This window comes from Oncorhynchus clarkii, chromosome 6 (assembly GCF_045791955.1).
Source record: "Oncorhynchus clarkii lewisi isolate Uvic-CL-2024 chromosome 6, UVic_Ocla_1.0, whole genome shotgun sequence".
In the NCBI taxonomy this organism is placed as follows: domain Eukaryota; kingdom Metazoa; phylum Chordata; class Actinopteri; order Salmoniformes; family Salmonidae; genus Oncorhynchus; species Oncorhynchus clarkii.
The window spans coordinates 69,769,018-70,057,375 of NC_092152.1; the positions used below are offsets into that span (position 1 = coordinate 69,769,018).

The 288,358-nt window shown below is 43.9% G+C and overlaps 2 protein-coding genes across 3 annotated transcripts; both read right to left on the reverse strand.

Moving 5' to 3' along the window:
- Positions 1–451: 451 nt before the first annotated feature.
- On the reverse strand, positions 452–41,935 carry LOC139411535 (synaptotagmin IXa). Its single transcript, XM_071158009.1, has 7 exons — positions 41,392–41,935; positions 28,888–29,392; positions 26,953–27,511; positions 7,299–7,419; positions 6,816–6,987; positions 4,788–4,917; positions 452–3,012 (listed from the first exon to the last, which is right to left on the reverse strand). Exons 1-7 carry the CDS (start codon positions 41,537–41,539, stop codon positions 2,944–2,946), a joined length of 1,704 nt encoding a protein of 567 aa, XP_071014110.1. The 5' UTR covers positions 41,540–41,935; the 3' UTR covers positions 452–2,943.
- Positions 41,936–94,552: 52,617 nt separating this feature from the next.
- On the reverse strand, positions 94,553–218,896 carry LOC139411534 (spondin-1-like). Of its 2 annotated transcripts, none has more exons than XM_071158008.1 (16): positions 218,127–218,896; positions 217,374–217,480; positions 204,637–204,770; positions 197,283–197,356; positions 196,323–196,445; positions 190,199–190,347; positions 114,232–114,296; positions 104,122–104,323; positions 102,056–102,196; positions 100,957–101,032; positions 100,047–100,229; positions 98,349–98,519; positions 97,711–97,878; positions 97,292–97,456; positions 96,068–96,361; positions 94,553–95,756 (listed from the first exon to the last, which is right to left on the reverse strand). In XM_071158008.1, exons 1-16 carry the CDS (start codon positions 218,359–218,361, stop codon positions 95,593–95,595), a joined length of 2,451 nt encoding a protein of 816 aa, XP_071014109.1. In that variant the 5' UTR covers positions 218,362–218,896; the 3' UTR covers positions 94,553–95,592. The 2 variants fall into 2 exon arrangements, with proteins under 2 accessions (XP_071014109.1, XP_071014107.1); XM_071158006.1 differs by having other exon boundaries at positions 104,122–104,344; positions 218,127–218,678.
- Between the last annotated feature and the right edge of the window lie 69,462 nt (positions 218,897–288,358).

Consider the following 288,358-nt stretch of genomic DNA (forward strand, 5'->3'; position numbering starts at 1 on the left):
CAAACCATGTTTGACCACCTCCCTGACCAAAATGTCTGACCCTTTAGACCATCATAAGAAGGTTCATAACCATTCTAGCGTTCTAATTCCTAATTCTATTTCCAAAGCATCCTGTAGGCTACACAGAACGGGGAAGTTGCCCTGTTTACAGCGAACGTTGCATCATCATCATCATCTAAACGGTGTCACGCGTCATCTTCTAAAGTGTCCCATATGCAGGGAGTTAATGTATCGGCTGATGACCAGTGGTGGAAAGTACCCAGTTGTCATGCTAAAAGTAAAGATACCTTAATAGAAAATTACTCACGTAAAAGTGAAAGTCACACAGAAAATACTACTTCAGTAAAAGTACAAAAGTATTTGGTTGTAAATATACTTAAGTATCAAAAGTAAAAGTATAAATCATTTAAAATTCCTTATATTAAGCAAACCAGACAGCATCATTTTCTAGTTTTTTATTTTATTTACGGATAACCAGGGCACACTCCAACACTCAGACATAATTAACAAACAAAGCATGTACTGTATGTTAAGTGAGTCTGCCAGATCAGAGGCAGTAGGGATGACCAGTGATGTTCTCTAGATAAGTGAGTGAATTGGATCATTTTCCTGTCCTGCTGAGCACTGTATTTTGGGAGTAATTAGTATTTTGTGTGTCAGGGAAAATGTATGGAACAAATAGAACATTATTTTCTTTAGGAATGTAGTCAAGAAAAAGTTGTCAAAAATATTTAAGTGGTAATTTCAATTATTTTTACTCAAATCCTTTACACCACTGCTGATGACATGCTCAGCTAAAAAAGAAATAGATGGCTCCAGTTCCTAGTGTTCTATCTTGTCATATTTAAAATGTACACAATGTTCGCTTGTTATAGATGTGTATGGAGCTATGAAGTCGTGCTGGTAAATGTGGTAACCTTCACAGTAGCCATAAGAGTGATTTCCAGAAATGGTAAAAGTCCATACTACAACAGACGTTACGTAATTCCCATGACTAAAGTCAATACAATGGCAGCCATCATTCCAGAAGAGTTCAACATATAAAGTAATTAATCACTAAAAGCATCAGATAATGAAACATGGATATTCAACAGACAGTCACGGTAGACCTCTTCTGATCTACAGTATATCTGATAAACTGGCTCAATACACGAGGTACAATTGATTAGATTAGAACACCACACTTCTAGTGCTGCGGGTAGCAGGCACAGATCTAGGATCAGTTTACCCTCCTAATCCCTAACTTTACCATTTGGAGGAACATGCTAAATTGACCTGAGAACAGCATATGGAGTAGGTACAACTCCATCAGACTTTGATTTCTGGCACTTTGTGAGGGGCAGGCATGTCTAATTGAAAACACCCTCTCTGACAGTGACAAATCACAGCTCATCATCACTGGAGGCAGCTAATCCATGGAGAGCGACGGTGGACCAATTTAGCCCCAGAACATGCAGCCTACGCAATAAGGAGCTAATGGTTCGATAGCCAATCAGCTTGCTCTAAAAATGATGAACCTGTATGATACTGAAGGAAACAGTGGGGTCAATATTCTGTCAGAGCCTCAAATGTACAAGTACATGTATCCCCAAGAGGTATGCATAGCCACACAGTATTATTGGCTAAACCCAGCTGATAAAGTGAAACAGTAGTTAGCAACTAGGCATGTATCCAGATTATTCTAAACCATAATGATAAATAATCTGTGAATGTTCCGAGCAGATGTTCATTTGGCATTGGTTTCTATGTGGATTCATTAGTAACCTTCTCACAAATACAGGCATTTCTTCCTGTCATGGTTATTCACTCGGCTGCAATCTCATTTATTGGATTTGTAATATGTAAAGATAAACAATGGATCATCGACAAGGTACAAAACAAATGACTAGACCCCATCTACATCTCTCAGAAAACACTTAAGACTCACACACACACACACACACACACACACACACACACACACACACACACATACACATTTCGCTGTTTTTTTTTATTTTATGTCATTCATATGACTATCTCTTGATACCCCTTCTCTCTGGTCTTGATCGTCTCTCCCCCTCTCTCTACAGTATTTCACAGTCACTCAGTTTGTGCCTTTTCCTATTTTATTTTGACATTTAGCTTACTGTAATAACTTAATAGAATCACCGTCCCCCAATTACACACAATAATTGTATTAATTTACAGGATCAGATTAGGCATGTTAGGTTTCATTACCATCTGGTTTTACACTTGCCTTTTATCGCCTCACGATAATCTGCGGTTGTCATAGCAACAGGTGAGGAATATTAACATTGACCACCCAGCTGTGTTTTTATCAATAAATATTTATTGATAACATTTGAAAGGACATTTTTACGTACAGGTACTAAGTCTAAGAAATGAACTGCCACTGCACATGTCATGTGATCATGCGACAGAACATTCTATTCCAAGAACAGAAACCGAAAGAAACTGAGGAGAAAATATTCCACCAAAAACCATGACCTCATGCACCGTTTCCAAATGAAATATGTATGTCAGTTCGACTGGTTGTTTTTAAGTACACTGTGCAATACAGACACACCCCATTAAAAACAGGTAGAGCAAGACTAATGTAAAAAAACGGTTACTTCAAACTCAGGCTTAGACCAAACTGTTAAAACCTCCTGGTTGTTTTTGTCATCCATTTTCTTTTTGGGACTGAATAAAAAGACAACAACCATATTATGTGGTCACTCAACATGCAACTGAATCAATCTAACTCCCCATGCAAACGTCCTGTCCCAGAGACACAGAGCAGACAATAATTGGTCTCTGATAACCATAAGATCGACCGCACACTGTCATGACGTATAACAGTATGTCGACCACTCAGCAGGACGGTACTCCTACGATTGGGCTGGACCGCCTGCCTCTTCTCCTTGTGGTCGTATTCCGGGAGGGACCAGACGGTTAAGCTTACGGAGACGGAGGAGTCTTCAGGGAATTACAGGACCCTGCCTGGCTCCCGCCTGTGGTGCCTTGGTACTGTGGGAGAGAGAGAGAAGAGAGATGAGAGAGATAAACCTCCAATAAAGATAGCTGTGTACATGTAGATTAGTAGTCCTAGAGACATTCTGTAAAGGGGATGAAGATAACAGATCATTTCGGGTCAGTGTATTGACCAAATATGCTACTTTGATAAACCAATTAAATTGTGAGTTCTGTTTGTAGGTGAAGTTCACTGCACTGTAGTTAAAGCTTAATAGCAGCAATTGTGACCTAAAGACATTAATAAGAGCTCACAAATTCAAGACTCTCTCACTAATTGTAGGTGATAAGCAACAAGCTGTGCCAAACTAAAATCTGTTTTGGAAAGAATCTTTATTGCCTCTGAATCCTCCTTAGAGGACTGCCAAACAGAACTACTCTCTAAAACACCCGTAGTGAAAACAGAGATTCTCTCAAACTCCCAGCACTTCAACATGAAAGCACTTGATTGATTATTTCGCTTGCAGAAATCTAGCCGCTCAGAATCGGTTAGTTAAGCAAGCAGAAAAACGTCTTCCTCTCTTTTCATCTCATCGAGGTCAGATCTATTTTCCAGTGAAAGGGTCAGTTCTTCTTGACAGTAATTGTTTTGTTTGCTGGCTTAAAAGCAAAAAGACAGAAGCCATTACAGAAAGAGAGTGAGGGAGAGAGTGATGGGTTACAGAGCAAACAAACACACACAAACATAGTTGAGTTTGAAGTCCTTTTGCGTCCCGGGCGTGTTCTGAATATGTGACTTTTTGGGGGAGGGCCTTGTGAAGGCAGAACAACATTGATTCGAATGGCTGGTGAGGCAGACTGCTAAATAATAGATGTGCTTTCCTGGGGGCTCAAATTAGGATTTCAAAGCATAGTCACATAATGTAACTAACTAAGTAAGTAACCCTGAAGCAAACAGAATAGTCTGCTTAATTGTTCCTTTTCTCAAATCCTCCTCTCTCTGTCTATCTCTTTTCTTGCTCTCGTGCTGTCTCTTTCACTTAATCTGCAGTATGTCTCTCCCTATCTGTCTGTCTCTCTTTCTCTCCCTCGCTCCCTCTCTAAACATTGGTGGTTCACTCAGCTGTGTTCTAAAGGAAGACAGTCTCCTTTGTTGCCAACACAATAAAGCCATTACGCAAGGCTGAGTGCACAGGTCACACACACACTCTCTCCTTCAACTCCTCAACACTCCTCTCCACTCAATCTATCATCCATAATAATAATAAAATAGATGTATTATTATATCTTTCCAATTAATGTCAGCTATTGTATGTATACCGTTGTTCAGCTACAATGAAATGTAGAAAGGTCTTGATTCTTGACCACTAACCACCTGTACACATGAAAGTCTGATTTTAATTGTATTTTCCCCCAGTAGATTTGGCTCAACAACAACAACAACAAAATCAAGGTAGTTCTACTCGCTGAAAGCATTGGCATTATCAGCTGTGGTTGTTTTTAACAATGGAGGATTTTTTTGCGCTGGGAGGTAGAGAGGTTGAGAGCCTCTTAGGGTATTGATTATTGAGAAGAATGAGGCCTTAGAAAAGAGAAGGATAATTTTGATGAATGAGTTTCTGTGGCAGGTAACGACACTCTACCGTCTGAAGTCTGAAACCACCAGACATAGGTCAAACTAGTCAACTTCATGATGTTGGGTATTTGGGTCATTTTGACAATATGCAATACAAACCTACTTCAGTTGAGACAGACCTTGAAAATGTTGCACTTGGAAACAAAGACATATGTGGGCACACACACACACACACACAAACGAACACCGGCTTTACCTCTATGAGCGGGTGCCAGTGGGCGATGGGTTTTCGTGGGTACGACAGCATTTCGCTCCAGTGGTCTCGGCCCAGGTGCTCTGCATCGTTGCCCACTTTACACACCCCGATGACCTCATTATGGCCTACACTGGATAAGGAAACACACAGAGGCCTTCATTACTCCTGACTTTGGACAGGAGATGAAGGAGTACTGTCTCTACCTAAACTTAACGTTTATTTGGGTAGTAAGACAAACCTACAAGTTTATTCCTAACTTTAGACAGAACATTAAAGTAGCATTACAGTAACCCTGTGTGGATCTAAAAGTGAATCACATGTCTAATTGAAAATGTGTGAATTCAGTGAAAAATAGGACATCAACCAGAATGTATGATGGGATGTGAAATCTCAGGAAAGAACATTCATATTGCGTCTGTATGAATGGTGTGACAGAGCAACATGATGTGACAGAATGAGAGTATCTTTTCAATAACGGTGTGACAGAACAGTCATTTTTTTTTTTTACATTTTTATTTCACCTTTATTTAACCAGGTAGGCTAGTTGAGAACAAGTTCTCATTTACAACTGCGACCTGGCCAAGATAAAGCAGAGTTACACATAAACAAACGTACAGTCAATAACACAATAGAAAAATATATGTACAGTGTGTGCAAATGTAGAAGATTAGGGAGGTAAGGAAATAAATAGGCCATAGAGGTGAAAAAACTACAATTTAGCATTAACACTGGAGTGATAGATGTGCAGATGGTGATGTGCAAGTAGAGATACTGGGGTGCAAAAGAACAAAAAGACAAATAACAATATGGGGATGAGGTAGTTGGGTGGGCTATTTACAGATTGGCTGTGTACAGGTACAGTGATTGGTAAGCTGCTCTGACAGCTGATGCTTATAGTTAGAGAGGGAGATATAAGTCTCCATCTTCAGTGATTTTTGCAATTTGTTCCAGTCATTGGCAGCAGAGAACTGGAAGGAAAGGCGGCCAAAGCAGGTGTTGGCTTTGGGGATGACCAGTGAAATATACCTGCTGTAGCGCGTGCTATGTGTGGGTGTTGCAAAACTAGGTGATCGTGTGAATATGTCTGCCTTCACAGTAATGATGATACATTTGCCATGGTGGAAAAACATAGCGGTACTAAAATGAGAATTGATAAGAGAAAGAATAGAAAGAAGATAAAGACGAGGAGATGTTGGACTGCTACCCACACGATAGGAGGCCCTGGAGTAACGTAACCTTCTCTATTTCACTCCCATCGGCATTGAAAGCTTTTTAACCCTCTGTAGGCCTTGCATCAATTCTGAATAAGTATTTTCTTGACTGGAGGTACCTACTCTCTCAAGGGGCTATTAAAGCCTGATAGACTGACAAGTAGCACAAAGGTATATACTGCACAAGAACCACAATTTAAAAACTACTGAGTCACTGAGTTAAAAGCTACTGAGTTAAAAGCTACTGAGTCACTGAGTTAAAAGCTACTGAGTTAAAAACTACTGAGTCACTGAGTTAAAAGCTACTGAGTCACTAAGTTAAAAGCTACAGAGATAAAAGCTACTGAGTCACTGAGTTAAAAGCTACTGAGTCACTGAGTTAAAAGCTACAGAGTTAAAAGCTACTGAGTCACTGAGTTAAAAGCTACTGAGTTAAAAGCTACTGAGTCACTGAGTTAAAAGCTACTGAGTTAAAAGCTACTGAGTCACCGAGTTAAAAGCTACTGAGTTAAAAGCTACTGAGTCACTGAGTTAAAAGCTACTGAGTCACTGAGTTAAAAGCTACAGAGTTAAAAGCTACTGAGTCACTGAGTTAAAAGCTACTGAGTCACTAAGTTAAAAGCTACAGAGTTAAAAGCTACTGAGTCACTGAGTTAAAAGCTACAGAGTTAAAAGCTACTGAGTCACTGAGTTAAAAGCTACTGAGTTAAAAGCTACTGAGTCACTGAGTTAAAAGCTATGGAGTCACTGAGTTAAAAGCTACTGAGTCACAGAGTTAACAACTACTGGATCTCTGAGTTAAAGCTCATTTACTCACCGGTCATAGTCCATGACGGCGATCATAAGGCCGATCTGGTCAATGTTCTCTGGGGGGACATCAAAGACTATGGCTTCATTGTAGACAGGGTTCAGAGTGTTCCTCTTAGTGGAGGTCTTCCTCTTCTTTAATCTCCGACCGTCACACATTAGAGAGACCTTCACATACGGGTCTAGAGAGAGAGAGAGAGAGAAAGAGAGAGAGAGAGAAAGAGAGAAAGAGAAAGAGAGAGAGAGAGAGAGAGAGAGAGAGAGAGAGACTGAGACTGAGACTGAGACAGACTGAGACAGATTAAGACCGAGACATAGAGACTGAGAAAGAGTCTGCTGTGCTATTTTTGTTGTCTACAGCATATGTTGATGTTAAGTAGTATTGAATAGAAACACACAGTGTTATAGTGATGTGCTGAATAGAAATACACAGTCAGATATTATGTGTTTTTGTGGTAGTGTTGTTATGGTGTGAGGTAGTGTTGACTTCTACCTGATGCCCCAGTGATGTCCATGGCCTTAAGGTTCCTGGCCTTGATCATGGTGATGGTCAGTCTGCCGGCGGTGGGCAGGTAGCACAGAGAGAACATCAGGTCTCCCAGGTCCACATTATCCTGCAGGGTGGAAACACAATACAACACAACAATATCAACCACATTATCCTGTAGGGTGGAAACACAAGACAACACCACAATATCAACCACATTATCCTGCAGGGTGGAAACACAATACAACACCACAATATCAACCACATTATCCTGCAGGGTGGAAACACAATACAACACCACAATATCAACCACATTATCCTGCAGGGTGGAAACACAATACAACACCACATTATCATGCAGGGTGGAAACACAATACAACACCTCAATATCAACCACATTATCCTGCAGGGTGGAAACACAATACAACACCACAATATCAACCACATTATCCTGTAGGGTGGAAACACAAGACAACACCACAATATCAACCACATTATCCTGCAGGGTGGAAACACAATACAACACCTCAATATCAACCACATTATCATGCAGGGTGGAAACACAATACAACACCACAATATCAACCACATTATCCTGCAGGGTGGAAACACAATACAACACCACAATATCAACCACATTATCCTGCAGGGTGGAAACACAATACAACACCACAATATCAACCACATTATCCTGCAGGGTGGAAACACAATACAACACCACAATATCAACCACATTATCCTGCAGGGTGGAAACACAATACAACACCACAATATCAACCACATTATCCTGCAGGGTAGAAACACAATACAACACCACAATATCAACCACATTATCCTGCAGGGTGGAAACACAATACAACACCACAATATCAACCACATTATCCTGCAGGGTGGAAACACAATACAACACCACAATATCAACCACATTATCCTGCAGGGTGGAAACACAATACAACACCACAATATCAACCACATTATCCTGCAGGGTGGAAACACAATACAACACCACAATATCAACCACATTATCCTGCAGGGTGGAAACACAATACAACACCACAATATCAACCACATTATCCTGCAGGGTAGAAACACAATACAACACCACAATATCAACCACATTATCCTACAGGGTGGAAACACAACACAACACAACACTATCAACCACTGTATCCTACAGGGTGGAAACACAGCACAACACTATCAACCACTGTATCCTACAGGGTGAAAGCACAACATAACAATATCCAGCACTGTATCCTGCAGGGTGGAAACACAATACAACAATATCAACCACTAAATAAACAATCTCAAAATAATCAACATACGGTCAGGATCGGTCAAGGACAAGATACTTATCGTTCTTACCCTCAATATCATTAGAATAAGTATGGAATAGAATGCTATCACAACAAGCTCTGATCATATCAAGCACAAACCATTGCCTTGGGATTTTACATGGACTTGAGCCAACATGTTGACCAAAAATCCCATGGCAACTCTCTAGTTGGTTTCGGTGAAGGGTAGGAAGAGCTTTTTCTTATGAAATTAACAATGGCAAATTCCCTCACTCTCTTTATAACTAATATGTTGCTAATTTATAGGAGAACTCATCACTGACATGTCCTCATAAGTATCATCACTAACTCATAAAGATGAAATTAAAAATTAAAAACTCACTCACAGGTAACGGTGTAATAGCAAAGATGTCAGGATAGATATATCTGAAACGCTTCCCAGTCATGGGTCTGGAAAACTCCCTCTCATATTTCCAATAATAAACAATGATGCTATGCGAGAGAGAAGACTTCTGTTTGGCTGTAAAAAGCAACAGCTCAATTATCACCCTGTTCTGAAAATAACTCCGTAGAGTTGGTGAGATCTCCTCCTGGTGATCTTCTCTGACACACTGAGAATTCCACTGGAACATTTTAATGGGAGAGCAATAACTTTCTATGCAATATTTTAATTGATTAACCCAATGAAAGGTTTCATAAAAACGTTACCAAACTTACACAAAATATAGCCCTGCAAATAGCCATAATGGTGTGTACAATGTGTTTGAAAGAGTATTCAGTAAGCAACAATTTGTTTACCTTCATTAAACAACTTTGTTACAATATTTCTGTCATTCAGTGATATTTATTCCCATAGTAATTTGTTATGGATCCATAACTAAATAAACATCAGCATTTTGAAAGAGTATTTTTATTATTATTTTATTTACTAAAGTGTAAAGATGTTGATGAAAAAATATTGTACTGCTGTTTTAAGTTAGAAATGTAATACCTCAGAGTACTTAAGTATCGAATACATTGCAGGTAGGGGGATATTCACACCTACAGTAGCCGGGCTATTAAAAGTCTATTGTCCTGCTAATCATGCTACAAGTGTTTGAAAACCTGTTTTCAAAATGCCACCAGCTGTCCATCACGACTGTAAATTAAAACACAGCATATTGTTTACATCTTGTTTACATTCTTTATTGTAACCACAATGTCACAAATAATTGTATCTACCTTTCCAATTACTTTTAGAGTTTGGGATTAATTTGATTAATATTATGGTGTTTCTATTCCAAGGAAAATGAAAAAGCCTCTGGGTTTCCGTTATCTGTACAACGGACGGTCGGGAGTACTGTACTGGGCTATTTAGCTAAAAAAATGCAGTGTTCTGCGGGCACGCGGGAGACTGGGGTTCAATTCCCCGACAGGGAGGCAGGAGTAGGCTGTCATTGTAAACTGACTTGCATAGTTAAGTAAAGGATACAGTAAGAGTATAACATTTCTACACCCTCATTTTCTAATTCTAGTCTAATACCCAAACGGAGATTCAGTGAAAATAAAAATCTCAAATCAAATCAAATGTATTTGTCACATACACATGGTTAGCAGGTGTTAATGCAAGTGTAGTGAAAATGCTTGTGCTTCTAGTTCCGATGATGAACACGAATATGTACATAAAAATATATAAATCAGTGATGGCCGAACGGCATAGGCAAGATGCAGTAGATGGTATAGAGTACAGTATATACATATGAGATGAGTAATGTAGGGTATGAAAACATTATATGAAGTGGCATTGTTTAAAGTGGCTAGTGATACATTACATCAAGATGGCAAGATGCAGTAGATGGTAGACAGTACAGTTTAAACATATGAGATGAGTAATGTAGGGTAAGTAAACATTATATAATATAAAGTGGCTAGTGATAAATTGATTACATCAATTTTTCCATTATTAAAGTGGCTGGAGTTGAGTCAGTGTGTTGGCAGCAGCCACTCAATGTTAGTTATGGCTGTTCAACAGTCTGATGGCCTTGAGATAGAAGCTGTTTTTCAGTCTCTCGGTCCCAGCTTTACTGACCTCGCCTTCTGGATGATAACGGGGTGAACAGGCAGTGACTCGGGTGGTTGTTGTCCTTGATTATCTTTTTGGCCTTCCTGTGACATTGGGTGGTGTAGGTGTCCTGGAGGGCAGGTAGTTTGCACCCGGTGATGCGTTGTGCAGACCTCACTACCCGCTGGAGAGCCTTCCGGTTATGGGCAGAGCAGCTGCTGTACCAGATGCGGTGATACAGCCCGACAAGATGCTCTCGATTTTGTATCTGTAAAAGTTTGTGAGTGCTTTTGGTGACAAGCCAAAATTCTTCAGCCTCCTGAGGTTGAAGAGGCGCTGCTGCGCCTTCTTCACCACGCTGTCTGTGTGGATGGAGCATTTCAGTTTGTCCGTGATGTGTACGCCGAGGAACTTAAAACTCTCCACCCTCTTCACTACTGTCCCGTCAATGTAGATAGGGGGCTGCTCCCTCTGCTGTTTCCCGAAGTCCACGATCATCTCCTTTGTTTTGTTGACGTTGAGTGTGAGGTTATTTTCCTGACACCACACTCCGAGGACCCTCACCTCCTCCCTGTATGCCGTCTCGTCGTTGTTGGTAATCAAGCCTACCATTGTAGTGTCGTCTGCAAACTTGATGATTGAGTTGGAGGCGTGCATGGCCACACAGTCATGGGTGAACAGGGAGTACAGGAGATGGCTGAGAATGCACCCTTGTGGGGACCCAGGGTTGAGGATCAGCGGGGTGGAGATGTTGTTACCTACCCTCACCACTTGGGGGCGGCCCGGTGGGTCTAGGGTGTCAGGTAGGGTGGAGGTGATATGGTCCTTGACTAGTCTCTCAAAGCACTTCATGATGACGGACGTGAGTGCTACAGGGCGGTAGTCATTTAGTTCAGTTACTTTAGCTTTCTTGGGAACAGGAACAATGGTGGCCCTCTTGAAGCATGTGGGAACAGCAGACTGGGATAAGGATTGATTGAATATGTCTGTAAACACACCAGCCAGCTGGTCTGCGCATGCTCTGGGGACGTGGCCGGGGATGCCTTCTGGGCCTGCAGCCTTGCGAGGGTTATCACGTTTAAATGTTTTACTCACGTTGGCTACAGTGAAGGAGAGCCCTCAGGTTTTGGTAGAGGGCCGTGTCAGTGGCACTGTATTATCTTCAAAGTGAGCAAAAAAGTTGTTTAGTCTGTCTGGGAGCAAGGCATCGTGATCTGCATCGGGGCTGGTTTTTCTTTTGTAGTCCGTGATTGACTGTAGACCCTGCCACATACCTCTCGCGTCTGAGCCGTTGAATTGCAACTCCACTTTGTCTCTGTACTGACGCTTAGCTTGTTTGATTGCTTGGCTGAGGGAATAGCTACACTGTTTGTATTCGGTCATGTTTCCGGTCACCTTGCCCTGATTAAAAGCAGTGGTTCTCGTGTTCAGTTGTGCGCGAATGCTGCCATTCATCAACGGTTTCTGGTTGGGGAATGTTTTAATAGATGCTGTGGGTACAACATCACCGATGCACTTGTTAATAAACTTGCACACCGAATCAGCGTTTTCGTCAATGTTGTTGTTCGCCGCAATGTGGAATATATCCCAGTCCACATGATCGAAGCAATCTTGAAGCGTGGAATCCGATTGGTTGGACCAGCGTTGAACAGACCTGAGTGCGGGTGCTTCCTGTTTTAGTTTCTGTCTATAGGCTGGGAGCAACAAAATGGAGTCACGGTCAGCTTTTCCGAAAGGAGGGTGGGGGAGGGCCTTATATGTGTTGTGAAAGTTAGAATAACAGTGGTCTAGGGTTTTACCAGCCCTGGTAGCACAATCGATATGCTGCTAGAATTTGGGGAGCCTTTTTTTCAGATTATCCTTGTTAAAATCCCCGGCTACAATAAATGCAGCCTCAGGATATGTGGTTTTCAGTTTACATAGAGTCCAATGAAGTTCTTCCAAGGCCGTCGATGTGCCTGCTTGGGGGGAATATACACGACTGTGATTATGATCGAAGAGACTTCTCTTGGTAGATAATGCGGTCGGCATTTGATTGTGAGGAATTCTAAGTCAGGTGAACAAAATGACTTGATTTCCTGTATGTTGTTATGATCACACCACGTCTCGTTAATCATAAGGCATACCCCCCGCCCTTCTTCTTACCAGAGAGATGCTTGTTTCTGTCGGCGCGATGCGTGAAGAAACCAGGTGGCTGGTTTCAACCAACTCAGATAGCGTGTCTCGAGTGAGCCATGTTTCCGTGAAACAAAGAACGTTACAATCTCTGATGTCTCTCTGGAAGGCAACCCTTGCTCGGATTTCTTCTACCTTGTTGTCAAGAGACTGGACATTGGCGAGTAGTATGCTCGGGAGAGGTGTGCGATGTGCCCGTCTACAGAGCCTGACCAGAAGACCGCTCCGTCTGCCCCTTCTACGGCATCGTTGTTTTGGGTCGCCGGTTGGGATCCGATCCATTGTCCTGGGTGGTAGGCCAAACAGAGGATACGCATCGGGAAAGTCGTATTCCTGGTCGTAATGTTGGTGAGTTGACGTTGCTCTTGCTCTTATTTCCAATAGTTCCTCCCGACTGTATGTAATAAAACCTAAGATTACCTGGGGTAACAATGTAAGAAATAACACACATAAAAATAAAAAAAATACTGCTTAGTTTCCTAGGAACACAAAGCGAGGCGGCCATCTTTGTCGGGGCCGGAAGGTCATTGATTTATCAAGACCAGTCCCCATGCTTGTCTCAGAGCAGTGCAAAACTGTGCTAAAATAGTTGTAGGCTATTGCATCTAACTTCAATATACTCTTTAAATAAATAAGACCTACAACAATTTTAACAGCACATTACTCAACACTAGTGAGACTCAAGTCGCCTACGGTAGACCTACAGTAAATCGAAAAATATGACATGACTCTCCGCCAATAATTACATATAGAGGATTGGAGGATATTTCTGTAATTCAGCGATATTTATTCCCATAGTAATTCGTTATGGATCCAACTATCCAACTAACTAAACATCAGCCTTTTGAAAGAATATTTTTATTATTATTTTATCAATGAAAGCATAAAGATGTCATTATTAGTTACATCATTTCAGTGTGAACCTGCAGACTGGCACTAAGAACAGAACAGCGAGAACGTTTCCCTAGTCAGCGCCATTATAAATGCAATGCCCCTTAAAATGTTGCCAGTGTGGCAGGGTGGGGGTCCACCCTCTTCCCCATGGGCTAGGTAGGTCTTCTGTGCGCGGCTCTGCGGCCCATCCCGTGCCCCCTGCCCTCGTGCCTTGAACCTTGCACTCTTTCAGTAGATACAGCTGTAGAACTGCAAGGCAGTCCCATTGTGCGCCACTCGGGAGCCATGAACAATATATATTGTCCTGCTAATAACAGGGTTAATAATATATACATGTGAGGATATGCAACAGGATTTTATATAATTCTAAATTAATAATAATAATAATCGCTTTGTTTAAAAAAGAACAATATTTTGGAGATTATTTCATTTTCAAATAATGTAAAATGAGTGAGAAAAAGGCCATTCTTGAACATGGGGCTAATGGGGCTAATTTATAATTTGTAAATAAAGCCAGTTTGTTATTTAGAATGATTTGTTTCTGTTTTTAGATGGAGAAAAACCTAAACCCTACAGTCATCTCATGGGTTTCCCAGTCAAGGACAACTCAGGTATTGAACCAGCATCTGTAGTAACACAGCTTGTTCTGCTATGCAGTGTCTTAGACCATTGCACCACTCAGGTGCTGTACAACATGACTGGCCGGGAGTGGCCTACAGTACTACAGTAAGAGCAAAATAATCCTAAAAAAAAATTACAAATAAAAAACCTTAGCGTAACAACAGTTTTAGTTAAGTAATACTGAAATTGTGCACAATTATCAGTTTCTATTTAGGTTTAAGTCGCAGATTCATTGTCAGTTAGAGACACAGTAGGACCCAAAAGCATAATCAGTGCTCTAACTCCCCCTTGCGCTGGTCTGGAGCAATGAAGTGGTGATGCAGGGTAACGTACTAAACCACAAATGACCTCTAAGTTCCGCGGTGTAAGCTGTCAACTTTTAAAGGTGGAACCACTGTATATAGTACTGTAGTCCTACTAATGAATACCACTAGGCATTCCTAAGGCATCTTGATGCGTATGCAGCCTTGCACTCCATCAAAAAACTCGGAAGCATTTTTTTTTTCAATTACTTTCTCCTTCCCAAACTAGATTAGTGAACACAAACAGAATGCCCCTCAGACTGTTAATAGCAGTGCGTTCTGCTGGTCTCTCTCTGCCGTCTACCATGCCCGATGGGGGGGGTGTTTGTTTTCTCCCAGAACCCCCTGTGGTGTTCTGTAATGAGGTCCCTGCGTCCTGTGACATTTACACGCCTCTCCCTAATTGTCTTCCTATCAGGTTGCTCAGGGGTGCAAGCAGGATGAGAAGGGTTAGCTCCGTGTCCCAGGCACCCGGGGACCCCCAGTAGGGCCTTCGCCAGCAGGAAATTGCATTTTAAGAGGGCACGGTGGGAAGGGGGTGACAGTAGGTGTAGGAGGCAACAGCGGGTGTAGGAGAAGGTGACGACTGTGCTCCACTGAGAGTCTCTGGTCATCACGTCGCCTCACAGGCCCAAATCTCACTGGCTTTACACATCCCAGCTAAAGTACAGCCTCGTAGAGACAATACACTGCTAACGCCAATGATCAAAGAAATAGCCATGGTTTCAGGTAACATAATCTACTTACAGTAGCTACTACTCTGCATAGAAGAAGCTAAGTGAGTCCTGCAGTCATACCTCTTTGTTTCAGAACATCAGAATTACATATAAAATGATTTCTTCTATGGTCATGGCCTCAGCACAGATGTGGAATATACAGTAGCTGCACTTCCATTGAACTGTATAGGCCCTTCACACTAGAGACAAACAACAAGTGTACTGGATCCTGTGTTTGTCAGAGACGTCTTCTTATTGTGTGCTCATAGCTCTAAATCATTACAATGTGACAATGCTGCTGCCTCCTTGGTGCTGCATCTTCCCTGAGCAGAAGAACACAAACCTGAAATAGCACCCAGTCAGTTATACAGGCAAGCTGTCTCTGCTTGATTTATAACAATGACTCTGCATTCACCATCAATAGAAGCCTATGCTGTGCCGTGATTTTGACAAATGGCCAATATTGCAGCAGATAAGCAAACACCCCTCTATAACCAGCAGGGCTGCTCTCCCGCGAGCCTAACAATCAGTTATACGTCAACTAAGCGGATATTGGTTTTGTGTGTGTGTTCGTGTATGTATGTGTGTTAGTGTGTGTGTGTGTGTGTATATGTGTGTGTGTGTGTGTGCGCATTCCTGTCCTCGTGCGTGTATGCGTGTGCAGTGTGGCAGGTAGCCTAGCGCTTAAGAGCATTGGGCATGGAACCATAAGGTTGCTGGTTCAAATCCCCGAGGCAACCAAGTGAGAAATCTGTCCCTTAACCCAAATTGCTCTGGATAAGTGTCTGCTCAATGACTAAAATGTAAAAGTATGCATTGGCAAACAACAGAAGGCCAGACTTGGTTGAGACAACCACTAAAGGATTGTAGAGAACCTGAAGGAGAGAAACAGGTCACGTTCCCCACAACCACCTTGGATTGTCTTTAAATGGCAACCACAATCTAGCCTTATCAAGGCTATTCCTCCAATAAAGATGGATTTGTATTACTTATTTTCACTGTTAGAAAATCATAATAGCAATGCTCATCACATAAGTGCAAACACACAGGGTGCAACTTGCGACCACAAGGAACCATTTAAATATAAACAGGTTCTCCAGCACAAAATGCGTATCAGCCAATTAAAATGGTTTATTTACTTGCACATTACAGAACGGTAAGTTACAGCTGGTCCCATCAGATAATATGGCACACGTTAGCCCTATGCTAACCTCAATAGGTGGCACTGATTATATCCTAGCACAAATTCTTCATCAGCCTATCAAAGATCTCAGACTTTATATCCACCAACCATCAATGTGTTGTTTGACGTACTCGAAATAGGCCAAGCTACAAATAAAACTGTACTTTTCACTGTTTCTCTGACGCTTTCTGGGATGTCATTTGAACAACATCACTGCTCTACTATTTCGGGAGCCATGACTGTCATCAACTTCGTCTATGTTTGGTGTGCAGTGGTATCAGAGTGCAGTAGTAACACACACTCTGTCTACACATATTCAAAGTTAACACGCAGCTGGTAAACATAACAGCAGGTTACAACAGATCTGAAAGGCTGTGAAAATAACATTGAACAATACAACTGTGTCTAGCTAATGATGAAAGGGATGAGGAGTTATTTTGTCATTCAAGGCAAGTTGCTATCTTACAATAACTGTTCCATTTCAGAGAAACTGCTACATTTCCAAAGTAATTGAGGCGTGTTGTTAACTTACAATAGCTGTGATATTTCAGTGCAACTGGCATGTTGTAAAGAATAACATTCCGTCCCCATGTATATCTTCCCCATCATACCGAGCACTGATACAGCTGGTCAGTGAGGATCCGCCTGTGTGATTCTGTCAGCTATGTGAGGAGATGTGGATCTGATTGCCTCAGGTTGTGAAAGAAGGGAGAGATGAATGATCTTGTCAGCTCTATGAGACACACTCCTCCCTCTTTCTCAGTAACACTTCAGCGGGGTTGTTTCATACTATCTCACCCTTCATCTCACTCTGTTTTTTGTTCTTTCTCTTTTCCCCTTGACTAGTGGTTCAGAGAGAGGGAAGATAGAATATATTGGGTGGACACAGAGTGTTATAGACACTAGAGAGTAGTCCTGTCAGGTTTCTTTGTTTCTTCTGATCTATGATAATATAAGTGTGCTCTGACATTTTTCACTGGGTCCAGACTCTGACTGGATTACATGACAGCTTTGAAGGTAATGCGTTACTTATAACTGGAGGATCTCTGGTTCAAGCCCCCTCATCAGGTGTATTCATGTCACAGTACACAGTGAGCGGTTAACCCAAGTGTACATAATATACTGTAGCTAGAGATACTCCACTGTTCCACTACAGCCCCGTTGATGAGAATGGGGGCGTGCTCGGTCCTCCTTTTCTTGTAGTCCACAATCATCTCCTTTGTTTTGATCATGTTGAGGGAGAGGTTGTTGTACGCAACTTAATGATAGTCTTGGAGTCGTGCCTGTCCATGCAGTCGTGAGTTAACAGGGAGCACAGGAGGGGACTGAGCTTGCACCCCAGAGGGGCCCCCTTGTTGAGGATCAGAGTGGCGGATGTGTTGTTACCTAGCCTTACCACCTGGGGGCGGCCAGTCAGGAAGTCCAGGATCCAGTTGCAGAAGGAGGTGTTTAGTCCCAGGGTCCTTAGCTTGACAGAGCATCTTAGACAGATATCATGTGGTTTGGATTGGGTTTGATCTGTTCCAGAGAGCTTCATGTGCCCTCAGGCTAAGGAATGCTAACCACAGGCAGCTCAACACAAACAAGACTACTGCAATCCAATTGTAATATCATTGTGGAAATAAAATATGAAGACAAAAATCTATAAATGTATAACTTACAGGCTATAACTAGGCCCAGAGTTTTTCCTGGTCAGGTTACATGGCCAGGAAAACTCCTGGTCTTAGTCATGAGGGATGTATGATTTCTTGGTCTTGGGTAGGGCTGCTCCCTGTTGTTGCTGGGGCTCCAGACTTAGTGGGAGGCCCGGTCCAGCCCTAGACAGGCTCTAGTGATTAATGGATGCCATCACCATCTCTGTGTCAACCTGTCAAAGCTGCCTCCCTCTCACTGACAGCCGAGATTTAGGTCACTCCCCTCTGAAATGAAGCCTTCCATCCTGCTATGTGTATTCAAACATAAACATGCACAGAAGCACATGTGGCACATGCATGTACACTCACACTCCCACACACACACACACACATGCACACACACACACACATCCAAATACCACTGCTCTCAATTATGTGCCTGCTGTCAAATGAAATACCATGAGCTTGAGACTGATATTTTTGTCCTTCCCAAATATAGACACACTAAGAGCTAATGACCCATGTTACCAGACACCCCCCCACTGGAACATTATTTAGGTCATATTCCTAAATAATGGCTGGATCAAAGTGGCAAATACATTTGAAGTCTAATTAAACTTATCAAAGACCCAATATGAGTGGCCATTTATTAATTACTACCTACACTGTCTGCCCTCCACTATATACTTGTATTTCTCTGCCCAGCCTATTACCACCCTCATTGTGTCCAACTGTACACTCTTAGAAAAAATATATTTTGGGATTCCAGTTAGAACCCTTTTTGGTTCCAGGTAGAACTGTTTTTTATAAGAGTGTATTCATATTATTATTTAGTCGAACATTAGTATTCATGGTTAAAGTAGAGCTCATCAGAGATGGTGGGTACACCGTCATCACCCAGAGAGAGAGAGAACCAATTGCCTGATTACCAGACAGGTGAGGTGGAGGCGAAGGAGGTAGAGCTGAGGGGAGGAGGGAGGTGAGAGAGAGGAGGCAGAAGAGGTGAGGGGATGGAGGTAGGGTTCAGTTGTGTCACAGAGCATCCAATTAAAACACACTGAGACAGTCAGACACACGCACACATGTGGCCAATATGTTAGACAACCAATTATGTGAGACAAGAAGATAGCAGTGGAGGGGAGAGGAGAGCAGAGCAGTGAAGAGAGAGAGAGAGCAGAGTAGGAGAGGGGACAGGAGAGGACGGCTGATGTTAACAAGGCAGCAGAGGGCCTGCATTCAGATAATTACCACTGAGTACACTCTGAAGCCCAACCTTTACATCCAAAACCCCAGGGCCTCAATAAAAGATCTCTATGTGAATGTAGCCCAGCACTAACACAGGATTCAGCAGGGCATTGGTTGAATCAGTACTGGAAAAGTCTGAAAAGTCTATGTAGCTTCGCAGGAGTAGGGCTGGCCAGCCCTGACTTACACTATCCAACCACCCACATTGGCTGGAACAAAAGTCGACAGCCAGGGCCAGAGTAGGATTGACCACCCCTGGTCTAAGTGCCTTTGAGTTCCATTGATATGGGTTGAAGGGAAAGGCAGGTCATTAGCTATCCCTATTATTCTCCATGCAACAGGGCACAGGGCTCTAACACAGTCATCCTGAAGGAATAATGAGTCACCTAGAGTCAGGTCACCTGGGTTCCAAACTCATGAAAGTCAAAATGGTCGCTGTTCAGACAAACTACAATACTTGTATCACTATTAAAGACACAGAATCACCTGAACCCCAACACAGAGGACAGAATAACCGGCTCATGAATTATTATTATGCATGCAGTCAACATTTGCATGCTTTCCTTGCTCTGTGACTGTATCGCAAACCTGTGTGTACAGGAATGCTCTGAGTGGGTGTTAAATCCTCTGTGACAAATGTCATCATATATCAGTGTGTGTGAGGGTTTTCTCTTCATCAGCTACGCCTCATTGATTCAGCACTGACCTCCCTGGAATAATATGAATCATATTTTATAATCAATGGGAGGGCAGAGCTCTGATAAATGCCAGTTCCATGTGACATGAAAAACACAGACAGGATCAATGGTCACAGCTACTGTAGCTCACACACTCACACACTGAGAAAAGCGCTGGTCCATCAATGAGATCACTGAAGACAGGGCCTACCTGTGATTGTCCACAACAAGACAGGTCTGTCTGATCTTACACAGCTTTGAAAAGGATTGCTGTGAGGAGATGATTAAACATCTCTATTCTAAGAAGACATAATGGGGAGAAGTGGTTGGAGAGTGTCATATAAAAAATTGCAGGAGACAGCAGTCTACAGAAAAAAGTAGAGAGAACTTCATTTTTCATTTTTAAATGTACATGCACATTTTCTCCTCTCCTCGACTGCATGTGCTGCTGCAGGAAGGGTGGCATTGCCTAAGCAACCAAATACTTGTTTGCTACAACACCTTGCTTGTTTCAGCAAGGAGCAACAATATTTATTCACGTTGTAGAGTCCAAACCCACTGCCTCCAGGTCATCTATAAGTCTTTGCTAGGTAAATCTCCACCTTATCTCAGCAGGTGTATGTCTCTCGCCATCCCCAAAGCCAACACCTCCTTTGGCCTCCTTTACTTCCAGTTCTCTGCTGCCAATGACTGGAACGAATTGCAAAAGTCACTGAAACTGGAGACTTACATCTCCCTCACTAACTATAAGCACCAGCTGTCAGAGCAGCTTACAGATCACTGCACCTGTACACAGACAATCTGTAAATAGCCCACCCAACTACCTCATCCCCATATTGTTATCTTTTTGCTCTTTTGCACCCCAGTATCTCTACTTGCACATCATCATCTGCACATCTATTCACTCCAGTGTTAATGCTAAATTGTAATTACTTCGCCAATACAGCCTATTTATTGCCTTACCTCCTTACTACATTAGCACACACTGTACCTAGACATTTATATTCTGTTATTGACTGTACGTTTGTTTATGTGTAACTGTGTTGTTGTTTTTGTCACACTGCTATGCTTTATCTTGGCCAGGTCGCAGTTGTAAATGAGAACTTGTTCTCAACTGGCCTACCTGGTTAAATAAAGGTGAAATAAAAAATAAACAAAAATGTTCCAGCAGAAATTGACTCGACCGCAAAAATGCCCAGCTGTCCCATCCCATCTTGTTTTTTCTTAAGACAGTTCTTTTATTTTCATGGTCTTCATCCATAACTGTCGGTTACAAGGTTATACAGTACTTGTAGTTGTGCCAGCCCTAAGAGTGACAGACATACAGTACCAGTCAGAAGTTTGGACACAACTACTCATGCCAGGGTTTTTCTTTATTTTGACTATTTTCTACATTGTAGAATAATAGTGAAGACATTCAAACTATGAAATAACACATATGGAATCATGTAGTAACCAAAAAAGTGTTAAACAAATTAAAATGTGTTTTAAATTTGAGATTCTTCAAAGTAGCCACCCTTTGCCTTGATGACAGCTTTGCACACTTTTGGCCTTCTCTCAAGCAACTTCACCTGGAATGCTTTTCAGTCTTGAAGGAGTTCCCACATACGCTTAGCACTTGTTGGCTGCTTTTGAATGGTAGTGTATTTTTACACACACACACACTGAACTTTCCATCACACAAACACACACTGAGCTGTCAGTTGTCTAATTTACGCGGCACTGTGATGAGCACTCATTCCTGATGACCTCAGGCATCATCACCATGGGCCCATTTAGCTCTGCTGAATGAGGTTAGGACCTGGTGGAAAGGAGCTGAGATGGGGTGAATTGGGAAGATTAGTGCTTAATGCTAATACTAATGGAAATGCCTGTGTCCTTCACCAGGGTGCACTGGATGGAACAATGCAGAGAAAGTGATTATGAGTTATCTTCCTGAAGGAGACAATGCTTCACTACTGAGAGATGAGATACTAGCAAGCACGTGTACAGGTAGAGCACCTAGGGGTGCTGGAGCACCTGCCCATTTTGGTGGTGTTTTTTTTTATTTTTACAAATGACTTCTTATTTTATTTTTTGTCTCTTTTCCTATTCATTTTTTATCTCTTCTCCCGAGTGGCGCAGCGGTCTAAGGCACTGCGTCTCAGTGCTAAAGGCGTAACTACAGACCCTGGTTTGATTCCTGGCTGTATCAAACTGGCCGTGATTGGGAGTCCCATAGGGCAGCGCACAATTGTCCCAGCGTCATCCGGGTTAGGGTTTGGCCGGGGTATGGCGTCATTGTAAAGAAGAATTTGTTCTTAACTGACTTGCCTAGTTAAATAAAGGGTAAATAAAAAAAAGCTATATAGTCCCAAAAATATGTTATAGAAAAGATTATCTATATACTGACCAGGGGAGCCCCCATTCATTTTTACACAGAAGCCTGTGACATGACACACCAATAAGGACTCATCTCTCGGCATTTCCAGCCCCTCCACTATCTCAGCCAATCATGGCTAGCCTGGAAGAATCCTGTATTTCTTCCTATATTAATTTTCTTCAAACGGCTCTCTTTTGAAGTAGGAACTAGCGTCAAATGCATAGGATCCTGTAACCAGTCACATATGTGTAGGCAAAATCTGAGGAGAAACACAATGATATGTAAGCTAACTGAAATTAGACTCAATTTAATAACATGTTTGCACCATATGGATTAATGACTCCTATTTTCCTTTGTGGGATTCCAAGACTAGGTATTTAAATATCTGCCCAAATATATGAACTTCATATTGCCCCAGACCTGTCAGAATAATACATCAGAGTCTCTCATTAGGCTCAGTCTAGTAACAATGATCTGATACCATACTCCAGGTTGAAGAAACATTATTTTCACCAGCACCAGAACTACAGTAAGACAGAACAAAGTCATCATAAAATAAATCCTCTTTGAAAAAGTGGAGATCCATTCACTCCACGCACAAGCTAACTCCACTAATTTCTCCCCAACTGTCAGCTCAGTGAGCTGGCTAGCAGTCATTTTTGTTTTCTCCACGTTACAACACTTTTTCTTGGGTACAGTTGAAGTCAGATGTTTACGTACACCTACTTTGGAGTCATTAATTAAAACTTGTTTTTCAACCACTCCACAAACATCTTGTTAACAAACTATAGTTTTGGCAAGTTGGTTAGGACACCTACTTTGTGCATGACACAAGTAATTAGTCAAACAATTGTTTAGAGACAGATGATTTGACTTATAATTCACTGTATCATAATTCCAGTGGGTCAGAAGTTTACATACGCTAAGTTGACTGTGCCTTTAAATAGCTTGGGAAATTCCAGAATATTATGTAATGGCTTTAGAATCTTCTGACAGGCTAATTGACATCATTTGAGTCAATTGGAGGAGTACCTGTGGATGTATTTCAAGGCCTACCTTCAAACTCAGTGCCTTTTTGCTTGACATCATTGGAAAATCAAAATAAATCAGCGAAGACCTCAGAAAAAAATTGTAGACCTCCACACGTCTGGTTCATCCTTGGGAGCAATTTCCAAATGCCTGAAGGTACAACGTCCATCGATACAAACAATAGTACGCAAGTATAAACACCATGGGACAATGCAACCGTCATATCGCTCAGGAAGGAGACGGCTTCTGTCTCCTAGAGATGAACGTACTTTGGTGTGAAAAGTGCAAATCAACAACAAAGGACCTTGTGAAGATGCTGGGGGAAACAGGTACAAAATGATCTATATCCACAGTAAAATGAGTCCTATGTCGACATAACCTGAAAGGCCGCTCAGCAAGGAAGAAGCCACTGCTCCAAAACCACAATAAAAAAGCCAGACTACGGTTTGCAACAGCACATGGGGACAAAGATCGTACTTTTTGGAGAAATGTCCTCTGGTCTGATGAAACAGAAATAGAACTGTTTGGCTATAATGACCATTGTTATGTTTGGAGGAAAAAGGGGGATGCTTGCAAGCCGAAGAACACCATCCCAACCACGAATCACGGGGGTGGCAGCATCATGAGGTGGGGGTGCTTTGCTGCAGCAGGGACTGGTGCACTTTACAAAATAGATGGCGTCATGAGGAAGGAAAATTATGTGGATATATTGAAGCAACATCTCAAGACATCAGTCAGGAAGTTAAAGCTTGGTCGCAAATGGGTCAGCCAAATGGACAATGACCCCAAGCATACTTCCAAAGTTGTGGCAAAATGGCTTACGGACAACAAAGTCAAAGTATTGGAGTGGCCATCACAAAGCCCTGACCTCAATCCCATAGAACATTTGTGGGCAGAACTGAAAAAGTGTGTGCGAGCAAGGAGGCCTACAAACCTGACTCAGTTACACCAGCTCTGTCAGGAGGAATGGCACAAAATTCACCCAACTTAATGTGGGAAGCTTGTGGAGACTACCCAAAACATTTGACCCAAGTTAAACAATTTAAAGAAAATGCTACCAAATACTAATTGAGTGTATGTAAACTTCTGACACACTGGGAATGTGATGAAAGAAATAATAGCTGAAATAAATCATTCTCTCTACTATTATTCTGACATTTCACATTCTTAAGATAAAGTGGTGATCCTAACTGACGTAAAACAGGGAATTTTTACTAGGATTAAATGTCAGGAATTGTGAAAAACAATGAGTTTAAATGTATTTGGCTAAGTTGTCCGTAAACCTCCGACTTCAACTAGGTCTTCACTGTCAGATGTCTCCTGCCAACTTATTTCTCCCACAAATGAAACACATTGGGCTCTATTTTAACAAACCTAATGCAATGGTATATCTAAGCGCATGAGGTAGCACTATAGGTTCAGTGGTGTGTCCAAAATAGTTTTGCTGTTATCACTATCACAATTATCGGCGCACTTGCTGGCGTTGGTGCGAAAGGGCTGTGTTTTGATGAATAAACAGGTTATGGGTGTGTTGAGACTTGGCGTGCTCCCTGAACGTACTCCCTGGTGAAATATGTGATTGCTTCAAGTTGTGTTTTTACTGTATTTTATGTATTGCCTTGGAATCAACTCCAATTCCAATGTTAGTCCATTAAAGCTTGTTAAATAGCTTACAAAAACGAAAGAACTAAATGTAGACCTATCTTTGCTAAACGCGTTAACTTGAACCCATTTGCAGTCTACATTGTTCTAAGTTATTGCTTGGATTCAAAAGCATTCACAATGATATAGGGGCTAGGCCTACTGTAAATTGCTTTATGGCTGAGCAGGGACATGCCAAATATTGTCAATAAGCAAGATTAAATTCATTATTGATAAAGCCTAAAAATAGAACACATAATTATAATTAAATTCTAAACTAAATTAAATAACAACTTGTTTTAAATAGGCTATGTCACACTTACAGGTACCATCATTTCTCCCCGTGGCCATACAATATTAAAACAAAGAAGACTATGGAGGGTTTAACGGAACATCGTAACTTTTCACAGTAGCTGGACAAAGATCCAATATAGAGCGAAAGGGAGAATGTCCATTCACCGTCATACTGCTCCCAAATCGGCCTATGATTTATGAACATAATCGGATCCATCTTACAGATCAGGTCCCATTCACACATCTGCAGAAGTTGCATTGCAGCCACAGACATTGTAACCATTAAACCAGACAGGTGAATCATTCCAATAAGATTGGTTGTAATAAAATGAAATGAAAAAAAACAGCAATCATTTTTTTTAAACAACAACAATAAATAAATATAAAATGTAATGATATCATAAAATCTCCAGGATATAAAAGACACACATTGCAGTTGAACCAGCCTTATAGTCGGCCTAAGGAAGGGCTTGGGTCTTATAGTCGGCCTAAGGAAGGGCTTGGGTCTTATAGTCGGCCTAAGGAAGGGCTTGGGTCTTATAGTCGGCCTAAGGAAGGGCTTGGGTCTTATAGTCGGCCTAAGGAAGGGCTTGGGTCTTATAGTCGGCCTAAGGAAGGGCTTGGGTCTTATAGTCGGCCTAAGGAAGGGCTTGGGTCTTATAGTCGGCCTAAGGAAGGGCTTGGGTCTTATAGTCGGCCTAAGGAAGGGCTTGTGTTTTGAACATATAAAACGGAAAACAAGCAATTTCCAGGTACAGATAACTTCTGAATACACGGTTCACCGGTATTCACCAAGGTTCTCATCTCTCTATTCATGATGGGCATTCACATAGCCTATATCATACATTTCTTTTTTAAACATGTCCAAAAGTGGGCTTGCCTCTAATGCATAGATGAAAAGGGAATGTCAGCTCACAGTTTTACTCCTCTCAAACTTTACATTTGAATAAAGTTTTGGTAATTAAGATTTATAACCAAGCGGTCTCAGGAGCCAAACCCTTTATTGAGTTTCGATTGCATTAGGCAGGACTACAAAAAGCCTTGATTGAGAGGAGGTGAGGCCATGCTTGGTTTCTAACCAAATAAAATGAACAAAACGTTAAAAAAAAATTCTGTTTCTGAATACGAAGTATATGCAGGCGCCAAAAGCACATTAGGCTAATCTTGTGCCATGTGCATATGGGCAGTGTGTGTCACAGCTGGATAGGCTGTGTTTCTGCTGTCAAAATACATGCCATAACCAACTGCGTTAACGCTAAAACCAGTTTTTACATGACGAAATTGCAAACTAACACACGTTTGACACAAGCGCCGCCGGAAATAGAGCCCATTTTCTTTATTGCAGATGAAGCTTACTGTGGCTCATCTTGAAAAATGTATATGAGGCATTCAACCAGAGGAAAGTGCCGTAAAAATGGCTAATCTGAAATGAATATCCTGCTATAGTTATAATTGACCATTTATCTTAGTAAATCTACAGCGTTTAAGCAGAACAATCCTTCCCCTACAAGCCGGAAACAGGAAGTGATCAAACAGAACGTGTTGACTCACCGTGGAGACGTACTGGATGTCCCGGCAAAGCTTTGTCTCTGCAGGGAAGTCCACCAGATCCAGGAAGTTGTCCACCACCACCTGGCCGATGATATCGTGGCGTGAGAAGCGATCAAAGTCGTAGACACTGAAGTGCAGCTTGCGCGTCGGCAGCTCAGCGTACTCCACGGGGAACAGGAATACTTCATCGAACACGGGGTTGAGCGTCTTGCGGTGAACCTTGGTCTGGTGCTTGGTCTGCCGGTCCGGTAGTAGGTAGATCTTGACGTAGGGGTCTGAGGTGCCCAATAAGTCCTTGGCGGGGAGATCCTGCGCCTTGTGGATCTTGACGATTAGTTGCTCCAGGTCACAGTCAAACTTAAGAATGAAGTGTAGGCGTCCACAGCCTCCGCCCCGCCGGCCCCCCTCATCCCCTTCCAGGGAGCGCTGCTTGTAAAGCTCTGGTTTGAGACGGCCCAGACCCAGGCCCATTCCAGTCAGAGAGTCCTGTCTCTGGAACTGGGCCACGTTAAAGTCCGGGTTGGACCTGTTTACAGATAATCTACGGATAGAGTCAGACCTGTGTAGAGGACAGACAGAAAGAGACACATTACCATTGTCAGCATAGGTGAAAGGAGACACACAGAGAGACAGCAAATGTGTATTTGATACAACAGAGTACCTGAATAAAATAGACAACGGCTTTCTGCAAATATGACCATTATGGCTCAAGCAACAATCAACAAAAATAACAATTCACTGTACAGTGGATAGCAGTGGATAGACTTTCCTTCAAACACAAACAAATTACTTAAAACTAAAGTGAAACTCATTTATATAAAGAGTGTCTGTGGTTATAATTACTCATAGAACATTGTTTGCTGTAGAGGACGTGACTCCACAAGACTGAATGGGATAGCTGCCCTACAGCTGCTGGGTTGCTATGTCTGAGTTTCTGTTCAGTACTCTAAACCTGATTAATGCTAGAACTTCCCAACTGCCTCTTTTGTGTCACACAGGGCTTTAACAACGTAGTGAGTCATGGTTTATACATATGTGTGGAAGAGTTTACAATGTTCTGAAGGTGAAATTAAGAATCTGGAGAAAATGATTTCAAATGAATGAATGGGCTGTCGGGGTATATTTCACTCGTGCAAAATATTGTGCAAACCAAAGTTGCAAACCAATTATGAATCCAGTACTTCAGAAGGACAGTATAAATATTTGTACAGTAGGGTTGGGGTAAATTCCAATTTAATTAAAAAGTTCACTCATGGTGGATAATTGACATTGAATGACATTGAAATGTTAAAAATCTTCAAGAAATATTCCGTAACTGTTTGGACTTTCTTTAATTGGAATGGAATTGGAATTGTAAAAACATATAACCTCTGGAATTTAATTGGAATTCAGTATTATTACATTAGGCAGTTAAAGGAATGATCACAAATAGTATAGCAAAATAATCCTAAGAAATATTTAGGATTATTTGTAATAATTTCAACCTGCATTCCTATATTTCTGACATGATCAGCCTGAAAGCCTGAGGGAATTTAATTTTCATTTGTGGAATTCTTGGAATTTAAACCTAACATTGGAATTTAGAGGAATGTAATTATCTCTGAATTGAAAGACTGACCTGGAATTCGAATCAAATTAAATGGAATTTAAAGGGAGAGAGAATTGAATTAGAATTACATTTGTGGAATTAACTCCAATCCTGGTGGACTGTGGTACTCATGTACTGGCAATGTACAGTATTGAAATCTTTATTCCTACTTTGATAACCATTATGGTGAACTAATTAAATACTATGTATTATGAAAGCAAAGTAGCAGTCTTGTAGCAGTCTTATATTGTAAGGGAACTTGGTATAGTAGGTACTACAGTATACAAGCACAGTACATGGCACAATAGTGACTTCATCATAGTAGAGGACTGTGATATAGTACTCACCCAATCTCTGTGTGTATAGACATTGACCGGACGGAGGGTGAGGGCTCAGTGGTCTGCCTCTGCGTACGAGGGTTGGTGTGGACCCCGTTCTCGCGGCCTTTACTCTGGGTTTCCAGAGGGATGTCTGGAGATGTGTGGCTAATCTTCATGGCCGCCTCTGGGATGGGAATGATCGCCGCTATGGGGGGCGGTGATACGGGGGTCACCGGCCCCGTCACTGTCCCAGATGCCACAGGGACAATGGAGCAGCGATGGGACTCACGGCGGTCGAGGGCGGGGACGGGGGGGTCGACGGCCGTGTAGACTGGCTCCCTGGCTGGGACGTAGGGTTGCAAAGGTGCCATGGGGGAATCGTGGTGCCCATGGGTGGGCTCCTTGATGCTGGGGGAGAGGCCACGCTCCCTCCATGGGATCCAGCAGAGCTTCCAGGAGACGAAGATTGAGACCCCGAACAGGGCCAGGCCACAGGCTGTCACCACCAGGGACAGCAGGCTCACCGACACATCTACAGAATGCAGGGAGGGGTGGAAAGAGGGAGAGAGGGAGGAAAGAAAGGGATAGAGTTAGTGTAGGGTAATTTTACTTATTCAAGGATTAGAGAGGCACAGTGAGACAAACAAAGATCAATTACACATGTACAAGACAAAGGCTTGGGAGAGAATTAATCATCACATCATCATTTAACACATTTTTTACCTCGCCGCCATTGAAAACACGTGATGAATCACGCTTCCCCATGTGGCAGTTCAACGGACAAATCTGGGTTTGGCGGATGCCAGGAGAACGCTACCTGCCCCAATTCATAGTTGGATGGAGGATGAATAATGGTCTGGTTTTCTTTTTCATGGTTCGGGCTAGGTCCCTTAGTTCCAATGAAGGGAATTCTTAACGCTACAGCACATAATGACATTGTAAACGATTCTGTGTTTCTGACTTTGTGACAACAGTTTGGGGAAGTCCCTTTCCTGTTCCAGCATGACAATGCCCCCGTGCACAAAACGAGATCCATACAGAAATGGTTTGTCGAGATCGGAAGACCTTGACTGGCCTGTACAGAGCCCTGACCTCAACCCCATCGAACACCTTTGGGATAAATTGGAATGCCGACTGCAAGCCAGGCCTAATTGCCCAACATCAGTGCCTGACCTCACTAATGCTCTTGTGGCAGAATGAAAGCAAGTCCCCGCAGCAATGTTCAAACATCTAGTGGAAAGCCTTCCCAGAAGAGTGGAGGCTATTATAGCAGCGAAGTGGGGACCAACTCCATATTAATGCCCATGATTTTGGAATGAGATGTTCAACGAGCAGGTGTCTTCATACTTTTGTTCATGTAGTGTATGTCATAGCTTCTCTAGCTGTGTGCCATTAAAGACACACCACAAGGAACAGCCTAAGACTGATTTAAATCACTGTGCACTAATTTAAAAAAACATGGCTTAGTCAATTACAAGTGTGCTTTGCGGGAACTTTTCTCATTCTCCTTTAATATTCTCTTAATAAAGAGGGAGTGTGACAAACTTAATTAGGAATTATCCAAAGTTGTTTAATCATCTCCTCTGGAGTCCCATATGCGGCCAGGGTCCTGATTTTAGTGCTGCTGTAATCCATTGTCCTTGGAAGTATGCTTGGGGTCATTGTCCATTTGGAAGACCCATTTGCTACCAAGCTCAGGTAAAGGGCACGCTCCTCTGCCCAGGCGTTGCTGACGCCTGCCAGATCTTACGCCTGGATACATATTTTACGTACCAACTAATCACATCATACAGGTAACTGCCAAAGTAAATGGAAACACTTGAGTAAATGAGGGATACAAAGTATATTGAAATCATGAGCTTCCACACTGGTGTGGTAACTGAGTTAATTAATTAAGCTTTGATGAGCATAAAAATGATGAAAACCATATGCCATGGTCATCTCTTTCACCAGATTTCAACCCAACTGGCTGGTTATTTTTGCCACATTGGCCATGCAAATTACCGCAGGTGAGATAAATTACATTTGCTGAGAATCACTTGCCTCCAACTAAATTAATTAGAATTTAAATAATTTTTGGACTTCGAAGTGAAAAATCTAAATTTCAGTACTTATTTTAATAAAAACATTTGGTCCTGTGTCGTTGTAAATCAGGCAAATACACATGTGAACACCAACGTTTTCAATTTCAACTTATTTTCGAAGAAATTGTGAATCATGCAAGGATGCATCCTCTCTCCTTCCTCTCCTGCCTCCTTTTGAAAAATGTCAATGTAATCGAGGAGAGGAAACGTGGAAACAAATGTGCTTGATGAAATGAGACTCCCCTCCACAAGCTCGTCATCAGGTAAACTGTGTATAAAGTGGCTCAAACAGATTTTGCTAGTTGTACCAGACATTTTCTAGACTAAAAGTGGGCATTTTAAAACGTGTGGGTACTTTTCTCCTCTGAGAAAAAAACCTGTTGATTCAAAGGGGGTGTGGCGGATTACAAAACAAAACTCTTCCTGGTAGGACTCTGGAAGGATATACGTAAGAATTCTCAGCCGGGAGAGGCTATCGAGGAGAAGTGCAAACTCCTCTGTTCAGCTCTTAACAAAATGATATTCTCCTACATATGGTAACGACTTATCGGTTTCCTTCCAGGTCAGGAGGGGAGGAGGACGGAGGAGTCGAGGATGGAGGATGATTTATGCCCAATGGAGAATCTCCCTATATCTATGCTGGTCCTCATCCTCTACACGGTTTAAACTAAGATACTACACGTATGTATACAGTGTGAGAAGCCTTGTGAAAATGCTGCAAGTAATCCTGTAATTATATTTTCAGCATGACTTGCAACATGTTGTGTAGTTGTATGTTGATGATGCTAGTGATGTATTGCACTTTGTTGTCCCCATAACGGTCTTGTAGGAAGCAGTGACAGTCCTATGAATGTGAAATGTGTCTTTACAATGCTGTCAACGTCATCATAATTACAGAGCATCGCGGTACAGCTCACATTCAGAATGAGAGCTAGAGAGACTGTTAGGGTTTACTGTGTTCCCATGTTTCCATGCAACATGGGTTGCAGGCACTTTTTGGCCATATCAAGGCAGCCTCAAATAGCACAAATAAAAGATTAAGATTTCAAAGTGTTGTGATGAACAATTAAGTGTGCTCATTCACACTGGCACAGGGTCCCCCAGTCACCGAGGAAGGGGGGGGACAGAAAGACAATCACAAAGAGCCTTCTGATTCATCTTGGCGTTCCCAAAGGAAGTGAAGTAATGATGAGATCTTCCTCTCTGGGAATTCTTCTGAAGAGGATGAAGTTCCGCCAGAGAGATCTTCAAAGAGATGAATCAGTGTCATGGGGAATTCATCATTTTCACACAGCTGTCACCCATTGAACTTGGAGGACTTGGCAAACTCTCAGAGATTAGGGTCACACAATGTAACACAATGCATGACACCTAACTAACGTACACCTTCCGAACTGCAGAGCAAATCAGCACTCCCCCACTCATCACTACTACACATAATGGCAAACCTACAGAGGCCGTGCATTTTTCCTAACTATCTTTACAGGTGTTAAATGGTCAGATTGACTAGAGTCATTTATAAAACAGACCCACTCAACTGTAAATTGTTTTGCACCCTACAGTATTGTACCGTGTAGTTCACCATATTTTTCCATATGCTGTCCTATTCTCCAGTCCTGTTTGTCCGTTGTTACTGAAACCCTGTGGGTTTACATCAACTGAGGCGTAGGAAATTCGGAAATTATGATTTGTGTAATTAATCCACTGGGAGAAAGCTTTTTTAGTTATTTGTTGAATTATATATGTACGCTAAATGACTAAGCACAGATAGGGCTATGCAAGAGAACACTCAGGATGTTATCTTGTCTTAAACAAGGTCTGGATTTGTGAGATACCATGTTTCTCTGGATCTCAGTGACCACATCTTAATGAAATCGTATCGTAGACCCTTTACATACTGTACCTCCACAGGGGTGAAAGTGAAAAAAGTGAAGACAGCTGTTTGGCAATCATCAGTAACAGTAAAAATGATGTACAGCCGTGGAAAGACAAAATTACAAACGTGGCAAATCTCTTGAAATTGAATTACCATTCAGGTCGAGAGCTGCGGCTTCTGATGCGACGTCTGTTTCATATGGATTTTAGTGCTGAGAGATTAATCAAAATGTTGGTTATTTTTCATTTTTTAAACAACATCGGTTCAATTATTTTAATTGCATTTAGTTCGTTTTTTTGTCTGTGAGCTCAATGCGCAAATTGCACAATTTCTCTAAAGACAAATCAGATCCAGCCTGAACTGTCCGATGTCGTATGGAGTTGTAGTTTCCAACAGGACAATATTCTATACTGTACAACAATATAAAGACAACATCCAACAATTTCAAAGATTTTACTGAGTTACAGTTCATAGACAGAAATCAGTCAATAGAAATAAATTCATTATCACCCAATCTATAGATTTCACATGACCGGGCAAGGACGCAGCCATGAAGCTAGGCCCAGCCAATCAGAATAATACAAAATAAAAATAATGGTGAGGCCGGTTGGACGTACAGCTAAATTCTCTAAAACAACGTTGGAGGCGTCATATGGTAGAGAAATTAACATTACATGATCTGTTCTCTGTTGGACATTCCTGCAGTCAGCATGCCAATTTCACGCTCCCTCTAAACTTGAGACATCTGTGGCATTGTGTTGTGTGACAAATCTGCACATTTTAGAGTGGCCTTTTATTGTCCCCGGCTAAAGGTCCATCTGTTTAATGATCATGCTGTTTAATCAGCTTCTTGATATGCCACACCTGTCAGGTGGATGGATTATCTTGGCAAAGGAGAAATTCTCATTTACAGTGATAAAAACTAATTTGTGCACACAATTTGAGAGAAATACGTTTCTTGTGCAGCTCATGAAAAATGAGACCAAGACTTTACATGTTGCATTTAAATTTTTGCTCAGTATAAACAGTAGTAATTAACTACAATGACCATAATCCATTGTGAATCTACTTAGCCAATCTGTGTTTCTTTTACTCCTGCTACGGAAGAGAGAAGAATGTGCGATCTTGAGGTGATATAGAGCGCAGCTGTTGCTTAGCCAGGTACCTCTACCTGAAAATACAAAGTGATTGATAGTTGGTATTCAGCAGTCATAAAATTATGCCTTATTTATTTTGAAGAACTACTAAAATAGTGATTTTGTCAGACAGCATAGGCAGCAACTCTACAGAGATGATAGGATGACTAGGAATGAAATAATAAAGTCATCAGATAAAACAAATGTAATATACACAGCTGAATTATTTTATTAAAGTAATGTGCTTAAATGATGGTTAATAAGTGAAAAGCAGTAATGTGCAGTCACTACCATCATGGGACTTTATTTCGTTTTATTCTGTGTTGTTACAGCATTCCACCCAGATAATAGAACATATATCAAACCAACCTCAAAAAGCAGTAATCACTCAGCACTAATGGATGTGGAATCTGCTGGGCGGACCAAGGGAAATCACATGCAGGGTAAAAGGCCAGCTGACCACCTTTGATTGCAGTAAAAAGCAAAGGGGTTGTTTTTGACATGGCCCCTTCCATTACATATTCCCTCAGAATGTTGAGGCAAAGCAAGCTGGGAGTCTGGGGCTTCCTTAATGAGCCTAGTATTGCACACCACCTACCCCTCTTCTTCCTCTTCTTATTGCTGTCTCCTCCTCTACATGCTCCTTCGCTAACTTTCTATTACCATCCCCCTCTTTCTCCTTAACCTCACCCATGCTTGCCCCTCTGATATGTCAGGAATATAACACCTTTTACACATCAAAGTCAAGAATTATACTGTTCCGATAGCTCTCACGTCAATCAGTAATCAAACAGTTGATTAAAATAATAGATTATAGTCCACAGCGGTCTAAAATAAATGCACCCTTAAATGAGCCACTTCAAATATTGCAGTGAGTTGGCCTACGCTGTGACAGTGTGAAGAAGGTGAATGATGAAGTCTGCCCCAAAATATTATCTTCAGAGCCTTGACCGCTCTTGCATTTCTCAGAGCACTTGCAAACACCTCATCAAAACGTGTGTACAGTCGACACTGTACATGGTGGTAAATGGGACAAGGCCACTCTGACTTGTCTTGCTTTGAGGATGTCATACCAACATAATATCTCAACTTGTTTTTCTAGGCTATTATGAAGATCAAAAAAACGTCTTAAACAATCGTGAATCTTCTTGGGCTGATCCCTTCGTTCAAGCTCCTCCAAGCTGTTATAAACATGATCCAGGATCATAAAATACTGCAATATGGAGAACCAACTGTGTGAAAATGTACCTCTGAGTTCATATACTGTATGTTACCTGCATTATTCGTATCAGTTGATTAAGTGCTTCATGACAGTAATGCCATTGAAATGCCACTAACCAGGCTGTTGTAAAATTCATGCCATGCCACTCCTGTCACCTGTGCTGAAGCTCCTCTTTATCTGTGTAGGACACGTTTCAATTTTCAAGTTTTAATGTCAAGTGAAATGCCTTTCTTGCCAGCTCTAAACCTAACAATGCAGTAATCAATATCAATGTAGTATTGAAAATTATATAAGGTAGAACACTCAAGAAGTAAGTAAGCTACATGCAGTTCCAATACAATATGTATAATGTGCAGAGATACTGGAGTGATGGAGAGCATTGTCCATATGTCCACCTGATGTCCTCTGTACACACAGCACATGTGACCGTCACAGACCTGCAGTTGGCTATTGAACATGAATGGGGGAGGCTTTCAACACACAAATCCCATTCTCTGAATCACAAAGCTACTGATAGCATCAGTCACTATTCCTGATGAAATAAGTCAATCAGCGAAACCACAGGCCATGTCACAACCAGCCAAAGACATGGTACACCAGGGGTGAGCTGTGTTTAGACCACAATGTGGCATCTGATTGGACTGTGGCTATTGAGCTCAGAGATGAGGGCGAAAGACTGACATGGGCAGCCCTGTAGCCTGAGTGTAACGGTTTTCTTTAGGGGAAGTAGAGGCAGACCAAAATGCAGCTATTGGTAAAACTGTTTGACTGATGTCTGTGAGTATAACATAACTCATATGGCAGGCAAAAACCTGAGAAAAATGGATTGTGTATGGACGCCATGCAGAGAGTGAATGGGCAAGACAACGTGTTTTTTACTCATTATTAGGAATGTGTTCTTCATGTTTTGTACACTCAGTGTAAATTAGCTACTGTATGTGAATATGAGTGAGCTGCTACCAACCAAAAACCTCATAGGCATTATCTATCACAGGCATTCTCTACAGTTGAAGTCGGAAGTTTACATACACCTTAGCCAAATGCATTTAAATTCATTGTCTTTCACAATTCCTGATATTTAATCCTAGTCAAAATTCACTGTCTTAGGTCAGTTAGGATCACCACTTTATTTTAAGAATGTGAAATATCAGAATAATAGTAGAGAGAATTATTTATTTCAGCTTTTATTTCTTTCATCACATTCCCAGTGGGTAAGAAGTTTACATACACTAAATTAGTACTTGGTAGAATTGCCTTTAAAATGTTTAACTTCTTATGGCTTGGGGGCAGTATTGAGAAGCTTGGATGAATAAGGTGCCCAGAGTAAACCGCCTGCTACTCAGGCCCAGAAGCTAAGATATGCATATTATTAGTACATTTGGATGGAAAACACCCTGAAATTTCTAAAACTGTTTGACTGATGTCTGTGAGTATAACATAACTCATATGGCAGGCAAAAACCTGAGAAAAATTCCAACCAGGAAGTGGGAAATCTGAGGTTTGTAGTTTTTCAACTCTTTGCCTATCCAAGATACAGTGTACAATTGGTCTGATTGCACTTCCTAAGGCTTCTACTAGATGTCAATAGTCTTTAGAACCTGGTTTGAGGCTTCTACTGTGAAGGAGGAGAGAATGAGAGCTGATTGAGTAAGAGGTCTGCCAGAAGGCCATGAGTGTTATGGCTGTCGTCGGAATGAGACCAAGGTGCAGCGTGGTGGACGTACATTATGAATTTATTAAATGAACACTAAAAAAACAAGAAAGATAAACGACACGTAAAGCAATGTAGCACTAAACCAGCAACTAACAAAAAGAAGATCCCACAACAGAAAGTGGGAAAAAGGGCTGCCTAAGTATGATCCCCAATCAGAGACAATGATAGACAGCTGCCTCTGATTGGGAACCATACTCAGCCAAAAACAAATAAATAGACAACATAGAAGGCCCACCCCAAATCACACCCTGACCTAACCAAATAGAGAAATAAAATGGCTCTCTAAGGTCAGGGCGTGACAATGAGCTCATTCAGGCACGCTTCCGTGAGAGGTAGCTGCGTTCCATTGCATTTCTCAAGACAAAGGAATTCTCCGGTTGAAACATTATTGAAGATTTAAGTTAAAAACATCCTAAAGATTGATTCTATACATCGTTTGACATGTTTCTACGAACTGCAATGTAATTTTTTTACTTTTCGTCTGGCCTGCACGTTGTGTATTTATCGAACAAAACAAACATTTATTGTGAAACTGGGATTCCTGTGAGTGCATTCTGATGAAGATCATCAAAGGTAAGTGAATATTTATAATGCTATTTCTGACTTCTGTTGACTCCACAACATGGCGGATATCTGTATGGCTTGTTTTGGTCTCTGAGCGCTGTACTCAGATTATAGCATAGTGTGCTTTTTCGGTAAAGCTTTTTTGAAATCTGACACAGCGTTTGCATTAAGGAGAATTTATCTAAAGTTTCATACATATTTTCTATCAATGTTTAGGATGAGTATTTATGTAAATTGATGTGGCTTTTGGAAGCAAAACATTACTGAACGTAAAGCGCCAATGTAAACTGAGATTTTTTGATATAAATGTTAGTGATTCATTTTATCTATATTTCTGCTTTTTGTGACTCCTCTCTTTGGCTGGAAAAATGGCTGTGTTTTTCTGTGACTAGTTACTGACTTAACATAATCAGATGGTGTGCTTTTGTCATAAAGCCTTTTTGAAATCGGACACTGTGGTGGGATTAACAACAAGTTTATCTTTAAAATTGTGTAAAATACTTGTATGTTTGAGATATTTTAATTATGAGATTTCTGTTGTTTGAATTTGGAGCCCTGCACTTTCACTGGCTGTTGTCATATCGATCCCGTTAACGGGATCTCAGCCGTAAGAAGTCAACTTGGGTCAAACATTTCGGGTAGCCTTCCACAAGCTTCCCACAATAAGTTTTGGCCCATTCCTCCTGACAGAGCTGGTGTAACTGAGTCAGGTTTGTAGGCCTCCTTGCTCGCACACGCTTTTTTAGTTCTGCCCACAAATTTTCTATAGGATTGAGGTCAGGGCTTTGTGATGGCCACTCCAATACTTTGACTTTGTTGTCCTTAAGCCATTTTGCCACAACTTTGGAAGTATGCTTGGGGTCATTGTCCATTTGGAAGACCCATTTGCGACCAAGCTTTGACTTCCTGACTGATGTTTTGAGATGTGGCTTCAATATATCCAGTTAATTGTCCTTCCTCATGATGCAATCTATTTTCTGAAGTGCACCAGTCCCTGCTGCAGCAAAGCACCCCCACAACATGATGCGGCCACCCCCAGGTTTCATGATGCAAGCATCCCCCTTTATCCTCCAAACATAACGATGGTCATTATGGCCAAACAGTTCTATTTCTGTTTCATCAGACCAGAGGACATTTCTACAAAAAGTAAGATCTTTGTCTCCATGTGCAGTTACAAACCGTAGTCTGGCTTTTTTATGGCAGTTTTGGAGCAGTGGCTTCTTCCTTGCTGAGCGGCCTTTCAGGTTATGTCGATATAGGACTCGTTTTCCTGTGGATATAGATACTTTTGTACCTGTTTCCTCCAGCATCTTCACAAGGTCCTTTGTTGTTGTTCTGGGATTGATTTGCAATTTTGGCACCAAAGTATGTTCATCTCTAGGAGACAGAACGTGTCTCCTTCCTGAGTGGTATGATGGCTGCGTGGTCCCATGGTGTTTATACTTGCGTACTATTGTTTGCACAGATGAACATGGTACCTTCAGGCGTTTGGAAATTGCTCCCAAGGATGAAGCAGACTTGTGGAGGTCTACAATTTTTTTCTGAGGTCTTCGCTGATTTCTTTTGATCTTCCCATGATGTCAAGCAAAGAGGCACTGAGTTTGAAGGTAGGCTTTGAAAAACATCCACAGGTGCACCCCCAATTGACTCAAATGATGTAAATTAGCCTATCAGAAGCTTCTCAAGCCATGACATAATTTTCTGGAATTTTCAAGGCTGTTTAAAGGCACAGTCAACTTAGTGTATGTGAACTTCTGAATCACTGGAATTGTGATACAGTGAATTATAAGTGAAATAATCTGTCTGTAAACAATTGCTGGAAAAATTACTTGTGTCATGCACAAAGTAGATGTCCTAACCGACTTGCCAAAACTATTGTTTGTTGACAAGAAATTTGTGGAGTGGTTGAAAAACGAGTTTTAATGACTCCAACCTAAGTGTATGTAAACTTCCGATTTCAACTGTGTAAGTACAGTTTGATAATACTGTGGCAATGACACCTAAACAATGTCGAGTAGCTGGGAGTCTCATTCTACAAGGTGACACAGCAGGGGGACATGTTGCTGGAAAACTCTCTTTCCCCAGCCACTCGCTGTATGGCCATGATCTGGCTTAAGATAGAATAGCTTAATTTCCCCCGGAGTTGCTATTACTGAGGACTCAACATGGCATATGTTATACATATAGCCCAGAATCACACCATTGTGCATAATGGGTCTGAGTGCTTAGCAACATGCTCAGCACTACATTAATGTATAGACAGCAGGCAGATGTCTGTGAAGTTATTTTGGTAAAGGTGAGAGATCTATTGTAAGATATATTTTTCATTCTCCAGATGATTTAAAATAGTTAGCTTCACAGTGGCATTAACATTGAGTATGGGCAGACATTCATTCTGACCTGATCTGGTGTGAGGGAGTCGCTTGGCCTGTACAAACACTGCAAATGTGTTAGCCATGGTTGGTTTTTAACCCTCCACACAGAAACAGACACACACACACTCCTCTCCGTTTGGGTCACATATTATCTTTGAATGCCAGAGACCAACGCAAAAAGACTTGTCAATCTTCCTATATCTTTTTCTCTTCTCTCTTTCATCTGTATTTCTCTCTGGTTTTATTGAGGTGCCAGTCATCCAGGACAGGATGACATGGCTCAGCTGGATATGTTAATAAAATCCCGGTCTGTGGACTCAAGGGAATCTGCCTCTGATCGCAGTTCAATAACCCCACCATACACTCCACCTGGCTGTCAATGCAGAGGGGAGAGGGGAGAGTGGAGAGAGGAGAAGGGAGAGTGGAGAGAGGAGAAGGGAGAGTGCACAGAGAATAGTGCTGAAGAGAGAAGAAATGGTGCATAGGGGAGAGGAGCAGGGACAGATAGTAAGCAGAAAGTAGAAGGGAGAGGAGAGGGGGTATAGGGGGAAGGGGAGGGGAGAGGAGAGGAGAGGAGAAAGAAGAAGGGAGAGGGGAGCAAGGAGATGGGTGAGTGAAGAGAGGTTTTGACTGAAAGGATGGGGGTGGGGTTACGAACCACATCTTGAACAATTCATCAATCAGGGGCCTGTGAGAAATGCAGAAGTGTTCACAATATGTAACATTTTATGCCTTCCAGAAACCTCCTGTGAACCTTCTAGTAATCACCAAGGTCTGCAACAGGCAGCCCATGATCAGTGGGTAGAGTGGAAAACACGTCCACGCACGCACGCACGAACACACACACACACAGCTCGCGTGGGTTACTAAGAATGCACTCCTCCCTCGTCTCCAGACGCACTCGCACGGCGTGCTAGCTTCCCAAAAATTCCCGTTCCACTATAAGCACTGCCTCCATCTCTTGCATTGGCTAGCACGTATATGCATGCACTCACCACTCACCCTTGGTAAATGGGTCAGGGATTAAAAAACGAATCCGCTGAGAACTTTAGTGTGGCCGAGTGTTGCATCGCATGTGCCAATGCAAAAAAAATGAGATAGCATTGGGTCTCACGCGAGCTCAAGCTTCAATGAATGCGGCCAAAGATTCCGCAAACTCGCGCCAGTCCCCAGTCCCCATCCCCCACTCTCAACACCCCATCCACCTCAGGTGCACCAGAAATAAATGCACATATAACAAATCCATAGTACGCACTGCATATCCCACACTACATGTATTGGCAAGGTTGAATATAACCTACTGGCTTTTTTTTTTTATCAAACATGTTTTCCTGAAAAACCCTATATAAAATAATTTCCCCACTCCTAATCTCCATGCAACAAGTTCTGTGCAGAAATGGAACCCTTTCCCTCCAAACTGAATGTGTAAAAAAATATATATTTAGATCAAAGTGTTTCAGAGCAAGTTACGTCTGTATAATTCAAACCGAAAAGCGCACATTGCATACACATACACTGCTCTCAGGTCCGATTAATTGGATAGGATTGACTGGTGCATACCTGAGTCCGTGTAGCGTGGTCTGGCGAGGTCCCGGAAATGGTAAATGAAATCCAGACAGTTTTCGTTCTGTACTTCCCCTTTAGAGCACAGATCAGACAGTAGTTCTAGTGCTTTTTGACAAATCTCGTCCTCTCTGTCGCCAGGCATTTCCCACCAGCATCCTTCTGAATAGAGGGGCTCCTATGGCACCACCACACCACCCCGCCCACCAGAGAGTCGACTAGCCCCCGCAGAATCACACTAATCCTCCCCGCAGAGAGTCAACTAAAGCCCCAGTAGCAGCGCACCACTCCACCCGAAGCGGAGTCACCAACACCCAGGAGCTCAGCACCACTCTGGCTGTCTGAAAAACCAACCAGGGTAGCGGAGGAGGAACAGGTAAGTATAGTAGGTCAAAAAAACATCATATTCCTTTGTTTCTTTCCAAACGTCGGGCATCCCTTTTCGAGTGTGTAGTATTCAATTGTGGGGTTATCCCCATCAAAGTAGCCTATCGTACAATTTAGCCACAGGTTGAATGTCCGACCACTCACAGGAGGCTATGAGGCGCCGTGCGCTATCCACACTCAATTGGTGCTGAAAAAGTGCATGCGCCCTCTCGATGCGTGAATGACCGGCGCCGCGCAGCCAGTCGCTCAATTCACCATCAACGCAATGAGCAAGCGCGATCCCGACTCTCCACGGTTCAAAGCGCTCCGCTTATTAACTGCGCCGCCAACACTAAACCCCCAATGCTCTCTTTGCGCCGAGACCCCTGGGCTGGCATCCAAATGCACGTCAAGAGTGACGCCCAACTGACTTTCCATACAACTGGCCCTGAGAACGAACTAATTAGTGGTGTTGACTGTGCACGTTGTTTAGTATTAAGTGCATGTTTTCTGCTACTACATTAATTCGTATTGTTTTTCTCAGTTATGTTCTATACGGTTCTGTTTATCGCTTTGGCCAGGTAGGATTGTTGTTCTACCTATTTATCTTGGGATATACAGTATGTGAATGCCATTAAGGGCTGCATGGTGAGGCTGGTTGATAACTAATTATATTATAGATTTGCACAATTGATCAGTATGCACCTCTTTAATTGTGCAGTCAATTTAATAATTTCTCAATCCATTTCAGTGATTGACAAGCACTGTATTAACCATGTGGAAATGTGTGTTTGTATGAGTGTGCGTGTGTGTGCATATGTGTGCATGCATGTACAGTATATGTATGATATATAGATTTAAAGATGGAACTATAGGGGAATTTAGGTGTATGTAATACATTCCTGTCCAGACAGTTTTGTAAAGATGAATGAAAACAGCCTGTGCACCAAATAGTTATTTAAGCAGCACAATGGAGCTAAAGCTACCAGCCCCATAGAGCCTTATACAGGAGTAGAATCAGACTCCATAATGAATGAGAGCAAACCCTTTCCATGCTGGAGGGCATGGTTACCTCATAAAGAGCAACAATTGGACCTGTACAGCTTAGCACCATCGGATGGATACATGTTAATATTGTTTTTGTCGCTTTCGTACTATTTTCACTGAAGAATTTTTCACTTAACACTTAACAATCCAAAATAATGTTTCATGTGAAATATAATGAGTACATTGGTTTAATCACCAAAACACCACATAATAATATCTTCTCAATGTTATTTGTTATTTTAACAACCAGTTCATCTAACAGCAAAACTTTTAAGATAATTGCCCTTTGGATGTAATATGCTACAGGCAAACCATCACACTTCCTCCACCATGCTTCACCGTTGATATGAGGTTCTTACTGTGGAATGCAGTGTTTGGTTTTCGCCAGACATAATGGGATACTGTCATGGCTTCTAGGAGTAGTGGGTGGAGGAGTCAGGCGCAGAGAACAGGGTAGTTCAAAACGTGGATCTTTATTCCAAGACAGAGTAACGGTCAAGCCACACACAAGGGCGCATAAATACCCAGTCCAACAAACAGGACGAAACTGTCCGGAAAAACAGTATCCATAATAATCCACACACCATGAACAGAAAAACAAGCCTGTACAAAAGCCGGTGTGCCTACCGGTTATATATATCCCAAAACAAAACCCAAACAAGAAACAGGTGAAACTAATCAGACAAAACTAGCTGAAACAGAAAAGGGGATCGGTGGCAGCTAGTAGGCCGGCGACAATGACCGCCGAGTGCCGCCCGAACAGGAAGAGGCACCATCTTCGGCAGGATTCGTGACAGATACTCTGTACTCTGTATACTCTCATTGGCTGGTCCTTGCTACATATTCTAGTCCAAAATGCTGACTCAAGTTTGCCAATAAAGCACCTTGATGATCATCAAGACACTTGGAAGAATGTTCTATGGACAGATGAGTCAAAAGTATAACTTTTTGGACGACATGGGTAATGCAATTTTAAACCAAACGTTTAAGTGATCATCAATTAAGAGCAGTCGGATTAAGTAATAGTAAAATGAATTTGAACAAAAGAGAATATAAACATATCAAAAGTAATTTGATATCTGCATTGTAAAAATCAATTACTTTCTATTAACATGTATTGGAGCGTCAAACATGTATTTCTAGGTGAAAAAGTAACTGTATGATTTTGTGTATTGTACTATGTCAATTGAAATTTTGCTCAGAGTTTTGAAACAACTGCCTTTTTGATGATCTGTTTTGAGTTTTGTACAAAGAGTGAAAATGGCACCAAAGGGCAAAAACATGTATGTAATAGGCATCTAGTGAAATCATAGACGTCTTTGTTTCGTATAATTCATTTGAAGAGGAACCAGGGTTTGGTTATTCCCATGATCCAAGTGTATTTCAATGGAACATTGTCATATACAGTGCATTCGGAAAGTACTCAGACCCTTTGACTTTTTCTACATTTTGTTACGTTACAGCCTTATTTTAAAATGTATTACGTTGTTTTTCCCCCTCATCAATCTACATACAATACCCCATACAATAAGTCAGGAACCAAAACACACAGTCAGTTAGGAAAGCAAAGGATAGCTTTTTCAAACAGAAATTTGCATCCTGCAGCACCAATTCCAAAATGTTTTGGGAGACTGTAAAGTCCATGGAGAATAAGAGTACCTCCTCCCAGCTGCCCACTACACGAGACTAGGAAACAGTGTCACCACTGATAAATCCACAATAATCGAGAATTTCAATAAGCATTTCTCTATGGCTGGTCGTGCTTTCCACCTGGCTACCACGACCCCGGCCAACAGCTCTGCACCCCGCGCAGGAACTGGCCCAAGCCCCTCCACCCGCTTCTCCTTCACCAAAAATAACTATCAGGTATGTCCGTTACTTTGAACCGAATAATTAGGGGGTCCAATCATAGCCTACATGTACATCAGAACAGACTGATTGATCAGAGGGTCTAATCATAGTCTACATCAGAACAGACTGAATGATCAGAGGGTATAATCATAGTCTACATCAGAACAGACTGAATGATCAGAGGGTCTAATCATAGTCTACATCAGAACAGACTAAATGATCAGAGGGTCTAATCATAGTCTACATCAGAACAGACTGAATGATCAGAGGGTCTAATCATAGTCTACATCATAACAGACTGAATGATCAGAGGGTCTAATCATAGCCTACATCAGAACAGACTGAATGATCAGAGGGTTTAATCATAGTCTACATCAGAACAGACTGAATGATCAGAGGGTCTAATCATAGTCTACATCAGAACAGACTGAAGGATCAGAGGGTCTAATCATAGTCTACATCAGAAAAGACTGAATGATCAGAGGGTTTAATCATAGCCTACATCAGAACAGACTGAATGATTAGGGGGTCAATTCATAGCCTGTATGAAGGTCAATCAGTGAGACACATGATCAGAGCCTTCCATCTCTGTGTATCCACACTAACTGCAGTATCACTATTGAGAAAACAATATGTTCATCCTTCAATTATGATTATTTTGGCCCCTCGTTTGCCGGGTAGGATATACCGTGAAGGTATAAGCTTTGCAAATATGGTGACATTTGAATTGTTTTTCACACACACACACACACGCACACACACACGCATGCACGCACGCACGCACGCACACACACATGCACACACACACCCCACACAGACAGACACACACAAACATACACCCAACCCACACACACATACCACACCCACCCCGCAAACACGTACACGTGCACACACACACTCACACTCACACCCCACTCCCCCACACACACAGAATATATGCGAATTTGAGGGAGTATAGGAGAGATGAGTGAGCCTTCATGTGCTTTCTGCCTGCTCTCGAATAAGAACACAGATTCCAGCAGTGTTCATGCCATCAAAGACATGCACGACTCACAGTGAACTGTAACCAGTTTGTGTTCGCACTCCCGCTTTTGCCCTCCTCCGCTTTTCCAATGGCGTGCTGTGCTTTCCTGCATTCAATAAAGAAATGTTGTATCCTACAATGCATACTTATCACACAACAACAGCAGAGAACTGTGCACCGGTAACTGCTGTCGTTTTGTTAAAAGCACATCATTTTTATACCATTTTTTATTTCTCATACAGGTATTTTTCTTTGTCAGAACTCCACCATCCCCCATTGAAGGAGGGGAGAAAGCTGAAGAGAGAAGTGGGTGGTGGCAATGGTGCTGTGTGTATGTGTGTGTGTGTTGGTGTGTGTTAATTGTGAGACATTCTTTCTGCACAGCCTCAAGTCAGCTTTCTTGGTGTCCATGGCAACTAAGAGACACTAGGGCCTCTCTGTGAATCTCTGTCTGTCTCTTCTATAGTGTCTTTCTCACTCTCTCTTCCTCTCTCTTTTTCACAGAAAATATGTGTATGTGCATCTGTCTATTACAGTAAGCTACTTATCCTCCTTTATTGTTCAGCCAATATGATGGTTGGGTTTAGGGAAATGAGGTAGCTCAAGTGGGGAATTACCCTCCCACTCCCACTCCTCTTCCCACTCTACTTTCTGTTTTCCCTCCTCTCATCAACCTCTTCTCCCTTCCATCTTCCATTACCCTCTCTTCCTCCTCCTCCTCTTATTTTCCTCTACAGAATATTCTGCACCCATACTCCCATATCTCCCTCCTCTCTATATCTACCCTGCCTCCTCTCTCTTCCTCTTTACTCTATCTATCCCTCTGCACCTTCTCCCATCATCCCTCCAGCTTTTCTAAGGCTCAATCATCCACATTGTCTGCCTTTTTCTTCTCATCAACTCTTTCCTATCCATAATCCCATCTGTATCCATATCTCTATTTCTCTATCTCAATCTCCACCCCTCTCTCTCTCCTGCTCCAGTAATGGCAGTGTGTTACAGTCTGTAGCTGAGAAGCAGCTCAATGGGGCAGAGCATCACAGTGATAAAAGGCTGGCGGAATGCACCCGCAGAGCCTTACCGCACGCAAGCAAGCACACACACACACACACACACACACACACACACACACACACACACACACACACACACACACACACACACACACACACACACACACACACACACACACACACACACACACCACACCACACCACACCACACCATACCACCACACACCACACATCACACATCACACACCACACCACACCACACCACACCACACACACAAACCATACCCATTACAGAGCCCCTGGGCACACACAGCCTGCATCCTCATCGTCGCTTCACCCCAACCCTTAACCCCCTCCATCCCACACCAGGAATGGGGAAGGTATGAGAAATGGAGTAATAGAGGAGAAAACCCTCAAACCCACATACATACTGTAGTCTCTCAGAGGCTGTGAGATACCCCTGCTCGGCTGATAGAGGGAGTTTCTATTTTAAGAGAACATTTAACTCTGGGCACTGGAAGCATATGGCTCCAGCCAATATAGAAAGTGATGATCTAAGCTGTAATCATACGAGGGGAAACCAAGAAGACATTATAAAAAGCTCAGCCTACTTTATCAATTATATACATGTACAGATTGTGCAGTTCAATTGGTGTTTGTTTATTAAAACAAAGCATATGGCATGATCAATTCAAAACTAATCAGTGCCACAATATAACCAGGATATATGGCTCTTTCTGTAGTGTTTTGACCATGTGTTTTGATTATTGTAACATTAATCCAATAGACTGGCTCCCCAGGCCCATCTCTAAACACTTTCTGATTGATTCTGCTGTGATGGCGATGTTCTGTAATGAGTGCTTGATATTGTTTTATGGATCTCTCTCTTTTTCTCTTGTTTTTTTTGTCTCTCTCTCCTTTTCTATTTCCTTCTCTCGTATCCTGTGGGCCTGTGGTGTATAGGGTTTAAGCACTATTGAGCACTATAACCGTTTCAAGGTGTGTTATGCTAGGAATCTAGGCTGTATTGTGCCTCTGGCTCTTTTCTACTGCAGTTGGTGTGTATGGTTTTAAGTGTTCAATCTTAAACACTCTGATGCATCATCGCATCAAATAAATATAAGAGACCAAAAATAAAGTTGATGACAAATATCCCTTTGATGTAACCCATATGCAAATTGCAGAAAGAGGATAATTATACATTTTAAAAAATCCCTCCAAATACAAAGTTATTCCAAAATGGCTGTGCTGTTCTGTGCAGTACACAATTAAGCCATCACTGTCAGAAGGTAGGACAGAGTGAGTGGATTCTGAAATGTCAAATGGAGAAATTGAAATGTTTTGGATGGCAGTGACTAAGAGAAGCATCTCTGGATGCCATGAAAAGGTGTCGCTGTCAGAGCCTGACTAGGCTTTCCTCTTCTCTTTCATTCTAAAAAAGAGAGGATGGATTATAAGCCTCCCATTGGCGGAGGGTCTATCTGCAGCAGGCAGGGAGGAGAGAGGGGGAGGGGGATGAGTGAGGTGAGAGAGAGAAGGTTCTGCATCTCATCACTCAAATGATTCATGACTGTTTATTGGGAGCAGAAGAGCACAAGCGGTGCCCAAGCCTCTTAACTCCATGTCTTAAAACAAAGGCTGGTGTTACACAACCACCAGGTTCTCTATCACAATAATTATATGTGAAGAAGAATTCCACAGGTAATCTGTTCTGCTTAGTCAAGGACCCCTGATCTGGCAGCAAGCAGTCAGTAACCATTGACCACAGCTGGTCATGACCATGTCCATGCTCAGAGCCCACTGGCTAGAGGCATTATGGTAATTTCGCCACAGCCCCCTTGCCTGATTAACTAGGGAGATGAGACCTTCACCTGGCAGTGCCAGTGCCGTAATTGCAGTTAATTTGAGTGATTTGCTCCCAATCACCATTCAGAGTATCTGGCCGACATTGCACCTGGCTATCTCCCAAGCTCAGAATGGAAAATCATACAAATATAGTATACCATTGATTCCTGCTGGTCTCAGAGCCTTCACTCTATGCCACATGTATAGGGCCAGCGTGGAAACATCTGTTATCAGTTACAGGAGGACAAAGACACAGTAGGCTTCAGGACATATCAGCTTCCGAGGTGTTAAAGCCCTTTTTATATGCCAATACATTTCAAAAGGCGTGTTTGTTTGTCTTTACGTGTATGTATGTATGTGTGCTTGTGGATTTATGAAACATGCGTTGTGGTTTAGGACTAAGAAGTCGCCCTGAGGGTGTTTTGACAAGCACGTGTTCTTTCGTCTGCTCTCTCCCTCCAGAAGACCAGCACGCTAAAGCGGGAACCCCAGGGAATACACACACGCAACCAAAGAGCTTTCGCCGTAAACATATTTATATTTTTCATCAACGTATTCCCTGGAGAGACCGAGAGAAGGAGTAGCGAAGCTGCGATGAGGAACACAATCTTCTCCAGAGGAGAGAGCATTGCATGGCAGGCTCTACTTCCTCCTCTCTCTGTGTTTGCCCGAATCCCCTTGTGTAAAACACGACATCGAACACTTCTCTGAGGCAATCCGAACTCATGTGTCAGACAATCGTGCATTTCATTTACATCTGAAGCAAATGAGTAGGCAGATACCTCTCTCTGTGTCTCAGCCCCAAAGAAAGACAGTGCTGACTCATTGAGACTTCACCAAAAGCTGTTTCTGTTTGTTACTGACTTGGCTTGTAATAACTGTGCTGTATTGTCTGTAGTTAGTATGCATGACAGAGACCTGCATCCCTTAAAGCTTTAGCTAAACTTTTCGCTTCAGAGTTCATATCTTGAATGAAACCTCTATTACTGTAACGATTCTCTTCTTGTGAAGTAGAGGCGGACCAAAGCGCAGCGTGGTGGTTGTTCATTGTATTTTAATGAAGACACTATACATGAACAAACTAACGAAAAAACAAGAAACGTGAGAACTCAAAACAGCCCTGTCTGGTGCAAACACAAAGACAGGAACAATCACCCACAATCACACAGTGAAACCCAGGCTACCTAAGTATGATTCTCAATCAGAGACAACTAATGACACCTGCCTCTGATTGAGAACCATACTAGGCCGAAAACATAGAACTGCCCCAAAACATAGAAAAACAAACATAGACTGCCCACCCAACTCACGCCCTGACCATACTAAATAAATACAAAAACAAAGGAAATAGAGGTCAGAACGTGACAGTACCCCCCCCCAAAGGTGCGGACTCCGGCCGCAAAACCTTGACCTATAGGGGAGGGTCTGGGTGGGCGTCTGTCCGCGGTGGCGGCTCTGGCGCGGGACGCGGACCCCACTTTGCCATTGTCTTAGTCCGCCGTATTGTCCGCCTCCGTGGCTTACTCCCCATGCCCACCCCTCTCAATGACCCCACTGGACAGAGGGGCTGCTTGGGACAGAGGGGCAGCTCGGGACAGAGGTGAAGCAGCTGCTCGGGACAGAGGGGCGGCAGCTGCTCGGGACAGAGGGGCGGCAGCAGCTCGGGACAGAGGGGCGGCAGCTGCTCGGGACAGAGGGGCGGCAGCAGCTCGGGACAGAGGGGCGGCAGCAGCTCGGGACAGAGGGGCGGCAGCAGCTCGGGACAGAGGGGCAGCTGCTCGGGACGGAGGGGCAGCTGCTCCGGGCGGAGGGGCTCTAGCGGCCCCTGGCTGACTGGCGGCACCTGGCTGACTGGCGGCACTGGCGGCCCCTGGTTGACTGGCGGCCCCTGGCTGACTGGCGGCACTGGCGGCCCCTGGCTGACGGGCGGCACTGGCGGCCCCTGGTTGACTGGCGGCACTGGCGGCCCCTGGCTGACGGGCGGCACTGGCGGCCCCTGGCTGACGGGCGGCACTGGCGGCCCCTGGCTGACGGGCGGCACTGGCGGCTCCTGGCTGACGGGCGGCATTGGCGGCTCCTGGCAGACGGGCGGCATTGGCGGCTCCTGGCAGACGGGCGGCACTGGCGGCGCTGGGCAGACGGGCGGCACTGGCGGCGCTGGGCAGACGGGCGGCACTGGCGGCGCTGGGCAGACGGGCGGCACTGGCGGCGCTGGGCAGACGGGCGGCGCTGGCGGCGCTGGGCAGACGGGCGGCGCTGGGCAGACGGGCGGCACCGGCAGAGGCGCCGGACAGGCGGGAGGCTCCGGCAGAGGCGCCGGACAGGCGGGAGGCTCCGGCAGAGGCGCCGGACAGGCGGGAGGCTCCGGCAGCGGCGCCGGACAGGCGGGAGGCTCCGGCAGAGGCGCCGGACAGGCGGGAGGCTCCGGCAGAGGCGCCGGACAGGCGGGAGGCTCCGGCAGAGGCGCCGGACAGGCGGGAGGCTCCGGCAGAGGCGCCGGACAGGCGGGAGGCTCCGGCAGAGGCGCCGGACAGGCGGGAGGCTCCGGCAGAGGCGCCGGACAGGCGGGAGGCTCCGGCAGAGGCGCCGGACAGGCGGGAGGCTCCGGCAGAGGCGCCGGACAGGCGGGAGGCTCCGGCCGAGGCGCCGGACAGGCGGGAGGCTCCGGCAGAGGCGCCGGACAGGCGGGAGGCTCCGGCAGCGGCGCCGGACAGGCGGGAGGCTCCGGCAGAGGCGCCGGACAGGCGGGAGGCTCCGGCAGAGGCGCCGGACAGACGGGAGGCTCCGGCAGAGGCGCCGGACAGACGGGAGACTCCGGCAGCGCTGGAGAGGAGGAAGGCTCTGGTAGCGCCGGAGAGGCGGGAGACTCCGGCAGCGCTGGAGAGGAGGAAGGCTCTGGACGGATGGGCCGGAGAGACAGCCTGGTACGGGGAGCTGCCACCGGAGGGCTGGGGTGTGGAGGTGGTGACGGATAGACCGGGCCGTGCAGGCGCACTGGAGCTCTTGAGCACCGAGCCTGCCCAACCTTACCCGGTTGAATGGTCCCGGTCGCCCTGCCAGTGCGGCGAGGTGGAATAGCCCGCACTGGGCTATGCAGGCGAACCGGGGACACCGTGCGCAAGGCTGGTGCCATGTAAGCCGGCCCAAGGAGACGCACTGGAGACCAGATGCGTAGAGCCGGCTTCATGGCACTTGGCTCGATGCCCACTCTAGCCCGGCCGATACGCGGAGCTGGAATGTACCGCACCGGGCTGTGCACCCGCACTGGGGACACCGTGCGCTCCACAGCATAACACGGTGCCTGCCCGGTCTCTCTAGCCCCCCGGTAACCACAGGAAGTTGGCTCAGGTCTCCTACCTGGCGTAGCCATACTCCCTGTTAGCCCCCCCCCAAGAAATTTTTGGGGCTGACTCCCGGGCTTCCATCCACGACGCCGCGCTGCCTCCTCATACCAGCGCCTCTCCGCTTTCGCCGCCTCCAGTTCTTCTTTGGGACGGCGATATTCTCCTGGCTGAGCCCAGGGTCCTCTTCCGTCTATTTCGTCCTCCCATGTCCATACCTCCTCGCGCTGCTCCTGCTGCTGCTTTTTCCTTTGCCCATTACCACACCGCTTGGTCCTGTTGTGGTGGGTGATTCTGTAACGATTCTCTTCTTGTGAAGTAGAGGCGGACCAAAGCGCAGCGTGGTGGTTGTTCATTGTATTTTAATGAAGACACTATACATGAACAAACTAACGAAAAAACAAGAAACGTGAGAACTCAAAACAGCCCTGTCTGGTGCAAACACAAAGACAGGAACAATCACCCACAATCACACAGTGAAACCCAGGCTACCTAAGTATGATTCTCAATCAGAGACAACTAATGACACCTGCCTCTGATTGAGAACCATACTAGGCCGAAAACATAGAACTGCCCCAAAACATAGAAAAACAAACATAGACTGCCCACCCAACTCACGCCCTGACCATACTAAATAAATACAAAAACAAAGGAAATAGAGGTCAGAACGTGACAATTACTTCCAGCAAACCAAACATCACCATCACATTCCTCCATGTATGAGTCGCTCCCACATTGGTGGAAACTGATGACTATTTCTCTATAAAACATGATCTAGCATCTCACCTCACGTCTTAACAAACCTGTTTGCATGTCACTCACATCTCCAGCGCTAGGCCTTTTAGCGAGCAGGAGACTGAGAGATGTAAAATGTCTCCCTTGTGTTCTACAGTAAAGCACTCTGAGCCTCCTGTAATCTATCGGTAATCGTCTGGCTGGCCTGAGCTTTCCTGTAGCCCACTCATTATCCCATCTTCTTGAGGTGTGGCAGATTGGTACACTCTCTCATCTCACAACCTTCACTATTCACAGTAGCTTATGTGCTTACTCCATTGTATATCAGGCTTACACTTCTACACCAAGTATACATACCTCTCAATACAGTATAGATGTATAACACATGTATTAATAATGTATAGTAAAACAAGGAAGATATCTATTGTGAGATGTGTATATTAATTGCATCGAAACATGCTTATACACACACAACCATCTTGAAATATCCAACAGGCATTTCACTACCCTATACAAGAGCTGAGAAAACAGAGAAGAGACTCAAACTAACCCAGGCTTTAGATGGCTGTGAACAGAGCGCGTCCCTTGAGTGAAAACTGCCTCATTTACATTCTGAGATGACCACCACTGTATTGTAAGGCTTAATCTATGAGTCCCCCAGGCCAGCTCCTCTCCTGGCCATTTACCAGACACAATACCCTCATAACAGACCGGGGTTTGTTGGACCCACACTACCTACAGTCAACACCAAGAAAGTATGTGGATATACCCCTGTATTACAGACACAGTTACACACACATAATCCCTCCCCCACCATTCTCATACTGTAGTTTTGTGTTAGAGCGCCCCACCATTCTCATACTGTAGTTTTGTGTTAGAGCGAGCAACACAATGCATCCCCATTTCCTCGGCTCTCTGCTAAAAACTAGGCCACTTAAAAAATTAAAATGAAACCCTCATTAGATTTTCAGGAGAATGGGGTTGGTAGAGGGAGGGGATAGGATGGGAACACGGGAACGTGGAAGCACCAAAGACGCAAATTAAAAATAAGCAATTTTAACTTGCCGTGAACAGCCGTCAACCCTGAAAAACCCCATGCTAATTGAATGGATGCATTCTTCACACATGGTAGTAGTGTTTCAGAGCGCAGCGCGGAGGAAACGGCCTGAATGACGCTAAAAATAGAAATGTTTTATTTTATGTGTAACAAGCAGAGATAATTAGATTAGATAGCATTTGATATTACACACTATCTCCCTTAGATCTCTCCTTTCAATGCCATTACCTGATAGCGATAGACACCATTTAGATGCCTCTCCATTTCCACAGTACTTGGTACACGGTATCAATGGGCCTGTGATGAATGGAGCTAAATAGGGTTACATGGTGGAAGTTTTATGGCATATTTCATCCCCCTCTGATAAGAGAATTATAAACATCCATCAGTCAAACAAATGTTTCCCCTGTATAATGGTTTCAGTGTGTGTGTGTGTGTGTGTGTGTGTGTGTGTGTGTGTGTGTGTCTGTGTGTCTGTGTGAGTGTGTGCATCCTGTCAGTCTGATTGCCTATCTGCATATGGGCATGTGTGTCCACTCTGCCGCTGTCTGACTAATGTGAAATAGGAGAATGGCACTATTAACAGGCTGTAGTCAGGCTGCTGTGTGTCCTCTGACCCTTTGACAAAACACAGATAGAGAGCTCTCTTAAATAATTGAGTGAACAAGCCAGGGGACATAGCAGGAAGTCCAGGCCACTATTATTACATCCGCTACTGAACTGTAATGTACTGGACTCAACTCTATATCATAACTGTACTGCACTGGACTTAACTCTATATCATAACTGTACTGTACTGGCCTGGACTCAACTCTATATAATAACTGTACTGTACTGGACTCAACTCTATATCATAACTGTAGTGTACTGGACTCAACTCTATATCATAACTGTACTGTACTGGACTCAACTCTATATCATAACTGGAGTGTACTGGACTCAACTCTATATCATAACTGTACTGTACTGGACTCAACTCTATATCATAACTGTAGTGTACTGGACTCAACTCTATATCATAACTGTACTGTACTGGACTCAACTCTATATCATAACTGTAGTGTACTGGACTCAACAATATATCAGAACTGTAGTGTACTGGACTCAACTCTATATCATAACTGTAGTGTACTGGACTAAACTCTATATCATAACTGTACTGTACTGGACTCAACTCTATATCATAACTGTAGTGTACTGGACTCAACTCTATATCATAACTGTACTGTACTGGACTCAACTCTATATCATAACTGTAGTGTACTGGACTCAACTCTATATCATAACTGACTCAACTATATATCATAAACTGTACTGGACTCAACTCTATATCATAACTGTACTGTACTGGACTCAACTCTATATCATAACTGTACTGTACTGGACTCAACTCTATATCAGAACTGTAATGTACTGGACTCAACTCTATATCATAACAGCAGACAGGACAATGGAAACCTATCCCTGGGGATGATTTTACTTTCCTTTCCTCGGCTCTGGCTCAAACCTTTTGAAAGTGTCCATCCATATTACAGCGGCGAATGCAGACGTGTAATGTGCACATGAAAAGGAAACACATGGGGCTGAATGGAGGGAAATCATGTTCATGTTAGCTAAAGTCACTTTGCTCGTGTTCACATTCACATTGTAAATGTGTCTGTATTCATGAGTTTGGTCACGTCCGCAGTGCGTAATACAAAAACGAATGCACCTGCATAGAGATCAAAATAACCAACCTTGATGCTGTCCTGTCTCTATGGACAACAAGTACACATGTTCCAGCAGATTGAGGGTCATGTGAGTTACACAGACAGGAGTTGTTCAGCACTCGTATGGAGTTGTCCCAAAACATTTAGCGTCTTCATACCCATAATGACTATGTACTCTCTTTATGCTTGCTAGCCCACATGGTGTGTGTGTGGTTGTCAGTATTGGCTTGGGAGTATGCTAACGAGAAAGCCTGAATATGAGCTGAAACTGATGCTGTTCCACTGGCTTACCTCCCATCCACCCCGGGAGTCACACAGCTTTCACACTGAGAGAGGAAGACCCCCCATCTCCTATCCCTCTGCCTGTCTCCTGGCTCCACCTGGGTGATTGACGGAACGAGAGCTGCTGAGGGGATGAGACCTGGTGCTCCGCTAGGCTAGGTGTTACCCCAGGGGGAAGCAGCCTTGACGGGGGTTAGGGAGCCCTGCTGATACTTGAGCACACCTGTTAGACCTGCAGAAACCTGGCCCTCATGGGAGGATACAGGATAAAGCTGTGTTGGGGGAGTGTGTGTGTGTGTGTGTGTGTGTGTGTGTGTGTGTGTGTGTGTGTGTGTGTGTGTGTGTGTGTGTGTGTGTGTGTGTGTGTGTGTGTGTGTGAGAGTAGGTTTTTGCTATACCCTACCTCGAAGCATTAAGCAACAATCCTCTGTCTCAGGGAACTCCCCCCCCCCCCCCCCCCCCCCCCCCCCCCCCGGTTGACGGCGTCTCTACAAACAGCAGATTACAAACAGCACGAAATCTTCTCTTACGGAGTGAGGAAACATTGCAGTAAAGGATATTCTGCTCACACCTCATCTTCCACTTCACTCGTTTTGCCAAATGTTTACTGTATCTCTTCACATTGACTCTGGTCTTAGTCTCGCTGTGGGGGTACCTAAGGCTGCAGTGGAGTGGTTTAGCCTGTAAAGCCAGGAGTTGCTGGCTGGAGGCTTCAGTGTCTTAACTGTGGATCTCTGAACTTCGACATGTCAATACAAAAGTAATCCTTGACACTGGATACAGACTGGGATACCAGACGACAACATAAATCAGTGTCTCACCCTAGCTAGAAGACATGTTTCTAGTCTATGCTATCGGTTTAATATGGATATCTCTGATGCAATATGGCCTACGTAGGAATTTTTGATCAACTGCAGTGAATCATTTGGAACATTATTGTTTGCTTCTACTTGGAATTCTGAAATGCCTTGTGGGGAAATTGCCGGTTGTTGTTTCTCATGTGTTTCGTTGTTTTCCTCAAGCTGTGAAAATGAAGTTACTTATTTGTGGACAATAACTGAAATTTGAATGTGAATGGGAGTGGGAGATGTTCTGCAGTGGCTGATGTTCTCGGTTTTCCCTCCCTCTGCCCTTGGGAACAAGCCAGCATTACTGATCATTATTGCACTGCACTTTACTATGAAAACCACATAGTTCAACATATTACATTGTATCTCTGTGATGAAACATGCAAATTGAAGGCAGTTTCATGTCTACAGCAGACACCCAGATCTGTCTCATTCTCTGTAACGATCCTCTTCCTGTAAATGACTGAACCAAAGTGCAGCGTGGCACATGTTCATGATATTTTATTAACTCAGAACACTCGAACAAAAAGGAAACCGAACAGCTCTGTAAGGAACCTAAACCATACAGAAAACAACTACCCACAAAACCCATGTGGGCAAAAGCTACCTAAGTATGGTTCCCAATCAGAGACAACGATAGACAGCTGTCCCTGATTGAGAACCAACCCGGCCAAAACTAAGAAATACAAAAACATAGAAAAAAGAACATAGAATGCCCACCCAAATCACACCCTGACCAAACCAAAATAGAGACATAAAAAGCTCTAAGGTCAGGGCGTGACATTATCTCATTGTGTACAACTGCAATTGGCAAATAAACATGTTCCAATGACACATTATAAGTGTATACACTACACAACACTCAGATTTACATCATGCTTGGTGTTTGGGATTCTGGGTTTTCTGGGTAATCTATATATAGATTACTATTTTTCGATGTTACTTTTGATTTGGGTGATAATGTTGCTAGAGTTTTATGTATAGATTACATATTTAGCTGATTCCCGCCAACAACCAACGACTATGATTAGGGTTGCAAAAATTCAATACATTTCCCAAAATCTTCAGGTTTTCCAAAAATGTTGCATTCTCTTCTTGTTCCCTCCTGATTCTGGAAATCTTCTAACCAGGATTTCTGGAAAACCTTGGAATTTTGGGAAAGTAACCACATTTTTACAACCCTAGCTAAGATCATTGTCCATGATGGAAACCTTTAGTCAAAAACAGACCATTATGTTGGACACATTTGTAGCTAATTAGCAGCTAGGTTTGATAGAAAGCACTAGAAGCTCATGGTCTCTAGTTCTATAGATGTATTATTTACTGTTCTCTAAAAGCAGAACCATTTAGAGAGGATGAGACTGGAACAAATCCAGGATGTCAACTTAGTCATTTTCTTCAGGGCTAAAATGCAACAGCAAACAAAACTGTTCTGCCTATGTATATTTTATTGAACAAATGAATGCATCATTCATAAAGGCCTCATCACTTATTGAAGTATCACATTGGCCCTTTGTAGATGAGGTGCTGGGAAGGTTTGGGGGATGCATCGATTTGAAGGGATGCATTGATTTGGAGGAGTTACCTGTTGCTCAGATGTGTTTAATCATGTCAGACTACAAGGCTCATAAAATCATTTCAGGACCAAGCCACAGGTATAGGTATAGGTGCAGGTATAGGGCACCCCTCGGCAGGAAAAACAGAACTAGACAAAAGTTTGTGCCAGGTGTGATGTCCCTCCTAAATAGCTCGGGCTAATGTTCCTATCGACCCAGTAAGGCCAGCAGGCTAGTCTATTTTTATTGGTATGTAACTGTTATGAAAGTTGAATTGTCAAGTTTTTTGTATTTAAAATGCCACTTTAAACGTGTACATGACACTGCAACAAAATTTCCCCATGGGGACAATAAAGTCAGTAAAGGTAACCTTTACAAGTGTGTGGTTTGAAATGAACATTGCATATCCCTGAGAATGGGGACACAGCCAGCGATCAGTCATTATTGATGGCGACCCTGGAGCAATTAGGGTTGAACGCTTTGCTCAAGGGGGAGATGGACAGATTTTTCACTTAGTCTGCTCGGGGATTCATTCTACTAACCTTTCGGTTACTGGCCAATTGCTCTAACCGCTAGCTACCTGCCACCCACTGTGTGTGTGTTTGTGTGTGTATGTGTGCATGCATGCATGCGTGCAAACTTAACCCGGAGTAGGAATCACTTTGGCACTAATTTCAGAACCTTGTGGTCATTTTTCAAAACTCTAGACACAAAATTCAAAACGTGCATCACTTGTAACACAGGCGGTCCAATGTTCAAAACATTACATTGTGCATTCATATCTTTAAAGAAACCTTGCACTTGCAGAATCATTGTTTCAAATAACTCATTTATCATGAAATACCAAAGGAACATTAATTTAGATCACCCACATACAAGATACCGATAGTTTCACTGTGTAGTTGTTCGTACAATCATTAAATATTGTAGTACAAAATATGTTATACATGTTTCATTATGGTACTACACGTAAATACATCACTGTAAAAGGACTAGTAGAGAGAATACTACAGACACAGTGGAATCATTGAACAAAATCTGAAATGTATTGATGAAATACAATAAAATCACAACATAGGTTTCTTTGAATCAAAGCAAAATAAATAACTACAATTGTTTTTATTTTAAATACAGTAAAACGTCAACTGCAGTGTTCCTCACCTGGCTTACTGTAAAAAGCAAAAAAAAAGGATTGATTACTGTACTTCTATATTTCCATCAACCCTGTCTTGTGGATTTGGCCACAGGTTCTCATCCACATCACAATGGATGTTTTCATTAGCCAAACATCTTGGGAAGAATCTTCGGGCGAATCCATGCCTGACACTGGTCTGCCGTGATGTCATTGCATGCGTTATCCATGCCCTGGAGAAGGGAGGCTTGTTCGTGAGGGCGCCTATCATATACCTTCCACCTCCATGTGGAGAAAAATTCCTCAATCGGGTTAAGAAAAGGAGAGTATGGGGGTAAGTACAGGGTGGTAAATTGTGGATGGGCCTGAAACCATGCTTGCACCATTTGAGCATGGTGGAACCTGACATTATCCCACACAATGACATAGGTCATGCCATCAGCTCTACCGACCTATTTTAGCTCATCAAGGAAGGTTACATTCGAACAGCGAATCATGTGGCTGCCTGCAACTCAATACATAGAGAGAGAGCTTTAGATGTTGTTTGACAAAACATTAGAACGGGCAATATGCGTAATCTAAGCAACTTTATTGATGCCACACATGGTGGTTCCAGCATCTCAGAAGCCCTCTTCCTGGGATTTTTACGCACTACAGTTTACAGAGAATGGTGCGATAAACAAAACACATTCAGTGAGCGGCATTTCTGTGGGCAAAAACACCTTGTTACAGTAATTAGAGAGGTCAGAAGAGAATGTCCAGACTCATTCAAGCTAACAGAAAGGCCACAAATGTTGAAATAACAGCTGTTTAAAACAGTGGTTTGCAGAATGGCATCTCTTAACATACAACAACATGAATAATTCAGGCTGTTGTGGAGGCAAAAGTGGGTCCTACTCAGTACTAGATAGGTGTACCTAATAACATGGTCTGGAAAACTGGTACATGGGACCATAGAAACAGTGTCTAATAAAGAATGATGTTGAAATATTACAGCCATAGATAATGTAGTCCAATTGGTTCATGTTCCATGGTAATTGGTGTCAATGGATCTCGTTATCCTGAAACCTTCATGATCTAAACATAGAATATTGTTTGTCAGTTTCCATAAAACTATGCATTAAGAGTAACGCAACAGTTACATATCATTTTGAGCAGTTGTATCAATTGATAGTTAGATCATTGTAATGAACTGAATAGACAGTCATCTGAATAGACAGATGTAATGTGTGAATTTTATTTTGAAATGGTAATACTTTGATGTTAAGTTGTGTCATTTTGATTTTAGTTCAGTGAACAAATGATCTTAGCTTTATGTGTATTGTATCCAAGCAATTGGAAAAAGTGTTAGAGTTTTGATGTGCATTTTGATCATTGGTTGTGAGTTTTGTGTCTAGAGTTTTGAAAAATTATATCAAGGTTCCGAAATTAGTGCCAAAGTGATTGTAAAAAACTGTAATTACAGAAAGTAAGATCCTAATCCTAAGAATGGTTAGTAGTCTAAGTGGTGCAGTTACATTTAGTCTGACACATTCCCAACTCCACATCACTGGGCTCATGGCTTCTGACTCAGAGAGCATTCTAAATGGCCTCATGGGGATGGGCTATGGAGCTAGATGTACAAATGTGTGTGTGTGTGTGTGTGTGTGTGTGTGTGTGTGTGTGTGTGTGTGTGTGTGTGTGTGTGTGTGTGTGTGTGTGTGTGTGTGTGTGTGTGTGTGTGTGTGTGTGTGTGTGTGTGTGTTGATGTATCAGTAATAATTCATTGAGTCGAATCTATGTGTCCCTATGGGCCAGTATACTGTAGAGGAGGATACACAGACAGCTACATCAACAAGACAGTTCAGCTTCTGGGACATGACATAATGGTGTAATTAGGGAATACACAGCTATATATTGTCTGTCCTTTAAACTGGCCCTGCTGATCTACTATGAACTAGATGTTTCTCATTATATTTTTTTACATTTATTTTTATTTCACCTTTATTTAACCAGGTAGGCCAGTTGAGAACAAGTTCTCATTTACAACTGCGACCTGGCCAAGATAAAGCAAAGCAGTGTGACAAAAACAACAACACAGAGTTACACATAAACAAACGTACAGTCAATAACACAATAGAAAATTACATGTACAGTGTGTGCAAATGTAGAAGATTAGGGAGGAAAGGCAATAAATAGTCCATATAGGTGGAATAATTACAATTTAGTATTAATACTGGAGTGATAGATGTGCAGATGGTGATGTGCAAGTAGAGATACTGGGGTGCAAAAGAGCAAAAATATAAATAACAATATGGGGATGAGGTACATTAGTTGGGTGTACTATTTACAGATTGGCTGTGTACAGGTACAGTGATCGGTAAGCTTCTAAGACAGCTGGTGCTTAAAGTTAGAGAGGGAGATACAAGTCTCCTGCTTCAGTGATTTTTGCAATTCGTTCCAGTCATTGGTAGTAGAGAACTGGAAGGAAAAGCGGCGAAATAAGGTGTTGGTTTTGGCGGATGACCATTGAAATATACCTGCTGGAGCACGTGCTACGGGTGGGTGTTGCTATGGTGACCAGTGAGCTGAGATAAGGTGGGGCTTTACCTAGCAAAGACTTATAGATAACCTGGAGCCAGTGGGTTAGGCGACAAATATGTAGCGAGGGCCAGCCAACGAGAGCATATAAGTTGCAGTGGTATATGGGGCTTTGGTGACAAAACAGATGGCACTGTGATAGACTACATCCAATTTGCTGAGTAGAGTGTTGGAGGCTATTTTGTAAATGACATCGCCGAAGTAAAGGATCGGTGGGATAGTCAGTTTTACGAGGGTATGTTTGGCAGCACGAGGATATTACTATATTACTAATATTTACTAATTATGATTTCATATAGATTCACATCATTTTCATTTTGTGGTTTTGATTTGTTCAAAACCACTGGTGTCAGTTGGTCTAATGGCTATGTAAAATGTATGCGCCATATCGAATGAACGGTTTTAGTGTGCGTGTCCTTGCATGACACAGGCTACCATGAGCCTCAGAAACAAATATATCTTCTCACCAGTGTCAACGCAGGATTTAAGGTATGCTGGAACTGTCTGTAAAAAGTATCAATTACTATTCAGTATCCCCATGGCCAGCATCAATTCCTATTCAGTATCCCCATGGCCAGCATCAATTCCTATTCAGTATCCCCATGGCCAGCATCAATTACTATTCAGTATCCCCATGGCCAGCATCAATTACTATTCAGTATCCCCATGGCCAGCATCAATTACTATTCAGTATCCCCATGGCCAGCATCAATTATTATTCAGTATCCCCATGGCCAGCATCAATTATTATTCAGTTTGGGAGATTAGTTTTACAGTGTGACAGTGTCCCTCTCCAACCCTGGACCTCAGCTCCTATGGAACTGTGGAGGGGTAATAGAAAACCATATTGACCAAATTCTACATATTTGGGGGTTTGTTACCACCAATACGTTATACTCTTAGAAAAAAAGGTGCTATCTCAAATCAAATTCTATTTGTCACATGCGCCTTACCGTGAAATTCTTACTATCTAGAACCTAAAATGCTTCTTCAGCTGTCCCCATAGGAGAACCCTTTAAAGAATCCTTTTTGGTTCCAGGTAGAACCATTTTGCTTCCCTTTTGAGTTCCATGTTGAACAAGTTCCAAAGAGGGTTTTACATAGAACCCCAAAATGCCCTACATGGAACACCAAAAAATTCTACCTGGGCCAAAATGGTTCTCCTATGGGGACAGCCAAAGAACCCTTTCGGAACCCTTTCTTCTAAGAGTGTAGGGGAGCCACACATCTCCTCAAACACCCCATGTAAAACTCCATATACCGCTGTATGTTGTTTCCCACACTCTTGTTGCCATAGTAACCCAGCAGCCACCACTCCCATCGGCACCTCACTCACTCTCCCAGATTCCCCCCTCAGTAAAGTCTGTCTTCCAGATCCCCCCTCAGTAAAGCCTGTCTCATTCCATTTCGAGTTGAAGTGATTGTTGGCCCACTCTCTAAGTGGTAGACAGGTTACCACTGATGCAGAATGCTCAGGAATGGGCACCATATGAGATTGAAGTAGAGAGGTGTTGACTGATAAAATCATACTGTCTGATATTGCCTCTATAATATGTTTCCAACCTTGGTGTTATGAAATAGTGTGGGCTCGGTACAAGCCATGCCTGGCTGTGTAAGAAGTGCAAGAGGTGAGCAGTGTAATTTGTATTTCAAATATGGCTACTTGGGCTCCCTTGCTATTGAGAGTGCTTGGTGAAATGTAAAATGTCATGTGATTAGGGAGTTGTGTGTTTGTGTGTGTTTTCCATTGTTAGACCCAATGGATTAGTTATCGTCACGTACAGTAGGACATAGTCTACATGCTGTGATGGAAAAAGCATGAAACACACAATTCGATTAGGGACATTGAATTTTGACACTCAGAGCTTCGATGAGACATTTGGCGGAAACCAATTATTTTCATAAAGGAACTAAAGGAACCATTCCTCTAAACAACAAGCCTTCTGTTTCTAACATCACATAGCATGTAAAAATACACACTTTCCTCTCAAAATATTGCAAAAGATTAGAGGACCATATGGATGAAAGGAAGACAATGTGTCCTTGTTTTTACCCACCTTCACAGATCTGTTCTAACTAACAAAAGGCCACTGCAGTTTGCTTTGACGAACAAAGACAACCTGTATGTTCAGGGCGCGTTCTCATGATGTGCTGTGTCTGATTAATTCAACAACAATAGTGTAACACTGAAGCAACCATGAAACAACGGTCAGGCAACATTTGAGTTTGACACTGAATTAATGTCTAGCCTTTCCCTGTATCCTTATATTTACCAGATGCTCTTATCCAGAGCCACTTACATAGCAGGAACAAGTAGGGTTAAGTGCCTTGCTCAAGGGTACCTCAACAGATTTTTCACCTAGTCGGCTCTGGGATTCAAACCAGCAACCTTTCAGTTACTGGCACAACGCTCTTAACCGCTAGGCTACATGACGCCCTTTTGCCAGGGTTCACGCACTTCCCTTATCATGTGATTATACTGCATATCTCATGTCACTATATATCTCTGTAGACAAACATAGGCCTATGAATAATTTGGCCATGTTCCTGAACACAGCACACATTAGGCTGCATGCCTCACACACAGGAACAGGGCATTAATATTGTATCACAACTGATCTGAGGACAGTCAGTGGATGGATCGAGGACTGTATGACATTTTGCTGATACCCAACACCCTGGCTTAACACCTCTCCAGTTCAGATTGACCTGTGGGTGACAGACTCCCCAGGGGGTATAGCAGGAAATAGTTTGCCTTCGGGCTAGGATGGCAAACACTGAATTCTCTCCACTGGAATGCATGTGCGTGCGTGCGTGACACGCACACACACACACACGCACACACACACACGTACACGCACATGCACACGCACACGCACGCGCGCACACACACACACACACGCACACACGCACACGCACACGCGCACACACGCGCACACACACACACACACACACACACACACACACACACACACACACACTTCTTAATTCCTGTTAATAACCAGCCCTCAAAGTGACAAATCGTAGCTCCAGATAAATAAAAGATAAACAAATGAGTGTGTGCTGGGGGCCATTCTGTAGAGGCATTAACTTCAACATTATTCTAGGATATAAACACCTCCAACAATAAAAAATAAGATTAAGAATGTGGCTATAAGCCCACGTAAACCCACTCCATTTCTTTTGACTTCCCCTTTGCATTTCATTACACAACCAAATAAGGACATAAAAAAGGGAAATATCAATAATAAGTCATATGTTTATATATAATACAGTATGCGCGCTAGGGAAGTGCGGAAGAGAAGATGAGAGACAGAGAGAGAGAGAAAGAGAGAGAGAAAGAGAGAGGGGGAGAAAGAGAAAGAGAGAGGGGGCGAGAGAGAGAGAGAGAGAGGAATGAGAGAGAGAAATAGAGAGAGAGGGAGAGAAAAAGAGAGACAGAGATAACAAGTAATGTGTCGTCCCTCACGAAGGATTCAGCACCCCCCCGAAAATTGAGATATCACATGTGACTTTCTAACAATTCAAATAAATGTCTATACAAATGGAAGGCAGTTAGACAGGGTACCATTCCAGGGCTTGACATTCAGGTTAATTTGTCAGTGGCACACCAGGCCAGTACCAGAAAATTATTGGCCTGGGCCAAGATCACAGCAAGTTATGCACGAAGAATTTCAATCATGGTTGATTTCATGTTTCAATTGCAGTCTGGGCAACTACATTATATTAGTATATCCAACCAACAAATCTGATATTTACACTGATTGTTTGGAAAACAAAAATGAAACCATCCCCCTCTCAATGTTGACATATAGCTTATATTAAACTGTTTAAAATGTAATATTCCCTTCTGAAATGATGAGCCCAATAACATGTTGATGAAAAGCAACAATGTTGCTTTGCTAGAATGAGACAAAATCAGAAGGTCAATGACACAGAGGAGGATTGCAGAGATTGTTGTTGTTGATGAAGGGTGAAGAGAGATTTGCTTGTGATCAAAGCCACCATTGTGAATGTGTTGACAAAATTAAATTGTGACATTTGACTACCAAAGGTCACCAGTAGCACACATTATAAGATTGCAAATTATACACTAAGCATACATTTCCCATGTAATATGCTACCAATTGTATTGTGGTATTTTAACATTATGATTCTCATATATTATATCTTATGGCTCTTTCACTATACCTGTGTCATGACATTGATGATTATACCTCACTTCCTGTAAAATACATAGGCCTGCATGTAAAATGCACACGAATGGGTACTTTGGGTAAAGAAAATTGTGGTTTGACTTGCAAACGTTGTTGTGGAAATCTCTCTTCACACACCATCAACACTAACAATCTGCAATCCTTCTCCATGCCATTGACCTTCTGATTTTGTTTCTGTATTCTAAAATCATTCTCAGCAAATGAACAAGTTTGAATTACAACGCTACCCGCGCCCCGATATTTTCCTAGTTGTCATTTTATCCTACAAATTCTCAGCTCCTTATTTACATGTACAGTACTGTACCTAGAATACAAGGGTTGGATTTGCACTAAACAATTTAATATGTCAGAAAAATCTTGTAGAATATCGAGCTTATGGTTAGCTTCATGTACATTATCTACTGGTATCATTTTCAATTGAGGATATATAGCAGCTAGGTCAACAATATGCAAATTACGTGTGAATTTAGCTAGTCTCTGCTTCAGATGTACAATGACAAGGGGCACATGACCATTATGCCAGTAATGCCATCGTACTGTAGGCCTATGGCTGCATTGGTGATGCATGCCATTATGATGAGCTGCAAAATGGGTTCACAGGGCTGATATCCTGAGACAGAGTGACAAAATGAAACAGATTGGAGAGCTCACAACTGGACAAAAAGGTCATGTTCATTTGAGAAAGGAACACAGAAAAACTGACAGATTAGAGACATATCCCCTTCACCCTTTTTATTGCAGAAATGTGATCTGTGATTAATGAGCATTGACACTAGTTTATCTTGAATACTATTTTTAAGTTAACAATTAAAACAAGTTTAAACACTTGACTTCAGTGAATCAACATCTAATTTCAAAATGGACAAATAAGTTCAACGTTAAAAATCTTAGTAAGAAGGCTATTATTACTAAAATATCATTTCAGGTGAACGTAATTTGTTTTTGTTCAGGTACCACTACCTGATCTAATGGGTGTACAGACGTCTATTCCCGCCCAGCAGAAATACACGTTATTGTCAACTCATTAGGTTTTATTATTTGAATCAGGTACGTTAGTGCTGGGCTGGAATAGAGTCTGCAAACCAGCATACCTCCAGGAGCAGGTCTGAACTGCTACAGTTGTAATACGCTTGTAGCCTACATTGTGACTTTTATGTTGTATACAACATTTGCTATCATACAGTGTATTTGGAAAGTATTCAGACCCCTTCCCTTTTTCAATATTATGTAACGTTACAGCCGGATTCTAAAATTGATTAAATAAATAAAAAACCCTCATCAATCTACACACAATACCCCATAATGACAAAGCAAAAACAGGTTTTTTGTCACGATCGTCGTATGAAGCGGACCAAAATGCAGCGTTGTATGTGTTCATGATGAACACTGAATACAAAACAATAAACAAAATAACGACCGTGAAGCTATAATGAGAACTGTGCTGACACAAGCAACTAACTAACATAGACAATCACCCACAAACAAACAGTGAAACCCAGGCTACCTAAGTATGATTCTCAATCAGAGACAACTAATGACACCTGCCTCTGATTGAGAACCATACTAGGCCGAAACATAGAAATCCCAAAATCATAGAAAAACAAACATAGACTGCCCCAACCAACGCCCTGACCATACTAAATAACGACAAAACAAAGGAAATAAAGGTCAGGACGTGACATTTTTAGACAAAAAAATTTGAAATACCTTATTTACACAAGTATTCAGACCATTTACTATGAGTCTCGAAATGAGCTCAGGTGCATCCTGTTTCCATTGATCATCCTTGAGATGTTTCTACAACTTGATTGGAGTCCACCTGTGGTAAATTCAATTGACTGGACATGATTTGGAAAGGCACAGACCTGTCTATATAAGGTACCACAGTTGACAGTGCATGTCAGAGCATAAACCAAGCCATGAGGTCGAAGGAATTGACTGTAGAGCTCTGAGACAGGATTGTGCTGAGGCACAGATCTGGGGAAGGGTACCAAAACATTTTTGCAGCATTGAAGGTCCCAAAGAACACAGTGGCCTCCACCATTCTTACATGGAAAAAGTTTGGAACCACCAAGACACTTCCTAGAGCTGGCCGCCCAGCAAAACTGAGCAATCGCGGGAGAAGGGCCTTGGTCAGGGAGATGACCAAGAACCCGATGGTTACTCAGAGATCTCCAGAGTTCCTCTGTGGAGATGGGAGAACATTCCAGAAGGACAACCATCTCTGCAGTACTCCACCAATCAGGCCTTTATGGTTGAGTTGCTAGATGGAAGCCACTCCTCAGTAAAAGGCACATGACAGCCCACTTGGAGTTTGCCAAAAGGCACCTAAAGGACTCTCAGACCATGAGAAACAAAATTCTCTGGTCTGATGAAACCAAGATGGAACTCTTTGGCCTGAATGCAAAATGTCACGTCTGGAGGAAACCTGGCACCATTCCATTCCTTTTTCAGTGGCAGGGACAGGGAGATTAATCAGCATTGAGGGAAAGATGAATGGAACAAAGCACAGAGAAATCCTTGATGGAAACAAGCTCTAGAGTGCTCAGGACCTTGGACAGGGGCGAAGGTTCACCTTCCAACAGGACAACAACCCTAAACACACAGCCAAGACAACGCAGGAGTGGCTTCGGGACAAGTCTCTGAATGTCTTTGAGTGGCCCAGCCAGAGCCCGGACTTGAATCCAATCGAACATCTCTGGAGAGACCTGAAAATAGTTCTGCAGCGACATTCCCCATCCAACCTGACAGAGCTTGAAAGGATCCGCAGAGATGAATGGGAGAAACTCCCCAAATACAGGTGTGCCAAGCTTGTAGTGCCATACACAAGACGACTCGAGGCTGTAATCTCTGCCAAAGGTGCTTCAAAAAAGCATGAATTAAATACAAATATATTTGTTTTGGAGTTTGAAAATGTAGCCTACTGGCCCAAGTGGGCCATATAAAAGCTTGATTAACTGGCAGATGTTGCCGGGCCAGCAGGCAGCCCTGAATGTCGAGCCCTGCAGTTTCTTGAGCTAATCCAATGCCTGTACTCCATGTCATGTGCCCCCCAAAAACTGCCACCTTCTGGAGAAGACAGACTTTGGGCCCAGTTATCGCTCTCGCTTCACCCTATCCACCTTATCCTCTCTGGTGTGACTCTGTTAATTACAATAGCTCTCGCCTTGGGCCAATCAGTGTACTTTTGTGTAAAATACAATGGCAATACGCATCATTCACCCAAGTTTCATAAAAATCGTGCCATTGCTGTCTGAGATATTGCATGGAACTAACAGATGGACAGACAGTGACCTATCCACAGTAGAGAGTAACACATTAGTGAGAGCTTTATGTCCCCAGGCTCTGGTAAGGGAGCCATTACCTTGTGAAAATAGTCCATTCCTCCACAGAGCTCTGCACCTTGATTTACAGATAATCTCTCTCCACTTCCTTCCTCCAGGCGCACATGTAGTCGAACATCCAGGACATTTCAAATCAGACTATGAACTTAAGGACTGTGCTATAATTGTATAGCAACCAACCTATTATAAGTCATTTTGTATTAAGTCACACACACACATACAAACATTAAACAGAAATCCTTTACACAATCTAAAGGGATAGATCTTTAACCCCATTGTTACGGTGCGTGAATGAGGACCCAAAAGCGAATTAACGTAAACAGAGCTTCTTTAATAACAAAACAAAACGTAGGCTCAGATGGACCGGCAGGTTCCGACAGGACAGGACAAGGTTGCAGCAAACATGACGATAGTCTGGTTCAGGCATGAACAACACAAACAAGAATCCGACAAAGACAGGAGCAGAAACAGAGAGAGATATAGAGGACTAATCAGAGGGAAAAAGGGAACAGGTGGGAAAAGGGGTGACGAGGTAGTTAGGAGGAGACAAGGCACAGCTGGGGGAAAGAGGGGGAGAAAAGGTAACCTAACAACGACCAGCAGAGGGAGACAGGGTGAAGGGAAAGGACAGAAACAAGACACAACATGACAGTACATGACAGTACCCCCCCACTCACCGAGCGCCTCCTGGCGCACTCGAGGAGGAAACCTGGCGGCAACGGAGGAAATCATCGATCAGCGCACGGTCCAGCACGTCCCGAGAGGGAACCCAACTCCTCTCCTCAGGACCGTACCCCTCCCAATCTACTAGGTACTGATGACCACGGCCCCGAGGACGCATGTCCAAAATCCTACGGACCCTGTAGATGGGTGCGCCCTCGACAATGATGGGGGGGGGGGGGGAAGACGAGCGGGGGCGCGAAGAACGGGCTTGACACAGGAGACATGGAAGACCGGGTGGACGCGACGAAGATATCGCGGAAGAAGAAGTCGAACTGCGACAGGATTAATGATCCGAGAAATACGGAACGGACCAATGAACCGCGGGGTCAACTTGCGAGAAGTGGTCTTAAGGGGAAGGTTCTGAGTGGAGAGCCAAACTCTCTGACCGCGACAATATCTAGGACTCTTAGTTCTACGCTTATTAGCAGCCCTCACAGTCTGCGCCCTATAACGGCAAAGTGCAGACCTGACCCTCTTCCAGGTGCGCTCGCAACGTTGGACAAAAGCCTGAGCGGAGGGGACGCTGGACTCGGCGAACTGAGATGAGAACAGCGGAGGCTGGTACCCGAGGCTACTCTGAAAAGGAGATAGCCCGGTCGCAGACGAAGGAAGCGAGTTGTGGGCGTATTCTGCCCAGGGGAGCTGTTCTGACCAAGACGCAGGGTTGCGAAAAGAAAGACTGCGTAAGATGCGACCAATAGTCTGATTGGCCCGTTCTGCTTGACCGTTAGACTGGGGGTGAAAGCCGGAAGAGAGACTGACGGAAGCCCCAATCAAACGGCAAAACTCCCTCCAAAATTGAGACGTGAATTGCGGACCTCTGTCCGAAACGACGTCTGACGGAAGGCCATGAATTCTGAAAACATTCTCGATGATGATTTGTGCCGTCTCTTTAGCAGAAGGAAGCTTAGCAAGGGGAATAAAATGAGCCGCCTTAGAGAACCTGTCGACAACCGTAAGAATAACAGTCTTCCCCGCTGACGAAGGCAGTCCGGTGACAAAATCTAAGGCGATGTGAGACCACGGTCGAGAGGGAATGGGAAGCGGCCTGAGACGGCCGGCAGGAGGAGAGTTACCGGACTTAGTCTGCGCGCAGACCGAACAAGCAGCCACGAAGCGATGCGTGTCATGCTCCCGGGTGGGCCACCAAAAGCGCTGGCGAATGGAAGCAAGCGTACCCCGAACGCCAGGGTGGCCGGCTAACTTGGCAGAGTGAGCCCACTGAAGAACGGCCAGACGAGTAGGAACGGGAACGAAAAGAAGGTTCCTGGGACAAGCGCGCGGCGACGGAGTTTGAGTGAGTGCTTGCTTTACCTGCCTCTCAATTCCCCAGACAGTCAACCCGACAACACGCCCCTCAGGGAGAATCCCCTCGGGGTCAGTGGAGGCTACTGAAGAACTGAAGAGACGAGATAAAGCATCAGGCTTGGTGTTCTTAGAGCCCGGACGATAAGAAATCACGAACTCGAAACGAGCGAAAAACAGCGCCCAGCGCGCCTGACGCGCATTAAGTCGTTTGGCAGAACGGATGTACTCAAGGTTCCTATGGTCAGTCCAAACGACAAAAGGAACGGTCGCCCCCTCCAACCACTGTCGCCATTCGCCTAGGGCTAAGCGGATGGCGAGCAGTTCGTGGTTTCCCACATCATAGTTACGTTCCGACGGCGACAGGCGATGAGAGAAATACGTGCAAGGGTGGACCTTGTCGTCAGAGAAGGAGCGCTGAGAAAGAATGGCTCCCACGCCCACCTCTGACGCGTCAACCTCGACAATGAACTGTCTAGAGACGTCAGGTGTAACAAGGATAGGTGCGGATGTAAAACGATTCTTGAGGAGATCAAAAGCTCCCTGGGCGGAAACGGACCACTTAAAGCACGTCTTGACAGAAGTAAGGGCTGTGAGAGGGGCTGCCACCTGACCGAAATTACGGATGAAACGACGATAGAAGTTCGCGAAGCCGAGAAAGCGCTGCAACTCGACGCGTGACTTAGGGACGGGCCAATCAATGACAGCTTGGACCTTAGCGGGATCCATCTTAATGCCTTCAGCGGAAATAACAGAACCGAAAAATGTGACGGAGGAGGCATGAAAAGAGCACTTCTCAGCCTTCACAAAAAGACAATTCTCTAAAAGGCGCTGGAGGACACGTCGAACGTGCTGAACATGAATCTGGAGTGACGGTGAAAAAATCAGGATATCGTCAAGGTAAACGAAAACAAAGATGTTCAGCATGTCTCTCAGGACATCATTGACTAATGCCTGAAAGACAGCTGGAGCGTTAGCGAGGCCGAAAGGAAGAACCCGGTATTCAAAGTGCCCTAACGGAGTGTTAAACGCCGTCTTCCACTCGTCCCCCTCCCTGATGCGCACGAGATGGTAAGCGTTACGAAGGTCCAACTTAGTGAAAAACCTGGCTCCCTGCAGGATCTCGAAGGCTGAAGACATAAGAGGAAGCGGATAACGATTCTTCACTGTTATGTCATTCAGCCCTCGATAATCTATGCAGGGGCGCAGGGACCCGTCCTTCTTCTTAACAAAAAAAAACCCCGCTCCGGCGGGAGAGGAGGAGGGGACTATGGTACCGGCGGCAAGAGCTACAGACAAATAATCTTCGAGAGCCTTACGTTCGGGAGCCGACAGAGAGTATAGTCTACCCCGGGGGGGAGTGGTTCCCGGAAGGAGATCAATACTACAATCATACGACCGGTGTGGAGGAAGAGAGGTGGCCCTGGACCGACTGAACACCGTGCGCAGATCGTGATATTCCTCCGGCACCCCTGTCAAATCACCAGGCTCCTCCTGTGAAGAAGAGACAGAGGAAACAGGAGGGATAGCAGACATTAAACATTTCACATGACAAGAGACGTTCCAGGAGAGGATAGAATTACTAGACCAATTAATGGAAGGATTATGACAAACTAGCCAGGGATGGCCCAAAACAACAGGTGTAAAAGGTGAACGAAAAATTAAAAAAGAAATGGTTTCGCTATGATTACCAGAAACAGTGAGGGTTAAAGGTAGCGTCTCACGCTGAATCCTGGGGAGAGGACTACCATCCAGGGCGAACAAGGCCGTGGACTCCCTTAACTGTCTGAGAGGAATGTCATGTTCCCGAGCCCAGGTCTCGTCCATAAAACAGCCCTCCGCCCCAGAGTCTATTAAGGCACTGCAGGAAGCTGACGAACCGGTCCAGCGTAGATGGACCGACAAGGTAGTGCAGGATCTTGAAGGAGAGACAGGAGTAGTAGCGCTCACCAGTAGCCCTCCGCTTACTGATGAGCTCTGGCTTTTACTGGACATGAAGTGACAAAATGACCAGCAGAACCGCAATAGAGACAGAGGCGGTTGGTGATTCTCCGTTCCCTCTCCTTAGTCGAGATGCGGATACCTCCCAGCTGCATAGGCTCAGCACCCGAGCCGGCAGAGGAAGATGGTAGTGATGCGGAGAGGGGGGCAACGGAGAACGCGAGCTCCTTTCCACGAGCTCGGTGACGAAGATCAACCCGTCGCTCAATGCGAATAGCGAGTTCAATCAAGGAATCCACGCTGGAAGGAACCTCCCGGGAGAGAATCTCATCCTTTACCTCTGCGCGGAGACCCTCCAGAAAACGAGCGAGCAAAGCCGGCTCGTTCCAGCCACTGGAGGCAGCAAGAGTGCGAAACTCAATAGAGTAGTCTGTTATGGATCGATTACCCTGACATAGGGAAGACAGGGCCCTGGAAGCCTCCTCCCCAAAAACAGATCGATCAAAAACCCGTATCATCTCCTCCTTAAAGTCCTGATACTGGTTAGTACACTCAGCCCTTGCCTCCCAGATTGCCGTGCCCCACTCACGAGCCCGTCCAGTAAGGAGAGATATGACGTAGGCGACACGAGCAGTGCTCCTGGAGTAAGTGTTGGGCTGGAGAGAAAACACAATATCACACTGGGTGAGGAACGAGCGGCATTCAGTGGGCTCCCCAGAGTAACACGGCGGGTTATTGATTCTGGGCTCCGGAGATTCGAAAGCCCAGGAAGTGGCCGGTGGATCGAGGCGGAGATGGTGAACCTGTTCTGTGAGGTTGGAGACTTGGGTGGCCAGGGTCTCAACGGCATGTCGAGCAGCAGACAATTCCTGCTTGTGTCTGCCTAGCATCGCTCCCTGGATCTCGACGGCTGAGTGGAGAGGATCCGAAGTCGCTGGGTCCATTCTTGGTCGGATTCTTCTGTTACGGTGCGTGAATGAGGACCCAAAAGCGAATTAACGTAAACAGAGCTTCTTTAATAACAAAACAAAACGTAGGCTCAGATGGACCGGCAGGTTCCGACAGGACAGGACAAGGTTGCAGCAAACATGACGATAGTCTGGTTCAGGCATGAACAACACAAACAAGAATCCGACAAAGACAGGAGCAGAAACAGAGAGAGATATAGAGGACTAATCAGAGGGAAAAAGGGAACAGGTGGGAAAAGGGGTGACGAGGTAGTTAGGAGGAGACAAGGCACAGCTGGGGGAAAGAGGGGGAGAAAAGGTAACCTAACAACGACCAGCAGAGGGAGACAGGGTGAAGGGAAAGGACAGAAACAAGACACAACATGACAGTACATGACACCCATTGATGTTCCATGGCACATTTACTGAAAACACACCTCACACATGTGTTCATTCGTGATCAAGTACCATCACCTAAACAGGCTGCCAGGCTCGTATAACTACTGGTTTAGAAATGTATTTCAAAATCCCCAAACTTCAAAATGTCTCACTTGAACTCTTTGCACGTATCTCATCTCACTATGAAAGCCTTCTTCAGGTGATCTTGTGATCGATGAGACACAGCCATTGCCTTTGCCATTCCCTACACAGCTCCATAGATCGGCTACTATGCTGTCTGGTAGTGTAGTAAGGAGTAGACTCAGTAGACTACCTGCTGAGTGTGTGGTTCCGTTCCCGTCCCTGTGATGCCTACCATCCACATTGACAGAGCCTTGATGTAATCTGGCACGAGCTGCCATGGCCCATGTTTCATCCGTCTGTCTCTACCCAGCCTGGGAGAGGGGAGGCTGGGAGAGACTGTTGTAGGCGGGTGAAGGCTGGGGTGCTGGGCGAGGCAGGAGGATGCTAGTGGGACACTGGGGAAGAATGGAGGACAGTAGGGGAGACTGGGGAGACTGGGAGGATGAGGGTGGCAAGGTGAGGCTGAGGAAGGCTGGGTTAAAGTAGGGGAGAATAGGGGACATTAGGGGTGGTGGGAGCAGTATGCAGAGACTATGGGTTAATGGGGGAAACACTATGGAGACAGGGGATACTGGAAGAGGCAACCTAAAGGAGAGAAAACCACAGCAGGGGAACACAACCAGGGAGAACTTAGAGAGGGAGAAACAGGCCTTGCATAGGGAGCGTGTTCTATTGCATAGGGAGTGTGTTAAATTGCATAGGGAGTGTGTTCTATTGCATAGGGAGTGTGCTCTATTGCATAGGGAGTGTGTTCTATTGCATAGGGAGTGTGTTCTATTGCATAGGGAGTGTGTTGAATGACTCATAGAAGATAGTACAGTAACAGCATGGTGGAGTGATATTCTGTCCAAAGGCTGTCTCTGTAGTGTCCTGTTGCTAGTTCCCTGTTGGAGTGTTCTGTGACTTACAAAGACAGTACAGAGAGTGTGAGCTTGAGCCTGGCAGTTTGTGACACAGATGAATGGAAATAAAAGATGGAAAGGGTTAGCAAAATCCCAGTACTGAAGTTTCCAAATGACCTAGGGTAACTTAACTTTGGAGACAGTTCCACCTCCTTCAATGTATCAATATTATACATTGTTAATCTTCCTCAGCAACAGCAATCTATCGAAGGAGGGATGATACCATGAGAATGTATTTTTATGGCTTCACTACAGGCCGTGGGGGCCAGTTAAGAGGTTAACCCTCTCTTTCCGCTCCATTTAAGTGGATCACAGTTTGATGGATGAGTGTGTTCTGGTTCCCTCTCTCTCTCCTGCCTACTCTGAGCTGGGCTGATTCACTGTGACCTTGTCTCAGAACTATGGCAGCCTGGCCCGTAGGAAGCAGCCGATCGATGCCTCCATATGGGTGTGTGGGATTCCAACACTCCCTCTGTGTGGAATAGTGCACACGGAGATGTGTTCTTCAATGACACACACACACACACACACACACACACACACACACACACACACACACACACACACACACACACAGATACTCGGACTTCCACCCACACATGCACTCCCACCCACGGAAACATGCCACACACACACACATTGATACGCCCACCCACACCCACACAGACACACCCACACACCGCAATTTCTGGCACAAGGGAAGCTGTTGCCACGGAAACACAAACCAAGGGGTGCAAGCCGCAGGGGAGAGCTGGGCTTGTTTGATTGTGCGGTACGCTCAAGACAACCTGATTCTCAGGAACGTGAATCAGTTGGAAAAGAAGACATTCATCACAACATAACAGGATGACTGATGGGAGATGCATGGTGTAATGTCTTCATAACTGATGCAACAAAGGACGTTCAGCCTCTCTCCCTCAGAGAAAGTCCATGATTGGGTTGGACTCAAATTGCAAATGCAATCACAATATTGCATAATAAAGAATACATTTTTGTTATAGAGTAGCTAGATCCAATTATTAAAATGTAATTTTTCTGGACAGGGCTCATTTTACACTTGTTATGAATAATGCGTGAATGTGAAGTTGTATTAATATACAGGTTCTTCTCAGACAAGTACTGCAGATGAGTGCTAGATTATTATATTTACATAACCTTTTAGTCATTTAGCAGATGTTCTTATCCAGGGCGAATTACAGTAGTGAGTACATACATATTCATACTTGTTCGTACGGGTCCCCCATGGGAATCAGACCCACAACCCTGGCATTGCAAGCGCCATGCTCACCAACTGAGCTACATGGGACATGTACAGTGCTTAATAACATGGATATGACACAGTATAACACAGGTTATGTTGTCATGGAAAAAACCTGGCGCTAAAACTGAATATCAGAGTCTCAAAGCTCTCCAATTCTACGTATAAATCATTTCAACACCTGACCACTCTAACCAGCTGTGAAACAGTCAAGACCTTAAAGTCCTGTTTAAATCAAAGTTAGATGGAAATAAAGATGCAAACACACAATGGGAACTTTTCTGTATTGGCTGAGAAAGTACAGTATGGATCATATGCCTTTCCTATATCAGTCCAGATTATGTGATTGTAGATTTGATGGCAAGTTGAATTGAGTAGTAATTTGTCTTAACACATAGCGCAGTGGTGCTGCAGCTGAGCAGGAGCTGAGTGTTCTAGTGGGGTCGGTGGTGCTGCAGCTGAGCAGGAGCTGAGTGTTCCAGTGGGGTCGTGGTGCTGCAGCTGAGCAGGAGCTGAGTGTTCCAGTGGGGTCGTGGTGCTGCAGCTGAGCAGGAGCTGAGTGTTCCAGTGGGGTCGGTGGTGCTGCAGCTGAGCAGGAGCTGAGTGTTCCAGTGGGGTCGGTGGTGCTGCAGCTGAGCAGGAGCTGAGTGCGCTCCGCCCCGTCGTCCCCACAACCCTTCAGCGGCCGTGTCCTCACAGATGTAGTCCTGCAAACGCAAAGAGACACCATCGGTGCTATTAGAGGTTGCCAATGAGTTGAAGTGGGACAGGCACGGCTTGGCTTCTGCGGGTGCATCTCTGTAAAGCTGAGCCCACTACAGCACAGAGATCCAAGCTCTTGGTAATCGAAACCGGCTTATAAGCCACTCATCATCATTGGCCAGTAAATCTTGCTGGTCTTTGAAAATGGACTCTCTCCGAATTATTCCATTCGCCAAATCTTCCAACAGTGCCAAAGCAGCCATTGTGTGTCATTACGCATTGCTATTGCATGCCTTTTAATACCCACCCATTTGATTGTCAATTACCCTGATTACCCTGTAACTGACAATTGTAACTGACAATGACAGGGCCATTATCACATTGACATTTCTGCGCAACGAACATGTGAGAACAATATATGAAACTGTGCACTCCTATCTGCCTGACTGAGGCATCGAAAACGTCATCAGTTTAAGTGTAATATGTCTCACTGTTTACCTTATTATTTATGAGAATACATGTCATTACATGCAGATATTGTTTAATAATTACAGATCCAATTAAATGTGCTTCCCGATTTAACTGTACAACATTTGAGGGGTTCTTTTGCAAAAGCAGATATCTCCATTTGTATTTTTGATCCTAAATCATGTTGTGTGTTTTGTGTGCACTGCAGGGAACTCTTCATATATAGAATGTGAGATGTAATATTTTGATTTATTTTACACAATGGTATCTCCAGTTTGTGCATACATATAGGTCAAAGTGTATGTGGAGGACCGCACATTCTCCCGTCAAGTTTGTTTTATGATAAATGCTTAGAAAGTGGCCTATGCCTTTTTTTGTGCATACAATGTTTATACAGTGCCTTGCACTCCCCCTTGAACTTTGCGACCTTTTGCCACATTTCAGGCTTCAAACATAAAGATATAAAACTGTATTTTTTTGTGAAGAATCAACAACAAGTGGGACACAATCATGAAGTGGAACGACATTTATTGGATATTTTAAACTTTTTTAACAAATCAAAAACTGAAAAATTGGGCGTGCAAAATTATTCAGCCCCCTTAAGTTAATACTTTGTAGCGCCACCTTTTGCTGCGATTACAGCTGTAAGTCGCTTGGGGTATGTCTCTATCAATTTTGCACATCGAGAGACTGAAATTTTTTCCCATTCCTCCTTGCAAAACAGCTCGAGCTCAGTGAGGTTGGATGGAGAACATTTGTGAACAGCAGTTTTCAGTTCTTTCCACAGATTCTCGATTGGATTCAGGTCTGGACTTTGACTTGGCCATTCTAACACCTGGATATGTTTATTTTTGAACCATTCCATTGTAGATTTTGCTTTATATTTTGGATCATTGTCTTGTTGGAAGACAAATCTCCGTCCCAGTCTCAGGTCTTTTGCAGACTCCATCAGGTTTTCTTCCAGAATGGTCCTGTATTTGGCTCCATCCATCTTCCCATCAATTTTAACCATCTTCCCTGTCCCTGCTGAAGAAAAGCAGGCCCAAACCATGATGCTGCCACCACCATGTTTGACAGTGGGGATGGTGTGTTCAGGGTGATGAGCTGTGTTGCTTTTACACCAAGCATAACGTTTTGCATTGTTGCCAAAAAGTTCAATTTTGGTTTCATCTGACCAGAGCACCTTCTTCCACATGTTTGGTGTGTCTCTGTACTTTGTAGCGCCACCTTTTGCTGCGATTACAGCTGTAAGTCGCTTGGGGTTTGTCTCTATCAGTTTTGCACATCGAGAGACTGAAATTTTTTCCCATTCCTCCTTGCAAAACAGCTCGAGCTCAGTGAGGTTGTGGCAAACTTTAAACAACACTTTTTATGGATATCTTTAAGAAATGGCTTTCTTCTTGCCACTCTTCCATAAAGGCCAGATTTGTGCAATATACGACTGATTGTTGTCCTATGGACAGAGTCTCCCACCTCAGCTGTAGATCTCTGCAGTTCATCCAGAGTGATCATGGGCCTCTTGGCTGCATCTCTGATCAGTCTTCTCCTTGTATGAGCTGAAAGTTTAGAGTGACGGCCAGGTCTTGGTAGATTTGCAGTGGTCTGATACTCCTTCCATTTCAATATTATCGCTTGCACAGTGCTCCTTGGGATGTTTAAAGCTTGGGAAATCTTTTTGTATCCAAATCCGGCATTAAACTTCTTCACAACAGTATCTCGGACCTGCCTGGTGTGTTCCTTGTTCTTCATGATGCTCTCTGCGCTTTTAACGGACCTCTGAGACTATCACAGTGCAGGTGCATTTATACAGAGACTTGATTTTTAATTTTAATTTTAATTTGACCTTTATTTAACCAGGCTGTCATGTACTGTCATGTTGTGTCTTGTCTCTGTCCTTTCCCTTCACCCTGTCTCCCTCTGCTGGTCGTTGTTAGGTTACCTTTTCTCCCCCTCTTTCCCCCAGCTGTGCCTTGTCTCCTCCTAACCACCTCGTCACCCCGTTTCCCACCTGTTCCCTTTTTCCCTCTGATTAGGTCCCTATATCTCTCTCTGTTTTTGTTCCTGTCCTTGTCGGATTCTTGTTTGTTGTGTTTCATGCCTGAACCAGACTGTCGTCATGTTTGCTGTAACCTTGTCTTGTCCTGTCGGAATCTGCCGGCCCGTCTGAGCCTACCTATGTTTGGTAATTAAAGAAGCTCTGTTTAAGTTAATTCGCTTTTGGGTCCTCATTCACGCACCGTAACAGAAGAATCCGACCAAGAATGGACCCAGCGACTTCGGATCCTCTCCACTCAGCCGTCGGGAGCCAGGGAGCGATGCTAGGCAGACACGAGCAGGAAGTGTCTGCTGCTCGACATGCCGTTGAGACCCTGGCCACCCAAGTCTCCAACCTCACAGAACAGGTTCACCATCTCCGCCTCGATCCACCGGCCACTTCCAGGGCTTTCGAATCTCCGGAGCCCAGAATCAATAACCCGCCGTGTTACTCTGGGGAGCCCACTGAATGACGCTCGTTCCTCACCCAGTGTGATATTGTGTTTTCTCTCCAGCCCAACACTTACTCCAGGAGCACTGCTCGTGTCGCCTACGTCATATCTCTCCTTATTGGACGGGCTCGTGAGTGGGGCACGGCAATCTGGGAGGCAAGGGCTGAGTGTACTAACCAGTATCAGGACTTTAAGGAGGAGATGATACGGGTTTTTGATCGATCTGTTTTTGGGGAGGAGGCTTCCAGGGCCCTGTCTTCCCTATGTCAAGGCAATCGATCCATAACAGACTACTCTATTGAGTTCCGCACTCTTGCTGTCTCCAGTGGCTGGAACGAGCCGGCCTTGCTCGCTCGTCTTCTGGAGGGTCTCCGCGCAGAGGTAAAGGATGAGATTCTCTCCCGGGAGGTTCCTTCCAGCGTGGATTCCTTGATTGAACTCGCTATTCGCATTGAGCGACGGGTTGATCTTCGTCACCGAGCTCGTGGAAAGGAGCTCGCGCTCTCCGTCGCCCCCCTCTCCGCATCACTACCATCTTCCTCTGCAGGCTCGGGTGCTGAGCCCATGCAGCTGGGAGGTATCCGCATCTCGACTAAGGAGAGGGAACGGAGAATCACCAACCGCCTCTGTCTCTATTGCGGTTCCGCTGGTCATTTTGTCACTTCATGTCCAGTAAAAGGCCAGAGCTCGTCAGTAAGCGGAGGGCTACTGGTGAGCGCTACTACTCCTGTCTCTCCTTCAAGATCCTGCACTACCTTGTCGGTCCATCTACGCTGGACCGGTTCGTCAGCTTCCTGCAGTGCCTTAATAGACTCTGGGGCGGAGGGCTGTTTTATGGACGAGACCTGGGCTCGGGAACATGACATTCCTCTCAGACAGTTAAAGGAGCCCACGGCCTTGTTCGCCCTGGATGGTAGTCCTCTCCCCAGGATTCAGCGTGAGACGCTACCTTTAACCCTCACTGTTTCTGGTAATCATAGTGAAACCATTTCTTTTTTAATTTTTCGTTCACCTTTTATACCTGTTGTTTTGGGCCATCCCTGGCTAGTTTGTCATAATCCTTCCATTAATTGGTCTAGTAATTCTATCCTCTCCTGGAACGTCTCTTGTCATGTGAAATGTTTAATGTCTGCTATCCCTCCTGTTTCCTCTGTCTCTTCTTCACAGGAGGAGCCTGGTGATTTGACAGGGGTGCCGGAGGAATATCACGATCTGCGCACGGTGTTCAGTCGGTCCAGGGCCACCTCTCTTCCTCCACACCGGTCGTATGATTGTAGTATTGATCTCCTTCCGGGAACCACCCCCCCCCGGGGTAGACTATACTCTCTGTCGGCTCCCGAACGTAAGGCTCTCGAAGATTATTTGTCTGTAGCTCTTGACGCCGGTACCATAGTCCCCTCCTCCTCTCCCGCCGGAGCGGGGTTTTTTTTTGTCAAGAAGAAGGACGGGTCTCTGCGTCCCTGCATAGATTATCGAGGGCTGAATGACATAACAGTGAAGAATCGTTATCCGCTTCCTCTTATGTCTTCAGCCTTCGAGATCCTGCAGGGAGCCAGGTTTTTCACTAAGTTGGACCTTCGTAACGCTTACCATCTCGTGCGCATCAGGGAGGGGGACGAGTGGAAGACGGCGTTTAACACTCCGTTAGGGCACTTTGAATACCGGGTTCTTCCTTTCGGCCTCGCTAACGCTCCAGCTGTCTTTCAGGCATTAGTCAATGATGTCCTGAGAGACATGCTGAACATCTTTGTTTTCGTTTACCTTGACGATATCCTGATTTTTTCACCGTCACTCCAGATTCATGTTCAGCACGTTCGACGTGTCCTCCAGCGCCTTTTAGAGAATTGTCTTTTTGTGAAGGCTGAGAAGTGCACTTTTCATGCCTCCTCCGTCACATTTCTCGGTTCTGTTATTTCCGCTGAAGGCATTAAGATGGATCCCGCTAAAGTCCAAGCTGTCATTGATTGGCCCGTCCCTAAGTCACGCGTCGAGCTGCAGCGCTTTCTCGGCTTCGCGAACTTCTATCGTCGTTTCATCCGTAATTTCGGTCAGGTGGCAGCTCCTCTCACAGCCCTTACTTCTGTCAAGACGTGCTTTGAGTGGTCCGTTTCCGCCCAGGGAGCTTTTGATCTCCTCAAGAATCGTTTTACATCCGCTCCTATCCTTGTTACACCTGACGTCTCTAGACAGTTCGTTGTCGAGGTTGACGCGTCAGAGGTGGGCGTGGGAGCCATTCTTTCTCAGCGCTCCCTCTCTGACGACAAGGTCCACCCATGCGCGTATTTTTCTCATCGCCTGTCGCCGTCGGAACGTAACTATGATGTGGGTAACCGCGAACTGCTCGCCATCCGGTTAGCCCTAGGCGAATGGCGACAGTGGTTGGAGGGGGCGACCGTTCCTTTTGTCGTTTGGACTGACCATAGGAACCTTGAGTACATCCGTTCTGCCAAACGACTTAATGCGCGTCAGGCGCGTTGGGCGCTGTTTTTCGCTCGTTTCGAGTTCGTGATTTCTTATCGTCCGGGCTCTAAGAACACCAAGCCTGATGCTTTGTCTCGTCTCTTCAGTTCTTCAGTAGCCTCCACTGACCCCGAGGGGATTCTCCCTGAGGGGCGTGTTGTCGGGTTGACTGTCTGGGGAATTGAGAGGCAGGTAAAACAAGCGCTCACTCACACTCCGTCGCCGCGCGCTTGTCCTAGGAACCTTCTTTTCGTTCCCGTTCCTACTCGTCTGGCCGTTCTTCAGTGGGCTCACTCTGCCAAGTTAGCCGGCCACCCTGGCGTTCGGGGTACGCTTGCTTCCATTCGCCAGCGTTTTTGGTGGCCCACCCGGGAGCATGACACGCGTCGTTTCGTGGCTGCTTGTTCGGTCTGCGCGCAGACTAAGTCCGGTAACTCTCCTCCTGCTGGCCGTCTCAGGCCGCTTCCTATTCCCTCTCGACCGTGGTCTCACATCGCCTTAGATTTTGTCACCGGACTGCCTTCGTCAGCGGGGAAGACTGTTATTCTTACGGTTGTCGATAGGTTCTCTAAGGCGGCTCATTTCATTCCCCTTGCTAAGCTTCCTTCTGCTAAAGAGACGGCACAAATCATCATCGAGAATGTTTTCAGAATTCATGGCCTTCCGTCAGACGTCGTTTCGGACAGAGGTCCGCAATTCACGTCTCAATTTTGGAGGGAGTTTTGCCGTTTGATTGGGGCTTCCGTCAGTCTCTCTTCCGGCTTTCACCCCCAGTCTAACGGTCAAGCAGAACGGGCCAATCAGACTATTGGTCGCATCTTACGCAGTCTTTCTTTTCGCAACCCTGCGTCTTGGTCAGAACAGCTCCCCTGGGCAGAATACGCCCACAACTCGCTTCCTTCGTCTGCGACCGGGCTATCTCCTTTTCAGAGTAGCCTCGGGTACCAGCCTCCGCTGTTCTCATCTCAGTTCGCCGAGTCCAGCGTCCCCTCCGCTCAGGCTTTTGTCCAACGTTGCGAGCGCACCTGGAAGAGGGTCAGGTCTGCACTTTGCCGTTATAGGACGCAGACTGTGAGGGCTGCTAATAAGCGTAGAACTAAGAGTCCTAGATATTGTCGCGGTCAGAGAGTTTGGCTCTCCACTCAGAACCTTCCCCTTAAGACGGCTTCTCGCAAGTTGACCCCGCGGTTCATTGGTCCGTTCCGTATTTCTCGGGTCATTAATCCTGTCGCAGTTCGACTTCTTCTTCCGCGATACCTTCGTCGCGTCCACCCGGTCTTCCATGTCTCCTGCATCAAGCCCGTCCTTCGCGCCCCCGCTCGTCTTCCCCCCCCCCCCCCCCCCCCATCCTTGTCGAGGGCGCACCCATCTACAGGGTCCGTAGAATTTTGGACATGCGTCCTCGGGGCCGTGGTCACCAGTACCTCGTAGATTGGGAGGGGTACGGTCCTGAGGAGAGGAGTTGGGTTCCCTCTCGGGACGTGCTGGACCGTGCGCTGATCGAGGATTTCCTCCGTTGCCGCCAGGTTTCCTCCTCGAGTGCGCCAGGAGGCGCTCGGTGAGTGGGGGGGTACTGTCATGTACTGTCATGTTGTGTCTTGTCTCTGTCCTTTCCCTTCACCCTGTCTCCCTCTGCTGGTCGTTGTTAGGTTACCTTTTCTCCCCCTCTTTCCCCCAGCTGTGCCTTGTCTCCTCCTAACCACCTCGTCACCCCGTTTCCCACCTGTTCCCTTTTTCCCTCTGATTAGGTCCCTATATCTCTCTCTGTTTTTGTTCCTGTCCTTGTCGGATTCTTGTTTGTTGTGTTTCATGCCTGAACCAGACTGTCGTCATGTTTGCTGTAACCTTGTCTTGTCCTGTCGGAATCTGCCGGCCCGTCTGAGCCTACCTATGTTTGGTAATTAAAGAAGCTCTGTTTAAGTTAATTCGCTTTTGGGTCCTCATTCACGCACCGTAACACAGGCAAGTCAGTTAAGAACAAATTCTTATTTTCAATGACGGCCTAGGAACAGTGGGTTCAGGGGCCTGTTCAGGGGCAGAACGACAGATTAGTACCTTGCCAGCTCAGGGTTTGAACTTGCAACCTTCCGGTTCCTAGTCCAACTCTCTAACCACTAGGCTACCCACAGGTGGATTGTATTTATCATCATTAGTCATTTAGGTCAACATTGGATCATTCAGAGATCCTCACTGAACTTCTGGAGAGAGTTTGCTGCACTGAAAGTTAAGGGGCTGAATAATTTTGCACGCCCAATTTTTCAGTTTTTGATTTGTTAAAAAAGTTTGAAATATCCAATAAATGTCGTTTCACTTCATGATTGTGTCCCACTTGTTGTTGATTCTTCACAAAAAAATACAGTTTTATATCTTTATGTTTGAAGCCTGAAATGTGGCAAAAGGTCGCAAAGTTCAAGGGGGCCGAATACTTTCGCAAGGCACTGTAAATGAGGCCCCTGGCCTTCATAATCACCCGACCTCAACCCAATTGAGATGGTTTGGGATGAGTTGGACCGCAGAGTGAAGGAAAAAAAGCCAACAAGTGCTCAACATATGTGCGAACTCCTTCAAGACTGTTGGAACAGCATTCCTCGTGAATCTGGTTGGCAGAATGCCAAGAGTGTGCAAAGCTGTCATCAAGGTAAAGGGTGGCTACTTTGAAGAATATAAAATAAATGTTAACCCTTTTTTGGTTACTACATAATTCCATGTGTTATTTCATAGTTGTCTTCACTATTATTATACAATGTAGAACATGGTAAAAACAAAGAAAAACTCTGGAATGAGTAGGTGTGTCCAAACGTTTGACTGGTACTGTACATCTGTATATACTGTATATATGCAGGCCAAACTATTACACTCTCTGGACTCACACTCTGGGTGTGATTCCAGATCCCTCAGACTAGCTTGTGGTTCCTGACTGGGCATAGACACTGCTACGAATCCCTTTTGGCCCGAAAGTCTAGGGGGGGATGGTAACTAGACCCGTAACATAACTCATGCAAATTAGAGTGAAAAAGTAAGAGTGAGAACGAAATAACCACAGACAATTAAATGACCGTCAAACACTCATGGTTTATTTGAAAACACACGGTAATGGGGGGAACAGGAAAAGGGGCTGAGCTGGACCCAAGGAAATAAATAATAAGTATCCAAAAACACTCCTAAGCTAGACTTCACCAACAGCTAACTAACCAAAAATGCAGTGGGTGGTCCGCCCAGTTCTAACTACTGTTTTTATACAAAGTATTCCTACGGGTAGTGTATGCCCATGGGAGACTTATCTTGGTACCCCCCTTTCCCACCGTCAAACAAACACCATAACAAAACCAATACTCACAGGTGGGGACAAAGTGACATGTAGATGCAAAAACCAAACACGAGATCTACAGACAGATGGCATTGACAGAGAGATTGAGCTCTAGAGCAAACGACAGACAGGGTTTTTAAACCAAGGGAAAGGGAATGCGATAGGGTAATGGAAACAGGAGGAGGTGTGTCTTCTGATTAGCAACTGATTGATGACTGATTGGGGAATGATGATTGCCACCTGTGAGGGGAGACGGAGATAAAATAAATACACACACACAGGATACACACAAAATACCTGTATCCGTAACAGACACCCTTCTTGGTGTTTGAGTTATAAGTGTTGGGGTGGTGAGATAAGAGCGGTGAGCCAGCAGAGTGTGAGGGTATGTATAAGTGAGAACCGTGAGGAGAGGCTGTAAGGCAGAGACCCTAGAGCCACATAGCAAACACTCTTTATCTAAATGCAGCAGAGCAGATGGATGAATGTTAGTGTGGGAGAGAGGAGGAATGGGTGTGAGTGTGTGTACTCTTTCCATGACTGTACATGTGGGTTTCTAGTTTGTGTGTGTGTGTGTGTGTGTGTGTGTGTGTGTGTGTGTGTGTGTGTGTGTGTGTGTGTGTGTGTGTGTGTGTGTGTGTGTGTGTGAGAGCAGGAGGTGTCACACCACGGGGGGAGGAATCCAACACACCAACATATGGATACACCCTCAGGCTAACCAATACATTCTTTCTCAGGCTTGACCACCCACATGTTGGGTTTTCTCTTGTCCAATAAGATATGGAATATTCTATATTTGTGGACTTCATGTACCTCCACTTTGTTGATATCATGGCTAACAGAAAGAGTGAGAGACAAACAAATAGCGAGTGGAGAGGAAACAACTCAATTATTACATTTGATTGAGGCTTGAGGGAGAGAAAAGGATCGTTTGGGTTTAGGTTACGCCAGACATTTGTTATGTCTAACGATCATCTTTATTATTTAATACATTATTAAACACTCTTTTATTATTTCTGCACTCATCCATTCCTCTAGCTTTAATTAAACAATGACCAGCGGCTACCAAGGCAACCGCCACATTGTTTGGAGTCCTTTGGCATTGCTGTGGAACGGCAGTCAATTTCTGATTAGTGCGTGGTGAATTCCCGTGAAATGCGTTTCCCAAGCAACAGCGAGATAACATGACAGGGAATTTGTTTTCTGCTATCGCCAGGATGGGGCTTTCCTGTTCTCTTTCAGCAATGGGGGAAGAAAGACAGTAAATAAAATAGAACATTTTATATAAAAATGTAAACAAGACTAAACAAACTATACATATCAAATTATAAATTAAACTCAACCATGATATTGACTGACTGAGCCTCTACATGAAACTTGCCAGTAGATATACTGCATATTATATAAATGTAATATGCTGGGCCAGTGAACATGGAAAAACAAAACCATTTCCAGTGTCTCTATTCATTACTCTGTAAAAATGTCCAGAATTCTTCTACTTTCTTTGAGACTGACCCACCTTAGATGTGCCCATCGTGCTTCTCTCCAGTATAAAGGCGGATGTAAATGGTCATCCACGCTTTTCAAAGCAAAGATTGACTAGGCATTAAACAGTGGTGGAAAAAGTATGCAATTGTCATACTTGAGTAAAAGTAAAGATACCTTATTTGAAAATGACTAAGTAAAAGTGAAAGTCACCCAGTAAAATACTACTTGAGTAAAAGTCTTAAAGTATTTGGTTTATATATACAGTGCCTTGCGAAAGTATTCGGCCCCCTTGAACTTTGTGACCTTTTGCCACATTTTAGGCTTCAAACATAAAGATATAAAACTGTATTTTTTTGTGAAGAATCAACAACAAGTGGGACACAATCATGAAGTGGAACGACATTTATTGAATATTTCAAACTTTTTTAACAAATCAAAAACTGAAAAATTGGGCGTGCAAAATTATTCAGCCCCTTTACTTTCAGTGCAGCAAACTCTCTCCAGAAGTTCAGTGAGGATCTCTGAATGATCCAATGTTGACCTAAATGACTAATGATTATAAATACAATCCACCTGTGTGTAATCAAGTCTCCGTATAAATGCACCTGCACTGTGATAGTCTCAGAGGTCCGTTAAAAGCGCAGAGAGCATCATGAAGAAAAAGGAACACACCAGGCAGGTCCGAGATACTGTTGTGAAGAAGTTTAAAGCTGGATTTGGATACAAAAAGATTTCCCAAGCTTTAAACATCCCAAGGAGCACTGTGCAAGCGATAATATTGAAATGGAAGGAGTATCAGACCACTGCAAATCTACCAAGACCTGGCCGTCCCTCTAAACTTTCAGCTCATACAAGGAGAAGACTGATCAGAGATGCAGCCAAGAGGCCCATGATCACTCTGGATGAACTGCAGAGATCTACAGCTGAGGTGGGAGACTCTGTCCATAGGACAACAATCAGTCGTATATTGCACAAATCTGGCCTTTATGGAAGAGTGGCAAGAAGAAAGCCATTTCTTAAAGATATCCATAAAAAGTGTCGTTTAAAGTTTGCCACAAGCCACCTGGGAGACACACCAAACATGTGGAAGAAGGTGCTCTGGTCAGATGAAACCAAAATTGAACTTTTTGGCAACAATGCCAAACATTATGTTTGGCGTAAAAGCAACACAGCGCATCACCCTGAACACACCATCCCCACTGTCAAACATGGGGGTGGCAGCATCATGGTTTGGGCCTGCTTTTCTTCAGCAGGGACAGGGAAGATGGTTAAAATTGATGGGAAGATGGATGGAGCCAAATACAGGACCATTCTGGAAGAAAACCTGATGGAGTCTGCAAAAGACCTGAGACTGGGACGGAGATTTGTCTTCCAACAAGACAATGATCCAAAACATAAAGCAAAATCTACAATGGAATGGTTCAAAAATAAGCATATCCAGGTGTTAGAATGGCCAAGTCAAAGTCCAGACCTGAATCCAATCGAGAATCTGTGGAAAGAACTGAAAACTGCTGTTCACAAATGCTCTCCATCCAACCTCACTGAGCTCGAGCTGTTTTGCAAGGAGGAATGGGAAAAAAATCAGTCTCTCGATGTGCAAAAATGATAGAGACATACCCCAAGCGACTTACAGCTGTAATCGCAGCAAAAGGTGGCGCTACAAAGTATTAACTTAAGGGGGCTGAATAATTTTGCACGCCCAATTTTTCAGTTTTTGATTTGTTAAAAAAGTTTTAAATATCCAATAAATGTCGTTCCACTTCATGATTGTGTCCCACTTGTTGTTGATTCTTCACAAAAAAATACAGTTTTATATCTTTATGTTTGAAGCCTGAAATGTGTCAAAAGGTCGCAAAGTTCAAGGGGGCCGAATACTTTCGCAAGGCACTGTACCTAAGTATCAAAGTAAATGTAATAGTGAAAATATACTTAATTTTGAAAAGTAAAGTGTTTGTGTTTAGTGAGTCTGCCAGATCAGAGGCAGTAGTAATGACTAGAGATTATTCTCATGATAAGTGCATGAATTGGACCATTTTCCTCTCCTGCTAAGTATTCAAAATGTACTTTTGGGTGTCAGGGAAAATGTAAAAGTAAAAATACATAATTTTCTTTAGGAATGTAGTGGATTAAAAGTAAAAGTCGTCAAAAATGTGAATAGTAAAGTAAAGTACAGATACCAAAAGAACAAGGTACTTTACACCACTGCCATTACATGATGGAATTGCAGCTCAGTAGCTCTGTGCCAGTCTATAGACGTCGGCCCTGTTCTGCCATGCCACACATCACTCTTCATATGCAAAAATATGAATATGAACAGCAGTAGTCCGTACTCCCCACCATCACCTCCCCTCCCTATATGACTATATCACTGCCATGGAGCCCAATTGAGGTCTATACATTTGTGGAAAAGAGCTTCCGGAGGTCTGGTCTTCGTATTGATTTTTACTACCCTGGCTTATTGGTTTATGAAATGTTATATTTCCTCTGACTCCTTGTCCAGACGGATAGAGAGCCTGGCCAGAGAAGGAAGGAAGGAGCTGCAGTATTTCCCAATGCAGTTTGAAAATTGAAAATCAAGTTATTGTTTTTTTATTTTCCTTTTCTTTTTCTTTCCTCTTGCGGTCTGTCAGCAGTCTGTCAGCAGTCTGTCAGCGGTCTGTCAGCGGTCTGTCAGCGGTCTGTCAGCGGTCTGTCAGCGGTCTGTCAGCGGTCTGTCAGCGGTCTGTCAGCAGTCTGTCAGCAGTCTGTCAGCAGTCTGTCAGCGGTCTGTCAGCGGTCTGTCAGCAGTCTGTCAGCAGTCTGTCAGCGGTCTGTCAGCAGTCTGTCAGCAGTCTGTCAGCAGTCTGTCAGCAGTCTGTCAGCGAGTGGGCTGATTGTCCTGTGAGGCAAATCACAGGACAATTATCTCAGAGACACATCTCTCCTTTTAGACACACTAGACTGAGATGTGTATGTGGTTAACCCTTTCCATGCCCTGCTTCTGCAGCTCAAGCCATTCTGATCACTGCAGCTAAAAAGAGAATTCAGACACCCTTTAAATGAAAATGAAAGAAAATACACATTTGCCAAATGAGAGGGTGTAAGGTGCTTATACTGTAAAATACCTGTAATATTAGGTTTCCAGTCATTTGATATATTTGACCAGAGCTCATACAAGTACCCAATAAGAATAGCCATGTTTGGTCATAAATTAGTATTCACATTAATATTCACTGAAAGCATGTAACACTTGCATAATGCAATTGGCCAAATTGGAATTCCATTTCTTATCTACTAGGTTACGCTTTGTGTGGTAGTTAAATAAAACCATATCACAATGTGTTATCACAGCTCCTATATCAACAGTCATTGCTTTCAGCTCTAGGGCTTTTGGCATTTTCTGACTGACTCCATATCAGGAATTGTACAAGCTCGATATGTACAAGCAAGTTTTAAAACAAGGGGTTTATTTAGATTTGTTTTCGGAAAGACACTGAAAACAGATGCAGGACCAAAACACTTTATTGCCTGAATCTCAATGCGCACAATTACTTTTCAAATAACACCAAAAGACCCCGGGGAAGATATGTATTTCATATTAAATGTCTCATAATGAATGTTTTAGATTACTCTGGGATGATATATCACCATAAGTCATCAATTACAGTACAGCATCATGATGTTAGGGCAGATTTACTATTTTGTTTCTTCCAGCTCCATTTCCACATGACTGTTTCAGTCTCTACTGTTAATATAAATGTAAAACTATTCATGCCAACTTCACACTATGCACAGTCATTTTACATCGTAAGTCAATCAGAGTGATTTTCAATGCAGAGGAATGTATAGAGTCTCACCATACATTATGCAGTGCCATTGCAGCATAAAAGAGGATTTTCCTTCCTACTAGTGGCTTTATCAATGTTTATACCACAGAGCACTTCACATACCGAAGCAATACTTCTCATTGGACTCAAGGTTTTTCATCAGTCGACTTGAGATCTCACCAGCAGTAGCCTAAAGGCAGTCTGAGAGAGAGGTAGACATCACATCTATTTTGAGCCCACCTATCCTGCCTTGTTGCCAACAGGGAGAGAAGGTGGAGAGAAGCCAGCAAGCCAGCCCTCTGTCAGAGAAGAGACAGTTCATGTTGACAGATGCCTTGTGGGCACTCTGGAACACTCCCACACAGTCGACCACTGCACTGCCCCCAGTCTGTGTGTGTAAAGCTGTAGCACCGCCCTTATTTACTGTGGGCAACGTTTCAAATAGGCCCGCATTGGCGAGTCCTGGAGAGCTGCTTATGATCTGCTGTGAGTTGTTGCTGTGGCAACAGTGAATGCAAAAAACGAGGCCTGATGAGGTCCGGGGGCAGCGCTTTGAGGCGAGTCGCCGTGTGCTGCATTCTCACTCACTCACACACACATGCAAACACGCACGCACTCACACACCAACAGCATCACTCATCTGAGTACAAAGACGGCAAAAACGATCTTATGCAACTCTTTATATCACATCTCTCTTCTCCCATTTAGCCACTATCACCATGGATATTTAGTGTATATGTCAGCAAATATCACCTTGACAATTCATGTTGGAAGACTCCCAAAGCTGCAGTGTGAACCAAATGTGTGGTTGTTATGGCAATGGCATTGTGTATATCATTGTAAAGTGTGTTTGTGTTGCATTATTCACCTTTTCCCTCTGAATTCCACCACCCATAGGACACCATCATATCCCTCAGACTGTCAAAGGTTGATTTAAATCAGTCTGACTCATTTCTTCAAGATGGCTGCCAGTGCATGACATCTCTGTTCACTTATTTCCCCTCTCTTTACTTCTGCTTGGTTTAAGGGAAATACTACTTAATGGAGACACCAATTGAAACCAAAGCATGTTGCTTTAATGAGCAAAGCTGGCAACTAACTGTCCCTGATGTGTCACTGTGAATATCTTTAGAAGACAAGCTCAGACTATGAGCAACCTGGGTGCATTCAGCAAGGCACATCGTTGTGCAACTTTCAGATAGCATGTAGAAATATAGCCTCTCTGACATGTATAATAAGGAATCATGTCAGCTCTATTCATGACATTTATATCTACAGTGTTTCCTAATGTTTGGATACTGAGCATGGCCCTCGTGACTGTGTTTAGGGCCAAACGTTGACGGGACGAGGCACATGTCTCACTGTATGAGACTGATGTTGGATTTCCATACCTTTCTGACAGAGTGAAGTGGCCTAATATGTGGACTTTTACACACACTCAGCACTAATCACAGTGTTGCCTGAAGTCTAAAGAAATAAAACCCTCAACACCTCAAGGCTCAACACTAAATAGGTATCTTCTGCCACCGTCTGGTCAATGTGTGTATGTACTGCATCACCGGGAAGCGCACCCTTTTGCAGACCAGTGTTACAGTGCTGCTTATGCAGCTCCCTGCCTAGACACTCACATATCTCTGGTTATGGGTTGAGAAAAATGGGTCATGTTAGACTAGTATGCTGTTACAGTATTATGTATGACCAAAGTGTATTGAAATGGCACAGGCTTAGATGGGCACCTACTGGTTTACTGACTCTACCTGTCAAACATACTCTAGTAAACTGACTATCCTACCGATCCTCGACTTCGGCGATGTCATCTACAAAATAGCCTCCAACACTCTACTCAACAAATTGGATGCAGTCTATCACAGTGCCATCTGTTTTGTCACCAAAACCCACTGGCTCCAGGTCATCTACAAGTCTTTGCTAGGTAAAGCCCCGCCTTATCTCAGCTCACTGGTCACCATAGCAGCACCCACCCGTAGCACACGCTCCAGCATATATATCTCTCTGGTCACCCCCAAAGCCAATTCCTCATTTGGCCGCCTTTCCTTCCAGTTCTCTGCTGCCAATGACTGGAACGAACTGCAAAAATCACTGAAGCTGGAGACTCATATCTCCCTCACTAGCTTTAAGCACCAGCTGTCAGAGCAGCTCACAGATCACTGCACCTGTACACAGCCCACCTGTAAATAGCCCATCCAACTACCTCATCCCCATACTGTATTTATTTATTTATCTTGCTCCTTTGCACCCCAGTATCTCTACTTGCACATTCATCTTCTGCACATCTACCACTCCAATGTTTAATTGGTATATTGTAATTACTTCACCACCATGTCCTATTTATTGCACATTTATCTTCTGCACATCTACCACTCCAATGTTTAATTGGTATATTGTAATTACTTCACCGCCATGTCCTATTTATTGCACATTTATCTTCTGCACGTCTATCACTCCAATGTTTAATTGGTATATTTTAATTACTTCGCCACCATGGCCTATTTATTGCCTTACCTCCCTTATCTTACCTCATTTGCACACACTGTATATAGACTTTTTCTACTGTATTATTGACTGTTTGTTTATTCCATGTTTAACTCGGTGTTGTTATATGTGTTGAACTGCTTTGCTTTATCTTGGCCAGGTCGCAGTTGTAAATGAGAACTTGTTCTCAACCAGCCTACCTGGTTAAATAAATGTGAAATAAAAAAAATAAAAAATGAAAAGGAACTCACTTCTAATCAGCTTATCGTCTCCATCTAGTGGCCAAGAGTATGAAGTGCACTGGTTTACATATGGTATGTAAACCCTGGCATGAATATGGACCTCAACGTAATATAATACATTTACCTCAATATAAATGGTATTCAAAGAATAATAAACATCCGTATGACAATTTCTAACATTTACTTTTATTGTAAAGGTGATATATTCCAAAATATGAATATGTTAGAGGAGCAGAGAAAAAAGAGAAGTAAAAGACATGTAAAAAACATCTACACAAGACTTTGGTAAGACTCCTGGGTGATATTCCTATCAAAAAATCCACAGCAAAAAAATGACATAATGATCTTATAATAACAATGCACAAAATCATAGAGATTTCAGTTGCGGTGTGTCTACATGAACTGTAGTACAGCTGAGTAAAAAGTCTCATACAGGAGATTTCTTGATCCTAGAAACATTTTTTTTCTGAAGGATTATAAAATGCTGGAATGGCTGGGTAACTGTGCTTTAAGTTCTGGGATAATATACACTGCCAAAGAGGATACTACAGGATATAGCCTAACAGTACTATCGCTTATTAAATCAATTGGCGTTTTCAACATTATCATTATTCAAGAATATTATACCACAACAAGTTTACAGTAATCTTGCAGAAGAATCCTATATGTAACAGATCTAGTTAATTTACGAACAGAGGAAAATCAGTCAGGTTCATCAGAGGCTAGGCATTATTTTGGGAAGCCTAGATCCTCTCTCGAAATGGCTGTTTGTTTTAGGCTCGAGAAGAGACCAAGGGAATTCCTTCCTTCCTTCCTTGTAAAATAACACATGACCTTTGACCTTGAAGGATGGGTCATTTCAGAATTTGCTAAACTCTTTCCAAACTCTGACTAGAGGTGTATACAGAACCAGTGTACCTTCCCCAATCTAGAATCTTCAGACTCAGCCCTGGATTAAACCAAGAGAGATTAAGGTCCGTGCCAGTCCTAAACAGAGTGCATTGGATCATTGAGTGACACTATGCCACCTCACGCTCCGTCACATAACCAAGTTGCCCATAGGCACAGATCTAGGATCAGCTTACAATCCCCAAACCTAATCTGAACTGTCAGAGGGGAAAACAACTGAGCTCACACCAGTGTTTATGGGCAACCTCCACCCACTCCGTACCCATCCCATCCCGTCCCGCCCAACTTGGTCCATCTAGCAGGGGTGCACGTTACACGCTCGGATCTCCTTCCTGTCCTTGCAGCTGGGGAGCTGGGCGCTCTTAAGCCTCCTCTTGGCTGTCATGAGCCGCTCCTGAATCCCCCCGCCACACAGCTTGGTACAGTCCGTCCAGCTGGACCATGGCCTCATCTTACAGCCTGACCAGAGAGAAAGAGAGAGAGAAGGCATGGAGAAAGACATTTTATACATTTTCATGGAAATGTGTTCCTTGTTAAAGAATAGTAAAGATCATATTGAAGATAATGACTATCAAAACTGACTGTGATTTAGTTTTCTATGAGTACATTTACATGCACACTAATAATGCAATATTAAACTGATCATGGCAGTAGGTAGATTATACAATAGTCATGTAAACACATTACTCTGTTTATCTTTATCGGGGGAAGGTCAAAAGAAGTACGCATACGCTGATTCAAAAATCTGGTCAGAGTGGAGTCCCACCAACCTGGGTGTTCAGCGGTCGACGTGGTCTCCTCCCCCTGTCGCCCCCCCTGTTTGCTCCTCCTCTTCTCCCTCGCCTCCTTGCGTCGTTTCTTCTCGTCGCTGTTGACCTGTCCCTGGCCACCGCCGCGGTTACACTTCCTGATCTTACACTTCTTCCTCTGTACAGTCTCGGGACACGAGTCCCCTCCGAACTGAGGCTCCAGCTTCACCATGCGTGTCCTGATCATGTGACCTTTACCACAGGATTTGTTGCACTCAGACCACTCCGTCCACTCTGACACCATACAGTCTGTTGCTGTAGAGAGAGAGAGAGAGAGAAAGAGGGGGGGGGGGATAGAGAGAGGGATAGAGAGAGAGGGGGGATGAGAGATAATGAAGAGGGGGATAGGGTGGAGTAAGAAAGGTGAAGAATTAATATGGGAAGAAAGCTTGAAGATACACGTCATGACTTTGCATCAGTGTTCCTTGTTCTAAACATAACACAATATGAATCCCCTGGAAACAAATTCTCTGACTTATGTCCATAACGAGAACATTCTTACGAACTGCAAGGATGATTAGGGCTGGCCAGAATAATACGGCCAGCTTTATCCCCTCACTAAGACTGAAGGAAGACCAGTTAACAAGCTTTTTCACCCCAATACAATGACGTCTGCCAAAGTTAAAGCTGGTTATTTCTGACTTTTAATCCCATTCTTCACAATACAGCCCTTAAATTAGCTCCCTCATTTTCTAGGGAACAGGAGAAAGGAGAGGAGAAAGAGAGTATTTTCCTATGGTAATGTGTCTGCCAGTCTCGTACCTGACTAGAATATATATATAACCTATTAAGTCAGGCTTAAATGTGAGAGCACATGGGCACTTCTGGGTTCCAATGTTCCCTCTCATATAAACCTGCTAATACTCCACCAGGGTATTCTCATGATAACCCTATCTGGGAGAGTTTGGGCTGGAGATGAGACTATGGGCACCCCTAACGCAGATGACATAAAGATGTGTACACACTAACAAGCCAAGTGTGTTATAAGTGTGTTTGTGGCGTGTGTGTGCATGTGGATATGATAGAGAGTGTATTATAAGCAGATGGATGCTCGGTTGCACAATGAAGATAATAATCAGCATTATTATGAACTACACATGTGAAGTACTGTTTCAGTTGGTGTGTCCACACATGAAGAAAGTAGATTCACTCCAATGTGTGTGCGTGTGTGTGAATGTTCCTTACGACACTCTGGCAGCATACACTTCTCCACCTGCTCCAGGTCCTCTGTACACTCTCCCAGCTCCACAGGAGACTTGAGCATGCGCTGCCTCGTCCGCATGCCTTTCCCACACGTCACACTGCAGTCACTCCAGTCAGACCACGGAGACAGCATACAGGGGATGGTGTCTGTGCACACAGGACACACACAAAATCAGTGTCTATCCGATTTCATCTGGTTGGCATTTGTTGTGGTGTGTGAGTGATAGTGTGTGCGTACGTGTGTACAAGTGTTCATGTGTGTGTACAGATGAGCGTGTGTGTGCATGTGTGTTTGTTTGTATAAGCCTGCATATGCTTATCTGTGTGTGACTGTGTGTGTGTGTGTGTGTGTGTGTGCGGGAGTGTGTGTGCGGGAGTGTGTGTGTGTGTGTGTTACTCACGACACTCTGGCATCATGCACTTCTCCACCTCCAGCACCTCAGCCCCACAGATGGAGCCGTCCGGGGGAGGCATCTTCACCATGCGTTCCCTTCTCTTCATACCCAGCCCACAGGTGGCACTGCAGGAGTCCCACTCACCCCACTCTGTCACCAGACAACTGTTGGGTGCTAAAAAGAGGGGGGATCAGACAGTTAAGAGGGGAAAAGGCAGAGAGGGGGAAGGGAAGAGGAGGAGGGAATGAGAAAGGGAGAGGGAAGAGGAGGGAGGTGGGGGAGAGGAAGAGAGGGGGAGTGGGTGTGTTCAATGGGAGAGACAGAACTTAATCCACATATGTATTACTTTGTCCTGTAATCAGGCATAATTATACATCATCCTAATAGTTTTAACAGTACATTTGAATAATTTAGCAGATGCTCTTCCACTGAGAATTGATGCACACAATGAGCCTCATTTATCTACAGCCTAGAAATACATAGATTTGTTTATATGAAAAGCGCATGCACAGATTAATCAAACTTTTCCTATACCTCGGAAAATGTTTTTTTTTACCTGATTAAAAGAAAACTTTGCTAAATGCAGCAATGTTTGTGATAAATGACTTTGTGAACCATTGATTTCAGGGGTTAAAGCTACTCACTGCATTCCTCGTTCACAGTACACTTCTCGTTCTCCTCAGTAGGCAAGGTACACACAGAGCCATCGTCAGGGAACTGCTTGACGTAGCGTTCCCTGGACCGCAGGCCCATTCCACATGACATGCTGCACGGAGACCAGGTGATCCACTCTGACATCGTGCAGGTGGATCCTTCTGAGAGGTCGGGGGCAAAGTGCAGAAGGTCACAGTCAGTTATGGCATTTGAGTTGCATTCAGGATTTTAATGTCCTTACAGTGTTAGTAGTCACATCACACTTTATATAATCAACCAGTGTATGATGCATCTACATCATGGGACCTCCTGTTAGTCTCATTTATCATAGCAAGACAATAGGAGACTATGAGCATCTATGTCAGCTCATGGCCATTAGAAGAGCTTGTACCAGTACACCTGTACCCAAAGTGCTACCCAAAGAGAAAACAATCAAATATGAACTGTGCATTTATTGACACATGGGGAGCAGGGAGACTTTACTTCTTCTTGGACACACCAACAGTGCGACCACGTACACCTGCACCCAAAGTGTTACCCAAGAGCTTTGAAAATGCATAAGCTGTACACATTTATGCAACAGACATGTTTCTCCTCATTAATAACAACCCCCTGCTGTTGTTGCATTATGTTCAGGTGGGAGGGAGGGAGGATAAGAGCCGTTCTGGGTGAGACTCACATGGATTTATATCTAAACCCTCCCTCTCCAGACTGAAAGACTCATTAAACTCTGCTCTATAAAGAAGCTCATCATTAATAAGATGAGCAAATCATCAATGAATCATTAATAATAAGCAAATCATGAATAAGAGCCCAGAGTAAGAGCCCGCGTGTGTGTGTGTGTGTGTGTGTGTGTGTGTGTACACGCACATGCACACAAACACAGAATGATGCATACACACACATGGGCTCTTACACACACACACACACACACACACACACACACACACACACACACACACACACACACACACACACACACACACATTTTATTATTCATTAGTCTTTCATTGCAAGCAGCAAAGACGTGATGCCCCCTGTGTGTATTCTCATAACTTGTTATGTGTCTTTTAATAAAGCCTTAGTATCCACTGTGGCCTCCCGGCAGCTTTAGCCCATTACACATTTTATAGGCTTGTCTCAGAAACACAGTGTCCCTCTCACCTCTATGCTGCTACAACTTTATTGTCTGAGCTACAAACGAGCTGGGGGCTTTATCGATGACCCAACACCAATAAAGACCTGCAGTAAACCAGATTTGATCTTTCCCTGTTTTCTTTGCAAACCAGATTTTACCTTCCCCTGTTTTCTTTGCAATAACCTATGAAATGCTAACAAAGATGACGTCCACAATAATAAAGCTTCTAGAGGGACTTGAGGGTCGGATGTTGAAGTTTGTTTTTAGATGGGTGTTTGTACACCAAGACAGCAACAAGAAATACACATTTCCAGATTGTATCCTAGATTGTACTGTAGTATATCTGTTCATGTCAATATACATTTGTGTAACGGGGGTGGTTCGGTGAACCACGTTCACGTGTTGAGTAACATTGCCTGAGACGAAGACTTGCATTAGCAGCCTGAGCTAATATATCGGCTTTAGCTCAGGAGGCAAACACAGTCTTGTAAACCTTTGTTCGAAACCCCGCCATGTCTCATGAGCTGCCTAGTACATCCAACATACTGACCCTCGTCGCTGCAGCCGGGCCCCATGCAGGGCTCAAAGTCCTGGGTGTGAGGACAGGGTACACTGAGGTCCAGCTGGGCCTTCAGCATCCTCTGTCTCATCCTCTTGCCCTTGTCACAGGTGGCTGAGCTGCAGGCTGACCAGGGAGACCAGTTGGAGTAGATGCATGTCTCTGGAGTGTCGTCTGGAGGAAGGGAAAGTGGGAACGTGAGAGACAGTGAGAGAGAGAGAGGGAGGGGGAGAAAGGGTGGCAGAGGAGTGGAGGGTTTTGAGAGAGAGATAGAGAGAGAGAGAGAGAGGGGGAGAAAGGGTGGCAGATGAGTGGAGAGTTTAGAGAGAGAGAGAGAGAGAGAGAGAGAGAGAGAGAGAGAGGAGAAATACATTCATCAAGTGAAGGGCATAAACACAAATGTTCAAAGTCATAACTAGTTATGTGTTTCCTCAGGTGTGTGTTGAGTGCCTAAGCCCCTCCTCACTAAGTGATGTGCTATTGAAACACTGATCTGACTCAAATCAATTTAAACATGTATGTCCCTGGGACATGTTCAGGTGCGACAATTCACTTGGAAGAATCTCAACTGCAGCCTTATTGATTTATTGAAAATGCCACTACTGATCAAATCTGCTTATGATTCCATCTGTGCAGCTTTCCCATGAGAGAGAGAGAAAGAAAAGGCAACATGGAGGACGATTATGCTGAGCTGGGTTAACTCATTCTACTGTTTCTCAAGCTCTGGTTCTAATCTCCCACGCCTGGAGATGGGCAGAGAGAGAGAGAGAGAGAGAGAGAGAGAGAGAGAGATGCCTTTCTCCTCTCTCTTGCTTATCGCTCCTCTGTTACAACCTTTGTTGGCAGAGTTGGGGAGATACAGGGACACAGAGGGGAGAGAGAGATAAAGAGAGACACAGACCTTCCTCTTTCTCCTCCTGGGCGATATCAGCCACAATGTCATCCACGTTATCAGGCACGACGTTGCACTGCTCTCCCTGCGGACAGACAAACACAGGCCTGCGTTGTGGAATACATACCACTCTGTTGTGATAAGATCCTCCGTTTGCCTCTGGCGGCTATCAGACAAAGAAGGGGGTAAACAGGGAGGTCAGCTGATGCATCCTCTCACCTTTGCTGGAGCTCACAGATACACACACACGTTGTCGCTATCTAGCTAGCGTATTTAGTTATCTGTCTTTCTAGCGAACGGGGAGGTGATATGGGGACATGCTGGTAATGGCATTCAGCTGTCATAACAATAGAGGTCCGCTTAGGGCAAGTGACAAACGATCAGAGTGATAGGGTGTGTGTGTGGGGCTGGGGGCGTTGTTGTGTGTGTGCGCGATTGTGCGCGCACGTGTGTGCTTGTACCTGCACGCTTCAGTGTGTGAGGATCAATAGATTGACAAAGGCTATAATAGAGTAGATGGAGAGATTCCAGTTGAGTCTGCCAGGCTGGATGCTGTGTAAATGCTATAGTCCACTGACATTTACATCACTGTTCAACAGCTGTTCTCTTCAAACTGCACCTATACAACTAACATCTATATCTACAGCTGTATTGACTCACAACGTCTTCAGTTAGACACTGGAACAATGCAGAGGGAGTTAAAATAAAGCTACTTTCTTCTGACTGAAAAAGATGTATCTTCCTCTCAGTGTCTGAAGCTTTAAAGTTGACATTTCTAGTTCAATACACCAATATGTTCCATTGTCCTGTTTGTTTACCTTCTCATTTCGAGTCGTATACCGAAACAACGTTATGAACACAGGCGCATAATCAAATGTTTGTAACCGCTTCGAGATCTTAGAGCCAACCTCAAACATGCCTTGATGCGCATGAAATCAGGTTGTGTTGGTGACAGCTGGAGGGAAAGAACAAGAGGAGTGTGAGACAGAAAGAGGATGGAAATAGGAAGTGAAGTGAGCAAAGAAAGAGGATCGAGGCAACAAAAGGGGGAGAGATATAGCAGCCAAAGGAACGGAAGAAATGGAGAGAGATGATTGGATGAACAGACCTTTCGGGCGATGCGCTCCACTACTACCCTGGCCACGGGGGTGATGGCGCCCCCCTCAGGGTCGTAGAAGGGGCTCTGGGGGTGGTCCAGGCTAGTCAGGGGGCGGATCTTCTCCTGAGGGACTGTGGGCTTGTTGGGAGACTGGAGGTCAGAACACACACACACACACACACACACACACACACACACACACACACACACACACACACACACCCACAAATGAAGAGTCAACATAGATACATGACTGTCTTTTCATGTCAATATGTGTTCCATTGTAGTATTGATGAACAGTGTCATGATATCAGTGATAAAATATGTATTTGCAGATAACCTTGAAAGGTTGCAATAGGTCTCTTCATGTGCACTATGGAGGTATACAACACATCTATAATATAGTCTCGTCCCAGCACAAAAAAACATACGTCCTCCTAAGACTGGCAAACCTAGATTATACAAGTCACAAAGCCACATCCACTAAAACAACATGAATCCATATATCTTGGTCAGGGACACTGTGAGTTATGGGGTTATGTGGTGAAACTGTTGTTATTAGTCTGCAGCAAACGTCTGCTAGCAGGGGGCTAACACAGCAAACACAGCCACAGGGCTTCTGAAGGCACAACACTGTAAAACAAGCCATCCACTAGTCTGAACATAAAGGGTTGACATGTAACTTTGTATAGTGCTATTGTGTTATGGTGATCAACATCTTCCACACCTTTAAACTTCTGATATGTTATGTGTCAGGCATAACCCTCCATTACAATGTACAGGATGTGGTTGCTACATCACTACATACATCCTACTGTTTCACACCAGTGGAGAGCAGAGTCACACAGTGAGAGAGAACACCACAGGAGGTTACCAGGAGCTGTTTTAACAACTCCAAACGTCAACTTCAGGCTTCCTGAAACAACAGAGACCACTAAAATATATAGACACCGTTCAACAATAAAACACTCTACAACCTCATTTCATAACTCTTGACCGGTTCTTGCACAACCTGTTCTTTCTTCCACCCAAGTACACTGTGAATATGTCTCCAGGTATTTCATATGAGTAAGGTCATTGGTGGGGCGAGCCAAATCAAACAGGGGAGTAACAGTTCAACAGGTTCGTCTGTGAACTCCCAGGGATCAGCCAAAGGTCTGTCTGTGAGCTCACACAGCACAGTCATAACCTCTCCTCAACCAGTCTGCCCATACTGAAAAATAATATATTGACATATATACAGTGTACAAAACATTAGGAACACCTGCTCTTCCATGACAGACTGACCAGGTGAAAGCTATAATACCTTATTGATGTCACTTGTTAAATCCACTTCAATCCGTGTAGATGAAGGGGAGGAGACAGGTTAAAGAAGGATTTTTAAACCTTGAGACAATTGAGACATGGATTGTGTATGTGTCCCATTCAGAAGGAGAATGGGCAAGACTAAATATTGAAGTGCTTTTGAACGGGGTATGGTAGTAGGTGCCAGGGGCTTGTGGAGTCCATGCCCCAATGAATTGATGCAGTTCTGAGGGGAAAAGGGGGTGAAACTCAATATTAGAAAGCTGTTCCTGATGTTTTATACACTCAGTGTATTGCAATATTATTTTTGACAATATCTTAATATAATTTTTGTGCTAGTCGGCTGTACCTGCACCAAAATTCCAGTATTTCTCAGTCATAGCTTGTTCTCAATCTTCTTTTTAAATAGTGAACTAATTTGTTTTCAGCACTTTTATTTCCATGACTGATCGAAAGTCGTTTTCTCATGGCTCTCTCTTGTCCCTCTGCAGCAGACGTATGTTTGGAACATTGCATTGCAGTATTGAAAAGTAAGACATATAGATTCATGAGAATCGCAATAGATATCATATCGGCACCTAAGTATCATGATAATATGGTATCGTGAGGTCCCTGGCAACTCCCAGCCCTATAAGAAGTGTGATTTTATACAGTAGGTGGTGTGAGTGATGTCTGGGGCTTGCGCTCCAGGGTTATGGTTAGAATCACTGTGGTAGAGATAGTGTGAATATTAGAGCGTGTAGTTGTGACATTTTGAGGAGGTCATTGACCTCATAGGTGACCCCGTTGTCGGTGCCTGCATCCCAGGGGATCATATCCTGGACAACCCTCTGGGCCCAACCACACTCCTTGGTGCAAAGGTCCTCTGCAGACAGCCCCACGTTCCAGTCAGGGCTGGGCCCCAGCATGGTGAGGAAGGACATCAGGTGACGGGTACGGTCCACTGAGAACTCAGCTGACGGGGCAGCACGACTGGAGGACAGAGAGAAGGGACTATTTTGAAGAAAGTCACAATTGTAATAACTGTGATAAGTGATGTTTTACCTACCTTTAGTTGATCAATGCACTGATTGCAAGTCACTCTGGATAAGGGTGCCTGTTAAATGACTAAATATGAAAAGTAGAATAGAGAAGAGAGAGAGTGTAGAGCGAGCGAAAGCGAGAGAGAGAGAGAGAGAGAGAGAGAGAGAGAGAGAACAGAAATACTGACTGAAGTCCCTAAAAAGCATGAAAAAGAGATAGAGGGATAGCAAGGAAAGGGAGATGAAGAACGAGGAAAGGATGAGAGCAGGGGTACTTAAGTCGACAGAGATGTAGAGAAGTTTCTTTGCTGCCTCAGGCATGCCCTGCACATTCAGCTCACCCCCTACAACAGTTCAACACAGAGCCGCCAGCCAGAGGTAAAGAGTAATAAACACCCCTAAACACTTTACTGGTGGCAGAGTGCCATGGATATGTGTGTGTGTGTGTGTGTGTGAGTGCGTGTGTTTGTGTGTGCAACAGATAATGTGATGAGCGATCACACACACACCCAAAGAAAAGTGTTCACAGCACAATAATGCACATGGCAGCACAAATGTCTGTTCAGAAATCCTTTTTCCTAGTACCAAACCACAGCATTTCTAATGAACGTTTATCAGGGGTTGATAGATACCTCCCACCCTCCTACACCCTATCCCTCCTGCCACCCTGTCAATTACAAGTCGGCTTTGTGTTGGGTCCAATGTGGCTGTCAGAGATAAACCTAAGGCCTCCGAGACTGGCTGAGCTGAGCAAAGGGACGCAGTGACACGCGGTGAGGGGGAAGAGGGGACGGCTGGCAGCCTGCTGTGTGTTCCCAGAGGATTAGAGCTCTTACACAGCCTTAGAGGTGATTATTACTGTGTATGGGAGGACAAGCCAGGACTGGATAGGACAGGGCTGGACAGAACTGGACAGGACAGGGCTGAGGTGTGTGTGGTGATAGAACATCTGATGGATTTACTGGCAGATGAAGAACAGAACAGTGACAGGAGAATAGCAGAAGGGATAATTGTTTCAGCTGACAATTGAGCTTCCGTACAGTCTTAGAAGGTGCTATATAGAACCATAAAATATATCATAACGCCTTTCATTGAGGGCCTAGTTATACCCTAACACAGTGGTGTCAGAAAACTCCTGGTTTACAGGCCACATAAGGCTTGCAAGTCACATTATGTTGGCTTGAAAAGTGATGTGCAATTCCTATTGGAATCCAGCCAAAGTTAGGATATCTAACAAGTGGAATTTTTTATCACCAGCAATCTGCTTTGAGAATGACTGCCATGGTAGGGAAGATAGAAAACTGATACTACCTCAGTGATCTAAACTGGAACAACCAGCTCTGTAATGGGTGCAATAAGTCAAATTATTAACAAATTGGTTTAGTTTACAAAAATGAATGTTATTTATCTTTGTGTAGCATAACATGTATCAACCAATCAATGTCTATGCAAAAACACATTCAAACAAACAATTATGAAAATCACCATGCAATACAGCATGCTGGGAAATATGATACACTCTATGGTTCTATATAGAACCCTTCTTGCCTTCCAAAGAATAAAAAAAACTTTCTTCCAAAACCATTTTTTTTTAGGATGTTAAAGGTTCTAGGTAGAACCCTTTGGCTTACAAATAACCCCTTTCTTCCTAAAAGTGTTATTCAGATCAAAACAGTTCTTGGTAGAACCCTATCCCCTTGCAAAGAACCATTTTGGAATACTTTTTTTGAGGAGTGCAGAGAGTGAGACATTGATGCAGCTACTCTAGCTATAATACTATAATCAAGAATTCCCAGAATATACTTTCAAATGTTTATCCTTTAATCTGTTCAAGTTTAAGTACAGTGAACATCACTGTCCATCACCTATTGGGACAGTTGGATAGATATCATGTAATGGGTATACAGTATATCTGATTAGACTCTCTCTCTACTTCCCTTTTTTCCGACTCCCTCCCTCCCTCCCTCCCTCCCTCCCTCCCTCCCTCCCTCCATCCCACCACATCCTCAGCAAACACGCTGTCTCTGAGTGACAAAGACAAACCCTTTAGCTCATTAAGGGCTGCGTTTTCATTGACAACCCCTTATTTCCCTGTTTCTGTCTGTCTGTCTGTCTGTCTGTCTGCACAGTGCTAATCAGCTGGAAGCCTCAGAGAGCTGGGGTAGTCCTGCTGTCTTTAGAAAGGGTCTGATGAGATGTATAGAGTGCTTTAAAAAGACGATGGACTCACTACTGGACATCATGGAGGTAACTGTAGCTGTCACAGGCACAGCCATTTCTGTTCTGAGAGAGAGAGAGGGGTGTGTGTGATTGGGAGGGGGTCAGGTAGAGCAGAACAAAGAGAGGAAGATGGAGAGAAAGAGAGGGGTGTAGGCTGTCTTCTGTGGGGACCGTCTGAGTACATAAGACTCTGAAGAGTGTGTGCGCATGCTTGCCTTCATGTCCGCACGTGTGTTTGAGAGAGGGAGGCCTCTGTACTGTGACAGTGTCGGAGAACACCGCCCAGCGACGGAGATTCCCACAGCAGATTGCTCTGTCTGGGTCACTAGCACATTGTGTGACACATTGTTGTTGTGTGTGTGTGTGTCAAATGAAATGTTATTTGTCACATACACAGTTGGCAGCAGGTATAAAAGGTGCAGGTGAAATACTTGCGTGCTGGCCCCTCAACATGGCATTACAATATCAAACAATATTCATCAGAGGTCAATGAAAACTAACAAGTCATTAGAGGAATGTAATATGCATAGTAATAAGACTGATATCTACACAATAGGATATACAGTATTCATGATTAATGTGCTATGTCAAGTATGACTGTGTTACAAATATAAAGTGGATAGTGTCTTGGTCGCACAGTTGAATAAATAGTATATTATAGAACAGCTGTGTTAACTGTGTGTGTGTGTGTGTGTGCGCATGTGAGTGTGCATGTGCGTGTGTGCTTGTGTGTAAGGGTTTATGTCTGGAGAGTCAATGCAGATAAGGTGCAGATATTCTCTGAGGTGAAAATAGTCTCTAAGGTGCAGGTGTGTGAGTGTCTGTGCCTGTGTGTGTGTCTCTTCACAGTTCCCGCTGTTTCATAAGGTGTATTTTTATCTTTAAAATATATCTTATAGCTTGCATCAGTTTCCTAATGTGGAATAGAGTTTCATGTAGTCATGGCTCTATGTAGTACTGTGTGCCTCCCATAGTCTGTTCTGGACATGGGGATTGTGAAGAGCCCCCTGGTGGCATGTCTTGTGGGGTATGCATGTGTGTCTGAGCTGTGTGCTAGTAGTTTAAACAGACAGCTCGGTGCATTCAGCTTGTCAACACTTCTTACAAAAACAAATAGTGTGGAAGCCAATCTCTCTACTTTGAGCCATGAGATTGACATGCATGTTATTAATGTTAGCTCTCCGTGTACATTTAAGGGCCATCCTTGCTGCCCTGTTCTGAGCCAATTGTAATTTTCAAAGATCCCTCTTTGTGGCACCTGACCATACGAGTGTGTGTGTGCATGTGTGTGTGTGCGTGGATGCGTACATGCGTGTCGACAGCTGAAAGGTGTATACGTGAGATAGAGATATTCCCAGAGAAACATTGAAGCGGATTATGTCAGGTTATCTAGAAGTGCAGGTAGACCAGTGGGACTGAGAGGGAAACCAGATGAAACCAGACATCCTCTCAAACGTGGTTTACCTATGAAGGACAGAGAGACAGACACAGACCTTAAACTCAAAGTGGAGTCTCCAGTTCACTGTGTCAAGTGTTTCAATCCAGCCGGGGAGGGCAAAAGCAAACATGTCATTTAAAAGGACATTTTGAAAACGACAGGCAGGGAGAATGATGTGTTTACACGTCAATAAAACACGGCCTGAGGGAAGGAGGAGGAACGTGAACACAACACAAAGGAACATTGATTCCTTCCAAGTCCAGCCCGGCTAATCCCCTGGCGTGTATGCAAATGAGGCAGGGGGTAATTTCCTCAATGCGCCGCAGCATTTTTAATTAGGCGAGCTTCCCTCAACGATAGGTCCAGGAACCCTCGTAACCTTGGTGTGGCGGCGTGGAGCGGTTGGTTGGTTGGAGACGGCTCTGGTGGAATTCTATTCCTCTCTCTCTTACTTTCTCTTCCTCCCTCTCTCTCTCTGACCACATCTCCTTCTCTGTTGCTCTCTCTCTGTGTCCATCTTTCCCTTATTTGGCTATTTTCTCTCTCTCTCGCCCTCTCCTTTTAACATGTTATGAGTCATATCTGCACCTCCCTCGCTCCCTCTCCACCCTCCTCTGACTCTCTCTCCCTTTCCTTTGCTCCAGCCACCACATCTCTCTCAAGATGACCACTTTAGTTCGAAATCAGTACAAGTGATCACTAGAAAGGAAGATGGATAGAGAGACAGACAGGTAAAAACGTGGTTACATAAACACAGTGTATTCATTAATGTTCTAGTCCCATGATGAAAGTTCTTCCAAACCCCTCTTAACCCAACACTGATCCCAGATATCCCTGAACCTGAAGCTCCATCTCTAACGATCTGCCTTGGATCCTTCAGATGTAATAAAGAGCTGGTTGTCTAACCACTGATAATTCATCAACGTCTATTTCTCTCTCTCTCTCTCTCTCTCTCTCTCTCTCTCTCTCTCTCTCTCTCTCTCTCTCTTGCTCTCTCTCTCTCTCTCTCTCTGTTTTCTCCCCCTTTCTCTTCTTGAAAGGCAGGGTAGGAGGGTTTGTTAATTGGCAGGCAGCTGTGTAGTACAGATCAGCCTGATGTCTTGATACACAGGAGCCTGCAGGAGGCCATTAACCTTGATGGAGAAAAACCCCTCCAGGAGATCTATCAATCATCATCAAAACACACACCCTCTTAACCCACACACATACGTACACATGTACACACAAGTGCAGTAACATAAGCCCCCTTCACTAATTCACACGCACACACACACACACACACACACACACACACACACACACACACACACACACACACACACACACACACACACACACACACACACACACACACACACACACACACACACACACACACACACACACACACACACACACACACACACACTTGATGAATCACATGTACAAACACGTACAAACAACATTTATAAACACATTCAAAAACATATACGAAGTACTATGTACTAAGAAAAATGCAATCCCAACAGACTAATTTTAAAGAATAAAAAGAAACATCCTTCAACTGCAGGAGCAATGAACCATTTCTGCACCCTACTTTCAAGGAAGAAAACCTCATGTACAAACAGAATGTGTACATTTCCACATCACACTTCAATCAAGAACCTCCACCTCCTCCTCTCCTCTTCCCCTCCTCTCATCCTCCCTTTCCTACCACCCATCCCCTAAACCAGTTGATTTGATTTCCTCTGCATTTACACAGCCACTTTATGATACAATTAATTTGCTGGCATATAAACAAGATAGTGAGCTAATTACCCTCTGTGTATTTGATTGGCTCTGTCCCCAGCTGTGGTTGCCTATGGAAGCTCTCTTTGGAGTCTCACACTCAGATCCTATGTGAGAGTGTTTTTTACATTGAGGATGCTTTTCTCTCTGTGCTACCTGTGCTAACTAGCTCCTTGTTTTTCTCCTAAATAAGAGATGAAATTAAGGTTTATGCATGTAGGAGTCTAAAGGAAGCCTAGTCACGCTGATCAACTTGGTGCAGGTGGAGATGAGCTAGCAGATTCAGGCCATGTGCTTTTGAGTGGCTCCAAGGCACCTCATTTGTGTGCATATAGAAAGGACAGAGAAGAAGAAGGGTGGGGGTCGCATATAGAAAGGAGAGAGAAGAAGAAGGGAGAGGGTGGCATATAGAAAGGACAGAGAAGAAGAAGGGTGGGGGTGGCATATAGAAAGGAGAGAGAAGAAGAAGGGAGAGGGTTGCATATATAAAGGGGAGAGAAGAAGAAGAGTGCAGGTGGCATATAGAAAGGAGAGAGAAGAAGAAGGGTGGCATATAGAAAGGAGAGAGAAGAAGAAGGTGAGGGTGGCATATAGAAAGGAGAGAGAAGAAGAAAGGTTGCATATAGAAAGGAGGGAGAAGAAGAAGGGTGAGGGTGGCATATAGAAAGGAGAGAGAAGAAGAAGGTGAGGGTGGCATATAGAAAGGAGAGAAAAGAAGAAGGTGAGGGTGGCATATAGAAAGGAGAGAGAAGAAGAAGGTGAGGGTGGCATATAGAAAGGAGAGAGAAGAAGAAGGGTGGGGGTCGCATATAGAAAGGAGAGAGAAGAAGAAGGGTGAGGGTGGCATATAGAAAGGACAGAGAAGAAGAAGGGTGGGGGTGGCATGCAGAAAGGAGAGAGAAGAAGAATGGCAAGGGTTGCATATATAAAGGAGAGAGAAGAAGAAGGGTGCAGGTGGCATATAGAAAGGAGAGTGAAGAAGAAGGGTGGCATATAGAAAGGAGAGAGAAGAAGAAGGGTGGCATATAGAAAGGAGAGAGAAGAAGAAGGGTGGCATATAAAAAGGAGAGAGAAGAAGAAGGGTTGCATATAGAAAGGAGGGAGAAGAAGAAGGTAAGGGTGGCATATAGAAAGGAGAGAGAAGAAGAAGGTGAGGGTGGCATATAGAAAGGAGAGAGAAGAAGAAGGTGAGGGTGGCATATAGAAAGGAGAGAGAAGAAGAAGGTGAGGGTGGCATATAGAAAGGACAGAGAAGAAGAAGGGTGAGGGTGGCATATAGAAATGAGAGAGAAGAAGAAGGGTGAGGGTAGCATTTAGAAAGGACAGAGCAGAAGGGTGCAGGTGGCATATAGAAAGGAGAGAGAAGAAGAAGGGTGAGGGTGGCATATAGTAAGGAGAGAGAAGAAGAAGGTGAGGGTGGCATATAGAAAGGAGGGAGAAGAAAGGGGGTGAGGGTGGCATATAGAAAGGAGAGAGAAGAAGAAGGGTGAGGGTGGCATATAGAAAGGAGAGAGAAGAAGAAGGTGAGGGTGGCATATAACAAGGAGAGAGAAGAAGAAGGTGAGGGTGGCATATAAAAAGGAGAGAGAAGAAGAAGGTGAGGGTGGCATATAGAAATGAGAGAGAAGAAGAAGGTGAGGGTGGCATATAGAAAGGAGAGAGAAGAAGAAGGGTTGCATATAGAAAGGAGGGAGAAGAAGAAGGGTGAGGGTGGCATATAGAAAGGAGAGAGAAGAAGAAGGTGAGGGTGGCATATAGAAAGGAGAGAGAAGAAGAAGGTGAGGGTGGCATATAGAAAGGAGAGAGAAGAAGAAGTTGAGGGTGGCATATAGAAAGGAGGGAGAAGAAGAAGGGTGAGGGTGGCATATAGAAAGGACAGAGAAGAAGAAGGGTGAGGGTGGCATATAGAAAGGAGAGAGAAGAAGAAGGTGAGGGTGGCATATAGAAAGGAGAGAGAAGAAGAAGGGTGGGGGTCGCATATAGAAAGGAGAGAGAAGAAGAAGGGTGAGGGTGGCATATAGAAAGGACAGAGAATCAGAAGGGTGGGGGTGGCATATAGACAGGAGAGAGAAGAAGAAGGGCAAGGGTTGCAAATATAAAGGAGAGAGAAGAAGAAGGGTGCAGGTGGCATATAGAAAGGAGAGAGAAGAAGAAGGGTGGCATATAGAAAGGAGAGAGAAGAAGAAGGGTGGCATATAGAAAGGAGAGAGAAGAAGAAGGTGAGGGTGGCATATAGAAAGGAGAGAGAAGAAGAAGGGTGGCATATAGAAAGGAGAGAGAAGAAGAAGGTGAGGGTGGCATATAGAAAGGAGAGAGAAGAAGAAGGTGAGGGTGGCATATAGAAAGGACAGAGAAGAAGAAGGGTGAGGGTGGCATATAGAAATGAGAGAGAAGAAGAAGGGTGAAGGTAGCATTTAGAAAGGACAGAGCAGAAGGGTGCAGGTGGCATATAGAAAGGAGAGAGAAGAAGAAGGGTGAGGGTGGCATATAGTAAGGAGAGAGAAGAAGAAGGTGAGGGTGGCATATAGAAAGGAGGGAGAAGAAAGGGGGTGAGGGTGGCATATAGAAAGGAGAGAGAAGAAGAAGGGTGAGGGTGGCATATAGAAAGGAGAGAGAAGAAGAAGGTGAGGGTGGCATATAACAAGGAGAGAGAAGAAGAAGGTGAGGGTGGCATATAAAAAGGAGAGAGAAGAAGAAGGTGAGGGTGGCATATAGAAATGAGAGAGAAGAAGAAGGTGAGGGTGGCATATAGAAAGGAGAGAGAAGAAGAAGGGTTGCATATAGAAAGGAGGGAGAAGAAGAAGGGTGAGGGTGGCATATAGAAAGGAGAGAGAAGAAGAAGGTGAGGGTGGCATATAGAAAGGAGAGAGAAGAAGAAGGTGAGGGTGGCATATAGAAAGGAGAGAGAAGAAGAAGTTGAGGGTGGCATATAGAAAGGAGGGAGAAGAAGAATGGTGAGGGTGGCATATAGAAAGGACAGAGAAGAAGAAGGGTGAGGGTGGCATATAGAAAGGAGAGAGAAGAAGAAGGTGAGGGTGGCATATAGAAAGGAGAGAGAAGAAGAAGGGTGGGGGTCGCATATAGAAAGGAGAGAGAAGAAGAAGGGTGAGGGTGGCATATAGAAAGGACAGAGAATCAGAAGGGTGGGGGTGGCATATAGAAAGGAGAGAGAAGAAGAAGGGCAAGGGTTGCAAATATAAAGGAGAGAGAAGAAGAAGGGTGCAGGTGGCATATAGAAAGGAGAGAGAAGAAGAAGGGTGGCATATAGAAAGGAGAGAGAAGAAGAAGGGTGGCATATAGAAAGGAGAGAGAAGAAGAAGGTGAGGGTGGCATATAGAAAGGAGAGAGAAGAAGAAGGGTGGCATATAGAAAGGAGAGAGAAGAAGAAGGGTGGCATATAGAAAGGAGAGAGACGAAGAAGGTGAGGGTGGCATATAGAAAGGACAGAGAAGAAGTAGGGCAAGGGTTGCATATATAAAGGAGAGAGAAGAAGAAGGGTGCATGTGGCATATATAAAGGAGAGAGAAGAAGAAGGGTGCAGGTGGCATATAGAAAGGAGAGAGAAGAAGAAGAGTGGCATATAGAAAGGAGAGAGAAGAAGAAGGGTTGCATATAGAAAGGAGGGAGAAGAAGAAGGGTGAGGGTGGTATATAGAAAGAACAGAGAAGAAGAAGGGTGAGGGTGGCATATAGAAAGGAGAGAGAAGAAGAAGGGTGAGGGTGGCATATAGAAAGGAGGGAGAAGAAGAAGGCTGAGGGTGGCATATAGTAAGGAGAGAGAAGAAGAAGGTGAGGGTGGCATATAGAAAGGAGGGAGAAGAAAGGGGGTGAGGGTGGCATATAGAAAGGAGAGAGAAGAAGAAGGGTGAGGGTGGCATATAGAAAGGAGAGAGAAGAAGAATGGTGGCATATAAAAAGGAGAGAGAAGAATAAGGGTGAGGGTGGCATATAGAAAGGAGAGAGAAGAATAAGGGTGAGGGTGGCATATAAAAAGGAGAGAGAAGAATAAGGGTGAGGGTGGCATATAGAAAGGAGGGAGAAGAATAAGGGTGAGGGTGGCATATAGAAAGGAGAGAGAGGAAGAAGGGTGAGGGTGGCATATAGAAAGGAGAGAGAGGAAGAAGGGTGAGGGTGGCATATAGAAAGGAGAGAGAGGAAGAAGGGTGAGGGTGGCATATAGAAAGGAGAGAGAGGAAGAAGGGTGAGGGTGGCATATAGAAAGGAGAGAGAGGAAGAAGGGTGAGGGTGGCATATAGAAAGGAGAGAGAGGAAGAAGGGTGAGGGTGGCATATAGAAAGGAGAGAGAGGAAGGAAAAAGGATGTTGCTGCAGAATTGGTCAGTCACTCAGGAGAAAGTGTGAGTGAGTTAGTCAGAGAGAAAGAGTGAGAGAAACAGAGAGAGATGATAGAGGAGGTTACTGCTGGACTACTCACACATTCAAGGGTTGCCAGGCAGGCCACTGCGCCTTCATTTTGATGACTGTCAGGACATCATCACCCTGAGAGAGAGAGAGAGAGAGAGAGAGAGAGAGAGAGAGAGAGAGAGAGAGAGAGAGAGAGAGAGAGAGAGAGAGAGAGAGAGAGAGAGAGAGAGAGAAAATATATATATTTGCTCAACAAATGCACTTGTCATCTGACAGATAGAGGCTCAGCCATATTCACCACATTACTCTTCCAGATGAGTGGAGAGAACGGATGAAGACAGATAGAGGCTCAGCCATATTCACCACATTACTCTTCCAGGAGAGGGGAGAGAACGGATGAAGACAGATAGAGGCTCAGCCATATTCACCACATTACTCTTCCAGATGAGGGGAGAGAACGGATGAAGACAGATAGAGGCTCAGCCATATTCACCACATTACTCTTCCAGGAGAGGGGCGAGAACGGATGAAGACAGATAGAGGCTCAGCCATATTCACCACATTACTCTTCCAGATGAGGGGAGAGAACGGATGAAGACAGATAGAGGCTCAGCCATATTCACCACATTACTCTTCCAGATGAGTGGAGAGAACGGATGAAGACAGATAGAGGCTCAGCCATATTCACCACATTACTCTTCCAGGAGAGGGGAGAGAACGGATAAAGACAGATAGAGGCTCAGCCATATTCACCACATTACTCTTCCAGGAGAGGGGAGAGAACGGATGAAGATCAGTTTATTTCCCCCCCTTCCACCTCTTCCCATTTTCTCTCTGAGACAAAGAAGTGATGAATACAGCGTGCGTCACTTCAGATGGAGCGCCGGCATCACCACTTCATAAAACCTGCATAAATATTTAATCAGTAGCTCTGGACACCGCAGGGCTCTCTGTGTCACTGCCTGAGCAAGAGGGAATGTCTCTGCGCTGGTCCCAGATCCGACAAAACACTCAAAGCACAGAGCAGGATTTAACCCCAGACTGAACTCAGACCTGAGAAAGACACAGCTCCCTCGACATCCAGTCACAACAAAGAATAAACCTTGAGAGTTATGGGAAAATGTTTCATCGACGTTAGTTTTGCCTTTCCACTAGATTGGTTTGTGAAATAATAGTTATTCTGTCCATCACATAGAAATGTGGTGTGGACATGAAAATATTATATCAAATGGGTTTAATGTTCAATAGTAAACATATCTCTGGGATAACAGCATTATACATATTAAATGCTCTGGCCCATTCCCTGTGGAAACCATATTTCTTAAGAACAAAGCACAATAGGATCACTGCGACTGCAAAAGCCACAATTAAAAGTGTTTGAGCACCACACTGGCTCATTTGCGCCCAGCCTTTTTCATTACGGCTGCAATTTATGACATCACATTGTGGCGGTAATGGCTCTTTGGCTGTGAATAGGTGGCTAGCAGCTGACTAGAACATTATGTTTGTATTGTTATAGCTGAGAGAGACTGTGTGATGTACAGTGGACTGAAGAGTGCATTCTGCCATATGTGAAATGAACCAAACCCTGCTCTGGGCTTTTTTGATGCCTTTACAAAATGGTACAGATAAAGCACATTAGAAAACATGGATATATTGGTTCATATGTAAAACAGCAATTATAAGGCTATCATTTGGCCGAGACTGTAAATGGTGACATAGATGGAAACAATTTGTCCTGATGAACAATGAACATCGAACACAAGTCATCAGAAGAAAAGAAAACTGCAGCTCAGCACATCTTGTCAGACATCTGCCACCGGGCATGTTTGCACCTGGCTACTGTAAAGATCAAAGTGAATTATCCAATGCCAGATCATTGCTTTACAAGCCACCAATTAATGTTTCCAATAGAGGATTCTGTTCCAGTACCATCCAGTCCCATTTCTGTATGTTTGGTAATTACTTTTTAATTATTTCCTGTAAGATAATTACCCATAGTAAAAGGCTGTGAGCACCACCCAGTCATACAGAGCTGACGTCCATCCTTTGTCCTCGAGAGCTGCATCGCAGGCAGGCTTTTGTTCCAGCCCAGCTCTAACATACTTGATTTAACTAACTGGTCTTCATCGAAGACCACAATTTGTCGATTATTTGAATCAGCTGTGTTAGTGCTGGGTGAGGAAAAACCCTGCACACACTGACAGCAGTTAAAAAACCCTGTTCTGACCTCTAGATCTGCACTGCCAGTACACGTAAGCAGTCATAAGGCTTATTCATACTGCAAATGACCTCTGAACTTTTTTCCATACCTCTCTTTACACATTTACTTGTAATACCAATGGGATCACAGCTAGCTCGTGGTAACACCGTCTCACTTCAGCAGTCAGCAAAAGCCACACACCCTTTGAGACCTGGCCTGATTGCCACCAGCAGCTCTTGAGGATAACCTGTTCCCCTCCGGCTAAGTGATGAGGCGCTCTGTAATCAGCCAGGAAGCCTGACTGGAACCTAATCGGGGGGTTTGTGTAGCACCTCTGAACTCCACTGCTTCTGTCTACTGAATGCGGTGGGAAAGGCAGTGCAGGATCCAGCTAGCTCTGGTTGAGACAGCAAAGACCATATAGTCGTTTCCAAATGCCATGAGGGAATGGGCTACTATCACTGAATACATAAACTACATGCTCTGGACACAGAATACACAGAATATGTAACAGAATACTTATCAACTAGATGTACATTTTACAGTATGGCAGAATGTGTATCACAAATTGTACTGTATGTATTGGGTGATTCATCAAAAATCTAGATGAAAACAGGACCATGATTTTGGGTATTTTGACTAAATGTTGTCCATAGAAGGGTCCTTTGGAGGAAGAATTTCTGATATACTGTACATTTGTTATACTGTACGTTTGTATCTTAAAGCATAACTGAGAAATAATTAATTGAAGTTGGGACATTTGTGACATTTTGGCCTTACCCATAAGACACCATAATGTTTCATCTGTAAGTTCTAAAAATAAAAGATTTGTGTCATATGAAGCTTTACCGCTTGCTCTGTAATGGGTAGTAGTTTAATTGCAATAACAATATTCTTACATTAATATATGAATATTGAAAAATATAAACATGAATAAAGGAGGCCTAGGTAAGGCCAACATTTCACACATATTCCAAATTCAAATAATATATATATTTTAGAATTATGCTTTAAGATACAAATGTAAAATATATGTCAACAATCCTTCCCCCAAAGGACCTTTCTATGGATACAATTTCATGAGAATGAAAAAAGTCATGGTCCTGTTTTGTTCTAGTTTCGTTAGGAATCCCCCTATTGTGGACCACCTCAGTGTCAAAGAACAGGTTAGTCTGTACCAGAAAGCACAAACAAACTGATAAACTAAGGCTGCTCATTTGAGCATATACCCCGTCAAGATTTCACTTCAGTTCCCGCTGTGTCTATTGTTGTGAGTCTATGCCTCTCTGACACATCAGAAAAAATAAGATTTGATTCATCTTTGTTTCAGACAAGTTCTTTGTTGCCAAAGAAACATAATGGCCCAATGTTGTTCAGAATTGCTCTTTCGGCTTGATGACTGTGTTGTAGATTTGGAATTGAAAGGAAACATCAGGGAAAAAAATTAATTAAACTCTCCACTCATGGTGAGAGAGAGAGAGAGAGAGAGAGAGAGAGAGAGAGAGAGAGAGAGAGCAAGAGAGAGATTGAGAGAGACAGACAGAGAGAGCAAAAGAGAGAACAGAGAGACTGACAGAAGTCCCTTAACTTCTTTGAGACTGGGGGGCAGTATTGAGTAGCTTGGATGAACAAGTTGCCCAGAGTAAACTACCTGCTACTCAGGCCCAGATAGAAGTTTCTAAAACTGTTTGAATGATGTCTGTGAGTATAACAGAACTCATATGGCAGGCAAAACCTGTGAAAAAATCCAACCAAAAAGTGGGAAATTTGAGGTTTGTAGGTTTTCAAGTCTTTGCCTTTCCAATATACAGTGTAAATGGGGTCAGATTGCCCTTCCTAAGGCTTCCACTAGATGTCAACAGTCTTTAGAACCTTGTTTCAGGCTTCTACTATGAAGGGGGAGCGAATAAGAGCTGTTTGAACCAGGTGTTTGTTTGGCAGAATTCCATGAGCTAAATCACGCGTGCGGCCGTGAGAGCGAGCTGCGTTCCCTTTCATTTCTAAAGACAAAGGATTTGTCCTGTTGGAATATTATTGAAGATTTATGATAAAAACATCCTAAAGATTGATTCCATACATCATTTGACATGTTTCTACGAACTGTAATGTAACTTTTTTTTTTTTTAAGTCTTTTCGTCTGGACTTAGTGCTCGTGCGTTGTGCATTTGGATTACTGGACTAAACGCGCGAACAAAAAGGAGGTATTTGGACATAAATTATGGACTTTATCAAACAAAACAAACATTTATTGTGGAACGGGGATTCCTGGGAGTGCATTTTGATGAAGATCATCAAAGATAAGTTAATATTTATAACGCTATTTCTGAGTTTTGTGACACCTCTCCTCGGTTGGAAAATGGCTGTATGTTTTTCTGTGGCTTGTGTGCTTTTACCGTAAAACTTTTTTGAAATCTGACACAGCGGTTGCATTAAGGAGAAGTTTATCTTTAATTGTGTGTTTAACACTTGTATCATTCATCAACGTTTACGATGAGTATTTCTGTAATTTGATGTGGCTCTCTGCACTTTCACGGGATGTTTGTTTGAGACAATGCATTTCTGAACATAACGCACCAATTTCAAATGAGGTTTTTGGACATAAAGATGAACTTTATCGAACAAAACACACATTTATTGTCTACCATGGAGTCCTGGGAGTGCCATCTGGTGAAGATTTGTGAGGGTTTGTGATTCATTTTAACGCTTTTTCTGTCTTTTGTGACACCTCTCCTTCTTTGGAAAATGGCTGTATGTTTTTCTGTGGCTAGGCGCTGACCTAACATAATCGAAAGGTGTGCTTTCGCCATAAAGCCTTTTTGAAATCAGACTCTGGCTGGATTAACAAGAAGTTTATCTTTAAAATGGTGTATAATACTTGTATATTTGAGGAATTTTAATGATGAGATTTCTGTTGTTTTGAATTTGACGCCCTGCAATTTCACTGGCAGTTGTTGAGGTGGGACGCTAGCGTTAGAAGTTAAAAGCAGATGAAATAGAAAAAGAGAGAGAGAGAATGAGCAAGCCACTGTAGTGGGATGTGTGCTGATGAGGAATGCGTCTGAGCACTAAGAGGTCTGTGTGAACCATAGCTATGTCTAATGACACCACTGCTCTACTCCAGACTCATATACTCCACTCCAGCCCCCATAGAGCTTCATTATAGCATTACTCCTAAGGCAGAGAGGGTGGTTCCAACAGGATCTGTTCTCTCCTCACTGACCCAGAAGGAACACACTGACAGATCTCTGGATGTGGATGGCAGTGTATGTGTGGTGTGTGTGTGGTCTGCTTCAAAAGGCACTCCAGGGAACAAAGAGATAGAAGGGGGAGAGATTTTTGAAGCGCACTCAATCCACTTCAGAACATCCTGCCCTGATCGCTGCATTCTATGTCGTGTCAGCCAGCCCCAGTCCCTAGTCACTTTAAAATCCATTTGATTTAATTGAACCACCCATAGGTAGTGCTCTGGCTCGGATCGTTATGGTAGCCTATTCCTCCGCCACTTTCAGGACGCCTGTGAAAAGAGTACGCCGCAACAGGCTTCTCAACACAAAGCAGCAAGGAAGAAAAGAATGTGCTTTTAGAGCAAATTACTTTTTTTCTCCTTTTTTAGTTTTTACCAAAAGGAAATGCCATCAAAATGTGTTTGAATGCTATAAGCATTAGCCGCACCATCACTTGGGATCATGGTCCCTTTTTTCGGGGAAATTATTTTCAATTTGAAAAGCCTAAGTGGGGATTCTTTCACTCGTATCTCTCCTCCCTCTCCCTCCCTCTCTTTCATTCTCCCTCTCCCTCCCTCTCTTTCATTCTCCCTCTCTCTCACTCTCCCCTCTTCTGCACTCTCTTTTTCTCTCCCACTCTCTCTCTCTCAATTCTTCTCTGTGATGATACTCTCAAATCTCATACAATAGATAATGAACATAATCCTAGAGTAGCACCTGGGAAGTCTCTGATTGGACACCACTGTGCTAATGATTGTAACATCCACTCAGCTTGTTGTGAATGCTAACACAACATCAGCTTAGCCAACTGCAAGGAGGATGTGCATTGAGGATGATCAACAGATAATAGCGTAATGATGCTATTGTTATAATGAATGGTACAATAGTCAATAAACGTATGAGTTCATAGTGAGTGAGTGGGTTACTGACATGCTAGAATAGTACCGGAGACTGTCGATTGTGGCAGTGGTCTTTTCTAATACATGTAAATAGACTATCTGGGAAAGCTGCATTGGCATTGTAAAATAAAGTGTTTTTGTCTCCAGGGTAGATTTGTTTCTGTTCCTCTCATTGTCAGACTGATGAGGGGGACCAGCCTGACAAACCAAATCAAATGTATTTACAAAGCCCTTACATCAGCTGATATCTCAATGTGCTGTACAGAAACACAGCCTAAAACCCCAAACAGCAAGCAATGCAGGTGTAGAAGCACGGTGGCTGGGAAAAAGACCAGAACCTAGGAAGAAACCTAGAGAGGAACCAGGCTATGAGGGGTGGCCAGTCCTCTTCTGGCTGTGCCGGGTGGAGATTATAACAGAACATGGCCAAGATGTTCAAATGTTCATAGATGACCAACAGGGTCAAATAATAATAAAAATCACAGTGGTTGTCGAAGGTGCAAATAATCTCGTTTAACTTCAGCACAAAATAACAAGATGATCTCTTTTGAAAAGCCCTCCATCTCTTTTTAGGAAAGATTCCAAATGAATATGATGCATGAGGCTCAGGTTGCTGCTTGCAGAATTTAATTTAATGAAGTTGACAAAGGTTGTAAATGTAATCACACTGAACAGGTACAATAAGGTGATGTTAGAGATATATAAACTCAGCAAAAAAAGAAACGTCCTCTCACTGTCAACTGCGTTTATTTTCAGAAACTTAACATGTGTACATATTTGTATCAACATAACAAGATTCAACAACTGAGACATGAACTGAACAAGTTCCACAGACATGTGACTAAAATAAATGGAATAGTGTGTCCCTGAACAAAGGGGGAGGGGTCAAAATCAAAAGTAACAGTCAGTATCTGGTGTGGCCACCAGCTACATTAAGTACTGCAGTGCATCTCCTCCTCATGGATTGCACAAGATTTGCATGTTCTTGCTGTGAGATGTTACCACAATCTTCCACCAAGGCACCTGGAAGTTCCCAGATATTTCTCGGGGGAATGGCCCTGGCCCTCACCCTCCGATCCAACAGGTCCCAGACGTGCTCAAAGGGATTGAGACCCGGGCTCTTCGCTGGGCATGGCAGAACACTGACATTGCAGGAAATCACGCACAGAACGAGCAGTATGGCTGGTGGCATTGTCATGCTGGAGGGTCATGTCAGGATGAGCCTACAGGAAGCGTACCACATGAGGGAGGAGGATGTCTTCCCTGTAACACACAGCATTAAGATTGCCTGAAATGACAACAAGCTCAGTCCGATGATGCTGTGATACACCGGCCCAAACCATTACGGACCCTCCACCTCCAAATCGATCCTGCTCCAGAGTACAGGCCTCGGTGTAACGCTCATTCCTTCGATGATAGACGCGAATACAACCATCACACCTGGTGAGACAAAACCGTGACTCGTCAGTGAAGAGCACTTTTTGGCAGTCCTGTTCTGATCCAGCGACGGTGGGTTTGTGCCCATAGGTGACATTGTTGCCGGTGATGTTTGGCGAGGACCTGCCTTACAACGGACCTACAAGCCCTCAGTCCAGTCTCTCTCAGTCTACTGCGGACAGTCAGAGCACTGATGGAGGGATTGTAACTTGGGCAGTTGTTGTTGCCATTCTGTACCTGTCCTGAAGGTGTGATGTTCGGATGTACCGGTTCTGTGCAGGTGTTGTTACATGTGGTCTGCCATTGCGAGGACGATCAGCTGTCCGTCCTGACTCCCTGTAGCACTGTCTTAGGCGTCTCACAGTACGGACATTGCAATTTATTTCCCTGGCCACATCTGCAGTCCTCATGCCTCCTTACAGCATGCCTAAGGCACGTTCACGCAGATGAGCAGGGACCCTGGGCATCTTTCTTTTGATGTTTTTAAGAGTCAGTAGAAAGGCCTCTTTAGTGTCCTAAGTTTTCATATCTGTGAACTTAATTGCCTACCGTCTGTAAGTTGTTAGTGACTTAACGACCTTTCCACAGGTGCATGTCCATTAATTGTTTATGGTTCATTGAACAAGCATGGGAAACAGTGTTTAAACCCTTTACAATGAAGATCTGTGAAGATATTTGGATATTTACAAATTATCTTTGGAAGACAGGGTCCTAAAAAAGGGACGTTTCTTTTTTTTGTTTTTTTGTTTTTCTTTTGAGTGTGTGTGTGTGTGTGTGTGTGTGTGTGTGCATAACTGTATGTGTTTTTGCTGAGTGTGTGTGTGTGTGTGTGTGTGTGTGTGTGTGTGTGTGTGTGTGTGTGTGTGTGTGTACGGCTGTGTGTTTGTGTGTGTGTGTGTGTGTGTGTGCGTGTGTGTGTGTGTGTGTGTGTGTGTGTGTGTGTGTGTGTGTGTGTGTGTGTTCTGCAAGCTCGCAGATGTGTGCTTTTATATAATTGCCTTTGTGTCTGACCTTCCTTCTCTAGGTTTTCTCTGCTCACTGTGGCCTCGCTCATTACCATACAAACCTTGGGAGGGAATTTATAGCATCTCTACCTCTAGGAGAGGCCAAGCTGATCTGCTGCACAGAGGGTTTACAGGCAACATCTAACCAGTAGGTTTTAATATAAACAAACACCAGAGTTCAATATACAGTACAGACAGGTACATCTGTGAAAGTTAAGGATACTTTCACAGCCCTCTGTAAAGGAATAACCCTACTAAAACAACTTGCACTGCACTTATGTGGGATTGATACACAATGACTGGTGGAAGGTATACAAGCATCAACCATAAAACATGCATTATTGTAGACCCTTTCTGACAAGCATACATACCACTAATCCACACGGTCGACACAAAATGCATCCCAAAGATGACATTGTCAGGAGACTGCAAATCACACAATTGTGCTAGATATTTCCTTACCTGTGTCATACTAGGGAACCATCACATTGAACATACACTCTCTCAAGCCATCAGATTGCAATAATGGCTTCCGGAAGGACACAGATGAAAAAATAAATGTTGGTTGTTTTACCCTAAGAGTGTCTTCAGAGGTACTCTGTCGTTCTCCCCATCTCTAGATCATCAAATGGACCATGCCTCGACAGAACACATCAGTTGTCTGCCTGATAGAGTGCCACTTCATCCAGACTATTTTAACCTGGTAATTACCATAGCTATAAACCAGCGGACTAGGTAGAATTTACATGGCAATGCCTCCCACCTGTCAAGTTGTAGTGGTAGCCAAACAGGTAAAACCTGATAACTTGATATAGTTGCACGGGCTCTCTAATAAACCTCAGCAGACCATTTTCTATTCTTCCACCACTAAGATAAATAACACTTAGTGAAAGGCTGTGTGCTTTAAAAGGTTCATACTTTCACAGTGGTCTCGTCTCATCCCCAGTCCCTATGGAGAGAGGAAATTGAATATGTGGCCTTTTAATTGGCCGGTCTGGAGTCTGTCTATCTGATCACGGTCAGTGCAAGCAGTAGCCCCGTCTGCCTCATTCTCTGGCCCACTGCTTTTAATCCATTATGAAACGTTTGATGCAGAGGGCTCACTAGAGTCACACTGTAATTGCCTTGCATACAGGGGGAAAACATATTCTATTTCATTTTTAGTCTAGGCAGTAAATATAGCAGTGGGAACTGGCTTTGACTGCTCTGTAAATGTGCCTATAGTATAAAAGTTGATGCCGGCGGAGCCGATGGCAGTCCCTTCACTGTGCTGTACTGTCACTTTGGGTTCAAGAGATCTTTCCTAGGTGATACACACAATCTGCTTGGCACAGGTGTGGCTTGGCAGGGAAGCAGAGAGGTCCTGGAGAAGAGAGAGATGACTCCTGGCATATTCACTCCTTCACCTCTTCACAGAGACTTTTTATTTGTTATTTTAGCTTTATTTAAACAGGTTCTCATTTAGATAACATATATTTTCAAAGAGAGACCTGGTCCAATAGCAGTAGGGGGAACAACATTTCAGACAAAGTAACTTAAATACACATCATTAAACAAAACTATAAACACACAACAATGACATATTACATAAAAAAATCCTAGAAACTAGAAACAGATGGCCTAAAAACAATAATACTCTTCTATGATATATACGTCAATCAAGTGTTTAAACTCCACCAATGTTCAGGAGAGAATTCCAGGACCACGGAGCTAAGTAACTAAAACTATTTCTACCATGACCTGTTCTAATTTTTGGTACTGTTAGAATGAGAATGGGACCGTAATTGATATTTATTTACCGACCTGACTAAAATAAGAACAGAGATAAAATGGCATTTTACCCAGTACGGCCTTATAAATCAGTGTATATGTCACGGCTGGCTGAAGGACTGGACCAAGGTGCAGCATGGTAAGCGTACATTTTAACTTTATTTAAAAATGACGCCGACAAAATGAAGAACAAAAAAACAACCGTGAAGCTTTGGGCTATGTGCCCTGAACAACTACAAAGTTAACTTCCCACAAAACAGGTGGGGGAAAAGGGTAACTAAGTATGGTTCTCAATCAGAGACAACGATAGACAGCTGTCCCTGATTGAGAACCATACCAGGACAAGACATAGAAAAACAAAACATAGAAAAAAGGACATAGAATTCCCACCCTAGTCACACCCTGGCCTAACCAACATAGAGAATAAAGAATAAAGTGAATAAAGAATAAAGTGACAGTATACCAGTGTTTAAGCCTACGTAAGGTCAATGACGAACAGCCAACAGCGCTGTAGAGATCACAATGATGTGTTAGATATTTTAGATTTTTAATGAACCTGAGGGCTGCATGATACACTGAATCAAGTGCTCTCAGGGTAGTGGTTGAGGCCTGCATATATACAGTGCCTTGCGAAAGTATTCGGCCCCCTTGAACTTTGCGACCTTTTGCCACATTTCAGGCTTCAAACATAAAGATATAAAACTGTATTTTTTTGTGAAGAATCAACAACAAGTGGGACACAATCATGAAGTGGAACGACATTTATTGGATATTTCAAACTTTTTTAACAAATCAAAAACTGAAAAATTGGGCGTGCAAAATTATTCAGCCCCCTTAAGTTAATACTTTGTAGCGCCACCTTTTGCTGCGATTACAGCTGTAAGTCGCTTGGGGTATGTCTCTATCAGTTTTGCACATCGAGAGACTGAAATTTTTTCCCATTCCTCCTTGCAAAACAGCTCGAGCTCAGTGAGGTTGGATGGAGAGCATTTGTGAACAGCAGTTTTCAGTTCTTTCCACAGATTCTCGATTGGATTCAGGTTTGGACTTTGACTTGGCCATTCTAACACCTGGATATGTTTATTTTTGAACCATTCCATTGTAGATTTTGCTTTATGTTTTGGATCATTGTCTTGTTGGAAGACAAATCTCCATCCCAGTCTCAGGTCTTTTGCAGACTCCATCAGGTTTTCTTCCAGAATGGTCCTGTATTTGGCTCCATCCATCTTCCCATCAATTTTAACCATCTTCCCTGTCCCTGCTGAAGAAAAGCAGGCCCAAACCATGATGCTGCCACCACCATGTTTGACAGTGGGGATGGTGTGTTCAGCTGTGTTGCTTTTACACCAAACATAACGTTTTGCATTGTTGCCAAAAAGTTCAATTTTGGCTTCATCTGACCAGAGCACCTTCTTCCACATGTTTGGTGTGTCTCCCAGGTGGCTTGTGGCAAACTTTAAACAACACTTTTTATGGATATCTTTAAGAAATGGCTTTCTTCTTGCCACTCTTCCATAAAGGCCAGATTTGTGCAATATACGACTGATTGTTGTCCTATGGACAGAGTCTCCCACCTCAGCTGTAGATCTCTGCAGTTCATCCAGAGTGATCATGGGCCTCTTGGCTGCATCTCTGATCAGTCTTCTCCTTGTATTAGCTGAAAGTTTAGAGGGCCGGCCAGGTCTTGGTAGATTTGCAGTGGTCTGATACTCCTTCCATTTCAATATTATCGCTTGCACAGTGCTCCTTGGGATGTTTAAAGCTTGGGAAATCTTTTTGTATCCAAATCCGGGTTTAAACTTCTTCACAACAGTATCTCGGACCTGCCTGGTGTGTTCCTTGTTCTTCATGATGCTCTCTGCGCTTTTGACGGACCTCTGAGACTATCACAGTGCAGGTGCATTTATACGGAGACTTGATAACACACAGGTGGATTGTATTTATCATCATTAGTCATTTAGGTCAACATTGGATCATTCAGAGATCCTCACTGAACTTCTGGAGAGAGTTTGCTGCACTGAAAGTAAAGGGGCTGAATAATTTTGCACGCCCAATTTTTCAGTTTTTGATTTGTTAAAAAAGTTTGAAATATCCAATAAATGTCGTTCCACTTAATGATTGTGTCCCACTTGTTGTTGATTCTTCACAAAAAAATACAGTTTTATATCTTTATGTTTGAAGCCTGAAATGTGGCAAAAGGTCGCAAAGTTCAAGGGGGCCGAATACTTTCGCAAGGCACTGCATAACATCACTACAATCTAAAACCGCCAGTAATGTACATCGTACCAGCTCCTTCCTGGCCTCAAAAGAAAAATAAGCCTTATGCCGGTAATAAAAACCCATTCTCAGCTTGAGCTTCCTTATCAAGTTCTCTACATGCAGAGTGAAGCTCAGCTTATCATCAACCAACACACCCAAATATTTGTACACTTTAACTTGCTCTATAATATGGCCAGCCAATGTAGCAATGACATGATTAGTAACATGCCTGACATTTGAAAATACCACTTGAAGTGGAGAGGAAGAAGAGGAGAGGAAGAAGAGGAGGAGAGGAGGAGGCGGTAAAAGGTGAGCCATAACTCTTTGAGGGGGAGCATGGGGGACCTGCTCCCTCCTGGCTTTAGGAGACAGCTTGGCTCCAAACGCAGCCCACACTTAATGTCATTTAGACTTAAATAATGATGTGGAGGGAGGGTTCAAAAGCTCTCCTACCTTGGCGGAGCAATCAGGAAAAAACGACAGATCCAGAGACTCAAGGTTTAAGAATACGAACAGGGGTCAGAAGGAGAGAGAGATTGAGATGTAGGGGAAGAAGAGATACAGAAGAAAGAAAGATAACAAGTTAACTCAAAATTGTCAGAGAGAAAGTGGGAATGACCAAGAGCAATGTCCAGAGACAGGGGAAAAATCAAACCTTGTCAGTAATGACTACAGTGTACTTAATCTTCCAAAATGACAAACGTAGTGAGCAGTGGAATTTGAGACCAAAACACAGTGCTGCGATGGCACTTAAAAAGAGCAATAAACCAGCATCCAGCCTCTGTTCTACCACTGGGGACCAGCAGATAGGCTACCGCATTTATCTTCACAAACGTGTGCTAAGTACAACGCAGAAAGAAACACCAAAATGCTTCTTGGCAGTGAGCAGGAGGCTTCTAAGGCTTCTACATCAGACATGCAGTGATTTGGAGCCAAAACACTTCAACTGAGAAGTGAGTGTGTGTGTGTCAACTCGTTGCAGATACATTAACGGCAGATCACACACACACACATTCACAGACTAATGAACGCTTTGTGATTTACGAGCTTTGTGATTTACGTCAGTAAATGCATTCTTGAAACCACGCCAACCAGTCTCGCATAAAAAATATTACGTGATGATATGATTCGATTATTAACGTAGCTAAAACGAGCTCTGGCTCAAAGCAGACTCATAAATGTTTTCAGTAAGACATTGTCATACAGAGTTGAAATATCTAGCCAATACATTTTGAATTGAATAATAATGCTTGTGAACTTCAGAGCTGTAACAATTTCACACTTTGGCTTTGGTTAAAGGCAAATACAAATGCATACTAGTAGTAGTCATCGCTCCTGCTCGAGAGTCGACACATTCTGGGTGATGCGAAGCAACATCATCATATCATTGGCTATTGCTCACGTTCTGACCTTAGTTCCTTTATTATGTCTTGGTGTTAGTTTGGTCAGGGCGTGAGTTGGGGTGGGTAGTCTATGTTATTTTTTCTATGTTGTATTTCTGCGTTTGGCCTGGCATGGTTCTCAATCAGAGGCAGCTGTCGATCGTTGTCTCTGATTGAGAATCATACTTAGGTAGCCTGTTTTCCCCATTTTGGTTGTGGGTGATTATTTTCTGTGTCTGTGTTTTCCACATGGAACTGTTTCGTTTTCATTTTGTGTAGTGTTCAGTTTGTTCAATTACAAATATGACGAACACTTTCCACGCTGCATTTTGGTCCTCCTCTCCTTCCACCAACGAGAAGCGTTACAGAACCACCCACCACAACCGGACCAAGCAGCGTGGTAACCAGGAGCAGAGGGTTCTGGACCCCTGGACATGGGAGAAGATTTTGGACGGTAAGGGACCCTGGGCACAGGCTGGGGAATATCGCCGCCCCCGGGAAGAGCTGGAGGCAGCCAAAGCCGAGCGGCGGCATTATGAGGAGTTAGCACGGCAGCGCAACAGGGACGAGAGGCAGCCCCAAAAATGTCTTGGGGGGGACACACGGAGAGTGTGGCTAAGTCAGGTAAGAGACCTGAGCCAACTCCCCGTGCTTACTGTGGCGAGAGGTGGACCGGGCAGGCACCGTGTTATGTCGTGAGGCGCACGGTGTCCCCAGTGCGCAGGCATAGCCCGGTGCGCTACATCGCAGCTCCTCGTATCGGCCGGGCTAGAGTGGGCATCGAGCCAGGAGCTATGAAGCCGGCTCAGCGCATCCCGCCTGTCCGGCGCTGCCGGAGTCTCCCATCTTTTCAGGGTCCCCAGTCCGAGGTCGGAGGTGAGGGTCGCCGCTCCAAAGGCGCCACTTAAGTGGGCCAAGACTTTGGTGGAGTGGTGTCCACGTCCCGCGCCAGAGTAGGCATCGAGCCAGGAGCTATGAAGCCGGCTCAGCGCATCTGGTCTCTAGTGCGTCTCCTCGGTCCTGGGTATATGGCACCAGCCCTACACACGGTGTCCCCGGTTCGCCAGCACAGCCCAGTGCGGTCTGTTCCACCCCGTCGCACTTGCCGGGCTACAGGGAGTATCCAGCCAGGACAGGTTGTGTAGGCTCGGTGCTTGAGACCTCCAGTGCGCGTCCATGGTCCGGTCCATCCGGTGCCTCCTCCACGCACCAGGCCTCCTGTGGCAGCCCCACGCACAAGGCTGTCTCTCCGTCTCCTCCCTCCTGGTGCTGCCGCCTGTCCAGCGCATCCAGGTGCTCCCTCCTGTCCAGCGCTGCCAGAGCTGCCCGTCTGTCCTGAGCTGCCAGAGCCGCCCGTCTGTCCTGAGCTGCCAGAGCCGCCCGTCTGTCCTGAGCTGCCAGAGCCGCCCGTCTGTCCTGAGCTGCCAGAGCCGCCCGTCTGTCCTGAGCTGCCAGAGCCGCCCGTCTGTCAGGAGCTGCCAGAGCCGCCCGTCTGTCAGGAGCTGCCAGAGCCGCCCGTCAGTCAGGAGCTGCCAGAGCGCCCGTCAGTCAGGAGCTGCCAGAGCCGCCCGTCAGTCAGAAGCTGCCAGAGCCGCCCATCAGTCAGGAGCTGCCAGAGCCGCCCGTCAGTCAGGAGCTGCCAGAGCCGCCCGTCAGTCAGGAGCTGCCAGAGCCGCCATTCACTCCGACGCTGCCGGAGTCGCCCTTCACTCCGACGCTGCCGGAGTCGCCCTTCACTACGGCGCTGACGGAGTCGCCCTTCACTACGGCGCTGACGGAGTCTCCCGCCTGTCCGGCGCTGCCGGAGTCTCCCATCTATTCCGGGCCCGCTGCAAGGGTCCCCAATCCGAGGTCGGCGGCGAGGGTCGCCGCTCCAAAGGCGCCACTTAAGTGGGCCAAAACTATGGTGGAGTGGGGTCCACGTGCCACCATCGTGGACAGACGCCCACCCAGACCCTCCCCTATAGGTTCAGGTTTTGCGGCCGGAGTCCGCACCTTTGGAGGGGAACACTTACCACACTGCATTTTGCGTTACATCCCTGTTCTCAAACTACAAGAGCATTGCAGATTTTGTGAGGATAAAATTAAATATCACACTGGGCACAGACATCAGTTTAATGTCTAGTTTTTATTTACATTTATTTCACCATGTCATTATATTTAGATTAAATAAATATAAAAAATATGAAATGCCCTTATGTTGGTGCCTTTTTGCAAATCCAATTAGTTTTCCACACTGATTCAACGTCATCACATACATTTTTGTTTGGGTGAAATGATGTGAAAACAAGGTTGATTCAACCACTTTTTGCCCAGTAGGATTTTTGAAACTATTGGGATGGCTGAAAGACGGGTTCGGTAGCCCTCAGATTGTGTCTCTGACCCGCTCATATTAAATGAGCATTGTGATAGGCACAAATAGGCAACGACATGGGGATTTTATGTACAATCCTAAAAACCTGTCTAGGACAGCTAAATCGGTACCAAAATTGTGTAGTGTACGCTCGGCTTAACATACACACATAATCACTAAGGGCCCTTGACAGACTGGTGAGGGGAAAAACTCCAATAGTGTTTGGCTACACATTGTGGCAATCTGACAGACAGAAAGGGAGAGAATGAGAGAGAGAGAGAGAGTGAGAGAATGAGAGAGAGAGCGAGCGAGAGAGAGAGAGATAGACAGCGAGAGAAAGAAAGAAAGAGAGTGAGACAGACATACTGATGGACGAACAGACGGACAGATGGAAGACCGGACAGACAGATGGACGGCCAGACAGATAAAGGACACCTGTAGAGGATCTATTTGTTCAAATAATATAATATGATTACCAATGACTGAGGCCCAATTGTAATATAGTACACCGGCTCTACAACTCAATATTGTGAGAGTGGTTCACTGGATGACATGATTGACTGGGGTTAGGGCAATGTTTACAGAAAACAGATGCCCTTCCCACAGTATCAGGGCCTCATACACTGCATGGCTTCAACATCACCACTGTCATCAAATGTTGTAGAATACCACCATTTAATCCAGAGGCCCAGATAGGCAACAGTACAAACTCTCTCTTCCTGTTCATATCACACAGCATTAGACCTACGCTGGGCTGAGCTGGGTTTTCAAATCAAGCCTCAGTCAGCTTTGGATATGGATGTGCTGCTGCTGCCAGAGCTGTCAAATCCACTGTTTGTTTTTGGAATACAGATTCCCTCGGAACCTGACGGGGAGAACATGTTAACTGTGCTTGTTATTTGTTATTCCCTGACTCATCCATTGCTACTCATTGGACCGTATGATCACTCGGCTACACATGTATCTCCCTAATGTCAATATGCCTTGTCTATTGCTGTTTTGGTTAGTGATTATTGTCTTATTTCACTGTAGAGCCCCCAGCCCTGCCCGATATGCCTTAGATAGCCCTTCTGTTCCACCCCCCACACATGCGGTGACCTCACCTGGCTTAACTGGTGCCTCAAGAGACAAAGACTCTCTCATTGTCACTCAATGCCTAGGTTTATCTCCACTGTACACACATCCTACCATACCCTTGTCTGTACATTATGCCTTGAATCTATTCTTCCACGCCCAGAAATCTGCTCTATTTACTCTCTTTTCCAAAGGCACTAGACAATCAGTTCTTATAGCCTTTAGCAGTAACCTTATCCTACTCCTCCTTTGTTCCTCTGGTGATGTAGAGGTTAACCCAGTCCCTGCAGACCCCAGCACCACTCCCATTCCCCAGGCGCTCTCATTTGTTGACTTCTATAACCGTAAAAGCCTTAGTTTCATGCATGTTAACATTAGAAGCCTCCTCCCTAAGTTTGTTTTATTCACTGCTTTAGCACACTCCGCCAAACCTGATGTCCTAGCCGTGACTGAACCCTGGCTTAGGAAGGCCACCAAAAATCTTGAAATTTATATCCCCAAATACAAAATTTTCCAACAAGATAGAACTGCCAAAGGGGGTGGGGCTATCTACTGCAGAGATAGCCTGCAGAGTAATGTCATACAACCCTGGTCTGTGCCCAAAAAATTTGAGCTTCTACTTTTAAAAATCCACCTTTCCAGAAACAATTCTCTCACAGTTGATGCTTGTTATAGACCCCCCTCAGCCCCCAGCTGTGCCCTGGACACCATATGTGAATTGATAGCCCCCCATCTATCTTCAGAGTTCATACTGTTAGGAGACCTAAACTGGGATATGCTTAACACCCCGGCCGTCCCACAATCTAAGGTAGATGCCCTCAATCTCACACAAATTATCAAATAACCTACCAGGTACAACCCCAAATCCGCAAACATGGGCACCCTCATAGATATCATCCTGATCAACTTGCCCTCAAAATACCCCTCTGCTATTTTCAACCAGGATCTCAGCGATCACTGCCTCATTGTCTGCGTCTGTAATGGGTATGTGGTCAAACGACCACCCCTCATCACTGTCAAATGCTCCCTAAAACATATTAACCTCATCCCGTCAGTAGACGATGCCTTGTTGCTCTTTAAAAGTGCTTTCCTTACCATCTTAAATAAGCATGTCACACTCAAAAAAAATTAGAACTAAGAACAGATATAGCCCTTGGTTCACCCCAGACTTGACAGCCCTTTGACCAGCACAAAAACATTTTTCTGGCATTCTGCATTTGCATCGAATAGCCCCCGCATTATGCAACTTTTCAGGGAAGTCATGAAAGAATATACACAGTTAGTTAGGAAAGCTAAGGCTAGCTTTTTCCCCCAAAAAATTGCATCCTGTAGCACTAATTCCAAAAAGATTCGGAAACTGTAAAGTCCATGGGGAATAAGAGCACCTCCTCCCAGCTGCCCACTGCACTGAGGCTAGGAAACACTGTCACCACTGATAAACACCACCGATAAATCTACGATAATCGAACATTTCAATAAGCATTTTTCTACGGCTGGCCATGCTTTCCACATGGCTGCCCCTACCCTGGCCAACAGCTCTGCACCCCCTGCGGTAACTTCAAATCAAATCAAATCAAATTTTATTTGTCACATACAAACTTGCCCAAGCCCCCTGCCCCGCTTCTCCTTCACCAAAAAAAAGCCAAGTTAATAAACAGCTCACTGACCATTTCGAATCCCACAGTACCTTCTCCGCTGTGCTTTCGAGCCGGTCACGAGTGCACCTCAGCCACACTCAAGGTCCTAAACGATATCATAACCGCCATCGATAAAAGACAGTACTGTGCAGCCATCTTCATCGACCTGGCCAAGGCTTTCGACTCTGTCAATCACCATATTCTTATCGGCAGACTCAATAGCCTTGGTTTTTCTGAAGACTGCCTCGCTTGGTTCACCAACTACTTTGCAGACAGAGTTCAGTGTGTCAAATCGGAGGGCATGTTCTCCGGACCTCTGGTAGTCTCTATGGGGGTACCACAGGGTTCAATTCTAGGGCCGACTCTTTTCTCTGTATATATCAATGATGTCGCTCTTGCTACGGGCAATTCCCTGATCCACCTCTACGTAGACGACAACATTCTGTATACTTCTGGCCCTTCCTTGGACACTGTGCTAACTAACCTCCAAACGAGCTTCAATTCCATACAACACTCCTTCCGTGCATGCTTTTCAACCGTTCGCTGCCTGCACCCGCCCGCCCGACTAGCATCACCACCCTGGACGGTTCTGACCTAGAATATGTGGACAACTATAAATACCGAGGTGTCTGGCTAGACTGTAAAATCTCCTTCCAGACTCATATTAAACATCTCCAATCCAAAATCAAATCTAGAATTGGCTTTCTATTCCGCAACAAAGCCTCCTTACCCTAGTAAAACTGACTATCCTACCGATCCTCGACTTCGGCGATGTCATCTACAAAATAGCTTCCAACACTCTACTCAGCAAACTGGATGCAGTCTATCACAGTGCCATCCGTTTTGTTACCAAATCACCTTATACCACCCACCACTGCGACCTGTATGCTCTAGTCGGCTGGCCCTCGCTACATATTCGTCGCCAGACCCACTGGCTCCAGGTCATCTATAAGTCTATGCTAGGTAACGCTTCGCCTTATCTCAGTTCACCGGTCACGATAACAACAACATCAACTATCTGAGCAGCTAACCGATCACTGCAGCTGTACATAGTCCATCTGTAAATAGCCCACCCAATCTACCTACCTCATCCCCATACTGTTTTTATTTTATTTACTTTTCTGCTCTTTTGCACACCAGTATCTCTACTTGCACATCATCATCTGCTCATTTATCACTCCAGTGTTAATCTATTAAATTGTAATTATTCGCTCCTATTGCCTATTTATTGCCTACCTCCTCATGCCTTTGGCACACACTGTATATAGACCTTATTTTTTCTACTGTGTCATTGACTTGTTTGTGTTATTGGCTTGTTTATTGTTTACTCCATGTGTGTCTCTGTGTTGTTGTCTGTGTCACACTGCTTTGCTTTATCTTGGCCAGCTCGCAGTTGCAAATGAGAACTTGTTCTCAACTAGCCTACCTGGTTAAATAAAGGTGAAATAAAAAAAATAAAAAAATTCATGTTGCTAAAAGAAAGAATAGCAGTCAGAAACACAGTAACTACTAAGTTGTTAAGAGTGAGATAAACAGGAGAACAGCTAAAAAAAATTACGTTAAAATATATATATAAATATTCCTATTAATTGAACAAGTACACTTTTAGTACAATAGGTATGTGTGTGTGTGTGTGTGTGCATGCATCTGTGTGTGTGTGCATGCATGCGTCCGTGTGTGTTTAGTGCAATTTAGTGCAGATATATTGGAGGAGCTGTTTAATCTCACTTAATCCTACAGGGTTCTCTTGTCCTCTGACAACCTTCGCGTAGCTGCACTGGTGCTGCTGTTGGACCCTGTGGAGTGGAGGTGGGCCAGGTCTGGGCCGTGGGGCTTCCTCTCTGGTCTGGTAGAGGTGATGGTCTGGTGCGGGGTAGTAGGTTGGGCCTGGTCCAGTCTGGAGCCGATGGAAGTGGTGAGGCTCTGGTGGTGGGCGGGGCCTGTGGGGTGCGCTGGGTCTGGTGGGGCGTTGAGGGGGCCTGGGGCTCCTTGGTGGTGCAGTGGTCTGGTAGGGATCTCTGGGTGGTCCTCTGTCCAGTGCAGCATGGGGAATTTGTCTACCAAGTGCCACGTCCTTTAGAGACTTGGCAAACATCCCTACTGTCTGCTTCTTCAGGTGGGAGTGGTCGTGCAGATGCTCTGGGGTGATTGTTGGGTGGTGAGCAACGTGCACGTTCGAGAGTAGGTCACACCCTCTGGTGATATCAGCTTTGACTTTCTGAATGGTACAGGGATGAAAGTATTTGCGGGGCAGCAGAGTGGAGATGGTGATGTGGGAGTTGGGGAACCGCTCAGAGGCCGCCTCTGCTACTCTGTTGACCAGGCTGCCTACTCTCTCCTGCTCCTCTCGCAGGTTGTTGGTGCCGGTGTGAATAATAATGTGGCCTGGTGTGCCAAAGTCAGGCGGGGACAGGATGTGGAGTGCATCCTGTGTTTTTGGGCACCATATATTGAACATGTTATGGTAGGGGAAGAGTTTATCCTCTTGGATGAATTTCCCATTTTAGTCAAAGAGGATGGCCACCTCAGTGGGTTTTACCAGATTAGTGTGTCCCCATGTGAGCCTCTTTGTTGACTGGGGGTGTGGGTAAAGTGTTGTCGGAATGGGGGGGATTGTGGGTAAAGGTGGGTCAGTGGGGTTGTTAGGGGTGGTGAGGGGCTGCAGCTTCTCTCTGGGAGTCTCTACAGTCTGTTCTCTGTGATGTAGCACCCTCTTGATGACAGACAACTACTTTGCCATCTCCTCCTATACCTGCATCAGCTCTCTCCTCATGGTGGCCTTTACTTCCTCAAGTGCTGTGGTAAGGCTCTCAGCTCCTGGACAGAGTTCTTCAGCTGGGTCCTGCACTGGTTGATCTGGTCCTGTAGAAGTGCTGTGTCTGGGCTGGTGGTGGTGTAGCTGAGGGGCTGCTCCTTCAGCTCAGTAACCCATACTTCTAACAGAGCCAGCCTGTCTCTCAGCCGGCTGATAGTAGTGTGGTCTTGGCTCTGGTGGTTGTAGGCAGGCAGGGGGGAGGATGGTCCTGCTGTTGGGGTGCCTGAGGTGAGCGGAGAGGTTGGGTGCTGTCCTTGTCTTTTTTGCAGTCCACTATCTTCCTTAGGGTGGGGAAGTCCTGCACAAAAGAGCTGAGTGCAGCCCCACTGCCCTAGACCATGACAGTGCCGTTCTGGTACATGTTTACCGTCAGAAACCTGTTTTCCTGGTCCTTATCACTGTCCTCAAAAATAACAGGTTTGTAAACAGTCCTGTTTTGTGAGCAGTCAGCAAACAACGCTTCTGGGTTCTCCCTCAGAATTCTGTGTTTAAAATTGATTCTTCCCTTCTCTGATTTGATTTCTGCAGGGTATTCAAAAAAAGGGGGGGTGAGTCTCTCAGTTTCTGCTGCCGCTGGTGCTGCTAGCGCTGCCTCGTGTTGCTATGGTTACCAGCAGTAAACAGTTGGAGCTAGACAGTGAACTATCTGACAGATTTGAATTTGGCTAGCTACCACGATGAAGATTGGTCTTTTAACTCACTCTCTGTCAATATTTTCCTCCTGTGTTGATCTTCAGTTGCACAATTTGATTACCTATAAATTTTTTGCTAATTTAATCGTGTCAATCTTGCTCTTAACAACCAAAAAGTTATAATAAGTCAGGAGCTGTTCTTCTGCTCTCTCTAAACCTTTTTTAGACTCAAAGTGAATAAACTGCTTATTTGCAGGCCTACTAAATAGATGTGTCTAGATATTCCAGTAGTACAGCGTGTACATCATGCTCTTACCTTTGCATGTAGGTATTAGGTGATGTGTGATTTGTTTTCCTGTAAAGTGATTCCGAAGGGAATTTCCCATTCCACTTCTAGTTTTATGTTTTGCATTCTAATCAGAAACGGATTTAAGACTGATGACAAGTGGATGGAATCTTCATCCAATCAGTAACTCAGATCTATCAATTCAAGGGTCATTCAGTGTTCCCAGCTTTCTTCTGAGTATTGAGGAGTGATGTGTCAGTGTGTCACCCATCATTATGTAGAGGGAATACATTATGGAAGGTCACAGCTATGACTTCCACAAACTCCCAACAACATGGATGATCTATAAGTTCTATATTTTCCAGGGAAGAGAATGGGAAAGGTAACTTGACTGGGATGAAAGTGACTGATCGTTGATTGTGATGGTCCCTTCAGAGCCCTGTGTCAGAACCCCTTTCTCCCATGTCAGATACCCTCCACCACTATCCTCAGAACCTCTATCACTCTCTCTCCATCCATAGATGTACTGTTTACCCATGTACAGACCTCCTTTCCCCCTATGTTAAAATCACTCTCCCCACTAGTACAGACCCCTTATGTACGAACCACTCTCCCACAGTGTCAGTCACTCTACATTCTGCATCCTCTGAGCCACTCTCCCTCTATGTCAGGACAGAGTGCTCTGACCAAGCCTCCCCAGAGTGTAGGGTCTCAATCAGCCGTTCATCAACTCAGAAATGTAATTTAAAAGTGAATGACGTCATCCATGAGCTGCTCCATTCATACTAAATAGATTTATGGGGCTCTCTGAGATTCGGGAGTGTGTCAATCTGTTCCCTCAGACGCTGAGAGAGCACTACTTCAATTATTTAGCCATTTCTGCTGGTATACCTCACACAGGCCATCATACAGTACCCCACTCCACGCAACATTCCCAGCAAGGCAATCATATTTCCTTTCCTGATATGATTCATATGTTTCTGAATGTCATGTCTTATCTCCTGGAATAACGAAGCCATGAGCCAGAAGTGATATTAAAAGCACCAATCAAGAAAAAACCTAACAAATTATTTTTTAAAATTGAAAACACCATTTTAAAAGTGCATGAGACTTCATCATAGACTGTTTTGCTGCATCCACCGCCCTCTCCTCACATCCCATCCCTACTGAATCTCTTCTCCATCATCCCGAGAGAGAAAGAAAGAAAGAAAGTGTGTTGGGAGCACTGGGTCCAATCTGTTCATTAGCTACGGCGCTAAGTTGATAAGTTCGCCACAAACACCAAAGTAGCCTGCCATAAATAAACCCCAGCCACTTGTGCCGCTTCACACAACTTTGCCATTAGGGTTAATGACCGGTAACGCCTGGATTTATTGGCTTAATGACACACGCGCCACACATCATTACCTCAGCAACGCACGCCGCAGCCCCCGCCTGCAGTACTCAATTAATGACAGGAACCACTCCCGCACCGATTTGTTTGCTTTCCAATTTAATGAACACATTAGAATCTCCGCCTGCTGCCACTGCCACTGCAGCTGCAGCGACGTTAGGTTAGTAATATCTGCTGTCTAACTTTATTTGTGTTTCAGTTTCAAACTGTCATAATAATCACGTTGAAGATAAAACACAGGATCTCTGGATTAACTATGATGGAAGTGATGGCAGATAAAACTTACTGGAGAATCAACACAGATGTCAACTCTGCCTCGAAATAACATTACAGTACATTTGTGCATGTTATAGAGCAACCATTTCATGTAGTTATGGAGAAACTGAGAATGTACGTCTCTAAGATAAATAAACATGTCATACCTTTCCTCGGCGAAGAATGGAAGCAATAAGGGAAACAGTCATGTTTTTTTTGTTATCAAGTGAATGCATTAATAGATGATTCACACAACCCCGTTTAAATAGTATTTGCCCCCCATGCCTGTTACATCAGATAACAGCATCAAAGTCAATGAAACAACAAAGGCCTAATGTGAGTCGATAAAGGATGATGTCCATTTTCTTTATAGTAGTAGGTACTCTGCTACTGGAAAGAAAAACATGAAAGTGAATTGGCCGCTTTAAGAGCCAGACACATACACTCCGACTCCACGGACACACACACACACACACACACACACACACACACACACACACACACACACACACACACACACACACACACACACACACACACACACACACACACACACACACACACACACACACACAGAGAGAGAGATGAGCGGAGAAGGTGGTTACGGTGTTCGGATAAATACAGTGGCACAGATTGCCTATTTTTGCTCTGATTCCTAGACCATTCGCAGGGCAGGAGAGGAAGGAGGGATCACTTGCATTTGGAGACTGACGAATCAGCAGAAAAGTAGATTGGGCATCACACCAAAAGCCCATAGGGCTTTCTTCTTGGCAGAGGTGGTCAAGGCTTCAAACTCTGGGAACAACATTCTAAATTTGTGCTTTAGCAATGCACGTTGCCTTAGATGTGTTTCCTCTGACACAATGGCAGGTGTAGCCATACCACTAAGACAAGCTAGAGAGAAGCATTCATATGCACAAAGTTGGTTTAGACACAATTGACTGGATCAATTTCAGCTCGGAGACTATAATTGACATACCAGCATTTTTGTCATATTGATTGGCTCCGAATGTCAGCTTTTGTTAGCTGTAATGTGTTTCCAGATAAACAACAATTTGACCACTTGTAATATTCAAAACAAACTGATCTGCAGAAAAAGTTCACACAAAGAAAGCTCTATGACTCTGAGATGTCCTTGAGATCTTTTGTCAGCTACAAACATTTGCAGTGAAGTTGCCATTTGCTTGCAACAGCAGTAAGGACAGTTTAGTATGTACGTTTATTAACAACTTATTACTGTTTGTTATGTAACCTTATGATAGAGGTTCAAAAGTACCATCATCTCAGAATATTGGGAAAGCAACAGGTTATAAACCTAGCTTTCACCTCTCTTATCCCAAACAGATCAGTCTTTACCTCAAGAAAGTAAGGAATGCATTTGTTAAAGTATTCCACCAGGGCCTTATTGTGTCCTGGTCTAAGTACAGTCTCCACAGAGGGAGGGCATATCAGAGCCCATGACAGGACACTTAATGACTGATCCCCATTAGCTACATAACAGGACATGGTCCCTGGGTTCTCCCACCACAGATACCCACCAATTAGCTGTTCAGAGAGTCAGTTGTTTCCCCCAGACTAATTTAATAGGGGACATATCTCATAAGTGACAGACAGAAAGACAGACAGACAGACAGACAGACAGACAGACAGACAGACAGACAGACAGACAGACAAAGAGAGAGACAGACAAAGAGAGAGACAGAGAAAGAGAAAGAGAAAGAGAAAGAGAAAGAGAAAGAGAAAGAGAGAGAGAGAGAACCTCTCATGATGTTAATTTGGATGAGCTCAAGCAGTCACATCCCTATTATACACTTTAATAAGAGTCGGCATTAGTTAATAATAACACAGCCGCCCCCTTTTCTCTCTGCTCTCTGTCGCAGAATAAATACATACTAATGCCATTCAGAATCAGCTTTGCCTGGCTCTGAGTATCCAACCCTCTCTTCTTCTCAACTTTCAATGAATTATTTTCTTTCTGGATCTTTTGGTTGAGTACATCGAAGCTTTCTCCTTGCTTCCCAAAAAGATACGCAAGTCCCATTTGATGCCATATTCAAGCTCATAATTAATTGTAGTAAAATATCCTGAAATCCTGAAGTAGATAAAAATACTTGAATACATTTTTTAGATGCTTATTACTACTGCATTTCAGGGGTGGAAAATGTGTACACCCAATTCTCTATCTCTTCACCACATTTAGACAAACCATCTCTTTCTCATCCCAATCTTCATGGTCTTAGACTTCGTAGATGACATCATAGCTTTGCTGGTAGTGTGTCGCCTGTGAGACAGCATTGGTTGGGGCGTACTGCGGTGAGTCACAGTTCCTCTATCTCATTAATCAGTGTCAGCCTAAACCAGCCAGTCAGGTCTGACCAAGCGGACAGGAACAGTGCTACTCCAGGGAAAGGCAGAAATGTGGGCCGGATTAAAATATGCCATTCGATAACAAAACATCTGGTCCAAATTAGTTATCTCACTGTAGTCCAGCGTGGCGAGCAAAAGGTGCATTTGTCAATGCCAAGCATGCAATTTTGTCCTGAATTTTGGCATTTTCTATGCACAGAAAACACTCCAATGAATTAGTTTTCCATGTTGCAAAAAAAATAGATTTCATTTAGAGATGGTGGGCCAGGTTAACACAACATTTGTGTGGGAAATGGCTTAAAAGGATGGAGTATTATGGGTCAAATTGGCTGTAATGATTAATAGCACTAGAAACAACAGTAAATATTTATTACTAGACATATTCATAAAATTCCCAAGTGTAGTCTAATACTTTTAAACAGGTGCTAGACGTCAGTTAGAGAGTTTGATGAACCGGGGAAGAGAAGCAACTGAGCATAACATTCAGATAGGTACCTGGCATGTGTGTGTGTGCAAGGATTGTGTGTGTGTGTGTGTGTGTGTGTGTGTGTGTGTGTGTGAATGTATGTATGTGCACACTTGCATGTGTGCATGTCTGAGGTCTACTCAGCGGAGTTCTCTACTCTCATGGCTGAACGATGACAACTGCTGTCCAAATGTAATGCTACCGTGAATACACTTAAGACAACTTAGGCTAACATATGTCACCATCTGCCTACACTCCTAAACCCAGACCTCTGTAACATATTAATATTTAGCTATCTCCCTGGGTCTGCCTGTCTGTCAGAATCCAAACATATTCATTTTCGTTATTTTCTGTACACTTCCTCTTATTTTCCTATTTTTTCCACTTTTACTTTCATGTCTTGAATCTCACTTCTGAATGTGTCACACCCTGCCTTTTATTCTCTATGTTGGTTAGGTCAGGGTGTGTCTAGGGTGGGTTATCTAGGTTGTTTTATGTCTATGTTGGCCTGGTATGGTTCCCAATAAGAGGCAGCTGTTTATCGCTGTTTCTGATTGGGGATCATATTTAGGCAGCCATTTCTCCACTGTTTTTTTGTGGGATCTTATTTTGAGTTAGTGCATGTAGCACCTCTGAAGTCACGGTTTGTTGTTTGTTTCTTGTTTTTGTTTGATAGTTCCGCTTTAATAAATGATGTGGAACTGTAATCACGCTGCGCCTTGGTCCATCTCTACACACGATCGTGACAGAATGTATAATGTTCCCAGCTAGTGATGACAGTGCTCAATAGTGCTCACAGAAGACTTTACTCTGTCTATCTCTGGTTAATTGCATATAGCCCTGGCTTAACAGACTTTCAGTTTCTTTTTTTTCATCCTTTGAACAAAGGTAAGGAGGAGGAGATCTGATCTCACAGTTATAATACAGATGCACTTCTCAATTCACAAGGACACTTATGAATATTTATAACGGCGTTACCGGCTTGTTAATGCTAGATTAGGCTTCTCCCTGAGGTCCATTTCAATTTGCTCTTGACCTGTTAAATAGGGATATTACGTGGTGGACGTGAGCCCACTGTCAGAGGCCCCGGACCCTTGAGGCCAGGCTTCTCAGCTGGGAAGGAATTGGCCTGTCGTGGGCCCTCAGACTGGGGAGATCAGCCATGAAATTGGTTCAAAGCGTTTAAATATTGCCTCTCAGGTTGGCAGGGTCAGGGCGAGAACGATGGACAAATATTGTGGTCCTCTCGTAATGGGAGGATCCATCGGTTTCACTGTGACTGCTTGAAAGCAGTTATCCAGTTTTGACTTTTGCATGTTAGAAAGTGAATGGCTTCGTTTTTGGTTTATAAACAAACTTCCATTATCTTATTTTACATCCCTGACTCTCCTCAACTCTACTTCTCATGACCAGACTTTCCCTCTACTTCCCTTAGCTGGTAAGAAACAGTGGCTTGTTGAGAAGCTAACTCTGCAACCCTAGTTCTCTGTGGCACATTGCATTTCTTTGCTTAACATCTATTTAGCAAAGATGAGAAGGGGGAGTTTTCACAAATAGCCTCTAAGCCTGGTTAGGGTCAAATAATTGTTTTTGTGGGTGGGTGTAAGTATGTGTGCAGTGTGTGTGAGCACCCTCATCTGTGTGCAACCCCACCAGTGCCTGTGTGCATGACAATGTGTGAGTGTGTGTTTACTTGTGCACTAATTGGCTGTCAAATGTCCACCTTGTCACACTCAACATCTGGGTGTGTGTATGTATAATGTACATGTGTCCTGTCATCTCATCTGCATTAATCTGTTCCACATCCAGCTCTGTTTTAATTAGACAAACAGATGAAAGCGGATGCAGGAGACTGGAGGCAGGCCGTGTACAGCAGCTTACAGAGAATAAGTGCTACTGTACTGTACACTAGCTAGCTAGAGAAGCGTGAAGCCTGTCAGGACGCCATATGCTAGCCTCACCCAAGGTAGACAGCTTGGCAGAGACAACAGGGTGGGCAGAGACACTAAACAAAGCTAAAGGAAAAGTAAAAAATGGCATTATGATGAATACCATTGTTAATAACAGCATTGAGGTAAACCCCATCACCCATCACCGCATGAATGCCTAGCGTGTGATTAATGATTAACTTGGAAAGGCTTTGGGGGGGGGGGGGGTGACGTGACTATCATTAACGTGATGACATGCTATTTATCGAATAATTACCTAACACTTAATTTTTACCCGATTAAATTAAAATCGATGTTACAATCAAATGACGCCTCCTATTCGTCTCACTGTCACTCGAGACCATTCAGCTAAAAGTGCAATAGGGCAAAATCAGGGAATAGCAGATAAGCTGGACAAGGTAACCACATCCCCATCTCCATCTCATCCCCTGAAACAGAAGAAGTGCCTGCAGATTGAATATAAACTGCACTTGAAGCCATGCATTTGGCAGGCTCCTTCTCCACACCTGTCTAAGAACACAGAGGAAATTAGGGAGGAAGCATCTAAATCCAAAAGAGACAAAAGCAGCTGCCAGGTGCCACACTGTCAAAAACCATCTACACACAGTGGGGAAAAGGGGAAAACTCCACCTCCGTACTCCACACCTACCTCCATACTCAACCTTACAGTACTCAACACCTACCTCCATACTCAACCTTACAGTACTCCACACCTACCTCCATACTCAACCTTACAGTACTCAACACCTACCTCCATACTCAACCTTACAGTACTCTACACCTACCTCCATACTCAACCTTACAGTACTCCACACCTACCTCCATACTCAACCTTACAGTACTCCACACCTACCTCCATACTCAACCTTACAGTACTCCACACCTACCTCCATACTCAACCTTACAGAACTCAACACCTACCTCCATACTCAACCTTACAGTACTCCACACCTACCTCCATACTCAACCTTACAGTACTCCACACCTACCTCCATACTCAACCTTACAGTACTCTACACCTACCTCCATACTCAACCTTACAGTACTCCACACCTACCTCCATACTCAACCTTACAGTACTCCACACCTACCTCCATACTCAACCTTACAGTACTCTACACCTACCTCCATACTCAACCTTACAGTACTCCACACCTACCTCCATACTCAACCTTACAGTACTCCACACCTACCTCCATACTCAACTTTACAGTACTCCACACCTACCTCCATACTCAACTTTACAGTACTCCACACCTACCTCCATACTCAACCTTACAGTACTCCACACCTACCTCCATACTCAACCTTACAGTACTCCACACCTACCTCCATACTCAACCTTACAGTACTCCACACCTACCTCCATACTCAACCTTACAGTACTCCACACCTACCTCCATACTCAACCTTACAGTACTCTACACCTACCTCCATACTCAACCTTACAGTACTCCACACCTACCTCCATACTCAACCTTACAGTACTCCACACCTACCTCCATACTCAACCTTACAGTACTCCACACCTACCTCCATACTCAACCTTACAGTACTCCACACCTACCTCCATACTCAACCTTACAGTACTCCACACCTACCTCCATACTCAACCTTACAGTACTCCACACCTACCTCCATACTCAACCTTACAGTACTCCACACCTACCTCCATACTCAACCTTACAGTACTCCACACCTACCTCCATACTCAACCTTACAGTACTCCACACCTACCTCCATACTCAACCTTACAGTACTCTTACAGTACACCTACCTCCATACTCAACCTTACAGTACTCCACACCTACCTCCATACTCAACCTTACAGTACTCCACACCTACCTCCACCTCCATACTCAACCTTACAGTACTCCACACCTACCTCCAGTACTCCACACCTACCTCCATTCTCAACCTTACAGTATTCCACACCTACCTCCATACTCAACCTTACAGTACTCTACACCTACCTCCATACTCAACCTTACAGTACTCCACACCTACCTCCATACTCAACCTTACAGTACTCCACACCTACCTCCATACTCAACCTTACAGTACTCCACACCTACCTCCATACTCAACCTTACAGTACTCCACACCTACCTCCATACTCAACCTTACAGTACTCCACACCTACCTCCATACTCAACCTTACAGTACTCCACACCTACCTCCATACTCAACCTTACAGTACTCCACACCTACCTCCATACTCAACCTTACAGTACTCCACACCTACCTCCATACTCAACCTTACAGTACTCCACACCTACCTCCATACTCAACCTTACAGTACTCCACACCTACCTCCATACTCAACCTTACAGTACTCCACACCTACCTCCATACTCAACCTTACAGTACTCTACACCTACCTCCATACTCAACCTTACAGTACTCCACACCTACCTCCATACTCAACCTTACAGTACTCCACACCTACCTCCATACTCAACCTTACAGTACTCCACACCTACCTCCATACTCAACCTTACAGTACTCCACACCTACCTCCATACTCAACCTTACAGTACTCCACACCTACCTCCATACTCAACCTTACAGTACTCCACACCTACCTCCATACTCAACCTTACAGTACTCCACACCTACCTCCATACTCAACCTTACAGTACTCCACACCTACCTCCCTCAACCTTACAGTACTCCACACCTACCTCCATACTCAACCTTACAGTACTCCACACCTACCTCCATACTCAACCTTACCTCCATACACCTACCTCCATACTCAACCTTACAGTACTCCACACCTACCTCCATACTCAACCTTACAGTACTCCACACCTACCTCCATACTCAACCTTACAGTACTCCTACACCTACCTCCATACTCAACCTTACAGTACTCCACACCTACCTCCATACTCAACCTTACAGTACTCCACACCTACCTCCATACTCAACCTTACAGTACTCCACACCTACCTCCATACTCAACCTTACAGTACTCCACACCTACCTCCATACTCAACCTTACAGTACTCCACACCTACCTCCATACTCAACCTTACAGTACTCCACACCTACCTCCATACTCAACCTTACAGTACTCCACACCTACCTCCATACTCAACCTTACAGTACTCCACACCTACCTCCATACTCAACCTTACAGTACTCCACACCTACCTCCATACTCAACCTTACAGTACTCCACACCTACCTCCATACTCAACCTTACAGTACTCCACACCTACCTCCATACTCAACCTTACAGTACTCCACACCTACCTCCATACTCAACCTTACAGTACTCCACACCTACCTCCATACTCAACCTTACAGTACTCCACACCTACCTCCATACTCAACCTTACAGTACTCCACACCTACCTCCATACTCAACCTTACAGTACTCCACACCTACCTCCATACTCAACCTTACAGTACTCCACACCTACCTCCATACTCAACCTTACAGTACTCAACACCTACCTCCATACTCAACCTTACAGTACTCCACACCTACCTCCATACTCAACCTTACAGTACTCCACACCTACCTCCATACTCAACCTTACAGTACTCCACACCTACCTCCATACTCAACCTTACAGTACTCAACACCTACCTCCATACTCAACCTTACAGTACTCCACACCTACCTCCATACTCAACCTTACAGTACTCCACACCTACCTCCATACTCAACCTTACAGTACTCCACACCTACCTCCATACTCAACCTTACAGTACTCAACACCTACCTCCATACTCAACCTTACAGTACTCCACACCTACCTCCATACTCAACCTTACAGTACTCCACACCTACCTCCATACTCAACCTTACAGTACTCCACACCTACCTCCATACTCAACCTTACAGTACTCAACACCTACCTCCATACTCAACCTTACAGTACTCCACACCTACCTCCATACTCAACCTTACAGTACTCCACACCTACCTCCATACTCAACCTTACAGTACTCCACACCTACCTCCATACTCAACCTTACAGTACTCCACACCTACCTCCATACTCAACCTTACAGTACTCCACACCTACCGCCATACTCAACCTTACAGTACTCCACACCTACCTCCATACTCAACCTTACAGTACTCCACACCTACCTCCATACTCAACCTTACAGTACTCCACACCTACCTCCATACTCAACCTTACAGTACTCCCCACCTACCTACATACTCAACCTTACATATTTCCTTACATATTTCCCTCCATACCCCAGCTAAATTAGCTCTAATAAACAGCCAGATAGCTTGTTTGATATTAAGGGGAATAAATAACCTTGGCGTGTATTTCATACTAATTGCACTTAGTGGCACCATCTTTCATATGCTGACAAGCTTGCGCAAGGTTATCCCCACTCTGTTCTACTCCATTATAATTTCTGTTTTTCCACTCCACTTGAGAGTTGGTGAATTGATACTGTATGCAAGTGAATATGTGACAGCTCCGCCTTCTACAGAGAGTCAATGGGTTCAAAAGAGAACTTCAAGGGACCACAGAACAAATCCTTCCTGCTTGAGACCTTGAGTCTATCTAACCCTGCTTTGGGTACCATTCTCGATTCAAAGATAACATCTCAAATGCAATGTGATTCAACAGCTTTCCATTGTGTCCCTGACCTCTTGCCTTGTCACGCCAGCTTTGGTACAACATGTTTAAATTTACTTTACTGCGTGATAATTCCAAGGAACATACTCCAGAAGAGAAATGAATAGAACATTTTGTGTCAGGTTACAGTCTTATGAAGAATAAACTGACACAACAATTCAGGATGATCTCTTGTTCTTTCAAGTTCAGCAAAACCTCACCAAGTTCATCCTCTCTTTAGTCTTTTCTTTGTTCCCTTCCAACAAAAAAAATGTTCCTTTAATCAAAACTTAGAGGCTCATTTTTTGTTTCTCTAAGGATGGGATAGGGACAGTGTCCCAATTAGACTCCAATCTGTCTCCCAGATCTTTTAATCTCCTTGTTTTGGTCGGAGATATGCACACCCAAGCAGCATAGCCCAGGCTGCACAATCTGCAGACTCTTACACTCACGCATACACGCACACACACGACTCAAGGCTCATCTTCACTAATTCAGAACTACAATTATTATTCATTATTCACACAATATCCACACCGGGTAATTCTGGGTAATTGATACTAAGCCATCACCCTGTGAGGTCACTGCCAGCCAAACAAAACAACAAGTGTGTGGCTTTGTTTGAGAGCTCCTCCACCACCAGGAGAAAAGGTTCTCCAAACAAAACTCCCATCGTCCCACGGTGATTTCCATTTATCGTCTTGCTGGCGTCGCAATACATATTCATAAGCCCTTATCTCATTAGGGACAAAATTCCTCTCTGAGTAATGACTGAATAGATCAGTTATCTAATCAAATCGTTTATATCCCTCCATCCTCTCTTGCCTTGCTTTATTGTCAGCCGAAATTACTGGAGATTTGGGTATCTTACGGGCGGGCCTAAGTTTGATGGGGAGTTGGAGAGTTCAGATAAGGGAGCGTAGATAGAAGGAGGAGGGGGTTATCAAATAAATGAGAGCCTTAGGAAGGAAGCAGATGACAGTTTTCTTTCTCTACTCTCTTCTCTCCCTCACTTTCTTCCCAGGGTGTCATTACTGGGGCAGGAGGAGGAGGAGGAGGATTTGAATTTCACAGCATTTTCTGTATTTTTTCTCTCTCGCTCCCACAGTTTCTACTCTGTGTTCGGCAAAGTGCCAAAACCATCAAGCATCCATTTGGAGCTCTGGACCGAGGTTGTACACTTACATAGTGTTAGTTTACAATCTGCATGGGGATACACTGATTCCCCCTGTCTGTTTGAGGTTCTGTCAAAGTATTGGTAGATGAGACAAGCCTGGCTAGGTCCCATGCTGAGGTGAGGTGTGAGCCTGCTAACAGCAGTGGTACGTCTCTGAGCTCCCAGTGAGCTCCCAGTGAGCACGGACAGGTTGCTTCACCGTCTGCAGGGCTTCTTAAGCAGCTGGCGAGAGAGAACAGTTGTCCCCTTGGAGACGGCCATGCATGCCTGTCGAAGAGGATATATGCATTGAAGCACAGACAGAGGGAATCGATGTGAAATGAAACAGCAACATGAACAGCCATTTTGGATCAATCAGAAACGGCATTCCCTGACTTCTGTAGCACTCCCCTAATCTTGCGTGGTCAACCTCCTGTATTATTCTATTGGAAGACTGGCGAATTGGAAGTCTGGCGAATTTCACATTTGGATTTCAAGTTTTAATGGGAACAGTGGCACTCAGCACTCTTACTCATTGGCTCTGAGAAGAAATTACGTTTCCCCTCAGGAGAGGCATTTCCTTGTGTTTTATTTTTAGTTTCTTTCTTACTTTGTCTGTCTTTGTCCGTGTCTTAGCAGCCTATGGCGTATTCCGTTGTATCTTATGCCTGCTAGATTGTTGAAAGTTAAAAAAAATGACAAACACAACGTCTCCTTGGAACTCCGCCCATGCCAAATATTTGATTGGTTTGATAAGTGGCAATGCGTTCCAAGTTTCCATCTAGATTCTACTGAACACCACCCATGTGAGACTACTTTCTGAAGAGAGCCTCTACAGGCTTTCAACGTTAACTTGAGTAATCCTGGGCTTCAGAGGCTAGCCCTCCCCAAACGTTTGCCTTACTGCGTTATTGGAATTTAAAGTGTAAAACTTTTTAAACTTGTTTGAATGTAGTTTTTTGGGGGGGCTTTGTCTTCTGAAGGCATGTGTGTGAGAACAGAATGTTGGGAGTCACTGACCATCATGGACACAAATGATCACCATGCAGATGTGTGTTGCAACAATCTAGATCATAGCAAAATGGGAGCTGACAGTCTGTGCACACACACACACACACACACACACACACACACACACACACACACACTCACACACACTAGAGTGATAGAAAGAGATTTCATACACACACTATTAACATCTGATCCATTGGCTGTGTGCCTTGAATGGAATCTACCAATGGTCCTTATTCAGTTTCTGGCAGAGAACAACACATCTGTTCCCACTCTACAGTCAGGGGTGGAGAAGGGATGAGAATAACTGTAACACAAGGTATGTTGCTCAGTGATTGACCAGTGTGTTGATACTCTGATGTGATCTACTCTATCTTTAAGTAGTATTTTTTTATTTTTACACATGTGGTCTTCATCACTCCAGCACGCTACAGCACCATTATCCCTACTATGGACTTAAAAAAAAACACACCACCGGAGTGAGTCAGACAGAAAAACAACATCCATCCACCTGAGGACAAAAGAGCTGCTGTCACGGAACGACCCTGTGTGTAACGAGTGCGCTGAGAGTAGGGAAGCAAGTTCAGGGAGTGAATGTTTGAATAAATAAATGCAACTAAATACAAAACAAAAACACAAACAACGCACAGACATGATACTGGAACAGAAACAATGATGCCTGGGGAGTTAATTGGAGGTGTACCTGTGGATGTATTTCAAGGCCTACCTTCAAACTCTTTGCTTGACATCATGGGAAAGTCAAAAGAAATCAGCCAAGACCTCAAAAAAAAAATTGTAGACCTCCACAAGTCTGGTTCATCCTTGGGAGCAATTTCCAAACGCCTGAAAGTACCACGTTCATCTGTACAAACAATAGTACACAAGTATAAACGCCATGGGACCATGCAGCCGTCATACCGATCAGGAAGGAGACGCGTTCTGTCTCCTAGAGATGAACGTACTTTGGTGCAATCTCTTTGTAAATGCCATGTTGGTAGATCGCTGTTCTTCATAGATTTCAGTAGCTCAATCTCTTTGTAAATGCCATGTTTGTAGATCTCTGTTTTTCGACTCTCTCTCTTTGTCTTAAACCTCTCCTTTTGTTTGAGCACCTCCAAATCACTTTGTCATCTCCTGTGAGTATTGTTTTTGCTTATGGTGTTTTGCTGGTGGGAAAAGGGGGAAACCAAGACAAGTCGCCCATGGGCATACACTACCCGTAGGTAAACTTTGTTAAACACACTAGTTAGAGCTGGGCGGACCACCCACTGTATTTTTGGTTAGTTAGTTAGCTGTTGTTAAAGTAGGCTAGTCTAGCTTAGGGGTGTTTTTGCATATTTGCTTCTTTCCTTGGGTCCAGCTCAGCCCCTTTTCCTGCTCCCCCCCATTACCGTGTGTTTATCAAATAAACCTTGAGTTTGACGGTAGATTTCAGTTGTCCTGGTTATTACGTTCACACTTTTACTTTGTCACAATTATAATTTGCATGAGTTATGTTACGTGTCTCATTACCATCCCCCCTAGACTGTCGGGCCAAAAGGGATTCGTAACATAAGTGGGGGCTCATCCGGGATGTCTTTACTGACACCCATGCCGCTCATGTAGATTGTTGTAGTGGTATAGTTCAGTGTTGAACGTTATAGCTGAAGTAGCATTAGTGTTTGCTATTTTCGTTGGCTCTTGTGAAGTAGTGTAAGATGGCTACTTTTGATTTGAAGTCCTTTTTGGATAACCCTTCGTGGGAGGTTTTTGACAAGTGTCGTAGAGTTGATTTAATGACCTTGGCTGACCATTATTCAGTATCGATTCCACAGAATGTAGTTAAGGCGGAGGTTAAACAGCTAGTGTTAAATGTATTGTTGGAAGAGCAGGTGCTTGTGTTACCGCTGCCTGAGTCTACTAACCCTATAGGGGATGTTGCTGCTCCTGTAAGCCCATTGGATAATGAGGGCGAGGCTAAAACACCAGCCACATTGTCCCATTTTGATCCACTCTCCCCACTGTCAAACGGTGATGCCAGGAGGGATGTCTGTTTAGCACAGTTACAACTAGAGGTGGAAGAGAGAGCCCAAATTAGGCGAGAGACTCTCCAGTTGGAGATGTGTAAAATTGAGGCAGAAAGAGAACGAGAACGAGAACAGAGGCAGATGACGTTTAAAATGCGCCAGATGGAACTGGAGGCAGAGACAGCAAGGCTAGCCTTCGTTCCTACTGTGCCTGTTAGTGAGTCGTCCTCACCTGCTGTGTCCTCAAACACGTTTGACATTAGTGGGCAGATTGCCTTAGTACCTTTGTTCAGAGAGTCAGAGGTTGACTCCTATTTTTGTGTATTTGAGCGTATAGCCGTAGCATTGAAGTGGCCTGAAGAGGTATGGTGCCTATTACTTCAGTGTAAATTAACTGGTAAAGCCCAAGAGGTTTTGTCAGCGCTACCTCTAGAGGACAGTTTGAATTATGAAGTGGTCAAAGCTACTGTTCTTCGTGCCTATGAGCTTGTGCCTGAGGCATACAGACAGAGATTTAGGTCTCATAGAAAGTCTTCTAGTAAGACTTATGTGGAATTTGCTAGAGACAAGGGAAATCTGTTTGATAAATGGCATGCTGCTAGTAAGGTAACTGATTTCAACTCTCTCCGGGAGTTAATCTTGTTGGAAGAGTTTAAAAATTGCTTACCCGAACGCATTGTAGTTTATCTAAACGAACAGAAAGTATCCTCCCTGGCAGAAGCGTCTGTGTTGGCAGACGAGTTTGTGTTGACGCACAATAGTGTGTTTTCGGCTCAAACTGAGAGTAGAACCACTGAGTTTCCTACCTTTAGCCCTAGTCGGCCAGCAGTAGTATATCAAGCACGCCAGAAGAATGAGCGTTCCTGTTTCTATTGTCATAAAGTGGGACATATGATTAATGATTGCTTCATGCTTAAACTCAAACAAGGGATGCCTCTTCGTGCCAAGCCACCAACAGGTGTTGCTCTAATTCGTACGGTTGTGAGGTCTGCAACAAAACAGGTGCCTCAGAGTAACTGTAGTTTGAAAGTCTCAGTCCCCGACCGCAGTTATGAACCATTCATTTCCGAGGGGTTTGTGTCCCTAACGAATGACGAAGCGTCTCAGCGTCCGGTTAAAATCCTTAAAGATACTGGTGCGGCGCAGTCGTTAATATTGTCTGATGTGTTGCCCTTATCTGACGATACATACTGTGGTTCCAGTGTGTTAGTGCAGGGTATTGAAATGGGTTTTGTCCCAGTGCCATTGCACTTTGTGAAAGTACACTCTGAGTTAATCAGTGGAATATTCAGAGTGGGGGTACGTCCTAAGTTGCCAGTGAAAGGTGTGACCTTTATAATGGGTAACGATATTGCCGGAGGAAAGGTAGTACCCGTATTGGAAGTATTGGATAAAAGTGACCACTCTCTCTCGAATGAGTTGGCACAGAGTTATCCACATGTGTTCCCCGCTTGTGCTGTCACTCGTGCTCAGGCACTACAAGAGGGTGACGTGATAGATTTGTCGAACACCGTTCTGTTCAAAGAGGATGATCAAGAGGATGGATTGTGTGATACCTCTGAGAAGCTGATCACCTCTGACAAACAGCCCAGGAAAGAATTAAAGAACGTTGAACTTATTGCTGATGCAATACAGTTACCAGTCACTCGTGAGCAGCTGATTGCTAACCAAAAGGTTGACAACAAACTTACTAAATGTTTTTCTAGTGTTGTCTCGTTAGAAGAGGTGAAGAAGAAGAATGTGGCTTACTTCATTGAAGGTAATCTCCTCATGCGTAAATGGAAATCCCATGTTGACGCGGATGGAGATTGGAATGCTGTTTACCAAATAGTGATTCCTACAGCCTTTCGACAAAATGTATTATCCCTTGCTCATGATCACCAGTGGTCTGGTCATTTAGGAATTACAAAGACGTATGATCGGATCCTTCGACATTTCTTTTGGCCGGGTTTAAAACAAGATGTGGCGCAGTTCTGTCGGACATGCCACACCTGTCAGATAACAGGAAAACCAAATCAGGTTATTCCTCCCGCTCCTCTTTGTCCAATACCTGTCATAGGTGAACCATTCGAGCATGTGGTGGTTGATTGTGTCGGACCGTTACCAAAGACAAAATCGGGTAACCAGTTTTTGTTAACGATAATGTGTATGGCTACAAGATACCCTGAGGCTATTCCTCTGAGAAGGATTACAGCCCAGGTAGTGAGTAAAGCCTTAATAAAATTCTTCACGACATTTGGGTTACCTAAGGTGGTACAAAACGATCAAGGTACCAATTTCCTATCCAAGCTTTTCAAGCAGGTGTTGAAATCCTTATCAATTACGCACCGTGTATCAAGCGCCTATCACCCAGAGTCTCAGGGTGCGCTTGAAAGATGGCATCAGACACTGAAGTCTATGCTACGTAAATATTGTTTGGAATCTGAGAAAGATTGGGATGAGGGAGTTCCTCTAGTTTTGTTTGCTGCTCGTGAAACTGTGCAGGAGTCCCTAGGTTTCAGCCCGGCTGAACTAGTGTTTGGTCACACAGTGAGAGGACCAATTAAAGTCCTTAAAGAACAGTTCTTGTCCCAAGAGTTGTGTACCAGAGATGAGAATGTGTTGGACTATGTTAGTCGCTTTCGTGAGCGCCTACACCAAGCTTGTGCTCTTGCAAAGGAAGCTCTGTCTTCCTCACAGAGGAGCATGAAAAGACACTATGATAAAGAGGCTGTTTCTCGTCCACTACAGCCAGGTGACCAAGTACTGGTGTTATTACCTGTTCCAGGATCTTCACTGTCAGCTCGTTTCTCTGGTCCTTATTTGATTGAAAAGAAAATAAGTGAAACTGACTATGTGCTTCAAACTCCTGATAGACAACGCCAATCTCGTGTGTGTCACATTAACATGTTGAAAGCATACCACACCCAAACCATCACACAGTTGGATAGTTCAAAAACTGAGGAAGGTACTGCAGTCTCCTCTGCTACTACTGCGATGATAGTGGACTGTCATATTGATGATGTAGATGGATTGGAGTTGCGCAATACTCAACAGCAGTGTGTTAGATTGCCCAACTCAGAAATGCTGCTGTCTATCCAGTCAGGTCTGGTTCATTTAACGGATGGACAGGCTAATGATATTGTGAGGCTACTACACAGTTTTCCATGTCTCTTTAATGACGTTCCTACTCGCACAAATGTGTTGGAATATGACATTAATGTTGGAAATGCTACACCTATCAAGCAACACCCATATCGTATCAACGCTGCCAAGAGGAAGATAATGAGGGATGAGGTGAAATATTTGTTGGAGAATGACCTGGCTACGCCAAGTTCCAGCCCTTGGAGTTCTCCTTGCATTCTGGTTCCTAAACCTGATGGTACGTCCAGGTTATGTACGGATTATCGAAAGGTAAATTCTGTCACAATGCCAGATTCGTTCCCGTTACCCAGACTGGACGACTGTATCGACACTATTGGTGCTGCTAAGTATGTAACCAAGTTGGACCTCTTAAAAGGTTACTGGCAGGTTCCGTTAACTTCACGTGCTTCTGAGATTTCTGCCTTTGTGACCCCAGACAACTTCCTACAGTACTCAGTCATGGCTTTTGGGATGCGGAATGCACCAGCCACTTTCCAACGACTGGTTAACTCCGTATTAGCTGGCGTTCCTAATTGTAGTGCATACCTTGATGACCTAGTGATTTATTCGTCTGAGTGGTCAGATCATGTTGACTCGCTAAGGGTAGTATGTGAACGGTTGGCAGCTGCTTCTCTAACCCTGAACTTAGCAAAGTGCGAGTTTGGGAAGGCTACTGTTACCTATCTCGGTAAAGAGGTTGGCCATGGACAGGTGCGCCCTGTTGATGCCAAGGTCTTGGCTATAACTGCATTCCCTGCACCTACCACCAGACGAGAGTTACGCCGCTTTTTAGGGATGGTTGGCTACTACCGTAGCTTCTGTAAAAATTTCTCTGCGGTAGTTGCTCCATTGACTGATTTGCTTAGTCCGGCTAGATCATTTGTGTGGTCCCCTGATTGTAAGAGAGCTTTTGAATCTGCGAAAGCACTCTTATGTAGTACCCCTGTACTTGCTGCTCCGGATTTTGAACAACCATTCAAACTTGAGGTAGATGCTAGTGCCAGAGGTGCTGGTGCTGTTCTACTGCAGCAGGACAAGAGTGGAGTGGATCATCCCATTTGTTATTTTTCACGTAAATTTAATAAATGTCAAACAAACTATGCGACAATAGAACAAGAAGCTCTTGCTTTGTTGTTGGCTCTGCAATACTTTGAAGTATACATTGGTTCCAGTGCCCTACCAGTGATTGTGTATACTGACCATAACCCCTTAGTTTTTCTCCACCGAATGTACAACCAGAACCAGCGCCTTATGCGTTGGGCGCTGATTGTACAAAATTATAATTTGGAGATCCGCCACAAAAAGGGTTCAGATAATGTGTTGGCAGATGCTTTGTCTCGTGTGTAATGATTTTTGTATGTTTTGGTTGACTTTGTTATTGTTGTGAGTATTCATGGTAATACTGTGGTTGCAACCATTAGGGTTGCTCTTTTAAGGGTGGGAGTGTTACGGATACAGTTATCCTGTGTGTGTATCCTGTGTGTGTGTGTGTTTCTTTTCTCTCATTCTCCCCTCACAGGTGAAAATCATCACTCCCCAATCAGTCAACAATCAACCCATCAATCAGAAGACACACCTCCTCCTGTTTCCTACCCTATCACAGTTCCTTCCCCATGGTTTAAAAACCCCATCATTTGTTTGCTCTAGAGCTCAATCTCTTTGTAATGCCATGTTGGTAGATCTCTGTTCTTTGTAGATTTCAGGAGCTCAATCTCTTTGTAAATGCCATGTTGGTAGATCGCTGTTCTTCATAGATTTCAGTAGCTCAATCTCTTTGTAAATGCCATGTTTGTAGATCTCTGTTTTTCGACTCTCTCTCTTTGTCTTAAGCCTCTCCTTTTGTTTGAGCACCTCCAAATCACTTTGTCATCTCCTGTGAGTATTGTTTTTGCTTATGGTGTTTTGCTGGTGGGAAAAGGGGGAAACGAAGACAAGTCGCCCATGGGCATACACTACCCGTAGGTAAACTTTGCTAAACACACTAGTTAGAACTGGGCGGACCACCCACTGTATTTTTGGTTAGTTAGTTAGCTGTTGTTAAAGTAGGCTAGTCTAGCTTAGGGGTGTTTTTGCATATTTGCTTCTTTCCTTGGGTCCAGCTCAGCCCCTTTTCCTGCTCCCCCCCATTACCGTGTGTTTATCAAATAAACCTTGAGTTTGACGGTAGATTTCAGTTGTCCTGGTTATTACGTTCACACTTTTACTTTGTCACAATTATAATTTGCATGAGTTATGTTACGTGTCTAATTACCATCCCCCCTAGACTGTCGGGCCAAAAGGGATTCGTAACAACAACTGATTGGCTCAAATGCACAAATGAACTTTTAACAAGGCACACCTGTTAATTGAAATGCATTCCAGGTGATTATCTCATGAAGCTGGTTGAGAGAATGCCAAGAGTGTGCAAAGCTGTCATCAAGGCAGGGTGGCTACTTTGAAGAATCTCAAATATAAATATATTTAGATTTGTTTAACACTTAGTTACTACACTGAGTTACTACATTATTCCATATGTGTTATTTCATAGTTTTGATGTCTTCAATATTATTCTACAATGTAGAAAATAGTAAAAATAAAGAAAAACCCTGGAATGAGTAGGTGTGTCCAAACGTTTGACTGGTACTTTACATCCCCATCAACCGAGTTGTGAGATTGATATGAACCCATTTACCTACAGTTGAGGGTTGATTTGATGTGCTCTCATTTTAATAGTCCTCGCAACATACTTATCTAGCTAGTCACGGTTAACCCTTTACACTCCTGGAAATTGGCCTATATGGATTGGGGTAAATTTAAATGTTTCTTGCAGAAGAAGTATGAAAATTAATAAGCATTGTAGTAATGGAAAGGGAACAGTTTGGACAATTATAGGACAATTATTAGACGAACAGTTCACCTGACACAAGACTGAATCCTAACATTACACTGCTGATTTGATGTGCATTTTACATTTACTATACTTTTTTGCCGCATTTGTTGATAACAAAATCTGAAAACACTCTGAATACATTCAGTAACATGTTAATAATATTCCTGGAAAAAGTGGGGTAGGTTCAACAAAATGACAAGGGTTTGACTAACTGGTGTCTCCATGTGGCCACACACCTCTCCAAAGTGTTGACAGTTCCTAAGTCATTTCAATGCACTTTTATGACAAAGTGGTCTTCAACTATAAGGTGCTTTTTTGAGCTCTCCTATCTGTACAGTTGAGGAACGAGAGCAAGCACACTTAGTTGTTTTGTTTGGGACACAGCCCTGCATCCCCGCCATCACACAATTACTGTTGTTGTTTACGCAATCCATAAACATCCATTATAAAATCACAATCTGGGTAAGGTGGGCATCATTTGAAAGCTTGTTCTATTGCCAACCTGACTAGCTAAGTTACAAAACATGATCTTACAGTGTCGGGCTTTCACAGGGCAATTCAGAGAAACCAATCATAATTTTGTTGTGCATAGAAAAGAGAAATGTGTGCATTCAGGTGTGTGTTCCGCAGAAAATGTTCTTCACAATAGACAAACATAAGCTCATTCTGTTCAGAACAACCCAGGGTATAACACCATGTCATCTTGTAACTGTTCATAAAATATAGTTAACATAAACATTGGCACTGTATACTGTATGACACAGTGGAGGCTGCTGAGGGGAGGACGGCTCATAATAATGGCTGGAACGGAGTGAATGGAATGGCATCCATGTGTTTGATGTATTTGATACCATTCCATTAATTCTGCTCCAGCCATTACCATGAGCCCGTCTTCCCGAATTAAGGTGCCACCAACCTCCTGTGGTATGACATGAGTTATATCATATGGAAATGTGAAGTTCACATTTGGACTCATGGCTGTTTGTCTTGCTTGTATGACATCAAAGCGGTATTTAAATAAACCGAGTCCTCTTAATTTACTGCATTTCCCTCACTCAGACAAGAAAACATTTGCAAAGGTTGCCCAATTAGCAGGTTGGATGGGGTCAGCTTTTTGTCGTGTGCAGTGCTCAAGTTCAAAACGGCTGTCAGTCAGAGTCTGAGTTCTGACGTCATTTATAGCATGTTACTGTATACTCACAGCCACTGCCAAATCTGCCATTTGCAACCTGAGGGTACGAGTGTAAAGGGCTACACACAAATTTGTTTAAATTGTGAAAAAAATCATAATTTGTTAAACTTGTCAGTGTAGAGACATTTCCGGAACACGGAACTGCTTCTATCCATCAGAGGAAATACACCAGGAAGCAGAAATGACACACTCTCATCTTGGAGGAAAAGATTTACATTGCATGAATAATTTCCATCTAGCGCTGACAAGTGCAGTGAACCTTCATTTGCAATGCTTGAATTAGCATTTCTAATTTCCCGTTAGGCGAGGAACGACATTTAAACTGGCATCATTACAAACTGGAAATGGTTAGGAATGGAGTCACAGTGTTAACATGTTCAAATATCGCCTCCTTGCTCCGATGACACTTGTTATGATTTAGTATGGGGATGAGTGGGAAGACAGCCATAGTATATCTGCTTCTTTCAGAGGTGTTGTGTTGGATGGATGAGCAGCCCAAAGCTTTGTTTAACACAATGTTCCAGACTACATTTGAAATCCAGAGCAATTACTGGATATTTTAACAAATGTCATGCTCAAATAAACTTGACTCGGCTAACAGGCATGCACTAGCAAATTAGCATGTCTCCTGGTTATAAAAGGAAGGTTATCATATAAACCATGTCAAAAAAACATCCTGTGTGTGTGTGTGTGTGTGTGTGTGTGTGTGTGTGTGTGTGTGTGTGTGTGTGTGTGTGTGTGTGTGTGTGTGTGTGTGTGCGCACACGTGTGTGTGCGTGTGTGTATGCATGTTCAAACTGAACAAAACTTGACTATAGGTTGATAGTCATTAACCATTCTCTGATACAGGACAATACCTGGGATCAGTCAATGCAATGATGATGCACGTTTCCGATTACTGTGTATTGGTCAGGGTAATCACTGGGGTCCTAAGGCAGCCACTTTCTCTGTTAACTATGCTAGTCTGATAGTGACAAAAAGGACAGCAGACAAGGTGAATACCCCATGGAATAACCCAACATCACTATACAGCTTTAACCTGACTGAGAGAAAAAGGCTACTATGCTAATATGGCTCCTGCATGTCATTGCTAACAGTTTGTGGCAGCTGCCAACCTCACCACGCGCTAGGCCGCTAGAACAAAAACAAAAACCTTGCTAGGCAACAACAGCTGGAGCTGCTGCCTCTTTGGAGCCCCTGGAATCCCCGCTGCATGCGCTAAGCTAATCATCATGCTAAAAAGGTCATTAGTGCTAATTACCATGCAAATACCTCTGTTATTTATTCACCCCATTCATATTAAGAGGAAAGCTTATTTCCACCGAGCACATAACTATGCAGATTAGTCAATGACTTCCTCTATTGCTGAAGTAATGCGGCGTGATGGCTTAGCGACAAGGGCCTTCTGTATTTGTTACAATGAAAGGAGCAGTGGGATGGGATTAATGTGTTGGGATCTCATGGTGACTGTCCTACGGTGTAGATATCACATTCAACTAATGTGTGTGCAACAGGAACAAATTGTATGTGTGTCAAAAACACCACAATCAATGTTAACCAAGACTCAAATCTACCAACCCAAATCTCTTGGCAAGGAAACTGAATAAAACACAGACTTACAGTACCTTAATATTTAATAAGTATATGTGGCAGTGAACACTACATTCGTTTCATTCTGCATTAACAAACGGTGGCCAAGCCCACCACCTATTCCCTGGGAGACCACAATTTTGTCAAATTAAGAGCTGTTTTCTGCCTGTGAGGCAGCGACTCCCTCCTTACTCTCTCATTGTTCTAGCGAGGCCCATTCCCTGGGTGAGCCAGGAGCTCCTGTGATGCTGTAATCAAAGCTCTGCTCAGGCATCTCATATTGGACTTTCCCAGCACATCCTTAACTATTAATGGACAGAAAAGATGTCTTGGAATTCCAACAGGACGCAATGTTATCTGTATGCTTGCGTAGCTTTACACAGCCTTCATGTCTTAATTAATCCTCACTGACATTCTGCCTTCCCGGCCCACAGGATGGAAAATCTGCAGCCCAGATACTGTGGGGGTAGGTACCACAACGGGTACATACTGTATGTATAAATCTTCACATGAAACGCAATCCAAACCACAGGTGAGGTGGGGAAGCAACACAGTGACAAAAGGATCACCGTGTTTAGGAACGCCGAGTTTCTGAGTAGGGCTGTAGATTGATTTGCTGACTGACCATAGACGTCCTGAGAGGCTATCGGTAAGCCAGATAGCGCAGCCTGGATCCACCGCCGCTGTCTGGCACACTCATTCATCAACCCATGGCGTGACAACACACAGGCAACTTCAGCTGAATCTAGGGTCAAGGAACAAGGGGGGTAAGGGGTATTATTAAGGTAACTGGTTCTGATAACTCAATTCAGCCTATCTCTATCCCTCTCCAGGCCACTTGTTCAATTTTATTTTATTCCTCCCCTCACATCCTTTGTTCTTTAAAGCAGTCAGTGTTTATTAAGACCTGGTGTGCAGTGATGCGCTGTGGGTGGTCTGTAGCACACCGTGGGGACCAGCGAAGGTGACTGATGATTGCTCCATTATCTCAGGCCAAGACCAGACCTAATTCAGGTCGAACGAGGCTACTCACTCACATACCAACCACACACACACACACCCAACACACACTTCCCTTCACAGCATCATGTCGGCTTCCTTTAGTTGAAATGTCAAAGACCAGCTTTTAGATGCTCATCGAAGCCCCACATCACTTCTCAGGAGAGCCAGCCAACCCTGACAGAATACATACTTGTGTTGTTATTGAAAGCATCTCTTTGGAGAACTTTTGAGCATACGTAGCTGTCAAAAACACAAAAATGTATTGTTTTACAAAATGATGGACTCCAAAACGAATGTCAAACATCTAGCCAATGCCGAAGAGCATTTTATGGATTTGGTAAAAATAAGTGTATTGACTGCCAAACTGTGTATGCAAATAAAAAACTGATTTGATTTGATACTGACATGTTTCAGTGCCTTGTTGACTCTCTGTCTTAATCACAGGTCAGCAGGAAAGGTCCTCTGGACTGACTGGCTGTAGATGTGATTGCTGGCACCGTCTGCCTCACTGCTCATGAAATACTTTCTGGGTTGCTCATACAGGTTTTTCAGTGCTGACAGACTTGTATACTGTTACAGCTTCTGTAGTAAAACAGTGGTATGGACTGCAATGAACTGCAAAGAAGGCGGGCTAGAGACAGGCTGCTGAACTGTTGTAGTCAGTCAACCCCATATGACCAATACACACTGACAGGGAATTGACAGATGCATAATGACACACTCAAGTCAAGATGCAGCCAAGCAATCTGAATGACTCTCGCTTCCCAACACAAACAATGAGTGGCGGTGAATACAAATACTACTAAATCCTACCTTATCTTTCAAAATGATGTGCAACCAGCCTAATAAAACACACTCTCTTCCAACATGTGAACAATAAAACAGAAGGGGGATCTATCATTTACAGGAAGTAAAATATAGAAGAGCAGATGCCTAATTGTGTTTAACGGCTTTGTAAAAATTAACAAGTGTTGTTTAGTGCAGTGCTTAATTGACTTCTAACCCTATGGCTGGTTTACACAGGGTCAGAGAAGCTGCTGGCTAATGTACAATTACATCTATCCTAGGTTGCATCATATTGTCAAGCCATAGCACTCACTTCTGTCATCATGAAGTGCTTTGAGAGGCTAGTTAAGGATCAAATCACCTCCACTTTACCCGACACACTAGACCACTACAATTTGCATACCGCCCCAACAGATCCACGGACGACGCAATCGCACTGCACACTGCCGTATCCCACCTGGACAAGAATATCTATGTAAGAATGCTGTTCATCAACTAAAGCTCATCCTTCAACAAGTTCCTCCAAGTTCATCACTAAGCTCAGGGCCCTGTGTCTGAACCACGCCCTGTGCAACTGGGTCCTAAACTTCCTGACGAGCAAACTCAAGGTGGTGAATGTAGGCAACAGCACCTCCGCCATGCTGATCCTCAACATGGGGGCCCTACAAGGGTGCGTTCTCAGCCCCCTCCTGTAATCCTTGTTCCCTTATGACTGCGTGGCCATGCATGTCTTCAACTTAGTCATCAAGTTTGCTGACGACACAACCATGGTATGCCTGATTACCAACAACGAAGCGACAGCCTACAGGGAGGAGCTGACAGCCCGCACAGGTGGTGCCAGGAAAATAACCTCTCCCTAAACGTCAGCAAATCTAAAGAGCTGATTGTGGACTTCAGGAGACAGTAGAGAGAGAGCACACCCCCATCCACATCGATAGGGCTGCAGTAGAGGGGGAAAAGCTTTAAGTTTCTCGGCGCGCACATCACTTGCACCCGGAAATTTGCCATCAGAACAGTCTCAATGCATCACAGCATGGACTCTGTAAGGTGTTGAAAGCGTTCCACAGGGATGCTGGCCCACGTTGACTCCAATGCATCCCACAGTTGTGTCAAGTTGGTTGGATGTCCTTTGGGTGGTGGATCATTATTGATAAACACGGGAAACTGTTGTGTGAAAAACCCAGCAGCGTTGAAGTTCTTGACACAAACCGGTGGGCCTGGCAGCTACTACCATACCCCGTTCAAAGGCACTTAAACATTTTGTCTTGCCCATTCACCCTCTGAATGGCACACACACAAAAACCATGTCTCAAGGCTTAAAAATCCTTCTTTAACCTGTCTCCTCCCCTTCATTTATAATGATTGAAGTGAATTTAACAAGTGACATCAGTAAGGGATCATAGCTTTCACCTGGATTCACCTGGTCAGTCTAAGTCATGGAAATAGCACGATCTTCATAATGTTTTGTACACTGAGTGTTTATACTGTATTCTAGTCAAGGCTCATCCTATATAACTACTGTTGTACACACCTTTTCTATTCATTTCAAATCATAGATTATTTGTCACCTGCGCCGAATACAACAGGTGTAGTAGACCTTATAGTGAAATGTTTACTAACCAATAGTGCAAAAATTTATTAGGTGAACAATAGGTATGTAAATAAATAAAACAACAGTAAAAAGACAGACTATATACAGTAGCGAGGCTATAAAAGTAGCGAGGCTACATACAGACACCGGTTAGTCAGGCTGATTGAGGTAGTATGTACATGTAGATATGGTTAAAGTGACTACGCATATATGATGAACAGAGAGTAGCAGCAGCGTAAAAGAGGGGTGGGCGGATGGTGGGTGGTGGGTGGCGGGACACAATGCAGATGGCCCGGTTAGCCAATGTGCGGGAGCAATACAAATAGTCCGGGTAGCCATTTGATTACCTGTTCAGGAGTCTTATGGCTTGGGGGTAAAAACTGTTGAGAAGCCTTTTTGTCCTAGACTTGGCACTCTGGTCCCCCTGGCCATGTGGTAGTATTGTTCATACTGTCTATACACATCATTATATATGTGTACGCGACCAATAACATTGTATTTGTTCAGCTATATAGAGAAAGGAACACACATGTTTAAAACACTCTGCCTCCCACATGGATCCTAGTCTTACAATAAGACAATCAATATAACATTGAGATTGAATCTTCCATTTTAATTATCATTTATATCCAACTTAGGTCGCAGGGGCATCTTACAAGCTACATAGACAGACAAACACTGTATCATCCATGAATCCTAGTGTCTTGATCACAACCTTAATTAAAAGTCGACTTTGGGATACCAGTAGAGCTGTTTCTGCAACAAAGAGCTCAGAAATCACTGTAATCAACTTATCGTATAACATAATCAATATTACATGGAGTAGAATAATGAGCAGTGTCGGTACCAAGCCTTCGGACTAATTATGCAAGTGACGCCACAAAGGAAGAGGGGATGGGAGAGGTCTCTTGACATTTATCTCAGCAGCATCATCCAACACGCTGAGAACGTCAAAAATAACTCCCACATGCCCTTCTTCTTTCTCTCTTTCATTAAAGCACACTAAGATGACACTGACAGAAGAAGCTATCCCCGGGCCGCACTTTCCCACAATGCACTGCAAGGCAAGGCAGGGCTGCTTTTCACAGAGTAAAGATTATCTTATTTATAGTGACTCACATCAAGGTGAAACCCATCTCCCTGGCCTTTCAGTCCATCATCAGGCATCAGAATAGTGGATAATAGAAAACTCATCCCATCCTCATGTGTCCTACAAGCAGAAGAGGAGCGGTTAGAATGGGTTTTGCTGTTTTCTTCTCTCTCTCTACCGCACCTGCTCTCTAACTGAATGCTCGGCTATGAAAAGCCAACTGACATTTACTTCTGAGGTGCTGACCTGGTGCACCCTCTACAACCATTGTGATTATTATTATTTGACCCTGCTGGTCAACTATGAACATTTGAACATCTTGGCCATGTACTGTTATAATCTCTACCCGGCACAGCCAGAAGAGGACTGGCCACCGCTCAGTGCTTGGTTTCTCTCTAGGTTTCTTGCTAGATTTTGGCCTTTCTTGGGAGTTTTTCCTAGCCACCGTGCTTCTACAATACATCTGCATTGCTTGCTGTTTGGGGTTTTAGGCCGGGTTTCTGTTTAGCACTTTGTGACATCAACTGATGTAAAAAGGGCTTTATAAATACATTTGATTGATTGTTTGATAGTAAAAGCCGGAGGAAGTTGCCGCCCCTATTTCGATGTAATTCCTGTTCCAAGAGCGGAAATGCTTGTTTTGTTCCACCTCCGATGAATGACGCAGGCTCCTTATACATATTCACGAATTGAGGGTGTGAACATCATTGTGTATTCCATGTGGAGTGGAGAGAAACAACAACTAACAAGGCACTGACAGCTGTCAGTGTAGCTAGCTAGCATGCTAACCTTATCTATCTAGCTAGCTGTTATCTGTTGTTACTGGCTTATTGTTTACTACACACTATTCAAAAGATTAGCCAGCTGGCTATGGCTGCTTCTGGAGGTGAATTTGTCATAAGCATTAAGCGAAACTTGATGATGGATAGGGGAAACCAGTAACTTTGCCATCTACTGTTATCTCCAAAGTTTTTACATCTTCCATGAATTGCAGCCGCAAATCCACCATAGCAATAGTTATAAAGAATAATATAATATGGATAACTATTGAATGGTTAGGGCTAGACATGCATTTTTTCTACATTGTAATGGACAAGGTGCAAATTTTGGTAGGCTGCTGGTATGCTATTCTGCTGCAGTACAGCAAATCCAAGTCAGCCCGTGCTCATGGTTCTCACAGGAGAAGTGAAACAATAGGCTACAATGACTTCACTCATGATGCATGCTGCTCAAATGATAAGTAACAATACCCTATGTGCATTGGACGAAAACCAATGCAAATGTAACAACAGCAGAACAAAATAGCTAAACAAGTTCCTGAATTTACTTTCACAGGTGCCTTTTCATTATAGGATAGACACTTGTTGTGAAATAGTGCTTTCTAGCTGCACCAATCAAAGCAGTGGTACGTGTAGCAAAGTAGCAACACCTTAGTGGTCAAAACCATTCATCTTTGCGACGGGAGCAGCAGGGTTGCAAAATGCAATCATATCTTATAAAATGGTCATACTGTGTGGTCACACTGGTGGCCCATCACACTATAATACAGACTAGCTCAAAAATAAGTTAAAATGAACAAATTATCCAATTTGATTATGATAATTATTTGGTGAAAAAGTAGAGTTGCAAAAAACTATTTTGCACCCTCTATTTTAATTTTCTCCTAGGCTTAGGTGCCCAGGTGGAAGCCGAAAGGATCAGTCCCCACTCCCGAAGAAGAAGAACTTTGCAGGTTTTTTCTGCTTAATAAAGTGAAAGAGAAAGGGTGATACCTAGTCAGTTGTCCAACTGAATGTTTTCAACTGAAATGTGTCTTCCGCATTTAACCCAACTCTGAATCAGGGGGGCTGCCTTAATCGACATCCATGTTTTAGGCGCCCGGGAGCAGTGAGTTAACTGCCTTGCTCAGGGGCAGAACGACATAGTTTTTCCTTTCCTTTTTTCCTATTTCCTTTTTTTCTCAGGGATTTGATCCAGCAACTATGCCATGGCAACATTCAAATAAAATCCAGCCTCGAAAAGAAAGGTATTCTGAAAAGTATCTGCACATCATCTCATAGGAGAAACACACAGCATTGACACAGATTTCCATAAAGTTCCAACTTCGGATTTCCCAATTCAGGCCCAAATATATCATACTTTGACTAAAATGATGACTTATTGACTTAAATTGTTATGCAATATCATAGGTAAGCTCTGGGCATCGTCTTTCAGCTGAAAAAAAAAAGATTTTCGCTGTTGTGGTACTACCTAATTTATTATAATGAAGTAAACAAGCTACAGGTAAAAATAATGGAAACACTTGAGGAAATGAGGGATACAAAGTATAATGAAAGCAAGTGCTTCCACATAGGTGTGGTTAGCTGAATTTAATAAGCAATTAACATCCCATAATGCTTAGGGTTATGTGTAAAAATGCTGGGCAGGCCATTATTTTGGCTACCAAGGCTACGGATGACAATGCCCCCATCCACAGGGCATGAGTGGTCATTGAATGGGTTGATGAGCATGAAAACGATGTAAGCCATATTCCATGGCTGTCTCAGTCACCAAATCTCAACCCAATTGAACACTTATGGGAGATTCTGGAGCGGCGCCTGAGAGATTGTTTTCTACTACCATCAACAAAACACCCAATTATCGAATTTCTCATGAAGCTGTTTGGCTTGTGGTGGCCCAATATCCTATTAAGACACTTTATGTTGGTGTTTCCTTTATTTTGTCAGTTATATGTACATCACTGATGCAATATTGAATTAACTCACTACACATAAACAGCTATTACAATAACTGCCATTTGAGGCCATTTGTTCTTACTCCATATAGAATTAATATTTTTAAGCAGTAGATATGATGATGGCATTGCTTATGATGCAGTCTGGTCTGGCTGTGAAAGCTCCTCATCACATCTGCAGAGGATTTCACAACATCAAGGCAAAGCTGTCAGACCAGGAAAAGCATCAATCTCTATGCAGAGTCCACAGTTTGTGTACATGCAAGCGTCTGTGCGCATGTGTGCGCATGTGCATGTGTACGCAGACTAGCTTGTACATGTCTGTACTCCCTTGTGTGTGAGTCCATCTGCCTTTGTGTGACTGTGGTCTGCAGCATATGAATGTTTGTGTGAGCGTTGTACTGTGATTTTCCACTTGGGGTTCAGGCTGTCAATCAAGCCCTGCATGCTCGCTATGTGTAACCTGTGCCTGGGGAGACGCTGCCCCTCTGGGGATCCATCGGAGGGAAAGACCCAACCAGCCAAATAATATGGAGATTGTCTGGATGGGGCTGATGGGGCCCTTAGAGCCAAGGTCTCATTTACATAGGGAAAACATGGCAGGTAGAGACCATTACTGAAAACAGATTTAGCCAGACCATCTCATGAATAAAAGATGCATTACACAGGTTTATTGTATTTAGCAGCACTTGATGTTATGAAGATCGTAAAGGGAAGAAAATGAAAACAGCATCTCTGGAATGTTAATCCAGGGAAATGCTGCTTCCCTATGCTGCTATGCTGGGAGTGGACTTCTGGGAACACCGGAATAGTATGGGAGTCAGAGGAGCGGTGTGACTCAGCAGTGGCAATCTAAAGGAAGCACGGTCTGTGACAGTACATCTCTTTAGATCTGTAACAGTGTAACAACTCTGTGGGGATTTCAGTATCCAGCTGTTGCAGCGAATGGTTGTTGCTCCAGCTCGGCTGAATATCCCAGAGCTGTTTCTGGTGAATATCTATATCCACAGGTTTTTTTTGTCTATTGTTGTTGTTTTTGTCATCAGTGGATTCTCAGTTTTTCTGTGTTTTTCCGTTCCTCCTCTCTGTGGCGATGGCTGTCACCCGGCTGAGAAGATAAACAGGATCAAAGCGTTTCCCGGTTTTGAGATTTGCTTCCAAAAACTTGTTTGTTTGTGAGCGTGTGTTTGGAAAACGCTTCAGAGATGACAAGAAGCTTGGCATCTGATAGACATTTGATGTGCGTAGCAGCTGAGAGCTTTCCCGTTCTTCTCTCCTCTCTTCAGAGAAATAGATGACACATGAGAGATACCTAAATAGTCCTGATGAAGTTAAGTGGCTCAAGTAGTTGAGAAAAACACACAATTGAAAGCAAATGAGCAAGCTAGCCAATCGAATCTAGAGCAGTACTGAACTTCTCACTTTGAAGCCTCAAACATAGAAATGGAATGTATAGGCAGCCGCACATGACTGACAATGATCAGTCTATGCACTGCATAGCGATGTGCAAAGGTCTTGAACATTGCTCCCATTTGAACATACCCTAGATCTTGTGGATGCACTTCAAGTACGTCAAGCAAAATATAAACAATGGAGAAGGGATGGAGAGAATGAGTAATACCTCCTCTCATCATACTGACAGGTGAGTGAAAGACTTACACTTCCTTTAGAAAGTATTCATACCCCTTGACGTATTCCACATTTTGTTGAGTTACAACATGAATTCAAAATGGATTAAAAATAAATAAATTATTTCACCCATCTACACACAATACACAATGATGACAAGGTGAAAACATGTTTTTCAGAAATGTTTGCTAATTTATTGAAAATTAAATTCAGAAATATCTAATTTACATAAGTATTCACACCCCTGAGTCAATATATGTTAGAATCACTTTTGGCAGTGATTACAGCTGTGAGTCTTTCTGGGTAAGTCTCTAAGAGCTTTGCACACCTGGATTGTGCCAGATTTGCACATTATTCTTTTAAATTCTTTAAGCTCTGTCAAATTGGATGTTGATCATTGCTTGACAGCAATTTGTAAGGTTTGCCATAGATTTTCAAGCCGGTTTAAGTAAAAATTGTAACTAGGCCACTCAGGAACATTCAATGTAATTTTGGTAAGCAACTCCAGTGTATATTTGGCCTTGTGTTTTAGGTTATTATGATTGTTGGAAATCAGACTGAACCAGGTTTTCCTCTAGGATTTTGCCTGCGCTTAGTTCTATTCTGTTACTTGTTATCCTAAAAAATACCCCTAGTCCTTGCCGATGATGCAGACACCACCATGCTTGAAAATATGAAAAGTGGTACTCAGTGCCCCAAACGTAATGCTTTGTAACCAGGACAAAAAGTTAGTTTATTTGACACATGTTTTACAGTTTTACTTTAGTACCTTGTTGCAAACAGGATACATGATTTAGAATATTGTATTCTGTACAGGTTTCCTTCTTTTCACTCCGTCAATTATGTTAGTATTGTGGAATAACTACAATGTTGTTGATCCATCCTCAGTTTACAACTATTACAGCAATAAACTCTGTAACTGTTTTAAAGTCACCATTGGCCTCATGGTGAAATCCCTGAGCAGTTTCATTCCTCTCCGAAAACTGAGTTAGGAAGGACACCTGTATCTTTGTAGTGGCTGGGTGTATTGATACACCATCCAAAATGTAATTAATAACTTACCCTTGCTCAAAGGGATATTTAATGTCTGATTTTTTATGTTTACCCATCTACCAATAGATGCCCTTCTTTGTGAGGCATTGGGAAACCTCCCTGGTCTTTGTGGTTTGAAATTCACTGCTCTACTGAAGGACCTTACAGATAATTGTATGTGTGGGGTACAGAGATGAGGTAGTCATTCAAAAATCATGTCCATGCAACTTATGTGACTTGTTAAGCACATTTTACTCCTGAACTTATTTAGGCTTGCCATAACAAAGCGGTTGAATACGTATGGATTCAAGACATTACAGCTTTTCATTTTTAATTAATTTGTAAACATAAAAAAAAAAAAAATTCAGCTTTGACATTATGGGGTATTGTGTGACACAGTGACACAAAATCTCAATTTAATACATTTTAAATACAGGCTGTAACACAATGAAATTTGGTCAAAGTCAAATGGTGTAAATACTTTCTGAAGGTGCTTGGTGCCGGTGCAGTGATGGTGGGATAAACATGAGAGGCGGGCATATGGTGTCATACCAACAGGCTTTTATCCATGCCCACACCCATCTCCCTCTGCTGCTCTGGGCTTTATATGTCGGTCTCTGGAACACTTCCTAAATTCTGTTAGCCAATCACTGTCCACCATCTGTCTATTCCCTTCACTTCTGATATGGCGGTAGGAGTTTCATTTTGGCATCCTCAGTTGAGCAGAATTCTGAGAGACTCAACAAATATGGACAGACACACATAGGCCCAAACATACACAAGGAAACACACAAACACACCAAACCATGATGAATGATAGGGTTGGGTAATGTCAATCTTTGTCCTATCATGATTAAGTACCATTAAAACATGTTGATATACGTTATTGCCCCCTGTTGGCCAAATTAAATTAAATAAAACATTGGAGAAAAAAAATTACAACATTTAATAAAAAAGACAGCTACTAAGGGCCACTACCTCGAGCTCGCATGCTATGGGAGTGACAAGAGGAATCCTGACAAAATATATTTTGGAGACGAAACTTTTTTAGTAGCTTAATCCTGTTGGAGCTGTGGCACGAAAAAATTTTTTGTCTGTGTGTGCCGACGCACAAGACAGCCTCGTGTAGCGTGATGGGTTATAAATCATTTAGGACCTGACTGCAGAGCACGCAACTTCTGTCCCCAAAACTGGATGGATGTTATTTAATGACTCACATTTTTGCCTAATCTTCCTCTCTAGGCCTAGGCTTCTATGCATTGTAGGTAGCTTCTACACATTGCTAATAATAGGCTATGGAAATAGGCCTAAACTACAAATTATTTATTTCATAAGCTTTGCTCAGCTGTAAGTTCTATCTTGATTATTCACTCAATTTCACTTCTTGTTGTCTGCAATATTTGACATTCCAAATAAAGCTGTGATAGATAATTGAATATAGACTGACTTCACAATTGTTTACATTGAAAAGTTGCACATTTCGGACATTACACACTTTATTAGAATATCCTATTTGGGATATTATCTTCATAACTTTATCTTGTCGTAATGCTTTTAATGGGCTCATTTAATTTGTAGATTGTTGCTTTTGGCCGTTTGGTTCACAACTGCAAGGAGGAGGGATGCATGCACCATTTCACAATAGACGGTGGAACGCGGCAGGAGAAAGCCAGCATGCATAGAAGTCATATTCATATTAAATGGAGAGAAAATTTAAAAAATGGGCCTTTTAAAATAATTACAAAATAATTCTGACTGGTGAAAATCTTAGCTCTGTCTATATTGTTCTCTTGCATTCCGTAAATTGTTCATAACATATTTATTGAACTAGATTATGCAGGTTATAGCAAAGGGATAGGCCACTTAGCCTGGTCCTGCTATGGGCTGCCTGGCCAGCTCGTTACTGTGTGGTGCCAGTCAAGTAGAAATAGGCTAAACATCATCTGTCACATAACGATGTCTTCAACATTGACAATGGCTCATCATCTTCGATATCTGATACTATCGTAATATCGCCCAATGCTAATGAATGATGCACAAAGCATTGACACACAAACACATTCACAGACAGAAACATAAGGACACAAGTTTGATTTGATTTGACAAAGTATGCAGAAAGCATGGGCACACAACCACATACACACATATTTAATAAGGTATTAACAGCACGGATTAATGATAATACAGGATCATTTGCCCCCTCGATACTGCAGATCTAACCCTCACTGAAATCATTGCAATGTTTTGAATTAATTCAAATGTTAATTAGCATGAGCTCTGTCTGTGGTACACCCTCTCTCATCTCACACACTGGCAGAAGAACTCACACATTCCCACTAAACTCCCATTGCCTAACAGAAAAGATCATCTAAAACACTCAGCCCACACACACACACACACACACACACACACACACACACACACACACACACACACACACACACACACACACACACACACACACACACACACACACTCACTGCATTTGGTTCACACTGTGATGTGTTTGAAACAGAGCGATGGGATACAGCTGTGACCTTTAGCGCTTGGCCGGCCTTCCCATCAGTACCTACTAGTCTTGCATTTCAGTGGGCATCTTTTGGGCACTGGTGTTATCAAAGCCACGTTCTGCCAAGATGTATGAGATTCAAGAATAATCCAGGTTTTATACTGGGAACATTGCAGCTCCTGATGTGGACCCTTCAGACCGGCCAAACGGACCTCCAGAGTCAGCACTCCAGACCATTCTGACTACTGCACAGAGCTCCAAATAATCACTCACTAACAGCCTTTCTATCTGTAAAATCCTCTAAAAGTAGGCCTATGTACTTTAGCTTTGTGGCAATGCCTAGAGACAACTTATTGAATCAGTGCTTTGTAAAGTATTACATTTCACTGGCTACAGTATGAGGAAAACACTTTATGTACAATCTCCTTCTAGTACATGAGATGTTTTCTGGTGTCTGTGCACTGAGAAGGATTTGGATTCCAGATCCGCGCACGCACACACACACACAATGCAATGAAAATGGCTAGCTCTCTACCCCAATACATCTCAGAATGTGCTTGCCTCTGGCTGTATTGTCCCTCTTTGACAATCATAATAACAGTGTTGCTGGCCAAGGCAGGCAGGCATTAGGGTTTCTGAGCTCTTCGTTCTCACAAACAGGAATGTCTCTGCCCAACTCACAAAGCCAACTTGACAGGCCACCAGAAAACTGCCAGTTGGTTAAAATAAAACAATTGTGCCCGCTAAAACACTGGTGCCTGCTTTGCAAACAGAACGTGGGCTAGGCAGATACCAGGCAAACAAAAGGCTCAGCGGGCAGAAGAGTGGCATTGCGAGGGGGTGGAGGAGGGATGGGGGGTGGATTTAGTGGGATTGGGATGGGCAAGGTGGATGTGGTGGCAGCCACCCACCATTAAGACCTGTCTGTCTGTAGACAGGAGTTAGGGGAATGTGTTCTCTGTCAGCTCGCTGTTCTCAGCCCGCTTGTTTCAGGGTTTGGCACGGCTCAGTGAGGTTCAGCCAGGGTTTGGCACAGGGCTAGGGGTCAGGCCCTCACTCCCTGGGGAAGCCGTTTACTGTTAATTGCTCCCCCTCTGGCCAAGCTGACCTCGGACCTCCTGGAGAGAGACAACTTCTGACAGGGATAATTAGACACAGGGCCAGAGAGAGAGAGAGAGAGGAGGAGAGAGAAATAAATAAAAAGATAGAACCATGGTCTGCAGCCAGGTGACTTAATGCTTCCCGGGTCACACTCTGCTCTGTATCTGTCCAGTAACATATCTAACAGAGACATGACCTATGAGAGTCTCTCTAGACAGGCTACGGTGGACATCAATCATAGAATACAGGTCCACTAATCATTATGTCAACACATTGACAAAATAACAACAGTCCCCATTGGCAGCATATGCCAGTGACTGATGGGATGCCAGTTATTCATCAAGATGGAATTATACCAGTTTCTTCATCTGTTTAGGTTTGTGTAGTAAAACGTGGTCTACATTTGAATAAATCATCTCAGTTTTTTGTCAGTGCACGATTCCTATCAAGAGCCAGTATTCATACTGATTAAGGAAATATTTCTGGCTCATATTGGTGGCATGCAAGGCACACATGTTTCAAACTAGTGTCCTAATTTCTGTCCAAATTCCAAATTCCAATAAACCAAAAAGTTTATTTGTGTCATGCCAATAAACCAAAACCTTTTGAAAACAATATTGTCAGCCATCTGGAATTTCGATGGGGAAAGGATTGACCAATATTGAGCAACTTTCTCAAATGCACTTCCTCTGTAAGTGAGTAGGGGATGAATTTTGAGAGGAATCATAGAGTTGACCCTGACACACAAGGAAGCAATGCTCAAGAGAAAACAAATAGTCATTCAAATGCAGATGGCACAAGCAATCACTTGTTATATTGACTTACCTGGCTACATAGAGGTTGAATTAAGTACATTTATCACAGACCTTGACATATTCTATCACACCTGCTACTTGCAATATCTACATTACATTTCCCATCCATGGGCAGTTGTGCTAGAGGCACAGACACTACAATATCTACCTGGCCTCTTTTGTGAGGGTGTTGGTAGTGAGCAGAGTTTACCCTCTTGGTGTTTTATTATACTGAGAGAGAGAGAGAGAGAGAGAGAGAGAGAGAGAGAGAGAGAGAGAGAGAGAGATAGATTGAGAGAGAGAGAGAGAGAGAGAGAGAGAGAGAGAGAGAGAGAGAGAGAGAGAGAGAGAGAGATAGATTGAGAGAGAGAGAGAGAGAGAGAGAGAGCGAGAGAGAGAGAGAGAGAGAGGGGAGGATGTAGCTGACGGGCACTCATGAGAGGAACTACAAACCGCTAAGCATCCTGACCCCATTTAAACTACTAAACCCATCACAACCTGACCCCATTTAGCAACCCACTTGTGATCCTGCCTCAATAAAGGCATTTACTTTAATAATACAGAATGCCTGCCTGCTCAGTTTGTGCTCAAAAATAAACCCTGGCAGTTTGTAAATACCGGGTTTCAATTTGTTCACTCATTAAATGAGCAATCAAAATGGTTTAACTGGCTTATAACTGCATGGTGAAGGTTTTTAATGAGCAATCACCATTGCTATCGAATTTTGAGAGTTATCATTATTGCTTGACACGTTTTCACTCTGAAGGAACATGCTACCTAGAGAAACATAAGCTTGGAGGACAGGAGGACTGAAGGCAGACACAGTATATATTTTAACTCCACATGGGGCAGCAGGTATCATCTGGCCGATTCAAGCTCATGCTGACTGGTTGGCGATGTTATTAATCCACAGAGACAGTACAGAAAACTAGCGCGATAGTTCAAAACTCACACTGTAACTGAAGTGAAGGTGCAGCCCTGCTGCTGATCTAAACATATTAAGGCTAAATATATGGAAGCTTTTAGAGAAGGGAGAGAACGTTTTGGAGGACGCACGGCTCCGAGTCCGTACGGGAGTTGCAGCAATGAGACAAGACTGTAACTACCAATTGGATACCACGAAATTGGGGAGAAAAAGGGGTAAAAAAATAAATAAAATACTAAATATATTTTAGATTCTTCAAAGTAGGCACCCTTTGCCTTGATGACAGATTTGAACACTCTTGGCATTCTCTCAACCAGCTTCCCGAGGTAGTCACCCGGAATGCATTTCAATTAACAGATGTGCCTTGTGCCTAGCTAGCTAGCTAACTTCACACACTATTTAGCTACGTTAATTAAATGTCATCAGCTAGCTAACTTCCTATTAGCTAGCTATCATGATGTAATCATTGTAAATGCATTTGTAGATAACAGTCATGGAAGAGGGTGAAATTGCATCTCCAGCTGTCAGTAAAGAGTGTAGGCTACTTGATAGGGCAGGTAATTTTGTGGCAGGACATTATGAAAGAAGACAGAGAGATAATAGCAACATACTATTCAGTGCTGTCTAATTTGAGTATAATGAAGCCTGTTTCTTTGTGATGTTTTCTGTCCTCAGATATGGAAAGCTGTTTGCAGATGAAGAGAGAGGTCCCAATTATGTCCCAAGAGACTAAGGGTATATCTTATATGCCATAGGTTATATGTGTAGGTCTACCTATGTCAGTAAATGTATACAAAAATACAGTTAAACATCACACACAGTGGGACCTCCAGAGTGGTGCAGAAGTCTAAGGCACTGCACGCTGTGCTACAGGTGTCACTACAGACATGGGTTCGATCCCGGGCTCTATCACAACCGGCCGTGATCGAGAGTCCCATAGGGCGGCACACATTTGGCCCAGCATCGTCCGGGTTAGGGGAAGGTTTTGCCGGGGGGGCTTTACATCGTGCTCTAGCGACTCCTTGTGGTGGGCAGGGTGCCTGCAGGCTAACCCCGGTCATCAGGTGAACGGTGTTTCCTCCTACACATTGGCGCTGGTGGCTTCCGGGTTAAGCAGGTGGGTGTTAAGAAGCGTTGTTTGGAGGGTCATGTATCGGAGGACGCATGACTCGACCTTCACATCCCGAGCCCGTTGGGGAGTTGAGACAAGATTGAAATTGGGGGAAAAAAGGGGGAAAAATACAAGCAACCAAGCAATAACATGCCTGATTCAACTTATCGCATTCTAATGAGTTGATAATCAAATGTGTGATTGCTGGGATGGAATAGAAGTCTACTCACCCAGTAGATCAGGGATCAGTGAGCAAGGTTGGCCACCACTGGTATGGAGTTGTTGTTTTTTTAACTTGAAATGATGCTTTTGTGATAATGGCCTACTTGTTACTACTCAATTATCTATTGTTGTTTAAACTAAGATGTCTACTCTTTACATACAAGTTAGCTTATTTGTACATTTTGAAGTGATGAAGTGTTGATTCTTGGAAGTGAAGTGTTTACACTTGTTTTAATTGTTAAACTATCATTCAAAATTAACTAGTGTCAATGTTGATTGATCACATATTACAATCCTGCAATAAAGGGGGAGGTGTTATGTCTGTAATGTGTCTGTGTTTCTGTGTTGTATTCTCAAATATATATATTTTTGTCTAGTTGTAAGATCTTCAATCAGTTTAATCTGATTGTCACTCTCTCTCAGTATATCAGTTTTTTGAATACATTTTCGCCAATGTAGTCATAGGCCTAGAATAAGATGGTGTTACTTGCCTTATGAGCATCTGTCATCTAAAGCAGAGAATAGCTAAACTCACATATTGTTTACATGTTGAGCGATATGTTCTCAATTTAAAATTATACCAGTAGTGTACAGTTTATGAGGCAAACCTCTATGTATCACTGGCCCTGGGTTAGCTAGTGACTTGGCTAACACAGCTAACATTTTAGGTCAATAAATCAAATCAAATGTTATTGGTCACATACACATATTTAGCAGATGCTATTGCGGGTGTGGTGAAATGCGTGTGTTCCTAGCACCAACAGTGCAGTAACATCTAACAATTCACAACAATACACAGAAATCTAAAAGTTAAATCATGGAATTAAGAAATATATAAATATTAGGACGAGCAATGTTGGAGTGGCATTGACTAAAATATAGTAGAATAGAATACAGTACATACATATGAGATGAATAAGCAGTATGTAAAAATTATTAAAGTGACTAGTGTTCCATTACTAAAGTGACCAGTGATTTCATGTCTGTGTATACAGGGCAGCAGCCTCTAAGGTGCAGGGTTGAGTAACCAGGTGGTAGCCGGCAAGTGATGGCTATTTAACAGTCTGATGGCCTTTAGAAAGAAGCTGTTTTTCAGTCTCTCAGTCCCAGCTTTGATGCACCTGTACTGACCTCGCCTTCTGGATGATAGCGGGGTGAACATGCCGTGGCTCAGGTGGTTGATGTCCTTGATGAGCTTTTTGGCCTTCCTGTGACATTGGGTGCTGTAGGTGTCCTGGAGGGCAGTCAATGTGCCCCCGGTGATGCGTTGGGCAGACCACACCACCCTTTGGAGAGCGTTTTTTTTTTTTTTTTAAACCTTATATGATTATTTTATATATTTTACATGTGATTAGGCCACGGAGAGGGCCAGAGATAATTACAGACACCTGTGATAATCTGAAGTATCCAAAAGGGCCACTAGACGTCTTGTGATAAATTGCATAAAATCCTTGAAAGTTACCAAATTTCAATAGTTTACAGGCAAACTTTGAACGTTTCCAGTAAAATACCCTCCCGTTGCAACTCTACTTCTGAGTCTACACGCACTCACCAAATATACTTCCAAATATAAACCTCTCCCACTCACCTGCTGTCTCAATCTGACCTGTTCTCTCCCACTCGCATACTCTCACCTGCATGTCTTCCATTCCAGATATCCTGATCCTCTCCCACACACAGGTGGTAGCTAGTCTCTTTAATTGAGGCTCCAATTTATTTAGTCTCGCAGTTATAATTAAGCAGGCTAATTGATGTACACACTCGCCTGTACTTTTGCTTCACAGAGAGTAAAGCTTTCAGAGTCTATTATGACATTAAAAACCCCTAGAGTTGATTGACGCCTTCCGCATCTGAGCTGGAAAGTGGCAAAGACATCCCAAAAATGTGAATTCTCGCAAAAACGGCTGTAGCGTCAAAACTGTCTGGGCTACAAACTAATATGACCCCACTATGATGTTCTCCATTTTGTTCTATGACCCCCACAAGTGTCACGGGGCTCATCTGAAGATTCTGAAAACATTTTTGGGAAGTATGGAAGTAGTTTTGTGCCCATCAAAAAAGATAGTTAAATATAGGACATACACTTCAAAACATTATTCCTTAAGATACATTTTGTAACTGTCTTTTTTGCCATTTATGAATGTGTTATTCAATGTGTTTTAATGGGCTATAATAGTAAAGGCCAAATGCATGTTTTAATATACATAAAGGGGTCCTAAAATTCAAAATTAAATCGCTAAATGATCCATGGTATGACCATATTAAAACAATTCCATATGTCAGCTTAGTAGAATCGCATCGGTGAGAGCAGTTCATTTGGCTCCCTAATTAGCATACTGGTAGACTACTTCTGCAGATAAATTATGAAAATATTCAATGAAGATGCTGAATCCTCACTGCAGGAACAATAGGTAGTGGAGAAAAAGCCTCATTCTGGTCCAAAATATGATAAAATAAAACTAATTGAAGGTTATAAAATCTAATGTCATGATACTTAGGCTACATGGTAATATTAAGGATATCGATATAGAACCACTGATTTGATTAGTGTTGACAATGGAGTAGTCAACTGCTGCTTTCTGTGTACCAAAGCCCATGTTTAACACCTGCTTCATTCTTCAATCATATCTGTAGGTCTATTCATGGTCGCCTGACTTTGTTGTCACGCCCTGACCTTAGAGAGCCATTTAATTTCTCTATTTGGTTAGGTCAGGGTGTGATGTGGGGTGGCCATTCTATGTTTTGTTTTCTATGTTTCTTTATTTCTATGTTTTGGCCGGGTATGGTTCTCAATCAGGGACAGCTGTCTATCGTTGTCTCTGATTGGGAATCATACTTAGGAAGCCCTTTTTCCCTCCTTTCAGTGTGGGTAGTTAACTTTGTTAGAGGCATCATTGCCCTGTTAACTTCTTCGATATAGGGGGCGCTCTTTTAATTTTTGGATGAAAAACATTCCCGTTTTAAACAAGATATTTTGTCACGAAAAGATGCTCGACTATGCATATAATTGACAGCTTTGGAAAGAAAACACTCTGACGTTTCCAAAACTGCAAAGATATTGTCTGTGAGTGCCACAGAACTGATGTTACAGGCGAAACCCAGATAAAAATCCAATCAGGAAGTGCCGCATTTTTTGAAACCGCCTCATGACAATGACTCCTTATATGGCTGTGAAGGAGCTAGGAGTCAGCTTACGTTTTCCACGTTTTCCCCAAGGTGTCTACAGCATTGTGACGTATTTGTAGGCATATCATTGGAAGATTGACCATAAGAGACTACATCTACCAGGTGGTCGCTTGGTGTCCTCCGTTGCAATTATTGCGTAATCTCCAGCTGCAGTATTTTTCAGTTTGTTTCTGATGAGAAGCCAGCTGCCACCACTGATAGATTATCGAATAGATATGTGAAAAACACCTTGAGGATTGATTCTGAACAACGTTTGCCATGTTTCTGTCGATATTATGGAGCTAATTTGGAAAAAAGTTTGCCGTTGTAAGTGACTGCATTTTCCGGTATTTTTCTTAGCCAAACGTGATGAACAAAATGGAGCTATTTCGTCTACACAAATAATATTTTTGGAAAAAATGAACATTTGCTATCTAACTAAGAGTCTCGTCATTGAAAACATCTGAAGTTCTTCAAAGGTAAATAATTTTATTTGAATGCTTTGCTTGTTTTTGTGAAAATGTTGCCTGCTGAATGCCATGCTTAATGCTATGCTAGGCTATCAATACTCTTACACAAATGCTTGTGTAGCTTTGGTTGAAAAGCATATTTTGAAAATCTGACATGATGACAGTGTTGTCAACAAAAGGCTAAGCTTGTGTTTCAATATATTTATTTCATTTCATTTGCGATTTTCATGAATAGGAAACGTTGCGTTATGGTAATGAGCTTGAGGCTATGATTACGCTTCCGGATACGGGATTGCTCGTCGCTAGAGGTTAAGCTTCATGGTCGTTTTCTTGGCGACATTTATCTTAAATAAAAGGAATATGTACGCTAACAACGCTGCACCTTGGTCAACTTCTTACGACGCCCGTGACAGAACTACCCACCACAAAAGGACCAAAGAGCGTGGTAAAAAGGAGGACTGGACATGGGATGACATCCTGGACGGCAATGGACCCTGGACATGGGAGGAGATCCTGGCCGGAAGGGATCGCCTTCCATGGGAACAGGTGGAAGCAGCCAGGAAGGCGAAGGCAGCTGGTAAAGGGGCCCATCGTTACGAGGGAACACGGCTAGCAAGGAAGCCCGAGAGGCAGCCCCCCAAAACATTTGGGAGGGGGCACACGGGGAGATTGGCGGAGTCAGGTTATAGACCTGAGCCAACTCCCCGTGCTTACTGGGGCGAGCGTCGTACTGGTCTCTAGTGCGCGTTCACAACCCGGTGCGCTACCTTCCAGCTCCCCGAATCGGCCGGGCTAGAGTGGGCATCCAGCCAGGTCGGAGGGTGCCGGCTCAGCGCATCTGGCCGCCAGTACGTCTCTACGGCCCAGGATATCCTGCGCCGGCTCAGCGCACTGTGTCTCCGGTGCGTCTGCACAGCCCAGTGCGTCCTGTGCCTGCACCCCACACGTGCCGGGGTCAAAGTAACCATCCAGACAGGACGGGTTGTGCAGGCTCTATGCTCGAGACCTCCAGTGCGCCTCCACGGCCCAGTGTATCCTGTGCCTGCTCCCAGAACCAGGCCTCCTGTATGTCTTCCCAGCCTGGTGAGTCCTGTGCCTGATCCCAGAGACAGGCCTCGTGTGTCTCTCCAGTCCAGTGATGATCCATGGCACGAAGCCTCCAGTGATGATCCATGGCAAGATGCCTCCAGTGATGATCCATGGCAAGATGCCTCCAGTGATGATCCATGGCAAGAAGCCTCCAGTGATGATCCATGTCACGAAGCCTCCAGTGATGATCCATAGCACGAAGCCTCCAGTGATGATCCATGGCAAGAAGCCTCCAGTGATGATCCATGGCACGAAGCCTCCAGTGATGATACATGGCACGAAGCCTCCAGTGATGATCCATGGCACGAAGCCTTCAGTGATGATCCATGGCACGAAGCCTTCAGTGAGGAGTCATGGCACGAAGCCTCCAACGAGGGTGCCCAGTCCGGGGCCCGCAGCGAGGGTGCCCAGTCCGGGGCCCGCAGCGAGGGTGCCCAGTCCGGGGCCCGCTACGAGGGTCCCCAGTCTGGGGCACGCAACGGTACTGTCACGCCCTGACCTTAGAGAGCCGTTTTATTTCTCTATTTGGTTAGGTCAGGGTGTGATTTGGGGTGGGCATTCTATGTTTTGTTTTCTATGTTTCTTTATTTCTATGTTTTCTATGTATGGTTCTCAATCAGGGACAGCTGACTATCGTTGTCTCTGATTGGGAATCATACTTAGGTAGCCCTTTTTCACTCTTTTCAGTGTGGGTAGTTAACTTTATTAGAAGCATCAATGCCCTGTTAAGCTTCACGGTCGTTTTCTTGTTTTGTTGGCAACATTTATCTTAAATAAAAGGAATATGTACGCTCACCACGTTGCACCTTGGTCAACTTCTTACGATGCCCGTGACATTTGTATAAAAGTGGGGGTGCACAATCTGGCCGGGGTCTGGGGTTCTCCTCCTGAAAACTGTAGCATTTTGAAAAACATTTTTATTCTATATTGCTTCTCAACAGGGAATCCATGTTTACTTGACAGAACACAACTTTTTTTCTCATGTTTTTGCCACAATAAACTAAATTGAAATAGTAGATTTAGTTTTTGCTACAATAAATTAAATTGAAAAGGTGGACTAGACTTGTTTTTATGACTCGATTACTAATCTACTGCCTTCCCTCAAAGTCCCACACACATAGATAGATTGACAGGTCTGAAACCCCACCAACTCTGTGACACAAAAATGCTGCCATCTTCCCTGACAATCCCTCCCACAGTGATTGATGCATCGGTTTATTATCTATGCATAGTCACTTTACCTTTACCTACATGTACAAATGATCTTGATTAACCTGTACCCCCGCACATTGTCTCAGTACCGGTACCCCCTGTATATAACCTCGTTATTGTATTCTGTTACTTTTTATACATTGGTTTCCTTACCCTAATTTTCCACAGCAACAGAGAGAATAAAATACATAATTTGAAGAACAAACATCATTGTGGCAATGCATATCTTGCAGTAAAACTGTAAACATGAAAATCATGAAGTGACTCTGAAGAGAAGCCAAGTTTAATGTTATAAAAGGTTATCTTGCTTAGAAAATAGTTCTGATCATATGGGCCTAGACAATATCCAAAACAACTAGCAACTGAATTCATCCTTCAGTAACTTTAAGTGCATAGTCATGTAATTGCAATCCCACGACTCATTTTACGAATCTGGGCGGTAAAGTTGTTAAAGTATTCAATAATTTAGCAGTATATTATGGATGGAATTAAAGCATTAGAATGTACCCGTGGACACCAAAACAGAGCTCATTCTGCATTGTTTTCTGCATGCTGGAACTCCCTGACTGGCAAATGTTTCTGTTTGGCTGGCTACTCCATGTACTTACGAAAAACACTGCGTACGCACACACACACAGAAACACACACAAACAGACACACACACACACACACAAACACACAAAAACAGACACACACACACACCTAATATATTTCATGGCAGGGAGAGTAGAAGCTTGTGAGTATAATCTCCTATTAAAGATAATACTTAAAAAAATGAACTTCCTCTCCCACTCACATGCTCTCTCAAACTGACCTGCTGTCTCAAACTGACCTGCTCTCTCCAACTGACCTGCTGTCTCAAACTGACCTGCTTTCTCCCACTCACTTGCTCTCACCTGTATGTCTTCCAGCTCAAATATCCTGATCCTCTCCCACACGCAGGTGGTAGCTAGTCTCTTTAATTGAGGCTCCAATTCAGTTATAATTATGCAGGCTGATTGATACTCTAGCATGATGAACAGCTGAAGAGAATAGGGCCACATTAGTAGGATCTGTGACTTACTAATTTTCCCAGGCCAATCATACTCCTAGAAAACTTTACCAGAACAGTACCAGAACATCTCCTCTATCTCCTCCAACTCATGTTGTGCCATCCCTCATTGGTCCAGCCTGTGGCATCTGTAGCTGTCTGCTCTGTGGTTTCACATAGTTCTGCAGTCTGTGGGCATCTGTAAGCTACTGTGCAGTAACAAAACGCACCCATACTGTTCGAGGAAATGGCAGATTTCACAATGCGTTCGAGAGAAATCATAGTCCCTTCGCCACGTTTCCACCACTCACCTGTGGAGGGAGAGTATTTTTATCAGACTGTCATTAGTGCCTTTGTAATGGCTGACCGCATACACAAATCACCTCAGTGTATGTGTGTGTGGAGGGGGGAGAGGGCAGCAATGCCTTCAGTTACACTACATCATACCAAGTTTCCTGTAAATCAGATTTGCATTTGGCTAATGAAACGTAAAGTCACATATGGCGTGGGAACTAAAGAGGAAGGAAATGTTCTCATTCGGTACATTAAGAACACAAGCAGGAACAGATCATGTGGACAGATGCACACAGGCAAGCGCACACACACACACACACACACACACACACACACAAACACGCGCGCACACACACACCATTACAGGTGTATTCTGGGTCTGTGGTCTGTCAAGACATCTATTCAACAAACCTCCTCACACATTACCCTTTCCCACCTTCATCCGTCCACAAAAATACAATCATTCTTATTAGAGCAACAATGGTGACCCTTGGAATTTTTCTAACATATCATTTAAATGTGATTAAGTGGTCCTATGTCATGTCTGACTCAAACCCTGTGTCATGTCTGACTCAAGCAGAGCAGGAGTACTGAGAGAATGTGGGTGAGGGCTCTTACATGCAATCATATTTTCATTACCAGCGAGTCACATGGGAGAGATTGTAACGAGTGCGGCAGGCAGAAGCATACGGCTGGCTCGCTTTGAAAACATGCAGGCTGTGTGGGATGGACAAACTGAATCCATCATGCATGTATCTTCACCCCTCTTTTCAACACAGACGCTGTAATGAAGTGAAAACACAAAGAACATTCTGTGTATGTAATGCACGATGTATGACTGATACGAGTTTCCTATTGGTTCATACAGAGAGAAGGCCAATCGATACGTGGTTCCCTTTTGTAAGGATACAGAGTTGTTTTGTTGAGTGTCAAGTGTGGAGTGTTTCCAATTGGTTTCATACAGAGAAAGGGCCAATCGATATGGGTTTCACTTTTGTATGAAGACTGGAAAGTTGTTGTTCAGTCCCCAGGATAGAGGCAGCGTGGGTAAAGAACACACGCCGTAAATCAAAAGGAACCCAACGGGGAGACACAGCTAGGCAGATGGCACAGTACATCTTGGTCCCGGCAGTAAAAGGAAGACAAACTCGGATAAAAAAATAAAGCGTGTGTGTGTGTGTGTGTGTGTGTGTGTGTGTGCATGCGTGCATCCATGTGCGTGTGTGTTTGTGAATGGGTTTTGTGTGTGTACAGTATGTGAGCGTGCATACTCAACGCCTGCTTGGCTTGGCAAATGAAACTTTGTATGAACATTGAGATCAGTGCACCCCTTGGCTCGCGTCGAGCCTGCCTATGAATATAAATTTCTGCTTTCTATGAATATCAATTTATAACTGCCTTCATTGCTACGTTGCTAGCCCCGACACCACACCTGTCACAAAGCAAAGCGCCTTTTTGTTTGTGTCAGCATTTATACCAAAGAGTGCTTTCTTGCTCCGCTGCTCAAAAACAGAGCGGCTCCTTCACCCCAGAGGCTAACTTTTCCTCAAGGACAAGGAGAGACTGTGTGTGTTCTCTGAGAAATATTAAAAGGGTGAACACAGTGAATGCAGGCGATAGCAAAGCAGCCCGGGGCAATGGAGCCGTCAACTCCTACTTAACACAGCATATACTGTATATACTGCACCAGCTAGTGCCCTGTACACCCTCTGAGATAACGAGAGGTTGTGTGTGACTACAGGCTCATCTCCTCCACAGCGCATACACACACACACACACACACACACACACACACACACACACACACACACACACACACACACACACACACACACACACACACACACACACACACTATAAAAAAAAACTATAAATCAGTAAAATCATTGATATTGCTGCATGTTTTTGTTTTCTTCAGTGTAGTAGGACAATAAAATAACCATAATGAGGCTATATACAAGGAGTACCAGTACTGAGTCAATGTGCAGGAGTACGGGTTAGTTGAGGTAATTGAGGTAATATGTAAAGTACATGTATGCACGCAGGGGTAAAAGTGACTAGCAGCAGCGTACAGTATGTGAAGAGTGTGAAAGAATGTAGACGTTTGTCTATCTGTGTGTGTGTGTGTGTGTGTGTGTGTGTGTGTGTGTGTGTGTGTGTGTGTGTGTGTGTGTGTGTGTGTGTGTGTGTGTGTGTGTGTGTGTGTGTGTGTGTGTGTGTGTGTGTGTGTGTACACTACCGTTCAAAAGTTTGGGATCACTTAGAAATGTTCTTGTTTTTGAAAGAAGAGCTCATTTTTTGTCCAATAAAATAACTTAAAATTGATCAGAAATACAGTGTATACATTGTTAAATTAATTTTGTAAATGGCTATTGTAGCTGGAAACGCCTGATTTTTTAAATGGAATATCTACATAGGCGTACAGAGGCCCATTATCAGCAACCATCACTCCTGTGTTCCAATGGCACGTTGTGTTCGCTAATCCAAGTTTATCATTTTATAAGGCTAAGTGATCATTAGAAATCCCTTTTGCAATTATGTTAGCACAGCTGAAAACTGTTGTGCTAATTAAAGAAGCAATAAAACTGGCCTTCTTCAGACTAGTTGAGTATCTGGAGCATCAGCATTTGTGGGTTCAATTACAGGCTCAAGATGGCCAGAAACAAAGACATTTCTTCTGAAACTCAGAAAACTCAGTCTATTCTTGTTCTGAGAAATGAAGGCTATTCCATGTGAGAAATTGCCAAGAAACTGAAGATCTCGTACAATGCTGTGTACGACTCCCTTCACAGAACAGCGCACACTGGCCCTAACCAGAATAGAAAGAGGAGTGGAGGCCCTGGTGCACAACTGAGCAAGAGGACACGTACATTAGAGTGTCTAGTTTGAGAAACAGACGCCTCACAAGTCCTCAAACGGTGGCTTCATTTAAATAGTACCCGCAAAACACCAGTCTCAACATCAACAGTGGGAAGGCGACTCCGGGATGCTGAGCTGTAGTCAATGAACAGCATTCTCACGTAGGTGTTGTCCAGGTGAGAGCGGGCAGTGTGGAGTGCAATAGAGATTGCGCCATCTGTGGATCTTTTGGGGCGGTATGCTAATTATAGTGGGTCTGGGAAGATTGTGTTGATGTGAGCCTTTCAAAGAACTTCATGGCTACAGATGTGAATGCTAAAGTCATTTAGACAGGTTACCTTGACATTCTTGGACACAGGAACTATGGTGGTCTACTTTAAACATAGGTATTACAGACATGTTAACTTTGCATTTTTGGGGACATGGACTATGGTGGTCTGCTTTAAACATAGATATTACAGACTGAGTCAGGGAGAGGTTGAAAATGTCAGTGAAGACACTTGCCAGCTGGTAAGCGCATGTCTTAAAGCGTTGCATTAAGGCCTGCAGTGTGAACAAGGCTTAAGTGGCAGCCATTATCACCATGGGATCTGGAGACAGCCAATCGCGTGTACTTTCCCCAGCAATCTCCACTGAAAACCACAGGCTACAGAAATTGTCTCTCTCTCTCCTCTGCCATGTAGAGTACTGTGCAATATTCCATATGTAAGATTTTCACATCTCCCCCAGGAGAAGGTAATGGTCTGATCCTGTTGCTTTCTACCTGGTTTAAATTGAGTTCTGTTCAGTTGGTGGGGGGATTGGATCGTTTACCATCCACCACTGGGAGAATATGCTACGGAGAGCTACCTAGAATATCAATGTAAGCCTACTGTAATAGCTGACACAGGTAGGTGAAAAGAACTATCAACCATTTGTATGTCATAAATTCTCTTATCACTCAACAATACTGTAACTACTCTGCACTGTAGGGTTAAAACTGACGCCAACCTTGCTTTGCGGCCGTCTCTCCATAAATCCTATATTTGCTCTAATCGTTTGGAGAAGGTCCAGGAGGACTAATTCAGATACCATAGCAGACAGTATTGTGGATAATACAGCCTTGTGGATAGGTGGCGGTGATGACGCACAGAGCCCAGCTCTCACAGTGTGCTCTCATTATGTGCCGTGACTCCAGGTCTTCAATATTACCCTACAATAATACACTCTATGGGCCCATCTGCTACACACTAGCACAGGCTATTTAAAGAATGACACAGAGAGAGAGCGAGAGAGAGAGAGAGAGAGAGATTGTACAGAAAGAGGAGAAGGAGAGGGAGAAGAGAGTGGGAGAGAGAGATGGAAAACTGACAAGTAACAGAGGGAGTGGGAGAGAGTGTGAAAGACATGCACAGGCATTGAAATATGGTGAGAAACTGAAACAGAGGAAGATTTTTACTAGAGGTAAAACTGCTAAACAATATTTCTTATTTAATATTTATTGAACAAGAGAGGTGCTCTCGTACCTACCAACATGACCAATTAACCTTGCATGAATGTGAACTTCATAGGATTTGAGGTCATACCCAGTTGAAAGGGACACATGCCATTAAGCAGACCATTAACCATCATTTGCATCGATACTTATAGTACAGATGTTTGTGTCTTATTTAGGTCATGGCTTGTGGAAATCATTATGCAAAAAGTATTGAATACTTCAACACACTTTGGAAAAGATTCCATGTTCCAATTCCATGGCTTTATACTGTAAATACCAAGTAGGCACTATCTACTTTGAATATCCAGAGGACGTAGATAACTCAAGTGTCCACCATGTATAAAACCACATAAAGGGGCAGGTTGAGAGACTTACTGTATGTAATTAATTAAAGTACTTTGTAGCTCACGGATCGATCAGAACGCCCACTGAGATATGTAAAATCCATTACTTACTGTAGTGATACCACAGCCACCTGGATTATCCAGAGAGTACATATAGATAGAATTACTAGAATGGGAAAAGCCCCTCAAACCATGGCAAGTTGAACAATGGCTTGAATGGGGATGGTGATTTAAATAATTTTTATGGGCTTGCCATCCTTGCCATACATAAAAGACTCATAGATCCTCCACTGCAGTAGCAATAGCACTACCAACATGTTTATAATGGATTCTCAAACTTTCAACCACGTTTGAACAACATTGCATCCCCACTTAGAATACAATGCTAGTCTGGACTCCATGTGAGGATGCAGTGAAGCATAACCGGAGAGTGATCCGATCATCTTGGTCAGATAAAAAGTGACATATTGTAGCGACCTTAACCTAACACCCAGAACATCAGCAAGGGATACAGATCTCTTGGCGTAACGGATAAGGTGTTGGCTTGTCAATTGCTGGACCCTCAAATGTGCTGCAATATTAATAGCAGGTGTACGTACATACGGCCGTGCCAAGTCTTACCTTCTGCCTGATCTCTTCCTCCATGGAGACAGGTGATCCCAGCTCGGCCACCTTCTTGATGCCCTCGCTGGCGTAGCCACCATACTCCCACAGCACGTAGTTCTTAGAGTGGGACGCTCCGATGATGGCCGACCAGTGGTTAGCACGCCCTGGTGAGGTTAAGAAACAAAACAACACCAGAATTGTCATAATCTCGTACTATTCAGGAGGCAGGCTGGCCAAACGTTTGTGCCAGTGAAAGGTTTGCACCTATTCCCATTCTGCAACGCATAATATATATTGGTAAAAGGTATGTGTATAAAAAGTGAACAAATGTAATTAAGATAAGATGAATGTAAGGTTACGGAATGTTCTATTTATTATACACTTTGAAAATGACAGATAATGATTCATATAGAAGTAATGTACATGTCAAATCGTGACAGTAATTATAGTACTATTTTACAGGTTTTTTTTACATCAGAGTCTCAGTACCTTACTCTCAGTAAATCTCTGTAGACATTTACGCTCGATTGCAAAGAACAAGTAGAACTTAACATGCTACTGAAGGTTACCACTGGAATTTTTTTAACACTACTAACGAAAGGGAGATTACGTGCACCTGCGTGTTAAACTAAGCTTAATTGCAATGAAAAACACACAAGGATAAACCATCAGATCAGTTGATCTCTTGTTACCGTGTCAAGAGATTATGATACCAGACAGCTGGTCTAGATTCTCTACTTCTGCCCCCAATGAAATACTGACCAGTAGCATCGGAAACCCGTAAGGCTGATGAATGTAAAAAAATACTTATTTGAGTACAAGAATTGTAGGCTAGACCATCAACATTAGTTTTCATTCATGTCGGTAAACAGAAGACAGTAGATTTGCAGTGGTAAACGACAAAATGTTTTATTTTGGTTGTACAGAACTATTGTCAAATAGATAAATCGCCCTGAGTCTGATCATGAAGTAGGACTAAATTGTTCTGATGACAATACCAACCAGAGGGGGAAATAGTCTGATAATCTTGACATCTACGTTAGGGAGTTGTAAATCGATGGCCAATGTGGGTTGAAATTGAGATCAGTTGTGTGGGTGACTTTAGTGTGTATTGATGGTTTAACGAGAGATCAGATGGCAATAATCTGGTGGCTTTCGATGGTTGCAATTGGCCCATACAGTCTATTGCAATGTTCAGAGAGACACAATGGTTAGCTGTTCAAGGCTATAAACAAGTAGGAAAACGTATATCCGGAGGCTGCTTTTCTGGTTAACGGCAGTTTTAACTCCGTGTCATTAAGACGAGTCTCCTTCGCCACTAGAGGCGATAAAGTCCAAGACCACTGTTATTCTACCCACAAGCAAGCATACAAGGCCCTGTCTCATCTGCCATTCGGCAAATCAGATCACGACTCCGTACACCTGCTTCCTGTTTACAAGCAGAAGCTCAAACACGAAGTACCCGTTGAGAAATGGTAACCAGAATCAGATACTATGCTACAGGACTGCTTTGCTAGCGCTGATTGGAATATGTTTCAAGACTCCGCCGATAAAAATAAACGAGCTAACTATCTCCGTCACCAGCTTCATTAGGAAATGCATTTGCGACTTTGTCCCCACACTGAAGGTTCGATGCTTCCCCAATCAAAAGTCCTGGATTAACACTGAGGTTGGCGCTAAACAAGAGGTCAGGGCTACAGCACACAGGGCTATCGCGCCCGAGTGGCGCAGCGTTCTAAGGCACAGCGTCTCAGTGCTAGAGTCGTCACTACAGACCCTGGTTCGATTCCAGGCTGTATCACAACCAGCCATGATTGGGAGTCCCATAGGGCGGTGCACAATTGGCCCAGCGTCGTCCGGGTTAGAGTTTGGCCGGGGTAGGCCGTCATTGTAAATAAGAATGTGTTCTTAACTGACTTAACTAGTTAAATAAAGGTTAAATAAATATAAATGCATATCGCAGGCAACCCTGAGGCTACAGCTGAGAGCCGGAACAAAGAGATGAGAAATCCCACTATGATCTCCGCAGCGTAATCAAACGATCAAAAGGACAATATAGGAATATGGTGGAATCATATTATACAGCCTCCGATGCCCACCGCATGTGGCAGGGGCTACAGTCCATTACAGATTACAAAGGAAGACCCAACCATGATCTGCGAAACAATGCCTCTCTACCAGACAAACTCCATGCATTTTATGCAGGCTTTGTCAATAACAATATTGTGCCGGGTGTGAGTGACACCACTATTGCTCCCCGAGGCCAATGTGAGTAAGGTCTTTAATCAGCTCAACACCTGCAAGGCTACGGATCCTGACGGTATTCCATGGCATGTTCTAAGAGCATGTGAAGAACAGCTGGCAGGCATATTCAGGGTAATTTTCAACCTCTCCTTGTCCCAGTCTGTAATCCCCACATGTTTTAAGATGACCACCATCATTCCTGTTCACAAGAACTCTAAGGCTTCAAGCCACAATGTCTACCACCCTGTAGCACTCACATTTGTAATCATGAGGTGCTTTAAGAGACTGGTTATGGCACAGATTAACTCCACCATCCCAGACACCCTAGACCCACTTCAAATTACATACTGCCCCAACAGACCAATAGACAACGCAATCTCAATTGCAATCCCCACTGCCCTCACCCACCTAGATAAGAGGAATACCTATGTGTGAATGCTGTTCATTGACTACAGCTCAGCATTCAACACCATTGTCCCCTCCAAGTTAATCACCAAGCTTGGGACCCTGGGACTGAACACCTCCCCATGCAAGTGGATCCTGGACTTCATGACGGGCTGACCTGAGGTGGCGAAGGTAGGCAAACATCACATCTGGGGGTTGAGAGCTTCAAGTTCCTTGGTGTCCACATTACTAAGAACTTAAAATGGTCCACACACACCTCAGGAGGTTGAAAATGTTTTGCATGTGCCCTCAAATCCTCCAAAACGTATACAGCTGTGCCATTGAGAGCATCTTGACTGACTGCATCACTGCTTGGTATGGCAATAGCACCACCCTCGAGCGCATGGCGCTACAGCCCAGTACATCATTGGGGCCGAGCTCCCTGCCATACAGGACCTCTATATTAGGAGGTGTGAAAGGAAGGCCTGAAAAATTGTTAAAGACTCCTACCAGTCAAGCCATAAACTGTTATTTCTGCTTCCGCACGGCAAGCAGTGGCGGTGCATCAAGTCTGACACCAACAGGTTCCTGAACAGCATCTTTCCCCAAGCCTGCTAAATAGCTAACTAAATAGCTAACTAAATAGCTAACTAAATAGCTAACTAAATAGCTAACTAAATGGCTACACGGACTCTCTGAGTTGACCCTTATTTTTGCACTCTCTCTATGCACCCTCACAGCACCCTCCCTACACACTCATACACACTGACACTCCAACACACACACAAACGCTCACTTTATCATTTGCTCACACACACATAATATGCACATACATTTATACTGACTCTACACACACGCACGCACGCACACACGCACACCCACTCACATACAATCACCATATACACTGCTGTTACTCTGTTTATCATATATCCTGATGCCTGGTCACCTTATCTATATACATATCTACCTAAATCACTCCAGTATCCCTGCACATTGTAAATATGGTACTGGAACTGACCCTGTATATAGTGTTCTTCTTATTTCATATTTTTTATTTCTTATGTGTTTTTGTTCTACCTTATCTTATTTTTAGTGTTACATTGTTATTGATTACTACGTTGTTGAGTTTAGAACTTGCAAGAAAGGCCTTTCACTGTACTTGTTCACGTGACATTGAAATACTAAAAACTTGAAACTTGAAATAGCATACTGAGTTTCCAACTATGAAGTCAAACTTCGGTCTGCTGATGCAATCTATTGTCCTCTCTTCACTTCCCAAGGTCAAAGACCTCCGAGTGGATAATTATCTTCTTTATTGCTACAAAATAAACTCATATCCCACCTCCTCATCCCTCTCTCCTCTCTTCGTCAGAGCAACTCACACACATTATCGGAAAGTCTTTGTTCAGCAAAGCTAGGCACTCTATCTGACCACTCAAATCCTCCTTTCTCATTTCCTTTTGCAATTTATAACACTCCTCTGGCGTGATGGGGTGTACACACACACACACACACACACACACACACACACACACACACACACAAATAGGGGAAGCGGTCACCACAAACTCAGTAAGGTTAATCCCTCTATATCCGTCAGAACTGTATCCAATCTCAGTCATATACTCTGATGTTCCACAGCCTATTTTCATACTCTCTGCAAAACTCCTTCCATCTCTTTCTCTTTCTCTCAGTCTTGCTGAATTGAGCGACGTGATTGCTCATATTGCTCATTTTCAGCTTTGTGTGAGTCTGGTAGAAATACTATTGAGACCCCATATCCACTGAAGACATGAAATGACACTTGAGCTGTGAATCCCTGGATGTAACATCAGATCCATCCAAACCACAGTGCAATTCTCTGGTACACTTAGCCACCTGAGTACCAGTCATGGCTGTCTTGGCTGGGCTCTCTCTACCCGTCTCTCTCCTGAGTCTGTCTGAATGGGTTCAGATAACCAGGAAACCTGCTGGCAGATAATGGTTGAATAGCTTCTCAGCGGCTTCTCAGCGGTGTATTACATATTATAAACTGGGTTGTTGAGCCCTGAATGCTGATTGGCTGACATCCATGCTATGTCAGACCGTATACCATGGGTATGACAAAACATGTATTTTTACTGCTCTAATTACATTGGTAACCAGTTTATAATAGCAATAAGGCACCTCAGGGGTTTGTGATATATGGCCAATATACCACGGTTAAGGGCTGTGTCCAGGCACTCCACATTGTGTTGTGCTTATTAGCCATATACCACACCTCCTCGGACCTTATTGTTTAACTATAGTCACACAGAGGGGGAAATAAAGCTGTGCATGTGACGATGGCGGGAGCGAGGAGAATAAAAAACCTGCTAGCCTGTTTTAGAGAAACCTTCAACATCAGAATGTATGGCATCGGCCCTTCACGTGTGCCTCTCCTCTGCTTGAAGGACGAATGGACGCCTTGTAAAAATATCAGCCTGACGTGACATTGTGCTGTATCTTCTTCTCTCTCTCCCTCTCTCTTTCTTCTCTCTCTCTCCCTCCTGCTGCTAGCAATGAAGAAGCAGACACTCACAGACCATCATGACCGTGGATAGTGTGTGAAAACGGTTGCTAAAACCTCTTTTAGCAATGGTTCTATCTGTGTTTGATTGACAGTTGTTATATAAAAAACACAGGCACATTAACAAATAATTACCGGATACTAATGATGCTTGGGGAGGAAGTTGTAGATGGTGATCTCCTGTTTGTATGACAACCAGGGATGGTTACCTTGGCTATGACTTTGTGGTGGTGAGGAGAACTCAATTATAAAAACCACAAAACCAATAATGGATTTCCAAAGACACAGAGTGGAAACGCATGCACACACACACACACACACACACACCACACACACACACACACACACACACACACACACACACACACACACACACACACACACACACACACACACACACACACACACACACACACACACACAATGTAACAGAGACAGACATGCACAAAAACAGAAAGACACACAGGAAGACACACACACTCCTGTCTCTCCTAAGCCAATAAATTTGGGTGTTGCTCGATCTGCAGGTTTATCTCACTGTGGGACTCCATGCTAATCATTATATTGATCTGGGCTGTGTGTGTGAGAGAGAGGAGTGTCTTAGAAGGAGGGGAGAGCCCCATTTCAATTCACACCCTGCCTGCCTGCTGGGGAGTCAGGCTCAAGGTTATACAGTGCAGCACCTCAGACCGAGGCCCAGGGCCAAGCTGGGGGAGGAATGAGACAGGGGCCTGGGGAGAGAGTATCCTGGGGTGGCCATGGAGGTTGTAGTATCCTTGGAAGACTGTGATGCTGGGTACTTGAGCAGTAGGGCAATTTTATTAGTAAAGGGGTTATTTTGAAGCAATGGAGGCACCAACTAGGGTAGCCCTGGGGTGAAATGGGGGACTAACTAAAGTTATCTTTCAGGGATTAAATGGGGTATGTACCTTGGTAATTTGGAAGTTGTTATGGGGTACTTACGAGGGTAGTCTTTGGGGTGCACCTTCTCTGACCAGTTGCCGTGGAAGGTGACTCTGTACTTGGCTGTTCCACAGGCACAGCAATCCAGCAAAGGCTTCTCTGTGGTCTCCCCATACAATGACTCTGAGAAGAGAAAGAGAGTGAGAGTGAGAGAGAGGGGGGGGGGGTTAAAGGAGGAGAGAGAGTTTGACAGCAGAGAGAGGTATAGGGTTGTTATAGGTAGGGGACAGAGGAGGGGAGAGGAGAGGAGATGGGCTTATTTACTGTGGTTTGAAGCAAAAGAATAAGGGGAAATTAGATATATTAGGCTTTCATATTGAGCTGTCTTTTGAAAATAAATACATGCAACAGAGTTGCTATGAGAAGGTCACTGAGTTGAGAAATATGAGAAGTGCAGTTGTCTTAAATGTCCAATTCCTTCCACAACTGTGTGGTTAGCTCAGATGGAGAGGAGAGGATGAATATAGGCTCCTGATTTTGCCTGGTTATTTACATGATGATGTGGTGAAGAGATAGAAGAAGGGAGGGAGGGAGGGAGAGAGGAGGAAGGGTGAGAAAGGAGAGAGGAGGGGGAGGAAGGGGGAGGGAGGAGGAGGGAGGGGTGAGGGAGGGGGGGTAGGGAGGAGGAGGGAGGGAGGAGGGATGGGTGAGGGAGGGAGGGAGGGAGGGAGGGAGGGAGGGAGGGAGGGAGGGAGGGAGGGAGGGAGGGAGGGAGGGAGGGAGGGAGGGAGGGAGGGAGGGAGGGAGGGAGGTGTAAAGCTGTTCTTTTGATCAGTCTCCGTAAATTCTCTATCCAATGTCATGCAGAGATTGGGAGATACAGCACAAGTGTAAAGATCCTGACCCAGTAAGGGAAGAGAGAGTAAGACAGGAGATGCTGAGATATAGTAAGGGAGAAGGAGGAGGAGGAGTGGAAGATATGTAGTGCCCTTTACTACGTCTCAGTAATGGAGGACATACCTTTCTCACACATCCTCTTGGTGAGAGAGCCTTCATCCTGGAAGTAGATGATCCTCTTCTGGACAATGCTGGCCCTGCAGAGAAAGAATGAGTAGGGGAGGAGGGTGGGAGGAGAAGAGGAAGTTTCAGGTTATGAGAAAGGAGATAGAAAGGTTGGAAAGAGAAAGCAGATGAAAAGTGAAAAGATGAGGGTAAAGTAGAGATGAGGGTTGAAAGAGAGAGGGAATGAACAGAGGAGAAAATACAAGAAAGGATGAGAGGAGTACAAGGCAGGAGATCAGGTGTAATAAGGGAGGAAAGAAGCCGGAGATGAGGGAGAAGGGAGAGAAAGAAGAGAACAGAGTTAAATACTCATTTCAGCACAGGGAGTAACCGGGGAGCATTTGGAGTAATGTTGAACTCGGGTTGAGTGTCTGAATGAATAAATCCTGGGGAGGAAGTGTTCTTGTGCATCCACATTCTAATGTGTTTCCAGACAGGTCTGAGATCAGACGCTACAGCAGGTCTGTGTTATTCAGCAACATGTACCTGTGCTTCCAGACAGGTCTGAGATCAGCTACTAGAACACACAGGAGAGCTGAATCACAGGGACTATCAGACCGGAGGGATTTGCTAGCAGAAAGTGTTTATTAACATAAAGACGTGTATTTAGCAGGAGAGAGATGAGGTTGGAAATGAGATTGAAAACCTACAGAGAAAGAGGAAAAGGAGAGAAAAAAGTCTGAACGTAAGCTTCCCTTTTGAGAAACGATCCCAGAGCTAAAGTCCTGCTCCTGGTCCTGGCAGAGAGACTGTTCTGATAGAGCTGTCTGGGGGCAGAGCCACAGTGTGCTGGGTGGACACAGGTCTTAGTGGGGCCTTGACATGCAAATCAGACACAAACAAACCCATTCAAGGGCCAGAAGGGGGCCCGCGTGCGGGCCAGAAACGATCGCAAGCAAATTACTTTCATGGCCCAACAGCTGTCACAAACAAACTCCATTCAGGTGCCGTACATTACATCAGACTTGGCTACCCACAACAGGCTGCAGGTTTCCATGGTGATAGTGGGCAGAGGGTAGCAGAAGGGTGTAGGTTCTAGGCTCTGGATTGTCTGGGTCCTGGGTCTAGTCCAGGTGGATCATGTCCAGCTGGACTGTTTATGGAGCAGGAGTCCAAGCTGGGCCAAGCCCACTGCTGTCACTGTCCTCTCCCACAGTCACAAAAATAAAGAGAGGGAAAGAGAGAAGGAGAGGGAAAGAGAGAAGGAGAGGAAAAGAGAGAAGGAGAGAGAGAGAGAAAGTAGATGTAAAAGAGGAAAGGTAGAAAGACAGAGAGATGTACTATATGCTCATCTCAGGAAGTTGTGGTAGTGAGGAGAAAGGGCACAACTAAAGAGAGATACAAGACAAGGACAAATAAGACAAAATCATTAATTTCACCTTATCCTTGAAGGACACACTCCAGATGAGCTGCTTTGAAACAATACATTATCTCTCAATTCTGATGGGATTCCAACCTATTCCCCAAGCAAACCTCCTACCACTAGAGCCTCCCGAGTGGCACAGGGGTCTAAGGCACTGCGTTGCAGTGCTAGAGGCGTCACTACAGACCCGGACCCAGGCTGCTTTGCAGCCGGCCACGACCCGGAGAACCATGGGGCGGGGCACATTTTGCCCAGCGTCGTCCGGGTTAGGACGACGTTTGGCCGGCCGGGATGTCCTTGTCACTTAGTGCTCTAGCGACTCCTTGTGGTGTGCCAGGAGCATGCACGTTGACTTTGGTAGCCAGTTGTATGGTGTTTCCTCTGACACATTAGTGTGGCTGGCTTACAGGTTAAGTGAGTAGTGTGTTAAGAAGCAGTGTGGCTTGGTATGGCTGTGTTTCGGAGGACGCATGGCTCTCGACCTTTGCCTCTCCTAAGTCCGTATGGCAGTTGCAGCGATGGGACAAGACTGTAACTACCAATTAGATGTCACAAAAACTGATTTTTTTAAATGATAAATAAACCTACCACTCTCCTGTCTGTTTCTCCTGCCTCTCTCCAGAACAGGGTGTCAGGGGGATTATGTTTGAGGAGGCTGTGTCAGGCAGGCCAGTGACAGCTATATACCCCTATTAACATAACACAACACTCTCTTCATCTCTCTTTTTCTCACCCTCTCTCTTGCTTTTGTTTTTTTAGAAATGTTTACTCTCCAATGCACACAGCAAGACAGAGACAGAGAGGAAAGAGAAGAGAGAGAGGGAGAGAGAGAGAGAGAGAGGGAGAGAGAGGGAGAGAGAGAGAGAGAGAGAGAGAGAGAGAGAGAGAGAGAGAGAGAGAGAGAGAGAGAGAGAGAGAGAGCTAGAGGGAAATAAGAAGATAAGAAAATAAAGCATAAACACAACAGATCCCATCCATAAACAAGGTATGGGTTTGGAAGGGGATAGTAGCAGGACATGAAGAAACCTGTCTGAGTGGTGTACCTAGAAGTACAGAGGTGACAGGGGTACCCCACCCCAGGCGCTCCTAAACACACCCCCAGCATATCTCTAATTGTTCACACTTTAATTCAATCTCACCCCAATTTCAGATATCTCTCCCTGAGTGAGCCGCTCACAAACTGCCTCACTAGCTGCCCACTTTCTGGGGCCGGCCAGGCAATCAGGCACAGTAATGCTTATTTAACATCCAATTTAAATTCTATCAATGAGACGCTATTAAAGCCAGACTCACTTTCCTGGCTCCAAGCCGCCGATGGTTATCGCCTCAAAAGCGCTCTGGTGTTAGGGTGGGTAGGAGGGTGTGTGTGTGTGTGTGCATGTGTGTGCGTATGTGTGGCCAGGTGAGAGAGGGATAAATAAACATAGCTATTTGTTTACAGTTTGTTACTTTGGGAAAGCACATGCTGTACCAGTTTCATTGAACCATTCCTACTCATCTCACATGTAATAACTGCAGAGTTAGACTGCCATTCTCTCTGGGAAGGCTTTTTAATCTACCTGCCATTGTGTTCATGTTATTATATTCCTGGAGATTTCAAATAGGTTTTGACACTATCATGTTCTGACTGTCAAAACTGTACTACACTGTATGTCAGGTGAACCTGAAAAAAATAATTACTTTTTCTGTATAAATTAACAGAAATATAAAGATTCTACAGGGAGTGTGGTCCAGAAATCAGACAAATGTCTGTTCCTTTTTGACCCCCATAATCATGGTGAGCCAGATCAAACCACCACACTCACTGTTTCCAGCCTCCAGGAGACAGCAGCTACTCCTCAATTACAGCTAACCATCAGGGAGGAGAGGCCGTCATACCACAGCCTCTCTAGCCACAGCACTAGAGGAGCTCTCAAAAACTCTGACGGTGCTCTGAACTAATCACTTTCCACACAGACAAACTGAGCGATGATGACACTAAACACAGTAATACATACAGTACACATCTACACATGTTGTATTACATTGTATTACACACACTCACACAAACGCACATGCACACGTACACGTAAACACACACAAACACACACACAGGCACCAGACACATGCACAGTCTGTTATTCCATAATAGTTATTGCCAGAGGTGTCTGAGCTAACCAGGTTATTTGACAGGTAGGCAGACAGGCAGGCTTAGAGCGTTGAAATTAAAAACAAACATTCCTCTGCTCGTATCAATAGTGAAATCACTCATTCTCTGATGGAACAAATACAATTGTAGCTGGGGTAAGGTGGGCAGACACTCCCCCAGGCTGGCAGCGCCAGTCACGTTCATTGTTTATGGGGCTGTCATGGTAATAGAAGAGGGGGAATATATCTAATGGGGAGAGCCCCATTTTCTTTCTCTGGTGATGATATCTCTGGGGAGATACCTCCCGCTGGACTGTGATTTATGGCCAGCTAGTTCAGGCTAGGTTGGTTGTTTTGTGCAGCTCCCCATTACCCCGTGCCGTGTAACATTAAATCGCCTGTTGCGATTAACCGTATTGCACCTCTCCGTCCATTAGTTATTTAAGCTAGTAAAGTCACTAGATCGGGAAACCCGTAAACGCCACACTGTAATCAACCATTTCAGATTCAATGCTGCCTGCGTGTCTGTGTGCGTGTGCGTTTCTGTCTGTCTGTCTGTCTGTCTGTCTGTCTGTCTGTCTGTCTGTTTGTCTGTCTGTGTGTGTCAGCGATATACAACAGCTTCTCAATAATAATCTGTCAGCATGATGTTTAGGGGTGCACCTAGCCCACTTCACTGACAAAACTTTAATAAGAGTGATCACCCAGTAATTCAACTTCCCAGTTTAATAAAAACATTTCCTTTTCAACTATGGACCTCTCCTCGCCTGGTGTCATCACTCTACAGTGAAAAAAAAGCTTCCCCACTGGACGTACCTTCGTATCACATCCCCACTCCACAACGTCCACAAGTGACTATATCTCACTCTCTCCTCATCTCACATGCTGCCTCTCTCTTTCCATTCTGTCCATTCATCTCTTCTATACTGATCACTCTTCCTCTTGTATTGTCTCTCTCCCGCTTTCTCTGCCTCTGTCCCCCACTCTCTGTCCCACCTCCTTTCTCCCAATAGATATAAGATAGCTGAGAGGTAAAGTAGGGGAAGATGCCTGCCTGTCTGATTAGTGTGCTGTGGGAACAACACAACTACACCCTGGTTGAGAAAGGCAGAAAGAGTGAAGAGGAAAATGAGAGAGGGGGGAAGGAATGAAAAGGGTGTGTAGTAGAGAGAGAATCCGCCAGGAGAGAGAAGAGTGTGTGTAGTAGAGAGAGAAACCGCCAGGAGAGAGAAGAGTGAGTGAGAGTAGAGAGAGAATCCGCCAGGAGAGAGAAGAGTGAGTGAGAGTAGAGAGAGAATCCGCTAGGAGAGAGAAGAGTGTGTGTAGTAGAGAGAGAAACCGCCAGGAGAGAGAAGAGTGAGTGAGAGTAGAGAGAGAATCCGCCAGGAGAGAGAAGAGTGAGTGAGAGTAGAGAGAGAATCCGCCAGGAGAGAGAAGAGTGTGTGTGGTAGAGAGAGAAACTGCCATTAGAGAGAAGAGTGAGTGATAGTAGAGAGAGAAACCGCCAGGAGAGAGAAGAGTGAGTGAGAGTAGAGAGAGAATCCGCCAGGAGAGAGAAGAGTGAGTGAGAGTAGAGAGACAAACCGACAGGAGAGAGAAGAGTGAGTGAGAGTAGAGAGAGAATCCGCCAGGAGAGAGAAGAGTGAGTGAGAGTAGAGAGAGAATCCGCCAGGAGAGAGAAGAGTGAGAGTAGAGAGTGAATCCGCCAGGAGAGAGAAGAGTGAGAGTAGAGAGAGAATCCGCCAGGAGAGAGGAGAGTGAGTGAGAGTAGAGAGAGAATCCGCCAGGAGAGAGAAGAGTGAGTGAGAGTAGAGAGAGAATCCACCAGGAGAGAGAAGAGTGAGAGTAGAGAGAGAATCCGACAGGAGAGAGAAGAGTGAGTGAGAGTAGAGAGAGAAACCGACAGGAGAGAGAAGAGTGAGTGAGAGTAGAGAGAGAATCCGCCAGGAGAGAGAAGAGTGAGTGAGAGTAGAGAGAGAATCCGCCAGGAGAGAGAAGAGTGAGAGTAGAGAGAGAATCCACCAGGAGAGAGAAGAGTGAGTGAGAGTAGAGAGAGAAACCGACAGGAGAGAGAAGAGTGAGTGAGAGTAGAGAGAGAATCCGCCAGGAGAGAGAAGAGTGAGTGAGAGTAGTAGAGAGAGAAACCGTCAGGAGAGAGAAGAGTGAGTGATAGTAGAGAGAGAAACTGACAGGAGAGAGAAGAGTGAGTGAGAGTAGAGAGAGAATCCGCCAGGAGAGAGAAGAGTGAGTGAGAGTAGAGAGAGAAACTGACAGGAGAGAGAAGAGCGTGTGTAGTAGAGAGAGAATCCGCCAGGAGAGAGAAGAGTGAGTGAGAGTAGAGAGAGAAACCGTCAGGAGAGAGAAGAGTGAGTGAGAGTAGAGAGAGAAACCGTCAGGAGAGAGAAGAGTGAGTGAGAGTAGAGGGAGAAACTGACAGGAGAGAGAAGAGTGAGTGAGAGTAGAGTGAGAAACTGACAGGAGAGAGAAGAGTGAGTGAGAGTAGAGAGAGAAGAGTGAGTGAGAGTAGAGAGAGGGAGGGAGGAAGAAAGCCAAAGAAAGGTGGAGTTCAGAGACAGAGACGAAGGCAAGGAAATCTCATCACTCACTCTGACAGGCACATAATAACGTGCATTAATAAGAAATGCAAGCCTTTTTTACGCCCATACACACATAATGACGGCACGGTGAGAGATTTAAACGGGGCAGGAGAGAAAGTGACAGGCCAACTGAACTCTTTAATAATGCAGAGATTAGCATGCCATGTAGGGCACCACCCTATGTTTCTGTTCCTCTCTCTCTTCTCTCTCTTCTCCCCCCACTGGGTACACACTGGTTGAATGTTGTCTCCATGTCTAATTCAATGAAATTACGTTGAATCAACGTGGAATAGATGCTGAATTGACGTCTGTACCCAGTGGGTCTCTCCTCCTCCTCCTTTTCTCTCTCTCTCTAGCTTATACACTCTCCCTCACACACACTCTCTCTCTCTCTCTCTCTCACACACACACACGCACACTCGCTCTCTCTCTCGGCCCTACCCTCAACCAATATCCTGCCTCAATGCATGGGAGTGTACTGTGATCTGTGTTTGGTACAGGTAACTAACACATACTGCACCTAAACAAGCCCTGGAAGCACATGACACGGCAAAGGAATCAATTAATGTCACCCCAAGCCATTGCAGATATTATGCAACATACATTCTTGAAGAAACATTGATAATCTATTCCGAGGGAAACCTTTAGGCTGGGTTTGGAGTGGAGAGGAGTACAGTAATAACTTTCCATGTACAGTAATAGGACACATGTGAGTACGATACTGTATGTAAACTTGCCTGAGGGGTCCACATACAGCTCCTTATTCACAGTATACAATCAATCACAGACTGTCACAGCTACACTGGATTTGTGTCACCAACTCTGGTCCTATACACAAGCTAAAGGTTGTGAATGACTTGTTCCAGCCCAGCACTAACACACCTGGATGAACTAATCACCAAGCCACCAAAACACTGGTTTGATGAATCCGATAATATTACCGTTGGTCTGGAATAAAAACCTCTAAACACCGTAGATCTCCAGTACCAACGGGTGGTGATCACATATGGCTGCATCCCGATTCTCCACACTTCTCCCAAAGTGCGCACTTGCACATTGGATTGAGGTAAGTATTGGCTGGAGGGAGTTTCCACTGTTGTTGCATCCATAATGGGGAGTGTGCAGGACAAGTGCACACTTCAGGAGAGGGGTGGATAATGGGGACGCAGAAAATATAGATCCTTACTTCAGGGTTCTTCAGAGAACCCCAAGTACATGTACCTACTTGAGGGTGACACAACCAGAGGCGCTGGGGGGTGCTGTCCAGAACACCTGGATCCTGGTGCGTCTCCGAGGGGTACTCTCTGTCACTGCCGGGGGACAGTTGATCATGAACTGGGTGTCCTCTTCATCGATGATCTGTATAACACATATAAACAGACACACACACACACACACACACACACACACACAGATGGACAGACAAAGACACACACACACACACACACACACACACACACACACACACACACACACACAGCATGGATTAGATTTAAATAAGGATAAGCAATTGAGGAAAGATAATATAATTGTAATTGCCTGGTACCTTATGTTCTCTCTGTATTATACCATATATTTCATTACTATGTATTTACTATTGTCATATGATTCCCTCTCTCAATGTGAGTTCAAGTGCAACTTCATTTAACTGCCATTAGCTCCCATTACCAGGCCTAATTAGAACGCTTCAATTAGACATTATCTAATTCATTAGCAACATCTGTTCATTGCAAAGTAATAGTACATTTTGGCATTTCACAAATTATTTTCAATTAAATAAATGCTATAAATGAATTTGATCAATTTTAAGCTCATTGTGTCATTCTACACTATGACTCAGTGGATACATCTGGCTGGCATGCAATATAATATATTGTGTTTGAATAAGTCTATCCTATAGTGGCAAATTGACAGCTTTACAGATGGACAGCAAATATATAATGGTTATTTCACACACGCACGCATGCACGCACGCACACACACACACACACGCAAACACACACACACACAAACACACACAAACACACAAACACACACACACACACACACACACACACACACACACACACACACACACACACACACACACACACACACACACACACACACACACACACACTCACAACCTCTGTGTCACGCACCAGTAGTTATACTGTAGGATCGATAGCGCATTTCACAGACATACTGCATGTGGCCAGCCCCGATTCTTAGCAAATTAATGAAGTGCCGTCCTTGAAGGGTCATTTGTGTGTGCGCATTTTCAGCTCCAATTGCTTTTGGTGTGTGTGAGTGCATTATGTGCGTGTGTGTGCGTGCGTGTGCGTGCGTGCGTGCCTGTGTGTACGTGTGAGTGTGTGTGTGTGTGCGTACGTGTGTGTGTGCGTGCGTGCACGTGCGTGCGTGTGGGTGTTTGTGTGACAACATTCTCCACAGTTCTATTTGACAGGAAGTGACATCAGGGCGATAAATACTCGGAACTCTCTCACTCAATAAAGCTGTCAGCGGAGAATTCCCTCAGTCACGCCATGTTATGAATCAGTTTACTTTGGACTGGACTGTGTGTATGTGTGTGTGTGTGTGTGAGAGAGAGAGAGCTCTGGGCTTGACTGGCCTGGCTGCGTCTGTATCCAGCCCTCTGAATCACACCCAGAGGTCATAAAACCCTTGCTGGGTTCCCATGGTTTCTGACAGGCATCACTGGGGTGGGGGCTGACTGAGCCGACTGGAGTCTGTGATGACCCAGGGGAATGCATTAAACACCATCTGTGAAAAGCAGCAGCCATTCAACTGACCTATGGCTGTGCGTTTGTGTGTGTGTGTGCGCGTGCGTGTGTGTATGTGTGTGTGTGTGCGTGCGTGCGTGTGTGTGTGTGTGTGTGCATTTGAGAGAGTGAGTGACAGAGACTGAGACTGTGTATGAGAGACTAAATGTGAGAAACAGAGAAAGGGGAAGACAGTTTGAGGTTGAGTCTGTGAGAGAGAGAGTGTTTGCTTGCAACAGCTGGTCAGACTTGAACAATAACATTCAACAACATTTTGCCCAAACTAATGTGGGCCAACATGAAAAGTGATTACACATGTAACACACACTCACGCACACACACTCACACACACACACACAACAGAATCTATTTGACGTACAGCTCATTTGAAATCTGAAAGTGTGCTCCATCTCAACTGTCTCTGGACAGCTCCCGACTCTATGAAAAGCGCTTTTTATTGAGCTCTCTGGGGAGGTCAGCTGGCAGTGTGTGTGTGTGCGTGCACGATTTGCCAACAATACTTTCAAGGAAAATCGATTTCTGACTACACGTCACTTCACAGCAGGGCGAGACGACAAAACAAGAGGCGATGTCAAGAAAGTGAGGAGGCAGATAGAAGTGTTTGTGCTGGGTGTGAACTTTGAATCAGTGTTGAATCTGATACAGTTTCTGTCCTACCAGGCAGGAGCGGATAGAAGTGTTTGTGCTGGGTGTGAACTTTGAATCAGTGTTGAATCTGATACCGTTTCTGTCCTACCAGGCAGGAGCGGATAGTTGTGTTTGAAAGGGGCTGTGCGTCATGCCTCCAATAGGACTGGCTGATGATAGGAAGACGGGTGGTGCGTGAGAGTGTATTTGTGTGTGTGTGTTTGTGTGTGTGCATGCGTGCGTGTGTACATGCATTGTTTGTGTGTGCGTGCGTGCGTGTACGTGCATGTGCGTGTGTGTGTGTATGTGGATTGTTTGCATGTAATTAAGGTTGACAGTGAAAGGAAGTCCTCTAGAGCAGCAGAGGAATGGGGGGAGGAAGAGAGGACGGGAAGTAGAAGGGAAGAAGAAAGGGGAGAGGGGAGGATGAGGAGACATCTAAAGTCTGCTTATGTATGCAGAGATGTTGTACTCCGTGTGTACTGTGTACCGTACCAGACATAGTAGTGGGTATTGATAATGTATTAGTGTGTTTGCGTGTTTTGGTTTATTACGTTCTGTGTACCTATAAATACAACAATAAACACCCATTTAAATTGTTAGATACATTAGTATCAACATAAACACAACACAGTCATTACAATTACTCCTTAGCACTTGTGCTTGTCAAGACCTCTACAAGAGCGCTAACAATCAAATTCCCCCTCATATTCCTTGTATCACCGCAGCAGATATTTCACTTTAACCCTCGTATCCCACAGCAGATATTTCAGTTTACCCCTCGTATCACCACAGCAGATATTTTAGTTTACCCCTCGTATCCCACAGCAGATATTTCAGTTTACCCCTCGTATCACCACAGCAGATATTTCAGTTTACCCCTCGTATCACCACAGCAGATATTTCAGTTTACCCCTCGTATCACCACAGCAGATATTTCAGTTTACCCCTCGTATCACCACAGCAGATATTTCAGTTTACCCCTCGTATCCCACAGCAGATATTTCAGTTTACCCCTCGTATCCCACAGCAGATATTTCAGTTTACCCCTCGTATCACCACAGCAGATATTTCAGTTTACCCCTCGTATCCCACAGAAGATATTTCAGTTTACATTTCGTAATCCCAAAGCAGATATTTCAGTTTACCCCTCGTATCACCACAGCAGATATTTCAGTATCACCACAGCAGATAGTTCAGTTTACATTTCGTAATCCCAAAGCAGATATTTCAGTTTACCCCTCGTATCACCACAGCAGATATTTCAGTTTACCCCTCGTATCACCACAGCAGATATTTCAGTTTACCCCTCGTATCACCACAGCAGATATTTCAGTTTACCCCTCGTATCCCACAGCAGATATTTCAGTTTACCCCTCGTATCACCACAGCAGATATTTCAGTTTACCCCTCGTATCACCACAGCAGATTTTTCAGTTTACCCCTCGTATCCCACAGCAGATATTTCAGTTTACCCCTCGTATCACCACAGCAGATATTTCAGTTTACCCCTCGTATCACCACAGCAGATATTTCAGTTTACCCCTCATATCACCACAGAAGATTTTTCAGTTTACCCCTCGTATCCCACAGCAGATATTTCAGTTTACCCCTCGTATCACCACAGCAGATATTTCAGTTTACCCCTCGTATCACCACAGCAGATATTTCAGTTTACATTTCGTAATCCCAAAGCAGATATTTCAGTTTACCCCTCGTATCACCACAGCAGATATTTCAGTTTACCCCTCGTATCACCACAGCAGATATTTCAGTTTACCCCTCGTATCACCACAGCATATATTTCAGTTTACCCCTCGTATCCCACAGCAGATATTTCAGTTTACCCCTCGTATCACCACAGCAGATATTTCAGTATCACCACAGCAGATAGTTCAGTTTACATTTCGTAATCCCAAAGCAGATATTTCAGTTTACCCCTCGTATCACCACAGCAGATATTTCAGTTTACCCCTCGTATCACCACAGCAGATATTTCAGTTTACCCCTCGTATCACCACAGCAGATATTTCAGTTTACCCCTCGTATCACCACAGCAGATATTTCAGTTTACCCCTCGTATCACCACAGCAGATATTTCAGTTTACCCCTCGTATCACCACAGCAGATATTTCAGTTTACCCCTCGTATCACCACAGCAGATATTTCAGTTTAACCCTCGTATCCCACAGCAGATATTTCAGTTTACCCCTCGTATCACCACAGCAGATATTTCAGTTTACCCCTCGTATCACCACAGCAGATATTTCAGTTTACCCTTCGTATCCCACAGAAGATATTTCAGTTTACCCCTCGTATCACCACAGCAGATATTTCAGTTTAACCCTCGTATCCCACAGCAGATATTTCAGTTTACCCCTCGTATCACCACAGCAGATATTTCAGTTTAACCCTCGTATCCCACAGCAGATATTTCAGTTTAACCCTCGTATCACCACAGCAGATATTTCAGTTTACCCTTCGTATCCCACAGCAGATATTTCAGTTTACCCCTCGTATCCCACAGCAAATATAGCAGCGCTGTCAGTGTGTGTAGAGCTGAGTGATTGGAGCTGACTGGATGATACAGCGCTTCCCTTTTTCACCCTCCAGCCATTTACGATGCTCTGTCACGCCGTGCTGCGCCCACTAACCCACCCACCAAACCCCTCACCCACCCCCCTCGCCTCGAATAAGAAGAAACCTCAAGGCTGGTACTAAATAACAACAGCATGAGATCAATGGCAGGGAAAAATAAAACAGCCGAACATAAAAACCGTACAGCAGCAAAGAGGGTAATGAGATGTGGCAGGAGAAGGAACAAATGATAAAAACACCCTCTTTTTTCCTTCCTTCCTACATTCTTCGAGGGTTGTGCGCTCGGTCATGACATAGTAGTAACTGTGAGTAACTGAAGTGCTATACTGTAAAACTCGCCTCAACACAAGAAACGGTCAACTGTAAAACATTCAGCTTTATGTGGAAAGGGAATGAAACCAACAGGTTCACAAGAGTCTGCTACCAGTTCTGCTAGTTATGGCTGCTGTTAAACCCAACCACAGCCTCTCATTTATGAGGTCTGGCGTGTACACATACATTCACCCCTTGCTGATTGGATCACTGTATACTACCTCGGGCAGGTGGTAAGGAGTGAGGTTGAGTGGAAGAATGAATAATATTCCCCTAAAGGAGGATAGTGAGAGACGTAAGGTATGAAAATACAGGGAGACAAGACTGGTGTGCAAACAGAGAAGCAAGTTTGGGAGGTGAAAAGGGGAGATAAGTCGGGAAGCAAAAGGTCCAGGGGACGATTGACTTGACTGCTGAGAGTCCCACAGCGAGGTTGGTTGGCAGTAGTTGGATGGGATGGATCAGGGACAGAGGCATTCCCTCACCCTCCTGTTTACTTCACATTGATGAGGTTTGATATTGCCCTTTTCCACTAATCCTTTATCACTTAACCAGTGAATGGAAATGTGTTGAACTAACTGCACTCTTCTTTTCAAAGGTCTAAAAACATAATAATGTCAATTGATGACGTAATAACATCCCAACATCAGTGTCTTCATGTATTACTTCCCTTGTTTTGATGGACATGGAATAGTCCTAAAAGTGCAAAAACCCATCAATCTGGCACTCCAGGCAGGCTCAAGCAAACGCTCAAAGTATTTAAACAATTTCAAATCTGGATGGTAGATTTGGATGCCACCAGGGCAAATGTTGTCAAATTAACATGATGAGAAAACTTGCCTGAAACCTGAACACTTGCATTAGCTCCACAAGCTAACACCTTGGCTTCAGCTCAGCAGAGACTATCAAAGTCTTGTGCTGTGCAAAACGAACCCAGTCAGCAGCACTAGCAACCATCAAGCTCAATCCAACCAGTTATTTCTACTATAATACTGTAATGAAAACATTACCTTTGTTGTGAAGATTACATATGACTGATGTTTAATGCGCTATGAAGGTTGATGAATGATACTGCAACATTCATGAAGGGGTTATGAATTATTTCAATAAGGTGTTATTGATGCAGATGTATACCACCTTCGGTTTTGCCAAAACACACATACTGGTATATATCCACACATACAGACTCAACTTGTATTACAAACACACATATGCATATACACACTCACACGAATACATAGGCACAAAATAATACACAAACACACATATTCAGGGAACATTTTATTTCAAAATAAAAGTGGTTCTGTAAACCATGCTTACAGGCTATATACAGATGGAAGTCTGAAGTTTACATACACTTATGTTGGAGTCATTAAAGCTTGTTTTTCATCCACTCTACACATTTCTTGTTAACAAACTATAATTTTGGCAAGTCGGTTAGGACATCTACTTTGTGCATGACACAAGTAATGTTTCCAACAATTGTTTACATATATATGATTTCACTTATAATTCACTGTATCACAATTCCAGTGAGTCAGAAGTTTACATACACTAAGTTGACTGTGCCTTTAAACAGCTTGGAAAATGATGTCATGGCCTTAGAAGCTTCCGATAATTGACATAATTTGAGTCAATTGGGGGTGTACCTGTGGATGTTTTTCAAGGCCTACTTTCAAACTCAGTGCCTCTTTGCTTGACATAATGGGAAATTCAAAAGAAAATCAGCCAAGACCTCAGAAAAAAATGCAGACCTCCACAAGTCTGCTTCATCCTTGGGAGAAATTTCCAAACACCTGAAGGTACCACGTTCATCTGTGCAAACAATAGTACGCAAGTATAAACACCATGGGACCACACAGCCGTCATACCGCTCAGGAAGGAGATGCGTTTTGTCTCCTATAGATGAACGTACTTTGGTGTGAAAAGTGCAAATCAATCCAAGAACAACAGCAAAGGACCTTTTGAAGATGCTGGAGGAAACACGTACAAAATTATCTATATCCACAGTAAAACGAGTCCTATATCGACATAACCTGAAAGGCCACTGCTCCAAAACCGCCATAAAAAAGCCAAACTACGGTTTGCAACTGCACATGGGGACAAAGATCATACTTTTTAGAGAAATGTCCTCTGGTCTCATGAAATAAAAATAGAACTGTTTGCCCATAATGACCATCATTATGTTTGGAGGAAAAAGGGGGAGGCTTGTAAGCCAAAGAACACCATCCCAACCGTGAAGCACGTGGGTGGTAGCATCATGTTGTGGGGGTGCTTTGCTGCAGGAGGGACTGGTTTACTTCACAAAATAGATGGCATGATGGGGTAGGAAAATGATGTGGTTATATTGAAGCAAAATCTCAAGACATCAGTCAGGAAGTTAAAGCTTGGTCGCAAATGGGTCTTCCAAATGGACAATGACCCCAAGCATACTTCAAAATTTGTTGCAAAATGGCTTAAGGACAACCGGTATTGGAGTGGCCATCACAAAGCCCTGACCTCAATCCTATAGAACATTTGTGGGCAGAACTGAAAAAGCATGTGCAAGCAAGGAGGCCTACAAACCTGACTCTGTTACACCAGCTTTGTCAGGAGGAATGGGCCAAAATTCACCCAACTTATTGTGGGAAGCTTGTGGAAGGCTACCCGAAACATTTGACCAAAGTTAAACAATTTAAAGGAAATGCTACTAAATACTAATTGAGTGTATGTAAACTTCTGACCCACTGGCAATGTGATGAAAGAAATAAAAGCTGAAATAAATAATTCTCTCTACTATTATTCTGACATTTCACATTCTTAAAATAAAGTGGTGATCTTAACTGACTTAAGAGAGGGAATTGTTACTTTGATTAAATGTCAGGAATTGTGAAAAACTGAGTGTATTTGGCTAAGGTGAATGTAAACTTCCGACTTCAACTGTACATTGTTTGGAGTATGGAATAAAACAATCGTATATTATGATGGGCTGAATTTATGAATCTGCACACTATACAGAAAAAAAACAGAATACATGCACATACAGTACATGCATTTGTTAAGATGAAAGTTGAACAGCAGTAACCCAGCAAACATGGAACGTCCTAAAAGACATTCGGCAGCTTTCCCATTATGTCCCTTAAGGGTTTCGCTGTGATGTTATCGCTCTGATGTTCTGAGAACGTTCTAAGAACGTCGCGTGATGGTCCCAAGGGAACATTTTCTGGGAGACCTTTGTCTAGTTTCCTGTAAGTTCCCAGGACATCACAGAGAGACATGTCAGGACATTTTAAGAGCGTTCTTAGGAATTTCATTTGACTTGTTCTTAGGACGTCAAGTGATGTTCCCAAGAGAACGTTCTCTGGGGGACCTTTGTCTAGTTCCCTATACCTTTCCAGGACGTCCCTGAGGACCATCAGATGTTAATTTTAGTAGTGCTTAGGACGTTATGTGATGTCCCAAGGGAAAGTTCTCTGAGTGACCTTTTTCAAAAACAATTGGTCCCAGGGCATCCCCGCACGTTTTTAGGATGTTCTTGGGGGGGTTCTGTCATGGTCCCCTGGAAGTATTGTCTAGTTCCCGGTTTGTCCTGGGGACGTCACCAAGTACGTTTTTAGTACGTTCTTGGGATATTGTGTTATGGTCCCCTGAAGGTTTTGTGTAGTTCCCAGTTGGCCCCGGGTCTTCCCGAGGATGTTTTTAGGACGTTCTTGGGATGTTGTGTGATGATCCCCTGGAGCTTTTGTCTAGTTCCCAGTTGCTCCCGGGTCTTCCCCGAGGACGTTTTTAGGACGTTCTTGCGATGTTGTGTCATGGTGCTCTGAAGCTAACCTGGACGTTCTTGGAGGCATTTGTCACGTGATTGTCCTAGGTGTCCCAAACCATTATAAGTAAAGTAATGAAATGTTATGGGTGTTTTAAGGTTAGTGGTAAGCTGTTCAGCTGTTCAGCTAAAACAGTGTAGAAATCCTTCATAAATGACAATGTGATTACATTTGACATGATAACTTCAATACTGACTTTTCAATATGACCCACCTGGGATTTAAACTCACAACCTCTAGATTTGGGACATGCTGATCTTTCTGCTGTGCCACAAAGTCTGTAGAATTTCAGAAGTCCCTTACATATACATGACTTAGAATACATCTCTGCACTTAGCAAAAGCATGCCATTTAGTTATCAGGTAATCTGACAATTTTTTGCATTTTTTGTATTTTTATTTCACCTTTATTTAACCAGGTAGGCTGGTTGAGAACAAGTTCTCATTTACAACTGCGACCTGGCCAAGATAAAGCAAAGCAATTCGACACATACAACCACACAGAGTTACACATGGAATAAACATACATACAGTCAATAATACAATATAATTATTTTTTTTTACATTTGAAATTCTATATACATTGTGTGCAAATGAGGTAAGATTTTTTTTAAATACCTCCAAAGATTCTCTCATTGATTTAATTTACTTATTTCAGTTTGAGTTTTAAGTAAAGTTGTCTAATGTTGGTGGGGCATATTATTCTGTTTAAAACGGACTCAAAAAATACAATAGTTTTTATTGAGTGTATTTTTAACAGTTACTTTGAAGTATAAAGTGTAGGAATAGGATTACATTTTAAATCAGTCAATGACACAGACATGGTGGCATTGAAGGAAGATTGTAATGCAGTGAACAAAGAGGTTGTGAGTTTAAATCCCAGGTGAGAACATGTATATAAATAATAATAATAATAATAATAATGACTGTATGAATAAACATACACAACATGTGTAAAATATGTAAGTTGAAACACTGTATGTTAAAAGCACTGGGTGTGTGTGTGTGTGTGTGTGTGTGTGTGTGTGTGTGTGTGTGTGTGTGTGTGTGTGTGTGTGTGTGTGTGTGTGTGTGTGTGTGCGTGCGTGCGTGCGTGCGTGCGTGCGTGCGTGCGTGCGTGCGTGTGTGTGTGTGACTAGCATTGCCAAAGGACAAAGAGCTATAATGGATCACTAGACAAAACCTCCAGGAGACCATGACACAACGTCCCAAAATCGTCCTCGAGACAATCCGGGAACCAGACACAATGTCCCGAAATCATCCTCGAGAAAAAACGGGAACTAGACAAAACCTCCAGGGGACCATGACACAATGTATTTTTGGACGTTCCCGGGTCAAACTGGGAACTAGAAAAAATCTTCAGGGGACCATGACACAATGTCCCAAGAAAATCCCGGGGCCAACTGGAAACTAGAAAAAAAACTCCAGGGGACCATGACACAACATCCTGGCGACTTTAAGCAACCATTTTGTGACCTAACGATTCATTATTGTTATTGCAGATGACATGTTTAATACCAGAGCCTACAGATTCATTCAGATATTTTTTTGATCAGTGTGTGTGTGTGTGCGTGTGACTACATTTCAATGTGTGCTTGTGGGTGTGTCTATGTATGAGTATTCCTGTACGATGTGCATGAGGTTGTTAGTGTTGTAATTGGCGGTGGGTGCTGGTACTGTATGTGCATCAAATTGACTGAAGTACTACATTAAAAAAATATATTTTGGTTTGTTATTAAGTGATTGGTTGAAGTTATTACATTATTAATGAAAAAAAGTTGTTAACAACCAGTTAATGTAATAACTACCGGTTAATGGAATAACTACCGGTTAATGGAATAACTACTGGTTAATGGAATAACTACCGGTTAATGTAATAACTACCGGTTAATGTAATAACTACCGGTTAATGGAATAACTACCGGTTAATGGAATAACTACCGGTTAATGGAATAACTTATTACATTTAGCGTAAAAAAATATTACGTTTACCGTTCAACATTTTATTTTGTTTATCGGCAAATTATAAAATGTACCGGGGGTATTACCAAAATGGGTTTTTACAAGTTATTACAAATAGAAAGTTATTACATTTAAAGTTGTTACAAGGTGCGAAAATGATTTATATAAAGGTCATAAATATAATATATATTGCAGAAGTTCCACCTTGTCAGAAGATTTGTTTTCCTGAAGCATTATAGGAGCTCAGTATTCATTGATTTATTCATATCACTCAAAGATTTCAGTCAGGTTGTGCGTGACTAGTTTAACAAATGGCTTCATAACATTGTTTGTTTAAAATAGTGTTTGTAAGGGAGGAGTATCAGTCCTCTGGCCCAGCAATCTGGTTATAAAACCTATAAACAACATCTTCTTGGCCAATTCACCTGCTGTGTGTTCTTGGCCTGAAACCTCTGTCTCCACCCAGTCCATCTCTCACCACACTAGAACCCGGAGGGCTTCATCAGAGCTGGGGCCATGTCCTACAATATCCCCTGACATCTAAGTGTGAAAACACTTCCCCCATCCCTCCTTCTTCCTCTCTCGTTCCCTCCCTTTTCCAGTCCAGTTGGAGCCGTCTGTGTGTGTATATGAGATTTGTGTGTGCATGTGCGCACCGTACATGCATGCATTGCCAAATTTCACACACCTGGGCTCCCCCTGACTGGCACAAGGCTCCCTTTTCCATTTTCACACAGACTCTCTTTTTCTCACACACACACACACACACACACACACACACACACACACACACACACACACACACACACACAAGGGGCCGTAAATAGAGGTATTAGAGGAAACGAGATGAGAGTAATCGCGCTTCCTCCAAGATGATGCGTGAAACAGAACAACTCTGGCAGGAGGGGTCTGAGAGGGGACAGATTATGTTGGGAGTTCTCGCTCTCAAACACACACACACAGCGGACTGGGTGAGAGCCGGCACAGCAGTGTGCAGGAGATGGGTGTCCAGAGGCAGCATATGGTGTTGATGTAAGTGTTCTGCCAGGTGTGGTTAAGTGTGTTGGCTCTGCTCTGCTCTGGGAGAGAGGATATCCTTGCACCTGTATATCACATGACTGCATCAATACACTCCCTATTCGCTGGGACTGCTTTTCCCCCAGTGACTGACTGGCTGACTGACTCCATAATATGAATAGGGTATAAAAACGTACACTGCAAACTTGAAATACAGTATATTCAAAATGTAATTGACTTACACTGTGGATAAACTTATTAAAGGTTGAGTAAGTAGGAATTTTGTCCACAAATGTACCCACGTTTCTATTAAATGTAAATATGTTATGATTAGTGAATGACTTAATGTAGTTATTTTGTTAGATACTTCTCTCAATTAGCTGAAATCTTATTTTTTCATAGACATTTTAGCTGTCGGCTAGCTGTTTTGACCGCTATGAAGACGTTGTCTCCCACTGAAGGCCCATGTTACTAGACAACCCCCCAGCACTTGCCTGGACATCCTGCTCTCGACCTGGTGATAGCCAGTCTGAGAAATGTTCTAACAAACGTTTGTGCTATGAAACCAGATAAATACTGCAATCTGACCTACAAAACCTATTTTCTAGATTCATGATAGACAAAGCAAGGAAGGTGAACTTCAAAACGTGATGTACTTTTATTGTAATTTGCAGCCGTTGTTGGTACAGTAAGTAATGAATCTGCTAGCTTCTAATGACTGACTACATCTAAAAGAACGCTGCTTTCACCTGAATAACTGAAGGACATTTAGAAGAAAATAAAAGATGCATGTTGTAATATCTACATTTTCATTTTGTATCACTTTGATGACATATAATTGCAAATCTCCTTGTTGTCTTACCTGGAAATTGCCAGCATAGTCCTCTTCTTTGTCTCCTTCCCTGCCCTCCCTCAGAGCGATGAGGGTGAAACCTCTGAAGTAAGCGGGACTGGATGCATACAGAGTCACTGGGGATCACAAACACACAGTCAGTGAAGAAAACAAACTGATGGGGAACAGATTGATAGGTTTAATAAAGGTATGCAAAATCTAAAAACACTAACCCTCCTGGATTGTTCCTCATAGGAATGAGATCTTTATAGGCTATATCAATCAGAAGGGAAATGAGCTTTTCACTTGCTGACACAACTGGCAATTGCTGTCCGTATTCGTGTCATTATCATTACTGTATTGATATACAATAGCTTCCCTGAGACAATGTGTTCGAATAAAACTGTGACGTGATGAGTGATTGAGCCAAAATGGGACTTTTGTTAGACTAATTAATCAAGATGTTAACTATAATGACCAATGAGTTCGCAAGTGGAGTCATCAAAAATGAAGTCAGAGCATCACAAGTTACAAATATTTCAGCAAAAAAACAGACGCCTATGAAGATACAGTATGAGGGCATTCTGGTCTGTGTCCAACTCCTCTTTCCACAAGAGAGTTTGACTTGTCATAACACAGCTCTGGCTTTTAGGCTATCACTTCCTTATAAATGACCACAACACTGCGTCTTCACATGAATTGAACACAAAAGAGAAATAGGGTAGGCAAAAATACCCTATTGTGTGTCAGACAATGTGCGCGCAATGGGACGGAATACACTACCTCTGTAAGTGCTCCCAGGCTGATAATTTTCTGGGTCCCCCTCGACTCGGAGCCGAAACTCGTTGTAGCCTTCCTTCCGAGTGCCCTGAGCCCGTAATATCCGACCACAATACCCGTCTGACTTCCCAGCTCTCTCCGAGGGCTCTTCCGTGAAGGCGAATCCTGCGTTGCACAGCGCAGTGGAGATAAAACACTGTAACAGCAGAATGTACAGAAATATTCCCGCTCCTGCCATTGTGAAGCCGCAGCTCTCGCTCCAGCTGATGCGAGCAAAGGTGGTGAAAAACGAGTGAGGCTCAAGGGAGGAAAACACGCTTGCTTCACCACTCAAAACTCCAGGAATAGACGAAACTTGGCAATTGATAAGACTCCCCTCACTCGGGATACGAGGTAGCTGTCTCCGCTAAAGGTAAATCCATCCTGGAGAGATATAGAGTGCAGAGAAAGAATAGTTTACGATGTGCACTCGCTCTCGCAGAATCGCACACTGATTTGTTGAAGAGCGTCTGATGATCAGTGGGTCTAGTGTTTGCTTAACTGAGCGCGAGAGCCTACACAGGGTCAGGGAAAATAGCCGAGCAGTGTAGCGCGTAGCGCTGCTGTCTCCAAGGCATGGACGCAGGCTATGAGCCCAACGACCTAAATGCACCTAGCCAACAGACTGGAAACAGACATTTCTACCAATGGCTGCAGTGACGGAGGGACGCGTTTGACATTCTAGCTGGAACCTGCCTGTGTGTTTGCTCAGCCGCCCCCAAGCCCCCTGAGCCGAACGCACAGACACAGACAGATGCTCAAATAGTAATTAATAATGCATGCTAAACGCCCCCCCCCCCCTCCTGCACAGTCTGTATTGTGTGTGTGTGTGTGTGTGTGTGTGTGTGTGTGTGTGTGTGTGTGTGTGTGTTTGAAAGAGAGCGACAGGGCCGATAAGCCCTTCATTTAGAGGGAATGAAGTTAAACACATGGAGTGTGGAACGAGCTTCCAGGGACTTCATTCTTAACCTTATATTGGCTTCTTTCACCAATAGTCCAGCTGATGCCACTGAAAGAGAATGGTCACTGACAGAGAAGGAGAATGGTCACAATAATCAATAAACTATTGTTTTAATCTGTCTCGAATGATGAATCAACAATGATCACAAGTTGGGGGCAGTCCATGTCACAGTTTTTATATTAGCCTGAAATCTATAACTGACCACAACAGATCTTGAAAAACAATCAGGAAAGCAACACCAGAAATGATATAGGCCCACTGTCTTTGTTATAGCAGCAATATGAGTAATGATGCCCTGTCATGCATTCTCCTCAGTATCACCCACAATACCCATGGGGCCTCAGTTAACTTTAATCTCCCATATAGGTCAATAGTTCCTATGGTATAGGCATACTGTAATCCAGCTTTAAAATGATTTTCTTTTAAATTAAAATTCTCTGCCTCTCTCATTCTATTCAAGTACTGTATAGTCTTGTTTCCCCGTTTCTTTGTACCCTCTGGCTCTCCCTCTAGTTCCCATGCTTCGGAGCTTAAGCAGGGTGTGCTAGTGATGCTGTATACGTATACTTTATATCAGCACTTTATTATCATGTTTGATTACTATTACATCATTGATTATATACATCTTAATGGAATTTTACAAGGAACAACAGCAACATTCCAGGAGGGTAAAAAGTCAAACAATTGCGTATTTTCGATTAGCCCTTTGAAATAGTTGTGGGAGTTGTTTTCTCAGATGTATAACAAGAAACATGTAGGCTACAAATCGATAAACGGGAAGTGTTCGTGAAATCACACGTTTTCATTGATAATTGATCTAACCTGCTACTTAATCTTCTGTAACATTGTTTCAAAGCTCTCCCGCGGTTTATTTCAGTCTTCAATTGAATACGTAGGAGGAAGATGAGAATATGTAGAATATGCCTGCCGATCCGCCCAATGGATGCGGAGAGACGCGGTGCTCTCCGCGGAGAAGATGCAAGCAGAGCGGGGAAGGCCAGTGATAGCTGGGTAATAAACCAGCAGGTGTCATGAAGCCTCCACTGCGGTCACAGCTCGGGTTGAAACGTTTTCATCCGCCTCTTGTCCTCCTACAACGCAACCACAGAGTAGACGATATAAAACTGCAGATGAAGGCAGCGTCGAGGGGATAAGCATAGAAGTCAGATTTTTACTGTGCTGAAAATAACGTTTTATTTTTTTTTATCAGCATGCTTGTCTCTGCTCCAGTTCCTTCTTGTTTGTGATGGGAATGTTTGACACTGACTGAGAAAATGCCTTCAGTTATCTCAACAAGGAAACTATAAACTAAGGAGTCCGTTTATAGTTTGCATATAGGCTGTGGTCATATCATGCACATTTTCCTAGACTAAAAGTGCTGTGCTTATAGAGATTTGAAGAAGGCCTTAAGTTATCTCAACAAGGAAACTATAAACTAATGAGTCAGTTTATAGTTTGCATATAGGCTGTGGTCATATCATGCACATTTTCCTAGACTAAAAGTGCTGTGCTTATAGATATTTGAAGAAGGCAATTTAAAGCAATGCGTATATTTATTTATCTCGCCTTTGATCCTATATGTAGCCTACAGGCAGGTCCATATTTATCGGCACCTTTGATAAAGGTAATAAAGATTAGCAAAAATACTGTATAAAATAAATTATACAAATGCTGAGCTATATTTTATGCTCAAATTGGGACATTATATTAATTTATACTAATACAATTGCTTAGAGAAAGAGGTTTTAGAGGTCAAATGTACTGGCATCCCTGTTTTCAATACTCTAGCACCCTTCCCTTGCAAGGATAATGACACTGAGTTTTAAAAAAAAAGAGAGAGATTGGAGAACACTTTGGGAAGGATCTTAGACCGTTCCTCCATATAGAATCTTTCCAGATCCTTGATATCATTTGCACTTATGGACTGCCCTCTTCAATTCAAACCACAGGTTTTCAGTGTGGTTAAAGTTTGGAGACTGAGATGGCCATTGCAAATTTTTGATTTAGTAGAAAATTAACAATTTCTTTGTGGATTTTAAAGTGTGCTTGGGGTTATTGTCTTGCTGGAAGATTCATTTCTGGCCAAGTGTCAGCCTCCTAGCAGAGGCAACCAGGTTTGGGGCTAAAATGTCCTGCTACTTGGTAAATGTAATGCTTCCCTTGACCTTAATATGGGCCGCTGGACCAGTGGAAGCAAAATAGCCCCATAACATCAAATATTTTACCGTAGGTATGAGGTACTGTTCAGCGTATGCTTCTGTTTTTCAATGCCAAATCCACATGGCCAAAGAGGTCTCTTTTCATATCATCTGACCATAGCACTGTTCAGATTACATGAAAGTAGACATCGTTGGCCACGCACATCAGCACACACCAAAATCCACAAATAAATTATTAATTTACCAATAAATCAACATTTTGATTCGGACTTGAACCCCATTGAAACTTATGGTTTGAAAAGATCCAAAGATCGGGAAAGATTCCATATGGGGGAATGGTCTAAGATTCCTCCCAATGTGTTCTCCAATCTCATAAAACATTTTAGAAAAAGGCTCAGTAGCGTTATCCTCGCAAGGGTAGGATACTGGAGTGCTGAAAACAGGGGTGCCAATCATTCTGATCCCTGTTTTTGTTTGACTTATTGAACAAAATAACTTTCTCTGAGCAATTATTGTAGTATAAAATAATACAATTGCATGCAATTTAGCTCAGTATTTTTTTTGCTCATCTTTGTCAAGGGTGCCAACAATTATGGACCTGACTGTAGGTCTAGGTCTAACTTTTCCTGTCCAAAGCATAGAACTACAACACGTACATTTTGCATATAGAAAAGACAACACACTGAACGTGTTCCTCAAAGCATTTCCTGATGTTTGCATATGAAAGTGAACAAACACAATCACATCTATTATTTTTCAGAGAAGCCAATTGACTCATTCCCCGCCAGCTCACAGCAGTGACTCAGCAGACTTGCGTAATAAAACTATTTATGATCCAACGGGTTTGTGTTTGTAATTATCACATATGGGCTTTTACGCAGGGAGTGCAACCACACATATGTTAGACTGCCTTACCCTGCCTTAGCCTCCCTCTAGTCTCTAGTTAATGGTAGCCTACAGCAAAGGCTGTGCTTATTTTTAGGAGCCAGGGGACTGTTGCAGGAGCGGTAAAAACAGAGGGAAATGGTTCAATTTCATCATTCAGATGTAATTTGATTTTATTTTTGCTTAAAGTCTGTTTCCTCTGTTTACTGGGAACTAATCCACTCAGTGATATGGATAGATAAGCATAATATTTGGTGGCACACAGTTTGATTGCCCTTTTCCTCTAAGAGTGGAAGGGGGAGGGGAGTGAGAGGGAGGGAGGGAGGGAGATAAAGAGAAAATGGTTAGAGGGAGAGAGGGAATAAAAGAGCAAGGCAATCGGGATGGAGGGCAGAGAAGAAGGGAGCAAAATTGTGAAAGAGGAGTAGCATGCAGGTTCTGATTTTGAAAACTCATCATGGGTGGATCTCATATAGCCAGATGGAAGCTCAATCTCCTCCAGTTAGATGCACCTCCATCTAGAGATGAAAGTTCACCAAGATCCCATGGGGATGAACGGCTGGGAGGTGGTCAGCTGTTAATTGGAAAGGGAAAGAGAGGGAAAGGGAGATAATTGGAAAAGGAAAGGAGAGAGGGCAGCAGGGGAAAGAAGAGAAGAGAGTGATTGAGTAACATAAGCTGCAGGGCTGGGGGAAGAGGAAGAAAATAAAATAAGAGATAATGGGGATAGAGATGAAAAGGAGAGAGGTGCAACATAGAGAGAGCGATGAAAATGAGAGAGGATGGGGAGAGAGGAGAGGCGCAACATGAAGAGAGAGAGGAAAATTAGGGAGGTTGGGGAGAGAGGAGAGGCGCAACATTTTTATTTAACCTTTATTTAACTAGGCAAGTCAGTTAAGAACAAATTCTTATTTACAATGACGGCCTAGGAACAGTGGGTTAACTGCCTGTTCAGGGGTAGAATGACAGATGTCAGCTCGGGGGTTTGAACTTGCAACCTTCCGGTTACTAGTCCAACGCTCTAACCACTAGGCTACCCTGCCGCCCATGAAGAGAGAGAGGAAAACAAGAGTGGATGGGGAGAGAGGAGAGGTGCAACATGGAGAGATGAAAATGAGAGAGGCTGGGGAGAGAGGAGAGGCACAACATGGAGAGAGAGATGAAAAGGAGAGAGGCTGGGGAGAGACGAGAGGCGCAACATGGAGAGAGATGGAAATGAGAGAGGCTGGGGAGAGAGGAGAGGTGCAACATGAAGAGAGAGAGGAAAACGAGAGAGGCTGGGGAGAGAGGAGAGGTGCAACATGAAGAGAGAGAGGAAAACGAGAGAGGCTGGGGAGAGAGGAGAGGTGTAACATGAAGAGAGAGAGGAAAACGAGAGAGGCTGGGGAGAGAGGAGAGGTGCAACATGAAGAGAGAGAGGAAAACGAGTGGATGGGGAGAGGGGAGAGGTGCAACAGGAAGAGTGGGGAGAACAAGAGGAAAAAGGAAGAGGGAGGAGGTGGTAATCCTTCCTCACTATAGATTACATCATTCTGAGAATGCACATGTGGCCTCTGGATGTGGTTGCACCGGCACGCAAGGCGGTCGCTTCTGATCCAGACACTCGTGTTGTGTTTTCCTAGCTGGTGACGCCGTGGTCACAATGCGGTCACAGGGTTGGTTATGAAGTGGTCGCCATGGTATCCACTCCTGAAGCAAGCAGCTCATTAATGACAGGACTGACTGTGTTGCCTGTCTATGGAAACATATACCTCCATATGTATGACATATGTGTTCTTTTAGTTGCTGTTTAATGACTATGTTGTTATCTTAACCCATTAAGTGTATGCCTGTACGTGTGTGTATGTGTGTACTTGTATGTGTCAATGTGTGTACTTGTATGTGTGTATGTGTGTGTGTTTGTATGTGTGTATGTGTGTTTCTAATCGTGTATATGTGGTTGTATGTATGTATGTGTGTTCGTATGTGTGTATGTGTGTATGTATGCGTGTTTGTATATGTGTATGTGTGTTTGTATGTGCGTGTATGTGTGTATGTGTGTTTGTAGGTGCGTGTGCGTGTATGTGTGTTTGTATGTGCATGTATGTGTGTTTGTATGTGCATGTATGTGTGTTTGTATGTGCGTGTATCTGTGTTTGTATGTGTGTATGTATATGTGTATGTGTGTTTGTATGTGCATTTATGTGTGTATGTGTGTTTGAATGTGTGTGTGTGTTTGTATGCGTGTATGTGTGTTTGTATGTGTTTGTATGTGTGTGTGTGTTTGCAGGTGTGTACGTGTGTTTGCTACTCCTCTCACAATTTTGCTCCTGTATGTGCGTGTACAGTATGTGCGTGTGCGTGTATGTGTGTTTGTATGTGCATGTATGTGTGTTTGTATGTGCGTGTATGTGTGTTTGTATGCGTGTTTGTATGTGTGTATGTGTGTGTGTATGTGTGTATGTGTGTATGTGTGTGTGTATGTGTGTTTGTATGTGCTTGTGTGCACTTAATGTAGATAATGTTGCCACTACGAAATGTTTCTATCTTAATGTAGATAATGTAGCCACTATGAAACGTTTCTATTTTATTAATGTAGATAATGTTGCCACTACGAAATGTTTCTATCTTAATGTAGATAATGTTGACATTATGAAACGTTTCTTTTTTAATATAGATAATGTTGTCACGATGAAAAGTTTCTATCTTCAATGAAGTTCTAATCTGATTAAAGATGATCTTTATCTCTGCATCTTTCTCTTCCCTCTCTCTTTCCTCTTTGATTTCCTCTGTCTCTCTCTGTGGGACTTTGAACAACCCCCCTGTGCTTTGTTGTTTGCGGGGAGAAATAGAGGTCAAGAGGGGAAATTAAATTAGACTCATTTGATCATGGTGGAGAAGGAGATCTCTCTCATTAAAGTGTTGAGATCACCGCTGTGAAGTCATTAGGGCCACATTTACCCAATGTTAGCTCTGGACCTGAGGAGCCATCCAGCATTTCAACCTCATTTAGAGGAAAAATGAATGATGGACAGGGAGAGAGGAAGGGAGAGAGTGTATGACACCTAACTGCATCACTTTGGGGAAATGTAGCTATAAACCCCAAGAAAATCTATGTAAATGTGACTTTTGGAAACTTATGGACATATGTTTTAGAAGGAATATACTGTATCTATTTTTCTAAACCTGAATAATGTCAATCTAGACAGAAATGTCAGCAGACAGACAGATAGGCAGAATACAATAGGATGTTTTAATCATAACTATAGCCTACTTTTACCTGACCTCCCTACAGGCTGTACTCAATAACCCTTGGTAGGATAAACACATAACAGACCTTCTGTTTTCTGCCACTCAGGAACTGTACGGATTCCTCTGATTCAGCAGACAGAGTTAATGTCTTCATGTCCACACCCTGCCACACACACACACACACACACACACACACACACACACACACACGTCTCGTGATTTCTGAAGTAATGCGTTTTGATGTCCGTCTAAATGCCTGAGTGAAACGTGTGCACTCGAGGGCTGGTAGCGTATGGGGTCCTTCAGAAGTGATTAGAGTCAGTTGGGTGGACGGAGGTGAACAGGGGGAGGGGAGTAGGGGGACCCACATCCCCAGGTACGGGAAGCAGCTGAGGCGTCACTCATTGGGTCCTGTCCCCCGCTCCGGAGAGGCTCGGGCGTATCCGAGTGGCTCTGAGGAAATCATACACCCTGTCAGAAGCTATTGAGCCCCCGCCTCAGATGCAGCCAGGGTCAGCCAACGTTTGCTAAGAAAGAGAAATGAGAAGGAGAGTTTTGGGCAGTGATGAAGTGGCTGGCTAAACCAAGTTTTATCCAAGACAGTGAGTGGATTGTAGGAATCTGTTTGACAGCCTTGACATAAGTAGCAGGTTTGATCCTGCTTTATTTTTCTAGTAGCCAGACATTTTTTACCTTTAATGCCAATTCCCTGCATCCAGCGTAGTTGTAAAAACAGATGTAGAATCTTAATTTGAGCCATTTTGCTACATCAGGAAAATAATCCTGCAGCAACAGGAAATGTGAATTAATGTGTGGATTATAATTTGATTACCCCTGCGACAGGGTAATCAAATTAAGATTCTACACCTGTAGCTCTGGCTAAGCTCTCTTTGAGTTCCCCCAGACACCCATCTGCTCCACACGTCAACCTGAGTAGGACTTATCTGAACAAAAGGGGCCGATAAGAAGAATCAGACTGGGCTATTTAGACAGACATAGCACTCAGCTCTGCTCAGCACGGATGTAAACCACCATTATAGGCCCTTGAACTGCACTCTGTTAGATAGAATGCGACAACATGAAGACATGGATCGATACAGACTGATACACACATTCTGAACTGACAGCTTCAAGCACTGTTTACCAGTTTGACAGCTAGAAAGGAGCTTAGGGGGAATAGGTGTGTGTGTGTGTGTGTGTGTGTGTGTGTGTGTGTGTGTGTGTGTGTGTGTGTCTGGCTCTGTGTCTGGATCTGTGTGCCTGTGTGGGAGGTAGAATGTGTGTGTTGGACAGGGTTGGGGTCAATTCCCTTTAAATTCCACTCAATTCAGAAAGTACACCAAAATCCAATTAGAAATGTTCCTAATTGAAAAGCATTGAAGATAATTAAAATAGGAATGTCTGTGTACTTCCTGAATTAACAGGCATTGAAAGAGATTTTAGCCTAACCCTGGTGTTGGCACATGTCTAATGTTGCTTCTCAAAATGCAATCAGTCATAGCCTTGGAGGAAGCAACATTGTCTTCCGCAGGATGAGACTTCCATTTCAAATCCATTACCCGTCACACATTTGCTAACTGTAGCTTTACAGATGACTTCATAATCATTTGTAACACATTGTCAAAACTTTTTCAGAGCAGAAGCAATGATTAAATATGTTCACTATTTAAACTCTATCTCCTGCTTTCTAAGACAAGGCCAGAATTGAAAAAATAATTGTTATATATAAAAGACAAATATTATTTTAACATTGTTTGTATCAATCCAGATTACATTTTCATAGGACAAATCAGCTGACTCATATAACCTGAACACATCGCAAAGGTTGTGTTCAAAATAGCTATGAGCCTTTCCTTAATTTTACCCAAGATGTTGCTTTATCAGTTTGTGACAGAATATGAGTGGCTGCTTGTTCCAGTTTTGTTTATAACCTTTAGAAACACTGTTGTAGACATGAGGCCCAGGGTTTAGAAAGGTCAAGGGAGACTGTGTGCTTCTGTGTGAATGTCACATTAACATATGCACTTCTCTAACCTCTCTGACACACACACTCTGGTGTAACCTTCCTTGACACACAGCAGGCTACCAATTGAAAAGAATAACATGACTTGTTTTTGATTTTGCTGCAAAAAGGGTCTAGCCAGGATCCAGCTTAAATAATAAAAATGCACTGTCAAAAGATCTGGCCAAGTGGGTACATGTAAAAGGAACACAATGGGTCCTAGCACCTACCCTTGGGGGATGCCTCTGATCTTGCCTCACCAAGGGTTTACAGTTTCTAAATGGCGTCAAGCAATTTTGGGATCTGTGTTGAAGCGTATCTAAAGCAGATCAGCAACAATGAAATGCCCAAATACAATTACAGAACTTCTGATCATTTCCTTGCCTTTGTACCTGACCACCTTTTGGACCACCTTGTGCAAAACTTTAAACATACACTGAGTGTACATACCCTTGAGTGTACAAAACATTATGGACTGCTCTTTCCATGACATAGACTGACCAGGGGAATCCAGGTGAAAGACATGATCCATGATTGATGTCACTTGTTAAATCCACTTCAATCAGTATAGTTTAGGCATGGCGTCCAACCCAGCTCCAGGGCCGGAGCCCTTGTCTGCGCCGATGCCCAGTCCAGGCGTGGCGTTCAGCCCGGCACGATGGCCGGATCCGGGGTCTGGGCGGGGGCTATGACCCACACCGGAGCCGCCACCGACACTAGTCACACCCCCTAACCCTCCCATTTGGTTTCAGGTCTTGCGGCCAGAGTCCGCACCATTGGGGGAGGGGGGGGGGGGGGGGGTACTGTCACGTCCTGAACATAGAGAGCCTTGTTTCTCTATTGTGGAGTAGGTCAGGGTGTGACAAGACTATGGGGTAGTCTAGTTTAACATTTCTATGTGGGGTCTAGTTAAATTTTTCTATGTTGGTGATTTGTATGATTCCCAAGTGGCAGCTGGTAATCGTTGTCTCTAATTGGGGATCATATTTAAGTAGTTGTTTTTCCCACCTGTGTTTGTGGGATATTGTTTTGTGCATGTGCACCACGTAGTCACATTTCGTTGTTAGTCTATTAATTTATTATTATTTTTTTTCTTCTAAGTTTCACCTTTTTATATATATGTGGAACTCAACATCCGCTGCGCCTTGGTCCGTCTCTACACATGATCGTGACAGTATAAAATAGTTTTGATGAATGTATTTATGTTTTGAGAAGGCAACTACACTTTGAAAACGCATTTACTGTTTTGCAAAAGGCCACAGAGGTCTTTGTATTGTGGACACTGTTTTGAAAATCGACAACATTGTTCCCAATAATTTTTATACACGATTAAGAAAAACTGTAACTTAGTGACACAGATCACATCAGTCCCTTATAACACTGTTAGACAGATTGAACTAACAGTATGTCATTATACACAATCTACTGCACATACTACACCGTCACCACTCATCAGTCCTAATGCATTTCACTTGTTCACAATGTCAGCCATTTTGTTTACAACCCCCTCCAAGCAACTCTGACCTTTTCCCCACAAATGGGCCTTCCCCTCGGTTGCTGACCTTTCGCTGGGCAGGCGAGTTTGTTAACGTGAAGACGCACTCGTGTTTTCCCTTCCTGAATGTCATGCCTGGAGGCGCAACAGTGCTCTGTAGCTCATCTACAGGCATCTCACTTTATCACCATTCAAGCTGTTATGCTGTTATTAAAACAGTAGCTAAATGCGCACAAAAAAGGCCTGATAGAATGAGGTCATGTCAGATTAATGTAAGAGAAATGTTGCTTGAAAAGATGTGCACATTTATCGAAGGCCTAATTTCAACATGAATAAGGGAATGATGTCACAAAGGTCAGTGATACAGTCTCTTTTCTTCCCACACACTCGAAGAACACACACACACAGCACATGCATATACATATGCGTACACTACACACAAACACACACACACACACACACACACACACACACACACACACACACACACACACACACACACACACACACACACACACACACACACACACACACACACACACACACACACACACACACACAGCTTGATGGAGTGCTGACTGCAAACTTGTTTTTATGCACATATACTGGACTTACTGCTGGGTAAATAAGGAGTTACACAGAACTGAGAAGAAAATCTGTCATATAGCGTAAATGCTTAAGCATACAAGTACTGTTTTGGGCTATGCAAGTTATTATGCTTATCTCCACATGTATCCACACAAATAAAAGTAAGAAACCATGGTGTGTGTTATAGCTGAGACATCTTTGTAGCCCGAAGGCTGGCTTATATTGCACAAGGACAATACCACAATGCTATCTAAAGAAAATCCAATTACACAGTTGGAGATTTTCAGTCTGTCACACCCTGATCTGTTTCACCTGTCTTTGTGATTGTCTCCATCCCCCTCCAGGTGTCGCACATATTCCCCATTATCCCTTAGGTATTTATACCTGTGTTTTCTGTCTGTCTAAGCCAGTTCGTCTTGTTTGTTCAAGCCAACCAGCATTTTGTTCTCAGCTCCTGCTTTTCCCCAGTCTCTCTTTTTCTCGCCCTCCTGGTTTTGACCCTTGCCTGTCCTGTCTCTGAGCCCGCCTGCCTCACCACTCTGCCTGCCCCTGACCCTGAGCCTGCCTGCCATCCTGTACCTTTGCCCTACCTCTGGATTACCGACCTCTGCCTGAACTGACCCTGAGCCTGCCTGCCGTCCTGGACCTTTCCCCCACTTCTCTGGACTATTGACCCCTGCCTGCCTTGACCTGTCTATTTGCCTGCCCCTTTGGGATTATTCAACTATTGCTTATCCAACTTGGTCTGCAGCTGGGTCTTACCTTCATATCTGATACAGTCAGTATAACATTTATATTCTAAAAGCAATCCCTAGCCCTCATACATGCGTCATAGTAAAACGTCTGTCATTTCAATGTTACATTTACTCAGATTCAATTTAAAGTCAAGGCTCATTCACAGAGAGATATAAATACAGAAAACCCCACCGGAATATGACATGCACACTGGGCTTTGTTACATTATATGCTATGGTTGGCCATGGGACTTTTGCGTCCAGTAATGCTGGCGGGACACAATGTAATGCTGGCTCTCTCCTTTTGCCTTTGTGCAGGTGAGCTGCGTTCCTTATGGGCTCTTTATGAATTCTTTGACATTTGAGGCAAAACACCCACAGCCACTTGGGCTCTGGATGCAGGGCCTTGAGAGAGAGAGAGAGAGAGAGAATGCAGTATAGAGACTTGAAGAAGATGTTTTACTTTTCAAACCAGAAATGTATTGATTTATTATAGATTTCCAATGACGCAAAGAAAACCTCATATATTTACATTCCGGATTACAGAGAATTTGTGGCTCAAGATAAGCAGGTAATCCGCTTACCTCTTCATTATTACTATCATAACGGGCCCATGGGATGTGTTTCCACCCTGCGGTCAGAACCCATTGAGTGAGACGGGTGTGTGGGAGGGAAAGCTACACCGCTGTCCTCACCTGGGTAATGTGTCTACCGCTGGGAGTTAATGTAGTGTGTGTGTGTGTGTGTGCCAATGGGAGTTAATGTGGCATGTGTGTATAGGGGTGAATATTTGCTGTGTTTTTGCAAGTAAACATACTGTATATTGACTCCAGTTGCATCTGCCTCCCCCGCATTTCCTGGTGTGGCTGGAATTTTACTTTTCTGAGTTTCTCAGTTCAGGTGGTACTGAAATAATGCATGGACATTGCCTTCAATATAAACAGAATTCATGTTTAGAATATCTCCTTTCCAATAAGCATTCCCAGGTGGTGCAATGCGAGGACCACATCCAGCACAATACCACTACCATCCTTGCAGTCTTTCCTGAGCATGTGTACCCAAACCAAGACGAGCGGTCACATCATTTGAACCTTAACTCATATCTCACGCTATGCCTTGTTAATACAGTGCCTTGAGAAAGTATTCGGCCCCCTTGAACTTTGCGACCTTTTGGCACATTTCAGGCTTCAAACATAAAGATATAAAACTGTATTTTTTTGTGAAGAATCAACAACAAGTGGGACACAATCATGAAGTGGAACGACATTTATTGGATATTTCAAACTTTTTTAACAAATCAAAAACTGAAAAATTGGGCGTGCAAAATTATTCAGCCCCCTTAAGTTAATACTTTGTAGCGCCACCTTTTGCTGCGATTACAGCTGTAAGTCGCTTGGGGTATGTCTCTATCAGTTTTGCACATCGAGAGACTGACATTTTTTCCCATTCCTCCTTGCAAAACAGCTCGAGCTCAGTGAGGTTGGATGGAGAGCATTTGTGAACAGCAGTTTTCAGTTCTTTCCACAGATTCTCGATTGGATTCAGGTCTGGACTTTGACTTGGCCATTCTAACACCTGGATATGTTTATTTTTGAACCATTCCATTGTAGATTTTGCTTTATGTTTTGGATCATTGTCTTGTTGGAAGACAAATCTCCGTCCCAGTCTCAGGTCTTTTGCAGACTCCATCAGGTTTTCTTCCAGAATGGTCCTGTATTTGGCTCCATCCATCTTCCCATCAATTTGAACCATCTTCCCTGTCCCTGCTGAAGAAAAGCAGGCCCAAACCATGATGCTGCCACCACCATGTTTGACAGTGGGGATGGTGTGTTCAGCTGTGTTGCTTTTACGCCAAACATAACGTTTTGCATTGTTGCCAAAAAGTTCAATTTTGGTTTCATCTGACCAGAGCACCTTCTTCCACATGTTTGGTGTGTCTCCCAGGTGGCTTGTGGCAAACTTTAAACGACACTTTTTATGGATATCTTTTAGAAATGGCTTTCTTCTTGCCACTCTTCCATAAAGGCCAGATTTGTGCAATATACGACTGATTGTTGTCCTATGGACAGAGTCTCCCACCTCAGCTGTAGATCTCTGCAGTTCATCCAGAGTGATCATGGGCCTCTTGGCTGCATCTCTGATCAGTCTTCTCCTTGTATGAGCTGAAAGTTTAGAGGGACGGCCAGGTCTTGGTAGATTTGCAGTGGTCTGATACTCCTTCCATTTCAATATTATCGCTTGCACAGTGCTCCTTGGGATGTTTAAAGCTTGGGAAATCTTTTTGTATCCAAATCCGGCTTTAAACTTCTTCACAACAGTATCTCGGACCTGCCTGGTGTGTTCCTTGTTCTTCATGAAGCTCTCTGCGCTTTTAACGGACCTCTGAGACTATCACAGTGCAGGTGCATTTATACGGAGACTTGATTACACACAGGTGGATTGTATTTATCATCATTAGTCATTTAGGTCAACATTGGATCATTCAGAGATCCTCACTGAACTTCTGGAGAGAGTTTGCTGCACTGAAAGTAAAGGGGCTGAATAATTTTGCACGCCCAATTCTTCAGTTTTTGATTTGTTAAAAAAGTTTGAAATATCCAATAAATGTCGTTCCACTTCATGATTGTGTCCCACTTGTTGTTGATTCTTCACAAAAAAATACAGTTTTATATCTTTATGTTTGAAGCCTGAAATGTGGCAAAAGTTCGCAAAGTTCAAGGGGGCCGAATACTTTCGCAAGGCACTGTAGTTCTGGTGAACTGGAGAGAGCGAAACACGACTCCTAGTCTTCATCTCAAGACTGTCATGACCGGGAGAAGGAAGAGGAGGGGTGGATGGCTGATTTCTTGTTACTCGCTGACAAGGAGCTGTGGTGTAATGGAGGGCTAAAAGCCCAGTAATTGCATCTTTCTGAGCATCTTTTGACCTCAGAACAGCTTCAATTCGTGGGGGCATGGTCTCTACAAGGTGTCAAAAGCGTTCCACAGGGGTGCTGTCCCATGTTGACCCCAATGCTTCCCACAGTTGTGTCAAGTTGGCTGGATGTCCTTTGGGTGGTGGACCATTCTTGATACACACAGAAAACTGCTGAGTGTGAAAAACCCAGCAGCGTTGGGTCAGTCTATGTAATGGAAAGCAGATGTTCATAATGCTTTGTATAGTCAGTGTATATACACTCACCTCATTACAGTCAGCATAGAAACTGTGGGAAGATCACAATTGCATACTTCTCATGTCCTCCCTCCTCTCTTCTTCTCAAATCCCATTGGATGAGAACGCCAGAGGTTCCGCCCCTCTAACCTTCTCCTCCAATGGGTTTTGAGAAGGAAATGATTAGAGGGGACACAAGGAGAATGCAATTGAGATCTTCCCACAGGGAAGGAGAGAGAGAGGGAGGAGAGATGGATATAGAGAAAAAGTGGAAAGAGAGAGGAGGGAGAGAGAACGAAAGTTAGAGAGTGATACGAAGTGAGAGAGTATATAGGAGGGAAAATATAGGCTGGGGAGTGAGAGAGAAAAGACGAATGGAGAGAGCAGGCTAGAGGGAGGGGATAAGAGAGCAAGCGACAAATTACATGTTTCAAAATAGTTAATTGCAGATGTAGCTATTCTGTTGGATTTTTGTGCTTAAGCAATGATGAGAATACACTGTGCTTTTCACAATGCGCTTGTGTAATGCCTACTGGGAACCAAGATGCAAGGTAGTGCAAGGCAGTGTTCCACAAGCCCACCTTCAATCGTTTCCTCCCCCCCCCTCCTCTCTTCATTATTTTGACATTCTCTTTGCTTGCTCTATCACCTTTCCTTCCTTCCTTCCTTCCTTTTGCTTCCTTTCCTCTCTCCCTCCAACCTTCCCCTCACCACACTCTCCTCTCTCCCCCCTTTACTCCCCCTTCCTTCCCCCTTTCCTCCTTCCCTCTCTCCTCTGCAGCGTTATCTCCATGATGGATGATGGCTGGTTTCTCTGGCCGTCATCCGGGGAAGTGGTCATGGGTAAGTATTTCACGGTCAGGGCCACAATGAGGTCTTGCCGTCTGTTAGAATAGCGTGGCGCCGAGGGAGCTCCAGCGTAATTAGCCAAGCGTGGAGCCGCATTTCCCTGTTATTCGTCGACTGTGACTTATAACTGTGCCAAGGGCCAGCTGTAAGACATTGATGCTGCGCTAGCCCAGCTGCGCTAGCCCAGGATGCCTGTGTCCGTACCATTAGCAGACTGTGCGGACTTCCAATGCTAATAGCTAGGTGTGCCAATACTCTGCATACTAATAGCCAATTCTTGTGATGAGGCTGTACATGCTATTAGCAAGGTGTGCACATTAGCCATGGTAAACCATACCTCTACCCATACTCTTGTTTTAATATATGCATTGAACCTGTATTGCAAAGTTGTCCAGAATGAAGTTAAATTATTCCTCTACCACTGCTTGCCAACCCTTAACGTATGGGTATGCACTACACATAAAGGGAGAGTCAAACTAACATCCTCTGTCCACATCCAGGTGGATTTACATTGTGCTGCCTAATAATAATAGTCATGTAATCTCCACCTCTGTCTTTCCCAAATATTGTCATTATTGTATAATGATATCCACCAGTCCTTAGTGTCTCGGACCCAGCCCTTATTGTAGCAGTTTAGCAGTAAGTCCATCAATATCCCTGTGCTTTTGGGTCTGGCTTTGAACGAGGTGCTCAGGGAGATCTGTGTGAGCCTAGTTAAAAGTGTGGACTTCCCCTCCCTGGACAAGTCTAAGCCCCAGTCTCTGTGAGCTGTAATCCCCAGCCAGGGCAAGCAGGCAGTAGAGAAGGGTGGAATGGGTCCTTCAGGAACCTTTATCCAGTGGAGAGGGGTGGAATGGGTCCTACAGGAACCTTTATCCAGTGGAGAGGGGTGGAATGGGTCCTACAGGAACCTTTATCCAGTGGAGAGGGGTGGAATGGGTCCTACAGGAACCTTTATCCAGTGGAGAGGGGTGGAATGGGTCCTATAGGAACCTTTATCCAGTGGAGAGGGGTGGAATCGGTCCTACAAGAACCTTTATCCAGTGGAGAGGGGTGGAATGGGTCCTACAGGAACCTTTATCCAGTGGAAAGGGGTGGAATGGGTCCTACAGGAACCTTTATCCAGTGGAGAGGGGTGGAATGGGTCCTATAGGAACCTTTATCCAGTGGAGAGGGGTGGAATGGGTCCTACAGGAACCTTTATCCAGTGGAGAGGGGTGGAATGGGTCCTACGGGAACCTTTATCCAGTGGAGAGGGGTGGAATGGGTCCTATAGGAACCTTTATCCAGTGGAGAGGGGTGGAATGGGTCCTACAGGAACCTTTAACCTATGGAGAGGGGTGGAATGGGTCGTACAGGAACCATTATCCAGTGGAGAGGGGTAGAATGGGTCCTACAGGAACCTTTGTCCATTGGAGAGGGGTGGAATGGGTCCTTCAGGAACCTTTATCTAGTGGAGAGGGGTGGAATGGGTCCTACAGGAACCTTTATCCAGTGGAGAGGGATGGATTGGGTCCTACAGGCACCTTTATCCAGTGGAGAGGGGTGGAATGGGTCCTACAGGAACCTTTATCCAGTGGAGAGGGGTGGAATGGGTCCTACAGGAACCTTTATCCAGTGGAGAGGGGTGGAATGGGTCCTACAGAAACCTTCTTCCAGTGGAGAGGGGTAGAATGGGTCCTACAGGAACCTTTATCCAGTGGAGAGGGGTGGAATGGGTCCTATAGGAACCTTTATCCAGTGGAGAGGGGTGGAATGGGTCCTACAGGAACCTTTATCCAGTGGAGAGGGGTGGAATGGGTCCTACAGGAACCTTTATCCAGTGGAGATGGGTGGAATGGGTCCTACAGGAACCTTTATCCAGTGGAGAGGGGTGGAATGGGTCCTATAGGAACCTTTATCCAGTGGAGAGGGGTGGAATGGGTCCTATAGGAACCTTTATCCAGTGGAGAGGGGTGGAATGGGTCCTACAGGAACCTTTATCCAGTGGAGAGGGGTGGAATGGGTCCTACAGGAACCTTTATCCAGTGGAGATGGGTGGAATGGGTCCTACAGGAACCTTTATCCAGTGGAGAGGGGTGGAATGGGTCCTATAGGAACCTTTATCCAGTGGAGAGGGGTGGAATGGGTCCTACAGGAACCTTTATCCATTGTAGAGGGGTAGAATGGGTCCCACAGGAACCTTTATCCAGTGGAGAGGGGTGGAATGGGTCCTACAGGAACCTTTATCAGGGCAGGTGTGGAGTTCCGCAGGTCAGTAGTCATGTAAAGAACATGGATCGGATCACCTCCACTCCCATGTGTGGCCAAAGCAAGATGGCTGAACATAGTGGATGAGAGCTGGGGAAACATTTATGGATAAAGCAGAACCAGTGCAGCAGACCAGACCATTGATGTAGTAGAAGGTAGGCCTTGGAATGCATTATGCATGACTTTGTGCCCAGCAGTACCACAGAAGGTACTCAACATCTCAAGTTTTTTTTCTTGAGAGGGTTGGATATGTTATCTACAGTGACAAACTGAAAAGCTTGTCATGGTATTTGAAACAATGTAAATGCTGTACACTCAATGGTTGATGTTAACTTTTTTAGAGATGACTAGAACATTCAGGAGAAAGACAACGCAACACAGAGGGTGAAATTCACTGTCACAGATTGACAACATTTCCATCTCCAGACTAAATCTCTCTTGTTCCAGCACGAACCGGGTAATGGTTGAAATCCTATCCCATTCCCACATGGGGCTATAGAGGTGACGCTCTTTAAACGCTATCAATCAGCCATGGTTGGTGGAAAGAGGACGATTAGCTGGGGATACATTTAGTGGCAATAGCGTCTCATAGCAGTTCAGGCTCGCCCAGGAATCTGATTTGTATGGTGACATTATCCTGCAGCTTTACGCTCCACACTGAGCTGCAGCTGGGGGTTCTATATATGGCACTCAACATTCTGCTCCTGTTCCTTCCTCAGCTAATTGAAATAGTTATAAAGAAAGTTCAAGCTTTCCATTGGACTTGTTAGTGTATTCCACCCCGGCTCTGAAAAAATTATTCCAAACATAAAGGCAATTTGCTGTAGGGGCGGGGGGAAAGGGATGTAAGACCGATTGAGGCTGAAAACATATTTTGCAAGGGTGACATGGCAAGAAGGCAAAACAGGGAAATAGCAGTGTATATGCATCAGATCTGGTGAAATACATGTATGCATTTAAAGTATGTATTTCCTGAGATTGTCACCTGATTCAGAATGATATCTGAAAGAAAATAATCAAATTCAGATACATGATGTATTATTGCCCTATGTAATATTTATTCTGACCCTGCCCAGCACACAATTGAATATTGTATATGTCTCACATACACAGGACACAGTGGGATGTAAACAGTAAAATTAAATGCTTACCTGTGAGCTACCTCTTAACAGTGCAGTGAAATACCAAAGAAGTAGACATTTTTATATCAAACAATACAAATTACAAGGGCACAGGGCGAGACCCAGATGAAGACACGGGAGGCAGGTGGTTTGAATCTTTGATATTTATTAATAATCTCAAAGGGGTAGACAAGAAAATAGTTGTGGACAGGCAAAAGGTCAAAACCAGTTCAGAATCCAGGAGGTACAGTGTTGCAGGCAGGCTAGAGGTCAGGGCAGGCAGAGTGGTCAGGCAGGCGGGTACAAGGTCCAGAAAACAGGCAAGGGTCAAAACCGGGAGGACTAGCAAAAGAGAACAGAAAAGGCAGGAGCACGGGAAAAATACGCTGGTTGACTTGGAACATACAACACGAACTGGCACAGACAGACAGAAAACACAGGTTTGAATACACAAAGGATAATGGGGATGATGGGTGACACCTGGAGGTGGTGGAGACAAGCACAAGGACAGGTGAAACAGATCAGGGTGTGACACAAATACTAAGCCCACATTGAAATTGTCAAGTTGATGTGTTAATTTAAACGTGATTTGGTTCAGTGATACCACTTGAGGTAACACGAGGATGATAGAACCATGTCAGAACTGTAAAACCAAAAACCACATTCTCTTTCTGACTGAACAATGACGAGATAAAGTTGAAACAGGAAGGATGAGAGAGGTTACATCTGTTGTCATATCATATCAAGCGATGGACTGAATGTTGATATGATCATTATTATACTTGATGTGTATGAGGCTGAGATGAGGCCGTGAGGGAAGTACTTAAACAGAAGAATAGCAATCCATCACTCTCCATAAACCCTGAAAAAAGTTATTTAAGTGAACAACTCCTTACCCACTTACCTACTCTTCTATAGAGGAATTGGTAAAGTGATTGCTAGCTAACTGTAGACAACTGTAGCTATCAACAGAAGCTAACCATCTTGGCAAAGTGTGGGGGGAACAATTTAGTTATGTACCCATTAGTTAGCTGTGCACCACTCTTTGCCAGCAAACAAAGGCTGTCTCCAAAACAGCCAAGATGTTTCCAGTTTTGTGTCTCCACTTTCTAAGCGTACTACAAAAAGCTTTGCACTGCAATAACAAATACACATGCAAACCCTCTCTGAGATCAAAGCGGAGGTAGAAAGCAGCCATTACAGCCATGAACCTGGAGTGCCAGACAACAGTCATTTTTAATTAACACAGGAATCACTTTGAGTGAGATAATATTGATGAGCTTTCTCTCTGAACAGGCTTTTGAGAAGGTCAGCCCAATCAGTTCAATAATACACAGAACAGAGTTCCCTTTTAATACAGGAGCAATTATGAAAGTGGGTGGTAAGTGTGGGTGAGGCCTCCCGGGTGGCGCAGTGGTCTAGGGCTGTGCCACCAGAGATTCTGGGTTCGCACCCAAGCTCTGTTGCAGCCGGCCGCGACCGGGAGGTCCATGGGGCGACGCACAATTGGCCTAGCGTCGTCCGGGTTAGGGAGGATTTGGCCAGTAGGGATATCCTTGTCTAATTGTGCACTAGCGACTCCTGTGGCGGGCAGGGCGCAGTGCGCGCTAACCAGGTCGCCAGGTGCACGCACGGTGTTTCCTCCGACACATTGGTGCGGCTGGCTTCCGGGTTGGATGCGCGCTGTGTTAAGAAGCAGTGCGGCTTGGTTGGGTTGTGTTTCGGAGGACGCATGGCATTCGACCTTCGTCTCTCCCGAGCCTGTACGGGAGTTGTAGCGATGAGACAAGATAGTAACTACTAACAATTGGATATCACGAAATTGGGGAGAAAAAGGGGGTACATTTTAAAATAAATAAAAAAGTGTGGGTGCATAAAGGCCAGAGAACTACAGGATCTGTGCCCCTGTTCTGTCTCCTCACCCCTCCCCTCCCCTCTTCTACATTCCCCTCTTCCGGTGAAGCGCTGTGACAGACAGAGGGTGGCCAGGCCTCTGGCTAATTGAAGCCTAATGTCTTCCCATGTCAAAGACCGCTCACACAGCATATGTCTGACGAGTTCCTTGGCCAAAATAATGAGCACTGCCCAGGTTAATGAGGTTTGGGCCCATTTGATGAGCGACTCTGCTGAAATCAGCAGGATATCATCTAAATATGTAGCAGGCCTGCTCAATGTGGAGAGCGGTGTGAGTGGTCTGAAACCAGCAGCCTCTCACACAGAGATTAATTCGAAGAATGTGTGAGATAAGGAGATGTTAGGTGGCGGGGGTCGTTGTGTGGTGCTTTTCCCAAACACACACACCCGCAGGAAGGAAAGCACATACACACACACACGTACACACACACACGTACGCACACACATACACCTCTCTCTCTCATTCTCATTCCTTTCTCGTTCTTCATCTTCTCTGGTTTCCTTTTATCCTTACCACTGCCCTCTCCTCCGTTCCCCATCGGCTGAGATGATGAGAGGTAGTAAGTACGGGCTTTGGGTGTGTGTTGACACACGGACCTTCATGCTCTCCGCCTCGCTGCTTCTGTAATTACATTCCTTATCTCATGGCAGAGCCACACAATTTCCCACCGCCACCACCGTCGCTCCAAAATTACATTGGGCCCATCTCAAGAACACGTAAATAATGAATTCCAAATAGACACAATGTCAATTATTTTCCCATCTCACTTAAAATAGGTCCTGTGACAACAGATCATAAAAAAAGAGAAACAGAAAGTAATCAACATCCATCTAGAGTGTGAGAGGTAGGGTTTTTTCTTTATATTGTATGTATTGGAGTGGGGAACGAGTTTTGGGACTAGGCCTACTAGACTTGAGTGTCTTACCCCAAATCTCAGCATAACATCTCTTACTATTATCTCTCTGTGGTGCTCATCAACATCATCTGCACAACAATTTGACATTTCGCTCAACGCTCAGCACCAACTGACACACCCTGGCATAATTGTGTTTATTACGGCTGAAGCTTCACCATGCACTCCAAAAGTCCAACTGGGGGGGATGTTTTTGAAGAGACACTGTCCTCTCCTGAAGTGCAGACACAGACGTACCAGCACTCAGACACCCTGGGGATTTAATAGATCCATATTTTCCCTACATGTAAGTACTCAGGTCTCTGGGGTGTATGAGAGCTCTGTGTGTCTCATAGATCCACCAGTACAACTATACACCCCCCTCTCCACCTCTTTATTTCTCCATAACGGCTTTCTTGTCCTCTACATCCCCCTCTCACCCCTCCTCTCCTGCTGTAACTGCCGCTGGAGTCTTTACTCATCCCCGCCAGGCTGGTTGGGAGGTGGGCTCCCCAGTAACAGGGATGGGGGGAACACAGGGGTGTGTGTCTGATAGAACCGTGAGCTGGAGGTTGTGTGACGTACGGAGGCGGTAGGAGATACTGACCAGGCAGTATAGTACTCTACTCTGCTCTGTCCACACAGTGATGCATTAGTTCAACAGCAATCACATGATACTGTATAAAACATTCACATTTGTTCTAATGTTTACTGTATTCCATACCACCACTTTACACGATATGTCCTCTTTAGTTCAGAAATAAAATTGAAGATCTAAACAAAGTATGTGATCTCTCCCAGTAAGAGTGAGTATTAGTCAGGGCAGAGTACACTCTTTGGAAAAAAAGGTGCTGTCTAGAACCTTAAAAGGATCTTTGGCTGTCCCATAAGAGAACCTTTTTGAAAACCCTATTTGTGGATGCAGGCAGAAACCTTTTGGTTCCAGATAGAACCCCTTTTGGTTCCATACAGAGCGTTCTACATGGAACCAAAAGGGGTTTCACCTGGACCCAAAAAGGGTTTTTACTTGGAACCAAAAAGGGGACAGCCGCAGAACCCTTTGAGAGCCCTTTCTTCTAAGAGTGTAGACCCTCCACTACCCTCTACCAACATGACAAAGAGTACAGGTTGTCTCATACCTTACCAGATAAGGCCGACACCCCAGGTCCTGAGTACAGCCCTGTCATGTAAGCTGTCCTCTCACCACCATTTGTCTGAAATCTGCTGCATGTTATTCAATAGGAATGACTGGTGGTGTGAAGCCTGCAGTGCAGAGAGTGTCCCAATCGATGTTTAAAGCATTGCTCTGCCCTATAGGTATACATCTAGTAGAGCACGGATACCTCTTCTTAAGGTCATGTCTTTCAAGACACGGTTTCTGAATCCTCATAGTAAAAAGAAGAGGGAAAATGAAAAGGTATACTTTGAGGCACACCTTCAAACTAAATTCCAATACTAGGGATCATTAATTATAAATGGCTGTACAAAGTAGAATGAAAGGGAGATAGAGGGAGAGATGAGTGAGAGAGGCAGCAGAATAGAGAGAATCTCAGAGAGCTGAAGATAGACCAAAAGTCTGTTTTATTGGATGGCAGCAGTTGGTAGGTGGTGATTTATGTGTTAATACACTCTGAATCAGTTCACTCTCCCCACACCCAGACCACCCGTCTCCACAGAAACAGGGATGGAGGAGTGAGCTCAGAAGAAAAATGACAGGCAATAATATGGGAAACCGGAGAGGGTGAAAACGTAATATGCAGTTATTTCAGATAATTGGGAACGAGTCCGATGGAGAGAGAGAGATAAAATAGATAGTTTGTTCTTTTTGATTAATGAAGATTGCCAGAGAGAGGAAGAGAACAAGAGAGGGTGTCACAAAAGGGCACCCGTTCTGAAGGAGTTAATGACTACATTAGCCTCATGTTTCCATGATGTACTGATAAATCACACATGCACAGATACATATATACACACACACCAATGGACCAATGGGGGACATATACACATTCATGCTGTATGACTGTATACCATGCAAGTTCCAGCCTATAGCATCAAAGCAGTGTGAAAACCTGTGGGGTACAAAGCATATGCAGAATTCATAACTATATCACACTCTTAGACAGATATCCATACTGAATGAATTCCATGGAGGCCCATCACAAACAAAGGGGTCTCAATCACTCTCTGTTTCTGCTGGGCATTGGGTACAAAGAGTGGAGGACAACTTAGCTCCATAGAGCCCTGCCAGCGCTGAATAACAATGAAGATTGTTACGTTTTAATCTCCTGAATTTGGCTTCAGAGCAGAGCGCGAGAAGTCGAGTGCTCTACAAGTTTCAGATTGAAGGATGGAGAGAGGGTGGAGAGAGAGGGACACGGGGCCGTCTGAGTAGGAACAGAGGGAGAGCAAACTGAGTGCCAGAGGGGAGGAAGGAGGTGATGAGGTGTGTGGAAAGGGAAGAAAAACAGTGTGTGGGTTGAAGGGGCGCAGGACCAAAGAGAGCTAGTTCTCCTCTCTGGCTTTATTCCTCAGTTTCTTTCTCTTGCCGTCTCTCTCTGTTTCTCTCTCCCTCTCTCTCTTTTCATCCTTCTCTCTATCTCTATCTCTCTCTCTCATCCTCTTCTCTCATTAGTTCTAATTGAACGAAATCAGCTCCACATTCACAATTAAACATATAGTTAACATACACTCAGTATACAAAACATTAAGAACCACAGCTCTTTCCATTACATAGACTGACCAGTTGAATCCAGGTGAAAGCTGTGATCCTTGTCACTTGCTAAATCCACTTCAATCAGTGTTAATGAAGGGGAGGAGACATTTTAAAGAAGGATTTTTTAGCCTTGAGACAATTGAGACACGGATTGCGTATGTGTGTCATTCAGAGGGTGAATGGGCAAGACAAAATAGTTATCTGCCTTTGAATGGGGTATGGTAGTAAGTGCCAGGTGCACCGGTTGTGTCAAGGGCTGCAACGCTGCTGTGTTTTTCACGCTCAACAGTTTCCCGTGTGTATCAAGAATGGTGCACCACCCACAGGACATCTAGCCAACTTAACAAAACTGTGGGAAGCACTGGAGTCAACATGGGGAAGCATCCCTGTGGAACCTTGTAGAGTCCTTGCCCCAACGAATTGATGCTGTTCTGTTCCTAATATTTGGAATACTCAGTGTATATCTAAATACTACATAAAGTCTTCAAAAAAAATGAAAGAAGAACAGAAATGGAAGAACAGCTCAGCGCTGAACTGGAAGTGTGGGGTTTAGTCTGTGCCCTTAAAGCTAGGGGTGTAGGGTTCCACAGAGACCACTGGATATGTTTCATAGCTGGAAATGCAGAAAATGGAGGCTCACAGGAAATTGTCTAAGGGTGAAGTGGGCAGAACACTCATCGCCCACTCCAGGGTTTAGTCTGTGTGGCTTGGAAACTCGCCAGGCAGTGTCTCTTTGAGCATGGTTTCTTGGTGTGCATGGAGATTGTTCCACATGCTTTCTAGCTCTCCCACTCACTCAACCCTCGCCAGTGTTCCAGCGTTCCAGTAGCAGAATCAATGGCATGCTCTCCCTGTCCGCTCAACCATACTTAGATCAATAGGATTCAGCAAATCAGATGCATTAAAACCACCCTCAGTGTCTTTACACCAACACCACGGTCCATCATAACCTTTACTGTTCAGCCTGATAAGTTGCATTTCCACCAAACAATATGCTTACTAAGAAACAGATCAACATACAGTTGATAACAACCACCCATGCAATTTGCTTTAGTAAAAGGGACCTCTCATTATTTATCATCAACAGGTGAAATTAATGGGTGACCAGTATTACACACACACACACACACACACACACACACACACACACACACACACACACACACACACACACACACACACACACCAAGAACATACCTTGAAGCGTGTCATCATATGTTACTTTAATTATCCACAGTCGTTGTACAGGGGTTATACAAGGGGCATAGAGCACAGAGAAAGGTCATGATCACGGGTGGAAACTTCAATAACAATTGATGCAAAGACACTAACCATTCTGTACAATGTCAGCACTGTAAAAACAACACCCCAAAATCAAGTTGTTTTTACTCATTTAAATTAAGTAACTGGTTCCACAGCCTTTTTTTAGTTTACAATTTTTTTTCGGTCCAAGTGTTACCACTGTGCCACTCAGGAGCCCAACATACATTGGTTTCAACTTGCAAAATGTAGGAATACAGGTGAAATCAGTTATTGACTCAGACACGGTGGCATAGCAGGAAGATGTTGAATATTAATTACTGTATAAAATGAACATGCACAATGTAATTATGTATGTCAACGTTTGTAAAATATTTCAGCTGAAAACATTGTATGTTATAAGCACTGTGTGTGTAGCTACTATAGTTACACAGCCTTTCTTTGGTATGTAAGATGCCCAAATATCAATTAATAGTTTAATTAACTTATGAGACAATTTGAAGACAGAGAACAAGACAGAGAAAGAGAGAGAGAGAGATAAACGCCCTAAGGTAGAATCATGCGTTATGGAGTTTTCCACAAATGAAGCATTACATTTCTGAGAACCCAATCTTTGACATGGCAGTTCCCTAGAATAGGCTGTAAATACCACATCATTGATTATTGTTTCCAATATGGCCAATACACTTATTCCAACCACACACACACACACACACACACACACACACACACACACACACACACACACACACACACACACACACACACACACAGACAAATGCCCAAGAGTTGATTTGATAAGTGCAGAGAGAAATGGCCACTGCTGACATACTGAACCCAGCACTTCTCTCAGAGTCTATTGTCCTCTTCACCAACCCAGATATTTAAAGTGGTCAATAGAAAATGTGGGTAAAAAGTTAATGATCTTCATAATTACTACAATAACAATTTGAAGTCATATTTTTTTTGTTTTCTCTCCTTGTATGAACTGGGTGTCTGCTAATGTGGTGTGTGTGTGTGTGTGTGTGTGTGTGTGTGTGTGTGTGTGTGTGTGTGTGTGTGTGTGTGTGTGTGTGTGTGTGTGTGTGTATGCGTGCATTAGTTGGCATTCAAACGTGCGTTAAGAATGGAGAGCTGGTGTCTTTAAAAAAAATGCTGTTAATAATTAATTAGGCTCCGGAACTCCCAGTCCTATTGCTGTGTGGTTCAAAAAATAATTACCATCACTCAGATAACATTATCAGCCCCATTCCAATGCACCCTCACAAGACAATCATCCCAAATGATTTCACCTCATCTCAACTGACTTCATATTTACTTAGCCACTAAGGGTCAGACGAGAATCCCTTTGGCAAGATCCAAATGATGATGTGTGGCTCTGTCACAAGGTTACAGTATACACAGAGTAAATAACACATTAAGAACATTAAGAACAACTTTCCATGACATAGACTGACCAGGTGAATCCAGGCGAAAGTTATGATTCATTATTGATGCCACTTGTTAGATACACTTCAATCAGTGTAGATGAAGAGGAGGAGACAGGTTAAGAAGGATTTTAAGCCATGGAGACATGGATTGTGTATGTGTGCCATTCAGAAGTGAATGAGAAGACAAAAGATTGGCACACCGGTTTGTGTCAAGAACTTTAACGCTGCTGGGTTTTTCACATTCAATAGTTTCCTGTGTGTTTCAAGTCCGGCCCACCACACCCAAAGGAGGGGGGTGCAACTCAATATTAGGAAGGTGTTCATAATGTTTGGTATACTCAGTGTATTTCACTTTCCTTCATTAAAGCAGGCATTGAAGTGAAGTACAGACTCCTGATGAGTGCAATGTGGAGAGGTGCAAACTTTAGTACATGCTATCACGACAGACCCAAGCCGTTGCATTTATTAGAAGTGGACTATTGCGCTACAACTATGACAATATCAACCTGGAATATCCCAATGGCAATTCCACTTACGACCTCCCATGTCGAATTTCTAAATAGCCAAATGCGATTCCCAATGTCGAACTAAATCCAACATATCAACACGTCCTGTTAACCGTCAGTCTAACTGTTGCAAACTGCCGCAATGTAAGTGCTGTCAAAATTATGACAATAAATCCTGAGTGTAAGAGGCGTCACTGCAGAACCTGGTTCGAATCCAGGCTGCATCACATCCGGCTGTGATTGCGAGTCCCATAGGGCGGCGTACTACAAACGTCCGGATTTGGCCGGGGTAGGCCGTCATTGAAAGGAAGAATTTGTTCTTAACTGACTTGCCTAGTTAAATAAAAAAAAATGATCAAAACTATTACTTCTATTACAAAACTAGACCATAGACGCTTAACATTTGACATTAATTATGGATGGTTAATAAATCTTGATATGGCTGGGGGCAGTATTGAGTAGCTTGGATGAATAAGGTGCCCAGAGTAAACTGTCTGCTACTCAGACCCAGTTACTAATATATGCATATTATTAGTAGATTTGGATAGAAAACACTCTGTAGTTTCTAAAACTGTTTGAATGATGTCTGTGAATATAACAGAACTCATATGGCAGGCAAAAACCTGAGAAGAATCTGAGGTTTGTAGTTTTTCAACTCATTCCCTATCGAATGTACAGTGTCAAATTGCACTTCCTAAGGCTTCCACTAGATGTCAACAGTCTTTAGAACCTTGTTTGATGCTTCTACTGTGAAGTGGGGGCGAATGAGAGGGGAATGAGTCAGAGGTCTGCCAGAGAGCCACGAGCTGGCCACACGCGTTCACGTGAGAGTTAGCTTGAGTTTCCATTGCATTTCTACAGACAAAGGAATTCTCCGGTTGGAACATTATTGAAGATTTATGTTAAAGATTGATTCTATACATCGTTTGACATGTTTCTACGGACTGTAACGGAACTTTTTTGACTTTTCGTCTGCACCTAGTGGTCGCGCGGCATGAATTTGGATTACTGGGCTAAATGCGCGAACAAAAAGGAGGTAAAATAAGGTAAAAGGAGGTAAAAATAATAGACATTATCGAACAAAACAAACATTTATTGTGGAACTGGAATTCCTGGGAGTGCATTCTGATGAAGATAATCAAAGGTAAGAGAATATTTATAATGCTATTTCTGACTTCTGTTGACTACACAACATGGCGGATATCTGTTTGGGTTGTTTTGGTCTCTGAGCGCTGTACTCAGTTTATAGCATGGTGTGCTTTTTCAGTAAAGCTTTTTTGAAATCTGACACAGCGGTTGCATTAAGGAGAAGTGGATCTATTATTCCGTGCATAATACTTGTATCTTTTATCAATGTTTTATTATGAGTATTTCTGTAAATTGATGTGGCTCTCTGCAAAATGACTGGATGTTTTGGAACTACTGAACGTAACGCGCTAATGTAAACTGATATTTTTTTAAATAAATATGAACTTTATCGAACAAAACATACATGTATTGTGTATTGATTTTCATCATCTGATGAGGTTAGTGATTCATTTTATCTCCATTTCTGCTTTTTGTGACTTCTCTCTTTAGCTGGAAAAATGGCTGTGTTTTTCTGTGACTTGGCTCTGACCTAACATTATCGTTTGGTTTGATTTCGTCGTAAAGCCTTTTTGAAATCGGACACTGTGGTGGGATTAACTAGAAGTGTATCTTTAAAATGGTGTAAAATACTTGTCTGTTTGAAGAATTTAAATTATGGGATTTCTGTTGTTTTGAATTTGGCGCCCTGCACTTTCACTGGCTGTTGTCATATCTATCCCGTTAGCGGGATCTCAGCCCAACGAGGTTATCAGTAAGATTAAAGGGCATGAAGCAGCTATTTCTCAATGCCAGAAATGCATATATTAGTAACTTAGAGCACCCCAAAAAATGTTTTCCAAATTGCTAACTCTTAAATACATTTTAATTATACTGTAATATCGTTCTAAACTTTTTTGTTTGAGGCTTTCTCCAATCAGCTCTAACAGCTCTAAAAATGCCCCACACTCAGCGTCACACAGTGAGGAAATAAAAATCCATGCACCTTCCTAATATTCGGTTGCACACCTTTTTGCCCTTAGAACAGCCTCAATTCTTCGGGGCATGGACTCTACAAGGCGTCGAAAGCATTCCACAGGGATGCTGGCCCATGTTGACTCCAATGCTTCCCACAGTTTTGTTAAGCTGGCTGGATGACCTTTGGGTGGTAGACCATTCTTAATACACACGGGAAACTTTTGAGTGTGAAAAACCCAGCAGTGTTGCAGTTCTTGACACAAATGCGATGCTTTGGCCATGTATTCAATCGTAGATCTGGTGGATTTTTGGAGAAAAGACTCACATTTTGGATTGTGGATTTTGCTCAATGGGAAAGTATATTTCTGGAGCTTGCCGCTTGAGTTGTGTTTTTGGAGCTGCTGGCTGTCTGCACTTGGGCTCTCTGTGTGTTTGAATGGCTCATTGGACGGTGTCTGTGGTGGTGACTCTAGTTTGTTATAGAGCCTGTCTGCGGGCTAAACTGAAAGGTGACATTATGGTCATGGATCTGATCGCACATCTAGGGTGATTTTGGGGAAGTCCCGGAGACAGGCTTTCTTTAGAGGGGTGGATATTGTTCAATAGGAATGAACATTTTTTTCATCTTAGGATCAATGATGTCACAGTTGCTTTTTGATGAAAAGGCATCAGCTAACGTTAACTTGCTAAAGCTAGCTATCCTCTTTCTCCTTTTCTGAGTTTATATCTGGGTGGTTCTTTCGAGCTGGCAAAATAAGTGAGCAAAATGTTGTTTGTGTACTGCCACATCTTGATATCATGGCCAAGTTTGTCACTGGTATGGGCTAGTAAATATTCTAAAGCTAGCCAGCTAGACAGTTATAGCCGCAAGCTAAAACCAAGGAGACGGAGGAGAGAATTCACTTTCTGTGTCATCTGCTGCTGGCTTGATAATGTTCACTCAAATACCATAATTGATTAAATTAGATTTTTATTCTATGAAGATTTTAATTGTGTCAATATGTTGTGAATATTGCAGAAAAATCCTCACAGACCTTTTGCATACTAAAACGTGAAGTACAATATGCTACAGTAGTCTCAACGTGTGAGACATCAAAATTACAATCTTGCGTTCGGGCCTTTCCGACAGTCTTCATGGTTTTTATATGTGGGGAGCTTGAATTGTACAATTGTAAACTAACAAATATTTGTTGAAGTTAGAACCCATGTATATCAGTTAGTATACAGCACCAACTACATTAATATCTAATAGGGTTCATTATTTGTTACTTGGACTTTACGGATTGGATTAGGGCTAAAACAGAATAAGTAGCCCAACCTCAACCCCATCCACAACGCTGTTGCTTGTTGCGAGGCTACTAGATGCTAACAGGTGCTCGCTTTGTCCCTAGTTGGAAGAGTAATTGCCATGTAAATACGTCTACAGTACTTCACATAGTGTGATTTCACCATTACAGAAATGCATGGCTAACCCGTAATCCACTTGAGTTTGAGCTGCAATATAAACAATTGTATATGTAGTTGTCGTGTCTTTGGCATCATTAAATGTGAAGATTGTTATTTTACAAAATCTCTGTAATTAATATTACATGATTAAACTAATCATGTACATTTAATTGACCAGGAAGTCAGGGCACCACGGAAAATCTTCAGATTACAAAATTATAATTTTTAGAATATTAGTCTTCTATTAATGAATTATTCTTTACCTCAAGTCAGTCTCATCTGAACATCGTAAATTGTTGGTTATCTGCATGAACCCAGCCTTAACTATAAATCATCCATATCAAATCAAATCAAATTTTATTTGTCACATACACATGGTTAGCAGATGTTAATGCGAGTGTAGCGAAATGTTTGTGCTTCTAGCTCCGACAATGCCGTAATAACCAACGAGTAATGTAACCTAACAATTTCACAACAACTACCTTATACACACAAGTGTAAAGGGATGGAGAATATGTACATAAAAATATATGAATGAGTGATGGTACAGAACGGCATAGGCAAGATACAGTAGTATTTTTTTCCATTTTGGGGATTTAGGAGTTCGGCCACATGAAATCCTTTGTTCACTCTGTGATCTCTCTCTCTGCATGAAAAGCGGAAGAGAGTCTCCGCCAGGAATTTACGACCTGAGATAACAGAACCTGGGTGTAGGAAAGAGTGAGAGAGGGGGAAGCCACGATCAACACCCAGAAAGGGACACATTATGACATAGTGTACCATAATTATGTTCCCTTACTTTGGTGTGTTGTCCTACATTATGCATACTCACCTCCACATTTATTTTGTGGATTAGTGAAGTAAAAAAATTACATGTGGCTTTATACTCCAGCATTTTCATACAAGGTGACAGTACAGTACTGTCACCTTTAGTTTAGAAATGAATGTGCTTTATGTATCAAGTCCCATCATTTGAAGAAGTCATAAAAACTTGGACAAATTAACTTATAGTGTATTACAGTAGTCAAAAGTTTAATATTTGGTCCCATATTCCTAGCAAGCAATGACTACATCAAGCCTGCGACTTGGTTCTGTTTTTATGAGGTATCAAGGTAAGACGTAAGTGCAGGCTGTGTTGTGAAGTAACAATGTTTATTGTAACAAGAGGGGCAGGCAAACGACAGGTCAAGGCAGGCAGGGGTCGATAATCCAGAGTAGGAGCAGAGGTACAGGACGGCAGGCAAAATTAGGGTCAGGCAGAATGGTCAGGCAGGCGGGTACAGAGTCAGGACAGGCAAGGGTCAAAAACCAGGAGGACGAGAAAAAGAGAGGCTGGGAAAAGACAGGAGCTGACAGGACAAACGCTGGTACGCTTGACGAACAAGACGAACTGGCACAGACAGACAGACAAAAAACACAGGTATAAATACCCAGAGGATAAGTGGGGAAGATGGGTGACACCTGGAGGAGGTGGAGACAAGCACAAGGACAGGTGAAACAGATCAGGGCGTGGCAGTTTTGGGTTATGTTTTGCCAAATAGCAATTGAATAGTAAATGAGGACTGCAGTATTTTTATGTATCCTTAATTTTTCTTTATATGTGAGAAAATATGATTTCTGAACACTTCTACATTACTCATAATGCCATGATAAAGAAAAATTATTAATGAATCATGAATAATGATGAGTGAGAAGGTTGCAGAAGCTACAACAACAACACCAATAATAGTGGAGGTTAGCATTTTTGGGGGGTGTTTGATCTTTGTGCCTCTGTAACTTTCTCACTCATCATTACTCACGATTCATTCATGATTATCCATAATCACGGTTGGGACAGCCACATGTCCAAACAAATAATGACTTAAGGAGTGGCTGAAAACACCAATTTTTGCCTGGGATTTTCTGCTGCTCTTTAAGAAAAATTACATTTGCAATTTGGGGGTGTGGCTTGATGTACGTGTGTTACAATATCGGTTCCTGGCAGTTGTTCTTTGTCCCTCTTTATCCACTATAGCAACAGGAAATCTGTAATACAGTGCCTTGCGAAAGTATTCATCCCCCTTGGCATTTTTCCTATTTTGTTGCCTTACAACCTGGAATTAAAATACATTTTTGGTGGGTTTGTGTTATTTGATTTACACAACATGCCTACCACTTTGAAGATGCAAAATACCTTTACTGTGAAACATGCAAGAAATAAGATAAAAAACAGAAAACTTGAGCGTGCATAACTATTCACACCCCCAAAGTCAATACTTTGTAGAGTCACCTTTTGCAGCAATTACAGCTGCAAATCTCTTGGGATATAAGCTTGTCACATCTAGCCACAGGGATTTTTGCCCATTCTTTAAGGCAAAACTGCTTCAGCTCCTTCAAGTTAGATGGGTTCCTGCTGGTGTACAGCAATCTTTAAGTCATACCACAGATTCTCAATTGGATTGTGGTCAAGGATTTGACTAGGCCATTCCAAGACATTTAAATGTTTCTCCTTAAACCACATGAGTGTTGTTTTAGCAATATGCTTTGGGTCATTGTCCTGCTGGAAGGTGAACCTCCGTCCCAGTCTCAAATCTCTGGAAGACTGAAACAGGTTTCCCTCAAGAATTTCCCTGAATTTATCACCATCCATCATTCCTTCAATTTTGACCAGTTTCCCAGTCCCTGCCGATGAAAAACATCCCCATAGCGTGATGCTGCCACCACCATGCTTCACTTTGGGGATGGTGTTCTTGGGGTGATGAGAGGTCTTGGGTTTGTGCCAGACATAGAGTTTTCCTTGATGGCCAAAAAGCTACATTTTAGTCTCATCTGACCAGAGTACCTTCTTCCATATGTTTGGGGAGTCTCCCACATGCCTTTTGGCGAACACCAAATGTGTTTGATTATTTTTTCTTTAACAATGGCATTTTTCTGGCCACTCTTCCACAAATCCCAGCTCTGTGGAGTGTAAGGCTTAAAGAGGTCCTAGATACTCCAATGTCCACTGTGGAGCTTTGCAGCTCCTCCAGGGTTATCTTTGGTCTCTTTGTTGCCTCTCTGATTAATGCCCTCCTTGCCTGGTCTGTGGGTTTTGGTGGGCGGCCCTCTCTTGGCAGGTTTGTTGTGATGCAATATTCTTTCCATTTTTAATAATGGATTTAATGGTGCTCCATGGGATGTTCAAAGTTTCTGATATTTTTTTTATAACCCAACCCTGCTCTGTTCTTCTCCACAACTTTGTCCCTGACCTGTTTGGAGAGCTCCTTGGTTTTAATGGTGCCGCTTGCTTGGTGGTGCCCCTTGCTGAGTGGTGTTACAGACTCTGGGGCCTTTCAGAACAGGTGTATATATACTGAGATCATGTGACAGATCATGTGACACTTAGATTGCAGACAGGTAGACTTTATTTAATTAATTATGTGACTTATGAAGGTAATTGGTTGCACCAGATCTTATTTAGGGTCTTCATAGCAAAGGGGTGAATACATGTGCACGCACCACTTTTTTCTTTGTTTTATTTCACTTCATCAATTTGGACTATTTTGTGTATGTCCATTACATGAAATCCAAATAAAATCCATTTAAATTACAGGTGTTAATGCAACAAAATAGGATATACGCCAAGGGGGGTAAATACTTTTGCAAGGCACTGTAAATGTTGACATTTTACCAAAGAGGCCTTAGTTTTGCAATTTTACATCTAGCTAAGGTGTTTTGTGATTGAAAGAGCAGTTATGAAAAAGTGCATGAAAACTAGTCAGTGCATACATTATCAAGTCAGCTGCTGCTGCGCTTCGCTGAACCAATTGCTTAGAAATAGTGTGTAGACTTCTGAGAACAAGTCTACAACATCAGATTCAGCAAGCTGTCAAATTATCATAAGTAAAGGATAATTAATAAAGGACGCTGTTTGTCAGTGCCCAAAATCACAAGAGCCAGGCAAGAACAGGCTAGTTATGTTAGCTAAATCATTTTATCAAGTCACTGGTGAGTGGCTACATGCTTCGGTGCTTTGCTTATGCTGGAGTAGAGCGATAGTGTTTTGTTTTTAAAACTTTATCACTATCTATTACTGGAGTGTGCGTCTCTCTGGCAGTGTTTCTTAGCAAATCAGGCTACAAAACAGGTCACGGCGAGACACAAGATGCTTGCGAATGGGTTGAAAATTGTTGAACATTGACAAGTGGTACATTGTCTTAATTCAAATTTAACTCAAAACAGTATCAGATTCGAGTGATTGCTATATCAAACACATCAGTATGTGGCCACTCGCTACAGGGCTTAGGGGTCAAGTGTTCTTTCAACATAACATTGGCGATGTGTTGTCTCAGGTAAACAAATCCGAGGTGCTGATTAATAGGCAGGTCTGTCTCACTGTCTAGATTGATTCTGCTGCTACGATTAGATAGAGTGCAATCAGCACAGCTGTTTCTCCGTACATGACAATTCTCCCTAGGCGTTACCATCCCGTGTTAGTGGTAATGTGGTCATGACTGGGCATGATTGAAATCAAAACCCAACCCTAAAATATCAAAGGATGTAGGAGCGTCAGAATTGGCTAAATCTAGCAAATCACAATTTTGGAAAGCACTTACTTTATGACCAACATTATGCTATTTACACTTTGTAGTACATTTTGAAAGCTCCTAGTTCCCAGTGGAGAATTAACCTTGAATGACCATCCAAGTCAGAATTGTACATTGTGATACATTTGATTACTGCACAAAATCAGCCTTTAGTTTAAACCTTCACCCCCCTCTCTCTGCCCCTCCCTCTTTTGCTTCTCCCTGGCTCTCATTTGTGTGTGTTAATGGGTGTGTATGTATGTGTGTGTTAATGTATGTGTGTGTTAATGTATGTGTGTGTGTGTGTGTGTGTGTGTGTGTGTGTGTGTGTGTGTGCGTGTGTTCGTGCGCGTGTGTGTATGTGTGCGTGTGTGCGTGCACGTGCGCGTGTGTGTATGTGTGCGTGCGTGTGTGTGGCAAATGCAGTTCAAAGATGACAGAACTATTTCTTCTCCTTGCCAGAGTTTTGTTAGGCTGTGATGCACTTCACTTTATTGCTGAGTGGAAACTGTAATAGCTAGCTAGTGATATTATTGTCATACCAGTGGCATAACTGTTAAACACCCTTTTAGTAGTCATGGTAGGATAATATCAACAGAACAGTTTTACCATATGTTGCCATACCAAAGTTCATTAGAGCTTTTTGCTTTTTTTCCACAGATCAACATGTGTTGTTCTGCTGTTACACAAGGTATGTCATGAAACAGTTGGGTATTTGCATAGCTGATGTTAAAACATAAAATACATTTTAGGAGTTGATATTGCAAAACGCTATATATGCGATTCCCAATGTCGAACTAATTATAACATATCAATATTTCCCGTCAGCCGCCAGTCTAACTGTTGCAAACTACCGCAATGGCAGTGCTGTCAAAATGATGAGATTAACTGATCAAAACTATTACTTCTAAAACTAGAACGTAGACGCTTAACATTAGACATTAATTACGAAAATAACGTCTGAGGTTTACACTGGCTTACGAGATCTTCTACGTTTTGTTGTATGAGATAATATCAGTCACTTAACATGACCAGTATGAAGCCTTTTTTGGTTACATACTGTAAATTATTTTATGAATATTTTATTTTTAATTCTGAAGATTTTCTCATAAAACATATAAGATCTCCTAAACCTGTGTCTTCCACAGACTATACTTTCGGCACTTATCCAAAATCCCTACAAAAAAGCTATTAATTTCCCCATAGGCTTTTTCCAAATAACCATGGCAGAGTTACTGCCTACAAAACTAAGCAATTACTATTTCTCTCAATAGTAGTGTTGTATTAACTGTTCTGTGTGTGTATGAACCAGTGGTGATTCGATCACCCGTTACGATATGTCAGCTGACCAGGAGATGAGCCAAGCCACCCCGCCTCGCTACCTCCGAGACTGTCTGGAGGGTAAGTTACAGTATATAGGTCTCTCCATGGGTGGGAGAAGGACATTTAAGCTTATCATTGATTGATCCATTCATCCTTCTAACCCTCCATCTCTCCCCAGCCTTCCTTTCCTCTGAGGACCCAGTGAGGTGAAGCTCAGTCTGAGAGCTGTTGAGGCACTGGTTAGGAATAACACTTCTATAGCCAGAGAGGTGAGAGGTCACACATGGTTTAGGGTAAATATCTATATCCCCTTAGTGGTTCATCACGTAAGCAAAAGGGAATATGTTCCATCACCGATATTCATGTAATTTCACATTTGTTCTCTGTTATTATAAAAGTAATTTGTGAAGAATATACTATTCCCAACTCTTTACATTGCTTATGCATATTCAGTGGCCTGATTGCATCCAGACTATTTCAAATTCCGAACACAATGCCGATCCTGTCAGATCTGAACCTAATGCGAGCACAATGTGTCACGAACGTCGTCTTGAAAATGACCGGACCAAGGTGCCCCGTGGTGAGCGTACATTTTCTCTTTATTTTTAAATGTCGCCAACAAAACAATAAACAACAAAAACAAATGTGAAGCTCCGTAAGGCTATACATGCATTAAACGAAGACAACAACCCACAAATGAGAAAAGGAAAAAAGTCTGCCTAAGTATGATTCCCAATCAGAGACAACGGCCAATAACAAAGAACCAGAAAGCATGGACTCTTCCACCCCAGTCACACCCTGACCAAACAAACATAGAGAATAAAAAGATCTCTACGGTCAGGGCGTGACAGTAGCCCCCCCCCCAAAGGTGCGGACTCCGGGAGCAAACCTGACACTATAGGGGAGAGTCCGGGTGGGCATTTATCCTGGTGGCGGCTCCAGTGCGGGGACCCTCGTTGCCGACCCGGACTGGGGACCCTCTCTGCTGGCCCCGGACTGGGGACCCTCGTTGCAGGCCCCGGACTGGGGACCCTCGCTGCAGGCCCTGAACTGGGGACCCTCTCTGCAAGCCCCGGACTGGGGACCCTCGTTGCAGGCCCCGGACTGGGAACCCTCGCTGCAGGCCTTGGACTGGGGACTGTCGCTGGAGGCTCCGGACTGGGAACTGTCGCTGGAGGCTACGGACTGGGGACCGTCACTGGAGGCTCTGGACCGCGGATCAACGCTGGAGGCTTCGGGCCATGGATCATCACTGGAGGCTTCGGGTCATGGATCATCACTGGAAGCCTCCTACATGGAGCCGGAACAGGTCTCATCGGACTGAGGAGACGTACTGGAAGCCTGGTGCGTGGAGCTGCCACAGGGCTTACCAGGCTGGGGAGACATGCTGGAGGCCTGGTACGTGGAATCGAAACAGGTCTCACCGGACTGGGGAGATGCACTGGAAGCCTGGTGCGTGGAGCAGACACCGGATACACTGGGCTGTGGAGGCACACTGGAGGTTTCAAGCGTAGAGCTGGCATCCAGCCATCCTGGCTGGATGCCCACTCTAGCCCGTCCAATGTGGGGAGCTGGAATATAGCGCACCGGGCTGTGAACGTGCCCTGGAGATACCGTGCACTTCACGGCATAACACGGTCCCTGACCAGTACCACGCTCCCTACCGTGAGCACGGGGAGTTAGCTCCGCCAGCCTCCCCGTGTGACCCCAAATTGTTTGGGGGGGAGTGGCTTCCCAGTCTTCCTTGCCAGCCTTGACCCTGTGTAACGCTGGGCCTCTTTAATAGCTGCCGCCGCCTTCCACGCTGCTTCCTCCTGCTTCCACAGCAGGCGATCCTTTCCAGCCAGGACCTCCTCCCACGTCCAGGATCCCTTTCCTTCCAGAATGTCTTCCCATGTCCACTCTGTCTGCTCCTCCTGGCCATGCCGCTAGGTACATTTGTGGTGGGTTGTTCTGTCACGAAATAAATAGTTTCTGTCAAAAAGGTGTAATACTTTCTGTAATAATAGTACAGTTTTTTTTGCTAATGTTTGGGTTCCCTGTGTTGCCAACCAGAAATGTAGGTGATTGGGAGAATGTGGGATATATGGTAGGCTACTCTTTGGCATTTTGTAATAATTCATTCTAGGCAGTGTTCCTCTGTCCAGTGTCTGTGTTCTTTGCCTATCTTCATCTTTTCTCTTTATTGGTCAGTCTGAGATATGGCTTTTTTTTTTGCAACTCTGCCTAGAAGGCCAGCATCCCGGAGTCGCCGCTTCACTGTTGACGTTGAGACTGGTGTTTTGCGGGTACTATTTAAATGATGCTGACACTTGTGAGGCGTCTGTTTCTCCAACTAGACACTCTAATGTACTTGTCCTCTTGCTCAGTTGTGCGCCAGGGCTTCCCACTCCTCATTCTATTCTGGTTAGTGCCAGTTTATGCTCTTCAGTGAAGGGAGTAGTACAAAGCGTTGTACGAGATCTTCAGTTCCTTGTCAATAGCCTACATTTCTCAGAACATGAATAGACTGACGAGTTTCAGAAGAAAGCCTGTAATCAAACTCACAAATGCTGTTGCTCCAGATTCTCAACTAGCCTAAAGAAGGCAAGTTTGATTGATTATTTAATCAGCACAACAGTTTTCAGCTGTGCTAACATAATTGCAAAAGGGTTTTCTATTGATCAATTAGCCTTTTAAAATGATAAACTGATAAAATGATAAATAGCTAATACAACGTGCCATTGGAACACAAGAGTGATGGTTGCTGATAATGGGCCTCTGTACGCCTATGTAGATATTCCATAAAATAATCTGCCGTTTCCAGCTACAATAGTCATTTACAACATTAACAATGTCTACACTGTATTTCGGATCAATTTTATGTTATTTTTGTCACGCCCTGGTCGAAGTATTTTGTGTTTATCTTTATTTATTTGGTCAGGCCAGGGTGTGGCATGGGTTTTTGTATGTGGTGTGTATGTATGGGGATTGTAGCTAGTGGGGTGTTCTAGTTAAGTCTATGGCTGTCTGAAGTGGTTCTCAATCAGAGGCAGGTGTTTATCGTTGTCTCTGATTGGGAACCATATTTAGGCAGCCATATTCTTTGAGTTTGTCGTGGGTGATTGTCCTTAGTGTCCTTGTTCCTGTCTTTGTTAGTTTACACAAGTATAGGCTGTAACGGCTTTCTTCTATCTCCTCCTCTGACGAAGAGGTGGAACAAGGATCGGACCAAAATGCAGCGTGTAGATTGCGATCCATGTTTAATGAACAAACGTAAACATGAATTAATACAAACACTACAGAATCACCCACCACAAAAGGACCAAGCAGCGTGTCAACAGGCAGGAGCAGCCCAAAGAGGAGATGCGTAATAAGGATTTCTGGACATGGGAGGAAATCCTCGACGGGAGAGGACCCTGGGCTAAACCAGGGGAGTGTAGCCGCCCAAAGGTGCAGCAGGAGAAGAGGCAACAGAAGCAGCCCAAGGAGGAGTACAGTATGGACTATACTTCTTGGGAGGAGATAGACAGGTGGGCGGTCGACCCAGGGAGAGTGCCGGAGCCCGCCTGGGATTCGATGGAGCAGTGCGCTGAAAGTTATCGGAGAATGGAGTTGGCGAAGCAAGCACGGTGGCGCGCAAGGAAGCCCGGGAGTCAGCCCCTAAAATGTATTGGGGGGGGGGGCTAACAGGGAGTATGGCTACGCCAGGTAGGAGACCTGGGCAGACTCCCTGTGCTTACCGGGGGGCTAGAGAGACCGGGCAGGCACCGTGTTATGCTGTGATGCACATGGTGTCTCCAGTGCGGGTGCATAGCCCGGTGCGGTACATTCCAGCTCCGCGTATCGGCCGGGCTAGAGTGAGCATCGAGCCAAGTGCCAGCACCACGCATCAGGCCTACAGTGCGCCTCGCCTGTCCAGCGCTGCCAGAGCCTTCCTCCTCTCCAGCGCTGGCGGAGTCTCCCACCTGTCTAGCGCTGTTAGAGCCTTCCTCCTCTACAGCGCTGCCGGAGTCTCCCGCCTGTTCAGAACTGCCAGTCTGCAAGAAGCCGTCAATCTGCATAGAGCTGCCAGTGTGCATAGAGCTGCCAGTGTGCATAGAGCTGCCAGTGTGCATTGAGCTGCCAGTGTGCATAGAGCTGCCAGTCTGCAAGGAGCTGCCAGTCTGCAAGGAGCTGCCAGTCTGCATAGAGCTGCCAGTCTGCAAGGAGCTGCCAGTCTGCAAGGAGCTGCCAGTCTGCAGGATGCCACCAAAGCTGCCAGTCTGCAAGGAGCCGCCAGAGCTGCCAATCTGCATGGAGCCGCCAGAGCTGCCAGTCTGCATGGAGCAGCCAGAGCCGCCAGTCAGCATGGAGCAGCCAGGGCCGCCAGTCAGCATGGAGCAGCCAGAGCCGCCAGTCAGCATGGAGCAGCCAGAGCTGCCAGTCAGCATGGAGCAGCCAGTCAGCATGGAGCAGCCAGAGCAGCCAGTCTGCATGGAGCAGCCAGAGCTGCCAGTCAGCATGGAGAAGCCAGTCAGCATAGAGCAGCCAGAGCAGCCAGTCAGCATGGAGCAGCCAGAGCTGCCAGTCAGCATGGAGCAGCCAGTCAGCATGGAGCAGCCAGAGCAGCCAGTCAGCATGGAGCAGTCAGAACTGCCAGTCAGCCAGACTCTTCCAGATCTGCCAGTCAACCAGACTCTTCCAGATCTGCCAGTCAACCAGACTCTTCCAGATCTGCCAGTCAGCCAGACTCTTCCAGATCTGCCAGTCAGCCAGACTCTTCCAGATCTGCCAGTAAGCCAGACTCTTCCAGATCTGCCAGTAAGCCAGACTCTTCCAGATCTGCCAGTCAGCCAGACTCTTCCAGATCTGCCAGTCAGCCAGACTCTTCCAGATCTGCCAGTCAGCCAGACTCTTCCAGATCTGCCAGTCAGCCAGACTCTTCCAGATCTGCCAGTCAACCAGACTCTTCCAGATCTGCCAGTCAACCAGACTCTTCCAGATCTGCCAGTCAACCAGACTCTTCCAGATCTGCCAGTCAACCAGACTCTTCCAGATCTGCCAGTCAACCAGACTCTTCCAGATCCGCCAGTCAGCCGGGATCTGCCAGAACTGCCAGTCGGCCAGGATCTGCCAGTCGGCCAGGATCCGCCAGTCGGCCAGGATCCGCCAGTCAGCCAGGATCTGCCAGTCAGCCAGGATCTGCCGAAACCACCAGCCAGCCAGGATCTGGTAGATTCATCAACCTGCCTGAGCTTCCTCTCACTCCTGAGCTTCCTCTCACTCCCGAGCTTCCTCTCACTCCCGAGCTTCCTCTCACTCCAGAGCTTCCCCTCAGTCCCGAGCTGCCCCTCAGTCCCGAGCTGCCCCTCAGTCCCGATCTGCTCCTCAGTCCAGTGGGGTTCTGGGTGAGGACTACTAGGCCATGGTCGGCGGCGAGGGTGGACTATCCAAGGACGCGAGGAGAGGGGACTAAGACATTGATTGAGTGGGGTCCACGTCCCGCGCCGGAGCCGCCACCATGGACAGACGCCCACCCGGACCCTCCCTATTGTTTTGAGGTGCGTTCGGGAGTCCGCACCTTGGGGGGGGGGGGGGGTTCTGTCACGCCCTGGTCGAAGTATTTTGTGTTTATCTTTATTTAGTTGGTCAGGCCAGGGTGTGGCATGGGTTTTTGTATGTGGTGTGTATGTATGGGGATTGTAGCTAGTGGGGTGTTCTAGTTAAGTCTATGGCTGTCTGAAGTGGTTCTCAATCAGAGGCAGGTGTTTATCGTTGTCTCTGATTGGGAACCATATTTAGGCAGCCATATTCTTTGAGTTTGTCGTGGGTGATTGTCCTTAGTGTCCTTGTTCCTGTCTTTGTTAGTTTACACAAGTATAGGCTGTTTCGGTTTTTGTTTCGTTCATTACGTTCTTTTGTTTTGTAGTGTTTGTATTAATTCATGTTTACGTTTGTTCATTAAACATGGATCGCAATCTACACGCTGCATTTTGGTCCGATCCTTGTTCCACCTCTTCGTCAGAGGAGGAGATAGAAGAAAGCCGTTACATATTTTAATGGACAAGAAATTAGCTTTCCTTTCAAAAACATGGACATTTCTAAGTGACCTCAAACTTTTGAATGGTTGTGTATACATATATTTATATATTATAATATTGTATTTGTATCTCAAAATCATTGTAATGTGGTTACCCTTAAAAATCTAAATGCAAATTATTATAAAATTCAACCAGAGAGTGCCATTAGATCGTGGGAAAAGGTCTCACTTGACCGTTGCACTTGAATCATTCCCACGGTGAATGGCTACTCTATGAAACCACACACTATTGTAGAGACTTTGATATTACCAGCCCCAAATGATGTGGTGAAAACAATGTGTGGGGACAGGCAGAGGTACAAACTCATATCAATACCTTTGTCAGATAACACTGATAAACAAACAACGTATGCTTTTGCTAGCAATCAAGAGGAAACTGACTGAACGGCTCAGAAACTCCCCAGTTTATGCTCTCCAAATGGACGTTAGTTGTGAGGGCTGAGATGCCTATGCATTGAATTTTGTTCGCTATACATGTCGGGGGATGCTATTCACGAGGACATACTGTTCTGTCTCATGATTCCCAAGCATGAAACGACACATGGGATGTGCTGCGTGGCTATATTGACGAAAAACAGATTCCATGGGATTGAATGGTGGGCTTTTGTACAGATGGGGTCCCATCTGTGGCGGGATGGTGGGCAGGTCTCTGTACTATATAGTAGTTATGAATATGTCTCCCTATGCCATATGGATACATTGTAGAATACACCGAGAGCAACTGGCGGCAAACAAGCTGAGTACAGAACTCGGAGATATACTGCAGCAGTTAACATTGATTGTAAACTACATCAAACCACATCAGCTGCGCTCACGCCTGTTCACAAAACTATGTGGAGATATGGGATCAGAGCATGACAGAGGGAGTGCTGGAAATATTTTTTGCATTAAGAGAGGAACTGTTGTCACTCACAATGGATGTAAAATATATATATAATATTTTTTTATGTCTCCCTTGCCAATGTAACAGACATATTTGGGAAACTGAACACACTGAATGCAAGCATGCTGGGGAAATACATTCTACAGATGAGTGATCAGTGGATTAAGAGGAAATAATTATTTTTGGAGTGAAAGTCTTTCAAAAGTGAACCATGCCCCATTCCCTTGGCTGTGCATGTTTCTGACAGAAAACCACATCAATAAGTGTCCCACACAAGTGATGAATTGTCACCTCCAACACTTGGAAGAGCACTTTGGGAGCTACTTCCCAATCTGTTTTGACTGTGATCCTGTCTCAGTTGACATGCCGGTAAGTGAAATCGAACAGCTGATCGAGCTGTCATGTGACCGAATGCTGCAGACAATGCATTCACAGGTCACTATGGAGGAGATTAGGTACACTTCGCCAGCTCATATCTGCATGAAGCTGCATTCAGTGCTCTAGTTGGCATTAAAACCAAATATCGATCCAGGTTGGATGTGACAGCAGAGATGAGGTGCTTTGAGACCATCTCATTAGCGATGGTGAGATGAGAGACGTTATGTAAGACTAATTTCCAATTGACTGTCATAGCCACACATTAGAAGTATGTGATTGTGAGTCAGAAATACTGTTACAATGTTTTTAAATTGACTGCCATAGCCCCAAAAAAAAGGCAAACATTGGCTCGTAATTATAGATTTTTTTTCACATGGTTGGGGTCCTGAGAATTTTCAGATATCAGAATCGGGCCTAAAAAGTTGGGAACCCATGCTTTAGTGTTTGCTTCACACGCTCTAATTCGTGCTAGCCTGCCTAGTCAGTGAGTCAGATGAATGAAAGAGCCAACTAAAGAGAGAAGCACAAGATAAAAAAAACTATCTTCATGGTGAGCGAGTTATAAAGCATAGGATATGAAACAACAAGTTAAGCGGAGTGTAATGATATTGTTGTTATTTGTTTAGGACATTTTAATAGTTTAATTAATTTAAGTCAGTTAGCATAGAAGCTAAGGTCGGCTAACGTTAGCTGCAGTCAAGCTAGCCTGTGGTAGTCATGGCGACATAGGACTCCAATGACAGTGTGAAAACAAAGGGAAACATTGTATCTTGCTGTGGTTAGGGATATGTTGAGAATGACATGATGAAAATGTATGAGATAAGATGATAACTAATACCTTTTCACAAATGTAGAAATGTATACGAGTAGCCTAGTCAGTTAAATGAGGGAGTAATAGTAATTAGCTGATAGCCCTACCTTTTCTCAGTCATGCAAATGTAACATGTGCATTCATCTCTCCTCTCTCTTTACTATCTTGACTCCAATACTCTGGTCCATGCTTGTGGCAGCAGCCTGTGCTGAATAATAAAATGAATAATTGTGAAGTCCTTGGCAGGGTCCATGAATAATTTGATTATCTTCACATGAGGAGACATATGAGGTAAACATCAATGTGGCCGGGGGAGAAAAAGTCCCTGCTATGAATACCTGAAAGGCCAGTTAATGAACTTTGTGGTGGGAAAGCAGGGGAGAAGCGGGGCTCCATGGGGACAGAGCTACATTTTACCTGATCAGCATGACCGTTTTATTTGCATGACATTAACCTGTTATGACTAGGGCCAGGAGCACTTCCTGGTCAGGTCACAGGTCAGGGAAAAGTTTACAGTATAGGTCATGGCCCAATCCTCATAGTCATCAATCAGTACATTGCAATCCACAAGGCAGAAGATGCAGTGTTCATTAACTGGTGACTGTTCTCTTGTTGACTACAGGACTGTGCCAGGTGGTCTGGTCACAGTGGGAGAGAGACACTCTTCATTAAGAGAACACAATGGCATCCTGCTGCTGGGAAAGTGACTCTGTGACAAATGATGACTCTATCTTTATAAGAGATAAGGAAGCTATTGCTATAACATACACACACAGATGCACACACAAACATACACATGCAAACACACGCACAAAAAGTACACACACGCACACAAACTAGGAAACATCCATGATCAATTGTTTATCCGCACTATGTGCCACGGCCTTCATGCCGGCAATACATTTATATTTTCATCGGTGGTAATAGAAATAAAACACACACACACACACCTCCCCTCCACCTACATCTCCCTGTGAGGGTTTTAATTAAGATTTCACAGACAAGTCTCCCACCATTCACAGCCGAACTGCTCCTTGAACCTCATTGAGTTAGATAGGCCTGCCTCCCACAAAGATAGTTGATAAATTGCATCTCTGAAAAGGTGATTAGACACCGCTACGGTCCGTGCCACGCCACGCCGCACCATGCTGGTAGGGGTGTATCCCTACTTCAGCTCATTGTCTTACTGAGCACAGCTAATGGGCACAAAAAGCTAGAGACTTTTACCTCTGAGACTAAAATCATCCACTTACACACACACACACACACAATATTCTCAGCACTAGTATCAACATCTCAGAGAAAACAAGGCTATAATTATATTAGACTGAAGGGGCTGAGAGTGAGGGAATCTAGTAGCAATTCCATCAGAACAAATGAGTGTAGTTACATACGGTCAGGGTTAGTGGTCCCAAGCACTTCACAACACTAAGGGAAACTCACCGCACCTAATGTACAAAGAGAGGGACACAAGTAAACACCCACAAGAGTTGAGGAATTGAGTGACTCCATTGAGACACACACTGCCACCAATAGTGATGGATGAAACCAATCATTAATGTGCCCAGTTCTCGACAGGCAGAATGGTACAGTGACAACCACTATTTTCTTTTATCATCTGGGCTGTCACATTAAGAATGACAGAGGGGATACAGGGCTGAGATGGAGAGGAACAATAACCGTTATACTGCCGCCTTTCTCCTCAGATGTGTTAGAGGAGACCTGACGACCCCAACAGAACCACAGTAATAAAATGTGACCAAAGGGTCGGCTACTATTTCAGCACACTGGACCAGAAGAACCAGCAGAACCGGAGGCAGACATTCATTATAGCTGCGCCGGTCGGTACATTGTATTGTAGTCAATTTCATTCTGACGTTATCAGCGGTCACAGAGAGACAGACAAACATCTTCATTCTATGTTTAGCTGAGATCTTCTGTGTATAAAGTGACACGGAATGGCAAAAAGCATCTGACGACCTAATTAGCTGTTCTTCAGGTGGTCTGAGGCAGTCGGTAAATTAGTGTTTTCAAGTGCAGCTTTATTAACGATGGTTTTGGGAAAAAGCTCTGAGATGTAACGATGGTTCTAACGATGAACTTGGCCTTAAGATGCTTTTGTGAATCCAGGCCCTGGACAATAAATGATGTGAGGCAAAACACAACTTTTTTTTTTCATAATTTGAAGCGCAAATTACATTTTCGAAAGACACCTTTTGAATGTGGAAATTTGTATAATTTTGCATTATCACCTTCCGGTGTAAAAACCATGGAAATGAAAAACCCAAAACTATGTTTTAAGTTTTAACCTGTCTCCTCCCCTTCATCTACACTGATTGAAGTGGATTAAGGGATCATAGCTTCCACCTAGAATCACTTGGTCAATCTATATCATGGAAAGAGCAGGTGATCATAATGTTTTGTAGACTCAGTGCAGTATTTTTCAAGTGAAGAAATGTGCATGAAAACTAATCGTCTCTTGTTGAATGACAACAAACACTTAATTGAAGAATCCCGTCCATAGTTCCCACCCCTACTAGGAGTAGTACTGTTGACCAATCACTGATGAAGGGGCGTAGGACTTCGGCTACCGAATATGCGCAAACTGTTTCGATTGGGAAGCATACGGTAAGCTTTATGGTATTACCATGCAAGAACATGAGCTGTTGTGACTAAGTGAAGGAGTCAAAAGCAACAGTGCACACAAACTCCTGCCTTTTTATACCAATGGTCAACAACAACTCGCGTATCATACATGAAACCTTGTCATACTACTTCACTGCTTTACCAATATGTATTACAACAACAACAACACACTCTCTGTATTTTCAATGTTCTACTAAAGAATGACAGATTATTAGGACACCGTGTGGTAATTATTACATTCAACTCAGCACATTAAGAAAATGGTGTAATTAAGATTCTTGTCTCTACTGTGTCAATGGGAAGAATAGCAGGAGGTAAGGGATCAAGAGGAGAATAGTACAGGGTGTAGAAAAACATACCTTGAAGTGGAACTGACAGCGTTTTAACTACTTTGCAGATATGAAACAAACACACGCTCATAATATCAGTCAGAAATGTATAATTCCCAGTTTATGCTTCAAAACCAACTTTATAAGAGGTTTTAGAAACAGGTTCTATTTGACAAAAAAATTCCATGACTTACAGTAAAGCATTGTTGTCAGACTAGATGGATGCAGCTCAATGCATGATTAATATGATTCACTTTCTTGGTAGTCCAAAAAATATTGCTATCAGGTTGTAAATCACAGCTGGCATGGTACATTGATTGCTGCCTCCACCCATTCGGGAGGCACTGTTTCAGTTTTAATTACTAAATATTTTGAACAAAAACGGACGACTGTTTCTAAGTTACTAAGGCTGGGATTGTCAATACAATCAAAGGGCAATGATCACAAGTCAGTTATAATGTGGCTAATAGGCTAGCGCACGTGTCAAACACAAGGCCTGCGGGCCGAATAAGACACACAAGCAAGTATAAATGAGTCAAGAGTTAAATCATCTACTTAATTAAATTACAGCCTGATGCGCTTGCATCGGTGAATTCAATTTCACTTGCACTGCTTTCATGTGTCCTGTTAGCAGCATGCAGCGTAGGGAAAGTATACAGACACATCCCACAGTCCTAGCTAGACTACTAAAATGTTGCAGTCTGGCTTCAGTTTTTAAAGCTTGACAATGAATAACCAAAAAACTAAACCTGCAACAAAACACCATGCCAAGGAGAAACATGTGGGCCTAGTATAGTAACATGTAAGCAGTAGCCTAGTCTGGCTACTCAACTACAATACATTTGAGCAGTAGCCTAGTCTGGCTACTCAACTACAATACATTTGAGCAGTAGCTTAGTCTGGCTACTCAACTACAATACATTTGAGCAGTAGCCTAGTCTGGCTACTCAACTACAATACATTTGAGCAGTAGTTTAGTCTGGCTACTCAACTACAATACATTTGAGCAGTAGCTTAGTCTGGCTACTCAACTATAATACATTTAAGCAGTAGCCTAGTCTGGCTACTCAACTACAATACATTTGAGCAGTAGCTTAGTCTGGCTACTCAACTACAATACATTTGAGCAGTAGCCTAGTCTGGCTACTCAACTACAATACATTTAAGCAGTAGCCTAGTCTGGCTACTCAACTACAATACATTTAAGCAGTAGCCTAGTCTGGCTACTCAACTACAATACATTTAAGCAGTAGCCTAGTCTGGCTACTCAACTACAATACATTTTGAGTGCACCATACAGCAATGCTGCATTCAACCGGACCGGTGATCCATGCAGTGCAAAACAATAAAAAACATGTTAATAGTTTAAATGTTATAACAACCTATAAGCTACATTTTTGTTATTTGGAGTTAATAAATACTTTTTGATTAGGGTCACAGCATATCATGCACATTTGCAAGCATAGCAGCAAAAGCTGGACAAATACTTTGTATCTCTTTTTTATACTTTTTTGGCCTGTGAATTTGTTACGTTTTTTCAATATGGCCCGTGCGCTGATTGAGTTTGACACCCCTGGACTAACGTATATATTTATGTAGCTAGGTATTTATTTAGGAAGCTAAAAACACAGAGCCTAACGTTAGGCTGTGAGGATGTCATGTCATTGGAGGAGTGGGTAAGTGACCAACTTTTTCCCCCCCATAGCGTTTTTCTGTGACTACAGCTAAAGATTCATGTGTCATTTGGTTAGCTAGCAAGAAATGTGAATCGGTTTGCTAGCTAGCTAGCTATGCTGAACTTGAATGACTGTTATTCACAGTTAGCATATCTCTTGGTTGTCAATTAAATGTATTTGGCATTGATCAAAAGAGTGTGTAGGCAGGCAAGTTCCCCATTCAGTTCTCAAAACTTGGGTTGGGACAAGCATGCATTGGCAGGCAAGCTGCAGAAGGACAAGCAGGCTATTATTCTCCATCGTTTATCAGTCCAATTATGATGACCAACCAGGGTTTTAACTACTGTTTCCTCATTAGATTTTATCTCATTTTGCTCTGGCTAGCATTAGTTGTTGATCTTGTTGTTGTTGATGTGCATAAGCAACTGAGGGAGCGATAGCAAGCCCTTTCATGGTTGTTTGATCAATAGGACTAGGAAGTTACCAAATGTAAGAGGACTTCCATGGTATATACATACAGTGGGGCAAAAAAGTATTTAGTCAGCCACCAATTGTGCAAGTTCTCCCACATAAAAAGATGAGAGAGGCCTGTAATTTTCATCATAGGTACACTTCAACTATGACAGACAAAATGAGGGGGAAAAAATCCAGAAAATCACATTGTAGGATTTTTAAGTGGCCTAGCCAGTCTCCAGATCTCAACCCCATAGAAAATCTTTGGAGGGAGTTGAAAGTCTGTGTTGCCCAGCAACAGCCCCCAAACATCACTGCTATAGAGGAGATCTGCATGGAGGAATGGTCCAAAATACCAGCAACAGTGTGTGAAAACCTTGTGAAGACTTACAGAAATCGTTTGACCTCTGTCATTGCCAACAAAGGGTATGTAACAAAGTATTGAGATAAACTTTTGTTATTGACCAAATACTTATTTCCCACCATAATCTGCAAATAAATTCATAAAAAATCCTACAATGTGATTTTCAGGATTTTTTTTCTAATTTCGTCTGTCATAGTTGAAGTGTACCTATGATGAAAATTACAGGCCTCTCTCATCTTTTTAAGTGGGAGAACTTGCACAATTGGTGGCTGACTAAATACTTTTTTGCCCCACTGTATATGCAGAAATCCTTTCAGGTGTATTTTATGGCTTTTGGCGAATTCGTTCTAATGATCTGAAGTCGCGCTGTTACTACTGCCTGTAAACACACAGTTTAGTTCAAAGTGAATGATGGCAGGCCCGTGTGGCAAATGGCTTATTTGCATATAGCCCTACTGTAGCTCTGGTTGGCTATGGCGCACAGGTCTGCAAAGACTCCAAACATTCTATGAATTTATGAAAACATGAAAATAACCATATCTAAGTGCTCAATGTGTCATATTCTTCCTGTGAGAGTATATGAACACATTTTAATAAGATGTAATGTTGCTAAAATGCTGTCAGTTCCACTTTGAGGATATTCTTCCATTATATAACCTATAAATGGCTTTAAGGTGCAGGCTACTAAAGCACAGTGCACAGCAGTGAATGATGATATCCCCTTAGATCCACCCCTCCTTCCCAGAGTACCATTAACACAGGGGACACTATACTAATTTTACATCATTATAAAGTACCAAGACAAAAGGTACACTTAGAAATGATAGCTATGAGTAATCATTCCACAACTGCTGGGCTTTGCACTCGAACAGTTATTCCTCCAAATATGCCCCCCAGCTCCAGCCCCACTCAAAGGTCACCGAGCATCTCGCCTAGATGTCAATCTGTTTCGGCTTTAGCCAAAATGTTCTGGTGCTGTCAAATATGACAACAACAAGATGTCTAACACAGAAACAGAGACTAGGCAAGGCTACCAAGCATCCACCTGCCATTTACAGCCAATCAGAGGGAGAGAGACAACTCAATCACCTCAACAATGTTCTGGTGAGCTAATGGAATGCATTGTTCTGATTGCAGAGAAAGGTGGCTAGAGAGGGAATTTATATCATTGACAAAACATATAAATAGTTGGCTCCCATTCAGATAAGGGACATATGATGTAATCAAAGTAAATCACTGGAAGATTAACACTAGCATCATTGTAAATCACTGGTGTTCTAGTCAATGCTTCAGAACATCTCCCAATGGAAAGGAGTTGTACATTAAATGCTTCCTGTGCCTCAGTTATTAGGCTAAACCCTTGAACGAGAAGCTAATGTGCATGCATCATTATTGGCTAAACCCAGACCATGTTCCAGTTGTCATGCAGTCATTCTTTTTCAGAGATAATTGATTAACGAGGACGGCAAGCGGCAATCAGAATGCTCGCCCTCCGGCTCTGCAAATGACCACTTGATCTTGCATCATTTGTTCTCAACTTTACTCACAGACGATTGAGCCATTAGGTTTATTTGATCACCCATTTCAACCAATCTACAAGTAAAAAACATCCTGCTTTTTACATAGTTACCGTATTACAACTACTTTATATGCAGTCCTTGAGCATGGAAAAAAATGAATAAAAGATTGTCATTGCCGTGGGTCTCTGAATATCTCTTGAACCATGTTCTATTTATCAAGACTTGGTCTGTTACAGTCAATCACGGACACACGTGGGAGGAAAAATGAATGAGACAAAGAGACTGAGACCAAGAGACTGATGAAGCGGCAAGGTTGTCTGGTCATTTAAGTGCTTGTCACCTTGTTTAACAGATCTTCACTGTGGTGTTGTTATAAACCAGAAGTGGAGAAGGCAGGAGAGGATCAATCTTTGTCAATCTAAGCCTATGGCATAGGTTTCTCTCCTCCCTGCTGTACAGTACAATGGAAATGTATATTCCTGGATTGAGAAGGAAAAGACCAGATGGACTGATTGGATTGAAATGTTTTTGAAATGATTGCTGAGTGAGTGACTGAGTGTGTCAGTGCACGTGAGTGTCACCAGGCATAGCCGCAGGAAGTAGGGGTGCTGAGGTTGCTGAAGAACCCCCTGAAAAATCTGAATTAAAAAATAGATACAGTACCAGTCAAAAGTTTGGATGCACCTAGAGTACTCATTCAAGGGGTTTTCTTTATTTTTACAAAATTCTATATTGTAGAATAATAGTGAAGACATCACAACTATGAAATAACACATATGGAATCATGTAGTAACCAAAAAAAGGGATAAACAAATCAAAATATATATATATTTTTTTGATTCTTCAAAGTAGCCACCCTTTGCCTTGTTGACAGCTTAGCACACTCTTGGTGGCATTCTCTCAACCAGCTTCAACAGTCTTGAAGGAGTTCCCACATTTAAGGAACATTTGTTGTCTGCTTTTCCTTCACTCTGCGGTCCAACTCATCCCAAACCATATCAATTGGGTTGAAGTTGGATGATTGTGGAGGCCAGGTCTTCTGATGCAGCACTCCACCACTCTCCTTCTTGGTCAAATAGCCGTTACACAGCAAGGAGCTGTGTGTTGGGTCATTGTCCTGTTGAAAAACAAATGATAGTCCCACTAAGCAGCTAATGTTGAGATGTGTCTGTTACTTGAACTCTGTGAAGCATTTATTTTGGCTGCAATTTCTGAGGCTGGTAACTCCAATGAATTTATCCTCTGCAGCAGAGGAAACTCTGGGTCTTCCTTTCTCATGAGAGCCAGTTTCATCATAGCACTTGATGGTTTTCGCGACTGCACTTGAAGAAACTTTCAAAGATCTTGACATTTTCCAGATTGACTGACCTTCACGGTTTAATGTAATGATGGACTGTCATTTCTCATTGCATATTTGAGCTTTCTTGACATAATATGGATTTAGTCTTTTACCAAATAGGGCTATCTTTGTATACCACCCCTAACTTGTCACAACACAACTGATTGGCTCAAATGCATTAATTAATCAAGAAAGAAAGAAATTCCACAAATTAACACCTTCATTGAAATGCATTCCAGGTGACTACCTCGTGAAGCTGGTTGAGAGAATGCCAAGTATGTCCAAAGCTGTCATCAAGGCAAAGGTTGGCTACTTTGAATAATCTCAAATAAATTATTATTTGTTTAACACTTTTGTGGTTACTACATGATTCCATGTGTTATTTCGTAGTTTTGATGTCTTCACTATTATTATACAATGTAGAAAATAGTCAAAATAAAGAGAAACTCCTGAATGAGTAGGTGTTTCCAAACTTTTGACTGGTACTGTATATTTAAAAATATATATTTTCACAAAAGTAGTGCACTGGGCCTTTACTAGTCCTGTATTAGCGAACTGATATAGGTCTCTGTAGTGCCATCAAAAAAAATATAATTATCCCCCCGTCGGCGAAAAAATGTCAACACCCCCAACCCCAAACTATTCCCGTGGTTATGTCACCCTGGGATGTGTGCCCACTCGTGAGAGGCAAAACTGTGGTAATTTTGCCGTATGAACAATACAGGTGGTTGATTGGAGTGGACTCATGTTAATAATTTGATTTTCCTTTCAGATTGTAGTTCCATAATGGGCTCAACAGGAAGGCTACTCCTTGAATTTCTTCATATTTCCTATTTTTCAGACTTTTACTTGTGCAAACTTCCATCTCAAAAATAATGTATTAACTGGTACAGTGGTTAACTGGTACAGTGGTTAAGGGCACTGTACTGCAGCGCCAGCTGTGCCATCAGAGACTCTGGGTTCGCGCCCAGGCTCTGTCGTAACCGGCCGCGACCGGGAGGTCTGTGGGGCGATGCACAATTGGCCTAGCATCGCCTGGGTTAGGGAGGGCTTGGCCGGTAGGGATGTCCTTGTCTCATTGCGCACCAGCGACTCCTGTGGTGTGCCGGACGCAGTGCCCGCTAACCAAGGTTGCCAGGTGCACGGTGTTTCCTCCGAAACATTGGTGCTGCTGGCTTCCGGGTTGGATGCACGCTTTGTTAAGAAGCAGTGCGGCTTGGTTGGGTTGTGTATCGGAGGACGCATGACTTTCAACCTTCTTCTCTCCCAAGCCCGTACGGGAGTTGTAGCGATGAGACAAGATAGTAGCTACTAAAACAATTGGATACCACAAAATTGGGGAGAAAAAGGGGTAAAAAAACCAACAAAAAAACTGGTACAGTAATATTCAATCTTCCGCTCTTTAAAATTAGCCCCAATAATTTGTTTAATCAGTCAATTTTACACACACACCTACAGTATATGCATCCATAAATCTCCAAAACATGGGTATGCTTTGCTGCTAGTTCAAGGTCATAATGTTAACTGCTATGGAAGTTTTCTTCTCTCTCCCAGCTCATACTCCCCAGCTCCCTTCACAGCGCAGACACCTGATGGATTCTTCTGAATAATTTAAGGTGAATTTAATTACTTCAAACAAACCCACGGGGGTTAGCGTTCAACTCATTAATGAGTTTCTAGGCATGCATTACAAAGCTATTTATCAACTCAGGGAAACATGGCCTGGCAGTGCAACTTTGTTACTGTCACCTCCTCCACTGCAGAGATGAATGATATATTTTTCTCTCCCTGTTGAGAGAGAGAGAGAGAGAGAGAGAGAGAGAGAGAGAGAGAGAGAGAGAGAGACAATGTTAAATGCTTGATGTGTTTCAAAACATATTGGCAGAGAATGGTTAATCATTTCCTACCACAGCTTTTTCAGCAACAAATGAATCAGTCGAAGCGAGGTAAGTAAAAATCAAATCAAATCAAATGTATTTGTCACATACACATGGTTAGCAGATGTTAATGCGAGTGTAGCGAAATGCTTGTGCTTCTAGTTCCGACAATGCAGTAATAACCAACGAGTAATCTAACATAACAATTCCACAACTACTACCTTATACACACAAGTGTAAAGGGATAAAGAATATGTACACGAAGATATATGAATGAGTGATGGTACAGAATGGCATAGGCAAGATGCAGTATCGAGTACAGTATATACATATGAGATGAGTAATGTAGGGTATGTAAACAAAAGTGGCATAGTTTAAAGTGGCTAGTTATACATGTATTACATAAAGATGCAGTAGATGATATAGAGTACAGTATATACATATACATATGAGATGAGTAATGTAGGGTATGTTAACATTATATTAAGTAGCATTGTTTAAAGTGGCTAGTGATATATTTCACATCAATTTCCATCAATTCCCATTATTAAAGTGGCTGGAGTTGAGTCAGTGTGTTGGCAGCAGCCACTCAATGTTAGTGGTGGCTGTTTAACAGTCTGATGGCCTTGAGATAGAAGCTGTTTTTCAGTCTCTTGGTCCCTGCTTTAATGCACCTGTACTGACCTCGCCTTCTGGATGATAGCGGGGTGAACAGGCAGTGGCTCGGGTGGTTGTTGTCCTTGATGATCTTTATGGCCTTCCTGTGACATCGGGTGGTGTAGGTGTCCTGGAGGGCAGGTAGTTTGCCCCCGGTGATGCGTTGTGCAGACCTCACTACCCTCTTGAGAGCCTTACGGTTGTGGTCGGAGCAGTTGCCGTACCAGGCAGTGATACAGCCCGACAGGATGCTCTCGATTGTGCATCTGTAGAAGTTTGTGAGTGCTTTTGGTGACAAGCCAAATTTCTTCAGCCTCCTGAGGTTGAAGAGGTGCTGCTGCGCCTTCTTCACGACGCTGTCTGTGTGGGTGGACCAATTCAGTTTGTCCATGATGTGTACGCCGAGGAACTCAAAACTTACTACCCTCTCCACTACTGTCCCATCGATGTGGATAGGGGGATGCTCCCTCTGCTGTTTCCTGAAGTCCACAATCATCTCCTTAATTTTGTTGATGTTGAGTGTGAGGTTATTTTCCTGACACCACACTCCGAGGGCCCTCACCTCCTCCCTGTAGGCCGTCTTGTCGTTGTTGGTAATCAAGCCTACCACTGTAGTGCCGTCCGCAAAATTGATGATTGAGGTGGAGGCGTGCCTGGCCATGCAGTCGTATTGTATTAATGAATGCATTGAACTTGTTCATGAATTCTTTAGTAGGAATTTTGCTCAAACTCGTTTTATCAGCTATCAGTTCCTCCCACTGTGGAGATCAATCACCGTGGACTATGAGATCTACAAAGTGGAATTAGAGTTATAGTGGAAAGCTCTATTCGTGTGGTGTGTAGCAGAGGTCACCATGATTCTGAGTCTTGAGTGGGGGGAAAACAAAGTGAATCTGCAAAGAAGCCGTGGCAGGCTGGGTAATAGTATATGCATGACGGATCAAGGGCCCGGTTCTACTATAACAAAGCATTCATTCTCAGTCAGAACACACTTACAAAAGCAGAGGGCAAGAATGTGCCAAGGAAATAATCACCAACCAAGACCTACAGAAGATTAATAAATCATTGCATCCCTCGCAGCGCTTCTCAGAGCCAGGTTACGTAAACACGAGCAGGGGGGCAAGGTATCCTAAACCGGGGTTCTAACACACTGTAAATCAACAGAGGAGATATTTTAGAAGATTATAGACAAGGTCTGTTTCTGGACGGTTCCTGGAGCCTAACCTATCGTCCAAAGCCTCACACTTTGATAGCCTGTGTTGTTTGGGGAATTGTTGGGTTTCATCTTCTACACTGTACTTTTTTTTATAGTTTCAACTAATTATTATTAAGTAACTGGTTCCACAGCCTTTTTTAGTTTACTCAACTTTTTGGAACAAGTGCTACCTGAACTAAAAAATATATATATTTGCCCAAACTTAAATTCAGTCAATTTAAAACTTGTCTCATATGTCCATTCATTTGGGCATAAAGAAGGCTGTGCTTTAACATACAATATTGTGCATGTTAATTTATACAATCGTTATTGTTCAACACTTCCTCACCTGGGATTTGAACTCACAACCTCTTGGATCACAGTATTTTGATCTTCCAACTATGCCACCATGTCTGTGTCAATTAAAATTTAATCTGACTATTTTTTCATCATTCATTTGATTTACTTATTTCAGCAATGTCAAGTTAATCTGTATTGTTGTCTAATGTTGGTGGGGCATATTACTCTGCTTTAATGTTACTCCTTAAATTCAATAGTTTTTCTTGAGGGTACTTAACAATGTGTTGGAGGAAACACTGTTCAACTGGCGACCAACTGCCTGCAGGCACCTGGCCCGCCACAGGGAGCCACTAGGGCATGATCTTCAAAGTAAAGCCCCCTGGCCAAACCCTCCCCTAACCTGGATGACGCTGGGCCAATTGTGCGCCGTCCTATGGGGCTCCCGGCCACGGCTGGTTGTAGCACAGCCCAGGAATGAACCCGGGTCTGTAGTAACACCTCTAGCACTGCGATGCAGTGTCTTAGACCGCTGCACCACTCGGGAGGCCCCCTCTTGAGTGTACTTTTAACAGAGCTGAAATTTAGTTGAAGACAGGTGAAATCAGTTATTGACACAGACATGGTGGCATATCAGGAAGATTGGAATGCCTTGAAAATCAAATCAAATCAAATTTTATTTGTCACATACACATGGTTAGCAGATGTTAATGCGAGTGTAGCGAAATGCTTGTGCTTCTAGTTCCGACAATGCAGTAATAACAAGTAATCTAACTAACAATTCCAAAACTACTGTCTTGTACACAGTGTAAGGGGATAAAGAATATGTACATAAGGATATATGAATGAGTGATGGTACAGAGCAGCATAGGCAAGATACAGTAGATGGTATCGAGTACAGTATGTACAAATGAGATGAGTATGTAAACAAAGTGGCATAGTTTAAAGTGGCTAGTGATACATGTATTACATAAGGATACAGTTGATGATATAGAGTACAGTATATACGTATGCATATGAGATGAATAATGTAGGGTAAGTAACATTATATAAGGTAGCATTGTTTAAAGTGGCTAGTGATACATTTACATCATTTCCCATCAATTCCCATTATTAAAGTGGCTGGAGTTGAGTCAGTGTCAGTGTGTTGGCAGCAGCCACTCAGTGTTAGTGGTGGCTGTTTAACAGTCTGATGGCCTTGAGATAGAAGCTGTTTTTCAGTCTCTCGGTCCCAGCTTTGATACACCTGTACTGACCTCGCCTTCTGGATGATAGCGGGGTGAACAGGCAGTGGCTCGGGTGGTTGATGTCCTTGATGATCTTTATGGCCTTCCTGTGACATCGGGTGGTGTAGGTGTCCTGGAGGGCAGGTAGTTTGCCCCCGGTGATGCGTTGTGCAGACCTCACTACCCTCTGGAGAGCCTTACGGTTGAGGGCGGTGCAGTTGCCATACCAGGCGGTGATACAGCCCGCCAGGATGCTCTCGATTGTGCATCTGTAGAAGTTTGTGAGTGCTTTTGGTGACAAGCCGAATTTCTTCAGCCTCCTGAGGTTGAAGAGGCGCTGCTGCGCCTTCTTCACGATGCTGTCTGTGTGAGTGGACCAATTCAGTTTGTCTGTGATGTGTATGCCGAGGAACTTAAAACTTGCTACCCTCTTGCTACCCTCTCTACTACTTGAACCAAGAGGTTTTGAGTTCACATCCCAGGTGAGGCCATGATGAATATTAGTTACTGTATGAATTAACATGCACAATGTAGTCATGTATGTCAAAGTGTCAAATATGTAAGTTGAAAACGTACTGCATGTTAAAAGCACTGTCTAAGTAACTAGTTCCACAGCCTTTTTTTTAGGTAAAATGCTAGATTTGTTTTACAGTGTATTCTCTGAGAGATTATTGCATGGAATTGAATGGTCAAGGTTCATACCAGGACAGATCCAAGGACTGAATCTTACAAAAAGATTCAGGACTGAATCTTACAAAAATGTTTGGTTCGTAGAAATGATTTTTTTAACCTGAGTACAGTGTAGGAGTACAAAAAAACAGCATCAAATCTGCATAAAGTAATTCATCATATTAGATTACTGAACTCAAAACAAAGTTTCCACGCAATCTAGGTATGAAGTTTACCTATCCAAAAAGTCTGAAGGAGTTTTAGCTTTCTCTGTTTCTCATTCGTCAGTCAGTTCACAGAGAGTTGTAATCTTCCACAGACAGATTAGAGCAAAGCGGAGCTGCACAAAAGCCAACTGATTTGGAAGGTTTGATTAATTCTCTGATCAGAGATAAACCAATCACTGGCATTTTCCAGCTCTCTTCCATGCACTTTCCCTTTTTTATTTTTTTTACTCTTCTCTTCCTATTCACACTAAATCACAGCCATACTAGTCATTTTTCCACCCTCTGGTAGAACCAAATAGAAACTGTACCTTAAAGGGATGAACCTCTTGGCATAAGCCTGAACAGAGAAGAATGGCTGAGTGATGGACACATTCACCATGATACCTATTAAGGAGCACTGAGATAGGTCAGCAGCTAGCATAGCGTGTAATATATAGTGGAAGGGGAGATAGAGAGAGAGAGAGAGAGAGAGAGAGAGAGAGAGAGAGGAGGTAAAATATGTAGATTAAAAGGAAAAGACGAAATAAGATGTTATGAGAAGTTAAATGAAAAGCATGGTGGTGGCACATTTGTGTCATTTGATATTGACTATGCTATTGATTATGAGTTGGAATAATTCACGCTGTACTGTACATGTGGTCTGTTCATTGTCCTAGAAAACTTGACCACAGATCAGCTATAGACCCCCCACACACAAACACTTATGCCCATGTCCAAATGTCTCAGGCCTTTACCTTCAGAAATAATGCGTACTTCAGGTCACCTTAATTTCAAAGCTTTTGTCTTCAAAGGCACTTCTCCAGCAGCACTCAAGGTGTGCAACAGTGTGAGAAATTACAAGGCCTCAATTAGTTTCTCCCTCTTTTTCTCTGAACTGTGACACCATGAAAGAATCAATAACCTCTCAGTTATGGGGTTGAGAGGTTTAATGAGATGCATGAGAACGTACTCTCTAAAGGCCCACACTCAGACAAAGATTAAAACTTAAACCTAATCAACCTATGAATCTTCTGTGTGAGTTATTTTAAGGGTTTCTGAATGTTATTGAAATGTGTCTTCTGAGGGTTGTGTGAAGGTTGTGTAGATGCTGTTTCTGTGGTCTAAAGGTCTCTGATTCATATATGTAAAGGAAACAAACTGTAACACACTATAAAGGCCGTATCAATTATATGTTTTACAACCACGCTTTAACACATCAACTCAATCATCACACACACCAAAGAACATGCAAGACCCTGGTACACATTCTTCATTGTGTATCAATGCAAACAAAGCGTAAAGCACACGAAGCCTAGGTTGATTGTTGACAGGCTTGAAATATGCAGTACATTATAGGAGCACTGACATTAAGAGTCAGAAATGTGATGACAATCTATGACTGTATATATCCGTTACGTTTACAGGGGGTCAATTAAGGAAGACATCCTCTTCTGCAAACCACTGGAAACCAGGAGAACAGGAGAGGATATTTGTCAAGTACTGGACAGCTTTGTGACATCAAGTGGACTTTGGTGGTCAAGACAGGGAGACATAGTGGAGTGGTAATGCACGTGCAAGCAGTTGCTCCCGATGCCACTTGGGTACACTGCAGCATCCATCGAGAGGCGCTTGCTGCCAAGGGAATGCCTGACTGCTTGAAAGACGTTTTGGACACTACAGTGAAAATTGTTAACTTTGTAAAAGCAAGTTCCCTGAACTCTTGTGTAGTTTCTGCACGATGCAATGATATGGGCAGCGACCATGTAAAGCTTTTACAACATACAGAAGTGTGCTGGTTATCAAGGGGCAAAGTATTAACATGTTTGTTGAATTGAGAGACGAGCTTAAGTTTTCTTTAATGTCCATCATTTTCACTTGTCCAACTGCTTGCATGTTGACGAGTTTCTCAGACAACTGACCTATCTGGGTGATATTATTTATTGCCTGAATGATCTGAATCGAGGACTACAGGGAATCTCCGCAACTATATTCAATGTGTGGGACAAAATTGAGGCTATTATTAAGAGGTTGGAGCTCTTCTCTGTCTGCATTAACAAGGACAACACACAGGTCTTTCCATCATTGTATGATTTTTTTGTGTGCAAATTAACTCAAGCTTACGGACAATGTCAAATGTGATATAGCGAAGCACCTGAGTGAGTTGGGTGTGCAATTACGCAGGTACAATCCCGAAATGGATGACACAAATAACTGGATTTGTTATCCCATTCACGCTCTGCCTCCAGTCCACTTATCGATATCTGAACAAGAGAGCCTCATCGAAATTGCAACAAGCGGTTCTGTAAAAATGTAATTTAATCAGAAGCCACTGCCCGATTTGTGGATTGGGCTGCGCTCAGAGTATCCTGTTTTGGCTATGTGAGAGTGTATTATTGGGCCCTCACTAGAATGAAAACTAAATACAGGCAGGCACAGATTGTGTGAAAAATGATTTAAGACTCTCTCCAATACAACCCAACATTGCAGAGTTATGTGCATCCTTTCAAGCATACCCTTCTCATTAAGTTGTGGTGAGTTGTTCACAATTTTAGATGAACAAATAAGGTTTTATATGTAAGATGGTTAAATAAAGAGTAAAATTATAGATCTTTAATATATTATTATTTGTGACCCGGTCCTATAAGAGCTCTTTGTCACCTCCCACAAGTTGGGTTGTGACAAAAAATCACACTCATTGTTATGTTAAATACATTTATTGTATAGTGTGTGTGTGGCAGGCTTACAATGATGGCAAAAAACAACATTTGAGAGTGCGCTGACCCTGGTGCTAGAGGGGGTACGCAGCTGGAGGTTGAATGCTTGAAGAGGTACGGGACTATAAAAGTTTTGCAACCACTGGTGTAGAGAATTATCATGACGTTGTCCTGGGGGGTAGGTTTATGACAGTCATAAATACCTCTTCCCCCCTTTTTCCTCTCTCTACCCTACTGATGTGAAATTTGAGAACCCCTTGGTTAACATAGAGATTCTGGGAACATCAGAAGGTGGTGGGAAATGAACTATATTCTGGTAATCCGACAATTTGAACATATGCGGTGGTACTTAATGAATATGATGTCAGTTCGGTTGTCATCTGGGACATTCTCATCAATGATAGGATGACATAAACTCTACAGTGGAAAGTCTGCACATTGTAGTTATCGGAGTCACATGGAATTGTTGTTCAATTTAAATGTTTGAATATAAAATTATTGGTGAAGAGATTAAATGTAATTTTAGCTTCCAAATGAGAGATTTGGGTTTTCATGAGGTTAGGGCTCTGCTCAATCAGTGGCCCGCCCCCTGTGAAGAGACATGGGTTATAAAACTTTTCAAACACACCCTTCTCGCTGTTACGATCTACTAGGTGTGGTGGGTGGAATCAGGCGCAGAGAGCAGGTTCAGTCGTTTTCCTCAGATTTATTCCCCAGCGCAACAAAAACAGTCACGCCAACACACAGGGCGTAAATACGTTGCTAGTCCAAAACAACTACAGGACTAAACAGTCCGGAGAATAAATACAATAATAAATCACACCAACAAAACACAGAGTAACAAAAACAAGCCCGCACAAATACCCAGCGGGCCTAGTGCCCTTAAATACCCTACAAACAAATCCTAATACAAAACAGGTGTACCCAATTAACCAATAACCCAAAACAAACGGAAAGGGAATCGATGGCAGCTAATAGGCCGGCGACGACGACCGTCGAGCACCGCCCGAACAGGAAGAGGCACCATCCTCGGCGAGGTTCGTGACAGTACCCCCCCCCTGACGCGCGGCTCCCGCAGCGCGCCGACCCCGGCCTCGAGGACGACCCGGAGGACGAGGCGCAGGGCGATCCGGGTGGAGGCGATGGAAATCCCTCAAGAGGGAAGGATCTAAAATGTCCCTCCCCGGTACCCAGCACCTCTCCTCCGGACCGTACCCCTCCCAGTCCACGAGGTACTGCAGGCCCCTCACCCGGCGTCTCGAGTCCAGAATAGCTCGTACTGTGTACGCCGGGGACCCCTCGATGTCCAGAGGGGGTGGAGGGACCTCCGGTACCTCACCGTCTTGTAGGGGACCAGCTACCACCGGCCTGAGGAGAGACACATGAAACGAGGGGTTAATACGATAATAAGAGGGAAGTTGCAATCTATAACACACCTCGTTTATCCTCCTCAGGACTTTAAATGGCCCCACACACTGCGGCCCCAGCTTCCGGCAGGGCAGGCGGAGGGACAGGTTTCGGGTCGAGAGCCAGACCCTGTCCCCTGGTGCGAACACCGGGGCCTCACTGCGGTGGCGGTCAGCGTCTCTCTTCTGCCGTTCACTGGCCTGCCTGAGAGAATCCTGGACTGCCCGCCAGGTCTCTCTAGAGCGCTGTACCCACTCCTCCACCGCAGGAGCCTCGGTCTGACTCTGATGCCACGGAGCCAGGACCGGCTGGTAACCCAGTACACATTCGAATGGCGACATATTCGTGGACGAATGCCGAAGAGAATTCTGGGCTAACTCTGCCCATGGGACGTACCTTGCCCATTCTCCTGGCCGGTCCTGGCAATACGACCTCAGAAACCTGCCCACTTCCTGGTTTACTCTCTCCACCTGCCCATTACTTTCGGGGTGATAACCAGAGGTAAGGCTGACCGAGATCCCCAGACGCTCCATAAACGCCTTCCAAACCCGAGATGTGAACTGGGGACCCCGATCGGAGACGATATCCTCTGGGACCCCATAGTGCCGGAAGACGTGGGTAAAAAGAGCCTCTGCAGTCTGTAGGGCCGTAGGGAGACCAGGCAATGGAAGGAGACGGCAGGACTTAGAGAACCGATCCACAACGACCAGAACGGTAGTGTTCCCCTGAGAAGGGGGAAGATCAGTAAGGAAATCTACCGAGAGATGGGACCATGGCCGTTGTGGAATCGGGAGGGGCTGTAACTTCCCTCTAGGAAGGTGCCTAGGAGCCTTACTCTGGGCGCATACCGAACAGGAAGAGACATAGAGCCTCACATCCCTAGCTAAGGTGGGCCACCAGTATTTCCCTCTAAGACCCCGCACTGTCCTATCGATCCCCGGATGACCCGCAGACGGTAGTGTGTGAGCCCACCGAATCAACTTATCACGAACACCAAGCGGTACGTAACTTCTGCCAGTCGGACACTGTGCAGGCGCAGGTTCAACCCTCAACGCCCGCTCGATGTCCGCGTCCACCTCCCATACCACTGGGGCCACCAGCCGAGAAGCAGGAAGGATGGGAGTGGGTTCGATAGACCGGTCCTCGGTGTCATAGAGACGGGACAGCGCGTCGGCCTTAGTGTTGAGGGAACCTGGTCTGTAAGAGATCGTAAATCTAAAACGTGTAAAGAACATGGCCCACCTAGCCTGGCGCGGATTCAGTCTCCTCGCTGCACGAATATACTCCAGATTACGGTGATCAGTCCAGATGAGAAAAGGGTGTTTAGCCCCCTCTAGCCAGTGTCTCCACACCTTCAGGGCCTTTACCATAGCTAGTAACTCCCGGTCCCCCACATCATAGTTCCGCTCTGCCGGACCCAGCTTCTTAGAAAAGAAAGCGCAGGGACGGAGCTTCGGTGGCGTACCCGAGCGCTGAGACAGCACGGCTCCAACCCCAGCCTCGGACGCATCCACCTCCACTATGAATGCTAACGAAGGGTCCGGATGCGCCAACACGGGAGCCCCAGTGAACAGTGCCTTCAACTGGTTGAAGGCTCCATCAGCCTCTGCTGACCACCGCAAACGCACCGGCCCTCCCTTCAGCAGTGAGGTAATGGGCGCCGCTACTTGGCCAAAACCCCGGATAAACCTCCGGTAGTAATTGGCAAACCCTAAAAACCGCTGCACCTCCTTTACCGTGGTCGGAGTCGGCCAATTACGCACGGCGTTAACGCGGTCACACTCCATCATCATCCCCGAGCTGGAAATGCGATAACCCAAGAAGGAAACGGCTGGTTTGGAAAACACACATTTCTCAGCCTTGACGTATAGGTCATGCTCCAGCAGTCGCCCAAGAACCTTGCGCACCAGGGAAACATGCGCGGCGCGTGTGGCAGAATAAATCAAGATGTCATCAATATATACTACCACACCCTGCCCGTGCAAGTCCCTGAGAATCTCATCTACAAAGGATTGAAAGACGGCTGGAGCATTTTTCAACCCATACGGCATGACGAGGTACTCATAGTGGCCTGATGTGGTACTAAACGCTGTTTTCCACTCGTCTCCTCCCCGAATACGCACCAGATTATACGCGCTCCTGAGGTCCAGTTTTGTGAAGAAACGCGCTCCGTGGAATGATTCCACCGCCGTAGCGATGAGAGGTAGCGGATAACTAAAACCCACTGTGATCGAATTGAGACCTCGATAATCAATGCACGGACGCAGACCTCCCTCCTTTTTCCTCACAAAAAAGAAACTCGAGGAGACGGGTGACATGGAGGGCCGAATGTACCCCTGTCTCAGAGCTTCCGTGACATATGTTTCCATAGCCAGCGTCTCCTCCTGTGACAGTGGGTACACATGACTCCGGGGAAGTGCAGCATTCTCCAGGAGGTTTATCACGCAATCCCACCGTCGATGGGGTGGTAATTTGGTCGCTTTCCTCTTACTAAAAGCGATAGCCAAATCGGCATATTCGGGGGGAATGCGCACGGTGGAAACCTGGTCTGGACTCTCCACCGTCGTGGCACCGATGGAAACTCCTAAACACCTCTCTGAACACTCGTCTGACCACCCCTTAAGAGCCCCCTGTTTCCAGGAAATAAGGGGATTGTGAATAGCCAGCCAGGGAACCCCCAACACCACCGGAAACCCAGGTGAATCAATAAGGTAGAAACTGATCCTCTCCCTATGATTCCCCTGCGTTACCATGTCCAGCGGAATCGTGGCCTCCCTGACCAGCCCTGACCCTAGCGGTCGGCTATCTAAGGAGTGCACGGGGACAGGTGGGTCTATCTGCACTAACGGAATACCCAATTTACGGGCGAGTCCACGATCCATAAAACTCACAGCTGCGCCTGAATCGACTAGCGCCTTATGCTGAAGAGAGGGGAAAAATGCAGGGAAAAAAACTAACAAAAACATGTGACCAACAGGGAGCTCTGGGTGAGTTTGGTGCTTACTCACCTGGGGTGGCCGAGGAGCGCTCTGCCGACCATCTCGACTCCCAGAGGGACTCCTCCAACACCGGTCCGAAGTGTGTCCTCTCCGTCCACAATAGGAGCAGGAGGAGCCCCCTCTGATCCCCCTAGATGCAGCTCCTCCCAACTCCATCGGAGTGGGAGTGGGAGAGCTGGACGGTGGAATTAACAGGACCCCTTCTGAACGCCCGCGGGCAGCTAGCAGGTTGTCCAATCGAATAGACATGTCTATTAGTTCATCCAGGGAGAGAGTTGTGTCCCTGCAAGCCAGCTCCCGGCGGACGTCCTCCCGGAGACTACACCGGTAATGGTCCATCAGGGCCCTGTCATTCCACCCAGCACCAGCAGCTAGGGTCCTAAACTCCAACGCGAAGTCCTGCGCGCTCCTCGTCTCCTGTCTGAGGTGGAACAGTCGCTCACCCGCCGCTTTACCCTCTGGTGGATGATCGAACACTGCTCGGAAACGGCGGGTGAACTCCAGGTAGTTGTCCCGAGCTGAGTCTGGACTGTTCCATACTGCGTTAGCCCAGTCCAGGGCCCTGCCCGTTAAACAGGAGACGAGGAGGCTCACACTCTCCTCACCCGAGGGAGCCGGACGCACGGTAGCCAGGTAGAGCTCCAGCTGGAGCAAAAATCCCTGGCACCCAGCAGCCGCTCCATCGTACTCCCTCGGGGGGGAGAGACGTAGTGCGCCGGACCCAGAGGACGATGTAGGTGGAGTAGGTGGTGTCGGGAGTGGGGGAGCTGGGGTAGATGTCGGGAGACCACTCCTCTCCCATCGTTCCATCCTCTCCATCATCTGGTCCATCGCGGTACCAATCCGATGGAGGACAGCTGTATGGTGATGAACGCGCTCCTCCATAGTGGGGAGAGGAGTGGTCGCTGCTCCTGCTGACTCCATTTCAAGGGGTGCGGGCTTCTGTTACGATCTACTAGGTGTGGTGGGTGGAATCAGGCGCAGAGAGCAGGTTCAGTCGTTTTCCTCAGATTTATTCCCCAGCGCAACAAAAACAGTCACGCCAACACACAGGGCGTAAATACGTTGCTAGTCCAAAACAACTACAGGACTAAACAGTCCGGAGAATAAATACAATAATAAATCACACCAACAAAACACAGAGTAACAAAAACAAGCCCGCACAAATACCCAGCGGGCCTAGTGCCCTTAAATACCCTACAAACAAATCCTAATACAAAACAGGTGTACCCAATTAACCAATAACCCAAAACAAACGGAAAGGGAATCGATGGCAGCTAATAGGCCGGCGACGACGACCGTCGAGCACCGCCCGAACAGGAAGAGGCACCATCCTCGGCGAGGTTCGTGACACTCGCTCCACAATATAAAGCCTTGACAAAAATGTAACCTCCTGTTCCAAGTACGTGAGGTCTGCAGCCTCTGCGTTAAAAGGACTAACATGTCAACTACAGAACTAAGCCAACCTCAGCGTGAGCTTTGGTTGTGAATGGTATGAACTTTGAACTCTTATTCTTATTCTTATACAGAAGTGATACCTCCTAGCCGTTGAGTTAGCAACAGTAGCTGCAAATGTGGTCTAGGAAAGAACAGACAGAGTATGCCGTCTATCACACAACAACGTTACTACAAAGTAGCCAATTGACCACCAGAGACATTCTTCAAAGGACAAAGGACTCAGTTTGGCAACACGGCCTTCCATCTACCACCAACCTACCGAAGCGCAGCTCAGAGTAAATATTTCTTGCATTTTCCTTTTCCAAATGGGCGGTAATTTAGAATGCATAAGATACTGTATTTACGATAGCACAGCTTCTCTCTTTGTCCCTCAGTCTTCCCGCTCTTTCACTCAAACCCAGCCCCTTTTCTTTTGTGTAACCAGTTGTCATACCTGTTCCGCCCGCTAGGGACGCTTTCCTTTATGACGTATTAATGATCAAGTTTGTTTAAAAAGAACCATGAAAGAAGCCAGCCCAAAGGAATTTAAACTATTCAAAATCTTTAAGGAAATGAACCCCCAAAAAAGTTTTATTAGACTTTTTCTATACAAAAGACGAGTCATACATTTAGAAAGCACTGGACAAAGGGCCTTTAGATACCTGAATGGATACAATAGACATCCAGAGTGCAGTATAGTACATGCAAATCTGTAATAGGATACTTACAAGTCCTATTGAACGTTTGGAAAGTAGATTAAAAATGTGTGAGCTTGCAGATGGGGGTAAACCATTGGCCTACAAAGCTAAAGCTTCAAGGTTTGTGCCCACTTTGGAGATAAACTCAGCAAAAAAAGAAAAGTCCTCTCACTGTCAACTGTGTTTATTTTCAGCAAATTTAACATGTGTAAATATTTGTATCAACATAACAAGATTCAACAACTGAGACAAAGGGGGAGGGGTCAAAATCAAAAGTAACTGTCAATATCTGGTGTGGCCACCAGTAAGTACTGCAGTGCATCTCCTCCTCATGACCTGCACCAGATATGCCAGATCTTGCTGTGAGATGTTACCCCACTATTCCACCAAGACACCTGCAAGTTCCCGGACATTTCTGGGGGGAATGGCCCTAGCCCTCACCCTCAGGTCCAACAGGTCCCAGACGTGCTCAATGGGATTGAGATCCAGGCTCTTCGCTGGCCATGGCAGAACACTTGCATTCCTGTCTTGCAGGAAATCATGCACAGAACGAGCAGTATGGCTGGTGGCATTGTGATGCTGGAGGGTCATGTCAGGATGAGCCTGCAGGAAGGGTACCACATGAGGGAGGAGGATGTCTTCTATGTAACGCACAGCTTTGAGATTGCCTGCAATGACAACAAGCTCAGTCCAATGATGCTGTGACACACCGCCCCAGACCATGATGGACCCTCCAGCCCCAAATCGATCCTGCTCCAGAGTACAGGCCTCGGTGTAACACTCATTCCTTCGGGGATAAACGCGAATCCAAACATCACCCCTGGTGAGACAAAACCCACGACTCATCAGAGAAGAGC

Coding starts and splice junctions, on each gene's coding strand:
- LOC139411534 (XM_071158006.1), bottom strand. CDS start 218,361: ATGGCAGGAGCGGGAATATTTCTGTACATTCTGCTGTTACAGTGTTTT. Junction 190,348..196,322: donor GCACCCCAAAGACTACCCTC/GTAAGTACCCCA, acceptor TAACCTCACCAG/GGCGTGCTAACCACTGGTCG. Junction 95,757..96,067: donor GTCGACCGCTGAACACCCAG/GTTGGTGGGACT, acceptor CTCTCTGGTCAG/GCTGTAAGATGAGGCCATGG.
- LOC139411535 (XM_071158009.1), bottom strand. CDS start 41,539: ATGCCTGGCGACAGAGAGGACGAGATTTGTCAAAAAGCACTAGAACTA. Junction 29,393..41,391: donor ACCACGCTACACGGACTCAG/GTATGCACCAGT, acceptor TGCATTCTGTAG/ATGTGTCGGTGAGCCTGCTG. Junction 27,512..28,887: donor TCTATACACACAGAGATTGG/GTGAGTACTATA, acceptor TCCTCTACACAG/GTCTGACTCTATCCGTAGAT.